At 50.4% G+C, this 273949-nt stretch overlaps 17 protein-coding genes and 1 long non-coding RNA gene across 40 annotated transcripts in view; 10 read left to right on the forward strand and 8 right to left on the reverse strand.

Moving 5' to 3' along the window:
- Positions 1-16380: 16380 nt before the first annotated feature.
- On the forward strand, positions 16381-17389 carry SPINT4 (serine peptidase inhibitor, Kunitz type 4). Its single transcript, XM_059407703.1, has 2 exons — positions 16381-16495; positions 17208-17389. The coding sequence occupies exons 1-2, from the start codon at positions 16381-16383 to the stop codon at positions 17387-17389; spliced, it is 297 nt and encodes a 98-aa protein (XP_059263686.1).
- A 34986-nt stretch (positions 17390-52375) lies between these two features.
- Positions 52376-65237, reverse strand: WFDC3 (WAP four-disulfide core domain 3). Of its 7 annotated transcripts, none has more exons than XM_059407099.1 (8): positions 64729-65073; positions 63222-63458; positions 62611-62742; positions 61797-61943; positions 60506-60604; positions 54953-55084; positions 53298-53483; positions 52376-52731 (listed from the first exon to the last, which is right to left on the reverse strand). In XM_059407099.1, the coding sequence occupies exons 2-8, from the start codon at positions 63298-63300 to the stop codon at positions 52715-52717; spliced, it is 792 nt and encodes a 263-aa protein (XP_059263082.1). In that variant the 5' UTR covers positions 63301-63458; positions 64729-65073; the 3' UTR covers positions 52376-52714. The 7 variants fall into 7 exon arrangements, with proteins under 7 accessions (XP_059263082.1, XP_059263083.1, XP_059263080.1 ...); XM_059407100.1 differs by having other exon boundaries at positions 64998-65040; XM_059407097.1 differs by lacking the exon at positions 63222-63458 and having other exon boundaries at positions 64998-65237.
- Positions 65238-65241: 4 nt separating this feature from the next.
- Positions 65242-85907, forward strand: DNTTIP1 (deoxynucleotidyltransferase terminal interacting protein 1). The gene is made up of 13 exons (XM_059407095.1): positions 65242-65421; positions 66001-66071; positions 66944-67040; positions 71092-71190; positions 77311-77379; positions 77641-77697; positions 77954-78012; positions 78892-78937; positions 81058-81116; positions 81219-81279; positions 83772-83843; positions 85375-85430; positions 85540-85907. The coding sequence occupies exons 1-13, from the start codon at positions 65317-65319 to the stop codon at positions 85676-85678; spliced, it is 990 nt and encodes a 329-aa protein (XP_059263078.1). The 5' UTR covers positions 65242-65316; the 3' UTR covers positions 85679-85907.
- Positions 85908-86705: 798 nt separating this feature from the next.
- Positions 86706-90315, forward strand: UBE2C (ubiquitin conjugating enzyme E2 C). Of its 3 annotated transcripts, none has more exons than XM_059407993.1 (6): positions 86706-86919; positions 87476-87503; positions 88218-88304; positions 89244-89448; positions 89544-89603; positions 90064-90315. In XM_059407993.1, exons 1-6 carry the CDS (start codon positions 86819-86821, stop codon positions 90120-90122), a joined length of 540 nt encoding a protein of 179 aa, XP_059263976.1. In that variant the 5' UTR covers positions 86706-86818; the 3' UTR covers positions 90123-90315. The 3 variants fall into 3 exon arrangements, with proteins under 3 accessions (XP_059263976.1, XP_059263977.1, XP_059263978.1); XM_059407994.1 differs by lacking the exon at positions 86706-86919 and adding an exon at positions 87023-87113; XM_059407995.1 differs by lacking the exon at positions 86706-86919 and adding an exon at positions 87147-87330.
- A 3834-nt stretch (positions 90316-94149) lies between these two features.
- Positions 94150-98108, reverse strand: TNNC2 (troponin C2, fast skeletal type). Its single transcript, XM_059407997.1, has 6 exons — positions 97447-98108; positions 95717-95768; positions 95434-95577; positions 95227-95341; positions 94963-95099; positions 94150-94811 (listed from the first exon to the last, which is right to left on the reverse strand). Exons 1-6 carry the CDS (start codon positions 97447-97449, stop codon positions 94780-94782), a joined length of 483 nt encoding a protein of 160 aa, XP_059263980.1. The 5' UTR covers positions 97450-98108; the 3' UTR covers positions 94150-94779.
- A 4160-nt stretch (positions 98109-102268) lies between these two features.
- SNX21 (sorting nexin family member 21) lies at positions 102269-107552 on the forward strand. Of its 3 annotated transcripts, XM_059407112.1 has the most exons (4): positions 102269-102354; positions 102681-102948; positions 103360-103517; positions 106502-107552. In XM_059407112.1, the coding sequence occupies exons 2-4, from the start codon at positions 102687-102689 to the stop codon at positions 107174-107176; spliced, it is 1095 nt and encodes a 364-aa protein (XP_059263095.1). In that variant the 5' UTR covers positions 102269-102354; positions 102681-102686; the 3' UTR covers positions 107177-107552. The 3 variants fall into 3 exon arrangements, with proteins under 3 accessions (XP_059263095.1, XP_059263096.1, XP_059263097.1); XM_059407113.1 differs by lacking the exon at positions 102269-102354 and having other exon boundaries at positions 102408-102948; XM_059407114.1 differs by lacking the exon at positions 102269-102354 and having other exon boundaries at positions 102408-102948; positions 103360-103510; positions 106502-106603.
- On the reverse strand, positions 107549-120419 carry ACOT8 (acyl-CoA thioesterase 8). 3 transcript variants are annotated; one of them, XM_059407116.1, is made up of 6 exons: positions 120244-120419; positions 117750-117886; positions 112082-112307; positions 110032-110189; positions 109243-109437; positions 107549-107780 (listed from the first exon to the last, which is right to left on the reverse strand). In XM_059407116.1, exons 1-6 carry the CDS (start codon positions 120246-120248, stop codon positions 107662-107664), a joined length of 840 nt encoding a protein of 279 aa, XP_059263099.1. In that variant the 5' UTR covers positions 120249-120419; the 3' UTR covers positions 107549-107661. The 3 variants fall into 3 exon arrangements, with proteins under 3 accessions (XP_059263099.1, XP_059263098.1, XP_059263100.1); XM_059407115.1 differs by lacking the exon at positions 120244-120419 and adding an exon at positions 119138-119360; XM_059407117.1 differs by lacking the exons at positions 107549-107780; positions 109243-109437; positions 120244-120419 and adding exons at positions 110528-110685; positions 119138-119365 and having other exon boundaries at positions 110067-110189.
- On the forward strand, positions 119448-129216 carry ZSWIM3 (zinc finger SWIM-type containing 3). 2 transcript variants are annotated; one of them, XM_059407104.1, is made up of 2 exons: positions 119448-119913; positions 126804-129216. In XM_059407104.1, the coding sequence occupies exons 1-2, from the start codon at positions 119759-119761 to the stop codon at positions 128737-128739; spliced, it is 2091 nt and encodes a 696-aa protein (XP_059263087.1). In that variant the 5' UTR covers positions 119448-119758; the 3' UTR covers positions 128740-129216. The 2 variants fall into 2 exon arrangements, with proteins under 2 accessions (XP_059263087.1, XP_059263088.1); XM_059407105.1 differs by lacking the exon at positions 119448-119913 and adding an exon at positions 120532-120658.
- A 1165-nt stretch (positions 129217-130381) lies between these two features.
- On the forward strand, positions 130382-133342 carry ZSWIM1 (zinc finger SWIM-type containing 1). 3 transcript variants are annotated; one of them, XM_059407109.1, is made up of 2 exons: positions 130382-130637; positions 131610-133342. In XM_059407109.1, exon 2 carries the CDS (start codon positions 131740-131742, stop codon positions 133108-133110), a length of 1371 nt encoding a protein of 456 aa, XP_059263092.1. In that variant the 5' UTR covers positions 130382-130637; positions 131610-131739; the 3' UTR covers positions 133111-133342. The 3 variants fall into 3 exon arrangements, with proteins under 3 accessions (XP_059263092.1, XP_059263094.1, XP_059263093.1); XM_059407111.1 differs by lacking the exon at positions 130382-130637 and adding an exon at positions 130645-130839; XM_059407110.1 differs by lacking the exon at positions 130382-130637 and adding an exon at positions 130827-130902.
- A 410-nt stretch (positions 133343-133752) lies between these two features.
- Positions 133753-136341, reverse strand: SPATA25 (spermatogenesis associated 25). Its single transcript, XM_059407121.1, has 2 exons — positions 135283-136341; positions 133753-134900 (listed from the first exon to the last, which is right to left on the reverse strand). The coding sequence occupies exons 1-2, from the start codon at positions 135401-135403 to the stop codon at positions 134269-134271; spliced, it is 753 nt and encodes a 250-aa protein (XP_059263104.1). The 5' UTR covers positions 135404-136341; the 3' UTR covers positions 133753-134268.
- Positions 136342-136462: 121 nt separating this feature from the next.
- On the reverse strand, positions 136463-138357 carry NEURL2 (neuralized E3 ubiquitin protein ligase 2). Of its 2 annotated transcripts, none has more exons than XM_059407120.1 (2): positions 137614-138357; positions 136463-136668 (listed from the first exon to the last, which is right to left on the reverse strand). In XM_059407120.1, exons 1-2 carry the CDS (start codon positions 138353-138355, stop codon positions 136553-136555), a joined length of 858 nt encoding a protein of 285 aa, XP_059263103.1. In that variant the 5' UTR covers positions 138356-138357; the 3' UTR covers positions 136463-136552. The 2 variants fall into 2 exon arrangements, with proteins under 2 accessions (XP_059263103.1, XP_059263101.1); XM_059407118.1 differs by having other exon boundaries at positions 136463-136682.
- A 331-nt stretch (positions 138358-138688) lies between these two features.
- CTSA (cathepsin A) lies at positions 138689-144633 on the forward strand. The gene is made up of 15 exons (XM_059407107.1): positions 138689-138781; positions 138953-139134; positions 139252-139363; positions 139601-139651; positions 139742-139828; positions 140061-140216; positions 140530-140621; positions 140949-141033; positions 141654-141745; positions 141823-141901; positions 141980-142122; positions 142780-142855; positions 143502-143591; positions 143770-143874; positions 144111-144633. Exons 1-15 carry the CDS (start codon positions 138728-138730, stop codon positions 144192-144194), a joined length of 1488 nt encoding a protein of 495 aa, XP_059263090.1. The 5' UTR covers positions 138689-138727; the 3' UTR covers positions 144195-144633.
- Positions 144461-153992, reverse strand: PLTP (phospholipid transfer protein). Its single transcript, XM_059407108.1, has 16 exons — positions 153768-153992; positions 153053-153163; positions 152866-152965; positions 152082-152210; positions 151236-151391; positions 150211-150274; positions 150075-150138; positions 149325-149416; positions 148406-148582; positions 148259-148318; positions 146879-147043; positions 146718-146785; positions 145638-145680; positions 145470-145533; positions 145309-145385; positions 144461-144883 (listed from the first exon to the last, which is right to left on the reverse strand). The coding sequence occupies exons 2-16, from the start codon at positions 153150-153152 to the stop codon at positions 144791-144793; spliced, it is 1452 nt and encodes a 483-aa protein (XP_059263091.1). The 5' UTR covers positions 153153-153163; positions 153768-153992; the 3' UTR covers positions 144461-144790.
- Positions 153993-161813: 7821 nt separating this feature from the next.
- On the reverse strand, positions 161814-168259 carry LOC132021987 (uncharacterized). Of its 2 annotated transcripts, XR_009405481.1 has the most exons (4): positions 167750-168259; positions 164330-164516; positions 163979-164137; positions 161814-163227 (listed from the first exon to the last, which is right to left on the reverse strand). It is a non-coding gene; the product is annotated as an uncharacterized LOC132021987 (long non-coding RNA). The 2 variants fall into 2 exon arrangements; XR_009405480.1 differs by having other exon boundaries at positions 161814-164137.
- Positions 168260-168811: 552 nt separating this feature from the next.
- On the forward strand, positions 168812-180750 carry PCIF1 (phosphorylated CTD interacting factor 1). Of its 3 annotated transcripts, none has more exons than XM_059407129.1 (17): positions 168825-169015; positions 171459-171734; positions 173016-173158; positions 173249-173373; positions 174507-174644; positions 174838-174968; positions 175089-175243; positions 175824-175971; positions 176085-176168; positions 176407-176506; positions 177557-177719; positions 178391-178563; positions 178705-178791; positions 178885-179069; positions 179751-179844; positions 179943-180118; positions 180214-180750. In XM_059407129.1, exons 3-17 carry the CDS (start codon positions 173035-173037, stop codon positions 180437-180439), a joined length of 2109 nt encoding a protein of 702 aa, XP_059263112.1. In that variant the 5' UTR covers positions 168825-169015; positions 171459-171734; positions 173016-173034; the 3' UTR covers positions 180440-180750. The 3 variants fall into 3 exon arrangements, with proteins under 3 accessions (XP_059263113.1, XP_059263112.1, XP_059263110.1); XM_059407127.1 differs by having other exon boundaries at positions 168826-169015; positions 171459-171632; XM_059407130.1 differs by lacking the exon at positions 174507-174644 and having other exon boundaries at positions 168812-169015; positions 171459-171632.
- A 700-nt stretch (positions 180751-181450) lies between these two features.
- ZNF335 (zinc finger protein 335) lies at positions 181451-201207 on the reverse strand. Of its 3 annotated transcripts, none has more exons than XM_059407124.1 (27): positions 201007-201207; positions 199455-199695; positions 198305-198382; positions 197791-198090; positions 197565-197699; positions 196633-196779; positions 194365-194617; positions 194108-194285; positions 193027-193139; positions 191957-191975; positions 191714-191830; positions 191555-191631; positions 191298-191458; positions 190356-190588; positions 189129-189222; positions 188914-189008; positions 185648-185907; positions 184581-184692; positions 184120-184494; positions 183180-183322; positions 182944-183098; positions 182749-182852; positions 182594-182671; positions 182299-182382; positions 182145-182210; positions 181979-182060; positions 181451-181892 (listed from the first exon to the last, which is right to left on the reverse strand). In XM_059407124.1, exons 1-27 carry the CDS (start codon positions 201205-201207, stop codon positions 181765-181767), a joined length of 4029 nt encoding a protein of 1342 aa, XP_059263107.1. In that variant the 3' UTR covers positions 181451-181764. The 3 variants fall into 3 exon arrangements, with proteins under 3 accessions (XP_059263107.1, XP_059263106.1, XP_059263105.1); XM_059407123.1 differs by having other exon boundaries at positions 196636-196779; positions 198305-198412; XM_059407122.1 differs by having other exon boundaries at positions 198305-198412.
- Positions 201182-236986, forward strand: MMP9 (matrix metallopeptidase 9). Of its 2 annotated transcripts, none has more exons than XM_059407126.1 (13): positions 201182-201269; positions 229832-230064; positions 230424-230572; positions 230873-231001; positions 231088-231261; positions 231497-231670; positions 232015-232191; positions 232292-232447; positions 233290-233560; positions 233685-233824; positions 234135-234285; positions 234375-234478; positions 236671-236986. In XM_059407126.1, exons 2-13 carry the CDS (start codon positions 229871-229873, stop codon positions 236787-236789), a joined length of 1938 nt encoding a protein of 645 aa, XP_059263109.1. In that variant the 5' UTR covers positions 201182-201269; positions 229832-229870; the 3' UTR covers positions 236790-236986. The 2 variants fall into 2 exon arrangements, with proteins under 2 accessions (XP_059263109.1, XP_059263108.1); XM_059407125.1 differs by lacking the exon at positions 201182-201269 and adding an exon at positions 229171-229335.
- Positions 236987-248649: 11663 nt separating this feature from the next.
- The window catches only part of SLC12A5 (solute carrier family 12 member 5), a 28601-nt gene continuing 3301 nt past the window's right edge, over positions 248650-273949 (forward strand). Inside the window, exons 1-21 of the mRNA XM_059407131.1 lie at positions 248650-249110; positions 254673-254767; positions 255060-255191; positions 255520-255666; positions 257096-257150; positions 257644-257774; positions 259542-259783; positions 260721-260932; positions 262544-262714; positions 263009-263107; positions 263249-263306; positions 265200-265374; positions 265987-266105; positions 266430-266528; positions 267298-267417; positions 267683-267787; positions 269031-269199; positions 271023-271218; positions 272126-272295; positions 272656-272787; positions 273645-273752. Coding sequence (XP_059263114.1) covers positions 249059-249110; positions 254673-254767; positions 255060-255191; positions 255520-255666; positions 257096-257150; positions 257644-257774; positions 259542-259783; positions 260721-260932; positions 262544-262714; positions 263009-263107; positions 263249-263306; positions 265200-265374; positions 265987-266105; positions 266430-266528; positions 267298-267417; positions 267683-267787; positions 269031-269199; positions 271023-271218; positions 272126-272295; positions 272656-272787; positions 273645-273752 — 2787 coding nt within the window. The 5' untranslated portion in view covers positions 248650-249058. The remainder of the gene's footprint in view (positions 249111-254672; positions 254768-255059; positions 255192-255519; positions 255667-257095; positions 257151-257643; positions 257775-259541; positions 259784-260720; positions 260933-262543; positions 262715-263008; positions 263108-263248; positions 263307-265199; positions 265375-265986; positions 266106-266429; positions 266529-267297; positions 267418-267682; positions 267788-269030; positions 269200-271022; positions 271219-272125; positions 272296-272655; positions 272788-273644; positions 273753-273949) is intronic.

The following is a 273949-nucleotide window of genomic DNA, read 5'->3' on the forward strand; positions in this document are numbered from 1 at the left end:
CTCCCAAAGAAGACAAGTGTCATGTCTCTGACCTTTGAAACATCTTCTAAGGTGGAACAAGGCATAGCTATGGAAAGTGCTCCATCCCTGAGAGATATAATCAAACCACATGATGAAATATCAGATAACTTAACAATGATCTTGATTCTTCTACTAAGTCTCCAGCAACTATGGAAGATGTTACTTCCCCCTGCAAATCCCATGTGAATGTACCAACTTGGAAATTTGTGGTCACCTATTCCCACCATACCATACCCACAACCACATCCCATCCAAATGAACATTTCCCAAGATAAATTTATCACAATTTCATGTTCCACTCCTCTCCTCTATTTCCCCTTTCTAATGTGGCTTATCTCTGGTGACCCTTGGCCCAGAGCCAGAAACATTGTTCAGAAGATGCTGCAGGCTCCTTCACCACCATGAGCTGACCTGATGTGGTTCAAGTTGACCTAGTAGTCAGGCCTCTCACACTAACAATGGCCCATTCAAACTGTAGCTATCACAGTTTGAATCACTGGAACTTGATCTATCTCTCCATTACAAGGACACTGATCACAGGAGGCTATTTAAATGTAAATTTATATTGACTACAACTCAGTAAAATAAAATATTCCATCAGTTCCTCAATCATACTAATCACTTTTCAAGTGATCAATAACCTCTTGTGACTTGTGGCTACTGTTGTTACAAAAATCAAATACAGAACATTCCCACCATGGTAGAAAGTTCTATTGGAAAACATAGCTTGGGGCTACATAGAGCTAATATCTAAATAATAATGGCAAAATAAAGATCATGGTGTCAGAGAATTTTACAAGGATTTACTGTTATAGGGGTTTCTTTTTACACTTAATATATTAGCATTTAGTTCCAGTTATTTGTGAAGAAATAAAATTCCAAGAAATGTGCTAATTGTTGAAGGATGTATTTGAACTTTTTACCCTAAATATAGTATATTAGTGTAATATGAAAAGAACCTGAGGTAGAGACAGGCAGTGAAGGCACTGGGAAAATGGAGATCTCCTACTTCATAGTCACCCACATGTAGATTTTCCAACTGAAGGAACTGGAGGTGATACAGGAATGGGCCCAATATTTTTTTGGAGGATTAGATGAGTGTTGGACTGGAGGACCCACAGCCATCAAACCAAGTGAAAACAGTTACTAAAAAACTGATGAAATAATGATATGGATAAAGATATTTGTCAATGTTACTTATGAATGTGAAATATTTGAATCAGCTTTAATATTCAACAATAGGAGACTAGTTATGTAAATCATGGTAGAACCATGGTGTGAAACAACCATATTTATGATAGGCTATGGAATGGAATTTCATCCCTGTCTCACAGATTTTAGCTGAGACTTCATAGCTGAAGATAATTATCAATGAGTGTCCATTCATTCTAAAGAGAAAAATAAAATACTTGAAGAGGAAAGCATTCAGAAGCGGCCAGAGTGGTTCAATGGCCATCACTCAACTCCAGCCATCCAAGAAAAGGTCAGAGCTTTAATAGAGAGGGTCCATGAACATGTTTTTGGAAGGGGTGTCATAGAACTAAGGAATGCTGTGCTCCCCTCCAGCCTGAACTCACAGGTGAGTTCAATCTTCTGCAAGAAGGGATGACTGACATTCCAGCCCCATGCTGAGTACAGCTGAATTTCAGGAAAAGGAGATCCTCTCCCATGCTGCTGTCCAAGCAGGGCATGAAAGAGCTTGAAAGAGATTGAGGTGTATCCTCTGAGGTTGAAAGGCATAGAGACTACTGTCTGGATGCTGAGAAGTGATGGGAGATTTTTCCCATCCGGAGTCTAAAAAGGCTAGGAAGCTGTCCTCTTGTAAGCCAAAGAAATAACAGAAAAGTAACCAGGCTTGAGACATCTAGTAAAACCTTCAGCAAGAAGGCTGTCACTTGTGGACATCTTGAGTGTGTTGCCAGGGACAGTTATACAAGAAATTAGCACAGAATACATCACCTAATCAGGAAATGCTGCAGCCTGGAAACAAAAACACCCCTTGGACTAAGGGGAATGGGTCATGCAAATGCCTTGAGGAAGGATAGACTAAAAGTCTTCCAAAGACTCAACAACCCAAGATTCCTTGCTCCCCTTCATCTTACCACTAATCTTTCTTCTAAGACTCCAAGAGTGTTCCCAACAATGGCAATTATCAGTTTCATTTGGTGGGGGGGCTTTAGAGATTGAGGGGTTTGTTGTTGTTGTTTTGTATCACACGGCAAAATTCCTCCATCAAATGTCACAAAACCGTATCTTCGTTATGGAGTAAGATTGCCAAGTAGCTACCTCATGCTCCTTATTTCACTGAACAAATCGAATGGTTTCCCTGTTGGCTGTTGTGATTAGTCAGTTTTACAAAGGAGAAATAGGACTGCTACTCAACAGTTTAGCAGGAATGAGACCTAGAACACAGGAATTTTCTAGGTCTGGCATAATAGAAAATTACAGCAACTGATACAGACAGAGACACAAATGGTTCACATACTTCAGAAATGAGGATTTGGAACATACTTCCAGGTTTTTAAAAAAACCTCCCAAAAAACAAGAGCACAGGACCTGACAGATTTCCTGGGGAATTCTACCAAACTTTCAAAGAAGATATAACAGCTTCTCCTGAAGCTGTTTCAAAAAATTGAAGCAGAAGGAAAACTTCCAGACTCTTTTTATGAAGCCAGCATTACCCTGATCCCCAAACCAGGCAAAGACCTCACCAAAAAGGAGAATTTCAGACCAATATCCCTGATGAATTTGGATGCTAAGATTCTCAACAAGATCCTAGATAATAGGATCCAACAGCACATTAAAAATATTATCCACCATGACCAGGTGGGATTCATCCCTGTGTTACAAGGATGGTTCAACATTCGCGAATCAATCAATATGATAGAAAAAATCAATAAGAGGAGAGAGAAGAACCACATGGTCCTTTCAATTGATGCAGAAAAAGCATTTGACAAAATCCTGCATCTGTTCTTGATTAAAACACTTCAAAGTATAGGGATAGAGGGAACATTCCTCAACTTCATAAAATCTATCTATGGAAAACCCACAGCAAATATCATTCTCAATGGGAAAAAGCTGACAGCCTTCCCTTTGAGATCAGGAGCATGACAAGGATGCCCACTCTCACCACTTTTATTCAACATAGTATTAGAAGTCCTAGCAACAGCAATCAGACAACAAAGAGAAATAAAAGGTATCCAAATTGGCAATGAAGAAGTCAAACTCTCTCTCTTCGCAGATAACATGATACTTTATATGGCAAACCCAAAAGACTCCACCCCCAAACTACTAGAACTCATACAGCAATTCAGTAAGGTGGCAGGATACAAAGTCAATGTACAGAAATCAGTTGCTTTCTTATACACTAACAATGAAAATACAGAAAGGGAAATTAGAGAATCCATTCCATTTACTATAGCATCAAGAACCATAAGATAAACTGGGAATAAACCTAACCAAAGAGGTAAAGGATCTGTACTCAAGAAACTGCAGAAACTCATGAAAGAAACTGAAGAAGACACAAAATGATGGAAGACCATTCCATGCTCATGGATCAGAAGAATAAATATTGTTAAAATGTCTATACCGCCCCATAAAAAGAAATGAAATCTTGCCATCTGCGACGATGTGGATGGAACTAGAGTGTATTATGCTTAGCAAAATAAGCCAATCAGAGAAAGACAACTATCATATGACCTCCCTGATATGAGGAAGTCGAGAAACAACATGGGAAGTTTGAGGGGTAGGAAAAGAATAAATGAAACAAGATGGGATCAGGAGGGAGACAAACCATAAGAGACTCAATCTCACAAAACAAACTGAGGGTTGCTAGGGGGAGAGAGGTAGGGAGAGGGTGGTTGGGTTCTGGACATTGGGGAGGGTATGTGCTATGGTGAGTGCTGTGAAGTCTGTAAACCTGGTGATTCACAGACTTGTACCCCTGGGGCTAATAATACATTATATGTTAATTTTTTAAAAGTGTCTATATTGCCTAGAGCAATCGATACTTTCAATGCCATTCTGATCAAAATTCCACCAGCATTTTTCAAAGAGCTGGAACAAACAATCCTAAAATTTGTATGGAATCAGAAGAGACCCCGAATTGCTATGGAAATGTTGAAAAACAAAAATAAAATTGGTGGCATCACGTTCCCTGATTTCAAGCTTTACTACAAAGCTGTGATCACCAAGACAGCATGGTACTAGCATAAAAACAGACACATAGACCAGTGGAACAGAATAGAGAGCCCAGATATGGACCCTCAACTCTATGGGCAAATAATCTTCCACAAAGCAGGAAAAAATATCCAGTGAAAAAAAGACAGTCTCTTCAATAATGGTGCTAGGAAAATTGGACAGCTATGTAAAAAAGAATGAAACTCGACCATTCTCTTACACCATACACAAAGATAAACTCGAAATTGATAAAAGACCTCAACATGAGACAGAAATCCATCAGAGGAGAACATAGGCAGTAACCTCTTCGATATCAGCCACAGCAACTTCTTTCAAGATATGTCTCCAAAGGCAAAGGAAACAAAAGCAAAAATGAACTTTTGGGACTTCATCAAGATCAAAATCTTCTGCACAACAAAGGAAACTGTCAACAAAACAAAGAGGCAACCCACGGAATGGGAGAAGATATTTGCAAATGACAGTACAGATAAAAGGATCTATAAAGAACTCTTCAAACTCCACACACACAAAACGGATAATTATGTCAAAAAATGGGCAGAATATCCAGGATCTAAAAAGAACTCCTCAAACTCCACACACACAAAACAGAAACCATGTAAAAAAAAAAAAAAAAATGGGCAGAAGACATGAACAGACACTTCTCCAATGAAGACACACAAATGGCTAAAAGACACATGAAAAAATGTTTATCATCACTAGCCCTCAGGGAGATTCAAATCAGAACTACATTGAGATGCCACCTTACACCAGTTAGAATGGCCAAAATTAACAAGACAGTAAAGAACAAGTGTTGGAGAGGCTGTGGAGAAAGGGGAACCCTTTTATACTGTTGGTATGAATGCAAGTTGGTACAGCCACTTTGGAAAACAGTGTGGAGATTCCTTAAGAAATTAAAAATAGAGCTTCCCTGTGGCCCTGCAATTGCAGTACTGGGTAATTACCCCAAAAATACAGATGTAGTGAAAAGAAGGGCCATCTGTACCCCAATGTTTATAGCAGCAATGGCCACAGTCGCCAAACTGTGGAAAGAACCAAGATGTCCTTCAACAGACGAATGGATAAGGAAGATGTGGTCCATATACACAATGGACTATTATGCCTCCATTAGAAAGGATGAATACCCAACTTTTGTATCAACATGGACGGGACTGGAAGAGATTATGCTGAGTGAAATAAGTCAAGCAGAGACAGTCCATTATCATACGGTTTCACTTATTTGTGAAGCATAAGAAATAACATGAAGGACACAAGGAGATGGGAGAGGAGAAGGGAGTTGGAGGAAACTGGAGGGGGAGATGAACCATAAGAAACTATGGACTCTGAAAAACAATCTGAGGGTTTTGAAGGGGCCGGGGGTGGGAGGGAGGGTGAGCCTGGTGCTGGATATTGTGGAGGGCACGTATTGCATGGAACACTGGGTGTGGTACATAAACAATGAATTCTGGTACATTGAAAAGAAATTTTAAAAATTTAAAAATTTTTTAAAAAAACACACAACACTAACTAGCTGCTGCATTGCTGGGTGAAAGCAAAGCAAATGTGGATGAATAATGTGAAGAAGTCCTGAATATCAGCCACTACTTTGTGATCAGAAAAGAGGACCATAATTTTCTCTTCTTTGCTGTATCATAGATGTTTATAAATATAAATGTCATCACTGTTTTATATATGTGTGTGTGTTTATTTTAGTTATTTCCCATCTCCCATGTTCTCCTACTATTTTATATGATGTGAGCAGGTAATATTTATATCAGAATTTTTTTCATAGGTTCAGTAAAAATCTCCCACCATAAATCTCAGCAGTGGCAACAATAAAAGTTTCTCTCACACACACATCAGCAAGAAAACAGATGCCTGACTAATCTAAACTGGGTTTGACTGAGCTTGGATCCAGGCTGAGAGTAGAGTCTACTTTTGATCCTTGTGTCTCTCCTCCTTCTTGAACCAAGAGTTTCTCAAGAAACACTCTTCCTGTGGTAAAATGCAGAACTCAAAGCAGAAATCCAACCCCACAAGCCTGTTATTATTTCTTGACCAAAACAAGCAACAAGATCAACTCTAAAGTCAAAGACCCAGGAAATATAGAAGTACAGACTGTCCACTTGGAGGCCACTGGATGAAAGTAGATATATAATAATGGATTTAATAAGGCTTACAAGAAAGAGATTAACTCAATTATTATAAATACATAATGAATCCAGTGTACTCACACTTTGCATTTCAAAAAAAAGAAATGTCCCTTCTGAATGAGTCTGAAATTTTTAGAAAACTATGATCATATAGCGTGGACACTACACTGGAAGCAATGGGCAAGAAGGAAGCAGAAAGATAAGGTATAAGGTTGTACTTCTTATTTCCACCATTTAAATAATGAGAAAGAAGCAAAGCACTAATGAGGTATTCTCTGCAAAGCTGGTGAATACATGAAAAAAAAAAAACTGTAGTCAGAAACAGTAAAAGTAAGAGTCAAGCGTATGGGATAAAAGCAAAAATAGGAGTCAGAGATTTAACCCTTGTTGGAATCTTGGACTCTCCTGATGGGAACTTTTACTAAGTCCTTTTGTGTCCCTTCCATGCCTCCTTATTGGAACAAACTTTTTCAATTTGAGCAGAACTAAGTGAATGTCTGATTATGTACAAGAAATTATTTCAGTCAAGGATCTTAAATAGGAGGTTGACTACTGCACAAGAATGCTACATAACAGAGGTATGAAGAAACTAGAAGGCTTTTGGAAAAGTGTGCATTAATTCATGATACATATAATAAGTATAGTAGTGTATCAGCGTGACTGAGTTGGTTGAGAAAACTTCGATGCAGGAATCATTAAGAGAAGCTGGTCCTTCTGCCAGATGACCAAGAAAGGAATTCAGGGCAGAAACTTTCCATTAGACAAATCCAAGGAATCTTTTGGAGCAGTAGTGGGAAGCACTGTTTAAGCAAGTAGTATTAAGCTAATAAATAAAATATCTTGCTCCTGCATTGACCAAGGGAGCAGAAAGAAGTCACAGTGATATGGGGACAAAATTATCTGTGTGCATCTATGGATTTAGTTGTTTTTTTTCCCCCCCGATAGCATTGTATGCTCTGGTTCTGGTGACTTGGCATGGCAGTTTCCACACAAATATGACAGAAAAAAGTAAGAAGCACAGTCCTAAGATAGAAATATACAGGATTATATACAAACCCCATGTCAGATAGCTTCCATACTCAAGGAGACAGAACTCCTTCATCTGTAGCATGTACTCATGCAACCATGTTTTAGAATGCCACCTCTTTTCTCAAATCCAAGCCTTTAAGACTTGCCTGGGAACTCTGAGGCTTAAAGAAAGATGATGTATCAGAAGCAGTGGCCAGGGAAACAGTTGCAATTACATGAAGCTCTGAGTCCATTAACTTCACAGTAGTACACCACTCACCCCCGCCACGCCCTCTAGGCACGCTTCCTGACTCAGGTAGATTTGTCTATACTATTGGCACGTCCATTCTCAATATCAACTGGAGTAAGTTTATTAAGCTTTGATCAAACACAAAGTGCCAAGTCACTCCCCTGGACACATTCTAGAATACTGTCCACTCAGTAAAGTCAGAGATAGGTCCTACATTCCATCAATCTTTTGTCACTTTTTAGGAGCTTCTTCCTGAATTAAGAACAAAATTATGGGTTCTGACTATGGGGAAAAATACCTCTTAGGGCATTGGGAAATCCTAACCTAGAGTCTAGCCTCACGATATTCTAAATCTTTTTCAGGGTAAAGGCTAGGACAGGAATGTAACTCCTCCTGGAGTCTCGGTCCTGCTCTTAAACCTCAAGTCTAATAATCTGGAGCAGTGGGTAAAGCACCCAGAAAGGCCCAGATGAACCTCCTACTTGTTGCTTTTGGGACAAGATGGGAGAAATTTTATCTGAGCTGAAACTATTATTTTAGGCTGGGACTTAATTTTTTGGTGGCTCCTCATGCATTTTGTTCCTATCTTTCCCACTTCACTAGTTCTCAGCCCCTGGGGGAGGACGGGATGTGCCAAACAGCTAATAAACCAAGGGGACCTTGTGTCCCTAGAGCCCCATCCCATTCTTTACACCTTCAAAGCAGCATGGTGTCCTGAAAAAAAAATTTTTTAAGATTTTTTTTTTTTTTTGACAGACAGAGATCACAAGTAAGCAGAGAGGCAGGCAGAGAGAGAGGAAGGGAAGCAGGCTCCCTGCTGAGCAGAGAGCCGGATGTGGGGCTCGATCCCAGGACCCCAGGATCATGATCTGAGCCAAAGGCAGAGGCTTTAACCCAATGAGCCACCCAGGCACCCCCTGAAAAACTGTTTAATTTAATATGAAGATTAATTAAATTTAAAACTTTTAATTTAATAAGGTTAATTAATTAAAAACTTTTTAATTTAATAAGGTTCAAATTAGTTTATGGTTTTATTTACTGGCATTCAAACTTGTTTCAAAAAGATTTAAGGCAGGGGCACCTGGGTGGTTCAGTGGGTTAAAGCCTCTGCCTTCAGCTCTGGTCATGATCTAGGAGTCCTAGGATAGAGTCCTGCATCTGGCTCTCTGCTCAGCAGGGAGCCTGCTTCCCCCTCTCACTCTCTGCCTGCCTCTCTGCTGACTTGTGATCTCTGTCTGTCAAATGAATAAATAAAATCTTTAAAAAAAAAAAAAGGATTTAAGTCAGCTTACCAGGATTCATAATACATAATATTTTAAACACACACACACATTTAGGGGCTCCTGGGTGGCTCAGTTATTTAAGCATCTGTCTTCAGCTCAGGTCATGATCCAAGGGTCCTGGAATCAAGCCCTGCATCAGGCTCCCTGCTCCCTGGGGAGCCTGCTTTTCTCCCTCTCCCTCTGCCTGCCACTTTCCCTTCTTGTGCTTGCTCTCTCTCTGTGAAATATATAAATAAAATCTTTGATAAATAAATTAAATTAAATTAAAAAACAAGTTTAGGGGTGCCTGGGTGGCTCAGTCGGTTGAGTGTTAGACTGGATTTCAGCTCAGGTCATAATCTCAGGGTCCTGAGAACCAGCCCCATGTTGGGCTCCATGCTCAGCACAGTCTGCTTCTCTGTCTCCCTCCGCTTCCACTTCTTTCCCTGATCGCACACATGCTCTCTCTCCCTCTCTCTCCCTCTCTCACTCCCTCAAATAAATAAATAAAATTTTTTTAAAAAAATAAAAATTTAGGGGTGCCTGGGTGGCTCAGTGGTTGAGCATCTGCCTTCACCTCAGGTCATGATCCCAGAGTCAGGCTCCCTGCTCAGCAGGAAATCTGCTTCTCCCTCTCCCACTTCCCCTGCTTTTGTTCCCTCTCTTGCTGTCTCTCTCTGTCAACTAAGTAAATAAAATCTTTTTAAATAAATAAATGAATAAATAAATAAATAATTTTTTTAATTAGCCTAGGTGAGGAAGATAGAAGAAAGAAGATACAAAAATAATAAAGTAGGGTAAAACTATGCAGGAGATGAGCATAGCAAATGCATGCTATGTGATTACATACACTTGCTAGGAGATATCATAAAATGGTTCTAAGCTTTCGTAATAACAGCACAGTAAGGGCAGCACAGCTACAACCTTTAGAGTAAGCATAAAGTTAGCCCAAAAAGATACTCAGGCATAGTGAAAGTAATCGTGGTAGTAAGTGGCCAAAGAGAAAAGCTTCTTCACATGTCCTCAAAGAGGAAACTGGGTGGTAAGGTCAATAGCACTCTCTGTGACAGCCTCATGTTAAATTCCAGGAAGTTTCTTGGGGCTGCTTCCGTAAGGGTTATCAAGCATAGGCTGACAACACATGGTTCGGTTCCTTGGAGGCCCTACATGGCATAATCCATGAATGTGTTTAAAGAATCCAGAAGAAAAAATGTGCTAATTATCATCATTTCCCTGCATGCCTCCACAATATTGTTTTCCCTTTTTTTTAAATTTTTTTAAGATTTTATTTATCTTAAATAAATAAGTGGGAGAGGGAGAAGCAGGCTCTCCCCTGAGCAGGGAGTCCGGTGGGGGCTCTATCCCAGGACCCCAGGATCATGACCAGAGTCAAAGGCAGATGCTTAATGACTGAACCACCCAGGTGCCCCTCACAATAGTGTTTTTCTTAGTCCATTTTTAGGAAGGCATTGAGGAGTAAATTTGCGACCACTTTCCCCAACAAAATCTGACTTATGAATAGATCTTGGGTTTGGCAGAAAAGACTAATTTACCATGAAACTCATGTAGCTTAAGCTCCAGGCCCTTCACTTGCTTCTCTCTGGATGAGGAGAGGAAAGAGCAACACCATCCAAACATGGAGGCAGACAACATTGTCCCAACCTTGGGGGAAGGGGGTGGCTAGAAGAGTGGGAGGCTGCAGGGCCATATCCTAATAGTGGTCTTAAGTTAATTCTGTGTTCATGTCTGGGCAGCCCACACTGATGATCTGCCTTGGTTGCACCCATCAAGCAAAATGCTCCCATATTGGACCTCAAGAAGAAATAACAATAAGATGTTGCATGGCAACATGCTTGGAGCCAGGGTTCAATGTTTCATGGCCACATTATGAACCCAAGACAGGGCAGAGTGAGGGCGCTGAGGACCTGGTGGAACTGGATCAGTGACTATTAGGCTGCAGTGAGGTTCCATTAGATCAAGACCAAAGAGCTAGGATTCCCCAAGGGCTTGTCCCAGGCATGCAGCACCACAGGAGCCAGAAACTATGAAGAAAGCTATAGATGTGGCATTACCAATGTTATAAATCTAGAAAGGATCTTTCCCAATATCAACAACTTAATTTTTTAATTGAAATATAACTGAGATATGACATTGTGCAAGTTTAAGGTTTACATTGTGTTTTGATACATTTATATATTGCAATATGATTACTATAGCATTAGCTAGCACCTCTATGAAGACACATAATTGTTATTTCTTTTTTGTGGTAAGAATGATTACAATCTAGTCTCTTAGCAACTTTGACGATTATAATATGGCATTGTTGACTATAATCACTGGGCTGTGCATTAGTTCTCCAGGACTATAACTTTAAGATTTTTATCAGCCATGCTAGAGCAAAGACTGAATGATCTTTCTGTTCTCTCTCTAGAAACAAGATATAGCGTCGCCCGGGTGGCTCAGTCATTGGGCATCTGCCTTCAGCTAACGTCATAGTCCTGGGGTCCTGGGGTTGAGCCTTACATTGGGCTCCCTGCTGGGCTGGAAGCTTGCTTCTCTCTCCCCCACTCCCCCTGTTTGTATTCCTTCTCTTGCTGTCTCTGTCAAATAAATAAAATCTTTTTTAAAAAAATAAAAAATCACCGTCACGAGAAGAGGTGATCAGAGAATAATCAGCCAGAAAATATAGGAAAATGGTATTTTTAAAATATCTTAAATAATAGTAATGAAACGTTATTTTTCTAGGATTCATGATGTTTGATGTATTCATAAGCTTTTGTAAGCTTGTGATTTGTTATAATTTCTTTTTTTAAGATTTTATTTATTTATTTGAGAAAGATAGAGTGAGAGAGAGAGAGAGAAGGAGCAAGGAGAGTGGCAGAGGGAGAGGGAGAAGAGCTCCCCAATGAGCAGGGAGCCCAATGTGGGACTCAGTCCAGGGACTCTGGGATCATGACCTGAGCCAAAGGCAGATGCTTAACAGACTGAGTCACCCAGGTACCCTATAATTTCCTTTTTCCTTCCAAATAAATTTCAACTTACATACCTAACTTTGTATCCATAGTTTTCTGCATTATTGCACTGCAGTGTTTCTCTAAAATAAGATTCCCTAAATTGTACAGGTTTCAAGCTCCATGAAATCTGTTACATCCTTTTATAACCAATCAGTAACACAGTAAATAAACTGTTCCTGAAGTCCGTGAACTGCTGTAACAAATTACTCCCACCCAAGGAAAGGGTCATGGGAGTCCCCAACCTATAGCTGGTTGGTCAGAAGTCTAGTTAACCACCTAGACTTGCCATTAGTATCTGATGTGGGTAAAGGGGGTGCAGTCTTGTGAGCCTGAGCACTAAATATGTAGGATCTGATGGTATTTCCCTGTAAATAGTGTCAGAATTCAGTTAAATTGTAAGGCACCCAGTGGTGTTGCGGAATTGCTTGATATGGGCATTGGGTGGCTCAGTGGGTTAAGCCTCTCTCTTCAGTTCAGGTCATGGTCCCAGGGTCCTGGGATGGAGCCCCACATGGGGCTCTCTGCTCAGCAGGGAGCCTGCTTCCCTATCTCTCTCTCTCTCTGCCTGCCTCTCTGCCTACTTGTGATTTCTCTGCCAAATAAATAAAAAAATAAATCTTTAAAAAAAAAAAAAGAATTGCTTGAGGTATGGAAACACACACACACACACACATCTAATCTCAGAAGTGAAGCTGTTCTGTTATTGTAGAGTCGAGAGAGTAAAGGGCACACAGAGGAGTGTGGTTTTCCCTTCTACTACCCAAAGCAAGCTATAGATTCCATACAACCCTTATTAAATTCCAATGACATATTTCACAGAAATAGAAAAAAAAAAATCCTAAAATTTTTGTGGACCAAAAAGACCCCAAATAACCAAAGCACCTTGAGAAAAATAAACAAAGCTGGAGGTATCACATTTTCTTATTTCAAACCACATTTATTTTTTTCTTATTTTATTATGTTATGTTAGTCAACATACAGTATGTCATTTGTTTTTGATGTAGTGTTCCATTATTCGTTGTTAGCATATAACACCCAGTGCTCCATGCAATACAAGCCCTCCTTAATACCCATCACCAGGCTCACCCATCCTCCCACCCCGCTCCCCTCTGAAACCCTCAGTTTTTTTCCCATAGTCCACAGTCTCCCATGGTTTATCTCCCCCTCTCATTTCCCCCTCTTCATTCTTCCCTTCCTTCTCCTAATAAGTGAAACCATATGATAATTGTCTTTCTCTGCTTGAGAAATATGCTTATTTCACTTAACATAATCCTGTCCAGTTCACCTATGTCGAGGCAAATGGTGGGTATTCACGCTTCCTGATGGCTGAGTAATATTCCATTGTATATATGGACCAGGAATCCATAAGAGACTCTTAACTCTAGGAAACAAACGGGGTTGCTGGAAGGGAGGTGGGGAAGGAGCTACAGGGGGATGGGCATTAAGGAGGGCACGTGGTGCAGTGAGTGCTGGGTGTTTATGCAACTGATGAATCACTAAACTCTACCCTGAAACTAATAATACACTATATGTTAATTAATTGGGGGAAAAAGCTACAGTAATCAAAACATTATTGTACTTGCATGAAAACAGACCCATAGACCAATGAAACTGAACCAAAAGCCTAAAAATAGGGGCGCCTGGGTGGCTCAGTGGGTTAAGCCGCTGCCTTCGGCTCAGGTCATGATCTCAGGGTCCTGGGATCGAGTCCCGCATCGGGCTCTCTGCTCGGCAGGAAGCCTGCTTCCCTCTCTCTTTCTCTCTCTCTGCCTGCCTCTCCATCTACTTGTGATTTCTCTCTGTCAAATAAATAAATAAAATCTTAAAAAATAAAAAAAATTTAAAAAAAAAATACTTAAAAAAAAAAAAAAAGACCCATATGTATAAGGTCAACTAATACCTGACAAGGGAACCAAGACTACACAATGGGAAACGGATAGTCTCTTCAATAAATGATGCTGGGGAAACCACATATCCACATGCAAAATAATGAAACTGGACCTCTATCTTACACCACTCATGAAAATTAATTTGAAATGGATATGGACTTAAACGTAAGACCTGACACTGTAAATCTCATAGAAGAGAAGCATAAGGAAAAAGCTCCTTGGTAATAGTCTTTGGCATTGATATTTTGGATGAGACATTAAGAGCACAAGCAGCAAAAGCAAGCATAAACAAGTAAGACTACATCAAATAAAAAAGCTTCTGCAAACAAAGGAAGCAATCAACAAAATGAAAAAACTATCTATGGATTGAGAGAATATATTTGCAAACCACATATCTGGTAAGGAGTTAATGTCCAAAATTTGTAAGGAACTCATACAATTCATTGAAAGTGAAAAAAGCCAAATACTCTGATTTTTAAATGAGCAAAGGACCTGGATGGACCATTTTCTACGGGACGGATGGATAGCGAACGAATACATAAAAAGGTGTTCAACATCACTACTCATTGCTTATGCTAGACATAAGATTAATAAATAACTTAAATCATATTTCCATATATCAGAAACAAATAGAAATATAATGTTCAAAGATATCACTTACAATAATACCAAAAATATAAATAAGATTACAAGACCTGTTTGAGAAATATAAATATTGTAAGCCTTTCTTGGAAGATATTAAGAAAACCAATACAGGAGCACCTGGTTGGCTCAGTGGACTAAAGCCTCTGCCTTCAGCTCAGGTCATGATCCCAGGGTCCTGGGATGGAGCCCCACATCAGGATCTCTGCTCTGCGGGAAGCCTGCTCCACCCTCACCCTCCCCACCCCCCACTTGCCTCTCTGTCTATTTGTGATCTCTGTCTGCCAAATAAATAAATAAAATCTTAAAAAAGAAAAGAAAAGAAAACCAATACAGATGGGAAACTATTGTATATACCTAAGATAATATTGTAAAGACGTCATTCTCCCCAAATTGACCTGTAAATCTAATTCAACTAAAATCAATATCCAAGATGGGCCTTTTGAAGAACTTGACAAACTGACCCTGAAATGTATGTGAATATGCAAAATCCTAAGATAATATAAAATTCAAGTAATTAAGAATGGCTTTGGAGCAGGAATATATAGTAGAGTGAAACACAGATCTCAGAAATAAGTCAAGCAGAGAAAATCAATTATCATATGGGTTCACTTACTTGTGGAGCATAAGGAATAACACGGAGGACAATGGGAGATGGAGAGGAGAAGTGAGTTGGAGGAAATCAGAGGGGGAGACAAGCCATGAGAGACTGTGAACTCTGAGAAACAAACTGAGGGTTTTGGAGGGGAGGAGGGAGGGTGGTTGGGTGAACCTCATGGTGGGTATTAAGGAGGGCACGTATTGCATGGAGCACTGGGTGTGGTGCATAAACAATGAATTTTGGAAAACACACACAAAAAAAATTGAATTAAATTAAATTAGAAACCAAAAAAAAGAAAAGAAATAATCCCAAATGTATAAGAAAAGTTATTATATAGATATTATATAGATAAAATGTATGACATAGATATTATATAGATAAAAAAAGAACTTATCAATAAATGAGTCTGAAGCCATTGAAAAATTCAATCGGACGATTATTTCATACTTGACCAAAAATAATCAACTTCAGGTAGTTTAAGAGTTTAAATGTGAAAGCCAAAATTTCAAAAGTTTTACAATAAATCAAAACTAAGTTGTCCCATATTCTAGGCAATATAGTATAGTGAGTTCAAATCTTGATTCCACTACATAATAGATGGATGACCTTGCACGTAAAACTTTTTTTTAAGATTTTATTTATTTATTTGACACATAGAGAGCACAAGTAGGCAGAGAGGCAGGCAGAGAGAGAGGAGGAAGCAGGCTCCCCGCCAAGCAGAGAGCCCAATGCAGGGCTCGATCCCAGGACCCTGAGACCATGACCTGAGCTGAAGGCAGAGGCTTTAACCCACTGAGCCACTCAGGCACCCCTTGAATGTAAAACTTAACCTCAACCTCAATTTCTTCATCTGTGATGGTGAAAGTTGCACCTAACTCGTACATGTGGGTTTTTTTTTTTTTTTGAAATTCAAAGATTTTATGCAGATGGATAAATAATAGTGCTTAGCATGAAGGAATTACCATAGAGGTTAGTTACCATCATTACTACTATTGTTCTTATTACAGTCTTCCTGTTTCACCAGGATCAGTGTCTTCCTTGTTATGGAAGGTTGAAGAGAGGAAAGGAAGCAATTCTTTTTTAATTCTTTAATCATTCTATCCTCCATCATTAAACTTATGTTAGAAGTTCTGATCCTTTCATTTCTATGGTTCCTAGATGAACATGGGACTCACTGTCAAGAGTTTAACTGGCCTGGGACCTTCAGCTTCATGGCTGGGTACTCAAGCATTCATTGTTCAACTCAATGCCTAGTAATGCCCAGTCCTGGCCCTTGGGGTGAGTGGGCACAGCCATCTCAAGTATCAAGCCCAAAATATAACATCAGTTGATACCAGACTCTCCTACCTCCTGCTTGCTGCATCATGAAGCCTGCTGAGTTGGGATTTCTCCTAGGGCTCTTCATCTTCTTCTTGCTGACTACCCCATTAATGGGTGGTGTTGCTAGACTTGCTGAAATGATATGTGGAGACCTCAAAGGTATGAACTTAAAGCCAAAAATAAATGCAAAGACCAATTATGAATGAGGGAGAAAGTGTCAAAAAAAAAAAAAGTGATATCCAGGTGGTCCAGGAAGGTCCTCCTTTTAGGCTAATACCCATAGACTCTTAGTCCTTTGACTATGGGCATTACTTACTCTAGGGCTCTTGTGGATGTCTGATAAGAAAAAGCAAACTATGATGCAAATCAGTCCTTTCCAGATGGGGGTGTCTTTTGTAGGCATTCCAAAGAACAAGAAGTATTTTGAACTAGGGGTTTCCTGACAAATTTCGAAGATCCCAGACCATTTAAGAATACGTACTGAGAGGAGAGTAAACGGGGATTGGAAACTGAGCAAACTGAGGCATTTTCAATATCTGGGATCTGGGTGCAAAGAGAACACTTGAACCCGTGGTCCTTATTTACAGAAGCTCACAATGTAGATGTGAAGGATAATGAAGCTTTCTTCCATGGGTTATGTGTACAGGCTCATTGCTTCTGGAGCACAAGAGGTGGCATAGTCTACACTGTGAGTCAGACACCCCAAATTCTGGCATGGCCACATAGCAAATGCATGCCCTTGGTCAAGCCACTCAACCACTTACCACCCATTTCCAAACTAATGTGAGGCATCTTTAAGGGTCCTGTAAAGCAAGATCTCTGGCTGAATTCTAACTAATTCTCCCTAACTCAACGGGAACCTCTCATGCAGATCCCTGCAAAATGGATATGGAAGTTGGCAGCTGCTTTGAAATTCACTTCAGATATTTCTACAACCAAAGCTCCGAAAGATGCGAAAGTTTTATCTTCTCCGGATGTAATGGCAACCTTAATAACTACAAGCTTAAAATAGAATGTGACATAGCCTGTGTCAAAGAGTACAAAATAACGTAAGGAATCCCAGCTTGTCCTTGGTCCTTGGGGGAGAGGAAAGGGAAAGGCTCTGAGATACTAAGATTCCTTGTTTGGGATGGGAAGAGGGAGGAATGTCCTCAACAAAAGGCTTAATAGTTGAGTTGGATCTCAGGATCATTTATCATTTTCCAGTTGGGGAATCAAATTCCAGAGAAAAAATAGTAGTCACCACTTATCAAATAATTACCATGTGCCAGGTGCTGCACTAAGCAATTGACATATATTGGTATAATTTACAATTTAAATCACTCTAAGGGATATTTTTATCATTAAAGTGGGCAGATGAAGAAACCAAGTCCACTGGAGGTAACTACCTGGCCCAAGTTCACATTATACGATGTTGCAAGGTTTCTAACCAGATCTGATAGTCACCCAGGGCTTGACCATTTTACATACACAAGTTCACCCAAACCCAACCCTTTTAATCCCAGACTTGTGAAATCTCCATTAGCAGTATGCTGTTTTATACGACTAAGCTCTCAGCTCACACTTTGGCCATTTCCCAGTCACTGAACTAGAAGAAGGTCCTTGGAGGCTAACAAGGCTTTTGTATGGCTGATTTCCAGGAGAGTAAAATGAAAAGTGACCTTGGGAATAACTCAAAAACAGAAATTTTGCTTTATTTATCTAATATCCCTAGTGCATTTTTGCAATGCCTGGCACATCGTAGAAATGACTAAGTTTTAAGGGAACGAAAGAATAGAAGATCCATCAGTGGAACAGGAGGGACATTGAAAGATATGGCATCTCAGCACTTCCCCTGGGATAAATAATGACTTAAATTAATCCAGGGAAACTTTCCAAAATCTATTAACATAGATCTGTTTTTTGTTTGTGTGTTTGTTTGTTTGTTTTTGCTTGAACAGGGAAAAAAGGCCAAAAGGTTAGAGTTGATGCACCATTCTGAAACATTGTTTTAAGAAAATTCAAGCCAATTTTTAAATCTTTGTAATATTTCCATAATCCTGGAAACTTCCAGCTGTTTGCCATTTTCCGGACGTGAGTTCTCTCTTTGCTGAGAATTGACTGTATGACCATTAAAATAAAAGCAACTTTGTGTCAGCCCTCCCTGCTGTCTGAAAGTCTCTTCCCCTGTCTTAACCAGAGTTGAATCTCAACTGGTCGCATCGCCTCCTCACCCCTGAACCATTCCTCATATGTGCACATAACGTTTCAGGCATGACAAGCTAAATCTGAATGGGTTCATATCACCTCCCTTCTCAGGTTGAGCTAGTTCATAGAACCAAGGTGCTAAACCCGTGCTCCTTGCCCTTGAATCCAAACTGATAAGTGAACCTCACATTCACATGACATGTCCTTGTACTCATAACAAATGTTTCTTTGTGATGTGTCCTGATTCATGCCCACCAAGTCAGGAGCCCCAGTTAGTTTAACTAGCCTTCTAAATTGGTCCCTATTAATAAGTAGTTATTTAAACATTGTTTAGTACCTCAGTCTTTGAAATTTGACTTGGCTGTTCTCAGTCTTTCTGGAAAAACTACCCTCCATTTCTTTTTTTTAAGGTACAATAATTTTTGAAGTTTAATACATTTCAGACATACAGCCACCCTTTTGTTTAAAACCAATTCTAACTTTCAGCTTCTGCTTGCTTCATTTCCTATCCCACACAGTAATTTTCTTTATTTTGCAGAACAGCCTTAACTTCTATTACACTGTCATATTTTACTGTGCATTAAGCATCTGGTATCAATAGACTAAATAACAGAAAGCAGGATTATGCTGTCAGACTTAATAATTCAGAAATGTTAACCAACTCTCATAATCATCGATCGTTCTCCATATGTAGTCAGCCTTCAGTGTACATTTTGCATAACTTCTCTGCCTACCAGTACTTCTGCATAACTCTCTGCCTACCAGTAGAAGATAATAGTGCCGAATCTTTCATGTAACTAAAAGAGTTAATTTGGTTAAATGAAATCAATTCATCAGCAATATTATGCTAAGCAAAATAAGTCAGAGAAAGGCAATTATCATATGATTTCACTCATATGTGGAATTTAAGAAAGAAAACAGAGGATGATATGAGAAGGGAGGGAAATATAAAAGAGACAAACCATGAGAGACTCTTAATTATAGAAAACAAACTGAGGGTGGCTGGAGAGGAGGTTGGTGGGGGGATGGGGAAACTGGGAGATGGACATTAAGGAGGGCACATGGATGTAATGAGCACTGGATGTTATATGCAACTGATGAATCACTGAAATCTACTTTTGAAACTAGTAATATACTATAGGTTAATTAATTGAATTTAAATAAAATAAATTTTTTAAAAAAGATTATCTTTCAAGTAGAGATGTTCAAATAAGGATGTTACGAGAACATCTGTATCTTTGGGGTAAATACCCAGTAGTGCAATTGCAGGGTCATAGGGAAGATCTATTTTTAATTTCTTGAGGAATCTCCACACTGTTCTCCAACGTGGCTGCACCAACTTGCATTCCCACCAACAGTGTAATAGGGTTCCCCTTTCTCCACATCAAGAACTTCTGATCAGTACTAATGGTTTCAGGGCAGGATTCTGTAAAGCCTCCATTTCAATCCAATGACTGGGTTTTAGCTACCAAGAGAATAATCACCCAAATACGAGTTGCCAAGTCTGAATATAATGCTACAAGGTTCACCATGGCCATGACCTTCCCACCTGTAGGACACACAGCCTAATCGTTTCATCTCTGAATTTATTCAAGCATCCCTTTCAGTCATACCTTCCCTGTCTATCTTACTGACCAAGTCCAATCCCTCACTTGTGAATGTGTCCTGGACTATTGGTACTAGGGCCAACATCAGAGACATTATAAACCAGTGAGACCCTGTACCTAGACAGGCAAGCCTATCTTTTTTCAATCTTGAGAATAGGAAAATTAAATTGAGACCATTTTCTGCAAAAGCTCTGATTACTTCAAGATTTGACTATCATCAAAGCAGGGTTTATTCTGAACAAGTGAAGCCCAATTTCTGGCATATTCCAACTTTGGTGAAGACCTGGGAATTATAAATTATTCTTAAACCAAATCAGCTGCTGGAGACATGCCATGAACCCTGAAATAATAGGGACTAGGCTAACCTGCCTGGTTAACATAAATGGAAGTTCTGAGATTTTCCTGTTGTGAGTCACAGGGCTGGGTATCCTGGAAATAAACAAACTTTCAGGGATAAAATAACATATTCCCACAGCCTGATTGCTTCCTCTCCTAGCCAAATCCTGGAAAATCCAGACAAGTAAAAACAAGGTATATGGGGGCACCTGGGTGGCTCAGTTAGTTAAGCATCCAACTCCTGATCTCAGCTCAGCTCACGATCTCAATGTTGTGAGGTCAAGCCCTAAGCCAGCGCTGTGCTGAGCATGGAGCCTGCCTAGAACTCTCTCTCTTCTTCTGTCCACCCTCAACTCGTGCTCTTCCACCCTCTTTAAAAAAAAAAAAGAAGAAGAAGAAGTACGGATATGAATAACTAAAGTCAAGATTAAGAATTTTTGACTAAAGAGGGTACTGTTATCTTGGTGAGAAAATGAAAGACGTGCCCGAGACAGGTTGCTGGGCACCAACAGTAAAAGAACGAGTTGGGTGAAGGCTTTTGAGTTATGTTATTCTCCCCACCACAAAAATCTGGGTCTATCATTATTTGCTCAATAACCAAAAACATCTACGCGGTACCACAAGTACAACTGAGATAACAAAATGGTGGTTCCAAAGGCCAGCTATCATAAGAAGTGTATAAAAACACGTGTAATTGGATGAGGCAAACACAGAGTTTATAGTTTTTCTACTTCCTATACACAATGATGGATGGACGCCAAAACCTAAGGGAAAAAATAAAACCTGAGAAGGAAACACATGTAGGGCAGAAATGTAGATATTTCCAAGTGCAGAGGGGGGAAAAAGAAAAAAAGTACTATTTAGGAAGTAGCAAATGGGTATAAATAAGCCCAGATTTTATCATTGTGGAGTTTTTTGTTTGTTTGTTTTTTGTTTTTAATATAATTTTTTATTTTTTATAAACATATATTTTTATCCCCAGGGGTACAGGTCTGTGAATCACCAGGTTTACACACTTCACAGCACTCACCAAAGCACATACCCTCCCCAGTGTCCATAACCCCACCCCCCTTCTCCCAAACCCCCTCCCCCCAGCAACCCTCAGTTTGTTTTGTGAGATTAAGAGTCACTTATGGTTTGTCTCCCTCCCAATGCCATCTTGTTTCATTGATTCTTCTCCTACCCACTTAAGCCCCCATGTTGCATCACCACTTCCTCATATCAGGGAGATCATATGATAGTTGTCTTTCTCCGCTTGACTTATTTCACTAAGCATGATACACTCTAGTTCCATCCATGTTGTCGCAAATGGCAAGATTTCATTTCTTTTGATGGCTGCATAGTATTCCATTGTGTATATATACCACATCTTCTTGATCCATTCATCTGTTGATGGACATCTAGGTTCTTTCCATAGTTTGGCTATTGTGGACATTGCTGCTATAAACATTCGGGTTCACGTGCCCCTTTGGATCACTACGTTTGTATCTTTAGGGTAAATACCCAGTAGTGCAATTGCTGGGTCATAGGGCAGTTCTATTTTCAACATTTTGAGGAACCTCCATGCTGTTTTCGAGAGTGGCTGCACCAGCTTGCATTCCCAATATCATTGTGGAGTTTTAACTGGAATTTTCCACCACCTACTTTATTTTTTTTATTTTTTCAGTGTTCCAAGATTCATTATTTACGCAACCACACCCAGTGCTCCATGCAATACTTTAAATCAACCAAAAGACATGCAGGTTACCCCACCAAACACCCATCTACCACATGCAGATGAAAATTAGTAATGAGAGGAACACCTGGGTGGCTCAGTTGGTTAAGCAGTTGCCTTCGGCTCAGGTCATGATCCCAGCGTCCTGGGATCAAGTCCCACATCGAACTCCTTGCTCGGCAGGGAGCCTGCTTCTCCCTCTGCCTCTCCCTGCCATTCTGTCTGCCTGTGCTCGCTCTCTCTCCCTCTCTCTCTCTCTGATAAATAAATAAAATCTTTAAAAAAAAAGAAAAGAAAATTAGTAATGAGAAACATCACTAAAATAGAGTTGGGAGGAGTTAGGACTCCTAGTCTATTGTAGATCCAACAGGAAGAGACCAACCTGACCTTGCAGGTGGATATTACTCTACCACAGGAAAGAACACCTTCCTTATCCCTCCTAGCAACAGTTCAGCCAATGAGAAGCCACCACACTTTGAACTCCCAGTTTACACCAATAGACTTTTAGTTTATAACAGCCTTCCCAACAGACTCCTCCTTATGAAAACATACCTCTCCTTTGTTCCCCAAACTTGCCTACAGTTTGACCATAGCTTGTTTGTTCAGACTGCAAATTTCTTTACTTCCTCAATAAACCCATCTTTTGCTGGTAAAGTAACTGGTAATTTTTTTGTTTGTTTCAAGGATAATATACACAATAAAAGCAAGAAAGCTCACATTTTCATGGACAAATGATCACAACTAAATTTGTCACAAACACCTAAACAAAGAGAAACAAGTCAAATAGCCAATAGAAAATAACCCAGAATTAACTGAAGAGATAAATGAAATAATTAATATTCTCAACTAGTTAAGAATGGATTGATATGTTAAAGCAGCAACGTATATTCACAGATAAGAACCAATAAAAAAATAACAGGATTTGGAAAATAGAAGAGGGGACCTAAATGACACCATAACTGAGATAAATATAAAGGAAACAGCCAAAGTTTGAATTAGTGACAGTAGATTAGGTCGAGGAGCCTTGTGAAATATTAGGAAAGAATAAGGAAATCCACAGACTGAGGATTGCCAGGGGAAGGAGGGTAGGGAGAGGGTGGTGGGGTTATGGACATTGGGGAGGGTATGTGCTACAGTGAGTGCTGTGAAGTGTGTAAACCTAGCGATTCACAAACTTGTACCCCTGGGGCTAATAATACATTATATGTTTATAAAAAATAAAAATTTAAAATTAAAAAAAATAAGGAAATCCTAAAATATGAAAATTTAAGGTAGGGGAATATGACAGAGTAGGAATCACCAGGACCTCCCCACATAGACAACAATGGCACTGACACAGTATGTCTGATGTAAGTGTATTCAGGACTGGAGTCTACTGAGGTTTGCGACTTCCAGAGGAAGGCTTGGAGGGTAACTGCAATTAATTTCAATCAATTTCACTTCTTAGCACTCTAAGCAGCTACACATTCCCCACCCTCATGGGTTTGGGAGGCAGCTGAGCACATTTTCCTGGAGCAGCTTAAACACAGTTTGCAACAGCCATGTTGTAGGCTCCCAACTGAGCAGAGAGCCTGATGTGGGACTTGACCCCAGGACCCAGGGTCATGACCTGAGCTGAAGGCAGACCCTTAACCTATTGAGCCACCCAGTGGCTCAGGGATAGCTCTCCTCCCAATGTCAGGGATATATGTTCTGATCCCTCATCTGATTGCTGCCTCCCCTCACAGAATGCACACAGAGAAGTGCCTCCTCTTTTTACTGCAAGTTCCCGCCCACCAGGCTAAAGTAATTTCCCAGTGTTTAAAAGTCCTGTGCTTTTTCTCCCTCCCTTTATCTTCCTCCTTTTCTGCCTATGGGAGCCAGACATTAAAGACTAGAAATTCTGGGGCACTTGGGTGTCTCAGTTGGTTAAGCCTCTGACTTCAGCTCAGGTCACCATCTCAGGGTCCTGGGCAGGGAGCCTGCTTCTCCCTCTGCCTCTCCCTCTCCCTGCCACTCCCACAGCTTGTTCTCTCTCTCTCAAATAAATAAATAAAATATTTTTTAAAATCTTTTTACAAAAAGTTAAAAAATAAAGACCAGAAAATTCAAGAACAACTATATACATGGGGAAATTTTTTTTTTAAAGATTTTATATTTATTTGACAGAGAGAGATGACAAGCAGGCAGAGAGGCAGGCAGAGAGAGGGGAGGAAGCAGGCTCCCTGCTGAGCAGAGAGCCCGATGCGGGGCTCGATCCCAGGACCCTGGGATCATGACCTGAGCTGAAGGCAGCGGCTTAACCCACTGAGCCACCCAGGCACCCCTATACATGGGGAAATTTAAAAGTGACCATGCATGTCCCAGAAAAGGCTAATAAAACATGAGAATACCTTAAGTTTATATTTAAGTCTGGTCCTCAGCATAAGACAGCCTAAGCAATCCAAAAAGAAAACAAATAGGGGTGCCTGGCTGGCTCAGTGAATTAAATGGCTGCCTTTGGTTAAGTGGTTGTCTTGGGCTCAGGCTATGATCCCAAGGTCCTGGAATCAAGCCCCACATCAGGTTCAGCAGAGAGCCTGTTTTCTCCCTCTCCATCTGCCTGCTGTTCTGCCTACTTGTGCACTCTCTCTCTATCTCTCTGTCAAATAAATAAAATACTTTTATCTTTTTTTTAATTTTTATTTTTTAAATTTCTTTTCAGTGTTCCAGAATTCATTGTTTGTGCACCACACTCAGTGCTCTATGCAATACATGCCCTCCACAATACCCACCACCAGGTTCATCCAACCCCTCAACCCCCTTCCCTCCAAAACCCTCAGTTTGTTTCTCAGAGTCCACAGTCTCTCATGGTTCATCTCACCCTCCGATTTTCCCCAATTCCCTTCTCCTCTCCATCTCCCCATGTCCTCCGTGTCATTCCTTATGCTCCACAAATAAGTGAAACCATATGATAATTGACCCATCCATGTTGCTACAAAAGTTGGGTATTCATCCTTTCTGATGGAGGCATAATACTCCATAGTGTATATGGACCACATTTTCTTTATCTATTCCATTGAAGGGCATCTTAGAGGAGAACATAGCCAATAACCTCTTCAACATCAGCCACAGCAACTTCTTTCAAGATATGTCTCCAAAGGCAAAGGAAATAAAAGCAAAAATGAACTTTTGGGACTTCATCAAGATCAAAAGCTTCTGCACAGCAAAGGAAACAGTCAACAAAACAGAGGCAACCCACAGAATGGAAGAAGATATTTGCAAATGACAGTACAGACAAAGGACTGATATCCGAAATCTATAAAGAACTCCTCAAACTCAACACACACAAGATAATCATGTCAGATAATCATCTCAAAAAATGGGCAGAAGACATGAATAGACACTTCTCCAATAAAGAATTAAAAAATGGTGAGTGCTGTGAAGTGTGTAAACCTGGTGATTCACAGACCTGTACCCCTGGGGATAAAAATATATGTTTATAAAAAATAAAAAATTTTAAAAAATAAAAATAAAAGAAAACTCCTTAAAAAAGAATAAAAAAAAGTTTTTAAAACTTTTTTAGTAAAATGAAATAATTTAATTTTAAAAAAAAAAAAACAAATACATAAAACCTCACAAAAGCAACAACAAAATAAAACAGCATACCCTGGGAAAGAAAGAATCTAATTTCCAGAGTTACCACATCATTAGGTTTAAAATTCCAGTTTGCATTAAAAAGAAATCACAGGGGCGCCTGGGTGGCTCAGTGGGTTAAGCCTCTGCCTTTGGCTCAGGTCATGATCCCGGGTTCCTGGGATCGAGCCCTGCATCGGGCTCTCTGCTCAGTGGGGAGCCTGCTTCCCCCTTTCTCAATGCCTGCCTCTCTGCCTACTTGTGATCTCTCTCTCTGTCAAATTTTAAAAAGAAAAGAAAAGAAATCACAGAGCATACAAAGAAATACAAAAGTGTGGCCCATTCAAATAAAAGTAAATAGAGGCACCTGGGTGGCTCTGTCTGTTAAGCATCTGCCTGGGCAAAGATTATGTGATGCCATCTGCTGACCGATTCTTATGTTGTTTCCATAACTTAGTTACTGAGGATAGTGCTGCAATAAACATGGGAGTGCAGATATCTCTTCGATATCTGGTTTTCATTTCCTTTGGATATATATATATATATTATAGTCCATCTAGGAGAAGAATTAGGATGGTGGCATAAGACAAGAACCTTATGCTTACCTCATTCCTCGAACACAGCTATATAATTATCAAATCATTCTGAACACCTAGGATATCAAGCTGAGAATGGAGAGAAAAAACTACACAACTAGAGGGAGAAAAGAGGCTCCATCGTGGAAGGTAGCCCGTGCAGTAGTATGATTTGGGGGAGAAAACACTCACAGGTGCTGTGGAGGGGAGGGAGCCCTAATCACAGAGAGAGGAGAGAGAGGGAAAAAACAGCATGCAGGGGATTGTTCAAGAAAAAACAATTCCCCAAAACCATTGACTGAGAAAACAAAACCGTTGACTGGGAAAACAAAGACTAAAGTTTTGGAAGCCTGCACTCTCTCCAAGTGGAGGCTGGCAGGTGTACTGATGCTCCTGTGAAGGAGAGCAGAGGCCTTGGAAGCAGACAACATGCTCTGAGGATCCCCTTGGTTATGCTGGGAGAGACAGTTCCCCTTCTTGGAGTGCATTTGGGAGGGGAGGCACTGACTCTCAGGGTACAAAAGAGCCAATGGGCACCATTGCACCGCCCCGTTCATTAACATACAAGCAGAGACACCTGCTGAGGGCAGCCAACCTGGATGCCAGCTTTAAGCGATGTTTTACCATAAAATCCAAACCCTTGCACAATTGTGCAACTGCTTTTCTGGCACAAACCAGTACAAGCCACAGCTCAGCAAGACACTCCCCCAGAGGGTTAGTGCTGGTCTGTGGTCCCTAAAATTTGGAGCTTTGAAAACCAGCTTCACACCTGAGATAAAACATAGGAGCACTGTGCCACTGCCAGGCGGACAGTCCATGCACACACAGACAGGGTGACAGCTGAGAGCTCTGGCAGACACCCAAGACCATAGCATGGGCTGGAGAGGGATAAGTAGAGATGAGAGAAGTTATTCTATATGGAAGATATTTCAAGCAGGCTAAGAAATGCCATCTGCGGGACTCATGCTATGTGAATAACCTTGGCAGCCTGGTTATTTAATATTCAAGCCCAGCTAGTAACTGCTTGCTAGGTGTTTATCCAAGGTTCGAAGCGGCAAGTGCATCCCAATGTTTATAGTGGCAATGTCCACAACAGCTAAACTATGGAAAGATCTCAGATATCAACAGATGAATAGATAAACAAGATGTGGCACACACACACACACACACACAACACACACACACACACACACCGAAATATTACACAGCCATCAAAAAGAATGAAATCTTGCCATGTGGATGGAACTAGAGTATATTACCTTAAGCAAAATAAGTCAGTCAAAGAAAGACAAATACCATATGATTTCACTCTTATGTGGGATTTAAGAAACAAAACAGATGAACAGAGGGGCAGGGAAAGAAAAATGGGAGGCAAACCATAAGAGACTCTTAACTCTAGGAAACAAACTGAAAGTTGCTCAAAGGGAGGTGAGCTGGGGGATGGGGTAACTAGGTGATGGGCATTTAAGAGGGCACTCGATGGAATGAGCACTGGGTGTTATATGCAACTGATGAATCAATAAATTCTACCTCTGAAACTAATAATACAGTATATGTTAACCTAATTAAATTTAAATAAAAACAATTTTTAAAATAAAATAAGGGCATCTGAATAGCTCAGTCTGTTAAGTGTTTGCCTTCAGATCAAGTCATGATCCTAGGGTCCTGGGATTGAACCCCACATCGGGTTCCCTGTTCAGTGAGAAGTCTGCTTCTCCCTCTCTCTCTGCCTGCCTCTCTGCCGGCTAATGTGCTCTCTCTCTCTCTCTTGCTCTCTCTCTCTCAAATAAATAAGTAAAACCTATTATAAAAATAAAATAAAATACATTCTCTGGCCTCCAGGTCCGAACTGGCCCCTCAGTTCTGGACACCAAGAACCACAAATCTTGTCTCACATCGGCTCCTGCTCTGGGCTGCGCTGGCCCCCAGGAATGGAATCTGGGAGGGGAGGCAGGACACACACAGCCCAGGCTCCTTGAAAATATAAAAACATGGTAATATAGAACCGTTTCTTCCTCCAAACTTCACATGGGTGAACAAATGTTTACAGACCCTGTTATTTGCTCTATAAACATGGCCCTTATGGGACGGTCAGTTGGAAGTCTCCCCTGAGGGGAGGAGGCTTTATCTAGGCCTGTCAGTCAGGACTCCAGCCTGGCTGTTCCGCCAGGCTTCCCCCAGCTAACGACACTGAATGTTGTAAGTACCCAATTTGACTTAACTTTGCCTTATTCTCATTTATTGCTTATTATTACCCTCCGCTCTGTGTAGATTTCTTTCCTTTTCTGCTTCTATAGGTTTCTATAATAATAATAATTTTTGTTCCTTTTTGAAACCACAACTGTGGTGAATCTTTTGTTCAGAACAGAAGTGAACACAGTGGAACCATCTTTAAAATTAAAAGGCCTTGGGGCGCCTGGGTGGCTCAGTGGGTTGGGCCGCTGCCTTCAGCTCGGGTCATGATCTCAGGGTCCTGGGATCAAGTCCCGCATCGGGCTCTCTGCTCAGCAGGGAGCCTGCTTCCCTCTCTCTCTCTGCCTGCCTCTCTGTCTGCTTGTGATTTCTGTCAAATAAATAAATAAAATCTTTAAAAAAAATTAAATTAAATTAAAAGGCCTTGTAAGTAAATAGACAGCGATGTGGGAAACAAAGGCAAAAGAAAAAATTAAATGCCCTTACTCCTTAGAACCCATTGACAAGTCCTTGAAACAGGCAGAGTGACATTCCTCTAGGAACTCAGCTGCCTCAATATTAATACTTTGCTAAGGGCAAGAGGCAATCTTAGCCCAACCCCTCAGGATCCTGCAAGTCTATTTTAACATATAAAAATTCCTTTGGAGGGAACCCTCCTACACTGTTGGTGGGAAGGCAGGCTGGTGCAACCACTCTGGAAAACAGCATGGAGGTTCCTCAAAAAGTTGAAAATAGAGCTACCCTATGACCCAGCAATTGCACTATTGGGTATTTACACTAAAGATACAAATGTAGTGACCCAAAGGGGCATGTACACCCAAATGTGTATAGCAGCAATGTCCACAATAGCCAAACTATGGAAAGAACCTAGATGTCCTTTAACAGATGAATGGATAAAGAAGGTGTAGTATGTATATATATATACAATGGAATACTATGCAGCCATCAAAAGAAATGAAGTCTTGCCATTTGCTACGACATGGGTGGAACTAGAGGGTATTATGCTAAGTGAAATAAGTCAGTCAGAGAAAGACAATTATCATATGATCTCCCTGATATGAGGAAGTTGAGAGGCAACATGGGGGGTTTGGAGCTAGGAAAAGAATAAATGAAACAAGATGGGATTGGGAGGGAGACAAGCCATAAGAGACTCTTAATCTCACAAAACAAACTGAGGGTTGCAGGGGAGAGGGTAAGGAAGAGAGTGGTTGGATTATGGACATTGGGGTAGGTATGTGCTATGGTAAGTGCTGTGAAGTGTAAACCTGGCGATTCACAGACCTGCACCCCTGGAGCTAATAATACATTATAAGTTAATAAAAGAAAAATTTAAATTTAAAAAAAATTCCTTTGAAAGCTTCCTTTATCTCTACCCCCCTCCAAGATTCATGTTGGCGATCATCCTCCAAGCATGTGGCCCACAGATAATATATCAGAAAAGTTTTGAGTGAGACCTTTACTAGACAGTAATAACCTTTTCCTAACAATAGCTAGCCCCCTCAGGACCTTAGAAACCTTGTTTCCAAAATACCTTGAAGTCTTGAGCTGCCCCTAACCCCCTCCCAACTTGAAAATATATAATCAGTCACTGGTCACAACCCCAGCACAGCTCTTACTGCAGGCAGGTCCTGCCCCCGTGCTTTAATAAAATCACCTTTTTGCACCAAAGACATCTCAAGAATTCTTTCTTGGCCAATAGCTCCAAACCCCAACCCTTCCTGCATCAGACAGGATCATGGGGATATGCATTAGAGGGAGGTAATGGATGACCCCCAGGTAAGCTTGGTTAAGTAAATGGATGTGTCAGTCACTAACATGTGTAAGAGTCCTAGCAGGAGATAAGGGAAGGGTGTAAAATCATGAGCTTGGTTTGGGGGAGGATGTACTTAAGGCTTCTCCAAAACAGGTGAGTGGATATGTTCAATAGAGAGTTCAACATATGGGTGTGGTGCTCAGACAAGAGTTTGCCTTATCTTCCAATCTGATTACCATTAGATAATGATACGTTATCTATGTTATCTATTTTTGGATACCTGTATATATGTAAAATAAAAGTGTTTACATTATTTAGAACTTTTGTCTGATTGGTCTTGTAGTTTCTCATAAAGATACATTAAAAATCTTACATTATGAGTTGGATTGCCAATTGGCCCAATTCTGTCAGTATTCTGTTTGTTTATCTGTAACTGAATCTAAGCTCTTTCCAGTCACTGCAGGACAGGCCCATATGTCATGAGGCAAGAAGCTGGGGGCAGGGGAAATGACCTTATTCAGAAAGCCAGCAAACCAAGGAGATGGAGGACTATTGTCCTATAGACTCATCTCTCCCCTCAGTATGAAATCTGAGCTTCTTTTATGTTAGCAAAAGGGAGAAGTGGGAGGGGTTTAGAGTCAAAAGGTGACAGAAATCTGTATCACCTGAGGAAGGTCATGTAGTAGAATACGTAAGATTAGAAAATTGGTGAGAACATGTTTTAGGGAAGGGAAAGGTAAATGGAATTTCATTATGATACGTAAAATTGCTGAAGAGTAACTTGTTCAATAAGTGGACCCATAATGTGAGACTATTCATGCTCCAGGTAACTGTTCATTGAAGATGCTCAATATAGAAGATATTTCTGATAATAAAATGGGAGAGAGATATATCACATTCTAATCTTACGTATTCTACTACCCTTGCAATACAGGCAGGCCATTACAACTGTCCACAAATCAATCAACCAGTCTATCTTTGCTTCCAGGTAAAGTGGACAGAGATGGCTATCTCCCCAAGTTCTGCCCACTAAGAAAATTCCCATTCCTCATTGTCGTTCAGGGCACCGGAGCAGTCAACATCTAAGCAGTTCATTTCCAATTGTCCTAAAACACTAATCATGGAAAGACTGGGCAAACGAGACCATTTTTTCACCATTAGCCATCTGGTCTTGGGAATTCCTGAAGACATAAGGGTGGATTTCAAACACAACACAACAAGAAGAGTGTATTTCATTGGCTGGTGGTGTAATTTGTTTGTTCATAAAATGTACTTATGCCTTTGGGGTCCTTTCATAATCTCATACATCTCATAATGTAGATTCCTTCCTTATTTTGATGGACTTCTAATGGGTTCACTAGGTACTCTAGGTACTATGCTTTTCTCAAGTATCCTTCTGTCATGGGATTTTACTAGACAAAGGAGGGAGTTAATGACCCTCACTATTTTCTACTCTGTTACATTTTCACTTGATGTCTTAGACCCCACACAATGAAATGGAACATTCTATCCTCTCCCTGGGGACCTGCAGTTCAGCGCATTCACTCCCATGTTGCACATGACTATACAGAAACTTCAGGAACCCAATACTGAAATAATAGTGTCATCAGATAACCCTTCTTCTGAACACACAGGGGAAGAATTCAAGGCAATCGACACTCTGGAACATATTTTTTTCTCCATCATAGCCTAGGGCTTCTCCCACTCAGCCCAGCTACTACTCAGCCTTGTCTTTATTAATAGAGATAAGGAGTTGATGACCTGGGGCAGCGAAGATGTTGACCCTGTTGAGAACATGAAACTACCATCTTCAGATTCTATTTACTTTAATCTCTGGCCCTGACCTTTCTCTACTCTGTGGAGAATATACTCCAGCCAACACCAGACACTTAGCCTCTATACGTTGACTAGGTTTCAAGTCCTTAATACAACTTCGTTATAAAAGCCTTGAAAAAGGAATCATGTCTCACATAGGTCCCTCTTACAATTCATGACTTAGAAAAGCAGAGAAACTAAGTAATTGCATATGGATCACATTACTAGTGTAGCACAAGATCATGATGAACCCAATAGAACACCAATATGTAAAAACACTTACAGGTCATGAGAAATTTTTAAGAATGTCCCATCTACATCCATACTGAGGTTACTTAGATTTATTGTTACATAGAAATTATTTATTTATTTATTTATTTATTTGTTATTAATAATTAATCATATGGAGATGTGGAGTCATAATGTGAAACAGAATTGAAACAGTTATACCTGCAAGCTGGACTTTTTTTTTTTTTTTAATAAGTAAGCTCTACACCTAATGTGGGTCCTGAACTCATGACCCCAAAATCAACAGTCACATCCTCTACCAACTGAGCCAGCCAGGCACCCCTAAGCTTGGCTTCTTAAATACCTTTCCATTCACAACACTCAAATACAAAATAATAACTGACTTCCTTAGCAAAAAGAGAATATCTTGGCACAATAAGAGAATAAAATTAAGATTTTTTTCCATATGAACCAAAATCCAGATGAAAAGCCTGAATTTCCTGGCTCATACCCGAATATTCACAAATCCCAATCCTCCCATTCATGAGTTGTTCCTGCCCACACTCACCAGAAAGAAAGAACACCGGAGTTGACAGTCCAATAGGTGGAGGGACAGTTCTGGGAAGAAAACTGGGATGCCATTACCACAGGCATATAACGGGAGGATGTAATGCTGAGCAGACAAAACCAAAAATACTCACTACATTCCACCCCTTCACTCTTCAGCTCACATGCACTGCTTGTCATTTCCAACAGGAGCATGATTTCAAGGTTGCTCAGACAGCTGCTTTCCCAAATGGGGACGATGACCCATGAGAAAGTGAAGCTGGAACCCCACATCAGATGTCTGTTTTTATAGGAAAACTGTAACGTCAGTGGCGCTGGCTGTCTGCCACTGCAATCAAGAGCTGAGAGAAAGTGTACTTCATCTTTAGGATTCTGAAGGAGATGAACGGGCTTCAGAGTGAACATGGCAGCTAAGAAAAGTGCCTTGGTTTTCTGGACCCACGTGCTTAGCTGTTTTAGAATGCAGCTGTTTCCTTCTTAAGTTTCCAGTATAAGACTGCTGCAATCACAACACAATGTTCAAGGGTGAAATCTTGTTTCTGCCACTCCCATTCTTTTTCCTTTAGAAGCAGAATAAAGTTGTATTTCAAAGATCTAAAAGAGAAAAAGAAGAGAGAAAGTGAGAAGGAGCAGGGGACATAGGCGGGAAGGAGAGAGGGAAAGAGGCAGGGAGAGACGGAGGAAGGAAGGAAGGAAGGAAATACTATGATACTGTTAGGATCCAGACACAAAAGGCCCTAGATTATATGATTCTGTTTACGTGAAATATACAGAAAAAAGCAAATTTATAGAGACAGAAAGATTAGTGATTGGCAGGTGTTGGAACAATAGGATATAGGGTTTCTTTCTGGAGTGATGAAAATGTTCTGGAAGTAGATAATTTCGTGAATATATTTTGTGAATATATTAAAGCCACCTGAAATTCGTTTATTTTAGAGTATGTAACTTATATCTCAAGTTTTTAAAAAACGGTGCAGGGACATCTGGGTGGCCCAGACAGTTAAGTAGCTGAGTGTCTGCCTTCGGCTCAGGTCATGATCCCAAGGTCCTGTGATCAAGTCCCTGCCGGTCACTCCCCATGCTTGTGCTCACACACTCTCTGACAAATGAATAAATAAAATCTAAAAAAAAAAAGTGCAGTATTGGTATAGAAATAGGAAAATATTAATAGATACATCAAATAGAAAGTCCAGAAATAGATCCAAGTATAATTGAGAATATGATGAAATTAACATTTCAAAGGAAATTTGACATATTCTTCAATAAATGATAGGACAATTTGCTATTCATGTGATATGATAGTCGAATTAGATTTCTGACCCACATTACCTATAAAAATAAATTTCAAATATATTAAGGTTCTAAATACTAAAAAAATAAAATATGAACTAATAGAAGAAAATATTTTTAATTGTTTTTCTTTTTTTTTAAAGATTTTATTTATTTATTTGACAGAGAGAGATCACAAGCAGGCAGAGAGGCAGGCAGAGAGAGAGGGGAAGCAGGCTCCCCACTGAGCAGGGAGCCCGATGCAGGGCTCAATCCCAGGATCCTGAGACCATGACCTGAGCCAAAAGCAGAGGCTTAACCCACTGAGCCACCCAGGTGCCCCTGAAAGTCTTTTTCTAGATTTGGGCTGATGGAGGACTTTCTAAGGAAACTTAGAAACCCCTAAGTTTGTTCGTTTTGTTTTGTTAAGATTTTATTTATTTATTTGAGAGAGAGAGAGAGCACAAGCAGGTGGAGTGGCAGACAGAGGGAAAGGGAGAAGCAGGCTGAATGCAGAGCCAGACATGGGGCTTGATCCCAGGACCCTGAGATCATGACCTGAGCTGAAGGCAGACACTTACCACCCAGGCACCCCCTCTAAATTTGTTTGTTTATGAGTGATAGATTTAATTACATAAACATTAAAAAAGTACTTGATTGAAGAAACCACAACGGGATAAGAGGAAAAGTAATACTGGGAAAAAATATTTGCAGCAAATGTAACTATTAAGACTCATAATTTATGAGGTGCCTGGGTGGCTTAGTCAGCTGACCTGATCCCAGGGTCCTGGGATCAAGTCCCACATTGGACTCCTTGCTCAGCAAGTAGCCTGCTTCTCCCTGTCCTTCTACTATTCCCCTGCTATTCTCTCTCTCTCTCTCTCTCTCTCCCTCTCTTTCTCTTTGTCAAATAAATAAATTTTTTTAAAGGTTCAAGGATTTTTTTTTAAGATTTTATTTATTTGACAGATAGAGATCACAAGTACACAGAGAGGCAGGCAGAGAGAGGAGGAAATAGGCTTCCCGCTGAGCAGAGAGCCCAATGTGGAGCTTGATCCCAGGACCCTGGGATCATGACCCGAGCCAAAGGCAGAGGCTTTAACCCACGGAGCCACCCAGGCGCCCCAACTAAATAAATAAATTTTAAAAAATAAAATAAATAATTTTAAAAGACTCATAATTTATAAAATATTTTTCTAAATTTGTAAGAAAAAAAAGATATCCCAAGATAAAAATTACCAAAATGTGAGAAAGAGGAAATTCAAAATATCAATAATTAATCTCATCCCCCCTAGCAGCCGGGGAAATCTAAATTAAAACAACAATAGCCTGCCATTTTTTGTTCATTAGATTTACCAGAAAATTAGTGTTATCAAAGCTATGGTGAATTGGGTATTATCTACTAAATTTTTAAATGTATATGCTTTTGACCCAGAAGCCCATCTCTAAAAATTTATGCCATAGAAATAATTATACATAGGGGCGCCTGGGTGGCTCAGTGGGTTAAGCCGCTGCCTTCGGCTCAGGTCATGATCTCGGGGTCCTGGGATTGAGTCCCGCATCGGGCTCTCGGGAGCCTGCTTCCCTCTCTCTCTCTCTCTGCCTGCCTCTCCATCTACTTGTGATTTCTCTCTGTCAAATAAATAAATAAAATCTTTAAAAAAAAAAGAAATAATTATACATAAAGACCCATGTACAAGAATATTCATTACAGTATTATTTGGGATTAAATATAAAAAACAACCCAATTTTTCTTTAATACCAAAAAAGTGAAATAAGTTATGATACAATGATATAACCCATGTAGCTATTTAAGAGGCTCTAAAATATAATGTTAAGGGGCACCTGGGTTGCTCAGTGGGTTAAGCCTCTGTCTTCAGCTCAGGTCATGATCTCAGGGTCCTGCGATCAAGCCCCTCATTGCACTCTCTGCTCAGCCGGGAGCCTGCTTCCCCCTCTCTCTCTGCCTTCCTACTTGTGATCTCTCTCTCTGTCAAATAAATAAATAAAATCTTTAAAATAAAATAAAATATAATGTTAAGAGATAAAACCAAGTCCCAGATCCACCTGCATAGCATGATTCCAATTATGTCTTTGTGGGTTTTTTTTTTTTAACTAACATAGAAGTTCTCTTAATGAAACCCACTTAGTTAATTAATTAGCACTCCATTTCCTATATAAAATACACTGACTTATTTCTTCTCCCCTTGGGAGACATGCATGGGTAGTAAATAGGTAAAACATAATTTGCCCTCAAAGAGATGTTTCTAGCTTTTAAAGGAGTAAAGAATACTGATAATACTTAGAGATAGGTGTCTAAGCAGATGGAGAAAAATTGGAGATTGGGTAGAAGGACTGAGGAGAGAAGTAATGCTTTCCTTTCCATAATTCAATAAGGAAAATGATGGAGATAGATATGGATGGTCTTTAACTTCATGATGGTTCAACTTAACAATATTTTGACTTTACAATGGTGCAATAGCAATATACATTCAATGGAAACCATACTTGGAATTTTGAATTTTGATCTTCTCCTGCCAGTACTGGCCATCTACATTCCCCGGCTCTCTTAGGCTGGCCAGGAGCTGTGAGCACAACTCCCAGTTGGCCACCATGATCCCAAGGGTCAACAACCCATGCACGTGCCACCATGGTCCACCTATAAAACCATTTTGCTTTCCACCCTCAGTATAGTATTCAATAAACTACATGAAATATTAAACATATTATTATTTCAAAAAAAAGCTTTGAATTAGTTGATTTTGCCCAACGGTAGGCTAATCTAAGGTTCTGAGCACATTTAAGGTGGGTTAAGCAAAGCTATGATGTTTGATAGGTTAGATGTGTTAAATGTGATTTTGATCTACAATATTTTTTACTTACAATGGGTTTATCACAATTTAATAAGTCCAGGAAGACCTGTACCTTTTCAATTTTTTGTAATTTTTAAATAATTTTACTAGAAGAGTTTAAAGGACACAGAAAATTGTCGACCAGTGTTTGTAGAACATATAGTATAATCATCTCACTTTTAAAGTCAGAATTTACTTCAATTTCATGCATATTTATTAATGAATTCAGGAATTCTGCTGTATATTCAGTCAGTTTGAGCACTTCCATTTTCTGGTGATTTCTTATGCTATTAACCATAAAAATATACATACTATTTCCCAGCAAATTTTTCATCTCCTCCAGGTTTGAGTTCTATCCTTTCCACGTCCTATTATTGAAAATGCTTATTTCTTCTCTGTCTCTCTTGGTCATTCATGCCAAATTTTTGTCCATTTTAATGATGCTTTTAAAATACAAACTTTCCATTTTATTTGACAATTATATTTTCTTTTCTCTAATTTATTAATTTCAACTATCTTCATCAATATCTTGACTACTCTCCCTATATTTATTTCACTGTTTTTGTTCCATTTTCTTAAGTTCAAGCCGACATTAACTTACTTTTGAATTTTTACATTTATATATTAGAGCACTGATGATAATTTATTTACAACTGTTCTTCATAGAAATGCTGATGCCCTGAGCCAGGAGTAGTCATGACCCTTAGATTTGAAGAAGAGAGAGGGGAGACTGAGGCTCACCGGTAGAGCTGTGACAAACCATGACCGTGCAATGCTACATAGTTGGGTACCCAAGCACTTCATGTTCTGCTCACTAGGCTGATTCTGGACACACCAGAACACAGGCTTGAGCCCCAGGGGGCATGAAATCAGAGAGATGGGTTCAACTTCTCCCAAGAGTAGGAACTCCACCCTCAAGATATAATGTGAACCCAGTCCAGGACTCTCCCACCTGCTGTCTGCAACACCATGAAGCCTGAATGGATCCTCTTTTCTTTGTGTCTCCTCCTTTTGTCCATGCCCCTCCAGACGCTTTCAGGCATGCTGTTTCCTGCAGAGCTCAGAAAAGAACTGTGTGAAAGTGGACATCTTGGAAGTAAGGCAAAATAGGAAAGGCAGCTCAGGGGAACATTGTGAAGGCAAAGGTTGTCTAGGCAGCCTCGGTGACAAGCAGAAAGGAAGTCTTGCTTTTATCTCTGACCATATGGCTCTAATGCATCTGATTCCAGAAGTTTCATTCAATTCTGTCTAGGGATAGGAGAAGCAGGAAGATCGACAATAGAATCAACTTAGTTTTTTTCAAAGGGATTTCAGAGGAAGAGGAGTGGGGTTATGAAAATTGGTTGTCAGGAGTATCCAGGAAACTCCTTTATTGGAGTGTGGGGTGTGTGTGTGTGTGTGTGTGTGTGTGTGTGTGTTAGAAAAACTTCAATTCTACTTAACACATATATACAGGACCACTTCTCATTCCAGGGATACAGAGAAGCAGAGGCCATCATTCACACTCTTAGGGCACTCACATCTACTTATCGGGATGAATACGTGTGAAATAATCAGAGTAAACATGGCAAAATTTTCCAGTTGAGGGTAAGGGCTGTTTTTGGACTTGAGGAAGACTGACATTAACTCCTTCTTTGTCTCCCATGTGGCCATCATTGTTCCTGCTCTGACCACCCACCTCCATGGTCTCAGTGAGGCCAGGTGAGTAAAAAGAGGGGTTCGTTGGGAGAGGACACAGACACTGGTGGAGGAAAGGAAGATCTCCTGCCAAAGTAAGCATTTTAAGCCTACTCTTCAGGAGTAGACATAGACAGCCAAAAGTCTGTTTAGCTTGTGTGTTTGCAGAGACTCTGCAAAAGTCAAAGGAAGGGCTCTGACCTATGGCCTTGGGGGAGCAGATGACATGTTCACTTCCAATGCCATGGGAAAGCCTGTGGAGAGTTAGGAAATGGGATATATTTAATATAAAATTCTGCAAGAGAGGGAGAACACCTGAGGTCTCTCTTGCTTTTGGCTCTAGGTTAGTTGAGCTATCTTATTCTCCTTCTCCAATTACTTGTCTGAGTCACTGACCCAAGCCAGAGTCTAAATCATTGCTCCATATTACATACACAGTGAAATTTATGATGAAGGAACTCTCCCAATGAAAAAGTATCAGGTAGATTCACATGGGCTGATGGCCATCAGTCATCTGAGTCCATGAGGCTAAGAATGCCCACTTAACAGTAGAAAAGAAAACCTGACTCCAGGATTCTCTTGCCCAGAAATCTGCAACTATCCTCCGGTATTCGGCACCTGTAAGTCTGTTTACACCAGATTCTACTACAACACCTTGACATTTCTGTGTGAGCCCTTCATCTTCTCTGGATGTGGAGGCAACAGAAACAACTTCAAACACAAATATCTCTGTGAAAAATATTGTCTTCCTGAAAAGTAAGTCTCCCAACTCCTCACCCCACCCGCAATGACACCAAATACTGGAAACTCTGGTTGGTTGGTTTGTTTCTTTGTTTCTTTGTTTTTTCAGGAAAAAGCATGTAAGAGGCCATAGGAGACTGAGCAATGGGACAAGGGATTTTACCTAGGTTGGGGACAATCAGTCACAGGCACAAATTTCAATGTCTCAATCATTTAGTCCAAAAAAACCCTTTTGCAATTGTGGAAATTGAAGTCCGGGAAGGTCAATGACTTACCAAGCTCATTCAGAAGTAGGACATACATCCAGACCCCCCAGCTCTCCACACAGCATCTCACTACTACCATGATGGCCTCAGGTCTTTAAGTTCCCATCCAACCTTTATTGTTGTACAGTTAAAAGAGAAGCAGTGAGAGTTGGCAGGATAGTTCAGTATCTACAGTGAATGTTACACAATAGGTCAGGCTCAAGAGCAAAGATCTCAGTTTATTAATTTGTATATCCTTGGAGTATAGCACTATATTTGCTCACTAATATTTTATAAATGAATTATGGATCAGGACAGATAAAAGAATTAAAAACATCTCTGAAGTTCTGTTGAGACATAAAGGACCCGTGGATTCTACCAAAGACCATAACAATCACTACATTTATTTATTAACAGAGACAGAACTGTTGGAAGAAAGGATGCTTAACAAGACAGAAGGAAGAAACAAAGAAAAAGGAATATTCTTTATGCAAAAGTATACCAAAATAATTCTGGGTAAATAAATTGAACTATTACTGGAAGATTTTCAAATTCAGAATTCTTGCTTAATTTCCTTGCCCGGCTTTGCCTTTCATACTAATTAGATATATAAAATTTCAACTGAAAAATTCCTGTATGTCAGGCCTGGTCTAAATTCACCTGTCTTTCTCATCCCAGATTCTTCCAGTGTAAACCACAAGTGACCTCTCAGAGGATACTAGCCATGTAATGTAATGACTCAGCCTGTATAAAAGCAATTATTGTTGATATCTCCTTGATATGACCTGCCAAAGCTGGTTTGCTTCTGTATTTTTTCACTGATCCCAGTGGATTTCCATGCAATGGCACTAAAATAATCATCATTAAGTTATTTCATCTGCCCAAATCAGTGAGCATTAAACCCTCAACAATGCTCATATTCTAGGGAAATGTCTCCAGTGCCCCCGGATACCTGCAATATAGAAGTTGTGACTTTACACCTGGAAGCTGCAAATCTGGAACCAAGTTGAACTTCTATAGTCAGAGTATGGAGAGTCATTCCCCTTTGCCCTGACTGCTCTATTCATATTCTCACCAAGGACCCAGCCTTACAAAGGAGTCCAGCGATATGAGCAGCCTTTACCAGTATTCTAAGGACCATATACAGTAGGGGGCACTGTAGCCCAGGGTAAATCCATACACGGACATTCTAGGTCAGCTTCTTGGTACTGAGCCGAAGTCTAGTATTCCAGACCATTCTGAATCCACAGAAAACTTTTTTCTAGGTCTAGCATTATGTATATAACCTATCTGGTGCCCCTTCATGGATTCTGGAGATTTTCCTCCCCCTGACTATGTGAAGCACAGTGTTAAATAAAGAGGACTCGCGTGTAATTTCCTTGAAAATCCTTCCAGAACTATAGTCTAGTGTTCCAAAGAATGACTATAAGTAAAATATTCTCTGAAGACAATTCTTTTTTTTTCCAAGATTTTATTTATTTATTTGACAGAGAGAAATCACAAGTAGATGGAGAGGCAGGCAGAGAGAGAGAGGGAAGCAGGCTCCCTGTTGAGCAGAGAGCCTGATATGGGACTCAATCCCAGGACCCTGAGATCATGACCTGAGCTGAAGGCAGCGGCTTAACCCACTGAGCCACCCAGGTGCCCTCTAAAGACAATTCTTACCCAACGTCCATTTTAGCCTCAGATGTTCAAATCTCTTGTGGCTGCTCAAGGGATTGTCCAAGTTTTGTTCTCACTCGGTCCTCAGTTTACCTCTAAGAGGAAGGTTTGTGTGTGCTGTCTGTGGTGTTGAAGGAAGATATTCACAAGTGCCCATAAGCATCAGTAAGAGCCATACATTTGCGGACCTCTACAGAACTACATACCCAAGGAGTAACACAGAATATCAATCCACAAGAAACCCACAAGAGTTTCACATTAAATTCAAGTGAGATATTTTGAGGGGATGATCCCTGGTAAAAGGGGGACATAGTTAACAACATAAATCAAGGGAGTGGGGTACACACCAAAGACAGAATGAAATGATTACAGTCTTGAGTCTGGTCTCTTCCCAAGGTCCTATCTGATCACAAGAGAAATTTGAAAGGAAAAAATTCCATTATATATGACAAAATTAAAAGTAGTTTAAGAATGATTTGGTTTCTCTTTCCAAGAGCCCCCCAAAGAGAAGGTATTGGTGCAGCAGATCTTGGAATGTGGAACAAATTTGCCTGTCATTCAAGAGATCCTCAGTGCTTGCAAAATCGGAACTTTTAGAAGTCTGCTACAGCGGGTAATGTGCCTGGCTTGGAGGTGCTCACGTAGCAAAGTGAGGTGGAATCCCAGGTGGGATATCAGTGTCTCCGGACCCATGGGGTCCCAAGAGGAACAGGTCGTACCTGAGTGCGGCAGTCTTCCCAGGCATAGGAGTGGGGAAGCCAGCTGAGAAAGAGTATAGGAACCAGCTTTCTGCGCTGTGTTGCCATAAACTGTGAACCACTGCACAGTCCTGCAGTCGCTTTCCTAGGGGGTCCAGCAGAAGACAGAGCATGGTGAGACCCTCTCCCCAACCCCCCCACCCCACCCCCACCCCCACCCCCTGCCAATCCCTGGAGGAAGAGCACGGCAAGGAGCCAAGGAAGCCCCTAAATTTTGGAGTTTTGAAACTCAGTTACATGACTGAGAAAAAAAGGGCTCAGTCACAGGCCAGGCAAACACAGAGTTCTGACAGTTCAGACAGAAATCGGGGAGACAAGAGTAGTTGATCGCTTTTCTGTGAAGGCTCACTGAAGAGTGTGGGTGCCAATTTTCAGCTCCGGGGCTAGAGAGTAGGCAGAGCCATATTCATTCCGCCCATCAGAGCCGAAAACCTTCAGAGAGAAAAAAACAGCGCCATCTAGTGGAGTCTGGAGCCCCTTACACGGAGCCGGCCTCCTGCACCTTGGAGGCGCTTTTCCACCAGGGCAAGTCCCGTCCCCGGCCCCCACATGCCCCTGCCCCAGAAGGCCAGCACAAATAAATGGCTGGCACCAAGTTTACTGATCATAGAGGGCTGCAAAACTAGCTCTTGGGGAAAACAGTATATAGCATTCTTTGTATTTTTATTCTTTAGTCTTTTAGTGTTATTTTTTGTTATTTTCTTATTTTTTACTTTGTTTAATTTTTATTTTTATGTATTTTTTAATTTTTTGTTTCCTTTCATTGTTATTTATTTTATATGCAATATAATAATTTTACTTATGTATATATAAGCATATATGTATGTATTTTTATTTTCTATATAATAAAATAATTGACATATAAATATGTACCTTTTTCTTTCATATATTTTTTCTTTCTTTCTTATTTTGAGATCTAGTTTTTTTAACCAGCAGACCAAAACACACCCAGGATCTAGGGTTTTTTGGTTTTTTTGTTGTTGTCATTGTTGTTTTGTTGCTTTTTTTTTTTCTTTCTTTTTTGTTCTTTTCTTTTCTGGATAAAATGACAAGAGAAAGAAATTCACCACAGAAGAAAGAAGAGAAGGTAGTATTCACTACCAGAGATTTAATCAATATGGATGTAAATAAGATGTCTGGACTAGAACTTAAAACAATGATTATAAAGACAATAGCTGAGCTTCAAAAAACATAGAAAGCAACAGAGAACCCCTTACTATAGAAATAAAAGAACTAAAATCTACTCAAACCAAAATTTTAAAATGCTATTACCAAGATGCAGTCCCAAGTGGTGTCATAAAAATGAGGATGAATGAAGCAGAAGATCAAATCTGTGATATATGAGATAAAATTATGGAGAATAAGGAAACTTAAAAGAAGGAAAGAAAACTATGAGATCACGAAGGTAGACCTAGGGAACTCAGCAATTCCATAAAAGAAATAAGATGCATATTATAAGAGTCCCAGAAGATGAAGAGCTGGAGGAAAAGGGCAGAGAGTGTATTTGAGCAAATCACAACTTCCTTAATAAGGACAAGGAAACAGGCATTCAATTCCAAGAGGCACAGAGAACTCACCTCAAAATCAATAAAAATAGATCAATACCTCAACATATTATAGTGAAACTTGCGAATAACAAGGATAAAGAGAAAATCCTGAAAGCAGCTCTAGACAAGAGGTTCTTAACCTACCAGGGTAGACACATAAAGCTGGCACCAGACCTGTCCACAGAGACTTGGCAGGCCAGAAAGGACTGGCAGGATATATTCAGTGTGTTAAATGGGGAAAATATGAAGCCAAGAATACTTTACCCAACAAGGCTGTCATTCAGAATAGAAGGCAAGATAAAGAGTTTCAAAAGACAAATAAAAACTAAAGGAATTTGTAAAATGCTAAACTGGCTCTGTAAGAAATATTAAAGGGGATCCATTGTGTGGAAAGAGAGACCAAAAATAACAAAGACCAGAAAGCAACAGAGATGATCTATAGAAGCAGCGACTTTATAGATAATACAATGGCACTAAATTCATATCTTTCAATAATTACTCTGAATATAAATGGACTAAGTGCTCCAATTGAAAGACATAGGGTATCAGATTGCATGGGGGAAAAAAGACCAATTGATATGCTCTTTACAAGAGAGTCATTTTGGACTCAATGACACCTCCAAATTGAAAGTGAGGGATTGGAGAACAATTTATCATCCTAACAGACATCAAAAGAAGCCCAGAGTAACCATACTTATATCAGACAAACTAGATTTTATTTTTTTTAAGATTTTATTTATTTATTTGACAGAGAGAGATCACAAGTAGGCAGAGAGGCAGGCAGAGAGAGAGAGGAGGAAGCAGGCTCCCCGCTGAGCAGAGAGCCCGATGCGGGACTCGATCCCAGGACCCTGAGATCATGACCTGAGTGGAAGGCAGCAGCTTAACCCACTGAGCCACCCAGGCGCCCCAGACAAACTGGATTTTAAACCAAGGACTGTCATAAGAGATGAAGAAGGACACTAGGTCATAATAAAGGGATCTATCCAACAAGAAAATCTAACAATTGTAAAAATTTATGCTCCTAACTTGGGACCAGCCAAATATATAAATCAATTAATAACAAACATAAAGAAACACATTGATAATAACACAATAATAGTACCGGACTTCAGCACCCTACTCACAGTAATGGACAGATCACCTAAGCAGAAAATAAACAAGGAAACAATGTCTTTGAATGACACACTGGACCAGATGCACTTAACAGATATATTTGTAGCATTTCATCCTACACTTTTTTCGAATGCATGTGGAACATTCTCCAGAATAGATCACATACTGGATCACATCAGGCCTCAATAAATACAAAAAGATTGATATCATACCATGCATATTTTCAGACCACAGTTCTAGGAAGCATGAAATCAACCACAAGAAAAATGTGGAAATGCCACAAATACATGGAGGTTAAAGAACATCCTACTAAAGAATGAATGGATCAATCAGGAAATTAAAGAAGAATTTTTTTAAAGATTTTATTTATTTATTTATCAAAGAAAGAGTAAACACAGTCAGGGAGAGCTGCAGGCAGAGGGAGAGGGAGGAGAAGGTTCCCTGCTGAGCAAGGAGCCTGATTTGGAAATCAATCCTAGGATCCCAGGATGATGACCAGAGCTGAAGGCAGATGCTTAACCTACTGAGCCACCCAGGCATCCAACAAAATTAAGGAAGAATTTGAGAAATACATGAAAGCAAGTGAAAATGAAAACACAACAGTTCAAACCTTTGGAATGCAGCAAAGGCGGTCCTATGAGGGAAGTATACAGCAATATAGGCCTTCCTCAAGAAGCAAGAAAAGTCTTAAACACACAACCCAACCTTACACCTAAAAGAGCAGGAAAAGAAGGGGATCCTTCTGCTGCCTAAATCCAGCAGAAGAAGATAAATATAAGGTTTAGGGAAGAAATCAATGATATAGGAATCAAGAAACAGTAGAACAGATCAAGAAAAGTAGGAGCTGGTTCTTTGAAAGAATTAACAAGACTGATAAACCCCTGGCCAGACTTACCAAAAAGAAAAGAGAAAGGACCTAAATAAATAAAATCATGAATGAAACAGGAATGATCACAACCAACATCAAAGAAATACAAATAATTATAAGAGAGTCTCATTAGCAAGTATATGCCAACAAATTAGGCAATCTGGAAGAAATGGATAATTCCTAGAAAAATATAAACTACCAAAACTGAAACAGGAAGAAATTAAAAACCTGAACAGAGGAGCGCCTGCGTGGCTCAGTGGGTTAAAGCCTCAGGGTCCCTACTTGTGCTGTCTCTCTCTCTCTCTCTCTCTCTCTCTCTCTCATAAATAAATAAAAGCTTTAAAAAATAATAAAATAGGGGCACCTGGGTGGCTCAGTGGATTAAGCCTCTGCCTTCAGCTCGGGTCATGATCTGAGAGTCCTGGGATCCAGCCCCACATCCAGGCTCTCGGCGTGAAGCCTGCTTTTCCCTTTCCCACTCGCCCGCTTGTGCTCCCTCTCTTGCTGTCTCTCTCTGTCAAATGAATAAATAAAATCTTTAATAATAATAACAATAATAATAATAATAATAAAATAGGGGCGCCTGGGTGGTTCAGTGAGTTAAGCCTCTGTTTCCAACTCAGGTTGTGGTCTCAGGGTCCTGGGATCCAGCCCCACATCAGGCTCTCTGCTCAGCAGGGAGTCTGCCTGCCTCTCTGCCTACTTGAGATCTCTCTGTCAAATAAATAAATAAAATCTTTTAAAAAATAATAATAATAAAACCAGCAGTTTCTTTGGCCCACGCCACCCTTCACCTACTGAGCCAAAACATCTGGGATGGAATTTGGGAATCTGCACGTTGACAAGCCCCCTCAGTAGTTCTGTTCTAAAACCAGCCTCTGGCAACCTCTCCTCTGCTTTCTGTCTGTGTGGATCTGCCTGTCCTAGACTGTTCTTATGAATGGAAGCATACAGGAGATGACCTTTCGTGTCTGGCTTCGTTCCCTGAGCACAGTGTTTGCAAGGCTCGTCGTGCTGTAGCAAGAGTCAATACTTCATTCCTTTCCGTGTCTGAAGACTACTCCGTTGGAGGGCTAGGCTGCATTCTGTTTTGTTTATCCATGGATCCATTTATCTGTTGATCCTATGCCCTGATGGGCAACTGTGCTGCTTCCACCTTCTGACTATCGCAAAGGGCCTTCTATGAACATTTGTGTACATGTTTTGATTTGAACACCTGTTTTCCATTCATTTAGTTATAGACCTGAGAGCAGAATCCCTGGGTCCTATGGTAACTCCGTGTTTAACTTTTTGAGGCGACACCGAACTTTTTACTTTTTTAATTTGGCCACTAGAAATCTTGACGTTACACAGGTGGTTTGCATTATATTTCTCTTGGACAGCGCTGCTCCAGAAGCTTCTTTCTGCCCAAGCGTTCCACATATGCTTACCTCTCCTGTATGTGTACCACACCATCTGCTGAACAGGACTGGAGGAACAGGAAACAGGAAACTGGAAATCATTACACCAAAGTTAGAAGAGAAGGTGGTGGCTCCATGGCGCAATGGATAGCGCATTGGACTTCTAGAGGCTGAGGACATTCAAAAGTAGAAGAGAGCCAAGAGGGTAAAAAAAGAGGGTGATCATGAAGAGATTCGTTTTTTCAAGAAAACGTGAATAACCATCACTGGATGTGCCTTTGTGTCCGGCTCTGTGCTAAGTGATTTCTAACATATATATATATATATATATATATATATATATATATATATTCACTCAGCAGTCCTGGGAGGTGGGTAACGTGATAATGGGATTGTCCTCGCTCATGTTGCACAGAGCTAATACGCAGCAGAAGGGTCCAGATTCAAACCCAGGCTTCACTGCAAAACCCAACTCTTGGCTCCCCAGTAGCCAAGGCAAAAATGAAACTTCGGCTCTGGAAAGCACTTTTTCACTGGGGCCAATTCAAAGGGAATGTCTGAGGGAGGAAATCTCTCATTTCAGAGGGAAATTCAGAGGCCAGCTATGTCACTTCCCTGCCCATTCTCAGAATGGCTCATGGCCAGAGGGAAACTTTCTCCTGACCTGGGACTTTGTGCAAGAAACACTGATACAATGTGATCATGTCCCCAAGGAGAGGGTTACCTAAAGGGCAGGATCATTCCACAAGGCATGAAAAGGGAGAGCATAATGTTAGGTCTCGGAATTGATAAAGCGCAATTCAGTAGGGCTCCGGAAAAAAGTATAACTTTTTCTCAGAGTGACTGGAAAAATCTGGGAGGAACTCGGACAATACTGAACTTTCCCCTTAACTAGGCTTCTAGAGTATCAATCCTTGCATTTCTCTGGCCTGGAAGCGGTCTATGACTTAGGCCTCTGCTGCCCTCTGGTGGCTCTAAGAGTAAAGGCACCCAGCCAAGAATTCTTTCCACTCAAAACTCCCTGCCCATTGCTGTTCCCACAAGCGTCCCCGATGCAGCTGAGCCCAGCATCTGAGCTCCCCACCGCTCCAAATAGACCTTGAACCTTCGCTGAATACCCGCACCGCATCTTCACAGTCTGGGCTCTGTCCCCTCTCACAAATTGCATTTCATTTCCCCCTCTTGGTTGCACAAGGTCCTGGCTCAGGCTGGAGCGGGGACCCAAGGTCACTCTTGGAAGAAAACGATTCAAGAGCTGCTCTCTGATGGCCGGTCCGTAGGACCAGGATGGCAGAGTGACCAGAATATGAATGAGAAAGCATGAAAGGGAGAGTATGAATAGGTCACAGATATCCAGGGCCAAGCTCCTCCCACCTGGGACCTGCTCTGCCAGACACAGGGTCTCAGGGCTGGAAGGGACTGTGACTCTTGAGGAACTAATGTTTGTCTCTCTGTGTCCCCTTCTCCTTCTCTTTTCTCCCTCCCTCCTTCCTCCTCCGTCCTCCACCACTCCCTACCATTCCTTCTCTCTGCCTTCCTGTCTCTCCTCTCTCCCTCTCCCTGCCTTTCCCTATAGAGAAAAAGACAGCCCGCCCTAGCTCATGCAGCCAATCTGGACTGGAACCCAGAGTTTCCCCTGCCTGTTCCTATTCCTTACTTCCAAAAATATCACAGCTGATCCCAAATCACTTGCCTACCTCCGTTTTATAGCGAGAGAAAGTAAAATATCAAAATTGTTGAAGCATACAGACCGAGGTACAAACTAGCCCCACAACTCACTCTGAGACCTTGGGCGTGTTCTGTTTCCTCATGTGAAAGACACAGGACTTGCCAGGGCCGCTGTGCAAGCCCAGTTCTTAGCCCAGCACCTGGGACATAGTTGGTGCTCAGTAAGGGTTAGCTGTTAACTCTTTGGGGTGCTTCTTCATTCTTTTCCAATGCTTGGGAATCTATAGGAAACTGGCCTTCTAAGCACCAATGCCCTTGGCAAGGGAGCTTAACTTGGGTAGGAAAAGGAAGGTAGCCCTTAAGAACACCCCCTTGCCAGGGGCACGGGTTGCACCTCACCCCTCTTGTCTCACTTACCAATGACATTATGCTCCGCAGAGAGAAAGATCCAGAAGAGCAGCAGGGAGAGGATGCAGAGCCCATGATGTCACTGAGGCAGCACACACATGTGCCACCTGTGGTCTCCACCACCTGATGGTCAAGGAAAGGGATGGAGAAGTGGGGAGCTCAAAACCCACTGACTCTGGTCAAAGAACAGGTCTTAGAGGACTCACGTTTGAGGACTAGTATGTGTCAGAGCCCCAGAAATTCCTGCCCACTGGGCAGAAGGGTCGGAGGAGGTCCTGGAGAGGACATGACTGCCACTTGACCTGCAAGCTGGCCCTGAGCAGTTGGGGGTTCCTCCCCATCCCCTGTCCTTGGAATGTTCTGCCACTCACTGTTCCCATAGTGGGAGCCATTTTCAAGGATGTAGACTTGAGGGATCAAGATGTTGTTCTGGCCGGTGCATGGGACTCAGCCCTGTAAAGGTCTCTCTGTAAACTGTTAAGGTTCAGGTGGTCAGGCGCTGAGATCTGCTGGCTTCTGGACCCCAAGACAAGCATCCTGTTTAAGTTCCCTTGCACCTGCCACCTGCTGATAGGGAGTGATCATTCTTCATCTCACCATGCCCTCTGTGTATAGGGAGCTGGTTTCAGATTTCACCCCCCAAGGTGAGCCAGCAGGAAGCTAAGGTTGGGGAGGGGCGTGTTTGTGGTTTTTCATTCTGGTCAGAGCTAATTTCAGGGTGCAAGGTTAGGGCATCTGTAATAGAAGGGCCCTCTGAGATCTGCTTCCCCAGGCCTGAGGCTGAAATGGTCTTAAACTGAGGAAGGACAGGTTCTGATGGCTTCTTTGGTTTAGGGTACAACAGTAGGAAAAGAGGCCTAGAAAGGCCCAGAAGAGGGGGAGGGAGAAACGGAATTTGGCCCCATCTCAACCTTTGACCTCCAACTCCAACACAATCAAACAAAAACAAATTCACCTGGGTGGCTCAGTGGGTTAAGCCGCTGCCTTCGGCTCAGGTCATGATCTCAGGGTCCTGGGATCAAGTCCCGCGTCGGGCACTCTGCTCAGCAGAGAGCCTGCTTCCCCCTCTCTCTCTGCCTGCCTCTCTGCCTACCTGTGATTTCTCACTGTCAAATAAATAAATAAAATCTTTAAAAAAAAAAAAAACAAAACAAAAAAAAAAAAAAAACAAATTCAACCCTTTGGTTCATGCGCCTGCTCTGCTCTCGAGAGCTCTCTCTCTCTCTCTCAATCTCTCCCCCCCCCACCCACCCCATGTCGTTGCTCCCATGTGGACAGGGTGGGCTGCCCCAGATGAAGAGGAAAGATCTGGAAGGGCCATCTCTCTGGTGCTCAGCCTGAGCTGGGCTGGGACTCACACCTTCCTTTCCAGCCCCACCCCCACCCCCAGCAGGAAATCATCCTACCACAGTTTAAGATCCCAGGATTGCTGTTTTCATTGAAAGCTTCTCCATATTGATTTTTTAGATGGTGTCCATGTATGATCTCTTTTTTTAATAAACAAAAACACGATAAGGAAAACAGTGGAAGAACCACCTACCAAATTGTTCAGCAGCCAATTACACGGACACGGGAGGTCCTCCTAGGTCCCTGCACTATGAGCCTGGGACCCTGAGGGTCCCTAGGATGGCCACTGCGAGGCTCACACTAGCCGCTCCTCTTCAGATCAAACGCCGACATGTCTTCTCAAAGAGATGAGTGTTCCGAACCAGTAGAAACCGGAATTTCACAGGCCAGTGTGAAACCAGAGGGAAAGGGGGCACAAAAAGACAACAGTGATGGAAATTTTTTTTTAATTTTAAAGTTTTATTTATTTATTGGGGGAGGGGCACAGGGAGAGAGAGTCTTGAGCAGACTCAGAGCCCGACACAGGGCTCAATCTCACGACCCTGAGATCACAACTTGAGCAGAATTTAAGAGTCAGACACCCAACCAAATGCGTCACCCAGGTGCCCTGGAAGGTTTTTTTTTTTTTTTTTTAAGTTGTAACTTGCCTTTTTCTGTTTTTTTGAGTTGGGAATTATAAAAAAACATTTTTGCAATATTCAAGGTGAGCACTTGTTATAAAAGTCCTGCCTGCTTAGAAATTTCTGTCCAAATTTTGAATGCATACGTCCTTGAACCCAGTACGGCACACAAGGTTCATTCCTTCCTTCCCCCATTCTCTCCTTCCTTGCTAATAGAATCTCAATTTTTTAAATCCAGGTGAGCCCCTCCCTCAGCCTCAAGGATGAAGCACGTTTCATCTAAGAAGTCACATTTTCCACTTCCTGTTTGCAGACATTTGCTTTTCCAGCCAATGAGAGGATGAGGGAAACATGGGCAGGGGTCAGCTTCCAGGGAAGATGGTCTCTGTCATTAAAAGGAGAGAGCATTTGAGGGGAAGGTCTTTTCACCATTACCCTTTCCACAGACCTTCCTACTGTGACGTCCAGGGCTGCACAACGGTCCCACACCCGTGAGGGGACCGTCTTGAGGACAAAAGCCAGCACGCTGAGGTTGGCGGGGAAGGAAGGAAGGAGTCTCCTCATTAGCACTGTGGATGCCTCTCTCCACACTCCGATGTGAGGAAATTAGATTGTCTTTATTGACGAAGCCACTGTTTGGTGGGTTTTCTAATACTCAAAGCTCAACAAATCTCTTACAGACAGACTTGGGAATTATATTCATTCTTTCAGTCACTCAACAAACACTGATTGAGGGCCTTTTCCGGGGGGAGGGGGGATCAGGCTTTATTGGAGAAACTAGAATTCTACCACAAAGAATTTCCCCAGATCAGATGTGCCTGCAAGAGAAGGCCAACCTTTATATGTACAGGGATTCATGTTCACCAAGAGACGACTAATTAAATTAGCTATTTTCATGGTGTCCCATTACAAAATAATGTGATAACATAAATTTCTCCAGGATATAGAACGTGATCCGTTTTGCATGCATTTTTAAAATTTATTTTATCTTTTATATTCTGAGAACCTGAAGGCAACCCTTCCCTATAGCAAAGCTACCTGAAGGGGACAAACTGCCTTGTCTTGGAGCCAAGGGCCGGCCCCCAGAGAAGGAGATCCAAGGTGGGACCATCCAAGAAACTATAGTAAACTAGTTTCCCACCCCAGTTCCATCCCCAGCTCACATTCTCTATTAAAAGATCAGCAGGCCCAAGAAGAGCCCTGATGGTCCCACTCCCGAGGCTTGAGAGAGAAATCTATGGCAAATCAGCAGAGACTGACTCCCACCCACCTCCACCCTCACCAGCGGGGAAGCCCCCACTTTCAGTGTTCTCGGAAAGGATGGGTTGCCTTAAGTCCTGTAATCCTGCAGCCATGCTCAGACCCCCTAGCTCTCTCTCCTCGTCCTGGCCCTCCAACAGCACAGGCAAGAAGGTCAGTACAGTCTTTATTGGGGAAAAGCAGTACCGCACACCATTGCCCAAACCCACGACTCTGTTTCCCGTGCTCAGGGCCACAGCAGGAACAGAAGCAGAGCAGAGAGGGCAATGAGAGCCCCCAGGAGGGTCACAGCTCCAGGACATCACTCTCTCCTGGCAGCCAGGACAAGCGCCCCTGTCATCACCAAAGCAGCTCAGGACAAATCACGACAACTACGGCACCAGGATCCCTGCAGAAAGAAGCAGCCGCAGGTCACACTTGTGCTGTCCTGTCTCTGGCTTCCCCCCACCCTAGAGAAGTTGGGCATGCATGGCTCCCCAAAGCCTTGGATGGCACCATTTCCCAGACAATCCAGTCCAAACTGGCAGTGAAGATGACTCACTCAGATGTCAACCTTGTATCTCCTAGCACCAAAACAGCTCACTCTCGCCCCATCCCGACCCAGGTCCCCAAGTGTGTCACACACATTCCACCTTTATGCCTTTGCTCACCACCAGACCACCTGTCCAGCATGTTCTCTGTGCTTTCTTCCCTTTGCCACATCCTGCCTAGTCTTTAGGGCCCAGATCCAATCCTACTTTGGCAGAAAGAGCCACACCCACTCAGAGCCTAGAAGCCCATGCGGTCTATATAAAGGTTTCCCATCTGGGGCATTGGATCTTTCTCTCCCACCAGACTCTCCAGGGCAAGAACTTTGTCTTGATCCTCTGAAGGCTCCTACGAAGGAGCTAAGCCAGTGCTCTCCACACACAGCAGTCAAGCACGCTCTTATCAATGAGGTTGGCCGTGACTCACCTCTGGCAGAACCAGGGCTGAGGGTCCCGTTGGGGTTTGTGGCCAGTTCCACTGGCAGAATGGGCGGGACACAGAAGCGGCCACAGCCTGACTTGCAGCACTTTTCCCCGGCCCGGCAGTTCTCATCCATCATGCAGGTGACAATGCACAAGCCCACCAGAAGGCGTGGACACTCACCACCCCGCCCTGCGGGGTCAACAGAAACAGGTAGAGACCGGAGTGTCAGCGCCACTGACTCTGGATGCAACTGAGACTCAGAGGCTCCAGACGAATCCATCCCTGACTGTAACCAGATCTTAACCAAAGATCTGCCTGGGAAACCTGGGAGTTAGAGGCTCTGAGAATCAGTGGGGCTGTAAAGAGAACCTCTGGACCAGCAGTTTTCAAATGGTCTCCCACAGAGTTCCCCGGAGGTCCCTGGGTTCCATACCTCTGTGGGTGGGGCTGCGTGGAATGCCACGGAGCTCCCCACCCCCTACCCCCATGGCTGGGCCTCTCAGTGTCCCTTCCTCCAGGAGGCCTCCATCTGCCACCCAGACAAGGTTTGGTGCTCCTCTCATCAGAATTCATTACAGCTCTTGATCTGTCTCCCTTCCCTGATGATAAGGACAAGAATCTATCTTCAGAAACTTGACACTACCTGCGAATCTACACGTTGTCTAAAAACAGCATCTGAGGGGCGCCTGGGTGGCTCAGCGGTTTAAGCCTCTGCCTTCAGCTCAGGTCATGATCTCAGGGTCCTGGGATCGAGGCCCGCATCGGGCTCTCTGCTCAGCGGGGGGCCTGCTTCCCCCTCTCTCTCTCTGCCTGCCTCTCTGCCTGCCTCTCTGCCTACTTGTGCTCTCTGTCTATCAAATAAATAAATAAATAAATCTTTTTAGGGTGCCTGGGTGGCTCAGTGGGTTAAGCCGCTGCCTTCGGCTCAGGTCATGATCTCAGGGTCCTGGGATCGAGTCCCACATCGGGCTCTCTGCTCAGCAGGGAGCCTGCTCCTCCTCTCTCTCTGCCTGCTTCTCTGCCTACTTGTGATCTCTCTCTGTCAAATAAATGAATAAAATCTTTAAAAAAAAATAAATAAATAAAAAATAAATCTTTTTAAAAAATAAAAATAAAAAATAAAAAATAAATAAATAAATAAAAACAGCATCTGAGCCAATAATTCTGGAGTTCTACAGTGCCTGGTAGGAAAGGAGCATTCAAAAATATGGATTCGTTTAAAAATACATCTGTTGAAACAAAGAAATCAGATCAGGAATGCTCTTATCTATTGTGAATCTGTTGCTAAGAATCTGGTCAGAAAACCATGACCTCGGGCAACTCCCTCACCTTACAGATGAAGAAACTGCCTCAGGACAAGTCTGCTTCCCTGAGGTTACAGAGCTGGTCAGCAGCAGAACCAAGACCAGACGCCACACCACCTGGCTTCCAGTCTTAGGACTTTTCCTTCTAACTCACTGCCTTCCCCGAGTTCTTTCAACACCAGTGCGGGCCCCTGGGCCCCAGGAGAGGTGAGGTGGCTTTGGGCTGGGTCTAGGAGGACAGGAGGGATGAGAACTCTGACTCCTCCCAGGGAGGGAAAGACCAGAAGGCCACAGATGGCCCCCTCCCCAACCCACCCTAAAACTCAGAATCCCTTCCCCGAAGGGCCAACATACCTCCCTGAATGTCTCCACGGCATGAGTGGCCACAGCCGGTACTGCAGCACTTATGCCCCTGGGGACAGGACTCGTCCCTGTCACACAGCTCCTCGCACGGAAGGGGGTCAGCAGGACATTCACCACCAGACTCTGCCACAGAACCAAAGCATGAGACCCAGAGGTGTTCAGACCCAGTGTTCCTGGATATTTTCACTGTGACTCTTGAGTTTTATTATATTATATATATTTCATCGTACGTGTTAATCCATATGATTGCTTAAAATATGTATTTATGTGCATATATATATGTACTTTACAGTCTTTCTATTTCTATTTTTTTTTTTTAATGCTGGTCATCGACTACTAAAGTGATCTCAAGACTCACAATCTGGAAAACACTATGGAGATCTAACCCACTGTGGCAAACAGACTTACAGCCAGCCCCACATTCACTGTCCCTCCCTCCTTCCCGTGGTAGACACCTATGGTGGTGGCCCCCAGGGAGCCACACCTCCCATATGGTCTCTGGGCTGGACTGTGTGTCTTGCTTTGACGAACAGGACACCAGCAAGTGTGATGCAAGCAGAGGCTTGATAGGGGTTTGTCCCCTTAAAACACCCCCCGCCTTGGAAACCAGCCACTATGCCATGAAGAAGCTTGAGCTCAACTCCAGAATGGTGAGATGCCCCAAAGAGAGAGAAGCTAGATGCAGAGACGCATCCCGCCCGGTTCAGCCACCGTCAAGTTCCCCGCTGGGCTCCCAGCTGCACCCAGCTGTATGAGTGACCTAGCTTTGCCATGTGGGCAGAAGAACGGCCCAGGTGAGCCCCGCCAACCCAAACAGCCAAGGGAAAGAGGCAACTGTTGTTATTTTGAGCCACTAAGTTTGGGAAGTATTTGTTATACAGCCGTGGACAACTGAAGCACTTGCTAATGAAACCACAGTTATGTTTGGAGAGGCAGTGAGCCCAGCCAGCTGCAAAGCTTTGCTTCCCCAAGTTACCTTGTAACTAGGAGTGGCCACAAACTAGGACAGAAGCTGGAAAAACTTGTGCATTCTTGACCTGGCTACTGCACCTTTCCAACTGCGCCCTGACTTCTCTTTCTTCCAGTGCAAAGACAGAGCTAACCCAGGGAGGTAGAGCCATCTTCTTTCAACCACGAGGCAACAAGTATGACGAAACCAAGGAAGGCAAAGGGGGAGGAAAAAAAAAAGTAACCTCATCCTCGGTATCGTGGAGCCACCATCCAGCCTTGGTCCCCACTTCAGGACTTCTTGTTATGTGAGGAAAAAAGGAACCCCTCTTTTGTTAATTTTCTGTTGCCTACAGCCAGGCACATCCACCATGTGTCCCTTCACGACCCCTCTGAAGATAGCGACACTCAAAGAAGAGAAGGGGTTTGCCCAGAACGACAGAGTGAGTCAGTGGCAAAGCAGGACAAAACTCAGCCTCTCGGTTTGCAAGCAAGAAGCACTCTTTGTACTACACCATCCTTAAAACACGCAGGCCCCGGGCCAGGTCCCCTGGAGCAGGCACACCCTAGGAACCCACATCCAAACCAAACTGCCTCACCATGACTCATTCATCTCAGTGTTTATTTCAGCTTCTTTAAGTGGAGAAAAGAAGCGACAGGCTATTAAAGGCATTGTGGAAAACCGAAGCAGGACTGGCCCAGTGCCTCTGAGTTGGGACATGTAAGTACAATTGTCTATGGCTTGCCCTGGGAAGTCCGCCATGATGGAAAAAAGCCAGTGCTGGCCTCCCAGGAGGCTATGCGCAGCTGACAGTCAGGGTCTAATAACCCGGCATCACGGGATTTTCCTGAACAGTCCCTATTTCAAAGAATCTCTGCCATTGTCAGAACACATCGAATCTGGTTTTTTATCCAGAACACATGGTCACGCTAATTGCCAGATGTGCCTTTCCACACCTCCACACCTACTTGACAAACACTAAAATCTATTTAACAAAGAACAAAGCCTTTCATCCCACAGTTGAGAAGGCTGGGCATAAAAAAAAAAAATCTCTGCTGGGAAAAACATAGCAATATAACTTCTTGTGGAGCTACACAGAGAAGCACCCTTCCCAGATGTCATCATTTTGCTGAGCGTGGCCCTGAAGTGACTAATGCCAGGAGCGCTCTGCTCCTCCTCATCCCCAGGACCAGGCATGGAGAAACCTCTACTCTCTTCCAGGCTAGGCTTCCTTGAGGTCCCTGGAGTTTTGTCAAATAGTAGACACTGTAAAGGGACTCTTGGGGAACAGGCTGAAGCCCTGAGGGTCAGAGCACATGCCCTTTGACCAGTACCCACCATGACCACCACTGCATCCCCCAGGAACTCCTGCCAAATAATTCCCTACTCTCAGCTCAAACACTGGAGCTGATGGCCTCCAAGCCAGACTATGCCATCCTTACAATTTTTAAGATTCATTTATCTATTTATTTTAAAGAGAGAGGGAGAGAGAGCACACGTGGGAGAGGCAGAGGGGAAAAGAGAGAGAGAGAGAATCTCAAGAAGACTCTGTGCTGAGCACAGAGCCTGATGCAGGGGTCCATCTCACAACCCTGAGACCGCAACCTGAGCCAAAATCAAGAGTAGCTGCTTAACCAACTAAGCCACTTGGGCACCCCACTTTTAACACTTTATACGCAACTGAAATCTGGATGTCCATCAGTCCTTGTCCTATGCCCAGAAACCTTGTGAAAACATGACTAGCACCATGATCCCAGACAGGACCCTCTGCCTCTCATTGTCTCAGATTTCCCAAACTAGGTAAGCTCAGTTCCTCATGCCACATGGTTTCCAGGCACCTCATGGTTATCTAACCAGGAATCTAACCAGGATGAGAAAGAGGAATGAGAGTCAGAATGGGAATGGTCATCCCCACTCTTTTTATATGCCCCTATCCCAAGACCCAAGCTATCACACACAAAAAAAGTGGAATAAAAACCTGACACCCAGGAAATACTGAGACATGGGCTTTACTGTTGCCCCAGCTCTAACCTTCCACTATATTTGAGAGAAGGACAGTGATGCTGATAGAAAAGTGAAATCTCAAAACTTCTTAAGCCAAGATGGGCCCTCTGAGCCATCATACCTCCTCTTGCAAACAGCCAGCCAAGCCAGACAGCCAGACAGCCAGACATCCGGAAAAGGAGCAGGACTGGCCTGTGGTCAATGATGGCAGAACTGGGTCCCAAATTCCCAGCACCAGGACCGATGATGTGGTCCTTCAAGCCACATCATTGTGATTCCCTACAGTCCACGAAGATTACCCAAGAACAAGAGCTGGAACTCACTCACGGGGAGACTGGGTGGCTCCCTGCTCAACAGGGAGTCTGTTTTTCCCTCTCCTTCTGCCCCTCCAGTGCTCCTTCTCTCTCTCTCTCTCTCTCTCTCTCTCTCTCTCTCTAATAAATAAACAAATCTTTACTTTTCGTCTCCTAATAAAGAAATCTTTTTTAAAAGATTTTTTTTGAAGATTTTATTTATTTATTTGACAGAGAGGGAGAGATCACAAGTAGTCAGAGAGGCAGGCAGAGAGAGAGAGAGAGGAGGAAGCAGGCTCCCTGCTGAGCAGAGAGCCCAATGCAGGGCTTGATCCCAGGACTCTGGGATCATGACCTGAGCCGAAGGCAGAGGCTTAACCCACTGAGCCACCCAGGCGCCCCAGAAAGATTTTTTTTAATAAAGTAAAATGAAAACCAGACTGGACCTCACTTCCCTGCTTTTACTAGCCCCACAGAGGCTTCCCAGTACGTTTAGAACAAAGCTTTAGACAGAAGCCCTGGAGACTAACCGGAAGTCTGGACTCTCCCAAAGTGGAGCCCCTTCCTTCTCTTTCCCTTTCCTCCCACCCCACTGACCTCCTTTCAATCCCTTGAGAGAGTGAGCTCCTCCCTACTCCCAGCCTTGGCCGGGGCAGCTCCCGCTCATCCTCCAGGGTGAAAGGACACCTCCTAGCCTCTGCCTTTGGCTCGGGTCATGATCTCAGGGTGCTGGGATCAAGCCCCACTTCAGGCTCTCTGCGGAGCCTGCTTCCCTTCCTCTCTCTCTGCCTGCCTCTCTGCCTACTCGTGATCTCTCTCTGTCGAGAATGAATAGAATCTGGGGCGCCTGGGTGGCTCAGTGGGTTAAAGCCTCTGCCTTCAGCTCAGGTCATGACCCCAGGGTTCTGGGATCGAGCCCCACATCAGGCTCTCTGCTCAGCAGGGAGCCTGCTTCCTCCTCTCTCTCTCTCTGCCTGCCTCTCTGCCTGCTTGTAATCTCTGTCTGTCAAATAAAATAAAATAAAATCTTTAAAAGAAAAAGAATAAATAGATCTTAAAAAAAAAAAAAAAGAAAGAAAGGACACCTCCTCTCCAGCTCGCTTTGATGTCCCTTTGCAGCCCTCATCACGGTTGGTGCCCAGTATTTTTAACCACGGCGGCCTTGCTCACCACGGGACATGTATGCCAGCCAGGCAGAGGCTCAATAGGTAGTGAGCAAGGGAGAAAGTGGGGGCGTGGACAGACAAGTCAGACTTGGGATGGTGGGGAGGGAATCTGAACAGAGAGGTGCTGGGCATCACAGCAAAAGCTGCTGAATGTTATTTGGCAGGTTTTCTAAAGGCTTTTTAAAGACATTTCTTGGGACACCTGGGTGGCTCAGTCATTGAGCATCTACCTTCAGCTCGGGTCGTGATCCCAGGTTCTTGGGATTGAGTCCCACATCAGGTTCCCTGCTCAGCGGGAAGCCTGCTTCTCCCTCTCCTGCTCCCCCTGCTCCTGTTTCCTCTCTTGCTGTCTCTCTGTCATAGAAATACATAGAATCCTTTAAAATAATAAATAAAATATAAATTCTTCCAAAGTGTATGATACAGACCCCCAGTGTGATGGGTTTAGGAGATGGAGGCTTTGGGAGGTGACGACGTCGTGAGAGGGGAGCCCCCATGAAGAGGACACTGCCTGCACTGCGCCCATCCACCGTGTGAGGTCCTGGGGAAGACATGGCAGTCTATGAACCAGGAAGCTGGCTTTTCCCAGACACTGAATATGCTGGCATCTTAACCTTGGACTGCTCAGCCTCTAGAATTTAAGACATAAATTTCTTTTATTTATAAACCACCCAGTCCATGGTATCCTGTTCTAGCTGCCCAAAGGACATTATCACTCTTTGAGGTAAGTACACTCATCTCCACTTTACAGAGACAAAGGCCAGGACCAGAGAGGCCACACGGGGCAGGTCCCAGTGTCTGCCCCAAGCCCTCGGGCGACCTGACCATCCCACTGTTTGGCCTGGCCAGGGCTCAGAGCTGCTCACAAAGGGCCTGGCCTGGGTGCCAGCCTGTCCCTCAGCCCCTGTCACTCGGCCATCAGCTTCACACACTGGAAGACTGTGCTGGGCCCTGCAGGCTGGCGGTGAGTGACTGGCCTGACACAAGTTCCCAGGCTCTGGTTCCAAAACTGGACCAAAAGAGTCCTGGCAAGGAAGACAACCCTCTATTCTCTCTTATGGGCAGGGTGCCCGAACGAGCTGCTGAAGCCCGACAGAGACAGCCCCACGGGCTCCAGGGAAGGGGCTGCTACCTGGTGAGGTTTGGTTGGGAGGAAAGAGGCGGACACATGCTGCGGAGTTCCAGGGTCTCCAAGATGAAGAGGTCCGAGGAGGAGAAAGCGATCCTGGTTCTTGATAAAAGGGGCTGGTTAGCAACCGCACTCCTGAGGAAGCCCAACTTAGCAGGCAACAGGAAGGAAGCCAATGTCCACTGAGGGCTAAATACTTTCCATACTTTGAACCTTTACTACAACGTCCAAGGCTTATTCTTTCCATTTGACAGAGAAGGGAAAGGTGCCCAGGGAAGCAGAAGACACTTGACCAGGGACTTGCCGGCCGGTAACCGGGGAGCCTCAGGCTTAAACCCAGCTCTCTGATGACCAAAATATAAGCTTTTCTACTGGAATAGCTGCCACATGCACTCACAGAGAATGGTTCCAGTTTCTTTAGGAAACATAATGGAAGGTGTGATGTAAGACCCCATTTAATGCAGTGAAGAAAAAATAAAACTTAGGCATTAACTTATCAAGAAGTATTTTAAAACTCTAAAACACCCTGAAATACACCAAACATACCTTGACAATGCAAAGACATAAAGATTCAACATAAAAATGTCCGTTGTCCCTAAGTTAATTTTTTTAAGATTTTATTTATTAATTTGAGAGAGAAACAGTGAGAGAGCGAGCAAGAGCAGGGCAAGGGGCAGAGGGAGAGGGAGAAGCAGACTCCCTGCTGAGCAGGGATCCAACATGGGACTCGATCTCAGGACCCTGAGATCATGACCTGAGCCAAAGGCAAACACTTAACCCACTGAGCCACCCAGGTGCCCCCCTGAAATTAATTTCTATATCTAACATCTCTCTAAAAAAAGCAGCTTCCATATCTTCAGGCAGGGGGGTAGTGCGAAACAATATCATAATAAAATTTATTTGGAAGCACAAACAAGCAAAATTAACCATAAAAATCTGGAAACGACAGGGACATGAGAAGGAACAAGCCACGGAGAGACACTGTCAATTTCTAATACTTTCTGGAGGCCTCTCAGGAGCCAGGGGAGGAGGCAAGCACAAGAGCAGAAAGTGCCACAAGCCACAGATCTCCCTGCTGGCAGCCTCCTCTGCCTGCCTGGATCCCATGCCACAGATCATCCTGGCTGGGGTACCTTTTGTCTGTGGTTTGTTTGTTCTTAAGTTTCTCAGAATTTGGCAGGCAATTATTGTGGCTCAAAGTAAGGAAAAACCAGTAATAGTATGGTGTGGGCTTATCTGAGAAAGGAGACGGCAGGCCAGCGAGCCCAGGAACGCCCGGGGCAATATTTCTTACCCAGCTTGGGTTTAGTGACTGGGACCACACAGCGCCTGTTGCAGCCAAACGTGCAGCATTTCTCTGTACCTGGACAAGTCTCATCAGTGACGCACCTTTGGAAGCAGGATTGTTTCCGAACAGCCCTGGGACAATCTCCTTTCCTCCCTGTAGGGAAAAAGGGAGACAGCCACACACAAAAAGAGAGAGAGAAAGAGAGGCTATCTATCTATCTATCTATCTACCAGTGGCTCCCACAGATTTAGCAAAAGGGAAAATCAAAGAAAGGAAGGAAGACCTGAGCTTCTTTAGGACACTCAACCCTGGTGCTAAGGCAAAGACAATAACAATGATGAGAGCTCACATTTACTGAGTTTGCCTTGTGCCAGGAACCTCTCATTTGATCCTCATAACAATCCCAAGAGTACAAACCATTATCCCCATTTTACAGGTGAGGAAATTGTGGCTTAAAAGCTTAACGCTTACAAAGAGTGGCTTATGGCTTATTTGCAGCAAGAAAAGTCTCCCTGGCTTGAGATCTACTCTTGTGATCACTACCTCTAACAGGCTCCCCCTCACAGTTTGGCCCCCCAGCCTTCACGGGAGCCCTGAGTGCAAACAAAAGGCAGAGATCATCAGTGTGTCTTCTTTTCTGATAGGGGACAAAGAGCTGGGGGTTGCATGATTAAAGAAGAAACCCCCAAACCGGGGAGAGATGCTGCAGACAAGCTTCATTTCCAGAGCCCATCTAGGAGGTAGGAGGCTCTCTGGGTCTTTCTACCCCAGAGGCAAGGTCAGAGAGCACACCTGGATTGTGTCCCTCCAGCCAACATACCTTCTGGAAGGCCTCCTCGGCAGACACGACTGCAGCCGGTGCTGCAGCACTTTTGCCCAGCAGGACACGACTCATCCCCCTGGCACAGCTCTCTGCACGGGTGCTTATCAGGAGGGCATTCTCCTGCTTTCACTGCAAAAGATGTCCCACGAGGTTGAGGTGACCCGCTAAGCCTCAAGAAATGGGGAATGGAAGCCGAGCACTTCAAGGCTCTTCAGCCTCTGCCAACATTCCTATCCAAGATAGCTCTCCCACTGCTGTCCCCTCCCCTCACACAACCCCTGACACTTGCCCACCACTACTGAATGTCGGGCCACTTTGCAGATAAAGAGAGGGAAAGGTTGGTGTGATCCTGTTCACATTTAAGGAGCTCTAGGGAAAAGCCAGAACCTCTATTAAGCCAGACTGGAAGGCCTACCTCCTTGTCCAGAGAGGGTAGAGAAAGCCAGGAAGACCTATTCCGGCTGTCCTGAGAAGCTATGCATCCAGTCCTGTCCTACAGAGATGACCATCTCCACAAAGAGGACTCTCACTCCAGGAAGAGACAGGGGAGGTCTTCTTCTTGGTCACTGTCTGTTACTGTTGGTCGGGGACCCCAAATAATAGCTCACCATGCTCTCCTGCAGCCACCCAGGAGGTCAGGGACCCAAGAGCAAGAAGGGCCTTCAGGAGGAAGAGGCAGCTCAGCATGACGACGGCGCCGAGAGTTGAGAGGAGCGCTCAGTCCAGGCGGGAGGTGTACACCTTTGCCCAGGGCACCCACCAAGGGACGGGCAGGACTAGGAGACTGCCCTAAACCCAGCCCCAAAGTCTTCCCTTTTGCAATATTCCCCCAAGGATGTGTTCTCCTGACAAGAAGAAAAGTGACTGGTTGCTGGTATGTGGGAAAATTCCTGGCACTCCCAAAGGCAGTGATGACAGTGATCAAAGTCTGTAATGGAACATACACAACACCCGTGGACAATGAAGAAGAACCTGATGGGTAGTTGGGGGAAATGAGGGATGGCCACTGGATACAAGATCAGAGGGAGCCCTAAAGGGCTTTGGAAGGACACAGCTGCAGCCAAAGCGACAGAGGGGAGGACCAGAGATGCAACTTAATAATAACCACAGATAATAAAATGTAGTGTGGCTCCTGTTCATCCTAGCAACCTTGAAAACAGAGAAGGGAGCAGACTACTTAGAAACCATGAAAAAAAACCTACAGTAAAGCCATATTTCAGTTTGTTCAGAATGAGTACAAATGCACCAATACCTGCATCTTCATCTGTCTAGCCCATACAGGTCATTTTTTGATTGTGTGAAGGCTAGTTCACAGAACCCAAAGAAGTTGCTATGACTCAAGTAGTCGAGACCATCTATACTCCCTTTCTTCATCTCCTCTTCCTCTATTTCATTTGAATTATCTGTCCTGCTTATGACTTTGGTCAGACATGATATTTCATGGTATCCACTGGGACTGCTTAGCCCGTAAGATTATAGAGCAGAGGAAATTCAAGGCTTAAAGTAAAAATCTCCTTAATAGAGCCAAAGAGTTTGGTGCTAAAGAGTTGCCTTATTGTTTTAAGGCTGATATTGGAGCATGGATATATTTAACACTTGTTGACTTACCAACAATTCGATGAACATGCGTTTTATATATATTGTTTATTTTAGTCCTCACAATAACCTTGCAGAGGTAATAAAACTGGTTCAGAGGGGTTGAGAAAGAATACCCAAGGTCATAAAGCTAGTAAGTGGTGGTTACTGGAATTCAATAATAGTAACGACGATAGCATTGCTCGAGGGTTTACTTGCACCACAATTCTAAGTGCTTTATATGAATTGACTCATTTAATCCTCACTGCAACCCTATGAATTAGGTACTATTATCCCCGCTCTACAGATGGGGGAAACTGAGGCACAGAAAGAAACGTAAGTCACACAGGAGGCGGTAGACCAAAGGCAGGCAGCGCAATTCCATAGTCAGTGTTCTTAATCACCATATCATCCTGGATTTGAAGTCAGATCCTTTTACATGAAAAACTCGTACTTTTTACTACCCCATATTGTGACCTGGTAAAAATAACTTTCTCTACTACCCATAAATCGATCCAGTTCTATTCACGAACATCTCACCTCTAAGCCAGAGCTAAGGGGAGCTCTGAGGAACTCCACAGCTGTTAAACCCCTGCGTCCTCTGCCCATCCCAGAATCACCAGTCTGGAAAGAGCAGCCCAGCTCCCTAGGGCTTGGGGAGTCCACCCAGCCTTCATTATGATGCTTTCAGATAAAATAGGCAGCCCCTGGGGCCTAGCCCCAGAAGGACCCTGTGGGCCAGACCCCCTCTTGGGGTTGGGTTTTGTGTCCCCGCATTAGACCGACTCTACCGCTTTCAAAGACTGAACTGCAGGCGCCGCTGTGCTCGCCGCCTCCTCCTGCCCCGCACTTCACCAGCCTGCGCCGGGAGGAAAGATCCCCGGGTCCAAACACCCACAGTCTGCACCGGAGGCCCGGCCCCGCCCTAGCAAAGCCCCGGCCAACCGCGCTCACGGAGCCGTTAGGAGTCCGGGACCCCAGCGAGACGCGCCTTGCGGTTCCCATGGAAACCCAGCAGCTCGCCGCGGCGCGCTTCCGGGTCGGCGCGCGGCGCGTTCCAATGACGTCACGGGGCCACTTTCCGGCCGGTGGCAGAGTCGGACTGAAGTTGTGGGGGCTGCGGGAGCCATGGGGGCCACTGGCGACGCCGAGCAGCCGCGGGGACCCGGCGGGGCAGAGCGGGGCGGCCCCGAGCTGGGCGACGCGGGCGCAGCGGGGCAGCTGGTTCTCACGGTGAGGACACCCCCGGGGAGGCCGGGGCTGGGCCTGGGCTCGGGGCGGCTGGGCCTCGGGCTCCCGGGACCCTAGCCCGCGGGCGAGAGAACGCGGCGGCTGGTGCTGCCCAGGGGGTTGGCGTTTTCGCAGTCCGACGACCTGGATTCAAATTTTGGTGCCGCCCTCCTAGCTAGGTGACGTGAGCCAGTCCTGTCAACCTCTGAGCTCCAGTTTCCTCTTCTGTAAAATGGAGATGATTAGTGCCGCTTCATAAAGTTGTTACGGGGTTGGGGTGTAAATGCGAAGAAAGCGCCCAGCACACCGGCTGCCCCAGAGTAGTCCCTCGGTAAACACTCGTTCCCTTCCTCCTGCCGTCCCAGAAAAGGTGGGTTTGGGACTTTGGAGGCAGGAAACTTTTCCTGAGTTCCTCCACCCCCGCAGGGCCTTTCTGCCGCCGCCCTGCCTCCTGTCCCAGGGTGGATGAAGCGCTGAAATTCCCTGAGAAACAGGGCTGTCTAAGTTTAATTTCATACTCACCTTCCACCTCTACTCCAGTGTCACGGGCCTTAGTGACATCTGTTCCCTTGGTCCCCGCAGAATCCTTGGAATATAATGATAAAGCACCGGCAGGTGCAGCGAAGGGGCCGCCGCTCACAGATGACAACAAGGTAAGGCTGGTCCTGGGTATTCACCTCCCAGCACCCTTGGGGTCCCCACTGCACAGAGCTGGAAAGAGCTCATCAGCCGTTAGAAAGAACACTGGACTAGGAAAGCCGAGACTCAGCTTCTATAACTCTGTTATAGAAGGTTGATCTTGGTTGAATCATTGCCCCCTCTGAATTCAGGTACAAAATGGGGAATCATGGATTCAGCAGTGCCTGAGATCCCTAACATTCAGTTGGCTCTGTGGTCGAGGGCTGTAAAAAGGCAGAATAGCAAACAGTAGGATTTGGGTTTTTTTGTTTTGTTGTTATGCAAACAGTAATATTTATGTTGGGGAAGGGAGAGAGCACAAGGTGGACCTTGGGATGCTGATTATATTCTTGCCAGGTCGTGATTAAGTGGATGTTCTCTACAACTACTCATTGAAGTGTATACTTTGTATCTCATAAAACGCTTTATTTTTTTTTTTAAGATTTTATTTATTTATTTGAAAGAGAGACAGTGAGAGAGAACATGAGTGAGGAGAAGGTCAGAGGGAAAAGCAGACTTCCCATGGAGCTGGGAGCCTGATGTGGGACTCGATCCTGGGACTCCAGGATCATGACCTGAGCCGAAGGCAGTCATCCAACCAACTGAGCCACCCAGGCGCCCCTCATAAAACGCTTTAAAAAATAAAACTCCTTTCATAGGGTTATTATGGAAATGGAATAAAAAACCATGTCCGTGTAGTTTGCACAGAACCTGGGCATGTAGCTTGTTTTCAGGTGAAGCTATCTATTATTGCTGTTAAAGGAGCCTGTGTCAGAAATTGGCTGGGCAGACTAAGAAAGATATGTCTGGGACATAACCCCTGATTGTGTCTCCCTCCTGAATGCAGTTTCACAGATCCTGCCATCTCCATGGACCTCCTCCGCGCTGTCCTGCAGCCTAGCATCAATGAGGAGATCCAGACTGTCTTCAACAAGTACATGAAGGTGAGAGGGAAAAAGAGGCATGGGCAAGCCTTTCCTGCATCACATTCCCCTGGGTCTCTCTGCTACACACAGATGTGCAAAGTCTTCCAGTTCTGAACCCCTGAGAACTTTTACCCCTTTCTTTGGGGGTAATTTGAATACCTCTTCTGCCAAGCTGTTTTGAGGATAAAATAATTTAAGTGTAACCTGCTCAGCACTATGCTTCAAACAAGTGTTTTTGATTGTTTGTTTCTTTGTTTATTTTTAATGATTGTATTCATTTATTTGACAGAGAGATCACAAGTAGGCAGAGAGGCAGGCAGAGAGAGGGGGGCAAGCAGGCTCCCTGCAGAACAGAGAGCCCCATGCGGGACTCAATCCCAGGACCCTGGGGTCGTGACCTGAGCCGAAAGCAGAGGCTTTACCCACTGAGCCACCCAGGCGCCCCCAAACAAGTGTTTTTATTATTTGTGTAACTATCAACATTATTATTATTTAAAATGCCTTTCTAAACCTCTAAGTAAACTTCTGCATGACTCTGATGGTCCCATAGATGCTTCAAGCGGCATATTCAGAACTGACCTTTTTCTTCCTAAACCTCTTCTTGTGTTTATTCGTTCAAGAAGTATTCACTGAGCTTCCACCGTAATAGCAGGCACAGTTCAAGGCACTGATGATGTAGCAGAGAACAAAATGAACAGTGTTCCTGCTCTCTTTAAACAATATGTACTATATTAGGGAACGCCAGAGAGAAGGGGGAGAGAGTGACCAGTGGGTAACAGTAAGGCTGTTTCATAGACTTTGCCCAGGAAGGCCACATGCGAGCAGAGACCTGAATAAGGGAAGGGAAAAACAAGACACACCAGGGAAAAGCAGTCCAGGCAGAGGGAACAAGGGCAAATGCCCTAAGGCAGCGGTATGCTTGGCGCATTCAAAGCAACAAAGTCTCCAGTGTGGCTAGAGCCAGCTGAGCCAGGAGGAGGGTAATAGGAGAGGTAATCAGAGGGGAAAGAGGGGCCCAGTTCATGGAGAACCTTTGAGGCCATGGTAAGGATGTTGGGGTTTACTCTGAGTAAAATAGAGGCTCTTGGAGAGTTTTGTGCAGAGTATTTGATGTGAACATTTTTAAAGGGTCACCGTGACTGATGTGCAAAGAATGACCTACAGGAGGAGGCTTGAGATGATGGTGGCTTGAGTGTTAGCAGTAAAGGTGTTGGGAAGATGAGATTCCACGTGTGTTTTAGAGGTAACAACAAGCTTTGCTGATGATTCAGATGTGCAGGTAAAAGAACAAGAGAACTGAACGCATCAGTTATCTGCCCTGGGCAACTATAAACACAGCATTGCCACTGGCTTGATAGGAGGAAGACAGGAAAGAGCAGGTAGCATCAGGAGCTCATTCTGGAACATGTGATGTTTGAATGGGACTACCGTTCATTTAGAAACCGGAAACCAAGGACTCTGCCTTTCCTTCATCTCCCCTGTCCAGCCACAGTCCTGTCCATTCCACTTCACAGTCTTCGTGCCCTTCTTCTTCCTCACCTCCGCCTTGGTTCAGGCCTTCATTTTCTCTTACCCAGGCCCCTCCTGTGACCCCTACTGCTGCTCTTCTTACACCTCAAAGGTATAAATCTAAGGCTGTCACTACCCTATTTAAAATCCCACAGCAGGGGCGCCTGGGTGGCTTAGAGGGTTAAAGCCTCTGCCTTCCACTCAGGTCGTTATCCCAGGGCCCTGGGATCAAGCCCCACATTGGACTCTCTGCTCAGTGGGGAGCCCGCTCCCTCTCCCCTCTCTGCCTGCCTCTCTGCCTACTTGTGATCTCTCTCTCTGTCAAAAAATAAATAAAACCTTTCAAAATAAAATAAAATAAAATCCCACAGCAGTCTCCTGGGTGGCTCATTCAGTTAGGTGTCTGACTTCAGCTCAGATCACGATCTTGGGGTCCAGGGGTCAAGCCCTGTGTTGGGCTCTCTGCTCGGTGGGGAGTCTGCTCTTCCCTCTGCCCTTCCCACCGCTCCTGCATGCAGCACTCCCTCTCTCGCTCAAATAAGTGAATAAAGTCCTTTTTTAAAAAAAAAAAAGAAAGGAAAACATATTCTTTCCTTAAGAAAATTTCTCTCTAGGGGCGCCTGGGTGGCTCAGTGGGTTAAACCTCTGCCTTCAGCTCGGGTCATGGTCCCAGGGTCCTGGGATCAAGTCCCACATCAGGCTCTCTGCTCAGCAGGGAGTCTGCTTCCCCCTCTGTCTCTCTCTGCCTACCTCTTTGTGTACTTGTGATCTCTGTCTGTCAAATAAATAAAATCTTAAAAAAAAAAAGAAAGAAAGAAATACAATTTTGTATTTATCCCAGCAGCGTTTTTGAATGCCTTATGCAGGACCAGATTTCATTCTTAGGTCGAGAGTCCACTTACGGTCACCCCTGTATATTCATCACACTGCCCACTTCTCAGGCTGGTTGTAAAGAATCTAGATTGTTTCAGCTAGCTTTCACTTAGCCAGTAATCAACACTGAACACCAGTATTCATCTCCAGTTCTTAGGGATTTTTTTTTTTTAAGATTTTATTGATTTATTTGAGAGAGAGATCATGAGAGGGAGGAGGGGCAGAGGGAGAAGGAGAAGCAGAGTCCCCACTGAGCAGGGAGCCCCACAAAGGACTCCATCCCAGGAACCTGAGATCATGACCTGAGCTGAAGGCAGACGCTTAACCAACTGAGCCACTCAGGCACCCTAAGGTTTTGTTTTAAAGTGAAACTCATCTGACTATTCATTTAACTTTGCCTGAAGAATTTTCCTCTTCCCCTCATCAGACTTCTAATCCACCTTCTTGTACTTCTCCTTAGCTAAACATTAACAATATCAGGCATTCAGCCTTGTCAAATATAAAATGAAAGAACATTCCCTTGGGGAGTGCCTGGCCGGCTTACTCAGTACAGCATGCAACTCTTTTTTCTTTTCTTTCCTTTTGTTTTTGGGGTTTTTTTGTTTTTGTTTTTGTTTTTTAGATTCATTTATTTATTTGAGAGAGAGAGAGAAAATGCAAGTGGGAGAGGGGTAGAGGGAAGGAGAGAAGTAGACTCCTCACAGAGGGGGAACCCGATGTGGGACTCGATCTCACAACCTGAGATCATGACCTGAGCTGAAATCAAGCTGGCACTTAACCAGCTAAGCTACCCGGAGCGTGCAACTCTTAATCGGTGTCATGAGTTTAAGCCCCAGGTTGGGCGGGAGGGGGCGCCATGGAGCCTACTCAAAATTTAAAGAAAAGAAAGAAAGGAAGAGAGAGAGAGAGGAAGGAAAGAAGGAAGGAGGAGAGGAGATAAGAAAAGAAAGTACATCCCCATAGTTGTCTCCACAGTATATAGGTACCAGAATTTTTCTGTATGACATTGTCTTCTGGAGACACAACTTAGATTCTTAATGAATGTGTTCTAGTGCCTCCATTTGGAGACCTCCCATCACCTGTCCCTCAGTGTTCTCAGGCTCTGACTCTCCCTCTTCCACAATGAAAGAAACTTCTGCCTTCCCCTTCCCTAGCTGATTGGGACTGCGGGTGTCCTGGGGCCCTAGTCAGGTCTTATGCCACCCTTTCCACACCTTTCTTTCGGCTTGGGCAAGGTCAGAATTCAGTGAGGACCTTCTACTCTCAGGATCTTTTCTGGTCTGCCCTGGGATGTTCACTGTGGGCACTGGCATTCTTTTTTCCTTCTACAGAAATAATGCACGTATGTTATAAAAATTGAGATACTATAGATAAGCAAAAAAAAAAAAAAAAAAATCATCCATAATGTCACTGTTACTTTAATATATATACTTGCAGTTTTTTTGTCTTTCTGTATTTGCTTTTTGATGTTTTTTTTAATAAGATTTTATTTATTTATTTGACAAAGAGCAAAGGGCCTCCATGACTGTGATCCTCCTTAAGACAGGATAGAGTGGGAAGTGACCTACTCTCTATCTGTCTGATCTGAAAGCCACGTTCGTAATCTTCTCTCTTATATTCTGTTTCCTTTAAGTTATTGCAGATTAACAGGTCTTCTGACCTTGTCCTCTGCTGTACTTCTCCCTAGTTCTTCCAGAAGGCAGCACTGAATGTCAGAGACAACGTCGGGGAAGAGGTGGACGCAGAGCAGCTGATCCAGGAGGCCTGTCGGAGCTGCCTGGAGCAGGTGAGACCCAAGGGAACAAGAGATGCAGAGACGTAGGCCCAGGCTTCGTCCTCAGGGCTCTACTAAGAAGTGTGATCGCTTCATTCATGATACTTGGGGGGATACCTGATAAGCCGCGAGCCTCCAGAGAGGGCCTGGAGCTGCTGCTGACAGAGAGAAGGGAAGTGGCTCCTCTGTACCTAGTACGGGACCAGTGCTTTCACGTGTACTAGTTTGACGCCCCAGAAGACAAATTGTAATCCCTAGTTTCCAGATGAAGAAACTGTGGCTCTGAACAAGGAAGAGTTAGGATATCTGAGCACTTTCTCACCTCTGCGAGTGGTGACATCACTCTGCAAGTAGTCACAGCCCCTTTTATTACCATGGGGCCTGTCACCCTTTCTGCTTTCCTACCTCTCGGGGGGTGCTCGGGAGGCATGACATCAAGTCTAAAAATGCCTGTGTTCCCAAAATAGGAGTGAACCTGTTTGCATGTGTCAGCTGTTCTTATTAATAGGAATTGTCAGCATCACCCGCTTCTGTGCTTAACTGTGAAACCACTGGCTGTCAGAGATGGAAATTTCTACACACTCAGAGCCGCAGAGACGGGTTTGAACTTAGTCCTAGGAGAGTGATTCTCCGGAGATGAGAGAGTCATGTCTCCCAGGAGGTGGGCTGGCCAGCTGCTCAGGCACAGCCTCAGAAAAGAGCAAGACCAGGGCCTGAGCCTCAGCTTTTGAAAGGGCAGAACTCTATCCATTAGTGCTTTGAGAGGGCAGAACTCTAACCATTCGTGCAGAGAAAGCTGATCTGCTTCCCATGGTTTATACTTAAGTCTGCCAGACTCCTAGGAGGCCAATTCATTACTTCAGTCTGGGACTGGAGTATGTTACGATCAGTTGTAATATCTGCTCATAATCAAACATGGAAGTTTGAATATTCTTCTAAGTTTGAACTGAATCAAGTTTAAACTGATAAACCTTCGGTCTCGGTTGCATCCCAGAATGCTTTCCCGAGTTTATTTACCTCTCCAGCTCATATATATCGTGCGCCGTTTCTGTGCCAGGCCCCAGCTGCGCTATGCAAAATGGACACAGGCCTTACCGCAGCTCCCTGACATTACTCCAGTTATCATTCAGTAGATTTGGAATTACAAACTGTTCTGAGTGCTGTGAGCACAGGAGGCAATGAAGAGAGTACACTAGAAGGTGTGGAACCTGGAGGTAAAAGGAAGCGGAGTACATCCAAGGGACAGAAAGAAGCCAGGGCTGCTGGTTTTCAGAGGGTGGAGAGAATGATACTTGTTGAAGTTGGAAAAGTAGCAGAGGCTAAATTATAGGTATGGAGTTCTAAGCAGAAGAGCTACGTACTGAGATTGGCATTTTGAGAGATCACTCACTCTGGCTGCCATAAGGAGGTTGGTTTGGGAATCTGCCCTAGAGAATGGAAGGGAAATGTACGCAACTCTTCAGGAGTCCCCAGAAGGATGAGCTGAAGGTGAATGGGGGGCATGATCTGTGCTCCGTGGATGGTACACCTTTCCTGTCTCCTGAGTCCCCACGTCCACCTCCTGGAGTCCCTTGGCCGGTATCGATCTGACTGGGAAGCTGGAGTGTGGAACACACGGTGTGTGATCAGGGCGCAAGAATTGGAGATCGGGAAGGTAGAAAGCCCAAAGTTCAGCAAGAAACCAATGAATCAAGAAATTTCAAACAAGTCTTTTGACCCTTCTTTTCCTCAGTTTTCTTATCCCTAAAATTGGGAGTAAAAATCCCAGCACCAGTGGTTTGCTGTGAGGATTAAATGAGAAAATATTCATACACGACCAGCACCACGTGGGTGCGTGACAACAAAGAACATACTACACGGAAAATACATGGCAGTTCTGTTTGTGGTTATAATACACAGCGGCCTCCTGGCAGAGCCTGGTTTTCAGGTAGCCCAGAAAACTTGAAGTTCTTTGGCGTCGCCTCGTCGGAACTGCACACGGAACTTCTTGTTGCTTGAAAAGATTGTTCATATCGGACGTGAGACAGAAAAGGGTTTTTAGTTTGTTGGTGTTGACTTGACTTGTTTGCACTTCCGACCCCACATCATGCTCCCTAATCTCCTGGGCTGCACCTTTCTGGCTATTTCTCAGGGAGAAGAGGCTGATCTTATCTATATCCTGTTACCTTGCATTTTTTGGTTTGCTTGATTTTGTTTGCATGATAATTGGTTTTTGTTTGTTCATTTTATTTACGTATTTAATTATTTATTTGCTACACATCCTTTAAGAAAAATGTGGCATGGTAGTTAAGAATGCAGGCTTTCTTTTTATTTGCACTGTCCAGATAGGAGTCCTGGGGGTTTTTTTATTCTTGTTGTTTTTTAAGATTTTATTTATTTGAGAACATGAGAGGGGGAAGGGTCCGAGGGAGAAACGGACTCCCCGCTGAGCAGGGAGCCAGCCGGACTGGATCCCAAAACTCCAGGATGGTGACCTGAGCTGAAGGCAGTCGCTTAACCAACTTTAGCAGACTAGCTGTGTAACTTGAGGCGAGTTACTTCACCTTACTAAATCTCAGTTTTCTCATCTGCAAAATAGGTGTAGAGGTGCTGCACCATAGGATTGTTGGGAGGATTAGTTGTTGTAATATCTTTAAAGATTTTAGATCAATAGCAAGGACTCAGTAAATGTTCCCTGCTGCTCACCTCTTCCCACCACCCCCTCCTTGACTATCTTCTAGCTGCGCTGGAATCTTTCTGGGTCTCCAGTGCACTGAGCTCAGGGTCTCTGCACTTGCTGTTCTCACTTACCCGCATGCCCTGTCCTTAACTCTTTATATAGCTGCCTCCTTTTCTTCAGATTTAGCTCAAATATTGCCTCTCAGAGAGGCCTTCCCTGGCTATTTCATCTAAAGTAACACCCCACCACCACCCCTGCCTCACCCCCCATCCTCCCACCTGGGTGGCTCATCAGTTAAGCATCTGCCTTTAGCTCAGGTCCTGATCCGGTCCTGGGATTAAGTGTGCTCAGCGGGGAATCTGGTTCTCTGCCTCCCTCTGCACCTTTTCCGCCTCGTGCCCCACTCCCACCCCCACCCACCCAGCCCCCCCCCCATGCTTCCTCTCTCTCACTCTCTCTCTCAAATAAATAAAATCTTTTTAAAAATAAAGTAAGGACATTGTATGTTTATTAAAAAATTTAAAAAAATTTAAAAATAAATAAATAAAAATAATAAAGTAAGGATGCCGGGATGCTCAGTTGGTTAAGTGTCTGCCTTTAGCTCAGGTCATGACCCCAGGGTCCTGGATCCTGGGATGGAGCCCCTCCTTGGGCTCCTTGCTCAGCAGGGAGCCTGCTTCTCTCCCGTTGCCTGCTGCACCCCTGCTTGTGCGCTCACTCACTCTAACAAATAAATAAAATATTTTTTAAAAAATAAAGTAGCTCCTCATTCTCACTTTTTTCCCCACCTCCAGTTAATCTCTATCATCGTGTTGATTTCTATCCCTGACTTCAATCGGAAATTATTAATAGTTCATGAATTTCTTTTCTGTCTCCTTTATACCCCCACCTCTGCTAAAAGCTTGAGCTTTATAAGAGCTGAGGTCTAACTTTGTTCACTACAGTTTGCCCCGCCCTAGAATAGGACTCTTAACATGGGGGGCGCTGAGTGTGTGCCGAATGATTGCATGCATCAGTGAAGGAGGAAGCGAAGGAACAAATGGCAAATGAACGAGCAGGGCTCCTGCTCTCCTGAAACCTACAGCTTGGTTAGGCAGAGAGGAATGAATTCCGTTACCGCAAAACATGCACATAATTTCACATGGAGACTTGAGCACTCTTCACTGCAACGTTTGGAGGAGGTTTACGAGTCTAGTATTGGACTTAGCAAACTTGGGACCTCCATGCATAGACACCAGGCAGACCGTTGTATAAATCTGGAGCTCAACGGAGAGGCCACAGCTGAAGAGAAAAAAATCATAGGGTCAACATGGTGTGTCAACCATACTAAGATTTTTTTTTAAGATTTTATTTATTTATTTGACATAGAGATATCACAAGCAGGCGGGGGGGGGGGGGGGGGAGGCTCCCCGCTGAGCAGAGAGCCCGATGCAGGGCTCGATCCCAGGACCCTGTTACCATGACCTGAGCTGAAGGCAGAGGCTTAACCCTCTGAGCTACCCAGGTGCCCCGGAACTCAGATTTTTTTAGAATTACGGTCTCGTCCATGCATAGATGTTAACTGAAGCTGTGAGCGTGATGAGAGCAGATAGAATACCAAATGGAAGAAGACAGAATGAACCACACTGAGGAAGATGAGCCAGCAAAGAAGACTAAGAGAGAGTGGCCAGACGAGTAGGAGGAAAACCAGGGAAGTGTGGCCACAGGAGCCAGTAGGAGAGAGTTTCCAGAAGAGGGGAGCGCTCAGGCTCACCCAATGCCACGCACGTTCTCTTGTGAGAGAACACAACTCTTCCCGTAACCTGCAGGGCCCTGCCTGCCTCATTCACGCTCCTCGTTCACGCCTCTCTCCTCTGCCCACTATTTGCCAGGCCATCTTTTCCTTCAAACAAGCCGAGTCTGTTCCCGCTTTGGGGCTTTTGCCCTCTTCCCTGCTGCTGACACCCTTCTCAGCTCTTCTCCTTCTCCTGCCCAGCCCAGAAGGCTGCCTGCTCAGCACAGCCTCCCCTGACCACCTACTTAAACAGCCCTCCCCTCGCTAGTTCTGTCCCATCTGCCTGGGGTTTTTTTCTCTACACCGTTTATCACAATCTGAAATCACCTTGTATATATGTTTGTTTATTTGCTTATTATCCAGATCTCCCGCAGAGTAGAAGCTCTGCAAGAGCAGTGACTTTGCATGTGCTGCTTACTACTGCGTCCCCAGCACGTCTACACTGGGAGCTCAGTATTTATTAAATGAAAAGCAGCAGCTTGTTGAGGAATATATATTATGTTAATACATTTAGTTAGGAAAAATAATATATAGTATATATTTACATAGGAAAAAGTAATGAAGACTTGACACTGAAATATTACCAGTAGGGGCGCCTGGGTGGGTCTGTTCGTTGAGCATCTACCTTTGGCTCAAGTCAGCTTCCTGCTGACTTTTTTGCATTCTGCTTCTCCCTCTCACACTCCCCCTGCTTGTGTTCCCTCTCTCACTGTATCTTTCTCTCTGTCAAATAAATAAATAAAATCTTTAAAAAGAAAAAGGTGGGGCACCTGGGTGGCTCAGTGGGTTAAAGCCTCTGCCTTCAGCTCAGGTCATGATCTCAGGGTCCTGGGATTGAGCCCCACATCGGGCTCTCTGCTCCATAGGGAGCCTGCTTCCAACTCTCTCTCTTCCTGCCTCTCTGCCTACTTGTGATCTCTGTCTGTCAAATAAATAAATAAAATCTTTTTTAAAAAAATAAATAAAAAAGAAAAAGAAAAAAGGAAAAGAAGTATTAACAGTAGTCGGTAGATACAGAGATTTCAGGTTTGGCGTGGGGATTTTTTGTATAGTTTCATCTTTTTTTTCATCATTTTTCAGCAATGATCATTAATTATAGTTGACCCTTGAACAGAATTAGGCAGGGATGATGGGCACCAACTTCCTGCTGTGTAAAATACACAAATACACATACATCCTTCCCTTTTTTTTTTTTTTTTAAAGTAATCCCTGCACCCAACGTGGGGCTCAAACTCATTACCCCAAGATCAAGAGTTGCATGCTCTACCACTGAGCCAGCCAGGCGCCCCCACATATAAACTTTCGATTCCAAAAACTAACAGCTTATGTTGACCAGAACTACCTTACCCATAACATCAACAGTTGATTAACACGTATTTTGTATGTCATATGATTTATAGATTGTATACTTGCAATAAAATAAGCTAGAGAAAAGAAAATGTTACTAAGAAAACTGTAAGAAAGAGAAAATACATTTGCAGTACTGTACTGTTTTTATGGAAAAAAAACTGTGTAAGTCAGCCTATGCAGGGTCAAGGGTCAACTGAATTTTTTTAGAAAGAAGGTAGATATCTATGTATATGCATCTCTCAAGATGCTTTTGTACTGATCATGAAAACATTTCAACCCAATCTGAAGTTTTAACCCAGCTGTTACCCACCACAATAGTGACTGTTAACACTTGGTCTTTTCTTTTCAGGCTAAACTACTGTTTTCCGATGGAGAAAAAGTAATACCCAGATTGACCCATGAGCTTCCAGGGATAAAGGTCAGAATTGCTGGGTCTGGGATGTTGCAGGGGGAGACCGATGAAGCTGGGAGGCAGGTGAACTCTCTGGGCCCAGGGAGCTTCCACATACAACGCACTTGTAGAAAGAGCTCCAAACAGCGTCACGCTGGGAGAGCTCAGGAGGCCCAGCCCAGGGAGGGGCCCGATGAGGTAGTCCAGGGCTTTGCTTTCAGCAGCCCCTGAACCTGCCGATCCCAGGCACTGGCTCGCCACTGGCCCCTCCTTTCCATTTCCCTCCAGCGCGGCCGACAGACAGAAGAGGAATGTGCCCATCGAGGAAGCCCTGTTCCCAAAAAGGTAACTCATCTCCATGCTTTCTGGCTAGGAAAAAACCCTACGACTCCAGAAAATAGAGGGCTTCCTCCATGCATCATGGGGGCCTTTCTAGCATGAGAAGCAGGACCCCTGGAGACTGTTAACTCTCCCTGTTCGCTCTCAAGCATCATTTGGTCTCTTTGGAAAACCATCTCCACCAAGTGACCCTCGGCGTGCCAGTGGCGTGGGGTGGGGCTGCCCACGGGGTCAGGCCTCTGACAGCTGTTCTTTCTGGCAGAGGAAGGGACGGCCTCCTGGACACATGCTGTCAAACGACCGGGCAGCCGCTGGCCTGGTGTGAGTAGGGGCCGGCAGTGCCGGGAGGGCAGGGAGGGGGTGGGCCTGGAGGGAGAGAGGCCAGAACTCCTGGCCTGCCAAAATCAGATCCCACTGTTTGAGTCACCGTGGGGAAGGCTTAGTCTGGTTTGAGGGCTGGGGCAAGAAGGCAGCAGGGAGGACATTGTTTTAGCCTGCTTTTGCCCCAGAACTGTTCTGCCCAGCTTGATTAAAGACCAGAGCTGTTTTTATTGTGAGTCCATACTGAAGGCTCATAACGTGTTATAACTTCTCTAAATATCTTACATACTTTACCTTCTAACCCTTACAGCCACCCACTAGTGAAGGTATAGTTAATTTTGTAAATCAGGAAACAGACTCAGGATTTTTGTCCAAGGTCAGCCAATTAATAATGAGCAACATTGTACTACAAAGGTTTTGAAGCAACAGAATCTTTTTTTCAAGTAAGACTTTACATGGAAGTCTGATCGAGAAAGCCACATCAGTCTAGTTCGGAGCAGCGGGGACTGTCTGGAACCACTGGCTTGGGGAGACAGAGCAGTAGAGCAGTGCGGCCGCCATACTGTGGCTTGTTCTCCCCACCCCACCCCCAGGCAGCCCCCTGGCTCCCAAACATGGGGGAGGGGCAGTTGCTGCCCTTTTCACAGAGAAGGAAAGCAAGGCTCAGAGAGCTTCCTGGACCTGCCCTCATGGCTAGGTAGTCTCAGAGCCAGTCCTAGAATGCCCTTTTACCTTTGTACCTCCTCAGTGGGTAACCGGGAGGAGAGACCATCAGGGCCAAAGTGGGAGTGTGTGAGGAACTCCTACCACCACCAGCAGGCTTTGTTCAGTCCTAGGCCTCACCTCGGAGAATTTACCTTCTTCTTTCCTTCCAATCAGATGGAAGCCAAAATCCTGTGAACCTATTCGCCGAGAAGGCCCCAAGGTATGATTATGTGGGCGTGGCAGTGACCACTATCCCAGGGAGACCCAGTCAAGGTTCTGGACCCACCATGAGGGAAGGGGCGAGAGTGTGAGGGAGGCGCACAAGCCTTTCCAGAGCCTTCCCACCTATTCCCCAACCTCCACCCTGTACCCACGCCCCTCTCTGGCCTCCCGGAAGGATCTTAAACAGGGATTGGAACTAGGGGTGCTTAATATAAGACAGGCCCTGCACTAAATCTTCTGTATGTCATCTCATGTAATCTTTATAACAATCTTCTGAGAAAGATTCTGTAGCCCTTCTGTGGTGTAGTGTATTAAGTGTAGTTATCATATATACTTAATACCCTTGAACTTAATGAAGGCTCAGAGACCTGCTCAGAGTCACACAGCTGCTAGATGGTCAAGCAAAGTGTGAAAGCCAAGGTCCATTGCCACCAGAGCCTATGGTCTTAACCATTAGCCTCTCTTGGCTCCAGAACAGTTGTTTGCAAGCTCTTTTAGTAGAATCCTTTCTTCAAATAAAGCCACAAATGGAAGCCCAGTAAGGTAGGCAAAAGCTCCACTGGCCTGGCGGAGGCTCTGTCTAGTAGAAATGTTCCACCTTCTGTGTTACTGGCCCTCTCTGCTCTCACACCAGTGACCATGCCTTTCGTCTTCCACTCTGCTCCCCTCGAGCTAATAATCCTGCATTTCCCTGACTTTTGTGTTCCTCTCCGGACATCCCTTCTCCCTCTCATGAGTCATTCTTCCTCAGCCGTGAGCCTCGTACGTGGGTATCCCTCAGAGTCATCTCGCTGGCCCTCTCCTGCACGTCAAGTTCCGTGAGTGCTCTCAAGCATTCACTCTCAGGATCTCAGGGACCAGTGTGAGCCGAGGTCACCATACCTCTTTGTCCCACATGTCTCTTTCTGGTTTAGAATTTACGTCTCCTGCTGTCTGCTGGACCTCCCTGCCTGGAGCTTCTGCAGCATTTCAGACTCAGCCTATCTAAAATTGCAGGCAGAATCTTTCCTCATAGACCTTCTTTGACATTCTCCACTTCAGTTCTCTTTCCCTCTTCCCCTCCTTTCCATCTGTGTCCCCTCGAGGCCGGGCTGATCCCACTCCCCACAGAGATCCCAGTTTCTCTTCCCTCCTTGTCATCCTTCCTGCCGCCTGAGCTCAGACCCTTCTCTTGTTTCTGAAATGCTTTAGTCCAGCAACCCCTAAACCGCTCCCTGCCTGTAGTCTTGCCACTTCGAATCCATCAGCCGTGTGTGGGCGAGTGAGCGGTCTTTATGTCAAATCTGGCTCTCCCTATTTAGAAGCCTCAGTGACTCCCCGTGGCCTACAGAATGAATAAAATGCAAACCCCTAAAAGCAGCAACTCAAGCAGACTCAGGAGGGCCGAAGCCTTTTCCAGCCTGTTGCTGAGAGGCACCACGTCCCTCCCCTAAATGAGGCGGCGAAGGAATCAGCCAGCTCTTACTCCTCCTGGTAGTTTTCCTTTCCCACCAGCGGATGTTTTGTGTCTCCTCTAGCCCCTGTCTCTGAAGCCATTTAGTGAACTGTCCTGTGCCACCCGATCCTCTAGTAAAAACGAAAACAGACTTTCCTTTTCGGAGGAGTGGGGGGAGGAAGCACATCCGGGCCTCCAGCCCCTCTCTGCTTCTCCCTCCTACCTCATTTGTTGCCTCTCCCTAATCTGTGCTCTCTCTCCTTTTACTTCATAGAACCCTTTGTGGTCTCTCCAGCCTGCCAAGCCCGCTCTCACTTCCTACCATTCATACTGTACCGCCCTTTCTTCCGCCCCTCGGCCCTTCCAGAATTAACCTGGGAATTAAACTCTGCAAGGGAGCCTTCCTGTTGCCCTCCCCCGTGGCATCCCTCACACCCAGCATCTGTATCCCTGCCTGTCTCATGCTGGTTTAATTATCTGTACATAATGTCTGTGGCCCCCAGAGAGCAGAGACTATCTTACTCGTCTCTCTATCCCCAATATCTAGCCCAGTATATTGTCAATACTTGGTTTCTTGATTCAGCTGTTCAAAATAGTGGGCGAGGATGGTGATAGGAGAAGAGCATTTCCATCCTGCCCACCAGGTAGACCTCACCTCACCAGCCTCTCTGTCTTTTGCATAGTGGGACCCAGCCCGGCTGAATGAATCTACCACTTTCGTGTTGGGATCTCGAGCCAACAAGTAAGTTCGAGAGCTTTGGTGCTGAGGGGGCAGGGCAGCTTGGGGGCCTACCCCTAGGACTTCTGAGGCTGGAATCCTTAACACTCCTCTGTCCCTTTTCAGGGCCCTGGGCATGGGGGGCACGAGAGGAAGAATCTACATCAAGCATCCGCACCTCTTTAAGGTAGGCAAGTGCAGGGAGTGAGGCGGGCCACCGCAGTGCATGCTGGGAGCTCTGGACCGCACAGAGATGCTTGGAACAGACACTGATCTGGGAGTCAGGGCTTCTGTGCTCTAGTTACCCCTCTGCCCTTAACCTTTACCTTTTGGAATTTACTGAACATTCTGCCCCTCAATAACAGCTACTTTTCTTGTATGCTTATTGCAGACCAGACAGGGTTCAGGCACTGCACTTACATTATCTCTGAGAGCAATTCTTTAAAATGGAGATGGCTATCATTGTTTCACAATACATAAAAAAATTAAAAACAGAGGTAAAGAAAGGCTAAGTGACTGGCCCAAAGTTACTTAGCTGGTAAGGGGTAAGTCTAATGTGAGTAGGATTCCAGTCTGGGTCTGTCTTCCCCAAAGCCTGAGCTATTAACCATTACCTTATTCAATTGTATGTAAAATAAAGAGAGTGGAGCACGGGCGGGTGCAGTTCTAACCCTTTTCAGAAAGGTCCCTAGGTCTGTCCTATTTAAGAAAATAATGGGAGGCAGGATAGCAATCAACCCTTAAATGAATTTGTGTTTTTTCCATCACAAAAGTATCCAAATATATTAGAAAAATAGTAGTGCGTGTGTGTTCAAGATGTGTTTTGCACCCATACATAAGACTTGGGGTCCCAGAATTACGGCTCTGTCTACTACATTTTGTGCAAGTTCAGGTTCTTTGAAGAGTGGACCTGCTGCTGAATTTTCAGTCTTATATCCTGAGAGCCTCAGCACCTGGACAGTGTGGCCTACCTGCTACTTCATTTTCCTTTCAGCATCTTCACTCCTGCTGTTCCCTCTGATGACCTTCCTCCCCTCCGGGCTTAGATCTCTGCCTGACTCTTCTGTAGATCCACTTCTTCCAAAACCCTTTTGGCATCATCCCCCAAGTGTATGTGCTCCGGCATCTCCTTGGAACTCCAGTAGCACGATGGTTAGAAGTGTAGCTTTAGCCCTGTTTCCACTGCTTGGTAGCCGTGTGACCTTGGTCAAGCGACTTCACATTTCTTTTTCTTTCTTTCTTTCTTTAATTCAGTTTAGTTACCATATGGTGTATTACTAGTTTCAGAGGTAGAATTTAGTGATTAATCAGTTGCATGGAACACCCAATTCTCTTTCCATCAAGTGCCCTCCTTAATGCCTGTCACCCTCCCCTCCAGCAACACTGTTTCCTAGAGTTAAGAGCCTCTTAAGGTTTGCCTTCCTCTCTGTTCTGTTCTTATTTTATTTTTCCTTCCCATTTCTGAGCCTGTTTTGTTATCTCCAAAAATAGAAAGATACAATACAACCTTGTAGGCTTGGTAGAATAGGGGGAGAGTGCGGGAAAGCTCCCAGCGCACTGCTGACGCTTGGCAAGGCTCCGTAAATGTTCATGATTACCGGCACACATTCCCAATTCTTCGATCTACCGTTTGTAATGAACTGCCAACCCACATTCATTACCAGTGGGGACGATCTCTCACTGTAATCTTTCCAGCCTAAGAAGTGGAAGGAAGGGGGCACGTGGGTGGTTCAGTTGGTTAAATAACTGCCTTGGCCTCCAGTGATGATCCTGGAGTCCCAGGATCGAGTCCCACATCCAGCTCCCTGCTGAGCAGGGAGTCTGCTTCTCCTTCTGGCCTCTCCCCTCTCACACTTTCTCTCATTCTCTCTCTCTCTCTCTCTCTCTCTCTCACTTCCTGTGTGTCAGATACTGTCTTTACCACTTTTTCTAATGCATTTTTTAAAGTGTTATTATTTATTTATTTGACAGAGATCACAAATAGAGCAGCAGGCAGAGAGAGAGGGAGGAGCAGGCTCCCCGCTGAGTAGAGAGCCCGATTCGGGACTCAATTCCAGGACCCTGGGATCATGACCCGAGCCGAAGGCAGAGGCTGTAACCCACTGAGCCACCCAGCTGCTCCTCTCTTTACCACTTTTTATGCACGATCTCATTTATCCTTGACAAGCTCCTGAGTATTAATACTGTTGGTTTCACAGATGAAGAAACTGAGTCTCAAGGAAATTGCTGCCCAGGTTGACACCATCTACTAAGAGGCAGGGACCAGAATATAAACCTAATTCCAAAATGAACTTCTTACCCACAGTGCTATTCTGCCTCCCCCAGAGCATGACCTGTCCTGAGTTTTGTTTCAGAAAATGTGGTTACCATAACATTTCACACATGTGGCAAACTACCTCAGGTCATTTTTTGAAAAAGAATAGAATTCTGGAATAATAGTCACCGGTCTGACCAGTTGACAGAGTGCTGTGCTTTGAGAATGGAAGGAGTAGGAAACTTGCTAAATCTCTGGGATTTGGGTCCTGTCCCCTGGCCTCCTGGGCTCAGCTCCGCTCGCTGGGAAGAGCTTGGCGAGCCCTCTGCATTCACCGGGCTGGGACAAGGTCTTGCTGAGAGTTGCTCTGGGACCAAATGAGGATCCTCCCACTAGTCTAACACCTGCGACTTCATCCCTTCCAGTATGCAGCCGACCCCCAGGACAAGCACTGGCTGGCTGAGCAGCATCACATGAGGGCAACAGGGGGGAAGATGGTAAGCACTGTTCACACATGCCCTGTCAGAGACCCACCCAGCCCAGCAGCCATGGGTCCCGCTGTTGCTGGCAGCTTCCTTCCATGTCTGAGACTCCCTAAGCCTGATGAATGTGGAAAGGGAGACTTGTCAGGGTGGGGAGGGCCCTTCCCACTGAAGACTGGCCTTACTCCGTGGATTCCCTTCCCACTCACCACTCCCTCACTCCCTCCAACATCATCCCTATATTCAGATTCTCTTAGCTGTGTATAAGAGTGGCAGGTGCCTGACACACGGAACGCTATTTTTCCCTCCTGTGACAATTGACAGATGCTTCTCACGGATCACCACCTCTGCCATTAGACACAGCTGTAGGCTCTTCCCCCAAGACAGTGCTCCAGGGAGCACCTGCTGTCTGCAGGAGTTAGCACATGTGGTGAAACCCATTTGCCACGCCTAGCACTCCCTTCCAGAATCACCTCTGCTTAAAAAGTTCTTAGCTCATCAAGCAACGATCTTGGGAAATCCATGGTTGCAGGTGTTCTCAAACTAGCAGGGCTTTGTCCGTCATATGCGGTGTCACCACTGAGGACTCAGTCCTACCATGGGACTGCTCCTGTTAGAATTCAGGGGCCTTGCAGACAGTGTGCCATCTCCTTCCTGGCAAGGAAACTATCTTCTCTTTTACTACTGGGCTGATTCCTATACCCCATTTCAGAAGATTTCAGGGAGCTTACCACTGATGGATAAAATGCAACATATGTAAATAAGAAATAGATGGGTAAAAGGAAAGACAGGATCTAATGTTAAGCCATGAGCAAAAGTAGCTTTAAAGGGGGTGGGTTTTTTTAATAGCTGACTTGGGAAACCAGCACACTTCTGTGCATTTTTGCAAATTTAACTCTAGGCCTTCTCAAGGACATCTCATTGGTTACAGAGTTCATAGTGCTCATAAGATGACAGATGACTCCAGGGACACACAGTCCTGACCCTAAGACTAGAAAGAACTGTCTCCTATGGGAGATTTTCCCATGTGATGAATAACAGCCTCTGTGTGGTAAGCACACAAGAGGGCTCCCTACCCCTGCAGCCATGGCTCTGTGCCAGAGCCATGCCGCTGGCCGCTGGTAGGAGACAGCTGCACAGCTTCTCACCTTTGCCCTTTTGCCACGAAGTTCAAAACCAAATCATCTCACTTCCATACCTAACACACAGCTTCCTCCTCCTGATTCCCTGTTTCCATGTGTGTTTTGCTAGCGCTTTTGCCATTTCATGTTAAGCCACCTCAGAGTCTTTTTTTTTTCTTTTTTTTAAGAGGTGGGGGAGGCTGTAAGGAAGTCACCCATCCCAGCTCCCTTACCCATCAAGTTTCTATTGGAGTGAAAGGTTGTCTCAGGGAGCTATTCTCCAGTCTCTCCCTACTCACTACCCCCTCAACTGTAAATAAGGCCCCTCTGCCGTCCAGCCCTTATATTAATCACATGTTTAATAAAGTGATATTGAGTTGAAATGAATCAGAGGCAATGATCACCCTTCTTTGCTCTTGCCCTAGGCTTACCTCCTCATCGAGGAGGACATCCGGGACCTCGCGGCCAGTGATGACTACAGGTGAAACCGGTCATGGGTACCCTGCCCCACCCCCCGCAGTAGCCCCTTGGCATGCGCTTGGGCCTCCACCCTCCCTTGCTTTAACTCTCCTCCTCAATGTCTCTTCCAGAGGATGCCTGGACCTGAAGCTGGAGGAGTTGAAATCCTTTGTGCTACCCTCCTGGATGGTTGAGAAGATGCGGAAGTACATGGAGACACTACGGACAGAGAACGAGCATCGTGCTGCTGAAGCACCTCCACAGACCTGACCGAAGCCAGGTCCCGTGGCTACTCTTGGCAGCCCTCTTCCAAGACCCTGTCACCCACACGGCTGAGGCCACTGCTGGGACTGCTCCTGGATGGAACTCAGCGGCATTAAGCTGTGCCTGGGCTAGTCTGTAGTGACTCACTACAGAGCACCCCCACACTGGCACGTGGTTCTATATTTCTAAAGTTATTGGGTTAAGAAGCAATTAAACAGTTTGTAATAAACAGACAGTGAGCTAGCTGTGCGGTCTGTTGTAGGGCTGACAAATGCCAAGCAATCTAGAAGTGGGTGTAGGAAAAAAGGAGCAGGTACCCCTCCTCCATCGCAGGTAGTAAGGTCCCACTGACCGGTCAGATCTGCTTTAGGAGACAAAGCGGGGAACACTGTGTACCCTGCAAACCTTCCCTGTTTCTTATTTCTTCATGCTCTAAGGTGTGGAAGTGGCAGAATGTGTTGGCTGGCACTGTGGGGGTTGATGACAGACCAGAAGAAAAATGCGGAGAGGCTTTTATTACGCCCGTTTTACTCGCCCGTGTTTGAGGTCACAAAGCAAACCGTTGGAGAGGCCGAGTAGGAGCCTGTTTGTTTCCAGCAGTGTCGTGCTTTGGCCCTCCAGTGAATTTTCAGACACAGGTCCCAGGAGGTGTGCGGGACATTTTAAACTAGTGGAGGGGCAGGGGTTTCCGGGATGAGGGAAGGGTACTGATGTCATCAGACCCGAGCCCTCCCTTCCCCGTGGAGCAGGGATACCGGGGCGCAGCCGGGAGTTCCCTCCTGTGGCCAGGCCTGGAACCGGAAAGGGTTCATCCCACGTGGACTTTCTCTTGGCCCTTTAATGGTCGGCGTTTTCCAAAGGCCAGCAATCCGCTGCAGATTCGTTAGTTAATGACAGCCTCTTCTGCCAATCGCCCTTCAGAAGCCTGTTCCCGCCGCCCAATGCTGGTGCGCTGGGGGGTGGGTGCAGCAGTTGCGCGGTGACAGCGCACTCCGGCGCGCCCTATTGGCTGGATCAAACGCAAGCGAGCCGCTGATTGGCCGGTGCTGCTGGAGGGTTACAATTCAAACGCGGGCGGGCGGACCCTGGGTCCTGCAGTTGCAGTCGTGCTCTCCGAGTTCCTGTCTTCCTCCTCGCGCCGCCCGGATGGCCTCCCAGAACCGCGACCCAGCTGCCGCCAGCGTCGCCGCCGCCCGCAAAGGAGCCGAGCCCAGCGGGGGCGCCGCCCGTGGACCCGTGGGCAAGAGGTAAGGAGTGTGGAGGGCCCGGCCGGGCACGACCTGGGCCTCGGCGTCTGGAGCTCGGACTTCCGGGCCCCCACCTCCTCCTGGGGTGGGTAGATGTGCGGGGACGGGAGGGCACGCAGGGAGCTCGGGTTGCCCTTAGAGGGCCCCCGGAAGGAGGACAAAAGGGGGAGGCACGCTGCCATGATCCTCCGCGGGTGAGTCAAGATGAAAGTGTGCCTGGGACCCTCGGTGGTCCGGCGAGGTGGGGGCGAGTGGAGACGGAAGTGGGGAGAAACTGGGATCCGGCACCGGGAGAGAGACGTCAGAGAAGCCGAGGGGCTTAAGAACAAGGCAGAACCGTCCTGCTGAGCCTGGTAGCTCACCCAGTTAGGAAGGGTGAGGACTCACTAGGACTCTCCGGTGGAAGTGGGGGTGAGTGTGCCCCAGCTGAGTCTGGCCTCAGGGCAGGGGGAGCCTCCATGACAGCTCCTCCAGAGTCATTGGGGTGAGGGAAGAAGCGCCCTGGGGAGCCTGGGCCGCCCACACTCCCAGGTGACTCCCAATGCTTATGTTGCAGGCTACAGCAGGAGCTGATGACCCTCATGGTGAGTGACTCCTGCCCAGACCCCCAAGCCAACTGATCCACCCTCCACCTCCCACTCACTTACCAGCACTGGGGACAAAATGATGAGTCCACTTCCCTGTCTTCTGGGAAGAAGTTAATCGATCCCACCTGCACCTTTCTTTCCAGGAGTGTCTACTCCAGGTCCCACCCAGCCCCACCATCAGCATGAAGTTCTCTCTAAAATACAGTTCCCTGAAGCCATGCAAGGCCTTCTGTCTACGTTGCCTGGCCCTACTTTCCTGCCCTGAGATTTACCCACACCCAACTCTGCCCTTACTATTCCTAGGAAATACACCTGTCATACTTTCAAGTAATTGTCCCTAGATGACCTTGTCTACTTTAACCCTGAATATCCCACTTGTGTCCTGATAATTGTATCTCTCCCTAGTCCGTGAGTCGTCTTTAGGCTTTGTATGTAACCAGCATGTCGAACTGAATTTTCCCAGCATCCAACAAGATTGGGGAGTACAGAGCTGCCTTCTGTTGCTCTGCATAACCCTTCCCTCCTTAACACACCCAGTACTCCTCCCCAAAGGGCAGGTTCCACCCCAAGAATTGAATCACTTCCTCAAAAAAAGCCTATAGATTTGATCCAGATTTTGGATCAAGATTTAATGAGCTTAAGGGGGAGGATTTCACCCACTGACCCCCAAAAGCGTACTCTGCAGCCCAGCAGATGTTGTTTCTTCCCCAGATGTCCGGTGACAAAGGAATTTCTGCCTTCCCTGAATCAGACAACCTTTTCAAATGGGTGGGGACCATCCACGGAGCAGCTGGCACAGTAAGTGTAGGGTCGAGGGAGGTGAGTGTGAGTTTGCTGGGTCTGGGGAGAGGTTGGAGATAAAAACCAAGTGCAGGTCAGCTTCAAGCCTGCCAGGACACTTCCTTGTTCTGTCCTTGTGCTCTCAGACTGTGGTCCTCATCTCCCTTTATACAGTAAGAGGTTGGGTTTAAAGCAGAGCTTTCCATCTTAGATGCCTGTGGAAGGCCAGACAGAAAAGAGTATGGAGCGTACCTGAGGACATTGGCCAATGGAAAGGCACAGGTCTCAAGATGGCAGCTTCCCATTGCTGCACATCTGGTTTAAGATGAGTCAGAAGGGGGAAAAAAAAAAAAAGGATGAGTCAGAAGGGGCACTTGGGTGGCTCAGTAGGGCGGCTGCCTTCGGCTTGGGTCATGATCCCAGGGTCCTGGGATCGAGCCCCGCCTCAGGCTCTCTGCTCAGTGGAGAGCCTGCTTCTCCCTCTCCCTCTGCCTGCAGCTCTGCCTACTTAACTTGTGCTCTCTCTATCTCTCTGTCAAATAAATAAATAAAATCTTTAAAAAAAAAAAAAAAAAAGTCAAATCCAGGGGCACGTGGCTGGCTTCATCAGTGAATGTGCAACTCTTGATTTCAGGGTTGTACGTTCAAGTCCCATGTTGGGCATAGAGATTACTTAAAAATGAAATCTTTCTAAAAAACAGAATTTCAGGTGTATGCCTTAAATATCCTAATTTTGACGTGTCAGCAGCTCATGTGCCTCACTAAAGCACAGGTAGTCGTCAGGATGCCAGTTTACCAGGGTCACTGAGGTCCCTGCCAGCTGGAAAGTACCGAGCCAGTGTAACACTTTTTATCAAGTCCCAGACAAACTCAAAAGCCCTTGAACGGCCCTTACTGGGGCTTGGGTTGGTAGGTGAGGCTCAGGCTCACTCCCCAGCTCTGTTTCTCCAATGCCAGGTGTATGAAGACCTGCGGTATAAGCTCTCCTTGGAGTTCCCCAGTGGCTACCCCTACAATGCGCCCACGGTGAAATTCCTCACACCCTGCTACCACCCCAACGTGGACACCCAGGGGAACATCTGCCTGGACATCCTGAAGGACAAGTGGTCAGCCCTATATGACGTCAGGACCATCCTGCTGTCCATCCAGAGCCTGCTAGGAGGTGACTTCTGAGACCAGCCCCTCCCTGAGCTTGGGAACGCAGCCCCGGCCAGCCTCTTCTCCTACTGACGATTCTCTCTTTCCGTCCACCCACAGAACCAAACATTGATAGTCCTTTGAACACACACGCTGCCGAGCTCTGGAAAAACCCCACAGGTGGGTCCTTCATCCTTCTCGGGCACCGGGTGATCCCTCCCCAACCTTCAAAGACTCCCTCAAACAGAAGGATGCTGGTGACTTGGGATTGTGTCCTGAGGACAGGCTTGGGGTGGGTGTCAGCCAGATAACCCAGTTCTGCCTCTGCCTCGGTGTTTCTGATTTGCCTGTTTGCTGTCAAATCAGAAAACCAACTTTCTACATTAATGTAGGTTGAGGGGCTTTGAAGTAGAAAGCAAACTTTGTGTAAATGACTTGCTCACTAAGCCCCAGTCACTTCCCCCAGCGTCCCTGGGGTCGTGGAACCCATCCAGGAGAGCTGACAGGCAACCAACAGAAGGAGAATCGCACCCCCCCGACAGCTCCCCAGACTTGTACCACCTTTGTATCCTTGCCTGCCCCCTTGCCCCCCGTAACCCTTGTCCTCACCACTCCCTGAGGCCTGCCTGTTCTCTTCCAGCCTTTAAGAAGTACCTACAAGAAACCTACTCAAAGCAGGTCTCCAGCCAAGATCCCTGACTGTCCAGTCTCTCTCCTTGTGTTGTCTTTTTATTTTCTCCTTAGACAGTCTGTCTTTTTCTTCGTTTCTATCTAGGACTGTGTATCTTCAGCTGTGGTGTCATTTTTGTTTTGTTTCTGTTTTTTAAATTAAGTCTCTGGTTGAGCCCTTGTGATGAATATATTAAATAAATACATTGGATTTTTTTTTTTTTCCAAGTTGCCTTGTTGTTACCCCAGGGATGGGAGCGCTCAGGGTCGGTGGAGTAGGATCCCGGCTCTCGCCCTGCTCCTTTCCCTAAGGCCTGGAGGCAGCTGACAGGCTGAGCAGCTGAGCAAGGGGGTGATGAAGATTCCTTCCCTTGTGACCTTAGTCATTTTATGACTGCATCTGTCTCCTCTTCTAGAAGACGGTATTACAAAATGCTTTTCCATCTAGTTGTGATGTGCACTGGGAGCAGCAGTGGATATTGGAGCTGTCCCAGCTGAGTTACAGAGGAGGCTGAACCAGACCTTGAAGCGAAAGAGCTATAGCTGTAGAAGGAGTATATATATATATATATATATATATATATATATATATATACATATATATATATATATAATATATATATACATATATATATATATATATACGCACACGCGGGCACACAGCAGGGGCTTGGGAGGTGAGGACCAGCCACTGTGCTCTGACAGGGTGTTCTGGTCCTAAGACAGAAGAAAAGCACTCAGGTCCCCCTACACCAGGCCCGGGGTCTGGTAGACCACCAGGGAACACCTCTTCCTGCCAGACAGCCCAGGACAGCTTGACTCACCCCTTAGCCCAGCCGCCCCTCCATGGATGGCCCCACACTCCCAGGGAGTACATTCACCTCATCACCGGTGAGTCCTCCCGGCTGCTGTCCCCACTGGCCCAGGCCCCTGGCCCCAAGGCCCTCTTGACCCTGGCCTGCCACAGACCTCAGCCTTGAGCCCCTGAGAGGAAACTCCTGTGCCAACCAGGTGGGGTCCCTGCAGGGGCAGGCAGGGGGAAAAGCAGGCTAGGGTGATGGCCCTGGCCCAGGTCCCATGAGATGTCCAGGATGGACCAATAACAACAGCCAGGTGCCCTCCAACACTGCCTGGGTCTTGGCCTCACCCAACCTGCCCAGCTTTGCCAGCAGCTGGTTGTGCAGGCCCAGGGGGAGGGGGAGGAGACAGTAGTGGAGGGCATCAGGAAGGTTCTCACCATCCTCCTGCTCCTGCCAGCCCAGGCTTCTTTCCTGCCCTGTTCCCCCAAGAGCAGCAGGAGAGGCAGGCAGGTGAGAAGTGGTGTAAAATCCAGATGTGGATGCCCTCGGTCCAGGTCCTCTTCTTACATGGAGCTGTTAGCTCTCCCCTGTGGGTTTGGAGCAGGGCTGCCCAATCCAAGGTCCAGATAAATCTGCCAGGGGGCTACCTCAGATGCAAACTTTGATTCAGTCAGTCCAAGTGGGACCTGAGATCCTGCATTTCTCAAAGTTAAAGGTGTAGAGCAGTGTTCTCAAGGTGTGACCCTCCCATCTTTCACCTGGGACTTGGTAGAAATGCAAAGTCGTGATCCCAACAAGCTCTCCACGACTCTGATGCCCTCCCAACGTTGAAAAGCCCTAGCTAAAGGATGTCTAAGAACAGGGCCCGCCTTAGGACACCTCTCCATGTAGTCCTTGGTCAAAGCGTTTGCCCCCTGCCCCCAGGAAGGCCACATGGCCTGTCTCGTGTCAGTCCCAGGGGCTGACTATAGTTCAGAACTAATCAGTGTTCCCTGGGATTAATTCCTGGGAGAAAGTAAAATTATTTTACTAATAGGGTTGCTAAAAAGAGGAGGGAGTCGGGGCAGTTGGTGCAGTCAGCTGCAGATGGAAGAAAGCCAAGCAGAGACAAGTAGCTGGGAGACAGAGGTGACATTGAGATTGGCCTCTGGCTGGGATGCCTCAGCACCCCAGTTGCAAGAGCCAGGAAAGCCCTTTAAAGTCTGTTTGCTTTAGGTTTTAGCCCTTGCAACAAAAAGAAGCCTAGTACAGGAAGTATTCGAAGGTATCGTTGTTCCCATACATGCCCTACAATTACTGAGTATCTACAAAGTAAAAGCCCAAAGCAGGGGGAAGGACTAGGTCCTGTCCTCAGAGGCTGAACTTGGGCAATGAGGCACCGGTGAGTGGGGTAGAGTAAGTGCCCTACAGAGGGATGGTGAAGAGCTCTGACCCAGCAGTCCGCACGCCACCCCCATGTTCCTTGCACACACTTAGACTTAACCTCTCTGTAAAATGCAAATTAGTAGCTACCTCAGAGGCTAGATGGGCCTTGGAATAGTGCCTACCTCGTCAGGTAATAAACGTCGGCTGTTAGACTCACATGTTACAAAAGCCCAGAAGTGGGGTACCTAATGCAGACCAGGGGGGTCAGGGAGGGCTGTCTGCAGAAGGAGATGGGGTATGAAGAAGTTCAGGGGTATGGAATACTGGCAAAGTACCATGGTAGTCAGGTCCCATTGGGCTTGTAGGGCCTTCCAGTTAAAGGCCTGTAATTAAAATGCAAGGGCTTTATCTTGAGGCAGCTAATGAAACCTTGAGTAGGCAGGGATGTGATCAGATTTGGTTTCAGAAAGCTGCTCCTGGCTGCCACCTGGGGACTGAGTGGCAGGGAGATTAACTGCTGTTCTCAGCAACCTGGCGAGCTGTGGCGGCAGCCCAAGTCACAACACCGAGTAGGCTCAGAGAGGAGGGGGTAGGAAGAAAGGAGCAGGGCAGAGTCAATTACAGGGGGCGAGTGGGCTCCGGAACTCCTGATTTGGACCCATCCCTCGGGGTGCCACCCCTGAGGTAAATGAGTGTTGGGAGAACAGGATGGGAGGTGAGCGGGATTTCTCCGTGTAGGGCAGGACCAGTGCCAAGGACTCAGGACAGGCAGGCAGAACTGTCACCAGGTAGATGGGGCCACAGTTGAGAGCCTTGCTCTTCTTTCCTCCAAATGTCCGCATGCCTGGCTACGTCACCTCACTCTGCCTTCATGTCCTCTGCTGTAAAATGGGCAGAACAGCATCCAACTGCCTCAAGGGTTGTGTAAACGGAAGAGACCTGCCTGCAAGGCGTGGGGCCCAGCACACAGGAAGCAGTCCTAGTGATGAGGACTGACCCCTACTGGAGATACACACTGGGGAACATGAATGAATGAGTCAGAAAGGGGAGCCGTGAACACAAAGGACTTGCAGAGGGAGGACTGTGGCAATGAATAACAGGGCGGGCCAATGTTTCCAGGTGATAGTAGTGATATTAATAATAGCATTAAGCACTTAGCATGTGCCACGCTCTGTTCTAAGCACTCTGCACTACACACACTAACTTGTTCTCACAACCCTGCAAGGTACGTACTGTCATCAAACCCATTTTACAGAATAGGAAATTGAACCACAGAGTGGTTTGTCACTGGCAATGAGGATTCAAACTCTACAAGCACAGTCACCACTGCACCGCATTAGCTTGGACCTGAAACCTGCTCTAACTGAGCTGTGTGCAAAGAGCTCTGGAAGCCAGAGCCCACTTAGCCAGTGGGAGCAGGGATCAAGGGAGAAGAGGGTATCTGAGCTGGGTCTTGGTCTCTTTGAGATGGTATCTGAGCTGAGTTGAAAATTTTGCCAGGCTTGTTAGAGGAAAAAGGGCCCCCCAAGGAAGGAGGAGACCAAAAACCCAAAGGCTTGAAAGTGCACCCCCACTGTCCAGAGCGGAGCCACAAATCGGCCGGTGTGGCTGAAACCTGAGCGAGAAAGGAGAGGAAAGGAATTTGGACTTGATTCTAGAAGCAAAGGGGAGCCTTGAAGGTCTTTCAACAGGGGACCAGTGAGGTCAGATTTCTTTTAGCTAGATCATGTTAATGGGCCCTGTGCTGAGCTCATTGGCAGGAGCTAGAGGCAGGGATCCAGTGTGGAGATGATGACGTCAGAAACGCCTTCCCGGCTGTGCGCCCCCACCCTCCTGTCCCACCTGCAGTATGGAGCACCTAGAAACACTCAGAAGAGACGAAGTAGAAGTCACGCAGGAATGCATGCCGCCTGGAACGGATGGATACAGGGCTCAACTTTCCCATTCCCAGCCCGTGAGCCTGCGCGCAAGAACCAAAGGCTGCAGAAAGGAAGGACGGTGGGGAAGGAAGGGGGCCTCACCTCGGGCTCCTCCGAATTCCAGCCTCCTGCCACGCCCTCATCCTACCCGCCACCCCAGCACCCTCCCCCCGACAGTTCCAAGCCCCCGCCCCGGGCCTCCCTCTTCCAGCGTCAGGCGCGTCGCGGCCGGGTAGGCCGAGCTGTCCACGTCCAGTTCCAGCCCCGGGGAAGCTGCCCAGCTCTTCCGCGCGGCCCTGGGCTCCTGCGCCTTGGGGCGCCTCGCAGCTTGGCTTCCCCCTCTTCCGAGCCTCGGGTGGCGCCCCAGTCGGGAGGGCCCTGACACCTCCCCCAGCCCCCACCCCGCACCCCGCCCCCTGCTCCTCCTCTCACTCAGGCTACGCGCTTTGCAGTGTCTGCTTTTATTCCCTCTGGACGCGGAGCCAGCAGGGGCCGCGCCTCCCTCCGGCGGCGGAGAGCCGGGCCGGGCGGGGGGCGGAGGGCGGGAGGTGACAGTGCCCTCGCCGGAGGGACGCGCGGTCTGGGCGCAGGCGAGGGCGACTTTTACTGCACGCCTTCCATCATCTTCAGGAACTCTGCGGGGAAGGAGAGGAGAAGCATAAATCGCAGGAAACCGCCGGGAGCTCCCCACCCCGCCCACGAAGCCGCCGACAGCCCGGTGCGTCGGGGCCACACCCGGGGCGTTCCTCCTGGCTCCGCCCCCTGCCGCGCCCCCGCGGCCCTCACCGTCGAAGTCAATGCGGCCGTCGTTGTTCTTGTCTCCATCTTTCATGAGGGATTCGATCTCCTCGTCGGTCACGTGCTCCCCAGAGGCCCTGAAAATCTCAGCCAGCTCCTCCGCATCGATGTAGCCGTCCGCGTTCCTGGGGGGGCGAAGGGACAGGGTGCGACTCAGGGCAGGCAGGGGCGAGTCGCCCTGGCCCCGGCGACGCCCCCTCCCTCCCGGCCCCGCGGAGAAGTGAAGCGCGGTGCGGCCGGGCCCCAGCGCACCTGTCAAAGATGCGGAAACACTCGGCCAGCTCCTCCTCGCTCTTCCCCTTCGCATCCTCTTTCATCTGGCGCACCATCATGACCAAGAACTCCTCGAAGTCGATGGTGCCGCTGCCTGAGGGGAGCAGGTGGCGGATGAGCCTCACCCCTGTATCCCCACCTCTCCCACCACCGTCGCATCCCCGCCTCGGAGAACCACCTGCTCACCGTCCTCGTCCACCTCCTCGATGATGGCGTCCAGCTCCTCTTTGGTGGGTGTCTGGCCCAGCATCCTCATCACCGTGCCCAACTCCTTGACGCTGATGTCCCCGCCACCATCAGCATCAAACATGTCGAAGGCAGCCTTGAACTCTGAAAGAGCCAGAGGACTGAGGTGGGGCTGGCTAGACTGTCAGCCTCACACCTTCTCTGCCACCCTGCCGGACACCAGACCTTGCCCAGCACACCTCCACCCGGCAGCCAGCCCTCCCACCCGCACCCCTGCACTCACCAGCGATCATCTCCTCGCTGAGGTAGGACCGGGCCTCCGCCTGCTGGTCCGTCTGCAGAAGACACAGAGTCAGAGAGTGGAAGGGGTGGCCCCAGAGCTCATTCTTGCCTCAACCCCCTTCTGTCATTGTGCTTTGGTCTTCCAGAAAAACGATTCCAAACCAGCACCACATTTTGCATGCTCCCACAGCTACCTGACCCCAGTTTTGAAGAACCAGGGAGGAAACACAGATTATGCCCAAGGTCTTCAACCTTGCTAATCAGATGTCAAGTCTGGAATCCCCCCACACACACACACACTAACCTCAGGCAAGTCACTTATTCTACCCTCTCTCTTCTCAGCAGCTTTTCAGGGATGAGGTGACATCTGGGATGTGAAAGGGTTTTGGACAGCGCCACCACGATTCCAGTGTCCTCTCCCAGTTTTCCCTAGCTCCCAGCAGAGCCTGGCTCTGTAATAGGGGCTCAATACCTTTGTTTGTTCTCAAATAAATAATAATGCAAGGGAAAGTCATTGAGCACGGGTTAGGTGACAGGCCAGAGACTGGGCCCTGGAACCCAAAAGACTCAGACGCATCATCTCTTCCCTCCAAGAACTTGTGGAGATGGATGGGGCGCCTGGGTGGCTCAGTGGGTTAAGCCGCTGCCTTCGGCTCAGGTCATGATCTCAGGGTCCTGGGATCGAGTCCCACATCGGGCTCTCTGCTCAGCAGGGAGCCTGTTTCCTCCTCTCTCTCTCTGCCTGCCTCTCTGCCTACTTGTGATCTCTCTCTGTCAAATAAATAAATAAAATCTTTAAAAAAAAAAAAAAAAAGAACTTGTGGAGATGGAGATCTTAATTTTCTTTCTTATCATTGAGCCATTGGAGTAAATACTACTGGTGCTGGGGAGAATGTGATGGGGGCCCCTGTGGAGGTGAAAATAAGATTTGGGGGGAGGGGGTCTGGCCACCTCCAACCCAAGCCGTGGGGCTCTGGGGGCTTTGAACGGAGGCTGGCTGGGGGGAGGGCTGAGGCGGCCAAGGCGTTCTGCCCCCGGCTACTGCCCTCTTCCTTGCCCTCCCCTCCTCCCTCCTCCTTGCCCACACAAGAGGATGGGCTATTTTTAGCCTGGCATGGGCAACAGCAGCTGTCCTCCAGGGTCTAGTTACCCCTTGAAGTGAAGTGGGGAGGGGGACCTCAGGGGAATTGATAGCCCCAGATTAGGAACCCTCTCTGGGAGGCAGAGGTCTCTCTAACCTTGGTCTATCATCTTCTGCCCCTTCTCCGCAGCACCCTCAGAGCTCTTGGGATCCTGCACCTTAGCTGGCTTGAGACCCTGCAGCGCAACCCCCCCCCCCCGCTTCTTCCAGAAGAGTCTTCAGGAGAGTTTGGCAAGGCTTCTAGCCCACCCCTGCTGCTGGCTTGCTGGGTGACTCACTCTGGCCCTCAGGATCCCCCCCCCCCATCATGAGGGAGACAAGCAAGGAGCCCCTCATGGCTCCATGACCAACACAGCCGGAGCCTCAGGTCTGCAGGGAGTCAGCAATCATCAGAACACCCCAATCCCCCCACCCCTGGGGAAGTCCAAGGCCTTCTTCCCAGTCTTCCTCCTAGATATCTGGGCTCCAGGAACCTTCATGTTCCATCTTCAAATGTCCAATTACTGAACTACAGAACACCCAGATCTGGCCTGGAAGAGGTCCAGAAGAGTTTCAGCAAGCAAAGGGATGAAGTCCCTTCTTGGCCTTACCATGGTTGCTAGTCCCAGGGCCTCCTCCTCTGCTGCACGTCACCTCCTCAGCACTCCACCACCCGAAGATGCCCTGGCCTGCTCCAGCCCCTTGGATTTGTAGGGGCACCCTCTCCTCCCACCTCCCTGCTCCCCAGGACTAGTTGCCCTGGCCAATCAGATCCTGGGGTCAGCGAGCGCCTCCTCCCCCCACCGCATCCCAGAGTCCTAGCCCATTACCTAATTTAGCCAAGGGCCCTTGCAGAGAAATTTAAGCCTCTGAGCAGGTGGCAGGCCTTGATGTCCTAGATTCTTGGGAGGAGAACCCGCCCTGCTCCACTGCTTTAGGGAGCCCCTGCTCAAGAAACACGGTGGCTCCAAGATGGGTAAAGGACAATCGGAATGGAGAAAAGTGAAGCAGCACAGCAGACAGGGAAGAGGACAAGCCTGTGAAGTCTGAAACCCAAGATCCTGGTCCTGTCGCTGCTAGCTGTGCACTCTTAGGCAGGCGACCTGCCACTCTGAGATTCAGTTTCCTTCTCTGGGAGGTGGAGATGGGGACAGTCGTGACCTCCCTCACAGACAGGCCATGGGAAATGAATCCCAGCTCTAAGTCACCTAGCTTGTGCTGGCTCCATAGGGTTGGTGCTTGGCAAGTGGAACGGCCGGCCTGTCTGAACTGTGGTGGAGGGCCGGGCAGGGGAGGAGGAGAAGGTGACAGCCGCGGTCATTGAACCTCTAGGACGAGCCACACACTATGCTAAGCATTTTAACCATGTGATCTCACCTAGATCACCCCCATCCCATGAGGAAAAAGCTAGTATTATTCCCTTTTTACTAGGGAGCTTTGTAAATCATAAAGGTCTCTAGTCATATCAGTGATTCTTATTAATCCTGAAGGGAGGGGCACCTGGGTTGTTCAGTTGGTTGGCCTCTGCCTTCGGCTCAGGTCATGATCCCACGGTCCTGGGATTGAGCCCCACGTCAGGCTCCCTGCTCAGCCAAGAGCCTGCCTCCCCCTCTACCTCTGCCTCCTGCTCTGCTTACTTGTGCTCTCTCTCTCTGTGTGTCAAATAAAGAAATAAAATCTTAAAAAAAAAGAGAAAAGTCCTTAAGGGAAGTTGGGACAGCCCTTGAGGGGACCTGTCCAAACAAGAAATCTAGGGAGGGGTCCAGGAGATGGGTATGTAGTCGGAGGAGAAATAAATGTTGAAAGCAGAAAGCAGACCTTTCTCTCATTTACCTTTGCCAGGGAAAAGGTGTTTGAGATTCTTTTTTTTTTTTTTTTTTTTTTTTTTGAGGGCAAGGGAGACTAGGTGGGGACAAGCTCTCCAGGTGAGTAAAGGGGCAGCCGGCCCCTTCCTAGAGCTCCGTGAAGAAGTCCTGAGCCCCTCAGCTGTCCATCTGGAAAGTGAAGGGATGGGCAGAGCAAGCCCAGGCTGAAGAGAGCCCATCCTCCAAACCCACAGGGTCCAGACTGGGTGTCGGAGAGGTAGGCGCTGTGGTAGGATGCTGTGGACAGTGGCTAAGCCATCAGAAAGAGCACGAAGACAACTGAGCGCACAGCCTGGGGCCAGTGAGAGGAGGCTGGATTCCAAGGAAGGCAGACGGACGGAGGCAGCTGGACCGCCATCTTCCTCTATTTATAGGCATTCCCAAGAAAAGCTCAGTGGAGCTAGGCCAGACTATGTAAGGCCTCCCCCGGCCGGGCAGAGGACCAAGGGGGCAGTGACACCAGGGGAGTCCAATTTGGTTGTGAGCCCTGGAGCCACTAATGATTCCTTTGAAGCAGGGAGTTTGGAACCCTCAGCAATCATTTGTTCATTAATTTGTTCTTTCATTTATTCAGGAAAATAGATAAGGTGCAAATTTACCTATTCCCTCTAACTCCTCCAATCTCCATCCCCTTCCCTCCCCATCCTACATGCTGCTGTGCTCTGGTCAGACTAAAACACAGCTCCAAACAACGCCCTAAGTAGCCTCCGGGTCTTTGCACGTGCTGCTTGTTTCTGCCAGAACTCCCATCGTCTCTCTCTTCACCTGCCCACTTCCCTGTCAACTTTCTCAGCTTTCACATCACTTCCTTGTGACACAGGGCTCATTCAGACAGTAGAGCATGCAACTCTTTTTTTTTTTTTTTAAGATTTTATTTATTTGACAGAGAGAGACAGCAAGAGAGGGAACACAGCAAGGGGGTTGGGAGAGGGAGAAGCGTGCTTCCCACTGAGCAGGGAGCCCAATGTGGGGCTCGATCCCAGAACCCTGGGATCATGGCCTGAGCCGAAGCCAGACGCTTAATCACTGAGCCTCCTGGGCACCTCAGCATGCAACACTTGATCTTGGTGTCATGGGTATATATGTATATATATGTTTTTTTTTAAGATTTTATTTATTTATTTATCAGAGAGAGTCTGAGCACAAGCAGGCAGAGAGGCAGGCAGAGGCAGAGGGAGAAGCAGGCTCCCCGCTGAGCAAGAAGCCCAATGCGGGACTCGATCCCAGGACGCTGAGATCATGACCTGAGCCGAAGGCAGCTGCTCAACCAACTGAGCCACCCAGGCGTCCCAATATATGTATATATTTTTTAACTTATTTACTTATATTTATATGAATGTGTATTTAAATATATAAGTATATCTATATTTATATAAATATTTAATTCACATACATGTGTATATATACCCATATATGTATATATTTCAATATAGTTAAATATATAAAATAAGATATCTATAATTTATACATAAATATATAACATATAATGTATATATAAAATATATAATATATATATATTTAAAGGGGCGCCTGGCTGGCTCAGTTAGTGGCCCATAGGACTCTTGATCTCCAGGTCCTAAGTTTGAGCCCCACGATGGGTGTAGAGATTACTTGGAAAAAAATAAATAAATAAAAATAAAAAATAACATCACTTCCTTTGGGATCCCTCCTCCCCTACTAAGGCCAAGGGAGTCCAAGGCAGTCTCCAGTAGTTTCTTCAATCATGGGCCTGAGCATGCCACATGGGTATGCTCTGAGTTCCATGGACCGAAGACTGTTACTGTTCATCACTGCGTTCCCCAGCATGCAGCACTTAGCACGCACTCAATAAGTATCGTGTTCTTTATATGAATAACTGGATAGAGGAGCATCTGGTTAAGAGAAGGAAATTCCTAACCATCGGAATAATCATCGGAATAATCATGGGAACGAGAAGCGTCCAGAGAAAAGGAGCTTCCTGTTACTGAATGTATGCAACCAGGAATTTAATGACCATCTCTCAGGACAGCTGTGGGGAGATACTATACAGAATCCGAGGAGGGGCACCTGGGTGGCTCAGTGGGTTAAAGCCTCTGCCTTCGGCTCAGGTCATGATCCCAGGGTCCTGGGATCGAGCCCCGCATCGGGCTCTCTGCTCAGCAGGGAGCCTGCTTCCTCCTCTCTCTCTGCCTGCTTCTCTGTGATCTCCTTCTGTCAAATAAAAAAATAAAATCTTTAAAAAAAAAAAAAAAAAAGAATCCAAGGAGAGTGGAGAATACAAGACTTCAGGAAACCTAGTTCTCATCCTATTTGTAAGACCCAAGGTAGGTCCCTTCCCCTTCTGTAAAATACAGGTACCAGACCAGATTTCTGACGGCCCATGGTTTTATGAGCACCTGCTTTGTACCCAGACTTGGGAGACATAGGCCCAAACACAAGTTAATATTGTTTGGTGTTCAGTGAATGAGTGGGTGTTGGATGAATTAAGGAATGAAGTGTTTCCCTTTTTGCCCCTTCACCCTACTGCTAAGCTGAATGAAGAGTAGCGTGGACTTTGGGCATAGATCCAAGCTCCTCTATTTCCTAGCACTGGATTTTGGGAAAGTCAGTTTGCCTCTTCATCCTGAAAATGGGCCATTATTATCTGATAACAGCCCCCTTCCTCAACATGTGAGTGTGAGCTGTGTGTGGCCCCACAGAAAACGCCTATAACAGGATGTAGGTCACGGTGGAACCTTTGTGCATAGCAGAGCAGGGAGTGTGTTTCCCATTCAAAGCTACTTCCCCCACCTCTCCTGGGCTGTTCAAAAAGGGTAGGAAGGATTGTCAGAGAGATCTTATTTGCTCCATTGGAGGACAGCAAGGCCTTTTGACAGGAAGCGGCAATAAATTCTTTCCTGACCCACTGCTGCCCTCCGGGTAAAAGATAAAACACAGCCAGCCTTTCAGAGGAGCTGCTGAGATTGCCAGGCCTTCTGTGTGGGAAAAGAACAGAATGAGGAACTCAGGAGAGGTAGGCTGCAAGGTCCCACACTCAAAAACCACTGGCAAACTGTGGGACTTTGGGCAAGTCAGTCTGCCTTTCTGGATCTCACTTCCTCGTCTGCTACTTCCTATGTGCGAGGCTCCAGCAGAGACTGCAAAGAACCTGTGAGCACTGGAGGAACAACGATAACTATGTAGCTGATCATTTGTCAGCCTCTGCTCGGCGCCAGGCACTGGATCAAGGTCCTTACAAGGACTGCAAAATTAGTACTAATATTACTTGAACCTAGGCTCCAGGCTCGACGTCAGATTCCAACTCAGATAATAGGTCTTCCTTGGCCTCAATTTTTTCATCAGCGAGATGGGCTTTCCACTGTGGCATGACTTTGGAAAGTTAGAGTGCTGGATGGAGACTGTGGGATAGAGCGGGCGCAGCCGGGACAGACTGGGTCTTCGGGACGGGTGGGAGGATTTGCGGAGGGTGCGAGCCCCTGCGGATTGGGTTCGATCCCGCAGGAGGCTGGGGCTCGCCCAGGCTTACCCAGGATTCCCAAGTCCCTCCCGGAGCGGAGGGCCCGGGATTCCCGGGAGGCTCCGGGGAGCGGGCGGGGCCGGGGGCGGGGCGGCGGCAGGAAGCGGCCGGAGCGGCGCTGTGTGCGGCCTGGGCCCGGCAAAGCCGGGCCAGCCTCGGTAAGCTGCCGGGGCTGCACCCCGGACCCCGGGGGATCGCGCGCCCCTGAGCACACCGCGGGGCGCGGGAGGGAGAGACGCGCCAGCAGGCGAAAGAGACGAGAGGGGGGTCCCGGCCTATCCCGGGAAGAGCGCGGCCTGAGGCTACGGCGGAGGGAGGGTGCGACGCCAGGCAACGCCCGGGCCTCGTAGGACCCCCAACCGGCTGGGGCGGGGCCTCCTCGGCGCCCCTCCCTCCGCCGGCTGGGCCCCGCCCCTCCTCCCAGCGCGGGGCCCCGGGTCTCCCTCCCGCCCACGCCCAGGCCCCAGTGTCGGGCTCCCCCCAGGGTGCCATGGCTTCGCGGCTCCTGCACCGGCTGCGGCACGCCCTAGCCGGGGACAACCCGGGGGAGGCGGCGACCGGTCCGGAGGCCGAGCAGTTCCCGGAGAGCTCGGAGCTGGAGGATGACGACGCCGAGGGCCTGTCCTCCCGCCTCAGCGGCACCCTCAGCTTCACCAGCGCCGAGGACGAAGAGGAGGAGGACGACGAGGACGACGGGGAGGTTGGCCCCGACTCGCTGCCCTCCGGGGACGGGGCGTCGGGAGAAGATGCAGGCGAGTTGCCGAAGACCGAGGCGGGAACCCTGGGGCTCGGTTAGGCCTCCACCCCAGCCCTGTTCCCCAACCATTTCTTGGCTGTGTGACCTTGAGAGAGTCACAACACCTCTCTGAGCCAAGTTTTCCCTTGTGTCAAATGAGGGAAATCATTCCCATCTCGGGGTTGCTGGGGGCATTAAATGTACAGCGTCTGGGATACAAATCGTAATAATGTGCTAGCGATGTTTTGGGGTGGAAATATTTAGAGCCCACTGTCTGCCACGCATGGTGTTTGGCATCTGGTCCCTCTCTGGCCCTCAGTTTCCATTATGTCAGATGGAAATAAAGCCTGTCTCACCTGTTGGGTGTATGAGTGAGGTCGCCACACGTGGTTTATGTGACCCTCAGACTTGTCTTGTGCCCTTGCAGATCGGAGCTCTCCACCTGATGGGCAGCGGGGCAGTCAGCCGCTGGCAAGGCAGTTGCAGGATTTCTGGAAGAAGTCCCGGAACACCCTGGTGCCCCAGCGGCTGCTCTTCGAGGTGACCAGCGCCAACGTGGTCAAAGACCCACCCTCCAAGTACGTGGTGAGTGAAGGTCCAGGAACCCCTGGGCTGTGAGTCTGAAAGTCTGGCTAAGAGAAAGTAGGGAAGACTCCCAACTTCCCAACTTGATACATGGTCAGTCTATTTTAGGAATGGGGAAACTGAGGTCAGAAAAGGGATGTAATTTGATCAAGTGCTTGGGCAGATGACTTAGCTTTCTGAGGGATTATGGATCTGCCTCTCCATCCTGGTTTTGAGACTAAGAGAACTGCCGTGTGGGCTCCCCTTCCCCCAGGTTTTGCAAACTGTAGCAAAATACAAGAAAGAATATTATTATCCGGGTCAGACCTGAGACCCAAGTTGCATTGGTGAGTAGTTAAAAAAAAAATGGGTTTTGAATCCAGACCTTGATTCAGACCCCAATTATCAGCTGTTTGACATTGGGTGAGTTGTTTAACTTTGATGACCCTATATTTCCTCATCTGAGTGGGAATAATGCAGAGGATTGTTGAATAAATTAAATGAGTGCACAGAGAGCCCTTAGCACTGTGCCTGGCATTATGAAGTGCTTGATAAAATGGTAACGACTATTATGACTTAACTTTGGCTTGAAAATGTATGGCGTCTAGGGCCTTATACCCCAGGTCAATCAATCCCTGGGCATCCACACTGTACACAATAATCTTGTTCTGAGGGTTAGATTTAGGGGGTAAATGGTGTTGAGATGAAGAGCAAGGGGAAGGCCTTGGAGTCTGGTTTTGCCTGTGGAAAGGAGAAACTGACATGGGAGAATGAGGTCTGCCAAGTCCTGAAACCCAGCCTGACCTGGCCGGTCCTGGCAGACTCAGACCTCCCTCATCTTCACCACCCTCCTCCGTTTCTGACTCAGCAGGCCAAGGGCCTGGAGCACTGCCCCACATCTGGGCCTCTTCATTCCTTTCTGCGCTGTGAGTAAACAAAGGCCTCGCCTATGGGGTGACTGCTCCAATTTGAGCAGGGATCAACTCTGATGATCTAGTCTTAAGTGGCGAAAGTCCCAGCCAGGCCTCACGTACTGGGAGAAGGACCCTCAGGAACAGCCAGGCAGCAGGGAAGTATTGGGTGATTCTACGAAGAGAATGACAAGATAGTGCAGTATGGCCGGATATGCTCTGGCCCACGTCTGGAGAGACAAGTCCCCTCTATTCCTGGGGTGGGGTTGAAAGCCAGTAGGCAGGCCTGGGTTTGAATCCCAGCTGGACCATTCAGCAGCTATGTGACTTAGGGGAAGTCTTGGAGCCCTTTGCTGCTCTTGTAGCCTGCTTCCTTGGCTGTCAGAGTCAGGAGCTCCCTCCTTGCTGTGCTCCATAGTAAAGTGCCCAGCACAGCACATCGTGGCGGGGGCCGGTGCTCAGTTAATGGAGCTACAGTCATTCTTACCCATCTTGGCAGGACATTACAAAGGTCAGATGAAATAATGGATATAAAATGTTTCCTTTTTGCCAAATATTTAAAGTAAAAGCTACATGAATATAAGGGGTCATTTTAGACAATGCTTCCTGAAGTATATTTTGAAGGAAACTGGTTTCCTGGAATGTTTGATAACTGTTCCTTTAAAAAAAAAAAAAAAAGTTTTTGCAGCCAGTGTTTTTTGGGAATGCAGAACTGAGCGGGAGTAAAATAAACTTCTTCAAGGTAAAATCTTTTAATCCTTAGTATTAATGTCCACTGAATCTTGAAGAGAAGTATAAAATAGGCCAGAGGTGGCTACAATATTGACAATTTCACAGAACAAATTCGAGAGAAAAGTCCGGGTTTGGTGCTTCAACATCTCATGCTTAACAAATCCCACTTTTCAAACCTGGTGGGTCAGCATTATTACAGATTAGGCTATGTGCGGATCCTCAGGCCTCAGGGCAGCTTCATGGTCATCTTGATCAGCGTTTCTCAAACATCACTCATTCCAGGACCACCTTCATGATTCTCGTCCTAGCTAAATGCTACTGTACCATTCCTTGCATAACATTTTTAAGTAAACCTATTTTTTTCCGTAAATAAGTTCAAAAGACTTCAAAGCAGTACTGTATGTGGGAAGGTTTGTTTGCCATAAAGACAACCATAAAAATTAATTAATTAAATACAATAAAAGCAGTGAAAATGAAACCGTGTCATTAAAACCCTGGATGAATCCTGTTGCCTGAAGGCCCAGACCTGAGATTTGCTTTCTGGGTCTTTTCTGAAAGGGGAGATGAGAAGTGTTGGAAAAGTGCGTTTCAAAAAACCAAGCTGAGAGCTTCTCAACCTGTAGTCAGGATTCAAGGGGTACTCGGCAAGGGGAGGGGGGGCCACCTCCTGTCTCCACTTCAGTGTTATTTACTCCAGTACGAACCACCTAGAATCTCAGGCCCAACATTTACTTACATGCATCCCACACGTGAGGGGACACTGACCTAGGTCACCGCTTCGCTCACTAGAGAGGACAGCAAGACCCACGGGGGTACTGCCTTGCTTGACGACACACTGCAAGGGAGTAGCTGACTGGGGGGTGTGCCTCGATGCCCTCTTTACAATGATCGCTCCTTGGTCTATCTGAAGACCTGTCCTCCAGGTCTGCTTTGGAATAACCTAAGGATGTGGGGGCTCTGTTTCCAGAGTGGAACAAAGTCCAAGCTGGTCTTGAAGGTTGGTTCAGTGGCCCAAGAGATCGGCCTGGGCTTCAGCTCCCAGCTGGTTTACCAGAGGGGCTGTCCGAAGAGCTAAATGCCCTATGGGAAGGGAGTGCTCGGGCAAAAGGGGTGGCAGGTCTAGGCACTGAAGCTCATCTCTGTCTTTCTCTCCCCGTGCTGCCTTGGGCCTGGGTCATTTCAGACGAGCCTCAGGTAAGATGGGACTGGGCTCCCTGGCTGCTGCCCCAGCAGCTCCCACCCTCCTGGGCCCAGTCTCAGGGGCCAAGGAAGAAGTGGGGGAATGCAGCTTGAGGTGTGGGTATGGGGAGGGAAGGGGCGCGCGGAAAACTCACACCTGCGCTGACCCCACCTTCCCTGCAGCTCTACACCCTCGCCGTGATGGGCCCAGGGCCACCCGATCACCAGCCAGCCCAGATCTCTCGCCGCTACTCGGACTTTGAGCGGCTGCATCGAAACCTGCAGCGACAGTTCCGGGGCCCTATGGCTGCCATCTCATTCCCCCGGAAGCGCCTGCGCCGGAATTTTACCGCAGAGACCATCGCCCGCCGGAGCCGAGCCTTCGAGCAGTTTCTGAGCCACTTGCAGGCAGTGCCTGAGCTGCGCCGTGCCCCGGACCTGCAGGACTTCTTTGTGCTGCCCGAGCTGCGGCGGGCGCAGAGCCTCACCTGCACTGGCCTCTATCATGAGGCTCTGGCGCTCTGGGCCAATGCCTGGCAGCTGCAGACCCAGCTAGGCACCCCCTTGGGCCCAGACCGCCCACTGCTAACCCTGGCTGGGCTGGCTGTGTGCCACCAGGAGCTGGAGAACCCTGGGGAGGCCCGGGCGTGTTGTGAGAGGGCCTTGCAACTGCTGGGGGACAAGAACCCCCACCCTCTGTTGGCACCCTTTCTGGAAGCTCACGTCCGGCTCTCCTGGCGCCTGGGCCTGGACAAACGCCAAACAGAGGCCCGACTCCAGGCCCTGCAGGAGGCAGGCCTGACCCCCACGCCACCCCCCAGTCTCAAAGAATTGCTTATCAAGGAGGAACTGGACTGACTTTGCCTAGACTTAAGGCCACTGTGGGGAGAGGCACCGCCCCGGGATGGGGGGTGGGCCAGGAGGGCATGAACGGCAGTTGGGAAGCTGTAGGGGGTGCTGGGAACCCCTAGAAGGCCTACACGGAACTTGTAGCAAACCAAGGAAACATTCCTTCTGTAGAGCAGAGCTTAGGAAAAGCTTCGGCCCGGGTTGCCCTGGGGTGGCATAGGGAGGAAGTCTGATGCAGCCTCTCCAGCTCATGAATGTCTGGGGACTATGCCCCAGGGTAGGTCAATGATACCTCTTCCTTGGCCCGAGGGCTAGGGACTCTTCCTTGGGAGTCCTGGAGTAGGGCTGCCGTCTGGCCCACGGGAATTAAAGGCCAGCAGCTCCAGTGGTATTAGTCTCTTTATTGGGTTTGGGGATAGAAGGTCCGGCCCTTGACTGTAAGGTGTTGGGAGAAGGGTGACCCTTGAAGCCCCAGGCCAAGCTGCTCCCTCTGGCTACAGCTTGCTCTCTGAGTCCCAGGGCTTCACTCGGATCACGCCCTCCTGGGCACAGGACACAGCAAGGACACCGTCCCGACGCCACAGCCGCCCTTGGACCAGCCCCCGGGAGCCACCTGTGGGTGAGGGGAAGGGTGAGAATGGCCTTCTCTCTCCTTCAGAGCCCGGCCAGACAATGCTTCTTGGAAAGTGTGCAGCTGCTCTGGCTGCCCCGTCCAAGGGCACATCGAGTGTTGTGGCCTCTCCCAGTCTCTAAGTGCCCCCTTTATGAGCCTATTGGGGATGGTCCCTGGGGGTAACTCCTAAGGGAACCCCACTTGACAGTTTGAAAGCACTTTCACATATCCAGTGGCTTCCTCAAAAAGCTCACAGGGGGAAGAATTCTGAGGGCAGTCTCAGGTCAGCAGCTTGGCTAAGTAGATCCTTCCCCACTCTGGCTACTTAGGGTAGGAAACCCAGCAGTTCCCTTTCTAATGAATCAAACTGGGTGCTCCAGGGTGGCAATTCACAAAGCAAACAAACAAACAAAAAAAACCCAAAAAAACCCATCTTCACCCCTATCAGGAAAAAGGGCTTATGGGGAGGACCTGGGGCCATCACATCTGGCCACCCTGCCAGCCTGAACACTCCTTTGCTAGCAGTGGGCCTGAATGGAAGGTTCCAGAGGGAGCTGCTGGTCTCCCTTACACAGAGTAGAGCTCACTTAGTTCTCATAGTGGCCAAGTGAAGCAGGCCCATTTTCCCGATGAAGACACCGAAGTCCAGGGAGCCTCAGGTCCTGGGCCATAAGAAGCCGGCCAAATCCGAAGCCAGGTGTTCTAACCACAAGGTTGCTGATCTTGTGTTGCAACACTCTTGGTGTTGGAGACTCCCCCTTCCCTTAAGAGAGATTCCCTTCCTTCTGTCCCTGTTTTACAGAGCAAGGCTTTTCTTCATCTGAAGTATACTTGCCTGGAAAGGAGCCCAGGGCTCTGAGACTAGACACTGATGAAGAAGTCTGGGCTTCTCTGCACACCATGAGTATCCTAAGTAGCGGAGCCCTTAGAGACTATGGAGGGCCCTGACCCCCAGTCAGGTTGGTTAATCCGCACTATTGCTCAAGGGAGCTGCTTAAAAAAAAGTTTCCTGGATTTCATCCAAGACCTGCTGAGTCAGAATCTTGGAGGTGGAACCTGAGTATCTGTTTTGGAAAGACTCCCCCAACTGGCTGGCTGACGTGCCACTACGTTCAGATACCACTGCTCTATGTGACCCTATTTGTTTAGATGGGGAAACTGAGGCTCAGAGAGGAGCTGGGACTGGTCCAGGATCACACAGAGAATCTGCAGTGCTTCTGGGCCTAGACCTGGGTCTCTGATACTCCCTGCAGGCTACAGAAATTAAGCTTAGCAGGTGTCCCCTCTCGAGCCTCATGCTGTCATTTTGAAGACAACAATGCCAGAGACTAGGGGGCTAGGAGAGGAAGCGATGGGTGGTGCCCCACAGGATCACCTGAGAAAGCAGGCTTCCTGCCCTACCCCGCCCTCCCCACGTCCCCCTCCCATGAGCCCCCTTGTCCCCCCGTGGCCCTGTACTCACCAGCCCAGGGGCTCTCACACTCATAGAGCATCCAGTGGTCCGCTCGGAAGGGGGTATGGAACCACATGGAGTGGTCCAAGGAGACCATGAAGCGCACCTTGTGCCGCCACTGGTGGGGCAGCATGGCCGTGCCCAGGAAGGCATAGTCCGAGATGTAGGCGGCCACACAGCAGTGCATCTTCATGTCGCCCTCCCCTGCAATGCGTGCGGGCCCGTCAGCCCCAGGCTCCTGGGCTTTACAGCTCAGGACCTGCGGGGAGGGAGGCAGAGAGGGGCTGCCGTGCACAGATGTGGAGTGTTTGCTGCACGAGGGTGCCTGGCCTGAGGGGTGTGTGTGTGTGTGTGTGTGTGTGTGTGTGTGTGTGTGTGCCTGAGGGGTGTGTGTGTGTGTGTGTGTGTGTGTGCACACGCGCGCACGCGCCATCTGACAAAGGAGGTAGGGATGGGCAGAGGGCAGCGCTAAGTGAGGACTGAAATCCAGTCTTCGCTCCCTAAGTCTCCCACAATGAGCCCTCCAAGGGAGTGTCTTCTTCCAGCCTGCACAGAGGCCATATGGTTAGCAGGGGTCCTAGAGGAGAACCTCAGCAAGGTGCCTGGTCTTCCCCAGAAAGGGCTCCATGAGGATTATTATAGTCACCATCCCTTTTATCCCCATGCAGGCAGCAGAGAGAGTCCTGGTGAGAAGCTACTTCCCCATCACACGGACAAGGAAACAGCCCCAGAGAGGGGAAGTAACACGCCCCATGCCACAAAGAGCACACCTAGCCTCAGTCCTCGGGGTCCTCTTACCTATATGGCCCCGGGCTCGCACCCAGAACATCTGTTTGGGCTCCAGGCTCTGCAGCTGATTCAGGGCAGGTGGCTTTACCGGCCTGATCTCAATGGGGACCTCCTTGGCAGCAATTCGGTTCAGTCCCACGCGGTACTTCTCCTGGAGGCTGGGATCCCTGAAAGTAAAGGGGAAAGGGAGAGCCTCTGAGCTGCCTCTGTGACCCCCTCATTCCTCCACAGGGAGTCCTGATTTTTCCCCACAGCTCCCCTCCCGTCTGACAGGCAGAAGAGCACAGTGTCTGACTCCTTTCTCTGCCACTTAGGCACCCTGTAGCCCTGTGCCAGCTTCTCTTCCCATCTGCAAAATGGAGCTGGTGACGGCCACCTACCTCCTCTAACACTTCAGAGTGGCAAGGCGGACCCTACCACAGGCATGCTTCTAAAGCACACATGACCTCGTCACGACAACCCTGTGGCGACACAGTGCTGTCATCACCCCCATGGGAGAACTGACCTGAAATAAGCACTGGGAGTTCCAGGAGCTTGCTCCGGCAGTGGAGAAGGCAGCATGTGGACCCAGGCAGTCTGGCTCCATGTTTCAGGCTTTGACCCACTTCGCTATTCTCCACTTTCAGGAAGCGGGCTGAGCAACTCAGACCGACCAACCGAACCCTAAGCAATTGGGAAGACCACTTTCCCAGTGGGGGGTGGGGGGGGCCCATCTCCAGGGAAGTCCCTCCCCCCTGGTAACAATCACCCTGAGCACTCTTCACCGGGGTTTCCATTTTCGGCCCCCCCTTCTAGGGCACGGTCCCACAGACCTTATGTGATGGTGGGACATTCTGTACCTATACTTCCCACTAGGAGGTCGCTAGCCACATGAGGCTACTGAGTGCTTGGGGTGTGGCTAGTGCAACAACAGAATTGTTCATTCTATTTAATGTTACGTTAATGTAGCCCCATGTGGTAGTGACTTCCTCGCTGGACAGCACAGCTCTGGAATCAGGGACCTCTAAGAACAATGTCCTCCTTTCATTTCAGTGAACATCTGGGAGCGCTGACAGCAGACCAGGCCCTGTGCGCACTCCTCTCTGCGGGCAGCGCTAAAGCGACAGTTCACTGAGCTTTCACGGAGTTACTGATCATCTCTTACCTCACTTAATCCTCATAGCAGCTTTGTGAGGTAGGAATCACGATTAGCGCCTTGGTACCCGCGAGCAGAGGCTCGGAGTGGGAAAGCAACTTGCCCAAACTCACACAGCTAGCAGAAACAAGGGTCTACATTTGAATCTGGGCCTTTACCAAAAGATCACACCCATTCTATCCATCGGTGCTCTGCTGCCTTCCCAGCAGGCAGCATGGGCCAGGGGAGGTCTCCTTGGGATGCAGCTGTGAAGTAGGCAGGACAGATGTGACCATTCCAGATTTTTAGGTAAAGCAGGACTCTGAGAGGCAGGGTGGAGAGCCAGGCAAAGTCACACAGCAGGGGAACACTAACAGAGGCACAGACCCGGCCAGAGTTCACGAGTCCGTCCTGTGTCGGGACCCAGAGCCCTCTCCCCTGCTCCACAATGTTCCCAACTTTACTGGCTGTGATCCAAGAGAGAGAAAGTTATTTCACCAGGTGATATTCAAATATTGAACACACACTAAGGCAAAGGCAGCAGGGACCATCACACGCCAGGCATTACCTGCTAGGGTGCCGGATCATGAGTGACCCCAGAGGAGCAGAGGGACCACTCAGGGTTTGGAGAGCTATGTAGCAAGTGATCACAGAAGTGTGTCTGAATTTTAATAACCAGGAAAGCTGTACCAGTACCTGACCCGGCCGAATCAGAAGCTCTGCACTTACATCACGACCCAACATGCTCCCCCGTGCGCAGAGACACACGCACACCACAGACGCACACAACTGAAGCTCAAGTTTCAGGAAAGGGGGCTGACCCCGACTACACACAATACACTCTAATACCTCTATTTTTTTAAATGCCGGTCAAGACCCACTAAAGGATTCCATGACCCACTCCCAGGTGACAACTGCAGGTGTCCCGGAGCCTCCTGCTCTCACCTTAAATACTGGTCGATGAGGGCCTCGTGGTCCAGCAGCTCTTCGGGCGGGGCCACGCTGGGCATGGAGAACTGGTGCCGCGCGGGGCTGGGCTGGGCCTGCTGGAAGGAGGCCTGGCAGATGAAAATGGGCCTGCCGTGCTGCACGGCCTTCACGGAGCGCACCGAGAAGCTCGTCCCCGTCCGAGTCCGCTCCACCTGGTACAGCACCGGCACCTTGGGGTCCCCTGCAGTGGGCACAAGTGACATGGTGAGTCTGAGAGAGCCCCGTATGGGCGGTCGTCATCCCCACAGCTGGACAGGTACCTCCGCTACTCCTCTATTCCTTTTCTGCCCGGTAGCCCCTGACTGAGGCCTGCTATGGCCGGGGGACTAGATATGCAGTGAGGATAGCAGAGCCTGTCCTCGGGTTCCCCAGGACACGCGGAGCGCCTCTCCTTCCACAGTCCAGAGCAGGGGGACATGCCCTCCATTCACATCCTGGCCAAGCCACTCACTAGCCACTAGCCGTGTGGCCTTGGGAAAATCTCTGAGCAGTTTGCCCATCTGTAAAATAGGGATCAATCACACCTCTCAGGATCTTAAGGATAATTCAATCAGAGTTGTAAAGTGCTCAGAATAACGTCCAGCCACAGTCAAGTGCTCCATGTGTTTGTGAAAGAAAATAATCCCAGCTTTTGTCTGGTTTCACCTATTGACTGGAATCTTGTCCTGAGTCTAGGACTAATCTTCTAGATCAGAGGTCAGCAACTCTGGCCTGCACTTTTTTGTCTGTTCACTTCAGAACAAGCAGAAGCTATTTATTCGGAGTTTAGTATAGCAAGGGAGTCCGTCACCGTCACTTATGTTTGGCAGAAACTCAAAGGCAGGCAGAGGAGCAGAAAAGCGTTACTGTGAAAAAAGATTGACTCTGGGGCACGCCAGGAGGCTGCTGGAATGGCGATTGTGCAGGGAAGCTAACCAGAAGCAGGCAGTTGCTGTAATTGGGTAGGTGTGCGTATCTGGCTTTTCTCTGGTTGGTCCTAAGTTGGAAGTGGGGACAAAACTTAGGGAAGCTATCAGCTGTTAGTGCAGTCTTTGCTGTTTGGGGCTGACTGTTAACAGGGGTTATGGTTTGGCTGCCTGGTCTGGTTGCCAGAGATGGCGGCCTGATTTCCTTTAAGTCTGATGTGTAGACAGTAGATTGGCTTCAAGAGTTTTTTTTGTTGTTGTTGTTGTTTTTAAAGATGTATTTATTTGGGGGGGGGGGGGGGGGGCAGAGGGAGAGTGTCTTCAAGCAGACTCCCTGCTGAGTGCAGAGCCCAACTTGGGGCTTGATATCACAAACCAGGAGATCATGACCTGAGCCAAAAACTGAGTCTGACACACCACTGACTGAGCCACCTGGGCAGCCCAGAGTTCTATTTTTATATATGGTCTGGCCATTATCTGTTTGACTATTCATTTTCTTAGGAAAAGCCTGCTGCCAGTCAGTCACTTCATTCTAGATGCAAACAAAAGTCACTTGGCCCTTCTCTTTTGGGTGTCTGCATCGCCAGGGTAGAATGGAAGTCACTGGCCCTGGGTTGAGGCCTATTAGCTAGCCCTCAAAAAACCAGTCAGAAAGGTTTTGAGGAGGAGTTTCCTTGGTGTCTCTGAAGTCCTTCTGTGTCTGATTCAGACTGATGCTGGAGAACTCTGATACCTTGGCAGTGAGACATCTTAGGGATGATATTCAATATTCAGATGAAGGAAGCAGGTCTCAACCAGTGTGCTTCCCCATCATCATCCAAATGGGGAGCCAACCAGGCACCAGAGGCTCATTCAACAGCAAAGAGTATCACCATCCAAAACTGGCTGGTTTGCTCAGCAACCTGCTGGCCAGCGTTGCCAAAGGGCCATTTTTATCAGAATGGAGGCCCCTCAAGGTCTTCAGGCCTTTAGGAAGGGATTCCCAAGAGTCCACATCTTGGATACAGTTACATGCGCAATCTGATATCAGGAGCTGGCAAGGAACCCTTCTTTCCCTACCAACAAACTTTAAAAGGGAAATAAAAATGGGGCGCCTGGGAGGATCAGTCACTTAAGTATCTGCCTTCGGCTCAGGTAATGATCCCAGAGTCCTGGGATGGAGCCCCCTGTTGGGTTTGCTGCTCAGAAGGGAGAGAGCCTGCTTCTCCCTCTTCCTCTGCTTCTCCCCCTGCTCGTGCTCACTCTCTCAAGTAAAATCTTAAAAAAAAAAAAAGAAAAAGAAAAAGAAAAAAGGCTCTAATCTAGTATTTGTAGCTAAAACTTAGTACTTCTAGTTACCAGTGATATACCTTTCAGTGTGAATGAGTTCCAGACCTGTTCTTGGACATTTTTATTGGAACAGAGCAGGTAGGCCCTGGAATATACTGAAGGAAGGGTCAAACAGTTGCAGAGTGATTTCTGGGTGCCAGGTGGCATTAGAAACTAAGGCAGGTCAGGGTACCTGGATGGCTCAGTTGGTTAAGGCTCTGAATGGGTTTCAGCTCAGATCATGATCTCAAGGTCCTGAGATAGAGCCCCCAACCCCAAAAATGAGGCTTTACCCTCAGTAGGGAGCCTTCTGGAGAATTCTCAACTTTTGCCCCTCCTCCCACCCAGCAGGCTCTCTAAAATAAATAAATCTTAAGAAAAAAAAAAAAGTGGGGGTGGGGGGCACCTGATCCCAGGGTCCTGGGATCAAGCCCTCCATCTGCATCCGGCTTCCTGCTCTGCGGGAAGCTGGCTTCTCCCTCTCCCACTTCTCCTGCTTGTATTCCCTCTCTCGCTGTGTCTCCCTGTCAAATAATTAATCAAAATCTTGAAGAAAAAAAAAATAAAAGAAAGACACTAAGTCAGGTTTTCTCAAGTGGGTCTCACAATAGTTATGCAAAGGGTTTTTTTTCCCCATTGAACAGATGAGGAAATTGATGCCATTAATAACATTTTTTAACTACACACAAGCCCCTCCCCCCTCTGTTTTTACATATTGTCTATTGCTTTTGCCCTCGAAACCTAAAATAGTTTTTTTAAGGAGGCTCCAGGTCCAAATGAGGCTTGAATTCATGACCCTGAGATCAAGAGTCACCTGCTCCACTGACTGAGCCAGCCAAATGCTCCAAAACACAAACTACTTTTTATCTGGCCCTTTGCAAAATAATGTTTGATGCTCGGTATCTTGATTTGCCAAGCTCTACACCTATCTCAAGTCAGACGAGCCCTGTACTACATTCTTCTTTATCTGCAGAGCAATGCCTGGAGAAAAAAAAAAAAAAAAACTATCCTTCTATCCCGGATTTTTAAAAAAAGAATTGATATGATAAATAGCCAAAGACAACCACACCCATCCCAGCCTCTTTTATTTAAAAATATGGAAATATCATCTTTGGACCCCCTGGGAGGTCACATCTCACACATGCAAGAGAGCTTCCCTATTTGCAGTGCTGCAAAGAAGCTCAGAACAAACTTTATAAAACTGTAACAATATGCCTTAGCCTAGTTTTTTTTTTTTAACACAATCATTTCTCCCAAATCCTGTTACTACTAGTCTCCTGTCCCCTGACTTCTATTTTAATAGTCCTGTAAGAGTTGCCAATTATTCAATATATACTGAAAAGCTGCAGCCTTTAAGAAGCAGGTAGGGACACAAATGATTTACGATTATTTTGAAATAGTAGCCTGGGCATGCCTCATTTTATGCTGCCCTGGATAGAGACCTTCCAAGGAAAAGGATCCTTCCCCCCAAATCTGGTAGCTCTCTCATGGTTTGGAATTACGTCCCAAGAGTAAAAGAGTTTTAAAAGCAAAGGAGGAGAGTAGAGTATGAAGCTTGAAGACTCACAATCAGGTTTAAATCCCCGTGCTGCCTCCCTGAGCACTGAGGAAGCTGGTTCCATAACCTCTTCTGGTCCCCATCTCCTTTGGAATGGTGGCAGGAATCCCCACCCCTCCTGCTGACTTGTCAGGACCAAGGTAACAAGATTACATACATAGCTATGCTCCGTATCATGCAAATTTTACTTATTCCCATAAATTCCTCATTCAAAAAGAGTATCCGTTCTCATCCATGGGAAACCAGCAACATTCCAGAACCCTCCCCTTCTCCATTTTTCAGGTGGGATGAACCAAGCCTGGTGAGGATGTAGATGGTAACCTCATTCAAGACTGCTTGGCGAGGGGCACCTGGGTGGCCCAGTGGGTTAAAGCCTCTGCCTTCTGCTCAGGTCATGATCTCAGGGTCCTGGGATCGAGCCCCACATCGGGCTCTCTGCTCGGCAAGAAGCCTGCTTCCCCCACCTCTCTCTCTGCCTGCCTCTCTGCCTACTTGTGATCTCTGTCTAAATACATAAATAAAATCTTAAAAAAAAGAAAGAAAAAAAAGAAAAAGACTGCTTAAGGAGTTAGTGGCAAAGCTGAAACCAGACCCAAGGTCTCTTGATTTGCAGGCTGGTGCTCTCTTCTCCAAGCCAAGCTGCCTACTGCGGAACTGCGCCTACTGCGGAACTCCTAGCAGAGGTGACAGCACCTCTCCAAGTATCCAGTACACGGCTTGGTACCAGAAGGTGTGGAGAGAATTAACAAAAACCTGCAGGGAGCAGTTAAGCAACAAAGTCTTGTGTCATTTGTCCCAGATAAGAAATTACATTTCCTTACTACAAACAATGCACTGACAAGTCCTTGGAAAAAGGCAGAGTGACATTCCTCTAGGAACTCAGCGGCCTCAATGTTAATACTTTGCTAAAGAGAAAAGGCGTTCTTAGCTTAAGTATTATCCAGACCCCCACCCCTTTAAGTCTTCTTTAAACATAGAAATTCCTCTGGAAACTTCCTTTATCTCTACCCACCCCCCCAGATGCCCCTCAGGTTCCTGGAAACCTTGTTTCCAAAATACCTTGGAGGCTTGTGCGGTCCCTAACCCCCTCCCAGTCACTCATCACAACCCCAGTGCAGCTCTTTCTGCTCACCGGCCTTGCCCCGTGCTCTGCTCCGTGCTCTCCTAAAACCACCTTTCTGGAGGCACCTGGGTGGCTCAGTTGGTTAAGCCTCCAACTCCTGATTTCCGCTCAGATCAGATCTCAGGGACACCCCAGTCTGCTTGAGATTCTCCCTCTGCCTCCGCCCCACCCCTGCCCCACACTCTATTCTTTTTTAGATTTTATTTCTTCATTTGAGAGAGTGGAGCACAATGAGGGTAGGGGGCAGAGGGAGACGGAGAAGCAGACTCCCTGCTGAGCAGGGAGCCCAGTTTTCAGGAGTGGGGGGGTTGGGGGGGGGAGGGCCTTGATCCTAGGATCCTGGGATCATGACCTGAGCTGAAGGCAGCAGTTTAACTGACTGTGCCACCCAAGCAACCCCCCACCCCAAAAATACAACTTTAAAAACAAACAAACAAAACCACCTTTTTGCACCAAAGACATCTCAAAAATTCTTTCTGGACCATTTGTTCTAAACCTCAACACTTTCACATCAACAAGCACTCAGTGATCTCAAGAGGTGTGAGGTCCAACAGTCTTCTTGGCCCCAGGCTTTGTCCCTCTAGGCTCCCCTAAAGGGAATCAACTAATAGTTTCTCTCCCCCCAACCACTGTCCTTCCTCCCTCTCCCCAGTCAGCCCTCCAGGTACATTAAGAAGTGGCTGTTGGGCCATCAGGGTTGGGTTGGGGATAAGGGGGGAGATAGTTTACCTGCCCGTACAAAGTAGCAGTGCAGGGAGTGCACATGGACGTCTTCACTCACAGACTTGGCTGCAGCCACCAGGGCCTGGCCCACAATCTGACCTCCAAACAGCCGCTGGGTTGTGGGTACCCAATAATGTCTTCCTCTGTGGGGTGAGGGGAAAGCAGGAAATACTTGGGTAGAACACGAGGCCAAATCCTGCAACCATCATTAAGCCCATAGGGCAGGATCTCTCTGGGATCCTCCTGAAATCTGGTGAAAGCCATGAACCCTCCCCCAGGCAAATACCCTTACTCTGCATACAGCATACATAGAACTTCAAGGCCTTCAAGACTGCCCAACCCTTCTGTGGGCTTCACTTAAAGATAAAGAACCAATCCCCTTATTTACATAAAAAGAACAGGAATCAGAGAGAGGGAGAGTGACTTGAGCAAGGTGACACAACTTAAATTGCCAATCCTAGCAGTCTCTGCATCTTTTGTCCCCAGGTCCAGTGTTTCCTCCAATGCTGTATTCAAGGATACGGCAGAAGCCTGTCAAGGCTGTTAGGGGACCAAGACAAACCGGAAGAACTGGGGGTGGACTGCATTAAAGCCTGCCACCTGGACGGTCCAGTTCTTCTAGGAACTAGATCTAGAACTCTAAGAGCCCTCAGGCTTCCAGTCTGACCCTTCAGTGAACAGATGCAGAAACCAAGACCCCAGAGGTGAAACTCCAGCTTCCTACAAAGGAACCCAGCCCAGCCCTAAGTGAACATTTTTTAATACAAAGGATTCCAAGTAACCCTCCACGAAGTTATTTGTAATTCATTAAGTAGGGGGAAGGGAATTTAACACCTAAGATTGTTTCTGAAAAGCCAGCAGGAACCTTGAAGGACGAGAAACTATTAAATCTCTAGCTACAGAAAGCATTTAGGTGGCATCTGGAAGGAAACTGGCTGAGGCCTCGGAAAGAGCAATGAGCTACTAGATCCCTCCAAGTGGCGAAGGGAACGAGGTATGTAAGAGGAAAAGGACAATATGCAAGGAGCTGCTTTTAAGTTTTAAACCTGATCAGCTGCGTGCACTTGGACAAGTCACCACCCTTTCTGGGCTGGCTCCCCCAGGAACACTGACTCCTCAACGGTGGGCTGCTGAGGCGGCTGTCTCAGGCCACCACTTTATATGCCCAGATTGCTAGGACCTCCTAGTGGCAGGGCTGCGCAGACCCGGCGCGCAGAGGGACGAAGCTAGGGCAGCGAGGGCATGTCTGCTCTCCCAGACGCGGCAGAGCCTGCATCCCGCGCAGAACCCATCCTCGTCCAGGAGGCTATCAGCAGGGTGCACGCGGAGGCGGCAGTCGAGATCAGAGGCCTCGGTCCCAACCGGGGGGATGCGAGCCAGACGCAGCCGGCTACCTGAACAGATCCTCGTCTAGCGGCTCGAGGTTGAGCACGCTGGTAACCAGGACGCTGCGGAGGTCCCCTGGGGGATCGCCGCCTCCCTGCTCGTCCTCTGGAGCCTGCCGGGACGACATGGGGTTCACTTGCTGCGGGGCAGGGCACTGCGCTGAGCCAACGCGAACAGATGCGCACTGAACGCAGAGCTTTTCCCGGCAGCTTCCTCCAGTAACCGGAAATTCCATGCCGGCCCTGAGGAAGCGGGATCCAAGTTGTGATTGGCCAGTGCTCCTGTCAGTCTTCGCGAAAGCCGCCTACCTTTCTCTGGCGATTGGAGGAAATGATTGCCAGTCTGGGCATCCCGCGTATGATTGGGTATGACTGTGAGGGGGCGGAACCCGGGACTGAATAATAAGCGCTGAATGTCATTTCTGCTCCTTCAAATAGCAAAGACGCCCCCAGACCCTCCTATCCCTCTCAGTCCTAGGGCTCCTCCTAAGCTCCGTAACAGGCCACTCAGTCGGGACCGACCCTTCAGGCATACTGGACACACGTCAGCCTGTAGGCCCTCAGAGTGTGACCTCTGAACCCTTCTACTGATTTTGGGGCCAGCCCCTCGTGTGGGCTGAGGGGGCGGCCATGGAGCTGGGCAGCTGCTTCAAGACCTACGAGGATTTCAAGGAGTGCTTCAGCGCCTACAAAAAGGAGAACAGGTGCTCCTTCATTCTCAGGGACTGCGTTTCCGTCCGCTTCCACAACCTCAACCATGGGACTTCCATCCGCGAGGACATCCTGTAAGGGCGGGGCGGGGCGGGGGCGGGGCAGGAGGGTGGGGAGGGAGCCCGACGGTCCCCGGGAGGGAGGCCTGGAGGAAGAGGGAGTGCAGCTGGGCCCAGGTCTCCAGCAGGCCGGTAAGCACCTGGCCTGTTCCTGGCGAAAAGAGCAAAACCTTCCCAGGCACCGCTTTTTGACCACCCACTTCCCCTTCACTCATTCACTCCATTACAGTTTTCCCTGAATTCCCAAAATAGCAGCAATTTGCCCCATTCTTTGAGCACCTGCAGTATCCCTCATACCAAGTACTGTCTTCACAAATAGATAAAAACGCCTTCGCGATGACTTACTTCATTTTGTTCTCTGGACAAAGCAATTAACGCGGTCGTTGCTGGTTAGTTTGCTCAGGCATTCGTTGGTTCGTTTTGTACACGGTTCTTGGAGCTTCTGAGATTAACAGCCCTTTTCCCTGTCGTGGGTGTGCATGATTTACCCGCAGGGCTGTGTGGAGAATTGCAGATAAATGCTATTTTTCCCTTTTGGCAGCTGAGAAAACGGGCGGAGAGGCTAAGGGTTGACAACTCCATTATCTTCAGGGGTCAGGTGACACAGCGGAAGAAAGTTTAACGCTTAATCTCACCGTTAGAGAAAGAACCAGGAAATGACCACAGACAATCGGGTCGTCTTAGCAGGGGCCACGGAGGTGTGACTGGGGCGAAATGGAGAGCAGGCCCGATCTAATGAACTCCAGCTAATGGCCGCCAGGTGAAAATGAAGAGCGGGTGTTGTCAGAACTGGGGGGCAGAAGTCAAAAATCCAGGCTTTGGGTCAGTAGCTCCACTTTATAAAAACTGCGAGTCAGTTCAAATTTGAACACACTCCAAGGGGGCCAGCTCAAAAGTACTTTATGGGCTCCCTGTCTCAATTACGTTAAACAGTTAAGGAAGAGGTGAAGAGCTCTTCTGGAGTCCGTTGGACTTCGGTAGTATTCAGCTCAAAATAATCCACAGGCCAAAGTGGCAGATCCTGGGGCAGCCTGCCTTAAATCCCGTCGGTGGTTAAAAGGAGGAGCTCAGGAGTCCAAAAGACAGGCTTTACCCTAGAGTTTGGGCAAGACTTAATTTCTCTGACCATTTCGTCCTCTGTAAAATGAGGTGGGTGTGGTGAAGAAGAAGAAAATGCGTGTAGGAGCGGAAACGCGGTGCTCTGTAAGTACTCACCGGAGCTGTAATAGTACATGTTAGAAAGTGGTACTTGGACACAGTACATCAAGAGGCAAATGCACTGTGGGAGTTATCACTAAGTGTCCAAAAGTCCCATTCCACTGGGAGATTCTCTGATTTTTATGCTCAGTTTCCCCTCTCATTTTTGTATAGGGCTGTTGTGTTTTTCTTTTTGTTATGTCTTTTTGGGGATTGATAGTCATCAAACAGTCCGTGAAGTAGTCTCCTGTCTCTCTCCATTGCTATTCAGTGTAATAGCTACCTTTTTTGGGATATTTGTTTGGACCGCATTCCGCACACTCTGCTAAGTACTTTACTTGCATTGTTTTTATTTAATCCTCATCACACTCTTTGAACAAGGCTTTTATTACTATGCACACATTTTCCATGTGTGCATAGTCACAAGGCCCGGTAGGAAAGCAGATGTCATGCAAAACTCTTGCTAATAAACCAGGCACTAATAAAATTAGTCACTACTAAATAATGTCCTGCTTTTCCCGACCGGTCCCATTAGGTCCCATTAGCGTCTTTGGCACTCAGTTTCTGGCCAGTCAATAGATGTCGTAAACATCAGGATAACACAATGGAGATAAAACTAAGTGCAAACTGAAATTACACATCTCCCAAGAGCTGTAGGACTTAGTGAGGTCTCTGAAAGTAATGAGTGAGAATTCCTTCCATCACTCTCAGCCTGACACCTGGGAACAAAGGAAGAAGGGAAGTGACAAGGCTGATGATGTGATAGGAATTTGACAAAGGATATGCGCAATAAAGAAATTAGGCCCTTGGGAAGTCTGATAAAGCCCAGGAATGTTTCCCTAAAACTGACCTTTCCGTATTGTAAGATTGAGACAGTGAATGAAGTATCATAGTGTTTGGGGAGAATGCACCAGGAAAAACAAAAACAAAAACCAACAGTTGACACTGTAAGTCATGCTTTGATTATTTTAAGAATTGGTATATGCTTAAAAAAAAAAAAAGAATTGGTATATGCTGCCATTATAACCTACATTTTGTTAAATATAATATATTTTAAAGATTTTTATTTATTTGTCAAGAGAGAGCACAAGCAGGGGGAGCAGCAGGCTCCCTCTGAGCAAGGAGCCCAATGGGGGACTTGACCCCAGAACCCTGGGATCATGACCCTAGCCAAAGGCAGACACTTAACCGACTGAGCCACCCAAGTGTCCCTGTATTTTCTTAACTGTTTAAGTGATCTCTATACCCAACATGGGGCTTGAACTCCCTAACCTGAGATCAAGTGAGCCAGCCACATGCCCCTAAATATAACTCAAACTTCACAATTCAGTTCCACTGAAATCTTTTTTTCCACTCTTACTATGATACGTTATTTCTGGGGGATGTTTTGGCTGCAATTAACTGAAAACTCTGACTCAAAATGGCTTATTTCTTAGAAGCCTAGAGGGGGGCCTTGGAAGGTGTTTCCAAGGCCTAGGCTTTTTATATCTCTCCACACTGCGGTCCTCAGGACCCAGCCTTGCCTGCAGGAAGGCTCCCACATGGCACAAATGCAGGAGTCATGTCCAAAGGGTAAAGCCTTCCTTGGTTTCCTGTAGATTTCCTATCATTTTCCTGCTCCAGAATTGGGCCAGTAACCCTGCCCATTCCTAATGAGATTACTTTAATTGGCTTAGACAAGCCCTGCAGTACTTAACTATGTGGGGGAGGAATGGCAACCCAAATTAAGTTAGCCTTCTGTTAGAATGAAGAAGGGGCTAAGGGCTGTTGAGTTAGCAACCCACAGGTGCACTCACAGCCTTTTACATGAATTCAATTTTAGTGGTTCTGGATGGTTTTGGATGAGGTACTGACTTTTCATAGACAGTACTCTTGTGATTTCTGTATTTACAGATAAGGATTTGGAGGCTCAGAGGAAGTGAAATGACTTGTCCAGGCTCACACAGCTAGTACTTGTGGTAGAGTTGGAACTTAAAAGATCTTCTGACTCAGAATCTTGTTGCTAACTCAAGTTATATTGTCTAAAAATGGCTTTACTCCACCCATAAAAATCCTGTTCATTGCTGAAGGTATGATTTAAACACCACAACACAAATCTTATGTAAAATTAATCAAAAGCCTTAGTTAATCTGTACCAGTCCCCAGAGAGTGAATCACTCTTTGTTCAGATATAAGTATGTTGCTTATACTTCTCTTTAACCAGTCACTTAATGTTGATTTCACTGGCTACCTATGTGAGCCTCTCTCTGCTCACTAGACTTAGAGAGTGGAGACTATCTAATTACGGTGAGCCACTAGTGTTCAGTACCTAACAGGACTTGGTAATTGTTTGAAATTCAACAAAGGACTTGTTCAGAGTCATAGTTAGGAAAAGGAATAGTGCTAGGACCAGAAGCGTTCCATCAGAACACTCCCAGTGGTCTTCCTGGTATACTTATCATGTTCTAGGAGGACAACTTCCTGTGCTCTGCAGTCAATCATTTACCATTCATTTGGTACTTGGGCTTCGTGCACCTGGTGTGTGCTAGCTGTGGGATGAACACTGGGAGCACACTGGCAGCGCTGTCCAGGAGGGAATGCAAACACAGACAAAGTGGATGGGAAGCAAGGCTGGCTGACTCCCTCCAGATCCTGGTTGAGCAGTCTCAGATAAAAGCAGTAAGGGAGATTCAGAAAGGTGTGAAACCTTGTGCCTGTCTTCAAAGGAGTGATGCTTTAAGCCGCGAGACAACTAAGTACAGATTAAAACAACTTGGCAGTGCTCAAAGTTCTTAACAAAAGATTTGTATACTTGGCTGTAGGTAGATTATGTCTCAATTAAAAAGATGAAATGAAGCAGGGGAAAAAACAGGCTTCAACCTACTACCCATGATGTTTGAAATGCATGATGACAACATGAATTTTATGTTTAGAGATCTTTAAGGAAGTTAATTGAACCCAACTAGTTGTTGAGGGTCAAGTTGATGAGGGTAAGAATGAGTATTCTGTGAAAGGAGAGAGATTTTGAAAGTGGACAGGCAGTATAAGGGTTAATTACACAGACTGTTGGCAAGCAGGCGATTGGTATCCTTAAGAACATTTTTAAGCCTGTTTCCCCATCTGTAAAATGAGGATAATAGAACCTCTTTCCTAGTCTAAAATGGTGCATGTTAGGGGCTTAATATAGCCTGGCATATAATATCTTAATACATGTAGTACTGGTAGGAAAGCGTGTAAACGGATTGTTAACGTATTGGGTATCGATGTGGAAAAGGAGGAGTTAAAAAGAATGCCAAGGTTTCTACCCTGGGAGGTACAGTCAGTCATTAATGGAACCAGGAAAGATGTGAAAGACCTTTCTGGTTGGGGTTCATCAGTGCCTTTTTTTGAACTAGCCTAATAAACATGCACTAAGAGCACATGAAGTCGATCCAATTTGGTGAGCTAGGGCTCTGCTAAGGTGTTGAGCCAGCAAAAGGGTAGGGCCCCGAGTATGGGCTCGGGGAAGTCTTCCCAGAAACGATGATGGTTGCATGTAGTCAAGGATGAGTAAACTTGGAGATGAAGGCGGGTGGGAAGGGCATTCCAGAGAGAGACAAACACAAGCAAAGGCAGTGACTCCATGAAGCTATAGACAGTTTGTGTTTCTAGGGCACAAAAAATAAGATGGTGAAGGGGTGGGAAAGAAGGGGCTGCCGAGATGGGCAGAATCCAATCCTCAGTCACCACTGACTGGCCTTGCCATGCTACTAGGCTGCTCCAGCCCCTTCCTGGCCTGAGCTCTGGGGATAGTGTTGCCGCCCTGTGCAGGCAACAGGTGCAGGCATTTTCAGCCTTGGACCCCTCCACCCTGTTATTGCAGGCCTGACATATCCTGTTTTTCTAAGCTTACCCCACGGGGTGGGCAGACAGGACCAGCTAGATTAGAGTGTTTGGAAAAGGGTTAGTGAGGTGCCCAGGCTGTGTCACTCATGCCAGGGGCTGAGATTTTTTCCCCCCTTTCCTGGTGGCTAGGACACTCCCTGAGGAGGCAGGGGTGTGACCCATCCCACCCACGGTCCATGCGTCATTTATCAGAACATCTTTGATAAGCATCTGTTAAAAGAAAAGCATTGTGTTAGGTGCTTGAAATACACTGAGAAATAACTCCATCCTGCCACTTGATGACAGCCCCATCCAATTGTAAAGGTACTTTATAAACACCCAAGAGAACGTCACAAGGCATAGGAGTTGTAATAACAGCAGCAGGCTTTTATTTAGCATAAATAAAAGGCTGAACCAGGCTCTGGGCTAAATATTATATCTGAGTCTTACTTAACCCTCATAACAATCTTTTTCTTTTTTTTTTTTCTTTTTTTTTTTTTAGATTTTGTTTTTAACTAATCTGAACACCCAACACGGGGTTTGAACTTACAACACCAAGGAAAGAGTTGCATGCTCTACCAACTGAGCCAGCCAGGCATCCCTAATGTTCATAACATTCTTAATAAAATAGTCTCCTTTTATGACTAGGAAACTGCACACAGAGGGTAAAGTGACTTGCCCAAGGTCATAGAGCTTCTGAGTGGTGGAGCCCTGAGTACCCAGGCAGTTAGCCTCCAGCATCTCCACTGTTTACTGCCACCCAGAGAAGTTTTTAAGCCTTTTATGTTAAATAAATGCTATGAATTGAGAAAAGGGAGCAGTTAACTGGTTGAAGACATCCACAAAGCCTTCCTGGAGAAGGTGGGACCTGATTTGGCCTTGAAGCATGGGTCGAATGGGGATAGGAAAAGAGTAAATTATCAATTTAATCACCCCTCTCCTTTGAATCTTCACTATCCTCCTAGAATGGTAAAGCTGACAGGGACCTGAAGATCATCTGACCGAGGGGTTCTCAGACTTTCTTAGGATTTGGACATTTTTGTTTAAGTAAAAGAGAGATGTTTCCTGTGAGAGAGGGCCACTTGTATCTTTACTGTCTGGAGGAAGAGAAGGCAAAGGCAGGAACGAAGGGGAAGTTTTTTTTAAAGGTTTTATTTATTCATTTGACAGAAAGAGACAGCGAGAGAGGGAGTACAAGCAGGGGGAATGGGAGAGGAAGAAGCAGGCTTCCCCGGATGCCGGGCTCAACTCCAGGACCCTGGGATCATGACCTCAGCCGAAGGCAGACGCTTAACCACTGAGCCACCCAGGTGCCCCCAAAGGGGACATTTTAAACGTGAGGAGCCAGCTGGCCCTTTGCTACTGCCTGTTGTCTGTTTTCCCTCGTGTCTTGCCTGACACTGAATCATTGGGAACTACAGATGGGCCATAGAGGGTGAATGAAAGGAGCGGGGCTTAGAACTGAGGATGCTGAAAACGAATGCCGTGTTAGTTGGACAGGGTCTTGATAAAAGAGTCGAACACTGTGGGATTGGAGTGTGAGTGTCCGTCTCCCTTCCCTGCATCCCACACTGCCTTGTGATCTCTGGGACACATACCAGCCACTGTATCCCTATAGGGTCTTGTCTTTTTTTTTTTTTAAGATTTTATTTACTTGAGAAAGAGAGCACACAAGAAGAGGGAGAAGCAGGCTCCCTGCTGAGCAAGGAGCCCAATATGGGACTCGACCCCAGGACCCCAGGATTATGACCTGAGCGGAAGGCAGACCCTTAACTACCTGAGCCACCCAGGCGTCCCCAGGGTCTTGTCTTATAAGAGAAAGGGGCAGGCAGCACCTTTCTCACTGTCACCTCTGCCTTCTCTAGATACATGCAGGTGAAATTTGTCTGTATTCGGACTCAGTCAAACAGGAAGAGAACCTCAAAGGCGGACATGTGCCCAGCGTACTTGCTCCTGCGATATAATGAGAAACTGGATAGACTGTTCATCAGTGAACTCAACACCCAGCATATCCATGTTGACTCCAAACCTGCAGGTCCTAGAGGAGACACCGCTGACAAATCTCAAAAGACAGTGTGCCTGCAGAAACCCCAGCCTGAGAAGTCTGCGATCAAGAAAGACCTTGACCTGGCCGAGAAGTCCCCCATTGAACCATCATTTTGCTTAGATAAGGCCCAAGTACCCTCAAAGCCAGAGCAGGAGGGCATCACTCCTTCTGACCTGGCCCAGATAGCAAAAGTGATGAAGAACTTTCTTAAGGTGGACGAGGGTTCCATGGCCTCTCTCAGCGTGGGCAACAGCCAAGACCTGGACCGGCTCAGCTTCCAGAGCAGCAAGATGAGCGATCTGTTCACCCGCTTCCCAGAGAATCTCTTGCTACACCGGGTGGAGAATGCCCAGGGCCACATCCTTTATGCTTTCTTGGTGGAGAACAAGGAACGAGAGGGCCGCGTGGTACACTTTGCTGTGCTTCAGGCTGAGACCGCTACCTCCGTGGCCAAGATGCTGAGTATCTTCACAGAGTTCAACTCCGATTGGCCCAAGGTCAAGGTGGTGTTTGTGGACCCGTCCTTCCCTCACCGCGCCATCCTGCAGGAGATCTTCCCTGCTGCGCGTATCCTCCTCTCCATCTACCACACCACCCGGCTCCTGGAGAAGAAGTTGCATCGGAGTTCAGCAAATCCATCCTTTAAAAGGCTCATGAAGGAAGCCCTGCGGGAGGCCGTGTTTGTCACCTCTGACACCAGCCTCCAAAATCTCCGTCAGATGTCTCAAGCCGTACTAGATGAGCAGCTCTTCGGCTTCCTGCAGGCCCACTGGTTCTCCTGTGAACTGCTCTGGTACATGCACGTGAGGAAAGGCCTGCACGCGTGTAACACGTATATGGACAGCCTAGACGTGGTCACCAGCAAGGTGTCCAGCCTCTTCCGGGAACAGCAGTCTCTGCCGGACTGCATCCTCCGCTTTGTGGATTATATAGACTTCTTTAATACCAAAGGCTTGAAGAACGTGCCCACAGCTCCTCCCAAGTTAAAGAGAGCCCGGCCAGCCAGTGTGCCACCAAAGCCCAAGAAGGCATTCGGAGCCTGTTGGGGGAGCCTCCCCAGGCTCGCCGTGGAAGAGCCCAAGTCAGGCGCACAGCGGGTGGAGCTGGAGCAGCAGCCACAGGTGCGGCCCTCCCAGGGCGGCATGCTAGACGCCTTGCACGGCAGTGGCTCCCAACTGGCCTATAAGCTGTGCCAGAACGAGTGGGAGGTGGTACAGAACTCCACTCACCTGGTGGACCTGGCTGGCTCCTCGGTGGACATTCAGCTACTAGAGGATTCTCACCAGGTGAGCAAAGACGGCCGTAGCTGCAGCTGTTCCTTTCAACGCTGGTACCACCTGCCATGCCGGCACATTTTGGCCCTGCTGCACACCAGCCAGAAGCCCGTGGGAGAAGCCATGGTGTGCCGCCGGTGGCAAAAGAGGTACCAGCACCTCCTTGGGCCCAGTGGGGAGCTCCGGGACCCCCTCATGGTCCTAAACACAGGCCAGCCTGGGAAAGAAGGACGGAGTGACATGATTCAGGACCTAAGTAGGGAGCTAGCAAACCTGCTCATGCAGACCGAGGGGCCAGAGCTGGAGGAGCGCTGTTCCACCCTGCGCAAGATCGTGGACATCTGGGCGGACCCCTGCCAGCCGCCTGAGCCCAGTCAGCAGCCAGAGGACTTCAAGGATGTGGGCCGCCTCCCTTTCCTCTGGGGAAGGCCAGAGGAAGGGGAGGGCCTCCCTCTCACTGGAGCCATGATTCACAACTGAAACACTTGCACTGGCACACCGGACCACAGACCCCTCTCCTTGGAAGTCTGGGAACTCAAGGCAGGCAGGACATGCCAGGGGTCAGCATTTTCACCAGTGTCTTCCTAGGTAGGGCTAGGAAGATTGTTACAAGAGGGGGAAGAGGAACCCCACTGTGTGACAGTCCTTTGAATCCACCCCTTTTCTGCCCTACCTTTGTCATTCCTCCAGAGCCTCCTCCTGTGTCAAGGCCAAAGTTATCTTCGTGCTGAAAGGTCACCCCTCTTTCTGCCCTGACTCCTGAGATCAGATATTACTACCATTAGAGAGATGAACTCCTGCCCAGGATTGGGTGAGACAAAATACACCTGGTAAAAGGACCTATTTTCAGGGACAAAGGGACAGGGTGATCCTTGACTGTTGCTGCTCTTTACAAAGATTCTGTTATTTGTACTTATTTTTATTCATGTTAAATAAAAGTTGTGGGGTTTTGTTTTTTTTGTTTGTTTGTTTTATTTGACTGAGAGAGATCACAAGTAGGCAGAGAGGCAGACAGAGAGGGGGGGGGGAAGCAGGCTCCCCGCTGAGCAGAGAGTCGGATGTGGGGCTGGATCCCAGGACCCTGAGATCATGACCTGAGCCGAAGGCAGAGGCTTTACCCACTGAGCCACCCAGGCACCTCTGTGTTGTTTTTTTTTTGTTTGTTTGTTTGTTTTTAATAAAATCAAAGAAGCAGGTGAAATGGCGTGCTGCCTGAACAGGGAAGGAATGTAATGGAGGTTGTAGAGTGCAAAGCACGTGATGCCTTAAATTCAAAGACTTAGCAGTCCACCACCAACTTAATCCTCTTCCTACCAATCAAGGCTTCAACACGGATTTCAGGCTGCCTAGAATTCTACGAGGAAGTCAAATAGATGTGGGGCAGGGGGAAACCTAAACCCAGATTCCACTGCCTATATTTGCTGGGGGACTGTGGGCAAGTTTCTGATTTCTTTAACCCCGGGCTTCTCATCTGTAAAGTTAAGTGTTGGTCAGTTCTAATCCCAATATACCCTCTAGATTTATATAAACAGAGCATTTTCCTTCCAGTTCTAAGCCCCAGTATGGGCTTCTGTTGTTGCTAGTTAATAGTTTTAATCACTTAAAACCTGGGAGCTATCCGGCTTTCCCAGATGTCATCTTCAGGGGAACCGAGGTCAAAGGTGGCAGTCAGTCTTGGCTCCTGCACTGGTCTGCCATGACCTCAAGTCACAGGACCATTCTGGATCTGTTTCTTCTGTAAAACACTGGAGGGGGTGGGGCTAGTCAACACAAGGTTCATCTCTCATAAGGAGATCTGGATTTCCTCAACAGTTATGGCTGGGCCCCTGACCCCTGGTGGAGAAGTCAGAATCTGAGACCTGGGCCCCAGTTTCCCCATCAGGCCGGAGACAGTACAAGCCCATAGCCACCCTTTCCCACCCCCAACCCCTCGGGAGGAGGTTGGAATTTGACCATAAAAGAAAGAAAAATCCATAAAGCACTGCTATTTATTTTCCTTTTTCATTTTCGGCCTCGGAGGAGTTTCCATAGTAACACAGCCTTCCAGAGTCTTCTTCCCTCCCTCCCTGCCCCCTCCCCGCCCCCCCTACAGACGCGGGGCTTCGGAGTCCAGCCTCAGGGCTCAGGCTCGCGTGGATGCTAGTGTCCTCGGGCTTTCATTGGTTACCGCCAGCCGAGCCCCTCGTAACCCTAGGAACAGCACCCGCCCACAAATCGCCGGGCTACGATTGGTCTAATCCCCCCAAACCGAACGCGAACTCTTCAGGCCATTGGCCCAAGTCACGGCGAAGCTGGTGCCGCGGTTGGTGAGCCTAGAGGTCAGTCAGAGTCAGAGGCAGGGTCAAATAGGGAGAAATGGCGACGGAGGCAGGCAGTGGGTGAGTGATTCTGAAGGGTGGAGGTGTGAGGCGATTGATGATGGTGGTCAGCCGTGACACGGCTCCCAAAGGGGTGGGAGGTTGACTTCTCTTCTGGCTCCGGCCGGACTCCGAATGGGAACGTCTGATACCTACATCCTCCCACCCGGGTTAGAGGTGAGAGGTCAGAGGCCGCGTCCCCACTCGGGTGTTTGGACCTCAGGTACTCGAAAACAGTGAGGATCCCGAACCAAAGACTCAGCTTCCAGCTACTTATGGAGTAATGGTGGGAAAGTCACTTAACCTCTTTGAACCTCAATTTCTCATCTGTAAAATGGGGATAGTAACCGGGTTTGGGGCCAAATAGACGAAGCTTTTAAACACAGTACTGCAGTTAATAGAGGGGTTTATGGAGAGGCAGGAGAAGCCAAGCACATGTGATAGCTCCTGTGCGTGGTTCAAGGGCTTGAGGCTCAGGAAGAGTCACTGACTTGCCTAGAATCATACAATTTGGGGCGCAATTAGGTTCTCATATATATACTAGGACCAAATGGAAGAATGGATGCCAAGCGGTAATCTGTAAATATAAAGTGCTAAACAAATATTTAAAAAGATATCTAGGGGGGTGGGGAGGCCATATGCACCTCCACCCCTCACACCCACTTAAATCTCTGAGAACTGAATCTTTCCAATCTTTCCATGCCCAGCTTATCAGTTAGGTCTCAGCTACAATGTCGTCCTCTCTCCCCACCAAGAGACACCTTCCCTTCCCGCCTTAGCTACATTTCTCTCCCTCTCCCATCTTACTGTCTACCTGTTATCCAGTTTTGTGCTCTCTGCATCCTTCATTGCCTGTTATATCTTTATCTGTTTACATGTTTATCATGCATCTCCCCCAGAACAGTGCTGATCCACAGTAAGCAATATTATCTGGATGAATAACTGAGGCGCTAAGCCCCTACTGTCTCCTTAAGATTCTGTTCCTCTCCATAGGCGCATCTTTGGAACAAGATCGGGGAACTACATCCCAGCCTCACGCTTCAGCTTGCTTGGAGCTTGAGACCTTGAGAGTCCTGGACAGCAGTCTTTTGACCTTGGCATCTAGACGTCTCCCCTCTCCCCCATGGCCCTGACAATGCTGAATGAGTTCCTGATTGAGGACCCAAACCCACCTATGCTGCTGTATCAGGTTAGCAAGACTGCTCAGTTAGATACCCTCAACTACCAGAGCTGCTTTATGCAAGGGGTCTTTGCCCATTTCCCTGAGATCTTATTTATCCACCGGACCTATAACCCAACGGGCAAGGTGCTATATACCTTCCTGGTAGATGGACCTCGGGTGCAGCTGGAGGGTCATCTGGCCCGGGCAGTCTACTTCGCCATTCCAGCCAAGGAGGATGCTGAAGGCCTGGCCCAGATGTTCCAGGTGTTCAAGAAGTTTAACCCAGCATGGGAGAGAGTCTGTACCATCCTGGTGGATCCGCACTTCCTCCCACTACCCACCCTTGCTATGGAGTTCCCCGCAGCTGAGGTCCTGCTCTCAGCCTTTCACATCTGTAAGTTCCTCCAGGGCAAGTTCTATCAGCTGTCCCTCGAACAGCCTGTGGAGAGGGTGCTCCTCAGTGCCCTGCAGAGCACAATGTGCTCGGCCACCGCTGGCAACCTGAGGAAGCTGTATACACTCCTGAGCAGCTGCATCCCTCCAGCCCGGCTGCCGGAGCTCCACTCCCACTGGCTGCTCAATGACCGGATCTGGCTGGCGCACCGCTGGCGAAGCCGAGCTGAGAGCAGCCGCTACTTCCAGGGCCTGGAGGTCACCACCCGCATCCTCAGCCAGCTCTTCGGCACCACCCCCTGTGTGGAACAAGGCATGGCCTCTCTGCTCCGGTACATGCAGCAGAATGCAGGAGACGAGGCAAGCTTCAGCCTGGGCCTGACTCCCCAGAAAAGTCAGGCCCCCTTAGACGTCAGCCCGGAAAGCCCCAAAGTGGAGCGGCTGGTAGAAGCCCGCATCCAGCACTCCCTCAATGCCATCTGCACGGGGCCGGCCGCCCAGCTCTGTCTGGGGGAGCTTGCTGTGGTCCAGAAATCTGTGCACCTCGTCAGTTCCGGCTCGGAGAAGGTGAACATCCAGATCCTGGAGGACACCCATCGGGTGCAGCCCCAGCCCCCTGCCGGCTGCAGCTGCTACTTTCACCAGGCCTTCCACCTGCCCTGCCGCCACATCCTGGCCATGCTCAGTGCTCGCCACCAGGTGCTTCAGCCCGACATGCTGCCCGCCCAGTGGACAGCAGGCTGTGCTGCCAGTCTCGACAACATTCTGGGCAGCAAGTGGAGTGAGACGCTGGATAAGCACTTGGCTGTGGCTCTCCTCACCGAGGAGGTGGGTCAGCTCTTGCAGCACTGCAGCCAGGAGGAGTTTGAACGGAGGTACAGCACCCTGCGGGAGCTGGCCGACAGCTGGATCGGCCCTTATGAGCAGGTCCAACTCTGATTACCTTCCATGCCCAGAGATGCTCATGCACACATACCCGCTCACATCCACCCCTACATGCACAACACACACACACACTATTCTACTTCCGTGGGCCTTCCTTCCAGGAAAAGAAAAGGGTCTTCTATTCTACCGTGGCCTGTTAACCTAAAATGTGTCTAGTTCCTAAGACAGGAGTCAGCAAACCCTTTCTGTAAAGGGCCTGGCAGTAAATATTTTAGACTTTGCTGGCCATGGTCTCTGTTGTATATTCTTGGTTTGGTTTTGTTTGGCAGCCTTTTCAAATGATTAAAAACCATTCTTAGCTCAAGGGCCTTAGAAACAGGTGGCCCTGCTCTAGGATAAGATACTGGGTGGAGATCAGGTGCGGGGGCTTGGTAACAGCTTCCCCAGTCATTAGATGACTCACCTGACCCACAGAGGAGAGGAGGTGGATCCCAGCCTTTGTTCCCTGGCCCCCACAGGGGGGTCATTAAAGTCACATTTGCCTATTCCAGCCCTCGTCTCATTTTGTATCTTCTAGAAGACAGCAGAGCAAATATCATGGAAAGAATAGACTTTGGAGTCTGCCACTACGTGCAAATCCCAGTTCTTTCAATGCCTGATTTTTGAGGCCTAGTTGTACCTTTTACTAGCTCTGGGACATCAGGCAAGTCCCCCCTCAAAAGGCTCGATCTGTTCATCTGTAAAAATGGATATCCTCCCAGCACTGATGAGATTAAAGGAGAGCCTGCCTGTAATGGGCCCATGACCAGTGGGCGCTCAAGTGTTGATCTTCCTTCCTTGACACTCGTCCCATCACTTGCCCTCAGCTGGCTGGGAAATGTCAGGCAAGAGGAAAATTCACGTTGCCTAGGACTTTGTATCACAGTCTTGATCAAATCCTGAAACAAGACAAAAGAGGCCTCCACTCCAAGCGGGGGGGGGGGCCCCCTACCTCAGGTGATTTTCATTGTTACTACTCTGAGAAGTCCTGTCTCCTGACTTACTGGCATCTGGAGAAAGTTCCTGGGTCTGGGCCCTGATGAAAGACTTGTATTGACAAGAGTGGTTCATACCACCACCCTATCCCCATCCGTCTCACAGGCACTCCCAATTCTGTCTGCCCAAAAACCATACAGAGAAGCTGCCCTGTGCGTCTGGTGCTATTTCATCCAGCTACAAGCAGGAGCCAGGAGGCTGGCCTCTCCTGGATCTCATGAGGGGCATTTGCCCAGAGGCTGTGTGGGCACGGGCCTGCTCCCACCGCGCCCCCTCCGCGGCCCCCTCTGGCTCCGGATGGGCCATCATGAAAGCTTGAGCCGCCCGGATCAGGTCCTCTTCCCGAAGCCCTGGGACAGGCACGGTGGGGATGCCTGCGATCATCATGGCCAGGGTAAGGATGCAGATATCAGGCTGGGAGCCGGCCTCCTTCCCCCCTGCCTCAGAGGGCATCGGTAGAACCCCTGGTGACAGCCCACACAGCAGCAGGGGCCCAGGCCTGCTGGGGCCACCCAGGCGGGGAGCTCTGCTTCTGGAGCAGCCATCCTCCCAGCCCAAGCTCTCCGGCTGCCTTGCGAGGGGGAATCTGTGGTTGTATCGGCCATAATCCTTCCGCTGCAGTGTCTCCCAGCCAGCCCCCCCAGGGCAGCCCCTGGCTTCCGGCACTGCCAGGGCTGGGCCCCAGGCCTGGGCAACAGGAGCCACCTGCTCAGCTTTCTGGCTCACTGGGCCTAGTCCACCAGAGGCCACCACCACTGGCTCTATAGGACTATAGAGGCCAAGGGATGAGCCTGGAGAAGTAGCCCCACCTGTAGAGACAGGAACGAGATGGAATGTTACTCTCGGTGTCTTTCGGGAGGCCCTGAGGGGCAGGGCACAGAAGCAGAGTACTGGAAACAGGAGTGATTAAGACCAGCCCAACAGGGCTGTCTAGTGGTTGGGAACTAGGTGTTTTACTCATATCCGCACCCCCGGTCTCCAACACTGAGTAGGTAATGGAGAAGTGTTTGTTGATTGAATGAGTGAGCAGGTAGCTACTGGCAAGACCTTTCAGAATGGCTTTCTTCAGAGAACTGATTCCAGGGCCAGCCCAGAAACGTCCAGCAGAACCCCCACCTCCCCAGAGCCAGGAAAACAAGTTCTCAGGGAAAGTTGTGATGCCCCCTCCAGTTCCGGGAGCCCCTCTCTCACCTTGACTGGAAGGCGGAAGACCTTGATGAGTTTGTGGAGACATGAAATAGGACATGGCGGCCGCAAAGCCCCCGTTTGTGAGGGAACAGTCCTCTGCCTCCTGTCCTACCCCTTCCACCATTCTAGAATGTCACCTCATAGTCCCTCCCCTTTACACCTGGAACCCACCTCATAGCACTGACCTGTTCGTTCTAGAACCTGTATATGACAATAGCATGGGGTTAAAAGAGTGCTGGACCAGGAACAGGACATTCTAGGTTCTTACTTCTACCTTGGGCAAGTCACTTGGATAATTTTGTTCTTTGATATTCTCCTCTGTAAAATGGAAGTAATGATACTCACTTCCTCACCAGAAGTCGTGAGCATTAAATGAGATTATCTGTCATGGAAGCAAATGATCAGAGATACCAATAAAGAAGCGAGTGCTTTGTGCTCTGCAGTATGAGAAGGAGTGCTCTGCCCTCACTCATTTGCTGTGTGACTTCAGAATACATTCCTGTCTTTAGGCTTCGGTTTCCCATCTGCAGAATGAAATCGCTGGTCCAGGGTGTCAAACTGGGATGGACATTAAATTCTTTGGGGAGCGCTCAGAAATCCTGATGCCCAGCCTTGTCCCAGACCAATTAAATCCGAACCCCTGGGTCAGACCCAGTTAGTATTAGTCCCTCAAGTGTTTATACTATATGCCAAAGTCAAGACCTCTATTCTAGGGGAATGCTCCTCAATCCTGGCTGTACATTAGAATCTCTGGGGAGCTTTTACAAAAGAACAACGTCTAGGCCTAATCCTCCAACAATCAGAACGGGAATCTCTGGAGATGGGGTTTGGGGCATCAGCTCTCCAATGTATCCCAGATAACCCTAATGAGCAGCCCGACTAGGAATGCTGGTCTAGGTGATGTCTATAATGCTGTCTAGGGGCGCCTGGGTGGCTCAGTCAGTGAAACATCTGCCTTCGGCTCAGGTCATGATCCCAGGGTCCTGGGATTGGAGCCCCACGTTGGCTCAGCAGGGGAGGCTGCTTCTCCCTCTCCTTCTGCCCCTGATCATGTGCTCTCTCTCAAATAAAATCTTAAAAATAACTAAATAAAATGCCCTGTCTTGCTCTGACCTGCTGACTCTCAACGTTTCTACAAGTGCTGCTAATGGGCTTCCAGGGCAAGGAGACCGTCCAGTGATGGGTGTCAGCATCAGCTGTGTTTATTTCCAGGCCTGGCCGGCTCCGGGGCCAGGACATGCTCGTGGCCCAGTTCTAGGGCCGCTGCAGGCCTTTACTCGTACTTGCAGAAATCCTTAAGTCCTTTTGGCAGGTGGAGCCCATCAATGGCCAACCGGTGCACCACGCTCCTTTGGATGACCAGGCGGCAGAGAGTCTGCAGGGACGGCACTGTGGAAAGAAGGCTGTCAGAGGCAAACTGTCAGAGGGGCATCTGAGCCTGAGACCCAGAAGACCTAGGTCCTGGTTCTCCTTTTGTCATTAACTTGGGCAAGTCCCTTCTGCTTTCTAGGTCCAGCCTGCATCACAGGCTGTTCATGTGGTTGACATAGCACCTCTTTCAAAACCTCCACAATGCTGCAGCCCTGTTTCTATTGGAACCCCTCTTAGCAGTTGCTGGGGGGCACAGGCAGTGTGCCTGACTCACCTGTGCACACCCAACATTCCAGCACAGGTCTGACACAAGAGTGGGTTCTAGTTCACTGAATTCATAAAATGATCAGAGGTATAAATAAAGGGCTTAAGAAGGCTAGGGGCGCCTGGGTGGGTTAAAGCCTCTGCCTTCGGCTCAGGTCATGATCCCAGGGTCCTGGGATCAAGCCCTGCATCTGGCTCCCTGCTCAGCAGGAAACCTGCTTTCCCCCCACTCTTTGCCTATCTGTGATCTGTCTGTCAAACAAATACATAAATCTTAAAAAGTGGGGGGGGGGGGCTTAAGAAGGCTATAAAGGACCAGATCGCAGGAACAATCTGGAGCCTATGATGCCTTTCAACCGGTATGCCCAAATCCAGGAGCATTTGTCTAATAAGAGAGCACACAGCTTCCAAGGCAGCCCAGGTGTGAGTTTAGGTTAATACAGCCCTAGGTTAATATAGAAAACACTGGCAAAGCAAGCAACCTAATAGATCACAGCTGAGATGGCGAAACAGAGGCCCAGAGCCAGGCAGTGACTTGTTCAAGATCCCAAGCAAAAGCAGAATTTCAAGTCTGATGCCTTAACTTCTACACTAAGGCTGGACAAACGGAAGTCTTGCTAGCTGGAGTGAGAATTCTAGCAAATTCCTGTTCCCACACTGGGCCAGGAGGGGTCGCTGCTCAGGGGGTGGGATACCTACAGCCATACTCGAGCTGGACCAGGCGCACGCTCTTGGTGGAGGCAAACACGTCCACCACTGCGTAGAGAGGCTGGGCGGCTGGCAGCCCCCGGGCGCTAGGGCCCATGTCCTCGCCGTTGATGATGATGTGCATGTCGGCAGTGCCGTCCGGGCGTGGGCAGAAAAGAACGCCCAGACGGCTGCGGCGCGCGGTCGGTGGCAGCACGTTCAGCTCATACAGCTGATCCAAGAGGTGGCTGTAGAGCCCGGGCCGGCTGCGACCCACGAGGCGGTCGCGGGGAATGCGAAACTGCTCGATGCACAGATACGGTTCCACCAGGAGGGCCGGGGGGCGGCTGGGGGCCAATGCCTCTGCCTCCGGGCGGTCCTCCCGGGGCACGCGGTTGTGATGGCGCGTAATGGCGAAGACCCAGGTGTGGCCGAGGCTGACTAGGTCGGGCAGCGAAAACTCGGGCACGGAGGCCAGAGTGGCGGGGTCTAGCGCGGTCAGGCCGAGGCGCAGGTGCCCGCACCAGCCCAGCTCTTTCTCCTCGATCTCGACCAGGAATACCTGGCCCGGGGCCAGCGGCTCGCGACTGAAGCATACGCCGTGAGCGAAACTCTCCACGCGTGTGGCCCGCGTCCCGGAGAGGTCCACGCGGATGTTGGCACCGTGCACCTGGTGGAAGCGGGTGGGACAGGGCTCGGGACGCGCGGATCTCCAGGCCGCTCCCAAGTCCACGGGGTCGGAGACAGCAGCCATCTCCCGGCCACGAGACAGGCCAGCGGGCGCCGGGGGCTATTTTGGGAGGCGTGCTCAGAGGGTGACCGCGGGGGCACCAAGTAAGGTAACCGTCCCATCCCCCCGACTGCCCTTCCCGAGGCTCTGCCCTGGGGTCCTAGCGCCGCTTGCTCAGCCATCCCGCTTGGACAGGGGCCCACCGGGAGGCCGAGGGATCCTGGCCGCCCACATCTGGGTCATCTGATGGCTGGCGCGCGCGACACGACCTGGGAGGACTGCGGACTCTGACCGCACGCAAGCCGCCGCCTGCGAGCCGCCAGTCCCGGGGGACCAGCGAGGCCCGGGCTGGCTGACTGTCACGTGACGCCGGCACCCACGTGACTTCGACTCCACATGACCTCCCGCGACCGGGCCCCTCCAGGAGAGCGAGGACGCGGGGGAGCAGAGGTGAGGGTGTCCGGGGAGGCCGGAGGGGACCCGCGGCCCGGGCGGGTGGGCGCTGGAGCCTGGCCGGGAACTTCTCTGGTCGCGCGCCGCCAGCTCTTCCGCGGGGCCGCCCCGCGGAAGCGCGGAGGAGCGAGGGAGCGCGGAAACAGACGGCCCTGCTTCCTGCTGCAGATGATCGGAGCCGCGCTGTCGCCTCCTTGGCTGCTGCTGCTGCTCCTGCCCTGGGCGCCCCCAGGCCAGGCAGCGCCAGACGTGGATGAGATCCAGTGCCTGCCTGGGTTGGCCAAGCAGCCGGCTTTCCGCCAGTACTCCGGCTACCTCCGTGGCTCCGGCTCCAAGCACCTCCACTACTGGTCTGCCGCCCTCCCTCCGGGGCGGGGAGGGGACGGGGCACGAGCTGGGGGAGGGTCTGAAGACCTCCCGGGGAGCCTGGTAGAGGGGCACTCACCCTGCTCTACCTCCCCTCCCAGGTTTGTGGAATCGCAGAAGGATCCCAAGAGCAGCCCTCTGGTGCTTTGGCTCAACGGAGGGCCTGGCTGCAGCTCCCTAGATGGCTTCCTCACAGAGCACGGCCCCTTCCTGGTGAGTGGAAAGCCACGGTCTCCCCCCTACAACCAGGAAGGGGACAGCCCCCAAAGGAAGGGGCTGGGGAGGAGGGAGAGCAGGACTTGGAGGTGTTCCCAGTGTGCCCTTCTCCTGAGCCTGGGTTCCCTGGTCTGTACCATTGACCTGACTTTCGATACCTCGCAGGGGTTTTGCCCGAGTGTGGAGTGCCCAGCACAGTGGCCCTTGGCACTCAGTTCTGTTTCTCCTCTTCAGGTGCAGCCAGATGGTGCCACGCTGGAGTACAACCCCTACTCTTGGAACCTGGTATAGCTGGAGCCGGGGGTCCCGTGGGGGTGTCCGGGCACTCGGATGGGTTGGGGAGCCTTCTTCAGTTGGTTTCCTCCTGCCATGTAGATTGCCAATGTGTTGTACCTTGAGTCCCCAGCTGGGGTGGGCTTCTCCTACTCTGATGACAAGACTTATGCCACCAACGACACCGAGGTGAGTCCAGTGCCTGCCCTGTGCCCCAGCTTCCCCAGTTCTCTAAGGGTAGCCTGAGCCGGAGAGAAGAACATGGCGCTGGAGTCTGTTTTTGGCTCTTTCGCAGGCTGTGTATGGTCTTGGCGAAGCCACTTCCTCCTGCTCAGAGTGGGTGGTGGGTGTCATGATCTCTGAAGTCCTTTCTAGCTCCAATACCAGAAGCTTTCGGTTCCCTCCATCCTGCTTTCCCTAGGTCGCCCAGAGCAATTTTGAGGCCCTGAAGGATTTCTTCCGCCTCTTCCCGGAGTACAAGGACAATGAGCTTTTCCTGACCGGAGAGAGCTATGCTGGCATTTACATCCCGACCCTGGCGGTGTTGGTCATGCAGGATCCCAGCATGAACTTGCAGGTAGGGCCGCTGCGGGATGGGAGTGAGGCAGCTTATGGTCGTGGCCTTTCGGTGAGCGAGGTCAGGCAGGCCATCTTCCCTGTCCAACGTGGTCTCCTTTGTAATGCGCCTGCCCCTGGCTGGCCTGCCCCTGCTCACGTGCCTCCCAGGACGGAAGCTCACCTGTCAGCCAGCCAGATCTGTTCTTTACTTTGAGTGGCCTCCCCACAAACCAGCTTGGATTTCAGTGTCCACATTGCTGGAGGTCTGGGTGTAGCCCAGGGAGGCTCCTCCTCTCCCTCAAGATGACCTGGATGCCCTGGCTGTTTCACAGGGGTTGGCTGTGGGCAATGGACTCTCCTCCTATGAGCAGAATGACAACTCCTTGGTCTATTTCGCCTACTACCATGGCCTTCTGGGGAACAGGTATGGGAGGGGACGGTTGGGCAATCTCCGGGGTGGGGCAGGTCATGAGATCTCAGATCTGCTCTCCAGGCACATGATACCCCCGAGCCCTACCCCAGTTTATGACCAGGTCGGGGGGTGGGGGGCTGGGGTTGCTAGAAGTGTTCAGTGCGGGAAGGGATTGAGGAGGGCCGCCGGCAGGATGGCCCCAGAGCAGCTAGGTGGAGAACTTCCATACCATCCCCTGTGATCCATATCCTTGTCCCTTGGGAGGCAGGTGGTGGGAGGTTGGAGGGAGAACGTGGGAGGCCCCCCTTAGGCCTGAATGCTTTTGTGCCTCTTCTACAGGCTCTGGTCTTCCCTCCAGACGCACTGCTGCTCTCAAAACAAGTGTAATTTCTACGACAACACCGACCCAGAATGCGTGACTAATGTGAGGTTCTTCCCCCAACCTCTGTCACCCCTGACACCCCCAGCCCAGAGAAGAGGACCACATCCCTTCCTTGGGGACTCCCTGACCCTGTCCCCTATGGCATTCCTGTCCTGCCTTCTACAGCAATTTGGTGTTTTCTGGGACACATCTAGGGATGTGTTCCTGTCACTACTTCCTGTGACTTTCTCGGCAAATCCTAGAATCCCTGTGAGGGAAAGGGTCTCTCACACCTACAGTGTTCCATGCACTGGGCTGACATAGGTCAACGCAGATTATTTGATATTCAAGTTTCCCTTTTAAGGGACATCGTATTTTCCACATGTTCTAGAAGAGGAAAGTGATGTCAAGAACGTTAAAGTGTAAAAAAAAAAAAAGAATGTTAAAGTGTTCAGGTGAACTCGCCTGAAGTCACAGTGCTAGGAAGCAGTGCCACCAGGGTTTAGACCCTGGGCTGGCAGATGCCTTCCACTGAGCCTCAGTTCCCCTACCTGTAAAAAAAAGTGGGGGAAGGGTAACAACAAGAGGCGAAGCAGGAGAGTGATGAATCTTGGGACGTGTTGGTGAGATCCTGGGGAGGCCAGGGCTTTGTGAAACGGGGGTGGCTCGGCATGTCATTGCAGCTACAGGAAGTGTCCCGCATCGTGGGCAACTCGGGCCTCAACATTTACAACCTCTATGCCCCCTGTGCTGGGGGTGTGCCCGGCCATTTAAGGTAGGCCCTGCGGTGTGCCCTGGGGGGCCCTAGCCCCGCCTGGAGACGGAGGCACCCATCCTCCACTTCACTTGCAGGTTCGAGAAGGATGCTGTCGTGCTCCACGACTTCGGCAACATCTTCACTCGCCTGCCACTCAAGCAGACACGGCATCAGGTGTGCAAGCATCTGGGCTGCTTCTGGTGGGGGTGGGCCAGGGCGGCAAAGACCCTGACCTTTGGTCTGGTCTCCCAGGCTCTGCTGCTGCGCTCCGGGGACAGGGTGCGCATGGACCCGCCCTGCACCAACACCACGGCCGCCTCTACCTACCTCAACAACCCTTATGTGCGCAAGGCCCTCCACATCCCTGAGCAGCTGCCCCGCTGGGACATGTGCAAGTGAGGCGCTGCGGCCAGCCGTGGTCTGGGGGTGGCAGGCTCTCGGGGCCTGTGGGTATCAGACGGGTTCCCAGGAACCCCTTGGCCAGAGTCTCTCAGGGGTGGCCTTCAGGGTGTGGCGGTGGGTTAGTTGTACAGGAAGTCTAACCCTTCAGCTGATGGATGTTTCACCAGTTCATTGGTAGAATGTTAGTTTGCTTCCCCAGTAGTGAGTCAGTAGACCCTGTCCCCCATCCCCGCTCCGCTACAGTCCCCAGTTGCACAGATCTCCTGTGACCCGTGTTGAGTAACATGGTGACGCCCGGCATGGCGGGGGCCACTCAAGTCCATTCTGATTGGCCAGCACCCCTGCCCTCCTGCCGTTAATGCTCTGTGGTTCTCACACCCGTGGGCCCCTTGGTGCTAAATTCCAATCGTGGACCCGTCACTAAATGTTTCCATCTACGTTTCCCAACGGGGGTGAGTTGAGGACCTCGGCGTTCCAGCCTCTCATCCAACTAAGTCCTAGAGGCGTGACACAAGGAGAGGACTGAATCCCAGTTCTGCCCCCTGGGCTGGAGCTTTGAGCTGGGAGGGGACAGGACGGGGAGGTCTGCCATGTGACTCTTTGTTCCCCTTTACCTGGTCTCCGTGGGGCCTGCCCACGTGCTCCCGCAGCTTCCTGGTGAACATACAGTACCGCCGTCTCTACCAAAGTGTGCAGGACCAGTACTTGAAGCTACTCACCACGCAGGTGAGTGGGAGCTGCGCGGTGGGGGCCACCAGCAACCTCAGGGCCCCCTTGAGAGTACTGCTCTGGACACCAGAAGCTGAAACTCTAAGAAATGAAGCCCAGTGATACAGGGTCATGATTTGAACATGGCTTTGTCCCCCACCCCATGCTGCTCTGTGGTAGGAGGCTGGGGGTTCTGCATCGGCCGAGGAGACTTTAGGTGGAGAAGAGCAGGAGTACGTGTTACGTGTTACGGACAGGCAAATGGAGGTCCAGGGTGGGAAAGAGCCTTGTCCAAGGTCATCTAGGAGACCCTGACAGCCAGTCAGGACCAGATTCTGTACCCACAGTGCTTAGAGCAGGAGCTCTAGTGTCATATGGACTGTGTGTAGTTTCCTTTACTAGCCGTATGACCCAGGGCACGTTTCTCATATCTTGAGATTAGGTTTCCTCACCTGTAAAATGGCGTTAATAACAGTATCCACCTTCATAGGTGAAGCATTTAGTAGAGCACTGGACATGTAGAAAACAGAATACCTGAGTATTTCCTGCTTCATGCTACTTAGCTGGGCCCCCTGAATTCCCTGAAGGGGTAGGGCTTGAACAGGGAAGGGCTGGGCCCTGCGCTCACGTCAGAGCCCCCGTTCCCTCTCTTGTCCGGCTCCAGAAATACCGGATCCTGCTATACAACGGAGATGTGGACATGGCTTGCAATTTCATGGGGGACGAGTGGTTCGTGGATTCCCTCAACCAGAAGGTAAGGCGCAAAGATCCCGGCTCCGGGGACGGATGGGGCAGTTGTGCCTGGCAGCTGGCCTCTGCACAGGCAGACAGGGCAAACTCTGGGGAGTTCCGGGCCCCTGAGGTCTTGCTGGCAGCTGTGAACAGAGATGGTGGGGCAGCAGCAGGCTGCTAAGTCTTTCCTGGTGCGGCAGATGGAGGTCCAGCGCCGGCCCTGGTTAGTGGACTATGGGGACAGTGGAGAGCAGATTGCTGGCTTCGTGAAGGAGTTCTCCCACATCGCCTTTCTCACCATCAAGGTAGAGCCTGGGCCTGACGAGGGTTGGCTTGGCTGGAGGGGATGGGGCAGGACCCACCCATTCTCTCCTCCCAGCTGCCTGATACACTGGGTTACCGTCTGGGCCCATAAGAGCAAGTTTTCTGGAGGGAGTGAGAGAAGAGGAAGGTCACTGGCTGGAGGGATCCAGTAGGATGGAGGAGGTACCGAGGGGCAGGGGTGACACAGGAAGGTGATCTCACAGAGCTTTGCTTCTAGGGCGCTGGGCACATGGTCCCCACCGACAAGCCCCAGGCTGCCCTCACCATGTTCTCCCGCTTCCTGAATAAGCAGCCGTACTGATGGAGACCAGTCCCCCTTCTGCCCGATGCAGCCGTACTGACAGAGACCAGTCCCCGTTCTGCCTGATGCAGCCATACTGACAGAGACAAGTCCCCCTTCTGATCCAGCCCCTTTCCTGCCTCTCCTGCTAGGAGGGAGGCCCTCTTTTGTGCAAAATGCCCCTGTGGGGCAGATCCCGGCCTCCAGAACCAACCTACCCCACCACCACTGCCCTCTCCACAGCCCTCCGCCTCCCAGACCAGGCCCCAGTGCCTCAGAAGACAGCCTGGGGGAGTTAGCACTTTATTCCTGACTGGGGTGGGGCCTGGCCCCTTCCCTTCATGCACTGGAACACAGCAGAGCTCAGCATGGCCCATGGGGAGGGTGGACCATGGGGAGGGTGGACAGACTGTAATCAATGGAATGACTGATTATGGAATTAAATTGGGTACAGCTTAAAGCCCTGTCTTTGTGGCACTGGGGGTTAGGACACTATAGGCTGGGGGTGGGAGGTCCTAGAGGAGGGGATGACAGGTGTCTGGAGTCCCAAAAGCCCCTTCCAGGGTGGGCTTGAGGACTCAGGCAGCCGCTGTGGAGGGCGGAGGGCCACTGGATGTCTAGGGGTCCCGGGTGTCGGCAGGCCGGTTCTTCTCAATCACCTCTCGCAGCCCTTTGGCAAAGTGGAGGTCAGCCCCGATGGTGAGGAAGCCCTGTGCAGTGGGGCAGAGAGGGGAGTCTGTTCATTCCATCACAGAGGCCAAAATTTCAAGATAGAGACAGAGTTCTTAGCCTTGAGGGGTTCTGTTTAGTGGGACAGGAGGAGCAGCAAAGAAGGTCTTCTAGCTCCCTGTGAGGGGTATAAAAGAGAGGCTGCAGGAACACAGTCAGTGGAGGTCAAGGAGGGCTTCCTGGAGGAGGTGACCTCTTAGCTCAGACGGTCAAGATAAGTAGATATTAGGGGTGGAATCCGGGAAGAGGCTTAGAAGGTGAGGGCACAGCAGTGCAGAGGGCTGGAGAAGATTAAAATGGGAGGGGCCGTCAATGAGGGAGGAGCTGGGGTCAGGTGCCCAGTTAGTTAGGTTGGTGGTGAATCGGGGCGGGGAGGCTCTGCCCTCCTCCATCAACCCCCACTCACCGCATGATTCGTCACTACCTCACGCACGAAGTTGATGCCCTCGGGTAGTGGGATCTGCACGCCCCGCCACATCCGCTCTGTGGGTGGGAGCAGTTGGCTCAGCCGGGATCCACCAGCTCCCCTCTCTTTTCCCTCTCCTGCCCTCCGACCCCCAGCCCTACCGTTGAGCATGGGCATCACCCCAATCTGCAGCATGGTCTTCAAAGGGGCTTGCAGCGGGATCAGCTGGGAGGGAGAGGGCGGGACGTCAGGGCGAGCAGTAGGAAGCCGACGGGCCTCCATTGCCCAGCCCTGACCCGGCCTCGGCACCCCCCCCACCCGCAACTCACTGCCAGTGACTCCAGGGCGGACTGGTTCGAATAGATTCGGAACCTACAGGAGAGAAACAAGTGTCCAGTAAGCACAAGGCCCAGAAGTTCCCCTTCTTCAGGCCACCAGATGCCCCTCTGTCTCAGCCTCAGATGTTCCCATCTTCACATCTGTCTGGGGTTTCTGCCACTCGCCAGATGTGCATCCCTGGGTGGGGGAGTCCTTTCTCCCACTTTCGGTTCCTTTTCTTCAAGTTTGCTACTCGTAATTCATTGACCACTTCCTGTATACCAGACTTGGCCTGACCGCCTGGCGTGTATGGTTTGTGTTTATTTAATGAAACTTACAGAATTTACTTCCTCCTAGTACTAATAAGCATGTTACAGAAGTTAAGTAGTAAGATTTTTTTTTTTTTTAGATTTTATTTATTTATTTGACAGAGAGAGATCACAAGCAGGCAGAGAGGCAGGCAAAGGGCAGGAGGAAGCAGGCTCCCTGCTGAGCAGAGAGCCCGATGCAGGACTCGATCCCAGGACCCTGGGATCATGACCTGAGCTGAAGGCAGAGGCTTTAACCCACTGAGCCACCCAGGTGCCCCTAGAATCTAAACTCTTAACCACGACCCTGCAATATCTCATTTAACCTCTGGGACAGTGCTGTCCAATAGACCTTTCTGCAGACCGTGGCACATTTGCCCCCGCTGTGTAGTAGCCCCTGGCTGCCTGTGGCTCACATAGTAGGTGCTATTTTTTCCCTCCATTTAGTCCTGAAGAAAATGAAGGTGAAGTGATTCTTAAGATTAGAAAAGCTGTTTCTGTCTGAACCCCTGTGGTTAGGCTCTTTGCTGTGCGACTCTGGGACTGTGGGCACGTCACTTAACCTGGGCTGGTTCATTCCTCTCAGAAGATCTGCTCTGCCTGCCTCTGGGTCATAAGATAATCTAGAGAAGTTCCACCTGATTAAAATGCATCTGTTACACATGAACAAAGACCCTAGCTCCCCAGTAGCTATAGATCTGTTGTTGAACAGGCGCGACTATCCTGAAGGCACTCAGGCTCAGTGAGGTGAAGCGCTTGCCCGAGACCTTGACTGGTGCTTACCGGCGCAGGTCCAGCTGGGTGCGCAGCGCCTTCCCCCGGAGTGCCATCTTGGCGCTGAGACGGGCGTCCTACAGGCAAGGGGGTTGGGGAAGGGTTACTGACCCACGGGGTCCGCAGCATGCTCATCCCGACCCTCAGTACCCCCGCTCTAGTGTCCGCACCATGATCATGCTGGACAGCTGGACCTCGGGCTGGTCAGGCGGGACCAGGGCTATGGTGACACTGGCAGTGACGGAGACCGTGCTCCCCGAGGGCTTGATGGTGCAGCGAGGTGGGGCCAGGACGCGCAGCTCCAGCTTCAGCGGGGAGTCGATCACCGCTGGGCTCTGGGGACAGAGTTGGGGGGGGGGGGGGGGGGGGGGGGTGGTCCCAGATCTGCTCCCTGATGAGCTCCAGGAGGGAACATGGGGTGGCTCTGGCTCTGCCTGCTGGGAGCCCAGACCCGCAAATAACGAGGACTGGTGTGGCTTCCCAGACCCTTCAGAACTGTACCCAGCCTCTGTGCCTTTGCTCACGTGAGGGATGGAATGTCTCCTTCTAATGCTTTCCTGAGTTCTTGCTAGTGGGGATCTATATCCAGCCAGACTCCTCCGGGACAGTGTTTGCATCAGATATCCCCACCCTCTGCCGTATCATTTGCTCTGCACTGCTGTGCTCTTGCCCGTGTAGGCACTGACCAATATTTTGCCTGTGTTAGCTCATTCAGACCTCATCATAACCATGTGAGGCAGGCATTATCATGCTCACCTTGGAGATGGGGAAACCAAGGCACGGAGAAGTTAAGTAACTTGTCCAAGGTTCTGGAGTTATCCAGGTGCAGACCGTGGGATGCAGACCAGGGCAGCCTGGCCAGGGAGTCCGTGACCCTCCCCCCCACTTGGCCATCAGGCAGATGGTGACGATGAGGATGACAGCAGCGAGGATAGCAGCTAGTGTTTCCTGAGCAGTTAACCTGCACCAGGGGCTGCTCTAATTTCTTTACGTGAATTAATTCGGTTAATCCTCAGTGACAGCCCTTGGAGGCTGTATAGTGTAGAAGAGATTAAGGGCAAGCCCTCTAACGATCACTGAGATCATTAGATCACTGTGACCTCCCAACCCTCTTCCCATGAAACAAGGGGCAATCATAAGGCAAAAGAAGAACACATCAGGGGCGTCTGGCTGGCTCAGTCAGTAGAGCATGGAACGCTTAATCGTGAGGGTAATGAGCTCGAGCCCCACGATGGGCATAGAGATTATTAAAAAAAATTAACTTAAAAAAAGAATACATTGGTCATTGTTAGAGTCCCTACGCTTAGAGAGCTTGGGTTCTCAGCCTGTGCTCCTCCTAGCTTCATGAAGAAGTAGCAAGGGCCCTTCACAGACCTGAAATCGACCTTGACAAACAAGAGAACTTAGCCACAGGCGAGACGTCGGGCCTTCTGTCTACTGCTCAGTGGCTGTGGGGGCCTCTGCCTGTACAGCTCGCGCGTCCCCTCGCTGGTGTGCAGGTGGTGTGGCCGCCCACCCTGGCCACGTCCCTACCTCCCGCCAACACTCACCAGTAGGACAATGCTCCCAAAGTAGGTGGCTCTCAGCAGCATGTCCAGATCGTGGGGCACCTGGAGAGGGGAAGAAGATGAGGCAGGGTTATCGGGAGTTTCGGACAGGTCCCCTCTTGGCCATCCGGCAGACAGACCCCGACATACCTTGTCCCCCACCAGGGACAGCTTCAGGGCTTCCGCCCGGAAGTAACTTTCCATGGCAGAATCAAAGAAGAACTCCGAGAAGGCCACGTACACCATCCGCTCCTCCTCCTGCAGCTGGGGCTCTACCGCCCGGTTGGGCAGGCTCCAGCTCCCCTCAGCCAGAGGAAAGAAGGCCCCCTACAGTTGGGGGATCGGGGTCAGCCTGGCCCAGCACCCAGATTTTCCCACGCCCGGTGCCAGGCCCCGTGAGGGTTGGACCCAGTTGCTATCTTTAGGGGTCTTATTAGCACAACTTCTTCTTTTAAGTTGTATTTATTTAACTAATCTCTCCTCCCAACATGGGGCTTGAACTCACAACCCCAAGATTCAGAGTCGCATGCTCTACCAACACCCCACCAGGTGCCCTCGTTGTCAGCACAACTCCTAAAAAGTCATTCAGAGGAGGGCAGCTGGAGTTCTGCAAGGGAGCACTCCCATTAGGCCAGAGAAGGGACACCCAGGAGAGGGACTTGGGGAGGAGGTGGCTTGTGAGTGGGTCTTGAAAGATACAGAGCAGGAGTGAGAAAAGCTGCTGTTGACATTTACATAGATTATGTGCATAGAGCTGTTATGTCCAACTGCTTCAGGGGAGGTGGGAAAGGGCAGCACCCGAGCAAAGGCCCTGAGGCAGGAAGCCAGGGGCATATTTGGGAAAGAATGAGTGCAGAGAAACAGGGTGAAGTCAGAAAGGTGGAGCCAGACAAGGTTAACCAGGCTCAGAAGCCAGACCCAGGGGTTGAACCGAATTCTGCAGGCCATGGAGGTCCACTCAGCAGTGGAGTGGCCCAGAGCTGTGCCTTCAGAGGACAAAATGAGCAATGCCGGGAACGAGGAGGAGGTCTGGTTAGGTCAGAGACACCACAGCAGCCAGGCAGCTTACCCGGAAGTCCATGTCCAGGTTGCTGTCGGAAGCGACGGGGTCCTTCAAGAGGGAGTAGTCGATGCCAACCAGCTCATCCACAGAGCTGCGAACTGTGGGAAGGGGCACAGTCACTCAAGCTGCATTCACCCTTCTGGGCCTATTTCTCATCCACAACACGGTGATTAGAAATCCTCCCTCGTAGGGTTGTTGTGGGGATCAAATCGGTTTTACGTGGGAAGCAGTCAGTGCTCAGCAATATTAGTGACCACTCCTGCCATCGCCACCCCTATGGCAAGGGCTCCGTGAGATCACTGAACAAGACGGCAAGGGATTCTTTCCCCTCGTTGTTCTGCATGCCCTGTGTGTGGGGCGTGATGATCTCTACCCCACAGCAGGCAGAGGTCATGGCAGGAAAAGGGAATTCGTGTTAGTTGAACACCTGTTAAGTGCAAGGGATGAATACAGACAAGCTCCCAGTGATCAGCAAGTCCATATCGAGGACCTAGACAGTCATCGCTTAGTTACTAGTTCCAACAACCCCCACAAGGAGGCATCGGCAGCCAAGCGAAGACACCAGGGCCCAGAGAGAGGTGAGTACTTACCTAGGGCCATGTGGCCAGTCAGCAGCAGAGGCCCTATTTGAGGCCAGGGCCTGGCAGGGGACTATTCTGAGGCCCTGCCTGGCAGCTGCACACCTGGCCCCCTCCTCACCCCCAGTCCAGTCCCAGGCATGGCCCGGAGCTTCCCAGCCGGCCAGCACCAACTCACCAGGCACAGTGTCCAGGAGTGAATTGAGGAGCACCGTCCCTGCGTGGTAAAGCACAGGGCAGATCTGCGAGGTGGGGTCTAGAGTCAGGGCCTTCCAAAGAGAGGAGGGCACCCCACACACACACTACTGCTGTACCTGCTGGTTCAGGAGAAAGCGCATCCCCGAGATGATGAATGTGGAGAGGAACTCATACACCTTCCTGCAAGGAGGGGAGAGACCACATGAGCCCAGACTCTGCCCTACCCCAATCCAGGTCCAGGAGAAATCACTAGCCTGAGAGATGGGGAGGAGGTGGCTCAGCTTTACTGTATTACCACCTCTTTAATGGAGGGTTTCCAAATCCCCTCTCTAGCCTTATTCTCAAGACCTAACCCCTGCCCCCCACGAGCCCCCTGAATTTACCCCCAGTTCTTCAAACCTGCTGTAAGCACCCCCACTTCCAGATGCTTACTCATACCTTCCCTTCCACCCTCAGCGTTCCTGTCCTGTATGTCCCCCTGTATAGGCTCAGATGCTTCCTCTTCCAGGCAGTCTTCCCAACTTACCCTCTTCTGAACCCAGGGAGGACTCAGTTCCTCCCTCAAAGCCCCAATAACAAATATTTTGTCCCTTCAGCTAGGCTCTGAGTTCCTTTATGAATCCTCAAGTACTTGCATATACGTTATTTAATAAATAAAAACTTGGCAGTATACCAACACCAGATGATAAATCCACCACCTTTTCTTTCCCACTCTCTTTGAGAACAATCACTAAGTCCCCTTCTCAGCCCCAAACCTGAAATTATGCTCTTGTTTTTATCAGTAGTAGTGAGGGCTACAAATTACTGAGTTCATGTCCAGCTGCACATACTGATCCTCACAATTACTCTTCTCTAGGAAGCTAGCCACTAACATGCCAGGCACTGTTCTAAACATTTGTACATATATTAACAAACAGTCTTCAGAACATAAAATTATAAAATAGTTCCTATTATCATCCTCATCTCACCAATGAGGAAATTGAGGCACAGAGCTTCAGTGCCTCGACCAAGGTCACACAGCAGGGAAATGAGGATGCTGAGAGTTGGACCCTGTTGACCTGGCTCCCAAGTCTGTGCACTTTGCATCGTACTAGGCAGTAAGGCTCAAAGGGGGGTGCCCTGGGTTGGAGATCGGGCTTACTTGAAGGTTCCCCCGAAGGCTGCGTGCATTCTGGAGACCGAGGCCTGGCAGGAGACATTGGACACTTTGATGCGGCCAGTGGCATCCCGGGAGAGCTGCAGAGCAGTGCGGATGGACACACCCTCGGCAGAGGCATTGATGTAGCCCCCATCATACCTGCAAGGAGGGGTGGGGCACTCAATGTCCTGCATGACGGTGTCTTCGCCTGCCCCTACTCAACCCATACCTCATGATACTTTTCTTTAAAAAATTTTATATATTTATTTGACAAAGAGATCACAAGTAGGCAGAGAGGCAGACAGAGAAAGAGGAGGAAGCAGGCTCCCTACTGAGCAGAGAGCCCGATTTGGGGCTCCATCCTAGGACCCTGAGATCATGACCTGAGCCCAAGGCAGAATCTCAGCCCACTGAGCTACCCAGGCACCCCGCCATGATACTTCTTTTTTTTTTTTCTTTTAAGATTTTATTTATGTATTTGACAGAGATTGCAAGTAGGCAGAGAGGCAGGTGGAGAGAGAGGAGGAAGCAGGCTCCCTGCTGAGCTGAGAGCCCAATGCGGGGTGCCCAATGCGGGGATCCCATGACCCTGGGATCATGACCTGAGCTGAAAGCAGAAGCTCTAACCCACTGAGCCACCCAGGTGCCCCTGTCATGATGTTTCTTAATAAGGCTTCACTTCCCCGGTTCACTAGACATTCTACCAAACCCTTATGAAGTGGGTCTGCTTGTCCCTATTGCCCAGATGAAGAAATTGAGATGCAGGAAGGCTAAACGATTGCCCACAGCCCCGCGGCCTCCCAGCCCTCCTGATCCACCCTCCACTCCCCAGCAGTGCCAGGTCCTCACAAGAACCAGTAGACAAGCTGCCTCCGGAAACGCAGCCCCAAGGACGCGTTGCTGATCTGTAGCACCAGCTCTTGCTCTGGCTGGAAATGGAGCTCAGAGGATGTCAGCTGCAGCTCTGTGACCTTCACCCTTCAGGAAGCCTCGGGATTAGTTTCAGGACCACGAAGTGGGTCCCACCCAACCACAGGAAACTCATTCCCTCCACTCCCGGTCCAGGCCTGGGGAAAGCTGAGGTGGGTGGAAGGTATTCTCCCACTTCCCCTCAAGTGCTGGGCCTGGACTTGGGACAGCTCGGAGATGAGCTTCTCCTGACCCAGGTGTTAAAAGTGAGCTTCACCCCTTCTTTAGAGTGATTGCTTGCACTCCCTTCCCTCTCACACCCTGTAGTTGCTTAACCTGCTCTTTTAACCGAATGCTTTGATTTGGTCTCTGTCAGCTGAGCTGCATATCCCATTTCTCCTATCCCCACCGTCGCAAGTTCTTGTCTCTTGTTTCCTGGTACCTTTCCCTTTAGCTCCACCTCGGGGCCTAGACCCCACTCTCATCCCCTGGCAAGTTTCCTGACTCCCCCTTTCCGGGGCTCTTTAGCCACGCCTCAGCCTGCAAGGATTCTGCTTCGCGGTTCTTGGTCCCGCCTATGTTGGAGGGCTTGGCCTTTATATTCTACGCCCCATCCTGTCTCTTGAGTCCCGCCCCCTAGATGTGACCACGCCCCTACCCCACCCACTTTGTCGTTTCCCCCCCACACCGGCCCTAGGACCCGCCCCCCAGGTCTCCTACTTACTCCGAGATGTTGTAGTAGAATTGGCCTTCCCGGCCCCGCAGGTCCGGAATGGTGATGGTCTCCAGCTCTTGTTCCAGAAAGCGCAGGCCCTCCTGCTTCACTGAAGTAGCAGCGAGACCCTTAGGTCCTGCGCCCACTGCCGGGGCGACCCCTCCCTCATCGGCCCTCAGCCGGCCCCGCGCCTTACCCAGCTCGAGCGCCTTGGAGGTGATGCGGATCTTGCAGCCTGGGAGCTCCGCATGAGCGCCTACCAGAAACGCTAGGAGGAGGGCTCCGAGGAGGGCCATGGCGAGCGGGCCTGGGGTGGGGTCGCTGGAGTCATCAGGGCCGCCCAAACCCACTCCCCGGTTGTCCAACCAGAAATGGGACTGGCCGGATCCTTACCCTCGAAACAGCTCTTCAGGGAACTTGGAACCAATTATATTGCCTCCATTTGGCAGATGCGGAAACTGAGGCTCAGGGAGTCAATGCGACTCGCGCTCTGGTTCCCAGAGGATTTGGGACACGGGGGAACGGGAGGGGACATCTTCGGTCCCCCCCGTGCACCCGCCGCGTGATGAGTTTGGACCTCCCGGGTACCAGCGCCCCCCCCCCTTTCCTTCAGCAGAGGGCGGGCGCGGCTTGCCTGTTACTATGGAAACGGCTGCACGCGCATTCCTGGGGGGTGTCTCGCAGTCTCCCAGGCCCCGCGCCGGGGGGAGTAGAGGGGGCTGCCGGCCCAACCTCGGGCTCCCGGTCTCCCGGCTCCTCCCGGTCCTAAATCCCTGCCATTGGGATTCGGCCTGGTACCCCCGCCCCCCATATCAGCGCCCGCCTTCACGGGATCTCTACCCCACCCGGGTTCAGTAGACCACGCAGCTCAGCGAGGGGCTGGGGGTGGATGGGGACGCGCCCCAACTCACTGCGGCGGAGCTGGGGCGGGGGGTCGGTGCGGTCACGTGGGGCGGCGGGCTGCGCAGGGGATCCGGGCGGCAGGGTCTGGCGGGCAGTGCTGTTCCAGCCGCCTTTATAATGCCGGGCCTCTCCGACCCCCCTCCTCGCTCCCGCTCTCCCCTCCTCCCTCAGGGGCTGGGAGGGACGGGGCGGAACGCTGGCAGCCGCGAGGGTGGAGAGGACTGTACAGAGCCCCGTGACAGGCCCGGCCGCTGTCAAGACAAGTGGGGGACCCAAGCCGGGAAGGAGGGAGGGAAGTGCCGGAATTGGCCCGCCCAATCCCAACAGTCCTTGCTTCTCTGGGACCGTGGTTTAAATTCCAAATGCCCATGTCTTCTTGTATGATCCTGAGCAAGTCACTTCACTTGGGTTACAGCGCCTCAGTTTCCTCATCCAGCAAAATGTGAGGGATACTTGGGACCACCCACAAAATCAATGCCCAAGGCACATTTTCTTCCTTTCCACCTACAATCATCAAGACCTCTTCTTGGCAGGCTTCACCCGGGGACCCCCTCCCCACCACCACCACCAAATGTCTCTATGTCACTATGTACCACCAAATGTCTCTATGTCACTATGTAGGGACCTAACAGGCCCCGGAGACTTCTCCCACCAGAGTCCAAGCAACTGCTGCCTGCCCAGGAGGTTGGGCGCAAACTGCTGGAGTCACCCCAGAGGCAGGCAGGGTTGGTGTTTCCCAGGGACTGTGGATTTTGTGTGTGTGAACCTTTGAAGCTAGGTTCTCTGCACAGTATCTCCATCTACTGCCTGCGGTGTGTCCCCAGCTCCTGGGACTGGCACAGAGTAGGTGCTGGCTAACCCTAACCTTTGTTTGTTGTCAAATGGATGAAAGCGGAAAGGAAAAGCAATAAAGGTGAGTGTCCACTGAGAACACATATGTAGCACTAAGCACTCGTCCAGGAATGCCAACATGTCCTGACTTGCCCAGGACCTTCCTAGCTTTGAAACTGAATATCTCCCTTCAGGGGAACCCCCTCAGTCCCAGGCCAACAAGGACAGTTAGTCATCCTGGATCTAGAGGAACTTCTTTAATCTTAACCTATGAGGTTGCACTTGTATGGACCGACCCTAGCAGGAAACCAGACGTGAAGACCACTGGACAGCTACTACCAGAAAACCCACGAACTGTGAAAGGGTGGGAGGTGGTATTTCTAGCCCAGTAGCTAGTGCTTAGACTCTTGAGTCTGACAGACCAGGATTCAAATTCTTGGAATTCATCCAATTTTTGGACCCCTACTGAAGCAGCGCTGAGACTCAGCTTCCTCTTCCAAAAAACAGAAACAGCAAGGTCGTTGCAAGAATAAATGTGCCTCCTGGCTGTGCTGAGCACAGTACATGGCATACCATTAGTGCCAAATAAATACTGGCTATTCGGATGAGAGGCACACCCCACAAGCACATGAGACAGAAAGGGTTTAGGAGAGGAAGGAAGAAAGAGCTAAGGATATCCAGAGGAGGAAGTCCTTAATGCCTTTGAACTCTAGTAGCCCTCACTCTTCCTGGAGCCTGGCTCAAGCAGAAAACCTGGCAGATGTTAGTTTTCTTTCTTATTTTCCTTTTTTAGATTTTATTTATTTGTTTGACAGAGAGAGAGCACAAGCAGGGAGAGCAGCAGGCAGAGGGAGAGGGAGAAGCAGGCTCCCTGTTGAGTAGGGAGCCCAATGTGGGGCTTATGGGGTTCCATTCCAGGACCCTGGGATCATGACCTGAGCCAAAGGCAGATGCTTAACCGACTGAGCCACGCAGGCACCCCTCTTCTCAATTTCTTAACTGAAATGCAAGCTCCATCTTTGTATCACTGGGATGTTCTGCAGGAGATTCTTGTTTCCTGCATGTCACTCTCTCCGCAGCAACCCCAGTGAGCTTTAAACGGAGCTGTGTGATCTTGGGCCAGCAGTTTAACCTCTCTGGGTCTGTTTCCACATCCGGACTGCTTGTAGATCCCTAAGAGTTAATGCAGTTTTTGTTTTTTGTTTTTTTAAGAGTTAATGGATTTAAAGACTTGATGAGCACCTGGCATTTAGTCAGGGCTCGGAAAATGTCAGCTACAATCATCAGCGTCCTTTGTTAGCATCTAGGGCTTTCCATGACATTCAGAATAAACTGTGGCCTCTGCGCCCTGACTTCAAGGCACGCTACACGCGTGCCCCTGTCTCATCACCCACCCTCTGTCATCCCTCTTTATTCTGCTCTGGCCACACTGCCTTTGCACTTGCTGTTCCCTCTGCTTGGAATGCCTTTCCACCTGATCTTCCCACAGCTCGCTCCTTGTCATGCTGGTCTCAGCTTCAGCAGCATTTCCTCAGAGAGGACTTCCTGTCTACCTCACCATTACTCTCAGTCCTATCAGCCTGGCTTATTTGCTTTATACATCTTGTGACCAGTTAATATCGGTCTACCAAAGTATTGGTGAATGGAGACATGGTCTGTGTCCATGAGAGCTAGGACCTGGTTCCCCACTTATTCCCAGAACCATGCCTAGAACCATGCCTGCACGGAGCAGGTCCTGCTCATTTGCTGAGTGACTAAACTGGTTTGGAGCCCTCAGGTGTGTCTGGGGGACAGATGACATCTACAGCACCCCAGATTTTTTTTAATATTTTATTTATTTGACAGAGAGAAATCACAAGTAGGCAGAGAGGCAGGCAGAGAGAGAGGAGGAAGCAGGCTCCCCTCCAAGCAGAGAGCCCGATGCGGGGCTCAATCCCAAGACCCTGAGACCATGACCTGAGCCGAAGACAGAGGCTTCAACCCACTGAGCCACCCAGGCGCCCCAGCACCCCAGATTCTTAAGGGACTCCTGCCCCATGTTTGTCTCAGCCTGAGACCCTAAACACAGCTCTGGGCTTGGGGACAAGATGGACTCACTGGCCCTGAATCCAGGGACTTGCCCTGACAGCCCGACTCTCCGTCCCTTGGGTTTCCCCTTCCTCCTGAAGCGTGTGCCCCCCCCCCGCCCTCATACTTCAGTGACACTGGCAGTTGGGCAGCCCAGGGGGGTCTTTGGCAACCTCCCTGAGTCCTCAACACTTGACCTGAGGGATGAAGAGATCAGAAGCCCCAAATCCCTTCCACTTTCACTCCCAGCTTTGAAGAGGGAAGGAGGGACTTCCCAGCCCTCAAAGGACAGAAATCCTTTTCTAGCCCCTGCTGTGCACCCAGCACAGCGATATTGTTAAACCACAAGGAAAGCAAAGCATTATTTAATTAGCTTCGGAATCACGCAGACCTGGTTCAAATCCTGCTCCTGTCATTTTCTAGAGCAGAGGTCAGAAAGCTGTTCCTGTTAAAAGTCAGATAAGATAGTACATATTTTAGGCTGTTCTGGCTCTGTGGTCTCTGGTCAGCTGTTCAAACTCCTCCACGGCAGCTATAAACAAGACTTATGAACAGACTGCTTGCTGGATGCGTGCCCATGGGCTGTAGGTTGCCAACCCCTGTTCTAGAGTAAATTAAAAAGTAAATCTTGGGGGCGCCTGGGTGGCTCAGTGGGTTAAGCCGCTGCCTTCGGCTCAGGTCATGATCTCAGGGTCCTGGGATCGAGTCCCGCATCGAGCTCTCTGCTCTGCAGGGAGCCTGCTTCCTCCTCTCCCTCTCTCTGCCTGTCTGCCTGCTTATGATCTCTGTCTGTCAAATAAATAAATAAAATCTTTAAAAAAAAAAAAAGTAAATCTTGGGGTGCCTGGGTGGCTCAGTGGGTTAAGCCTCTGCCTTCAGTTCAGGTCATGATCTCAGGGTCCTGGGATTGAGCCCCATATGGGGCTCTCTGCTTAGCGGGGAGCCTGCATCCCCGCTCCCCCCCCACTCCCCGCTGGCTTGTGATCTCTCTGTCAAGTAAATAAATAAAAACTTTGAAAAAAAAAAAAAAGTAAGTTTCTTTAAGAGCCTCAGTTTCCACATCTGTCAGATGGGGATGATCTAGTACCTGCCTACCTCTCTGGGTGGTTGTGAGATTTTTTTTTTTTTTAAGATTTCACTTATTTATTTGACAGAGAGAGATCACAAGTAGGCAGAGAGGCAGGCAGAGAGAGAGGGAGGGAAGCAGGCTCCCTGCTGAGCAGAGAGCCCGATGTGGGACTCAATCCCACATGAGATCATGACCTGAGCCGAAGGCAGCGGCTTAACCCACTGAGCCACCCAGGCACCCTGGTTGTGAGATTTTAAATAAAGTATGTAACATGCTGGGGGCCTGGGTGGCTCTGTCTGTTAAGCCGCGGCCTTTTGATTTTGGCTCAGGTCATGATCCAGCCCCACATCTGGCTCTGCGCTCAGTGGGGAGTCTACTTTAGGATTGTTTTCCTCTCCCTCTGCCCATTCCCCCCCAACTCACTCTCTCTAAAATAAATAAGTAAATCTTTTTTTAAAAGATTTTATTTATTATTTATTTGACAGAGATCACAAGTAGGCAAAGAGGCAGGCAGAGAGAGAGGGGGAGGGAGGCTCCCCATGGAGCAGAGAGCCTGATGTGGGGCTCGATCCCAGGACCCTGAGATCATGACCTGAGCCGAAGGCAGAGGCTTTAACCCACTGAGCCACCCAGGCGCCCCAGCAAATTTTTTTTTTTTTTTTTAAAGTATATGGGGCTCCTGGGTTGCTCAGTCAGTTAAACATCTGACTTTGGCTCAGGCCACGATCTCAGGGTCCTGGGATAGAGTTCCACAACAGCCTCCCCACTGGTCCTGGAGGTTTACTTATCCCTCTGCCCCACCCTGGTTCATGCGTGCGTGCGTGCGTGCGTGCGTGTGTGTGTGCTCTCTCAAAACAAACAAACAAACAAACATACAAACAAACTTACCAAATAAAAGTATATAAAACGCTGGGCCAATACTTGGTATACTAAAGGGCTCAGTAAATGTCTCTGGTCTTCAGTAGTAACTAAACAAAAGTGCTAGTATTAACAAAAAGTGCTTTCCAGATATTAACTCACTGAAAACTCATAACGTCCTATAAGACAGGTTATCATTAACCCATTTTACAGATGAGGAAATAGAGACCCGGAGAGGTTAAGGAACTAGCTCGAGTCAGTCTGGCTCCAGAGGCCCTGCTCTTAACCACTCCACTCACTTGTGTCTCTTCTTAAATGACCCCGTTTAATCCCTACAGCAATTCCTTGAAATAGCTCTCATTGCTCCTATTTTGTAGACTGGCAGACTGAGGTACAGCGCGGGGGAACTAAATGGTCCAAGTAAGTAACCACAGGACACCAACTGGATTCCTGCCCAAGATGTCAACATGCCTAGCCTGGCTTCCCCTTCCCTCTCCCCACCTCCAGCTGTGTTTTCTTTGGATCCCTGCGCGGCTTGGAGAAGCTGCGTCAGACCGTCTCCCCTCCTGACCATTCTCCCGCCCCCCGAGGCACATCCAAGCTACCCCTCAGGACGTGAACCCCCTTCCTCTCTCTGCAGCTCGTGGACATGGAGGGGCCTGGGTTGGTCCCCCTGCGTGTGTGACAGGGGGCGGAGTTGGAATGAGGGAAGAGCTCTGTGGGGGGCAGGGGCAATGTCAGCCCAGGAGACTCTGATTACATCTCCCCAAACAGGCTGAATGACACATTGGCGGGGGGTGGGGTGGGGGTGGGGGTGGGGGGGTGTGCACAGACACTTACCAAATGGAAATATAAGAAACACAGGACTGGGGCTGTCTGAGTGCACCCAGCGCAGAGCTGCTTACTGCCTTTCTGTGGCTTCTCAAAGTTGGACACGTGGCCTTTGGGTTTCTCCTTTTCTTTCCCATTTTGCTCCTTGAAGACCAGCTCCTTTTTCTGCGGATGGAGCCGGCCACCTGGCCCCCAAAGGATCTTCCAGGTTTCCAAGTCAAGGACTCCAGCGCTTCTCATGGAGCGTTGCTCCCCGGCTCCAGGGCGCTGTGCACCCCTGTCCCTTGTACCTCTCCAGCTACTTGGCCTTGAGCAGCTCACTCATCCTCTGACTTCTCTCTTCTTCATGTTCACCCTCCCTGCCTGCTTCCGTGCTTCTTGTAGCCTCTCGCTGACTCTGCCTCATGTGGGCCTCTTTCTTGATGGCTCTCTAAACTTCCTGTCCCCGCTTTTGTTAGCACTCAGCATGGGCTTCCCAGCCGCTCACTGCTTTGAGGAAGGTGTGGAAGATCTGTCCAGTGCTGCCTAGATGTCTGGCGTTCATAAGCCAGAAATAGAAATTTCCAAGTAACTGAAGGGAGGGGGCTGCGAGCGGTAGTGACTTTTCCTTCTGAAGATGACGATGGGTCACCATGCTCAGCCTGTGCTTCTGTCTTCGCAGGCCTTTCCAAAGGGTACAAGAAGTACCCAACACATTCCAGCATCCTGACTTCTTCCGGAATCCTCTGCTGCCACAGTCTCTGAGGGCCCAACATACACAGAGCCGAGAGTCAGGAGGACATCACAGCCCTCCGGCCTCCCTCCCTACTGCCACCAGCGAGGGCTGTATTTCAGCAATGTCCCCACTGTGGTACCAAATTCTGCAGCTTTCCCAGACTTCTCCTCTCAGATCACAGGCCCCTCCTCGCCCAGATGCTCGAAGCCCACCCAGAAGCCGGGGAGTTATTCTTGAGTCTCTTACTTCCCGAAACCTCATGTCCGCAGATCCTGGTGTCCCAAACTCCAGAAGGTGCTCCCCCTCCCCACCCCTACGCACACCTTTCCATTTGCACCAACACTAGTCCGGCCCATTTTCTTCTTTTACCCTGACAAGCAGTATTATCTCCCTGCATCACTGTCGCCCCTAAGGATCTAGCCTTCCTGCACCAACCACAGTGATGTTGAAAAAGTAGAAATGGTAGTTATTTTCCTACCCTGTTCGAAACCCTCATTCAGGGGCGCCTGGGTGGCTCAGTGGGTTGGGCCTCTGCCTTTGGCTCAGGTTATGGTCTCGGGGTCCTGGATTGAGCCCCACATCGGGCTCTCTGCTCAGCGGGGAGCCTGCTTCCCCCCCCACCCCCCCATCTCTCTGCCTGCCTCTCTGCCTACTTGTGATCTCTCTGTCAAATAAATAAATAAAACATTTTAAAAGGAACAAAAGCAAAGCAAAGCCCTCGTTCACTCCCCGTCACACACAAAATAAGACCTGGACTCTGGCTACGAGCCCGGAAGGACTCCAGGCTGCCAGCTCCTTCCTACCTTCCTCCCCAACCATCTTCCACCAACGCCTGGACACCGGCTCACTCAGCCTCAAGCTTGCCCTTGGTCCCTCCCTTCATCCGCTGCACCTTTGCAGACAGACTTTGCATGGTTAGCTTCCTTCATTCACTCGAATCTCTCCTCCAGTGTCACCGGCCCTGGGAGGACCCTTCCCTATCACTTCCTTTTGTTCTGCTTCATTCTTTATTCTCTGTTTCTTCCAGAAGCCCCATGGGTGTTTCCTCGGGCCCCACACAGGGTCTGGTACACAGAGTCTCCTTCAGTGGGAGGAGATCTTATCATGGACTGAGCAGTACGGCCCTGACTGCCCCCTGAGCCTCTAAGCTCCCTGTGCTTCCTGCTAGCACCCCTCTCCTTACATCTTTCTGGGGTTTTCTGGAGCTGGCCTGCAGCCAGGAATGCCATACTCTGCTAATCTCTTCAGAGGCCTGAACAATCCCTAAAGTCATAGCTGGGGGCAGGGTGGGGGGGTGAGCATTGCTCCCCCAGTTTCTCAGCTGGCTGTGCAATCAGGACTCCCTGACCAAAGCCACTCCCAGGCCCCCTTTCCTTACCTTGCAATGGGCTGGGCTGCCCTGGGACTTCATGTGCCTTCATGGGAGGCAGCTTGCCTCCTACCCTCAACCTCCTATGTTTCCTGGTGCGGGAGAGGCTGCCGGCCAGCCTGAGGTCTCTCTCAGTGCCCCACAGGCCAGAACTTCTTGCCTGAAGTTAGATCACTGGTTCTCAACCCTCCCACACATTAGCAGCTTTTATTTAATTAATTTATTTTTTAAAGATTTTTATTTATTTATTTGACAGAGAGAGATCACAAGTAGGCAGAGAGGCAGGCAGAGAGAGAGAGGAGGAAGCAGGCTCCCCGCTGAGCAGAGAGCCCCATGTGGGGCTCCATCCTAGGACCCTGGGATCATGACCTGAGCTGAAGGCAGATGCTTTAAGTCACTGAGCCACCCAGGCACCCCCACATTAGCAGCTTTTTAAATAGGGAGGGTTATGCCTGGTTTTGTTTTGAATGCCTATGGCCCCAAACCCTAAAGCTCTGATTTTTCCTTTCCTTCTTTTTTTTTTTTTTTAAGTAGGCTCCATTGGTTCAAGTCCCCCCAATGCCGGGCTTGAACTCATGACCCTGAGATCAAGACCTGAGCTGAGATCAAGTGTTGGACACTTAACTGACTGAGCCAGCCAGGTGCCCCTCTGATTTTTTTTTTTTTTTTTTAATAGGCTCCATGCCCAACATGGGGCCCAAGTCAGGACCCTGAGATCCAGAGTCACACACTCCATGGTCTGAACCTGCCAGGCACCCCCGCAGAACTCTGATTTAATTGGTTTGGGCTGAAGCCCAGGCATCAGTGGGTGTTTTTTAAAAAAGTTCCTCAACAGGATATAATAAAAAAAGACTGATAGTAACAAGCATCGGCAAGGACGTGGAGAAATGAGAACCTTCACATGCTGCTGCTAGGGACGTAACATAGTGAAGGGCTTTGGCAGTTTCTCATAAAGTTAAGCACACACTTAACTACATACACAGCTATCCAGCTTCTGGGTGTCTACTCCCCAAACAGGAAAACAAACGCTCACACCAACACTTGCACATGGATGTTCATGGCAGCACCATTCCTAACAGCCAAAAAGTGGAGAACAACCCAAAGGTCCAGCACCCCGTAAACAGATTAAACAGAACGAGCTGTATAGGTGCGGCAGGGGACCATTCAGCAGGAAAAAACAATGAACTATACCGATCGGTGCAGAGACAAGGCTAGTCTCAAATACAGAACGTAAAGTAAAGGAACAGAGGCAAACACTGCATTCTGTATGGTTCCGTTATGCGAAAGGTCCAGGAAAAGCAACTCTATACAGATAGAAAGCCGAGTAGTGGTTACCCGGGTCTGGGGCGTGGGAAGACAGGGTGACGGCAAACGAGTCACGAGAGCTCTTTTCTGGGGTGATGGAAATGTTCTGAGTTGGGATGGCCGCACAGGGCTGTACATTTACTCAAAATCATTGACTGGTACATTTGAAACAGGTGACTCTCATGACATACATAAATTATTAAAGTGTTTTTTTTTTTTTTTTTTTTTTTAATTAACGTTTTTCCCACCAGGGTTGAGATCTCTGGGTTAGAAGCCAAGCATCCTAGGAACCCAGCTGGTGTCCTCCCTCCTCCCCCTCTCTGGTCAAAGTTTCCTATGATTTCAGATGCTCATGAAGCTGCCAGCTGTCACCCTGGCTTCTTTTTTGGAGAAGTCTGGGATTTCATTCTGCAGACTCAGCTCCTAGGAGGGTAAACATCCTGGTTCGTGGCTGCTCTGCCCAAAGTAGTACGAACCGGCATCAGAAGGAATGGGTGAGGAGGGTGAAGGTGCCCCTGCCCCCAACCTGAGACAATCCAGACACCACCTGGACATGGCAGGTGCTCACCCAGAACAGGGACTGAATTTGGGGCTCAGGACCCTGACTCAACCTGCACCTTCCCCGTGGCCTCGCAGTGTGCTCTGGCTGCCGAGTTCCCCCAACACGCCACCCCTTTCCACCCCTCCAGGCCTTGGGACCGGCTGCATCCTCGCCCACCTGGAAAGTCCTATCCTTCCAGCAAGAGTCAGCTCATTGCCCTCTCTTCTGAAGCCTTCTCTTTTGCAGGGCCCAGCCCCCTGGTCAGCCCAGCGGAACCCTTATCTCCCTGCAGCAGAGGCTTTCTTCCTGTTCTGTGTCTGTCTCCCCGCCTCCTCTGCAAGCAGCCTAAGGACAGAGTCTGTCTTATTTATCTTTGGTTCTCAAGGTTCTGGGGTGGGCCCCACTTCATACCGGGCCCAGCTGGAGGAAGAAATGGAGGGGAGCCGGACACCACATCAGACACTTAAAGGACCAGGAAGGCTAGAGGAAACGCCCCACTCCCCTCGTCTATTCTTGGCCTAAATGGCTTCTCTCATCTGGCCCCAGAATGGCCAGAGAGCCACTCCCAGTGGAAACCACAGTTTGGGATGGAAGACTTCCTTCTGCAGCTTTCCTAGGGCCAGGCCCACTGACCTTGGAAACAGCTTCAGTGTTAGTTAAACGGCAGAGCAGAGAATATGAGCAGCTCAAGCTGGACCTGGGTGGGGGTAGCCTGAATCAGGATCACGCAGGAGTCTCCCTGCCCGGACCACCAGGGGTTGGGATGTGTGGTTCCCTCTCAGCAGCTTCCTACTGTAATGGCAGAGAACAAGGGGGTGAAGGTATGTGGCAGCCTGAGCCTGGATGTTTATGTTTCTGCTCTAATATGGAGCCTAGGCTGAGGTCCTCACAGGCTCTGCCAGCTGGCTCTGCTAGCAGGCTCCCAGCCAGGACTGGCTAAAGCTGGAGGAGCCCTGCTTATCTCAACCACCTCTCCCAACTCACTAGGCTTCTTCAGGAAAGTTGATGGAGTGCTTGAAAGCTCCAGGATATTTGCTTGACCTGCTCATCCCTATCTTGGGAGTAGTGGACTCCAGGCTGTTGGCAAGGACTCTGCCACGGCAGGCAACTTCTGCTTTTCTTGGCATCTCAAAGGGCACTGCCTTGGTGTCCCCACCACAGAAACCAGAGCCTGGAATAGAAACAGGGATACCTGGAAAAAATCACCCAGGCTTCAACCCAGTGTGGTCTGTCCATGGTCAACAAATATTTACAGAGGGTTAGGCACAGCACTGGGTATGGGTGCTACAGATGCGAACAAGCCCCAGCCCCACCCTTAAGCAGTCCACTGAGCACAGGCTGCTGTAGGAATACAGAAGAGGGGGCCTGACCTAGCCTGGTTCAGTGAAGGCATTCTGGAGGAGGTGACATCTAAAATAAGACTTGAAAGGGCGCCTGGGAGGCTCAGTGGGTGAAGCCGCTACCTTCGGCTCAGGTCATGATCTCAGGGTCCTGGGATCGAGCCCCGCATCTGGCTCTCTGCTCAGCAGGGAGCCTGCTTACCCACTCCCCTCTCTCTCCGCCTGCCTCTCTGCCTTGCGATCTCTGTCTTTCAAATAAATGAATAAAATCTTAAAAAAAAAAAAAAAAAGAATTGAAGAGGGCACCAGGGTGGTTCAGTCGGTTAGGCATCTGACTCTTGGTTTTGGCTCAGGTATGATCTCAGGGTTGTGAGACCAAGCCCCTCATGGGGCTCCATGCTTAGCAGGGAGCCTGCTTGAGATGCTCCTTTACCTTCTGCCCTACCTCCCTTCTCTCATATAAAAAATAAATAACATTTTTTTTTTTTAAAGATTTTATTTACTTGACAGACAGAGATCACAAGCAGGCAGAGAGCCAGGCCGGGGGTGGGGGGATGCAGGCTCCCCACTGAGCAGAGAGCCCGATGTGGGACTCCATCCCAGAACCCTGAGACCACAACCTGAGCCGAAGGCAGTGGCCTAACCCACTGAGCCACCCAGGCGCCCAAGAATAAATAACATTTTAAAGTAAGACTTGAAGGCTGAATGAGTCCAATGGGGGAGAAAGAGTGAGAGCAAATGACATATGCAAAGACCCACGCTCAGAGAGAACCTGGCACCTTTGGGGAAATTGCACACAGTTCGTGAAGGCTGGGGTCTGAGGAAGGAGAGGTCCTTTGAAGGTCTGGATCATGAACAACATGAATGTATGTCAAGTGTTCGACACAGTCCATACTCAACGCTCTGCCATGGTAGCTCCCCTTATAATTACGACCTTGTAAACCAAGTTAAGGGTTTGGGAATTCATCCTGCCGTCAGTGGGGAGATATTCAAGGGTGTTAAGCCCAGGGTGACGTGAACAGATTTTCCATATGACCAGATTTAAAGAGATCTCTGTGACTGGAGGGGGCATTACGGACTACGAGAGAAGCAAGAGTGGAGGACAGGAAGAGCAGTTTGGAGAATGGTTTTAGTAGTCACTCATCCATTCAAATATTTACATACTTAATGGCTTATCTCATTTATTTAAATATAATAACTTTGTTGTTATTATTATCTATAATAATTCAGAAAGAAGGTATGGGGTGGGAGGGCTTCAAATATCTCCCAACAGCAGAGTAGATAAATATCCATTGGAAGACAGAATACAGCAATGAAAATGAACTACAGCTACATGCAATGGGTTTTCCAAATCCAATGCCGAGCAAAAGAAGGCCAACACAACATAGGACTGTAGAATTCCATCTGTATACAGTTCAAGCAACAGGCAAAATGAAACTGTAGTGTTTAGGGATACACGCTTCCGTGGTAAAACTACATAAGCAAAAAAGTGATTACCACAAAATTAGTGGTGATTCATGCACCCAAAAGTTTATAGCAGCAATGTCCACAATAGCCAAACTATGGAAAGAGCCTAGATGTCCATCAACAGATGAATGGATAAAGAAGATGTGGTATAGGGGCGCCTGGGTGGCTCAGTGGGTTAAGCCTCTGCCTTCAGCTCAGGTCATGATCCCAGGGTCCTGGGATGGAGCCCCATATTAGGCTCTCTGCTCAGCAGGGAGCCTGCTTCCCCCTCTCTCTCTGCCTGCCTCTCTGCCTACTTGTGATCTCTCTGTCAAATAAATAAGTATTAAAAAAAAAAAAAGACATGGTATAGATATACAATGGAATACTATGCAGCCATCAAAAGAAATGAAATCTTTTTTTTTTTTTTAAGAAATGAAATCTTGCCATTTGCGACGACGTGGATGGAACTAGAGGGTATTATGCTTAGCGAAATAAGTCAATCAGAGAAAGACAATTATATGATATCCCTGATATGAGGAAATCGAGAAGTAACATGGGGGGTTTGGGGGGTAGGAAAAGAATAAATGAAACAAGATGGGATTGGGAGGGAGACAAACCATAAGAGACTCTTAATCTCACAAAACAAACTGAGGGTTGGGGGGGGCGTGGGGGGTTCTGGACATTGGAGAAGGTATGTGCTATGGTGAGTGCTGTGAAGTGTGTAAACCTGGTGAGTCACAGACCTATACCCCTGGGGCTAATAATACATTATATGTTAATTTAAAAAATTTTTTTAGGGGCGCCTGGGTGGCTCAGTGGATTAAGCCGCTGCCTTCGGCTCAGGTCATGATCTCAGTGTCCTGGGATCGAGCCCCGCATCGGGCTCTTTGCTCAGCGGGAGCCTGTTTCTCTCTCTCTCTGCCTGACTCTCCGCCTACTTGTGATTTCTCTCTCTGTCAAATAAATAATAAGTAAAATCTTTAAAAAAAAAAAAATTTTTTTTAAAAATAAAAAAAAAATAAAGAAAAAAAATAAAATAAAAAATAAAGGAAAACGCAACAAATAAAAAAAAAAATAGTGGTGATTATGCTGTGCTTGATGATACCTTGACCTGAATGATGTTCACATGGGTCTTTGCTCTGTGACAGATCATCAGGTTTACATTTCTGTTTTGTGCACTTTTCTGTATGTGTGCTATTCTTTTCTTTTTTAATATTTTATTTATTTGACACAAAGAGAAAGAGTTGAGGCGGGGGAGCAGCAGGCAGAGAGAGGGCGAAGCAGGCTCTCCGCTGAGCAGGGAACCTGATCCAGGCTCCATGGAAGGACCCTGGGATCCTGACCTGAGCTGAAAGCGGACGGTTACCCAGCTAAGCTTCCCGAGTGAACTGGTACCTTGTTAAGGGAGGCTTGGCTTCACCTACTGGGCCTATACGGGGGGTGGGGGTGGGGGGGGTGGGTTTGTTTTTGGAGGGCTCAGATCTTCTCGGAGCAATCCTCATAACCCCGTGAGGCGCTAACACCTAACGTTTTTAAAGGCCAGGTACCACATGTGCTGGGTACTTCACAGGCCCAGTTAATTCTCTCCAAACCTTCACAGGGCAGGTGGACTTACCTTCCATTAGAGGAAACCAAAGCTCAAACAGGTCGAACAGCTCCCTCAAGGCCACACATCTAGGATGGAGGAGCAGGGCTCTAAACTTAGCCGGATTGATGAATTCCCTACTTCCTATTGCTGCCTCCCGTTTTGGTGGCACTGCCCCAACCCCACCAGGCTGCATCGGGCTAGGCACCGCGGACGGCAGAGGCTACTGCCCAGCTATGTTACCAGCAGCTTCCGGCTCCGCCTGGGAAGCGCCAGGCCAACAGCAGGTGGCAACCTTGGGTTCCTTTTAAGCTCCTGCTGAGAGGTCAGTTTAGTAAGGCGGCCCGAGAGGGGTGGAGCTAGCAGGTCGGCCCGCCCCTACCTAAGAACCCCGCAGAGAGTCGGGCGTGCGGTACCTAGCAACTGCATCTCCCGCTGGGCTAACTTTGGTGGCCGGTCTGAGCTCTCAGCGAGGCTTAGCACCGCAACTAAGTAGCCACAGGTATGTCAGTATTGGGAGAGCCCCTCTGATGCTTTTAGTTAATAATTTCCTATATTTACCAAAGCCGTTTATTGTCTCCTGCGGCTGTTTTGAGTTTCTCCTACTCAAGAGCACTTAGAACTTATGTAGCCTCACTGTGGGCGAAGGTTCGATTTGCATGCATCCTGGAAATGGAGAACGGCTGGAAAGCATTCTTGGCACAGAGAGGTCAAGCGACTGGACGTTGAAGGGGCAGAGCCCAGCCGGAGCTAGGACCCGGGTCCCTGCTACGCCCAGAGCAGCGTCACAACTCCGCCCCCGGGTGGGCGTCTTTGCAAAGCGCCCGCAGGTTCCCAGCCCGCCCCGCGCCCCCCGGTGCGCAATCTCAGTTCGGCCCCGGCGGTGCGCCTCCCACCCGGGTCCTCCATCCCCGGCGGATGTGCTAGCGGGGGGGGGGGGGGAACTGAGGCTGGGAGCGTGCTTGTGAGCACGTTCTTTCCTCAGTCCACACCCCACAAACTGCAAAGCTGCCATGCCCTCCTGAGACCCACATGGAACAGCAGGGAAGGGCGGGAAGAAGGGGAGGGGGCCAAAAGCAAGCAGGGTCTGTGGAGTCGGCTGGTTCTGCCACACTCAAGATGGCGGCGCGGCGGCGGCAAGGTCCCTCAGAGGCGGTACCAGCGCATGCGCAGCGCGGAGTCCCGGCCCGGGACACAAGATGGCGGCAGCGGCGCTGGGGAGGGCGAGGCGGAGGCGGCAAAACGGGAGGTCGAGCAGAACGTGTAGCCGCGTCCCCGCGAGTCCGCTCCGGGCAGGTAAGAGCCCCAGGAAGCCATGGTCCCGCGGCGAGCCGCTCCAGGGTCCGGGGATCCGAAGCCGGGCAGCGGTGGCCCCTGTGGCGCTTTCCGCTCGGGGCCACCGCTTGCCCTATCTCTGCCGCCGCCGCCATCTTAGGCCCGCGGGTGGGTGGCCAGGCCGGTGGCTTCGGTGAGGGAGGTGGGCCCGGAGAGCGCGGGCGGAGCGGCCTCTAGGGCCCCTCCGCTGCTGCCGCCGCCACCGCCTTTGTGTCGGGCTCCGACTCTGAGTCGCCTCAGCCCGGGGGCGGGAGCGCGCGGTGGGGCGGGGGGCGGAGCCCGGGAGATGGGCTGGCGCGCGCGCGCCAAACAGCCCGCCCCCGCTGGGGTTGGGGGTAGGGGAAAGTGTGCGCGCGCTCGGGTGAGGGTGGGGGAGCCCCCTCATTGAGCGTCCCCTGCGCCTGCGCACTTTGCAAGTCCTTTGACTCCGCCCTCCTGATTCAGAGGGGTTCTGATTGGTGCATTACTGAGGTGGTCCCGCCCCATCTTTCTCCAATAACTGGGTTCTTTTCCTTCTCGTGCGTTCCTCCGGTTGCGCAGATACAGTTGTTTATTAAGCTGGTCGGCACTGTGAGACTGCGGTATGCGCGGGGGCCGGGAAGCCTTTGGAAAATAAAAACATTATCTTGATAATAGAGTTATTTCTTACTTAAAGTGTACAGTACGCTAGACTCTACGTATACAGACCATAGAGATCGAATGAGTCCTGTTTATAAGTCGGAAGGCGTTAGATGGACCTGGACCACGTCTGCCCAAACCCAGAGCAGGTTCTTCGGTCGTAGACCTGATGGCTGCTCCCAAATCACCGGGGAAATTAAGAAAAATTCTTTAAAAGTAAAAAATTGGTCAAGGTTTGAAGCGGTGTAAAATTTGTCATCGCGTTTCCTGGCCCCGCCTTTTGGGGTGTGTTTAAGAAACAAGAATTCTTGTGTATCTCCCCTCCCCCATTCCTGACTTCTAGGACGTGAAGTGAGGGACAGGAATCTGAATTGTTTTACAAGCCCTCATGATGCCCAGTCGCTTTGAAAAAACTCCAGTGTCCCCCTTTGGCCTCTTAAGCTATGCTGTTCTTGCTGCCTCTGCGTAGTTACGCTACGGAGTGCATCAGTGTCACAAGATAATTTGTTGGGGAAACTGTCGATAAAAGTGGACATACCGTGTTACATAATCCATTAGCATGTATGATTATTATTGTGGTTTTAAAGAATTGACTTCTTTTCCCTCACTGTGGGTGGCTTGGTAGTGTGCCCCCGCCCATCTGATATGTATAGTTGGCCTTTGATCAACACAGGGGTTGGGGCACTGATCCTGGCTCAGCTGGAAATCCCAGTAGAACTTTGGACTCCCCTCAACTTTACTAATAGCCTACTGTGGACCGGAAGACTTACTGGTAACATAGGTAGTGGATGAACATGGGTTTTTTACATTATGTGTATTATACAGTGTATTCTTACAATAAAGTCAGCTAGGGAGAATCAAATGTTACTGAGAAAAGTATAAGGAAGTGTAAATACATTTATAGCAGCACACTGTGATGAGAAAACTGCATGTAAGTGGACCCACTCTTTTCAGACCTGTGTCGTACAAGGGCCAAATGGTATGTCCGCTTTTCTCTTGTCTTAGGGATATTTTGGGTGATAGGAGCAGTTACACAGTTTTTGGGGTCCAGTGTGCAAAATGAAAACATGGGCTCCCTTGTCAAAAACCTTTTTTTTTTTTTTTTTTAAAGATTTTATTTATTTATTTGACAGAGAGAGATCACAAGTAGGCAGAGAGGCAGGCAGAGAGAGAGAGAGAGAGAGAGGGAAGCAGGTTCCCTGCTGAGCAGAGAGCCCGATGTGGGCCTCGATCCCAAGACCCTGAGATCATGACCTGAGCCGAAGGCAGCGGCTTAACCCACTGAGCCAACCAGGCGCCCTTTTTTTTAAGATTTTATTTATTTATTTGACAGAGACACAGCAAGAGGGGAACATAAGCAGAGGGAGTGGGAGAGGGAGAAGCAGGCTTTCTGCCAAGCAGGGAGCCCGATGCAGGGCTTGATCCCAGGACCCTGGGATCGTGACCTGAGCCCAAGCAGACCGTTAATGACTGAGCGACCCAGGTGTCCCCCGCCTTGTTAAAAACTTATTAGAAACTTCAAGACAGCAACCGTAGAGCCTGAAACCAGGCGTAGGGCCCTCCACAGCACAGGGCCTGTGTGCCTGCAGGCTGCAAGTCTGAAGGTGAAGCTTTCGGTTTGCAGAATTTGAGAAGTATCATTTTCATCCCTTAAATCCCCAGATCTCCCACAGTGTTCCTTGCCCTGGGGGCTCCCCCCTTGCTCCACATCATTGCCTCTCTTGCTGCTGTCCCTGTGCTGCAGCATTTCACAGGTTTGTGACTCTCTCTTCTCTTCGCTCTGCAGTTGCTGATGCAAGGAATTTCCTGGGCCCCCGTCCACTCCACTGCTGACCAGCCCACCCACCTGCGCTGAGCCTTCCTGCAGGCCTCCCCCCTGCCTCTGTGGGACCCTGTGACGTGGGGGTCCATCTGATCGGAGAAGCAAACCCTCTCATGCTAGCGTTGCAGACCCCAGAGGGTGAGAAAAAGAGGGACCTTTTTCAGGCTTGAGACATACGGGCTCAGCCCCAAGGCACCAGGAATCCTTCCTCCCCAGAGAATCAAGCTTTTTCTCCCCTCGGTTAGTGGTTCTGAACCTTTTTGTTATCACGGCCCCTTCTGGTTGTATGTCCTATCGCTTCGTGCATTTTTACTGCCAAACTGTACCGACCAGTAACCGTTTGCTTTTCCCTTTCCAAATTAACGAAGACATCTATGACTGAGTGTACAAATAAAATTAATGTCCCAGTGATTCCTATGATGTTGTCAACAGCCAATCAGAGCTTCTGATCATCGCGAGATAATCAGTGTTACCACAACGAGTTGATAAAATTTCAGCAAGCAAAGATAACTGATGTTTCAACATGCTTTTGTGCCTTTTTGTGGGTAAATGATTTCTTGGGGGTGCTATGACATATTGAGAACAACTCTGGGATCACCAATCCAATCTTGGTTGGGCACCTAGGAGTCTAACAGCCAGATTGGGAAATCACTGGCCACTGAGGCTTGTGTTGGATGTACTGGGGTGGGAGTCGTGGAGAATACAAATCCGGAGGAGCTGACCTGCTTCTTGGCATTTAAATTTTCACCTGGGAATTAGGAAGGACTGAATTAGGTATTTCTTCTCAGTCCCACTGGTTTCTTTAGCAACAGATTGTTTCCTGCCCTGAAGCACAGAATGAGGCAGCCATTTAGATGCCGTGTCCCCTCCAGGCTGCACTCTGTGCCAGTTAGATTTTATTGGATAGGAACAGGAAAGAGGAGGATTTACTGTTCTTTTTTTTGTGGGAATCGCTTTTCAAGGGCAGACCCTGTTCTGTCTTCTGTGCTACTCTGTGCTTTGTAAATATTTGCAGAATGAATAGAGTTCCTATTGGGTCCAGGGACCCTGCTGAGCACTGGATAGTCGTGAACTGGACCCAGTTCCTAGCCCTGGGAATTCTGATCATCTGATGGGTAGACAAACCCCGCTGACAGACAGGATTGAGTGCCACAGTGGAGGTATTCATGGCCCTGCAGAGGGGCTCTGACCACCTTGCTTGGGGTGGGGGGTGCCATTGGAGAGTCCAGGAATGCTTCCTGGAATATGTGAACATCATGACAAGCCAGGTGGAGAATTTGGGAGAGTATGTCAGGAAGAAGGAACAACAGGAGTGCACCCATTTTCTAGTTGAGGGAACTGAGACTTAGATCCCAGGGCTCCTCTGGTACCACACCAGCCCTCCAGGGACAGGACTGGATTGATATCTTCACATCTGCAAGTGGTCATTGGGGCTCTCAGTGGATTGTAATGGGTGGGTGAGGGGTGGAGTTGACATCCGTGTCCTGCTGGCCTGATACCCTTCGGTCCTCTGTGTGGCAGGTCCGGTGTGGGTGCTGAGATGGCCAATGAGAATCACGGCAGCCCCCGGGAGGAAGCATCTCTGCTGAGTCACTCCCCAGGCACCTCCAATCAGAGCCAGCCCTGTTCTCCAAAGCCCATCCGCCTGGTGCAGGACCTCCCAGGTACTGGCGAGGGGCAGGGTAGGGTGGTGGGGTCGGAAGGATGCCTCAGGAGCCTCGCTGACTCCAGCTGGGTTCCGTGCTTGTTTGCAGAGGAGCTGGTGCATGCGGGCTGGGAGAAGTGCTGGAGCCGGAGGGAGAACCGTCCCTACTACTTCAACCGATTCACCAACCAGTCCCTGTGGGAGATGCCTGTGCTGGGTCAGCATGACGTGATCGTGAGTGCCAGCCCAGGGAAGGGCTCCCAAGCAGCTTCTAGCATTTGGGCCATCCTCAAGTCTATCTTGAGCACCTGTTATGTGCCTAGCCCCATCTTGGGGCCTGGGGATACAATGACACACAGACACAGCCCCTGCCCTCATGGAACCTACACTCAAATAGGGGAGACTGACACGTAAAGAATTGATTGTAATCATGTGTGATCCTGAACTTGAACTCCATGTTGGGCGCTGTGACTGTGGTGTGGTTGTGAGCAACTGGTCCTGCCCTTGTACACTCAGGGGGCCCACAGTCTGCTGAGGAGCAAGTGGGATCACAGTGTGGCACGTGCGTGAAGACTAGCATTGGACTGCACCAGGGACTCTGGTCTGCTCATGGGGAGGGGAGGGGACAGGGAATGCTTCTCCTTGAATTAGCATTTAAGGTGACAAAGTTAGTGAAGTGAAAGTTGTCAGAGGGGAGAAGCACGTTCTAGGAGCAGAAGTGTCCATGTGAGGGGTCTGTCTGGCAGGAACATGGGCTTCTGGATCCCTATCAGGTAGGGCAGACTTTCCTTACTGGGCATAACCAAGCAGGTTGGCACCCCCATTTTGCAGATGAAGACACTGAAGATCAGAGATGGGAAATGACTGGCCCAAGACCTTGAGCCAGTAGGAGGCAGAGCTGGACTCAAACTTGATGTGACTTTAGGGCCACCCCGCCTGCTATCACTCATTCTCAGTGTCACCAAAGGAATATCATCCATAGGGCCTTGCTCTTTAAAAAAAAAAAAAGAATTTCTTGAGTTTTTCCCTTTATTCCTCTCATTCTCGTGTTTAAGGAGAAGTTAACATGTACAGAGGGTTCCTCTCATGCCCCATGTCCTATTAAACTGGTCATATCCCCAGACTCACTGAATCATTTTCCCAGCAGGAGGTCGGGCCATTGTGAAGGTGAGGGAATTAGGAAGGGCCGTAACCCTCCCAAGGTCACATAACTGTAAGAGGCAGGCAGGAGTGGAACCCAGTGCTCTTTCTGTGTCCTAGCCCCCTTTGCTCTTGGAGCAGGGGGCAGGAGGGCATCAGGATTCCGTATTCGTGGGACTCCTAAGCCACTAGCCCTGGTTGCAACTGTGCTGGTCTCCCTCCACCAGTCGGACCCTTTGGGGCTGAATGCGACCCCACTGCCCCAAGACTCAAGCTTGGTGGAAACCCCCCCGGCTGAGAACAGGCCCCGAAAGCGGCAGCTCTCGGAAGAGCAGCCAAGCGGCAATGGTGTAAAGAAGCCCAAGGTGAGCATCTGCGGGCTGTGAGGGCGCGGCTGGTAAGCGGCTGCCCCAGGCGGGCAGCCAACAGGTTCCCTGCGAGGGCTGGGCAGTGGCAGGTCGGTCAGGAGGGGGTCTGGGGCACAATTCACCACTTTGCCAGTGCAGTAGCCATAGGCTGTCTCTCCTGACCCTGGTTCCTTTTACTTTTTTGCTCTAGATTGAAATCCCCGTGACACCCACAGGGCCATCGGTGCCTAGCTCCCCCAGTATCCCAGGAACCCCAACGCTGAAAATGTGGGGGACATCCCCTGAAGATAAACAGCAGGCAGCTCTCCTCCGACCCACTGAGTGAGTCCCTGCCGATCGACTTGGGGGCATCCATTGTCGATGTGGTCTGGGACTGTGGGGTATGGCGGCAGGCGGGGCACCCCTCCTTCCTTCCTGCTTCACTCCTTTCTGTGCCCCAAGGGTGTACTGGGATCTGGACATCCAGACCAACGCTGTCATCAAGCACCGGGGGCCTTCAGAGGTGCTGCCCCCGCACCCCGAGGTGGAGCTACTTCGCTCCCAGCTCATCCTCAAGCTTCGGCAGCACTACCGGGAGCTGTGCCAGCAGCGAGAGGGTAACTGCCTCCTGGGCCTCCGGACCCTTGTTTCCACCCACCCTTAGCCAAGAGCTGGGCTTGGGAATGGCGCAGCAGAGCCTAGCAGTTGAGCACGTAGGCCTGCTGGAGCCCCAGCTCTGCTAACTGCTTATGGAAAGGGGGTCTGGCGTCGGTAACCACAAAAGCCATCATTAGCACTGCCAGAATGCCTGCCGTCTGTCAGGTACGTGTGAAGCCTTTTCATGTGTCTGTAAGACGGCACGAAAACCAGAGTACCTGGCCCTCACAGCATTGCTACAAGGAGGAAGTGGAATGGGAAGTCCTCAGTAAGCTGCAGCTTATTCTTCAGTAAAGAAGCCTGCTTAACTCGCTGAAATGGCGTTTCTCCTTTTCCCTTTTACCCTAAGTAACATTTACTAACACTCTAGAAAACTCGCGATTCTCATACTTGGGGAGGAGTTGCCTAGAGGCGGGGCTTTGACGGAACAGGCCGTACCATTTACTACCGCGCCTCCGGTGCCCGCATGCCCCCCGTGGGCTGGGCCCGTGTGCAGGCTGCTGACCGAGCCAGACCTTCACCAGCCTGTCTGTCCCGCAGGCATCGAGCCCCCACGAGAATCTTTCAACCGCTGGATGCTGGAGCGCAAGGTCGTGGATAAAGGCTCTGACCCCCTGTTGCCGAGCAACTGTGAACCGGTCGTGTCACCCTCCATGTTTCGTGAAATCATGAATGACATTCCCATCAGGTACAGGCCCAGAGCTGGGGCCAACTTGGTGGGGCGGGAGGGGAGGGGGTGTTGGTGTGTGTGTGGCCACTCCTGTATCAAAGGGCTCTCACTCGGCCTGCTCTCGGTCCCAGGTTATCCCGAATCAAGTTCCGGGAGGAAGCCAAGCGTCTGCTCTTTAAATACGCAGAAGCTGCAAGGCGGCTCATTGAATCCAGGTTTGCTCTCTCCTGTCCCCAGCAGGCTGGGTTTGTGATCAGAGTGGGGAGGTCCTCGGCTCTCTGGCCCATCTCATGGAGCTCGGCAGCTCTTTGTGGTGGAAGGAGGCCGGCTCCCAGAGGCAGCACAGGGGCTGTGAGGGATGCCTCGATGCCCGAATGTCAGTGCGGGGGTAGGGGGTAGAAGTGTGGAGCAGATGCCCGACTGCTGGCTCCATCACGCACCCTCAACTGGCAGGAGTGCGTCCCCCGACAGCAGGAAGGTGGTCAAATGGAACGTGGAGGACACCTTCAGCTGGCTGCGGAAGGACCACTCTGCCTCCAAGGAGGACTACATGGTGAGTGGCCCCGGGTCAGGAGGCCGATGGAAAGGCTCTGTGGCTCCTTCCTTCAGCTGCCGGCCTAGGCTGGGCAAGGGCCCCCAGCAGAGCTTTGATGCTTGTTGGTCCCCAAACCTCTGCACGTAGAGATGTTTGTCCAGGCTCCTGGCTCCGTCCTAAAGACGGTCTCCATTAAGGTTCTTAATGGAATCTTGTGCTCAGCCACACAGCATAAGTAGTTGCCTTTTTAACTTAATGAATGTTGAACAGCTCCCCTGAATAGACTTTTGGACTCAGATGGACAGACTGCTTTTTCTTGGGTACGTGCACTCACCACAGCAAAGAGCTGGCGCCAGATTGAATGCCCTGCTTTACTGCGTCCACAGTGATTCCATTTTCTGGCCCAGACCTGTCAGTTCTTTAAGTCTCCACCAGCACTAGCAATGGGCTTTCTTTTCAGGACCATTTTTCACAAGAGGCAAGGTTTCGCACTTCACGATAGTAACTGTACTTGACACGTAGAGTGACAAAGGTAGGTGTACTCACTAGCCAGAGTGACTCATTTTCACTCATCACTCTCACACGTGTGATTCAGGAAAATAACAAATGCCTAGTTAAATCCTTGCCAGTTGCTAAAAGCTCAGATTTCAAATCTGCAATGACCAAGGACCCTGTTTTGTCATGGTCTTTTCACCGTGGTAGATGGCAAGTGCTTTATGAGCAGGGACTTTACCTGGTTTGTCTGTCTCCCCAGCAGTTCTCATGGCACCTGGCACAGTGTAACTCCCATTAGAGGTGCTGGCATTTACTGAACACTTGCTGTATGGCAGGGGTTCAGTGAAGCCCTTAATGGGAATGATCACATTTAATACTCACACTGCCTTATCCGGTAAGTACTTTGTGTTCCCTCAACAGTGGAGGACTAAATTCAGAGATGACAAGGGACTTGTCCAAGTGACACAGCTACTGTGCTAGTAGCAGAGCTGGTATCAAAAACGAGGACTGCTGGAACCCACCAGCCCTCCCCCAGCAGCCCCCCGGAGCCCTGATCAGGAGTGTCTCCTCCAGGACCGCCTGGAGCACCTGCGGAGGCAGTGTGGCCCCCACGTGTCAGCCGCAGCAAAGGACTCCGTAGAGGGAATCTGTAGTAAGATCTACCACATCTCCCTGGAGTATGTCAAACGGATCCGTGAGAAGCACCTTGCCATCCTCAAGGAAAACAACATCCCAGGTAGGGAGCCAATGGCAGGGAGCCCACTGTGAGGCCCCAACTCTGTTTCCTGGGCCCTGACTGAGGGACAAGCGAGGCTAAGCCTCCAGACCACAGGCTGATTTCGGGGAGCCTGTTTCCCCCAGCAGTGTCTGGGGCAGGACCTGCTGTCCTGGGGCTCGGGGGTTTCAGCCTTCCTCTAGGAACTGGAGAAGGGCTGGGGGAAGGGGAAGGCAGGAGGCAGCGGATGTGGGGAAGACAGGCTGGGGGTAAGCAGTTAGGTGGACTTCTCCCCACACTGCAGTCTCATGCCTGGCCACAGGCTCGGACGTGAACTTGGGTAACTGAGTGCTTGGCCCAGAAAGCTCTAGGCCTAGGCCTAAGCAAGCGATGCAGTTCTCATACTCCCGCCTGGCAAACTGGGGGCCTGTGTCAGTACAGAGCACAGTACAGAGCACGCTGGCCTAGGCCACCAGCTCTTGCCCTTGCCAGCTGTCTGGCTGTTAATGTTGTCACCAAACCGCCTGAGCTGCATTTTGCTCCTCTATGGGATGAGACTTACCTCCCCTGGTTACTGGGACACGCGTGTGAAGGACCCAGTGCACAGCAGACATGGAGGCTATCCGGGGTTCCGGGGTGAGAATTAGCGGAGCCGGGGCAGGGTGGCCTCTCACTGCTCTCCCTGCCCACAGAGGAGGTGGAGGCCCCAGAAGTGGAGCCCCGCCTGGTGTACTGTTACCCAGTACGGTTGGCCGTGTCTGCACCCCCCATGCCCAGTGTGGAGATGCATATGGAGAATAATGTGGTCTGCATCCGGTATAAGGGAGAGATGGTCAAGGTCAGCCGTAACTACTTTAGCAAGCTGGTAAGAGCTGGGGTCAAGGGGAGGCAGGTCCCCCCAGGTCGGGGAGGGGAAGGCTGGCTCCTTCTGGAGCCAGCATCCTCGGCAGGAGGCCAGCGAGGAGGGAGGGGGCGCTGTTGAAGGCCTTTGCTCTCTGTCCCACAGTGGCTGCTTTACCGCTACAGCTGCATTGACGACTCTGCCTTTGAGAGGTTCCTGCCCCGAGTCTGGTGTCTCCTTCGACGGTACCAGGTACGGGACTGGGGTAGCAGGGGAGGGCTCCGGGCTCCGCTGGAGGGCGGGGAGAAGGCTAAGGCCAGGGGGCTGACGGTGGCCACTGTGCAGATGATGTTTGGCGTCGGCCTCTACGAGGGGACAGGCCTGCAGGGATCGCTGCCCGTGCACGTCTTTGAGGCCCTCCACCGACTCTTCGGTGTCACCTTTGAGTGCTTCGCCTCGCCCCTCAACTGCTACTTCCGCCAGTACTGCTCTGCCTTCCCGGACACAGATGGCTACTTCGGCTCCCGCGGGTGAGAGCCAGGGGGCTGCTGGGGCCCTTCTGCCCAGGCCCAGGAAGGGCTCCTCTAGAGCAGAGATCCCACCTGGGCCAGCAACTTCCTAATGCTTTTGGGTTTGGGAATCGAGCAGTGTTGGGTGTAGTCTCTGCCTTCAGAGCTCTTGCTGGGTGACCTCAGACTGGTCTCTACTTCCGGGAGCCTGATCGCCCCTAACCCAGCCTGCAATTTTCTCGGTGAATTAGCCCAGGCTGGTGTAGGAGCACGTGGTCCAGGCACAGAGCGGCTCGGGAAGTGGTACTTCAGACATAGGAGACCTTTCAGACTCACTGGGAGGGTGGAGGGGAGTGAGCGTGAGTGAAAGGAGACCCCGCCTCCAGCTGGCAGACAGGCCGGAGCCAAGAAGGGCTCAGCCGCTGGGAACTCCCAGCTGGGGCTTGTGCTTCAGTGTCTGAACTGGGTTTGAGTCCCTGCCCTTCTACTAAGTGGCTTGGTGGACTTGGCCTCCAAGCCTGAGCCTCTCCATCCTCAGCCCTTCAATGGAGTTGGCCACACCTTGTCCCAGGATGAATTCTGGGTTAATGTTGGCCTAGGGCCTGACCAGGGCCCATCCCTTCAACACCGTGGGGGCGGCACCCATTTCTGGTGGAGGGCCTGGGTCCTGGTAGGACTTGGAATGCTCACCTCTGTCCCCAGGCCCTGCCTGGACTTCTCCCCGCTGAGTGGTTCCTTTGAGGCCAACCCTCCGTTCTGCGAGGAGCTCATGGATGCCATGGTCTCTCACTTCGAGGTTGGTGTGCTGCTGTGGGTGGGGGGCAGGGGTGGCACGCAGGATTGCCAGCCACCTGGAGGGCAGCCTTTGATGTCTACCCCGTGCCCCCCCCGTAGAAACTGCTCGAGAGCTCACCAGAGCCCCTGTCCTTCATCGTGTTCATCCCCGAGTGGCGAGAACCCCCCACGCCGGCGCTCACCCGCATGGAGCAGAGCCGCTTCAAACGCCACCAGCTGGTCCTGCCTGCCTTCGAGCACGAGTACCGCAGTGGCTCCCAGCACGTCTGCAAGAAGTGGGTGCCGGGGAGGGCAGGGGTGGGGTGGGGGAGGAGGGCCAGGCTGATCATGCCAGGCCAAGCCCCACCCTGAGCTGTTCCTTTGTCCACAGGGAAGAAATGCACTACAAGGCCGTCCACAACACAGCCGTGCTCTTCCTACAGAATGACCCCGGCTTTGCCAAGTGGGGGCCGACGCCGGAGCGGCTGCAGGAGCTGAGCTCCGCCTACCGGCAGTCAGGCCGCAGCCACGGCTCCAGCTCCTCTTCTTCCTCGGAGAACAAGGACCGGGACTCGGGCCGCGAACAGGGCCCTAGCCGCGAGCCTCACCCCACTTAACACATCCTGCGGGGAGGAGGAGCCCCAGGGTGCTGGTATGGACTGCTGGGACTCGGGCCTCTTGGGGCTGAGCAGACCCCAGGACCCTCCCCCTGAGGTGGCAGCGGGACTCAGGCTGCCAGTGTCATAGGAAGATATGGCTCTGCCAGGGCTCCCCCTCCCTGCCTGAACCCCCAACTCCTCACCTCAAACTCACTCCGACTCCTGTGTAAATAGGCCCCGTCCCTTCCCTTCCTCCCCCCCAGTCCCAACCATCTTATTGCCATCTTGTTTCATTTGTAAAAGGAAATACAGAAACCCCCGTAAGAATGCGTGAGGGTCTTGAGGGCAGAGAAGGTGGAGAACCTGGAGTTAGTCCTGGAACCACACCCTCTACATCAAGGCTCACCTTCTTAGGATCCCCTGGGTCTTACACCCCAACCCAGGGCTCCAGTGTCTTAAGTTCTCACCCTGCTGGCCCCACAGCTGGGTCCCTGCCAGCCCCGCCTGTGTCCAGCAAGACTGGGGTCCAGAGCCCTGCGTCGTCTGTCGGCAGGCCCTGGACTCCCACAGCCAGGCCTGCCGTCCTACCTCCGGGGAGCAGAGGATGGGGGCTGTGCCCAGGAATAGAGCTGGACTCCTGCTCAACCCGGAGCCACCACAGCAAGGGGGCAGCCAGGATCCCTACTCCGGGCTCAGTGGGAAGAGCAGCCCAGAGTGGCCATGGGTTTCAGGGAATGGTCTCCCTGTGGACAGGCAGCTGGTTGTGCTGCCCTCTGAGGACCTCTAGGCCTGGAGCAGATGTTCTCCTGGGGCCCAGGAGAGGGGAAGAAGGTCTGAAGGTGCTCAGGGGGTTCTTACCAGCTCAGCCATCTCTCCCAGTATCAGGCCTCTGCCCCATGGGCCTGCCCTGCTGCTGGGCCACCACACTTAAAGGGGGGCAGGGCGGGCCTCACTGTGGGGCCAGGCAGCTCTCCTGAGCTATAATAGGCTCTTCCTTCCTTCCATTTCCCAAGTCCTTTCAGACAAAAATAAGATGGTCAGGACTGGACTCTGGTCCCTTTATTGAGACTGAGGGGCCAGTGGGTCCATCCAAACAAAAATAAATTTCTCTCCCCAAAGCCTGCCTGCAGGCTAGGACACCGGCATGTCCTGGCCGGGGCCCATGGCTGTCCCCTAAACCCAGCAGCACAGGTCTGGCTCTCTCAGAGTGATGGGATACTGGCTGCTCAGTGTGCAGAGACCCTAGGTGAAACAGGGAATGGAGTCCCAGCGGGTCCCACTCCCCCCACGCCCCCAGCATGGCTGGCCCCAATATCCACAGTGTGTGTTGGGCCCAACAGGGCTCAGTCGTCGGTCAGGGTGATGACGTCGTACTCGATGCCCTGGTGCTGCAGCTGTTGGATGTGTTCAGGCGCCGCCTCTTCTGCACCAAATAGGCCCTGGGCTTGGGCCATGGCAGCATCGGCCACCGCTGCCAGGGGAGGGGAGAAGACGGTGAGCCTGAGGCCCCAGAAGCTTGTCCTGGGTCCCCATGGGCGTCAGGCTCCCACCCCATACCTGTGACAGCTGAGTGTGCAGCAGCCTCCAGCTGGGCCTGTGTGACCAGCTGCTGGCCTGGGGACACAGGCACATACTGGATCTAGAGTGGAGAAACCAGTGAGACACGGCCTTGGAGAAGCTCTGCCTGTGCCCCGGCTCCATCTGATCCCCCCAGAGGCCCTACCTGGGACTCCTGAAGGAAAGGGGCCCCTTGTTCATACTGGATGTGTGTGATCTGGCCTTCCTGTACCTGCAGAGGGAAGGCAATGCGGTGATTGAGGAGGCTGTACGCCCTTCCCCTGGCCTCCTCTGCCCTCCCCTGCCCAGGCCCGGCCTACCTGGATGTGATGGCCCTCTGGAACCACCACATATTCCTGGGGGAGCAGGTGCTGGACTCCATCCTGGGAGATGATGTACTGTACCTGGAAAAGGGTGGCGATGAGGCAGGTGCGGCGGCCTTGCTGAATTGGGAGCTTAGCAAGGAAGACTGAGCAGGGGGCCAGGGACACCCATCATCAACAATGGCGGTTGCAAGCGTGAACCCACGGAGCAGTGGTTTGCAAAGCACAGTTCCTCCCTGAAGTGGGGCCTGGGGGCAGGCGGAGGGAGGGCAGTGCTGGCCAAGGTGCTCACCTGATTGTCAGAGGTCACCAGGTGCTGTACCGTCTGGCCGTCTGCGGTGGTGATCTCCTGGATGTAGGTGGCTTCTTCCTGCCAGGACCAAGCCAGCTCCAGCCTCGACTCTGTGCCCCCACCCTGGCCCGTGACTTCCCAGCCCAGGCGCTCACCTGATTGGTCACGGTCTGCTCTTGGGCCACAATGATGTGTTCCTGGCCTAGTGCCTGCTGCAGCCGCTCTGGGCCCAGGACCCCATGGCCGGACTGGAGTGCAGCTGGGCAGAGAGGGAAGGGTTCTCACACAGGACTCGGGTGAAACCTGACATACCCTGGCCCCCCCACGGTGCTCCCCCAGGAGCAGCTCACTGTGCAGTGTGGCCAGCGTCTCGTCGTCACTGTTCAGGATGATGGTTTGGGTGGGGGTCCGGGCTGGGGTCCGGGCAGTCGGTGTCCCTGTCTTTCTCCCATCAGGACTGTGCAGCCGCTGGATGTGGAACTTGAGATGCCCGTTACGGTTAAAGCTGAGGGGGGTGGAGAGAAGGCTCAGGGGCGGCCCCATCACGCATGCCTAGCAGCCCCCGCCTGCCTGTCCCTGGCCTCACCGCTGCCCGCAGAGGTGGCACGCGAAGGGTTTCTCATTGGTGTGGGTCAGCATGTGCCGCCGCAGGTCCTTCTTGTTCTTGGAGGCAAAGCTGCACTGGCTGCACTGGTGGGGCCGCAGGCTTGAGTGCTGTGCCATGTGGGCCTGGAGAAGGGGCAGAGGCAGGGGCGCTGGCTGGGGGGGCCACTCGGCACCACACAGACAGCTGTTGGGGAACCTGTCTGCAGGTGGGGACGAGCTGTGTAACAAGTACAAACCAGGCCAAGATCTGGCACTGCTGTGTACAGGAAGAGGAACAAGTCCCAGGGCCCATCGTTAGGTCACTCAGAAAACCCCGTCCCTGCTCCCAGCCTCCGTTTACCCCCGTGTAAACACGAGACAGATGTTCAGATGAGGGGACCTCTGAAGGGCTCTTCCAGCCCTGACGTTTTAGGGTTCTGGGCCCTACTCCCCTCACTGAGCTGCTGTAAGGATTCAGTGCACAGTTGGATCTGGAAATGGTAATCCTTGGGGGGAGGACTCCCGCGCAGAACCTGCCCTCCTCGCCTTTTCCACAGTCTCCACCACCTCCCTTGTACCTTGGACGCTCTATTCCAGACAACTGGCATTTCCCTAAGCGGCCTCCTGCCACCACCCCTGTACCTCTGCCCCCTCCCTGGCCCAGGTTGGCCAGCGCCAGCACCCCACGTCCACATGACCCGGTCCCGGTCTGCTCTGCCGCCTGTAGTCAGTTCACACCACACACACTGCTGGCCTTAGTCACCCTGTCTGGATGGGTTCCCCACCAGACTGAGATCCCCAAATGCTGAGACCTTGTGGAGTCCTCTCTGACCCTAGAAGGGGAAGAGGGCCCGGCTTGGGGGCGGGGGGGAGTTCAGTTAAGCTCTGTTACACAAGTGGCCAAATGAATGCCAGGGGAGGTATGGGGGGGCGGCACCTACCCGGACCTCGGGCCACTGGCGGGCACTGAAGGAGCAGTCGGGGCACTTGAAGGCACTAGGCCCAGCGTGGGCCCGTTTGTGGCTCTCCATCTCTGCTCGGCCAGGGAAGGCCTCAGCACAGATCTTGCAGGAAAACTTCTTCGATGAGGCCGCGGCTGCCGACGGTGGGGACAGTGGTACTCCCAGGCTCAGGGCTTTGCTGGCCGCAGGAGGTGGGGAGGCAGAGCCCTGGGGGTCTCCCACCCGGTGAGTCCTGGCTGGAGATGGGGGCTCAGGGCCATCTCTGGGCAGCCCCCCACACTGTAGCAGGGGCCACTTGGCTCCGGAGGCCAGGGAATCTGGACTTGGGAAGGAGATGGAACCATCTGCAGTCAGCTGTCGAGAGATGGGGGAACATGAGGGCCTGAGGAGGATGGGGGAAGGACGGGACATGGGGGAGGGGTCGGCACCCCAAGCCTCACCTCGATGTGGTGTAGCTGGGTTCCATCAGCTGCCATGATGTAGTGGGTGCCAGCTTCTTTCAGGGTGTCACTCACCACCACAGCCTGGGCTGCCTCCCCTGGGGGCTCCTCGCTGTGGGCACCGAAGAGGGGAGGAGTGAATTCTAATGGGACGGAAGGCCAAAGGAGTCCCCTTCCCCAGAAGTCATCAAAGGAGGGGTGACTGCCACCACGGGTGGACTCCCTGGTTTGAATTCTGGCTCTCCCCTTTTGCAGCTGAACCTCAACAGCCTCTTCCATAAATGGTGGCTATAGGTCCAACTTATGGTCCTGCGCCAGCAGTAGTCACCGGGCTCCCCTGAAGTGCAGGTTGGCAGTGAGGCTGAGAGCCCAGGGGTCCAGGCCAGTCTGGCCAAGTGCAGCAGCAGGAGGGCTGGTGGGGGGAGTGGGGAGGCAGGCCCAGCAAGTACCCAGAGACCAAGAGCAGATGGCAGACGCAGACTGGGCTGCCCGCCGTCTGCCCGGGGATCCCAACCGCACACTGCGGGCTACAGTGCTTAGATTAAACGCTTTCTCAGACGGCCTGGGAGTTCAGTGAGCATACAAATATTTCTGCCCCGAACTTGCTCAGTGTGGAGGAAGCCGTGTGCAGCTGCCAGGCCTCTGGTGCCAGCGAGGAGCCGGAGTTTGCTTCGAAGCTCAGAACTGGACAGCCCCTTAGGGATCACCATAACAGAGAGCACGTGACTCCAGAACCAAGGGGTCGACGGCTCACTCACTGCCTGTCTGACCTTAAGCAAGTCACTCAATGTCTCTGGCTTATTTCTTCACTTGTAAAATAAGAGAAACGTGGACCTCACGAGAAAGGTTTAAGTGAGTCCCCAAACGTTCAGTTCCTGGAACATCTAAGTGGCCAAGAAACAGTAGCTTCCAATCTCTTGAGAAAGATAGGACTCCTATGGCTCATTATGTTACATGTGTGAGGATTTTTGCCTCCTGCCAACTAGGCTCGGGTGGGCAGAGCCCTCCTCCGAGGCCTCCCGGCGCACCTACCAAACTAAAGGGGCCTTGCAGGCAGCAGGTCTCACCTGTAAGGCGTGCCAGGAGCTGATGTCCCCTCCTCCATAGGGGGTGCTGTGATGACGCTGTAGCCAGTCCCACCGAACGGGCCAGGTGCCAGGGTGATCTGCTGTAGGTCAGGGGGGCCTAGCTGGCTCTCTGCTGCCACACTGCCTCCGGGCTCTGCCACATGGAGAGTTACCACCTGCGGAGTGGCCCCTGCCGGGGAGGGCTGCCCACCCGGGGATGCCAACTCTGCTTCCACGTCCTCGGACTTCACCACAGCCACCTGTAACAGACCCGCTGGGCATCAGGAGCAGGGCCCTTCTCTACTTCGCGGCCTCAAAGCTTGCCCACACTCAGTGCTGCCATCACACACTTGTACAATCCCAGCTGTATGCTCTTTCTAAAGCACCCTCTGGCTCTCCAAGCCCCACCCAGCAACTGGAAATAAACTTAGCAAGACCAGGATAGTGCGACACTGCCCTCCAGGGGCAGCCGGGCAAGTCTGCAGACATCCGTGGGTCTCGCACTTGGAATGGGGCGGGTACTGGCCCCCTGGGGTGATCTGTCAGGGATGTGGCTAACCAGCCCACAATGAACAGCAGAGCGGCTCCTGCAACAAAGAACTATCTGGCACAAAAGGCCAAGATTGAGAAATCCTAGGGTAAAGGGACAAATGGCAAACCATTTTAGAAAAAAAAGAGCTTGACCTCACATCTTACTCCAAAGTCTGCTTCAAATGGATCAAAAACTGAAACATAAGAGGAAAAAAACCTCTAAAAATATGAAGAGAAAATGTGGGTATTTTTATGACCTGGGGTGGGAAGATTTTTTCTAATCAGCAAAACAAACCATAAATTGAAATCAGAAAACAGAGAAATGTTGTATTTAACAATGCCTACGAGAGAGAAAAGTCTCCTTCATATGTAAAGAGCCTCTGCAAAGTGATAATAAAAAGACCAACAGGGGCAGCTGGGCGGCACAGCTGGTGAAGCGTCTGACTTCGGCTTAGACTGTGATCTTGGAGTCCTGGGACTGGACCTCATGTCGGGCTCTGGGCTCAGCAGGGAGTCTGTTAAGGTTTTCCTTTCCCCCTGCAACCCCATGCCTCATGCACGTTCTCGTGCTCTCAAATAAATAAATCTTAAAAAAAAAAAAAAAAAAAAGACTAATAGGAAAACTGATACAGGACACAAACATGTCAGTCAGAGAAGAAAAAAATGGTCCATGAACATACAGAAAGTAGTTCAATCTCGGTTATGGTCATAAAATTATAAATTAAGGTCATGAGGGCCATCTGGCTGGCTTAGTCAAGGAAGCATGTGACCCTTGATCTCAGGGTTGGGAGTTTAAGCCCTACTATGATCGGGTATAGAGATTACTTAAATTAAAAAAAAAAAAAAAAAGAAAGAAAAAGACCATGAAATATACTTCTAATGTGTAGAAGATATTTATAAAAAGACTGGAGACACCCAGCACTCAGTGCTGGCAAAGGTGCAGGGACACACACTCTAGTAGTGGCAGTCACAGAAACTGGCATATCTCTATGAGGCTTCTTACCTTCAGACCCACCAATTCTACTTCTAGGAGACTTTTTTTAAACTAAAAAATGTTTAGGAGCACCTGAAATATACACGCACTAAAGCACTGCCTTTGATTAATGAGGAACTGGAACCAACCAACCAGTAAATGACGGCCTGAACGTAACAACATGGGGACGACGGGAAGATGTGGAGATGTGTCGTGGCACTGGTGGAGGAGGTCGGCAGGCCAGCAGCCAGACCATGCCTCACGTGTGCCGAGTGAAGGAAAGTGGGCTGCAGATGAGCATGAATTGTGTGATCCCACTTCTTAAAAGATTTATTTATTTGAGGGAGAGAGCACGCGTGCATGTATAAGCAGGAGGGGCAGAGGCAGGAGAGAGAATCTCAAGCTGACTCTGCGTTGAGCACGGAGCCCAATGCGGGGCTCAATCTCCTGATCCTGAGATCATGACCTGAGCTGAAACCATGAGCTGGGATGCTGGCGCTTAACTGCTGGGCCACCCAGATGGCCCTGCTGATTCCATTTTTTTAAGGAACACAATGTCTCTGTGTTAGTGTGCACATGGACGAAACTGGAGAAATGCTTATTTGCCCATTTACAGAGGGTGGGGAGAGATGTTAAGGACTTTCACTTTCTGTATAGAACATTTCCTAATGTCCATTTTGATTTTTTTTCAAACACATCTATTTTTGTAATCAGGGGCGGGGAGGGGAAATGTTATGTACTAATAACACGGGAGCAGCAGACAGGGCAATAGAACAGAACCCATCTGGACACATGGCAATCGACATCATGATAAAGGGGACATCTGCAACCACTGGGGAAGATTATTTCATATACTGCACTGGATAACTTTTGGGAAAAAAAGTAAAGTTAGTCCCCTACCTTTTTGCATACACCAAAAATAAATTCCAAGTGGAGTAAAGACTTAAGTGTAAAAAATGAAACCCTAAGAAGAAAATACAAACGAATGTTCATATAATCTTGGGGTAAAGGAGGCCTTTCTAGGAAGGATATCAAAGGCAAAAACTATAAAAGACAGACTGAACTATCTAAAAATGTGCAACCTCTATGTACCCCCAAAGGGACCACTGAAATCCTAGGAAGCGCTCCAGTCTGACACCAGGCTCCCTCTTGCACAGAATTCTGTCTTCTATACCCCCAGTGGCATGTGACTGCTCCCGGTTCTTGGAATTTAACATCTCAAACACAGATTCTACCTGTTTTCACAAGGCTCGGGGCAGGGAGGCAGCAGGGGCTAACAAAGCTCTCCCTGCCTCATAGGAGGGGGGCGGTGCGGGGGCGGGGGGGGGCGGGGTAAGAGCGACCCCAGGCGGCTGGGCGGAGGATCTGCCAGGGCTGGAGGTGCCCCGGCAAGAAAGGCTAGAGCGGAGACAGCCCGGGAGCCTCCCGGCTGTGCCAGGTGTCGCCGGGTGAGGGCGCCAGGCTAGATGGGAAGCTGGCTTGGACCCACCACACAGGGAGGCTGCGGAGCTGGGACACCCGCGCCGACCAGGGCCTCCGGAGCCACAGGGGCGGCACTAACCCGCGCCCGCAGAGGTCACGGGGACGCGAGCCCTGCGGGAGCTCCTCGGACCTCCCTGGCCCAGAGGAGCCCCCTCCTCCGCATTTGCTCCCACGGTTTTGGTGGACCGTCTCCCGGGCTAAGTGGGGGTGCCCTGAGGGCCCGCCTCGAAGGCGGCTGCAGGGGGTTGGGGGATGGAGAGGCGGCCCAGGGGCGACTCACCTGCAGGGCTGTGCCCCCCAGCTCCCGCTGGGCGCTCATGTTCAGCAGCAGGTCCAAGGCCGTCTGTGTGGCCATTGCCGTGGACTCCTCAGCGCCTGGGTTGGGGGAGACGGGAGCCTGAAAGCTGGCCACCACCCCCTCTCCTGTCAAGGGGCCCCAGCGTGAGCCGGGCTCCCGCCCAGATCCCCAGGCCTCCACCTTTCCCCAGAGCTCACCTTGCTGGTAGATGATGGTGGCGCCACCAAGCGTGTCAGAACAGAGCAGTGGGGGGGTCTCGGGTGCCTGGAAAGGTGCTGCTTCTGGGGGAATCTGTGGGGTGGGGATGTGGCCAAGCCTGAGAGGGGGCAGCGTGGAGGCAAGCACTGGTTGCCAAGAGCCTCCTACCAGTTGAGCGCTTTACATGCGTCGGCTTGTTTCATCTTCACACAACTACGTCTAAAAGGATTTCTCAGCTCAGCACTCCTGAGGAACAGACCCAGGCTCAGAGAAGCGACGGGCTACGATTCCACCAGTAGTAAGCAGCAGAACTAGGGTCTGAACACAAGGCTGACCCCTGAGCCTGTGTTCTACCTGCACCTAGTGGTGGTTCATCTTTTGGGGCAGGGGAGGGGGAAGCAACGTTCTCAGCTATGAGACTACTTCCTGGCCTGCCTTGCAGCTAGGTAGTGTGGCCTTGTGGCTAAGCAGAGGCTTCTGGTTAAGTTCACCGGGAAGACAGATGGGGAGATGGCAGGCTTCCTTTCTGCCTTTCTTCCATCCCTTCCTCCTGCTTCCTGCCTGGGATGTGGCTAGAAGGCTGGAGCTCCTGCAGCTATACTGGACCATGAGGCTACCACAAAGATGGAAGTCATATGCCTAGGATGGCTGGGAAAAAATATTGACAGAGCTTGGTCCCTGATGACTGACCATGGAGCTGCCACACTAGCTCTGGGCTGCTGACCTTTGGGTTCATTTCTGAGAGAATGATAAACTACTACAGTTAAGCCACTGAGGTCTCATTCTCTATTTCTAGCCCTGGAAAGCCAATCCCACTGTGAGCTTATTAGGGCTGACAGGTCTGTGACCTCATTGACTCTTTTTTTTTTTTTTTTTTAAAGATTTTATTTATTTATTTGACAGGCAGAGATCACAAGTAGGCAGAGAGGCAGGCAGAGAGAGAGAGGAGGAAGCAGGCTCCCCACTGAGCAGAGAGCCCGATGCAGGGCTCGATCCCAGGACCCTGGGATCATGACCTGAGCCGAAGGCAGAGGCTTTAACCCACTGAGCCACCCAGGTGCCCCCCTCATTGATTCTTTACCATAATCGGAGAGGCGGGGACCATTTTGTTGTCCCCAACATGCCAGTGAGGATGCTGGGGATGGGAGAGGTGACGGGACACTGTCATCCTGGCCCATGCCCCACTCCCAGTCCCCTCTGTCTGCTGCCTGCTTGGCTGAGCTTACCTCAGGAGGGCCCGGGGAGCTTGGGGGTGGGCCGGGGGCTGCGCTGTGCTGCTGCTTTAGCTCCTCAATCTGCTGCAGAGAGAAGAAGGGGCGACGGCGGGAAGGGGGCTCCTCAGGGTGGCGCCGTCCCCACTCCTCAAAGCTGCTGGCGTGTCGGCAGCGCACGTGCAGGCGCAGGTTCTTCTTGTGCCGTGTGCTGAAGTGGCAGTATTCACAGGCAAAGGGCTTGGCCCCTGTAGGCACAGGTAGACGGACGCTTGGGCTTTCCCACCCCCCACCCCCGGGGCAGGAAGCCTTCCATGGGCCCCGGGCCTCTCCAGCTGTCTCCCCGCCAGTGTTGCGCGCCCCAGCTTGTTCTGGTGGCCAAGGCCAGACAGGAACCGGGCCCAGCCTCCACACTCACAGCCTTCCTCGGAGAGTCCTAGTTTCACATCACGGACCACACACTTCTCTTATGAATCACTGCCCCCCAGGTAGACAGGAATCTGGTCCCCGGGCGTGTCTAATTTCCCCCAGCGCGCCCATCAGAGGCACAGGCCCCAAGGAGGAGAAAGAACCAACTATTTCATGCACCTTCTGCGTGCGTGAGGACGGGGCCCCCGTGAGCACATCTCCCGTCCGGTACCCAGCACAGATAGGGCTCAGGGAACAGAGCTCACTGTTACAACCATCACGTGGTAGGTATTCCTGATGCCCCTTGCACAGCCAAGGAAGGCTCAGTCTGGGCACGGTGGCCCATGACCATGCAGAGAAGAGCCAGCTAAGCTGAGTTGTAAGGGGGAGATTCCCTTACAACCGAGCAGCCGAGGCCACTCTCACGGCAGGATGGGGCTGCTGGTGGGACAGGGGCTGCCGAGGTGGAGGAAGAGGACAGCACTGAGGCTGCGACTGCGGGCAGGGTGAGTGGAGGGCTCACCGCGGTGGGGGCGGGGCTGGCCTGACCTGTGTGCTTAACAGCCACGTGGGAGAGCAGGAAGTCCTCCCGGAAGGTGCGGTAGGGGCAAAAGCTGCACTTGAATGGCTTGTCACTGACATGGGACAGCTGGTGGTTCAGGAGTGCCTTCTTGTCCTCACAAACAAACTCACAGAACTCGCACTTGAACCTGGCGGGGGTGAGAGGGAAGGAAGCTCAGCAATCACGTGGGGCGCTGGGGCGGGGTACTCCGGCCCGGGGGCCCCCTCCCTCCTCGGGGATATACCTGCGGTTGGCAACAGCTTGGATGTGTGTGAGCAGGTGCATCTTGAAGGTGTAGCGCTTCTTAAAGGACTTTCCACACTGTGAGGGGTAGGGTGAGTTAGATGGGGGGACTGTCCAGGGAGACCCCTTCACCCTGCCCCCAGCTCTTGGCCCCAGCCACCTTGTCACACATGTGGGGTTTCTCTGTGCTGTGTGTCTTCATGTGCTGTGTGAGTCTCTTCTGCATCGGATAGATACGGCCACACACAGGACAAGGGAAGGAGCTCAGCTTTGGGGCCTGGGAAGGGACAAGAAGGGACCAGATGAAGAAAGGAGAAGAGAGGGTGAGACCTCACTTCCTGCCCCCACCCTCACAAGCAGCCCTCAAGCAGGCTCCCTTCCTGGGCCAGGGTCCCAGACTCACCGGGTCTGGCCTCTTCTTCCTGCGGGCAGAAAGGCATAGGAGTCAGACCATGGCTTCCCCAAGCCCGCCTCAAACCTTTTCCCACTGACCCGACCCACCCTCAGCTCTGAGAGTTTCTAATGCCCAGCCAAGCCCTTCTCTCAGAGCAGGGTTTCCCCAAGTGGAGTTCGCTAAGAAATGCTAAGAGGCATGCTGTAAATAAATTCTAGAATGGTGCCTTCTTCCTTGCTTTGTCACAAAATAAAATGTGCATTTTAAAGCCCTGAGAAGTCCTGCAAAAAGAGTTAGCGAAACAGGTGTTTGAACCGATGTCCATAATTTTACCTCTCCCCTGCCTGCCCCGCGTTTTTTTAAAGAAAACCCGTAAGCATCATAGAGAGCAGGCTTTCCCACAAGCACATTTTGAAAGTCATTTTCCTGGGGCGCCTGGGTTGCTCTCAGGTGTTGAGCATGTGCCTTTAGCTCAAGTCATGGTCCCAGAGTCCATGGACCCAGAGTCCTGCTTGGCAGGGAGCCTGCTTCTCTCCCTCTCCCACTCCCCCTCTACTTGTGTTCCCTCACTGTGTCTCTGTCAAATAAATAAATTTTAAAAAAAAATCTAAAAAAAAAGTCCCTGTCCTCGTGAACTACTGTATCCAACCTCAGCTCACACAGCACGCCAAGCGGAGTGAACTCCTTCCTGAAGCTGCAGATCTAATGACGACTCGGTGAGCAATCTCAGGGCCCCTAAGGATTCGTTCCTCCACCCAGCTGTCCTGTGTCTGCTCTGTCCGTGCTCTGAGAGTTGGGAGTCTACAAGACCTTTAGATGATTTCCTGAACTCCTTTAGGTAGCCCTTCAACAATGACTGTCCCGATCTTACAAAGCAGGGAAGAGACGGGACAAGAGCCCTCCAAGCCCCAATACTGCTCTGAGCCAAGTGAGCTTGGATGAATGGCCTTATCTTTCTGCTGTCTGTAAGTGCTGCCAATGGCGTGGCCCAGGGCAGGTGCTCAAGTAAGGGGGAAACACGGTGATGCTGGGCCTCTGCTTCCTGCCCTGGCCCATTCCCCTGGCCTGCACGCACTGACCGGTCTCGACTGTGCACAGCTGCGTGACGGACCACGTCCTTCCGGTAGACACTGGTATAGCTGCATTCGTCACACTTGTAGGGCTTACTGCCCACGTGATTGAACATGTGTTCCTAGGATAGAGGGGAACGACAGTGGGCTGGGTTTGGCCTCCCCTGTACCCTCAACCTGTGCCCACAGCCTTAGGGCTGCTGTGGGCGCAGGCTCACGGAACAAGGGAGCTGGAGCCTATTAGGGCTGGGGACTCTAGCCAATAAGGGAACCTACTCTACGCTAGGCCCTATGCTGGCTCACCATGTGAGATGGAGGCTCAGAGGGAAGTAACCTTGGCCCCGAGTGACTTGGTGACTGCCAGAGCTTGGAGCCAAGCCCAAGCAGCACAGCTCCAGAGCCTATGCCCTCCCCACCGCCCCTGGGGACAACCGTCCCCCAGCAGGGTTTTGGGAACAACTTCCAGGCCACGGGGCCCTGTCTTGAGGAAGAACTGTGTGCAGAAGCAGAGGGGCTCTGGCCTGTCCTTCAGGTACTCCCTACTGCGCTCAAAGGCCAACTCTCTGCCTTACTTTGGCCAGGCCAAGCCACAGACTCCTGGGTCAGTCAAATGGGAAAGTTGATACGCGCAACCTCTTCAGGCTGCATGGGCATGGAACTTAAGCATATCTATCATGCCCTGGTAAAACGGCTTAGGGCTATAGCCAGCCCACTGGCACCTTAGGTAAATGACATAAAAAAGGAATTCTTTTTTTGAGACACATTACTGCCATCTACTGGAAAGTTTTCTAACATACTAGACAGAACTGGGCTTTACTGTCATCCACCCATATGTGTGGTGATCAAGTAAATCTCTGCTGTTTGCACTAGGCACAGCACCTCTGAGGATGTGACACCACTACACAGTGTGCAGCCTGCACAACTGCCCATGCCGCCCACATCTGAACTTCAGGGCACAGCGGCACACCGCTGAATGTGCCCTGTGGAGGAGCAGGAGGGCCCCGCCAATGGCCTATAAGCGCCACTCCATCTTCGCACTGCCCGCCAGCCCTTGCCTCCATCCCAGTGCCCCCACCCCCATGCTGCGTACCTTGAGTGAGGACCAGCGGCGGGAACGATAGCTACACTGCAGGCACCTGAAGAGCTGGGGGTCCCCGGCCTCGTGGGAGTTGACGTGGAAGCGCAGGTCCTCATGGGACAGGAAGCGGGAGCCGCAGATGCGGCACAGGAAGGGCCTCAGGAGCGGTTTGGGGGACTTGTAGTAATACCTGCCAGAAGGGCACAGGGGAGAGTCTGGCTGGGCTGTGCCCCGGCTGTCTCCCCTACCCCCATCCCTGCTCTACATACTTGCGGTATTTCTTGCCTAGGAAGCGCCTGGAGGGCCGGCCACGGCGGCGGGGCGGGGCAGCAGGCTCATCCTGGCAGGAGGGGGCCGCGTTCTCCGCATCTGACTGGCTCACACCGGGGTCCACGGGGGCCCTGTCGGCCTTGCCCAGAGCAACCACGCATCCTGGACCCGAGGAGCTGGGAGCCTCGGGGTCTGGGGGCTCTGGAGGGCTCTGTCCACTCTGGGAAGTCACTAGAGGCTCTCCTTCCACACCTGCCATGGACACGGGTGCAAATCAGCTACGGACACACCAGGGCAGATGTTGACAGGTGTGCCAGAGGCCAGCCAAAATATCTCCCTAAACCACGATCACAGACTGTTGATGGGGACATCAGGTCACCGGACAGGTGCAGGCGGCCCACAGTTAGAGGGCAGTGTGGGCACTGGCCGCCGACTAGCATAGCACAACCCCCGCCCAGCAGTCCGCAGCAGCAGCAAAAGAGCTGGGACCTCCCTGTTGAGAGACCCGTGTACTGCTTGAGCCTGTACACAGGACTTCCGTGTATCCTCGGGCAAAGTCGCTGCCCTGAGTCTCATTTCCTCATCTGGCAAGTGGAGGTGATGACTGCTGAGCTAGTGACCTCATGGGAACATTCTATAGAGTCTGGGAGTGACAGCAGGTACTTTAACATTGGTTTTCCCTAGGGAGGCTGGCAGGCTGGAGGGCAGACAGGAAGAAGAGAGGAGGTATCACATCACTGTACATAATCAGAACCTCTAGAAGTCTGAGCAATCTGAATGTGTTACCCATTCAAAAACATCAGCAGCATTCCAATGTAACATTTTAAAATTTATCTATTTTTAAATTTTTATTTATTTGTCACAGAGAGAGAGAGGAGAGAGAGCGCGAGCACGCACAACCAGGCAGAACAGCAGCAGAAGCAGAGGGAGAAGCAGGCTCCCTGCTGAGCCGGGACCACCCCCCCATCCCCACCCCGTCCGATGTGGGACTCGATGCCAGGACTCTGGGATCATGACCCAAGCCGAAGGCAGCCACTTAACCAAATGAGCCACACAGGGCTTCCCTCAATGTAACAATTTAAGAATGAAAAGTGATCTAGGGGCACCTGGGTGAACCTAGATCACTGGCTGGCTCAGTCGGTTCAGTGCCTGGCTTTGGCTCAGGTCACAATCCCGGGATCCTGGGACTGAGCCCCGCATTGGGCTCCTTGCTCAGCGAGGAACCTGCTTCTCCCTCTCCCTCTGCCCCACTGCTCCCCTGGCTTGTGCACCCTCTCTCACTCACTCTCTCTTTCTTAAATAAATAAAATCTTTTAAAAAGAAAATGAAACGTGATCTAGACAATCCTGGTGACATTCTGCTTCTTGAAAGGGGTGCTGGCTATATAGCGGTATTCCCCTTGTCAAAATTCCCAAGTTGGACACTTAGGATATGTGAGCTTTCCCATACAGATAATAATAAGGTTTTTAAAATCTTATTTTTAAAAGAATGCTAAAAAAAATGTAAGAATCTCCCCTAGACTCCATATACAAAAACAGCTGCCATGTATTTTTGTGTCTTTACACCTCAGAGCAATCCTGAAAGGCAGGTGCTATCACCTCCATTCATCAAAAGGCAACAGGGGATTCAAGAGGCAAAGTCACATGCTGTGGGTCACACAGCCAGTAGGTGGCAGAGCCATCATGCCCATGGGGCTTTCCAGTCCACAGCTTGTAATGCTCCAAGTCAGGGCTCCCTAGACACAGTTTTAGGTCTCAGACTGGTTCTCATTTCAGTAATCATACTTAAAATTTATCTTCTGGGGCGCCTGGGTGGCTCAGTGGGTTAAAGCCTCTGCCTTCGGCTCAGGTCATGATCCCAGGGTCCTGGGATCGAGCCCCATATCGGGCTCTCTGCTTGGTGGGGAGCCTGCTTCCCCCTCTCTCTCTGCCTGCCTCTCTGCCTACTTGTGGTCTATGTCTGTAAAATAAATAAATAAAATCTTTAAAAAATAAAATAAATAAAATAAATAAAATTTATCTTCTATCTTCTTAGTTCAGTTATAAAAGTTCCAACTTCTCCTGTGCTGTGATACCTTACCACTTTACCCCTGAGGAACCTATCACTTCTTAACCCAGGGTTTCTCCAGCTCGGTCTGAAAGGGCTGGCCCTTTATGAGGAGGCCTGCAGGTCTCCTAGGTTTGCTATGTGCTCCCCTGCATGGCACACTTGGTCCCCAAGGCTCTACAGAAGGTGGACAGGTGGCCCCACCTACGACCAACTCTCACCACCTGGGAGGTCCAAGGTCTCTAGCCGAGGCAGCTTCCGAGGCCGGCCAGGTCTCCTTCGGGGTCTTGGCGTACTGGGAGTTGGGCGCTGGGGCCGTAGCTGCCGGCCCCGGGGCTCATCCTCAGCCGGATTGTAGTCACTGTCCTCTGTGGGGACCGCAAGAGAAGGTGGGTATCAGAAGGTGGGTATCAGTCCTTTTAGGCCTGACCCCTGTCCCGGTTTCCCTGGGAAGAGGCTCTCTTCCCATCCCTGCCTGCTTCTCCTCCAAGCCCACCAACCAGTTGATGCCTCCTTCAGAAAGCCCTCCTGACCTCCCACTGGCTCTGAGCACCTCTAAGCCCCTGCAATCCTTTCTCTGCGCTCTCCCAGACTCCTACCACTAACTCAGAACCACTGCAAGAACTAGAAAAAGATGCCCCTTCCTTAAGACACTTTACAGCCGTTGTTAGAAAATAGTTGGAATAAACATTCAAATCTACAAACTCTGATGACGATGCTCTCCAGTGCAGGAGCCACTAGCCATATATAATTGAGCACTCATACTTGGTCTACACTGAGACACTGGATTTCCAAAAACTAGTATAAAAAAGGGAAGCAAAATATCCCACTGATAATTATGATTAAGCTTCATTTTATCTTTTAAACTTTTTAAATATAGCTACAAAAAAAGTACACGTGGCTGGTCTTCTACTTCTGTTGCACAATTGTGAATGTGGCCCTCTTAGATGTGGTGCTTTTTTTAGTGCACAGCCTGCATAACTGCACACAGAGATCCTGACCCCAATGCCCCAACTTCTGTCTTATACTGGAGGCACCTGCATGGCTGAACTTGTGCCGATTCCTCTTTCCCAGCCCTCCACGTGGGCCAGATGCAGGTAAGTATTTGCAGATGGGTATGGTGGTGGTACGCCTGGGAGCCACGGTGGCCTACCCTCTAAGTCATCGATGGCGCCGGCATCAACGATGTCATCATCATCTTCCTCCTCTGGCCCCTCTTCCTCCCGGGTCTTGGCTGAGGTGCCCCACTTCCGCAGACGCCCCTTCTTCCCAGCTGCAGCTGCCGCTGCTGCAAAGATCAGAGAAGCTTTGCCACGTCTGGGTCTCGGCTCTCCACCCCAACCCGTGCAGCCCAGCCAGCGAGGCAGCTATCAGTGCACCTGGTCGGAAGTGCCGCTCCCGCATGTGGCGCAACAGCGTGGCTTTGGTGCTGCTCCGGTACTGGCACATCTTGCACTTGAACTGCTGGACCACCACCACCTCCATCATGGCCTCCAGGCTCTGCAGGTCTGGCTCCTCAGTGCCAGAGCCTGGGGGTGGCTGTGCGGGAGAGCCGGGTCTACCCTGTGTCTCCTCTGGTGGCTCCAGGCACGTGGATGTGGGGCCGTCAGCCAGGGCCTCGATGGCTGCCAGGCTGTGGGCCAAGGTGGAACTGGACATTGGCGAAGCCATGGGGGCACCTGTGGGTGGGTGAGGGCATCAGAGGAGAGGGGAAACAGAGGGGTAGGTGGGCCACGAGTGACAGCTGCCCCTCCCAGGCAGGACCAGGGATCCTAGAACCCAACTCCCCGGAGAGGGAGCAGTGGACAACCTGCCAAGATCACACAATGTGTCTGTGGAGGAGCCTCCCTCTCCAACTGCCCGGCTCCCTGGGGCTGCTGCCCAGGGTCTTACCATCGTCTGGGCCCTGCAGGATCAGGTACCGTGCCGTCTCTGCCCCGCCATCCTCAGCACTGGTTACGGTGATACAGCCTGGGCAGAGATGGGGGAGGGGAGTCCCAGCTGACAACGATGACAACTGTTACTGCCCACGTTCATTCTGGCTCACCTGCACCAACTACGATCCAGCTGCGCTGCCCTGCCCTCCCCCGCCCCGAGCTTCACTTGCACCCTGTCCTTGCCCGTGCACCCCTGTCTAGAGCAGGGCTGTAGGGTGGTCTGGTGTGACAGGCTGGCCGAGCAGCTGGCTCACCATCGCACAGATGCCATGGCTACCCCAGCTGCCCCACCTCTGACCTTTAACTAAAACCTGGAGAGTTGGGGTGCCTGGGTGGCTCAGTGGGTTAAAGCCTCTGCCTTCAGCTCAGATCATGATCCCAGGGTCCTGGGATCGAGCCCCACATCGGGCTCTTTGCTCATCGGGGAGCCTGCTTCCTCCTCTCTCTCTCTGCCTGCCTCTCTGCCTACTTGTGATCTCTGTCTGTGAAATAAATAAATAAAATCTTAAAAAACAAAAAACAAAAAACAAAAAAACCTGGAGAGTCCCCCTCCCTGTCTCAAACTTCCCCAAGATCAAGGCCTAGCCCCTTTACCACTTTCTCAGGGTTGGCTTCCCACATGACCCCAAAGCTTTTTGAAGTCTGTGGCCTTTATATACATCATTGATAACAGAGGGTACAGTGTGGTAAATCATAAGTACAGACTCTCACAAGCTCCCCTCTGAGCCTGTGGCCCCCGACCTGCTGGTCTCAGTGGGTCCTCTGTACCTGAGACTTCTCTTCTAGGCCGTGAGGATGATAGCACCTATCTTTGGGGGCTACCGGGAGAATTAATGAGGTACTGTATGTAAAGTGCTTAGAGCAAACCCCAGTACATAGCCAGGTATTATAGTTTCCATGTTCATTCAGTGTTTATCAATGCCAAGCACGATATGACAGTGTTTCCAGAAATCTTCACCTCATTTACCACTATGAGACAGGGGCTACTGTGTCCATGTGACACACTTAGAGCGATAGGGTTATCTGCCTAAGTTTGCACAGCTGGCTCTGCTAGACCCCACAGGAAAGCCCCATGGGCTGACTCTCGCTGCCTCTGTGGGACTCACTTGGGATTAGGTCCGGCCCAATGGTGGACTCGATGATCTTGTCGATGGCTGAGCCCAGGTCTGAGGAAGAAGCCGTGCAGTCGGACACCAGCATGTTGGGGTCGGGGAGTGCGCTGGAGTGCACCAGGGCTGGGGGGCCACCTGTCACCCCTGCCACTGGCCCATGGGACACAGAAGATGAATCAGGCAGGTAGCCATGGGGCAAGGGGTCCGTGCTCGAGCTGCTCTCAGATACTTCCTCCTGGGTGACAGGAAACAAGGAGAGAGGAATTTCAGGAGCTGTGATGGGGCAAGGCAGTCGCCTGCCACCCACTAGATCGACCTCCGTGGCCCAAAAACATGTGAGTGGAGCCATCCACATCGTCAGGCCCACTGATGACTGGTAGATGCCTCTCAGTCACAGAGCCACCAAAGAACAAGTTCCGGGGTCTCCGACTCTGGTCAGGTAAGAGGCCCCATAATCCCCACACCTACACAACAGCCTGGCAGAGCTATTTTCACGGAACTTTTGAATTAGCTCTTCCCTCTGCCTGAACTGCTTCTCAGCGTTGCACCATGGCTGATTCCTACCCCGCCTTCTCACCACCATTTAGCTGGTACCTCTTCTAGGAAGTTAACCCTGACCCTCAGGCCAAACGAGGACCTCTCTGTCCTGGGTGCTACAGTCACCTGTGTCCCCTCATCATGGTTCCCTCTGTAGTGTAATGTCTCCTAGGTCAGACTGTACTTTCCATAAGGGCCAGGCCCCCATCTGCCTTGTTCCCTGCTGTATCCCCAGAGCTCAGCACAAGCTGGGCACATAGTAGGCCCATCTCTGCTGAATTAACAAAACCCTTGGACCCCAAAAGGGGGTTCATTTTTGGATAGCTCTATACTGTAATGCCTTGGAAGTCATTCATTATCTTGCAGGTAATAAGAACAGTAATGGGTAATACTTCCTGAATGTGTACTATGTGCTGAGCATTGTTTTAATTGCTTTGCATGTATTAATTCATTTAATCCTCACAAAAACCCTATTGAGGCAGATATGTTTATCCCTTCCCAATTTACAGAAGAGAAAACTGAGCTAGAAGTAGGGCAGCTTGTCCAAGATCAGAGAGCCAGGAGGAAATGATAAAGGTTTCACAGAACGTGTCCAAGAGTACTCCCTCTGAGGCCGGTCTTCCTGCTCCATTTTATAGACAGAAGAATGAGGCTCCCGGTGAATCAGAGTCGGGAGCCAAGATTTGAAGCAGGACACCTGCATCTCAAAGAGTGAGGACAGTAGGTAGTGGAGTGGATAAGACTACAGCTTAGATTTGAATCCTGGCTCTGTCGGCAATCTGTGCCTCGGTTTCCTTACCTCTAAGATGTGCAAGAGTGATATATACCCCTTACGAGGTATGAGGCTTAAATGAGAAAATCCATGTTAGGGGCTTGGCAAGGTGCCTGACACACGATAAACCAAAAACAATTATTAGTTACAAGCCAGCCTTTCTGGCTGCTTCCCTTGGCTGCCAGGCATGCTTCCTGCGGCCCTGCCTCCACCCACGCCGGCCAGCAAGGTCCATACCAGAGAGCTGCTGCCGCGGTCGGAGCTTTGCCCCACGCCAGAGTCGTCGGCCTCCGCCGGCCCCCGAGCGGCAGCGGCGTCGCTGCTGTCGGCCGACACCGCTTCAGAGGTGCCCACGCCCAGGCCGCTCTCAGAGGGCTCCTCGGGCCGGCCAGGACCAGGGGCCGCGTCGCTACTGCTCTCCACCTCGTTCTCCTCCATTGGCTCAGGGAGCCGCCTGACAGCGAGGCGCAGGATCTGGATCCTTCACTCTGCGAGAGGAGGTGAGCGGGCTGGAACAGGTGGGCCTCCTCCCCGGCCCGGGCAACCACGGCCCACCCAGCTGCGCCCGTGTGCCCATTTTGCAGGTACAAAGACTGAGTCTCCGACGGGGAGGGGCTTTCTCGTGTACCGAGAGACAGGAGCCTCGGGAAAACAGGACCGAGAAGCCTGGCCTCCCAGTCCGGAGCCCTTCCCCGTCCCCGGTACGGTAGTCAATGGCCGGTAATCTTGACCCTCCTCGTCTCTCCTCCATGACTCCCGCAGCGTGGTTCGCTCTAAGAGCCGGCTCCGAGCCCAGTGGTTTAGCCCTTCGGCCCCCAGAGTTCCCCCGGGTGCGGGGTCGGTGGTACAGCCCGCAGGCCCCCTGGGTCAGTGGCTCGCTCCCCCCTCCCCTGGTTCCCATGCGGAGGGGGCTGACAGCGACGGTCCCGGGGCCTGGCGACTCGGGGCTGTCCCCGGCGCTGCCTGCGCTCCAGGCCCGACGCCATCTTGTGGCGGCGCCGGGTTTCCGCTCAGGCAAGTGCGAGAGCGACTAAAGGGCCTGGGACCCCGGGGCCCTGTTCGGACAGCCCCGCCGGCCCGGGAGCTCGCCGCCGGCTATCCCCACAGTCTGCCCCCACTTCGCGGCAGGGTGCAGTGGGGCGACCTGATTCTACCCCATGCTCACCTGACGCTTTCGTAGCCGCACTCCTCTCCGACTCCGGCATCGACGAGGTCGCCATCCTCTTTCCCCCGCTGCGGAGGGACCCGTCGGCCCACCGTAGGCCGGGACTACTTCCTACGCCGACCCAGAAAAAGACAGCTTTCCGGTGTGTCAGAAGTTTGCCCTGAGGCCTCAGAACCATGGCCCAGTCCAGAGAGAGTCTAGTATTTTATATGTTGTGAAGTATGGGTGACAGAGTCCGCGATGGATTGGGGACTACTTTCTGTCTTGGCGGAGGGCTACACTGGGAGTGGTTATGTGACGTCACTGCTGGGTCCCTTCCCTAGGCCGCAGGGTTGGGCGCGGCGAAGGCTGCCCCACGGATTGGGGGCGTGGCCCTCAGCGGCCTGACCACGCCCCTCCCGGAACAGCTACTAAGGGTGTGCTGCGCCGGGGAGGTTTTGACTTGGCTGGAGAGGAATAAACATTAGTCATTTCGTTTGGCTCAGGACAGATGACTTAACGCTCTTATCGAGCCTAATCGAATCCTTCCTAATTAGGTTTGATGTGTCCTGGGAGGAGGGGAACATACAGTCCTTGTACAGATGGGAAACTGAGGCCGGGAGATGGGAAGTGGCTGGTCCAAAGTCACATAAGGGCACTCCGGAGGCAAGTGCCAGTAGCTAGATTCGGGGAAATGCAGAGGAGTCAATACCCGGCCCTTAGTGAACTCTAGTCATACGGCATTAGTAGAGCTGGAGGTCAAGACAACCTTCACAGCCCTGCTTTGCAGCCCTTCAGGTTTGCCGCTCTTCTGATGCCGCAAATGCCATCTTTGGCACTACTTTCTCTCTTTTTTTGGCACTACTTTCTGTTTAAGCCTATATATCATTTGGTGAGGGAGCCTGGTGCCTTGGTTTGTCCTTAGATCTGTGTTACACGAGTTATTTTCCTCAACTGAAAAATATAAATGGGTCGAGGGGAGGAAGACTTCAAAAAACTGTTTAAAAAAAAAAAAAATCAACCCTATTTAAAAAGGCAAAGTGTGCTTCGAGCTGTTATAATTTGTGTGTACTTGAGTATGAGGGCGTTTCCCTGGTCCTTTACTAGAAGCAGGTTTTCATAGGGGGGATAGAGCATGAGGCCTCTGGATGGGCTGGGTCCCCTCTTCACCCCTTCCCTCCCATCCAGCAGGACCAGGCCCCCAGAGCAGGCCTGGAAAGCTAGGTCAACAGTGGCACGATGGCAGGTTGATTCTGCACTCCCTGCACAGGTTTCCAATGAGGACCTGATTTCTCACCTCTCCAGAGCCACCCCCATCCCTCACCACTTGCCAGTAGGATATATCCTGCTTCTGACCATGTCACCTCTCCCAAGGATGTTGTAGCCCCACAGCATGCATTCCCATCCCCAGTCCAACTAAGGCTCAGTCCTAACCTTGGCCTTTGCCACCGGATCACGGGGTTGCAGGATATCACAATGCAAAAGGTAACAACTTCATCATGGAACAGAAGAGGAGCCCAAGATCCAGAGAGGGAACGCTCTAGACCCAAGGTCATGGCTCCTTGGAAACAGCATATCAGAATCCTTCCCTTACAAAGACAAGCAAGCCTACTCTGGTTTTCTGACGGCATATCCAGGGTTCTTCCCACCCAAACATGCTGCTTATCATTATTGCCTCCCCTCTGAGGGGGAGATTTCTTAGAAGCACCAAAGAAACTCTGGGTCAGAAGGACAAAGTGAACCATGGAGGAGAATGCTGAGGAGGTGAAGAGGAGGGAAGCACTTGCAAATGAGCACCGCTCACATGTGAGACAATGCACACACACTTTGCTGCATCCTGGTGCCTTAAGGAAGCAGGCTGTTATCATCTTCCATCGTAGAGAAGACGAAGCTGAGAGGTTCAGAGAGGGGAAGTGACTTGTCCAAGGTCACACCACCAGAAGGGGGGGGGATACGGACAGACGCAGGTCTGTGGGATTCAAAAGCCCCAAGCAGTTTCAGTGCCCTGTGCTGTATGCTTCGTAATCACAACACTTACAATGCTCTGTGCCCGTCATTGTTCTAAGCATTTTACCTACGTCACAACCCCCGCTGTGAGGTAGTTGCTGTCTTAACTCCACTTTATGTACAAGGAAACAGGCACAGAGTATGAAAGGAATCTAAGCAGGGGGTAGAGCTGGGATTGAAAACCAGGCAGTGTGGCTCCAGACGCCACACTTTCAGACTGCTGTGCCGTTGCTCATGCAGTAACTGTATTAACAGGTGACACTTTAACTGTTGTTTCCTGAGCCAGGCAGGGCTAGTTTCCCATTTTACAGATGAGGAAGCTACGCCCAGAGAAAGAAAGTGACTTGCTCAAGGTCACACAGCAAGTTTCCTGGTCTAATGGAGAGGGTTGCGACTCCAGGCCAGAGCTCCTGCAGCAAGTAATAATTGCACTGGGAGTGTTTACTGTGTGCTCACCAGGTACCCTATGCACAGAAGGGGCTTTACCTGCATTTTTAACCTGGAATCATCACAATCAGAGATCCTAGACACTCTCCATATTCCCATGTGACCAATGAGGAAATAGGCTCAGGAGCAATGAAGTGACTTGTCCAAGGTCATGTACTTGGTCAGCAGAGCTGGCATTCAAATCCTGGTTTCCTCCCTCCCAGTCCACTGCTCCCGCCACTGTACCAGATGCCCCAGGAGGGCAGCAGAGCTAAGAGTAGACAGTCAGCAGGTGGGTGCTCTGGGCTCAACACTACCTTCTGTCTCCATGCCCACAGCCATCCACGGGTTTAGCTAAACCTGTTCTTAAAAACCTATTTATAGCTTAAAACTGTACCACCACTTGAGATAATGAATCCCTTAAGTTGACTTCCCGTGGTGTAAATTAAGGCTTCCTTTCATTTGTCCGAAATGTTTCTCTTTGAGGATTGGGGAGAGGAAGGGTGGGGCAAGGCCTTAGAACCAGGACACTTGGATTCAGAAAACAGGCTGTGGTCCGAGCAGTATTCGCCAGTGATGGCAATTCCTGAAACCCAGACAGCAGGGGACATTTATGCAAGCACCTCTTCTGATCATCGCAGAGACATGAAGGATGGGCAGCTGTTATGTGTGGCTGTTATGCCTTTTAATGGATCTTGTTTCCTGTGATATTCCCTGCACTTAGCACAGTTTCACAGTCATGAGGAAGCCACCAGATCCCTATCTGTTGAATGAATCAGTGAACCCTCCTTTTATAGGCTAGGAAACAGAGACACAGAGTGTCAGGGGTCTACCCTGGAAAATGAGACCCATACCAGATGATTCTAAAGAGGAAATCTAATATGGAGAGTTCATTACAAAGTTGTGCGGTGAGCAGAAATCAACTAGGGGAAGCGGAGGCAAACCCGAGGTTAGCAGCAACTCAGGAAGCCAAGACCCTCTCTCGCTTAGGGCTGGAGCTCTATGGGGAGGAGATGGCATCCCCAAGACCAGAAACCAGAGCCACCCAGAGAGAAGCAGGGACCACAGTGGGCCTTTCTTGCAGGACCCGTAACTATGGAGGAGACCTTGAAATTGCTGCAATCACTCCCCACCTCCAAGACTGAGAGAGATGGGGAGAAATCCCCCAGCTTCTCCTTTCATCTTACTCTGATCTCTCTAGGGCTTCCCATTGGCCGAAACAACCAGAAGCCAGTTGTCAAAGGAGCTCAGGAAGCATGGAGCAGAAGGGCAGTGAATGGATTTGAGATAAACAGAAAAATTAAGTGGCCCAGATAGTCCCACACCTAGGAAGGAGCCACATAATGTGTATGCTGTCAGGCAGTTCTCCCTGGCCCCAAACTCCATTTGATCCTTCTAAGGCTCTTTATCTCTTTATCTTTCCACATTCACCCTAAGAATTACCTCCTCCAGGGAGCCTTCCAGGACTGCTTCCCAGCAGAGCTGCTATCTCCCTAGTGTATGTTTCCCCAGCATGTTCTGCACGCCTCTGCCGTGACATACACCACTGTGTGATTACGCCAGAGCTGCCAATTATCCCCCAGCCTCCTCAACAGATTTGGCCTCCCAAGGCCAGGCCCAGTTCCATTTTTTTTTTCCCCCTGCTGGGAAGAAAATAGTTGTTGAATGAATCAGGGGCAACCTGGGGTCTGGAGTCAGGCCACACCTAGGGTCCAAATAGTCCAGTGTATTTATATGTTGTATGACCTTGGCCAGCCCTCATTCCCTTTGTCTTAGTTTCCTCACTGGTAAGATGGGAATAACAATACAAACTTTGGAGAGTAAATGGGAGAGTGTGCAGGAACATAGTTGAGTTCAGGTCCTGGAATCAGACAGTCTACAGTCAGTCCCTGCCTCCTCTTCAGGTTACTTACTTCCATTCCCTCACCTATAAATTGAGGATATGAATACTTCCTCTGGTATCTGGGAGCATTAAACGAAACGATGTATGGAAAAGAGAGTGCCGGCTGGCAGAGGATGGGTCTTGTGTCAGCATGGGTGGGGCCCCACCCAGCAGCTGAACACTGAATTGGTAGGTTCTCAGTGATAGATAGCAAACAGGGATCTTGATTTTTTTGTTTACCACTGCAGCCCCATGACCAAGAACAGTGGCTAGCACAGAGTAGATGCTCAGTCAGTCTTTGTGAGGCCAATGAACAGTACTGAGTTATATGTGGGGATGTTATTCTGCCCCTGCCCCGGCCACCACCGCAGACGATGCCTGTTCTATACCAGCCTAACCCAAGCCTGGAGACATCTTATTCAGGAAGGGAAAGTGGGGACTGCTGGGCCTATTGGGAGGAGCTGTAAAGGGCAGGAGACAAAGGTCTGGAGCAAAGGACTAGCAGAGGGATCTAATGTTTATTGAGCACCTACTGTGTCCAAATGCTGTACATACCTGATTGCATTTCATCCTTGCAGGAGCCTGCAAAGTGATGAACCTTACCCTCCCTTTACAGGTGATGAAATAGCAGTTCAGGGAGATGAGAAAACTCACCCAAAGTTGTGCAGAAATGAAGGAGTACAGCTAGATTTGAACCCTGGACTGTTTTGTTCCAGAACGCCTACCCCTTCCATGGTACCAGCTGCCTCCCAGAGGGCAGGGGAATGAAATCTGAGCCTCAAGCCATACCGGAAGCTCCAGCAACCAATCTGGAGGCCAGGCTCAGGCTGAGTGACAGCTTGAGACAGCTTGAGACCCGATTTTGACAGCTGTGCCCAGGCTGGCCCGGAAGAAAGTGTGCTCAGTTCTGGCGCCTGGGAACTGGAGTTATGATCGCACAGGCAAGGGATGGCCGCCGGCGGCAGCAGAGCACCATGGAGGTGCTGGGCCCCAGGGAGAATGTCCTCGGGCCTCGCCCCCAACAGAGAAAGCTCCCTACTAACTGACTCTGTGACCTCTAGCAAGTCCCTCAATCATCTCCATTCAGGGTCCTCCCTTTTCACACAGGGTCACCTTGCCTCCTGGGTTGTCATGGAGCTACATGAGACAGTGCAAAGAAACAGAACTGGGGGCGGGTCCAGGCCAGGGCTCCAGCACTAATTAGTTGTGTGATCTGAGGCAAATCACTTCACCTCTCTGAGCCTCAGTGTCCCCAGCTGTATAATGGGCATAGTATATGCCTCACCAGATTGCCAAGAGGATGTAGTGATTAAAATTATGGGCTCTCAGGGTACCTGTTGGCTCAGTCTGTTGAGCACCCAATTCTTGTTTTTGGCGTCCTGGGATCAAACCCGGCATCTGGCTCTGTGCTCAGCATGGAATCTGCTTGAAGATTCTCTCTCCCCTTCTGCCCCTCATCCTGCTCCGTGCGCTCTCTCTCTCTCTAAAATCAATCAATCAATCAATCAATCTTTTTTTTTTTTTAAAGATTTTATTTATTTGTTAGAGAGAGAGCGTAAGCACAGGCAGACAGAGTGGCAGGCTAGAGGCAGAGGGAGAAGCAGGCTCCCTCCCCAGCAAGGAGCCTGATGTGGGACTCGATCCCAGGACGCTGGGATCATGACCTGAGTCAAAGGCAGCCGCTTAACCAACTGAGCCACCCAGGCGTCCCAATCAATCAATCAATCTTAAAAGAAAAAACCTAAAAAGTATGGGATCTGGAGTACAATTGTCTGGGTTTAAATCATGCTTCACCCCTTACCTGCTGTGAGCCTTTGCCAAGTAGCTCGACTTCAGGGAGTTGTGGTGATTAAATGATATAATCAGCAGAAAGAACATAGAACAGCAGCTGGCCCCAGTAAGCTCTCTGTCACTGTGACTAATCATTAGCCCCGGGTCTGGCATCTAATAGTGACTGGTCCTTGCCACACGCCAGGCACCACTTTAAACTCTAATCCTCAAAGCCGTCTTGTGAGATCGGTGGCACTACCGTCCCGTATTTTGTTCACGAGGAACCGAGTTATCCCGGGGTTCAATAACTTGCTGTAGGTCACACAGGGATCAGAGGACCGACCCGGACCTGAGCCCACAACTCTTCCGCCAGGGCACTCCTTCATTCCTAATAAGGGCTCCATAAAAGGAAGATATCAGGACGTCTGTGTTCCGTGTGAACGTCTTACGAAGGCAGAGCAGAAGGCAATAATTTGTGTCCACGTGGAGTACCCTAAACGCACGTTAAAAAGATGGGGAAAGCCTGGGTGAGCGCGGCAGAGTGGAGGCGCGGAGGGACCCATCTGCTCAGCTTGCGCTTGTCTCCAGCAGGGGGCGCCCGCTGCCTCCGTCTGGTCCCTGAGCCCGAACCAGGCGGCTGGGCTGGTGGCCGGTGCCGCGAGTGGCCCGTCCAGGTCGACCTTGAGGACCCCGTGGAGGAGCCCCGGAAAGTGACAATGTTAGCTGGTACAAAACCAGGGACATGCCAAGAGGGGCTTATCTCCCATGGTTCCCAAATGGCGCTGCCCAGCTGCATCGCACAGAGCTTCCAAAAGTTGCAGAAGCCATCTGGCCCCTTCCCCCTGTCAGAATTCTCTCGGTGACCGGCCAGGGATCTGAAACTTTTAAAACTTTAAGGAAATACTATACAGGCGTGAAAATCAATCATGCTCCAAAACGTTATGCTGAGTGGAAAAGTGAGTAGTCAAATGCACAGAATTTAATGTGTGTGCTTGGGGGGCGGGGAAGGATAGCCCGAGGCGAGAATACAGAGGCCCACCCCCCATCTGCATCTCACTGAAGCCCCCCACCCCACTTTGTGTGCCCCGCCCCCAAGTTCCAGTCTATTTACTCCCCATCTGACCCCTTCCCAAACAGTAGGCACTTGGCCATTCCTCTGATCTAGGGGTGCACATTCGGGTAGATGGCCCGCCTTCAGAAGGATGGACCCTGGAGAAAATCCTGCCTAGGTGCTGCGTAACACGGGAGGCTGTCTGGACTGGGAGTCCTGGAGGCCCGAATACCCTCATGTGGTCTCCAAGAGGCTCACAGTCACCGCAAGTCACATTCCCTCGAGCTCCTTGGCCTGTGGCGAGGGGCACAGACAGAGAAGGGCCAGAGGGAGACCTCTGGATCCAAGGCCTGACTTGCCTCTAAGGGCTATACTGTAAAAATTAACACTATTTCTATAAGGATAAAACATGCAAAATAATGTTTTTTATTGATAGACATGGAAATTTTATTTTATTTTATTTATTTTAAAAAAGATTGTATTTATTTATTAGAGAAAGAGCATGAGCAGGGGGAGAGGGAGAGGAACAAGTGGACTCCCAGCTGAGCAGGGAGCCCAGAGCTGGGCTCAGTCTCAGGCCCCTGGGATCATGACCTCAGCTGGAGGCCATTAACCCACTGAGCCACCAGGTGCCCCACATACAGAAATTTTAATAAGAATTTTAAGGCACAGGAATAAAAACATGCCCATCAGGGCACCTGGGTGGCTCAGTCAGTTGAGCATCAGCCTTCCGCTCAGGTCACGATCCCAGGGTCCGCAAGTCCCTGCTCAGTGGGGAGCCTGCTTCTCCCACCCTATGAGATAAATAAATAAAAAAACCTCACAAAACAAAACAAAACAAACCCCCACAAAACCATGCCTATCTCCTAACACCAAATTCAGAATGGTGTTACCTTTAGGGAGAGAAGTGGGGAGGAGCTATAGAATGATGCAGAGGGATCTTCAAATGCGTCTGTCATGTTAAATTACTTCATCTGGTTGGTGAGAACCTGAATTTGTTTCGTTATTATCTATACTTTTCCTATGGTTAAGAAAGTTAAAATTAAATCTAACAATTTAATAATTTAAAAATTAACCTGGGGTCTCCTAGGTGGTTCAGTTGGTTAAGAGTCTGCCTTCAACTCAGGTCATGATCCCAGGGTCCGCAAGTCTCTGCTCAGTGGGGAGGCTGTTTCTCCCTCTCTCTCTGCCCCTCCCCCTGATTGCGCTCTCGCTTTCTCTTGGTCACATAAATAAATAATATCCTTTAAAAAAATTAAAATTGGGACGCCTGGGTGGCTCAGTTGGTTGGACGACTGCCTTCGGCTCAGGTCATGATCCCGGGGTCCCGAAATTGAGTCCCGCATCGGGCTCCCAGCTCCACGGGGAGTCTGCTTCTCTCTCTGACCTTTTCCTCACTCATGCTCTCTCTCACTGTCTCTCTCTCAAATAAATAAAATCTTAAAAAAAATTTAAAATTAACCATAAAAGGTAATATATAAAAAAGCAATATATGTTCATAGTTAAAAGTTCAAGAAGTACAAAAAGAAAGAAAGTTAAGGTAAAAATCTCTCTCCCTGTCCCTCAGTGTGAAGGGGGACTTCCTAGAGGTGACCACTGTTACCAAGTCCTTGTGTATTGTTCAGAAATGTTTTAAAAATCTACACACACTGGGGCACCTGGGTGGCTCAATGGTTTAAGCCTCTGCCTTTGGCTCAGGGCATGATCTCAGGGTCCTGGAATCGAGCCCCACATCGGGCTCTCTGCTCGGCAAGGAGACTGCTCCCCCCTACCGCCTGTCTCTCTGCCTACTTGTGATCTCACTCTCTGTCAAATAAGTAAATAAAATCTTAAAAAAATAAAAATCTACACACACTGGGGGCGTCTGGGTGGCTCAGTCTGAATCCTGATTTCAGCTCAGTTCATGATCTCAGGGTCTTGGGATCAGGCCCTGTGTCATACTGAGCTCAGCCTAGAATCTGCTTGCCTCCCTCACCCTCTGCTCCTCCTCCCCCCAACTCTGTCAAATAAATAAATCTTAAAAAAAAAAAAAAAAGTCTGCACACACTGGATATATAACACTAACTTCTGTGGACATTGCTCCTTCCCCACCCCAACACACACTTCATCATCCTTCTCTTGGATAATTGTCCACAAGCACATGTAGATACATCTTGTTCTTTTAAGGACTGGATAGGATACGATGCCCGGTGGATGTATCGCATTTAACCAGTTCTCTGTGGAAGGACATTTACATTTATTTGTTTGCTATTATAAACAGTGTACCCCAAAACACCTTTCAACTTGTATGTCTTCTTGAGTTGCAAGAATAACGCCATGAACTCTTGTGTATGTGTATTTGTAAGAAGAGAAATCTCGGCGGTGAAACTGCTGGGTCAAACTTTATGTCCATTTAAATTGCAGTATTTCAAAATTACATTCCCAAAAGTTCATGCCAATTTACATTCTTACTGGTGATATATGAGGTTGTCAGTTGTTCCAGGCACTCACCAACACTGGATTGTTTATCTTTGTCTTACTGATTTTTTAAGAACTCTTTGCATATTAAGGAAATGAATTTTTTTTGTCTCCCCTTGGTGTTACCAATTTTTTTCCCAGCGAGGCATTTGGAGTCTCCTCCTCCATTTGGAATTTTTAAAGTTGATTTTAAAAATTGCATTTCTTTTTATTTTCTTTAATTGAAGAGAAATTCACATAATATAAAATTAATCACTTTAAAGTTTCCAAGTCAGTACTATTTAGTACACTCATAATGTTGTGCAACCACCTCCTCTATCTAGTTCCAACATATTTTTATCACCCCCAAAGAAAACCTCATACCCATTAAGCAATATATCTTCATTCCCCTGCCCATCAAAACCTTTTTTTGTGTGTGCCTTTTTTTTTACCATTTGTTTTCATGTAGTAAAATTTATTAATCTTTTCATAACAGCTTTGTGATTTCAGTGTGCGTAGAAATGCTTCCCTCACTCTAAGATTATTAAAAAGCAAAGAATTTAAAACATTATTATTAATGGTTAGTGAACTCTTACAACCTGGACACCAGGGTCTTAGATCACCCTCAGTAGCATGAGCTCCTGGAGAGCAAGCACCTTTGTTCCCACCTCTAGCACCAAGCACAAAGTTAAAGAATAAGTATTCAGTAAATTTTGGTTAAAGGCAATTCCTACCTCTAGATTATAAAAGGAAAACGTCTCACATTTTCTTGTAGTCCTTTTAGGGTTGTGGGTTTTTTTTCCTTAATTAACATTTTCATCCATCTGGAATTTATTTTGGTAGATTGGAATGAGGTAGAGATACAGCTTTATTTTTTTCCAAGTGGCTAGCCAGTTGAACCAACACCATATTGAATAATCTGTCTTCCCCCACTAATTTGAAATGCCACCTTTAGCATATACTGAATTCCCACATGTATTCAAGTCTATTTCTGGACTCCTTATCCTTTCTCTGTGACCTCTCTGTCTGGGATTCTGTATTTTTTAAAGCTTCCCTGGTGATTCTGACGCAGCCCATCTGTAGTCGGTGCTTATCTATGGTGAGATATGTTTGCGGATTCTTAAGCAAAATGAAGGGAAATAGTGTCACAATGTTAAATTTCATTTTGAGGGCCCATCTTTTATTTTGAGATGATGTCCTTGCTAAACTTTTTCTTTTAAGATTTTTTAAAAAAATGAAAGCTGAAAGTAAATAGTCATTTCTTATTTATTTATTTTTAAGTACATTTTAAAAAAAGATTTTCTTTATTAATTTGAGAGAGAGTGAGAGAGGGTTGAGACACAGAGGGAGAAGCAGACTCCCCGCTGAGCAGGGAGCCCGATGCAGGACTCCATCCCGCGACCGCTGGATCATGGCCTGAGCTGAGGGTTTAACCGACTGAGCCACCCAGGAGCTCCTTAAGTACATTTTCTTTTTTCTTTTTAAGATTTTATTTACTGGGGCGCCTTGGTGGCTCAGTGGGTTAGGCTGCTGCCTTCAACTTGGGTCATGATCCCAGGGTCCTGGGATGGAGCCCCGCATAGGGCTCTCTGCTCAGCGGGAAGCCTGCTTCCTCCTCTCTCTCTCTCTGCCCGCCTTTCGGCCTACTTGTGATCTCTGTCTGTCAAATAAATAAATAAAATCCTTTTTTAAAGATTTTATTTATTTAATTGACAGACAGAGATCACAAGTAGACCAAGAGGCAGGCAGAGAGTGGGGGGGGAAGCAGGCTCCCTGCTGAGCAGAGAGCCCTATGCAGGGCTCGATCCCAGGACTCTGGGATCATGACCTGAGCCCAAGGCAGAGGCTTTAACCCACTGAGCCACACAGATGCCCCCCATCCCCAAGTACCTTTTTGAAGGAGTATAACACACATAGATGGAGACATGCGCACAAATCTTAAGTGTACAGTTTGATGAATTCTCCTTAAGCGAACACACCCATGTTAGCGTCCTGGGGCTGCCAAGACAAATGACCGCAAACCTGGTGGCTTGAAAGGACAGAAATTTATTTCTTGGTTTTGGAGGCCGGAAGTCTGAAATCTAGGTGTCCGCAGGGCCATGCTCCCTCGGAAGGCTCCCTGGGAGAATCCTTCCTTTCCAGCTTCCGGTGTTTCCAGGAGTTCCTTGGCTTGTGACCACGTCCCTCTAAGCCTCTTCCCATGGCCTCCTCTCTCTCTCTCTGTCTCTGGGAAAATCTCCCTCTACCTTTCTCTTCTTAGATGGACACTAGTTCTTGGATTGCGGGCACACCCTAATCCAGAATAACCTCATCTCAAAATCCTTAACAACATCTGCAAAAACCCTTTTTCCCCACATGCAGTCACATTCACAGGTTCTGGGTGGATATCGCTTTCTGAGGGGAGGGGCAAAGGTACAATGTAACCCAACAGCTCACCATGTGATCGAGATGCCCCATCAAGAATTTGGGCATCACCCCACCCTGCAGGACCCCCTCGGGCTCTGCCCAGCGGGGGAGGAGCCACTGTGTTGACCTCTGATTCCCCCACCAACTTTGTATTTCAAAAAATCTCACACTTCCAGCCAAGTTGCAGGAAGGGTACAGTGAGCTCATCTATAATGTTCACCTAGAGTCACCAGCTCTATTTCTGCTTTTGTTTTACTATTTATTATTTGTTTTTGTTAGGCTCACCAGTGACTATATTGGCACATTTGCTTCTTCTCTCCTCTCTCTCTATATTTATGTTCATTGATGTTTATATTTATACTTCTATAAATATGTATTTTTTTTCCTGAACCACAAGGAAGGGAGTTAGTGCAGACATCCTAAAGCTGCCACCCTAATGTATGAAGAATGCAGGCCACTGTCTCCCTGACCACAGCACGATTATCCAATATACAATCCTTTTAAAATGCTTTTTTCAGGGTGCCTGGGTGGCTCAGTGGGTTAAGCCTCTGCCTTTGGCTCAGGTCATGATCCCAGACTCCTGGGATCGAGCCCCGCATTGGGCTCTCTGCTCAGCGGGGAGTCTTCTCTCTCTGCCTGCCTCTCTGCCTACTTCTGATCTCTCTCTGTGTCAAATAAATAAATAAAATCTTTAAAAAATATTTTTTTTTCAGATTTATTTATTTTAGGGAGAGAGGGAGAGAGTGGTGGGAGGGGCAGAGGGAGAGAGAGAGAGAATCCCAAGCAGACTCCCCGCTGAGCATGGAGCCAGACTTGGGGGGGCTCCCTCCCAGGACCCTGAGATCATGATCTCAGCCGAAATCAGGAGTCAGCTGCTTAACCAACTGAGCCACCCAGGCACTCCTCCAATATACAATCTAAATTCAAAATTTTCAATTATGCCATGAATATATCTTAATGCGGGCCATTTAAGCCCAGGATCCAGTGCAAGATTTCATATTACTTCTACTAACCGTGGTTGTTTTTTTTTTTTTTTTTAATCATTATTACTGCATTTAAGTTTTTCTGGTAAAATGGAGAGTTAGAAATCTTTTTTTTTTAAATATTTTATTTATTTATTTGTCAGAGAGAGAGAGAGAGCACACAAGCAGGGGGAGCAGCAGGCAGAGAGAGAAGCAGGGTCCATGTTGAATAAGGAGTCCAATGCAGGACTTGGTGCCAAGATCCTGGGATCATGACCTGAGCTGAAGGCAGACTCTTAATGGACTGAGCCACCCAGGTGTGCCTCCAACCCTTTTTTTAAAGTAATTTCTACACTCAAAGCTGGAGCTCACGACCCCGAGATCAAGACTTGCATGCTCTACCAACTGAGCCAGGCACCCCAAAAAGTTGGCGATCTTATGTCCTTTCTCAAATACCTTTGAACATGGACTCGTCCCTGAAATTCAAAACCTGCGAGTCACTGCTCTAGACTAGCAGCACAGTCCCAAAGAACTCACTGTGGTGATGCCAGTGTTCCTTAACCTGTACTGTTTGTACACTGTGCTCGCCAGTGGCCACAAGTAGCTTTTGAGCACTGGAAATGTGGCTAGTGAGACTGGGGAACTGAATCTTATGTATTATTTAATTTTAATTAACTTAAATTCAAACATGGGCCTGGTGGCCATAGGGTCAGACAGTCTGGCTCTAGACCAATCAGCGCACAAAGCTGGGAGCTCAGGCAGAGTCTGGGTCCGAGTTTTCTTGTCCTTCGCCTGTCGTCATTACCATCAGGCCACAGCATCCAAGTGCTGTGTGGTGGGAGGTCAGCGAGGGAGAGGAAGGGGTTCTGAAGTCTATCCTGGCCCTCGCCCCTGTCAGCCCACTGTTCCCACATCACTTTTTCCTCTGGGCTCCACACATTTATTGAGCACCTACTTTGTACCAGGCCCTGAGAATAAGGGATGGATGGTCTTCGCTGTGGCTTTTATCAAAGGGGATTATCAATGTCTGTGAATGTGTTTGTCTTACACACATCGCTCTGTCACCCTCTGAGGTCAGGGGCCCAGCTCAGTGCCTGACCCTTAGAAGAAGCCTGGTAAAGGTTTGCTGACTGACTGACTGACTGACTGCCTGAAGGGTAGGGATGAAGGTAGAGGCTAGTCTTCCAATTTTATTCCAGAGGCTAGGACAGAGAGGAGACAGGAGATGGTGCTGCTTATCCCGAAGAGTGCTAGTCTGACTCAGGATGAGTAAGGAAAGGGTTAAGGCATTGGCAGGGAGAGAAAGGATGCCCCTGACTTCCTGGCCTGGGCTTAGGCTACTAACCAGGCTCCCAGAAATCCCAGATGTGGAGAAATGTTATAGATGTGATATTAACCAGAGAGCAGGGAATATAACAAGTCCATCCTATTTGTTCTAAATATAGATGAGATATTTTAATGATATTTACAAACTACCTTGTTTATCTTAAATGTTACAGACAAGATATTTACCAAGTTCCCTGGTCAGTTTTCTATAAAAGACTGACCATAAAAGCCCTCAGCGGCAACCCACTGGGACCCTTCTCCCTCTAGAGAGCTTTTTTTTTTTTTTCTGTCCCTTCCTTCCTTTTCTTTCTGTTCTCATTTCACTTAATAAAAATTCATTTCACCCTTTTGTGTCCCTCGGATTCATTCTTCAACTTGGTGAGACAAGAACTTGCAACAAGGAAATACAACTTCTGTCCAGGTGCTAGCCCCGACTTGTCCTGTGTTCTTAATCTCTTCCTTTCTCCAGTTTTATTCCAAGAGTAAAAAGAAGTAGCTGGCCTAGACCAGGCCTTAGGGCCCCTCCCAGGGACAGGGTCGATGGAAGTGGGGTGCCGAAGAACTCTTAATTTGTCATATATTGGGGTTCTCCTAAAAGCATTTCCTAATAGTATTCTGGGGTTTAAAACGTTGGGAGACTCCGTGGGACGCCTGGGTGGCTCAGTTGATTTTCAGTTCAGGTCATGACCCTAGCCTCCTGGGATCAAGTCCCGCATCAGGTTCCTTGGTCAGCAGGGAGCCTGCTTCTTCCTCTGCCTCTGCCTGGCACTCTGTCTGCCTGGGCTCCCTCGCTCGCTCCCCGCGTGTGCGTTCTTTCTCTGACAAATAAATAAAATCTTTAAAAAAAAGGTGGGGAGATTCCTGAGCTAGAGGAGACTCCCAGGGTTTGTAAGGTCAGGATGAGGACAGCCTGAGTGGGGTTTTGGGGAAACTCCCCGATTCTTCTCACAGGCTCCTGGTCTGTGCTGGGTCTGCACCTGCTTGAAGGTGTGCCTGCTGGGACCTTCCTTCTGAGGTGGTGAGCCAATCCCTGTAAGGGATGGGGGCACGGTTCAGGAGGGAGCCTTGAATCTTGGGGCAAGAGAGGAGGGAGGGGGAGGGTATGTCTCACCCACACAGAGACTGAAGGACCAGAGCCCTGGGGCATGTGTAACTTGCCTCGCCCCACTCATGCATGACTCAGGCTGAAACTGGACGCTACGACAGTCACTCTGTCTGAGCCTCATAGGCCAGAATCTGGAGCGCTGTCCATTGCCTTCCATTTCTCCTTCAGGAAAACGGCTGTTGCATTGACAAATTGGTGGTTGTCAAGTCTGCAAAAGCCCCTGCTCCTTTTCGACATGGCAGACTGCTCTTCTTCAAAACTGGGCTCGGGTGTTGTGCCTGAAGTCTTCCCTGACTTCTGACTTCTCCTCTATAGAATTAATCACTCCCTCTTCCAATATGCAGACTCTGGAGCCAGATAGCTTGGGTTTGAATCCCTAATCTGCCACTTAATCGCTGTGTTTCCTTGGGTGAGTTACTTAACTTCTCTGTGTCTCTATTTCTTCATCTGTGAGATGGGAAAAATCACAGCACCCACTCACTGGGTAGTTGTGAGGATTAAATGAATTAATACATATAAATACTTAGGATGGTTGCTGGCACGTAGTATGAATTTAAGAAAAAAGCAGATAGCACTACTATTATTTTTCTACGCTTAAGAAATACTTCCTTGCGAGTATAATGGACACGGCAGATAAGGGTCCTGTCCTCATAACCATCTCAGTCTGTGAGGAGAGATAGATGAATAAACAGGAAATTCACTCTGAATTATGAAAAATGCCACAGTAAGGGAAGTGGTGGGTTGAGGGGAATCATGAGAGCATAGAAGGGCCCCACTTCCCAGGTTGGGGTGGTCAGCAGTAGTTTCCTGGAAGAAATTATATCTCAGCTGAAATCTAAAAGATGAATAAGATTTAGCCAGGCACAGGGGGAGGGCAGAGAGTGGAGATGGGGAAGGGTTGGAGGCTTGGGGTGGGGGTGGGGAGTGCACTCCAGGGCTCAGAGTATGATGTCTTCTGAGGACAAGGGTGGCCGGGTGCCCCCCACGAATGCATGTTTTTGTGATCTTTCTCCTTTCCTGGTTTGTGAGCTTCAGCGGGACAAAACTCATGTCTCCTTTTCATCCCATACACCTGCCCGACGCCCAGCACTCAGCCTGGCCCTCCCCAGAGTCTCAGTAAATGTTTGCTGAATGGGAATGAGAGGCTAGAACCTTGCCTTTTCCATCAGGGGGCCCTTCCCAGCAACCTTTTCATGTGTCCAGACTTGTGAGTTAGGCATTCTTCATAGCCCTGGGAAGTCAAGCTCATTTGTTTGTTCAGAATCATTATCTGCTATGCATTCCAGGCTCCTGTGAATTGGATGGTTCCATCAAAGGCATCTTTCTGATCCATTTGGATGACAAAGGCAACTTTCTGATCCAACAAGGTGACCCCGGGTCTCACTTGTGTGGGTCCTCTCTGGATACCATCGGTGCGCGGAAAGTTTGCAGCCTCGGTGTCCTCACGGATCGCCTGGGGTCTGTGCAGGTGACGCACCTTCTGATGGAGCAGGTCTGGGGCTCGGCCTAAGAGTCTGCTTTTCTGACCAGCTCCAGGTTGATGCTGAAGCTCTAAGTCCAGGAATTACACATCATTGCTTCGGTTTTTTATTTTTATTTTTATTTTTTTTATTTTTTTAAAGATTTTATTTATTTATTTGACAGAGAGAAATCACAAGTAGTTGGAGAGGCAGGCAGAGAGAGAGAGAGGAGGAAGCAGGCTCCCTGCTGAGCAGAGAGCCCCATGTGGGACTTGATCCAGGACCCTGAGATCATGACCTATGCCGAAGGCAGTGGCTTAACCCACTGAGCCACCCAGGCGCCCGCTTCGGTTTTTTAAAATCACGAGTTACAACAGCAAGGCGCTAGACAGCATGGTCACTTTTCTGGCCCTGATCACTGCGACGATTGTCAAAGGAGGTTGCAGCCAGGTTCCGAAGGGCCTTGGGTGCCAGGCTGAGTTCAGTCTTTATCGTGGAGACAGTAGGGGGCATGGAAACTTCCTGAAGCATGCTCAGGGAGAGCTGACCCAGGAGAGGGGTCTGGAGTGTGAGTGCTGGGGGGCCAGAGGAGCTGAGCTAGTACCAAGTGAGAAATGGTGGGGCTGAAGTTCGAGCAGCAGCAGTGAGAAGGCAAAGGATGGAGGGTATTTGGGGCTGAACTGTGCCCCACCCCCCAGTCATATGTTGAAGCCCTAACTCCTAGGACCTCGAATGTGGCTATCTTTGGAGAAGGGGTCTTTATTTTTTATTTTTTAAAAGATTTTATTTATTTATTTGACAGTAGATGGAGAGGCAGGCAGAGAGAGAGAGAGAGAGAGAGGGAAGCAGGCTCCTCGCTGAGCAGAGAGCCCGATGCGGGACTCAATCCCAGGACCCTGAGATCATGACCTGAGCCGAAGGCAGCAGCCCAACCCACTGAGCCACCCAGGCGCCCCGGAGAAGGGGTCTTTAAAGAGGTAATGAAATTAAAACAAGGTCATTAGAGTGGATCCTAATCCAAGTTGACTGATGTCGTGTAAGAAGAAGAGATTAGGACACACAGCAGCATAGAGAGGAGCCCAGGTGGGGACACAGGGAGAAGAGAGCCATCTACGAGCCAAGGAGAGAGGCCTTGGGAGTCCCCAACCCTGTGGACACCTTGATCTTGAACTTCTAGCTTCCAGAGTTGCGAGAAAATAAATGTCTGTTGGACAAGCCCCCCCAGTCTGTGGTACATTTTGACAGCAGTGGAGTAGATGGCTAGAGAGGGGATGGATTTAAGAGGATTATTCAGGTTGTCAACCGGTGGGAGGACATGGCGGCTCTACAGATGGTGGGGTAACTGGGCAGACCAGGGAGGAGAGTGCTGCGAATAGAACAGAAGCAGGCAGTGGGGGAGCGCGGAGGGAGGAGCAGGGCTGGAGAGAAGTACACCAGGACCAGGAGGCAGAGGAGGCACCCCTGGGAGCTGCAGGAGGGGCTGTGCAGGGGGCTTTAGGAAACTGGCTGGTGGTGCTTGCAATCAAAGCCAGGCCCTCGGGAGGATGTGTCAATCCTGGCCCTTGCCTGCGAGCAGTCAAAACCTGTCCGGGCTAACTTAAGCAGAAAGAAAGGTCGCCAAAAGGATTCCGGAGGCTCCCCGCAGTGAGGGGTAAGGGGGCTGGTCAGCTGTGAGCATAGCTGGAAGCCTGCTGCGGGGACAGCCCACGCGGGCGGGCGGGTGGGCCTGCTGGGCTCCCAGCACCACCTTCTGCTTGCACCCATTAACAGCTTCCTTCCCAGCCTCCCAAAGGGCCTGAGGAAGATATCCCACTACTGAGGAACCAAGTAAAATGAGCTTATTAGTCCCATTATAAAGATGAGGAAACTGAGTAGCTCAGGAAGGGGAAGTCATTTACCCAAAGGCATAGAGTTCAAATCCAGACCGGTGGGACTCCAGCGCCCAGTTCCTTCCACTGCACCAGCTGGTGCCTGGCTCCTGCTTCAGAGAGCCCATGGTCGGAGCTGGGACAATGTTATCAGAGGCCTCCAAGCCAGGCCCCCTCTGAAGCTGGGAAGGAATCTCATCTACCCAGCCCCCACCCCCTACCCCACACCATCTATTGCTGCTCCCGTCTCTTCCCACTGGAGAAACCCTGCATTGCCTCTTCTAAGGAGCTGGGCTGGAGCCCCTGGTTCTAGACCAGAGGAGGCCTCCTGCGTCTGCCTTCCTTCTGCATCCGCGCTGAGCCTGGGAACTGTCTTCCCTTCAAGCCTGGCAACCCAGCTTCAGGTGTATCAAAGTTCCTGCGCTGCGTGAGGTTCAAACCCATCTCAGCAGGCTTCCTGCATACATTAGTCTTATGCCCCCCCAACCCCCACAACATGCCCCAGGGTTGTGAGGTGGAGGAGGAAGGGGCACTGGAACTCAGTATGCAAATATATGCAGATCACATCTAAATGAAGGTGTCCCGGGATTAATGGGAAAGAAAGGCAATCAGAGCAGGCCTGGGGCTCTGCTGCTACGTGGTGCAGCCAGGAAACGGCTCTCCGGGGAGGGTGTCTTAGGCTCTGTTTCAGAGCGTGTTCTTTGAAGCAATGTTTCTGCAGCACAGGGGAAGGAAGAGCCGCGGAAATTGGTTCTGGATACTTCCTGGCAAAATGTTCTTGGTTGCTTCAGCTATGCTGGGGGTGGGCTGGGAGAGAGGGGGTAGGGTCTCTGAGCCTCTCTCAGTCACCACTGCCTGCAGCGGCTGTCCCTGTCCCTGCTTTTTAAATCAGGGGAGCTTGCTAACACCCAGTTCCAGGCCCCACTGATTACTGAATCCGAATCTCTTGAGAATCTGTATTTTATTTTTGCAAGTCCGCGACCTTGGGAAATACTGATGCACACCAGTGGTTCTGAATCTGGAATGTCTCCCAGGCTTAGGGGCACCTGTATAGGATTGTTCTCTTTAAACAAAACAAAACAAAACAAAAAAACCCAATGCCCAGGCCGCAACCCAGACCAATTAAGTCACAGTCTCTAGGGTGTGAAACCCAAGCATCGCTATTCCAAAGAAAATCCCGGGAGACTCCACTGGGCAGGCTGAGTTGAGAAGCACCGACGAACAGGTACTCTCATGAGACCTTTGTAACACCTGTCCTCTCTTCTGAGCTGCATTCAGCTCCAGGACCTCTACTGGGTGTGCAAGTTTCAAGAGCCTCCCGTGGGAAGCAGACCGTACTCAGGGCTGGTGGTGTTCAGCTGGTAAGCTGTTGAAACGCTGAAATCTTTTCCTTGTCTGCCCATTGGTAACGGGTACTACTTTGACCTTCCAAGTGTCCCAGAGCCTTAGCCCCTCCCCCCAGACTCCTGGAACCAAGGAACCAGGAATGGAAGGGTTAATGATCTGTTACCTCCCCCCTCTCCCCTCCATCCCTTGAGGAGCCTCCTGAAGCTCCTTGGATGGAATCAGTCTGATTGGTCAGGGGCCTGATTGTTAAATATTTGAAGTCATCCCTCATTATGATTCTGCGGTGAGGGGCATTAGCTTTATAGTCAGAAAGACCTAGAATCCTTCCTAATTTTATTTATCTATCTATCTACCTATCATCCATCCATCTATCTATCTATTTTAGATTTTATTTATTTGGTTTAGAAAGAGAGAGACAGGGCGCCTGGGTGGCTCAGTGGGTTGGGCCGCTGCCTTCGGCTCAGGTCATGATCTCAGGTTCCTGGGATCGAGTCCCGCATCGGGCTCTCTGCTCGGCAGGGGGCCTGCTTCCCTCTCTCTCTATCTGCCTGCCTCTGTCTACTTGTGTTCTCCGTCTGTCAAATAAATAAATAAAATCTTTAAAAAAAAAAAAAAAAAAAAAAAAAAAAGAAAGAGAGAGACAGACTGCAAGTAGGGGGAGGAGCAGAGGGAGAGACTCCCCAGGGCAACTCCCTGCTAGGCACCGAGCCCCAGGAGGGGCTGATCTCACAACCCTGAGATCATTTAGGACCTGAGCCAAAATCAAGAGTTGGATGCTTAACCCACTGAGCCACCCAGGCACCCCTTTGAGCCTGCATTTCAAAACAAAGAGCCCTGGGTTCCACCTAGAGGTGCTGATTCAGTAATTCTGGGTTTGGAGCAGTGGAGAATCTGCATTTCTAACAAATTCCTGGCGGTGCTGATGCTGCTGGTCCTAGGACTACCCTTGGAGAACTGCCTAACTAGGAGATGCTGCGCGCCTGGCCAAGAGTAGGGGCTCAGTCCAGATTTGGAAAAGGGGCAAAGAAGCCACCGGTTACCCTGTGTGCGGTGTGGACTTCTCTCTCCCACTCTGGTCCCCCAGGCTCTCGATTCAGGCCAGCACCGACTGAATGTTTAACCTAGGATTAATGTTTGACCACTAAATGTTTAACCTGGGATTTCCAAGGATTCGGGCTTTCTGCAGCCCCCTTCCCATTGTGAACAGGACCAGATTTAGACCTTTAGGGGCCGCCATCCCTGAGAATAGGATGCCCTGCCCCATATCTCATTCAAAGTCAAACAGCACTAAACCCTGAAATGACTATATAAGGAAGTCTACCAAAGATCCCACTTTTCCCATGGTGGTTACTGGAAGGATTTTTTGCAAGTATCAAAACCAGTCTGTGGTGGGGAGGGATGAATAAGCAGAGCACAGAGGAGTTTTAGGGCAGCGAAAACTTCTCAGTATGATAGCATAATGACGGATGCGTGTCATTCTGCGTCTGTCCAAACCCGTGCAATGTACACCGCCACCAGGAGCCCCTCTAATGTAGACTGTGGACTCTGGGTGATAGAGACGGATCCAGGCAGGCTCATGGATTGTAACAAATGGACTGCTCAGGTGGGGTTGCTGATCATGGGGGAGGCTGTGCCTGTGTATGGGCGGAAGGTCTAGGGGAACGCTCCGTGCTTTATTCCCAATTTGGTGTGAATCCAAATAGTATGTTCTAGAAAAATAGAGTCTTATCCTAAAAGAAAAAAACAACCAAGCAAACAAAGAAACTTTTAAATTTGGGGGCCGTACCTGGTTTCTGTATTCCGGGGCTGTGCCTGCTTTGCGGAACTCACGTCTAGGGTGGGTGGGTAAGCACTGCCAAGGCTCAAGCCCCCACCCCCGCCCCTGCCAGGGGCACATAGCTCTATCCCCTCCTGTGGACCCGATACTCTCTAAATCCCCTTAGACTGTTCTCTGCTCTGTCCAGCTACCTTCACCTTTTAACACCCCCGTTTTCTCCCCAACCCAGCCAAGAACTCTACACCTGTTCCGCCTGTTGGTCTCTCCAGCTTGATTTCTGGGCAGCCCACCCCACCCCCAGGCTGCTTCCCCCACTGACTTCCTTCTCGCCAGATCCAGTGACCCGATCTTAGCACGGGATTTGGAGTCAGAGGCTTGCGCAGGAACGTGGTCACTTACCCGCTGTGTAACAGTGAACAACCCGAAGCACGTCTCTGGTCTGTCGGCTTGAAAATGGCTACTGTCTCTGCCGCCCCTGCAAGCTCAGCTTCAAATACAATGTTAAGTTCTGGATTCGGTGCGGCTCAGACATGATAAAATATGTCACTTAAAGGGTGCAGTGACTGTGCAGTGATTGTCGGGACCGTTGGGCACCAGCGTGGCTAGCCACCCATGCCCAATGTGGTGGAAAGAACAGGGCGCTGGTGTCAGGTCTAGGTAGAATCCCACAACTAGCCACAACCCCTGGCTAGTTGTGTGGACTTGGGCAACTCCCTGGGCCTCACAGATTCCTCATCAGTGAAAGAGGATAGTGAATCCTAATTCATAAAGGAGAGAGCATTAGAGTAACGGCAACAGGACAGCCGATATATATATATATATATATATTTGGTGTGTATACCTACTGTGTGCTAAAAACTTGGAATGTATAATATCATTTAATGCTCAGCAGAGCCTTTGAGTGAGGACTGTTCTCCCCCATTCTACAGATGAGGCCATGGAGGCACAGAGAGGAAAAGTGACTTGCCTAAGCTCACACCGTCAAATGTAGTAGGAGCTGGAATTTGAACCCAGGAGTTCGGATTCCAAAGCCTCTACTATCTGGCTTCCTTTTGAAGTAGCTCAACAGAGATAAATGGGAGGCAAGACATTATTACTAAGGCCTGTAAGAGTCCACAGGTGATTGCCACCACCCCGGGGCTACGGATGGTAGGTGCGGCTGTGGGTGGGGGTGGGGACTTAGGTGATGCTCTTCCCTGGGGCTGTGTCTTGCCCTATACACACCTTTCCGCTTCATCACAGACAACAAGTGTCTTTCCAGTTTCCTGCTGGGGCATCTTGGGCCTAGGGGCCCCTCCCCTCTCTGCCAGGTTCAGGAGGAACAGGCTTGGAATTCCCCATCCTACATAGGGGGAGAGGTTCCTCACCTCGTGAGGCTGACCCCAGTCTGGGGGCCTGGTGTTACTAACAACAGCCTGCAGGGCTGTGTCATCCGGCTGGTGACTCAGGGCTCCAGGACCAGCCCCCTCCCCATTTTATTGGACCTCCTCCTGGGAAAGGGATTTAGAATCTGAGCTAGGACTCCGGGGTCAGGGTCAAGGGGTACCCACCTGGAGGAATATCCTGTTCTCTGCCTCCTCTCCCATTGCCTTGGCTAAACCTGCGGTGTTGGGAGGAGGGGCTGAGGGAAGTGGGGAAGGGGATGTGGTAACCAGAACCACTTCCTGCCATTGCTGTGTTGAAAGGGCGCTCTCCCAAGTTCCTCTTGATGCGGGGGTTGGGGAGCCAGGGGGGAAAGGAGGAAGTTGGGAGGGGGTGAGGAAGGGAGAGTTCTTGTTTGGATTGACTGCAGGAGTCAAGCCAGAGGTTCCTGGCTGGGTGCTCTCTTCCTGCCCCCCCCCCCAGCTGGTAAAAACACCCAGCTGGCTGGGAGGTGATGGTCATTACAACAGCAGCAAGCACCTGCTGTAGCTGTTAATTTGACCCTTACAGTGCCAGGAGGTAAGTAAGCACTATTATTACCCCCGTTTTACAGATGGGGAAACTGAGGCACGGACAGGGTATATCAGTTGCCCTGATCACACAACGAGATGGTGCCAGCACTGAGATTGGAACTCGAGTCACTTGCCTCCGCAGCACAGGCTCAGAGCTTCTATTCCTTAATGTCCCACCCATGCTGTCCCTGTCTTGCTCTGTGACCAGAGAGAGGTAAATTCTCTACTCTGGGCCTCAGTTTCCTCATCTGCATGATGGGGGCACCTGGAGTGGGTTAGTACACTGCCCCCTTGTGATGTCTGTCTCTCTGGTAATTACATATTCACTCAATTTCTCCCCTACTGGGTTCAGTTCCATTCACACGGTGACAAAGGCTATCTTGGTGACTACTGTATTCCCAAATCCTTAGCACAATGTCTGGCCCATAAAAACTCAACCCATGGGGCGCCTGGGTGGCTCAGTGGGTTAAAGCCTCTGCTTTCGGCTCGGGTCATGATCTCAGGGTCCTTGGAATGAGCCCTGCATCAGGCTCTCTGCTCAGCGGGGAGCCTGCTTCCCTTCCTCTCTGTCTGCCTGCCTTTCTGCCTACTTGTGATCTCTGTCAAATGAATAAATAAAGTCTTTAAAAAAAAAAAACCTCAACACATACTCGAGTATTTGAGGGTCATCATCAACGGTTTGAGTCTATGATAAACGTTTTGGACCCTTTATATACAAAAAAAAATCAACAACTATCAGTGGTTCTCAACGGCGGTGATTTTGCCCCTCCCACCCACCCAACCAGAGGACATTTGGCAATGTTTGGCAACATTTCTGGTTGTCACAACTGGCAGGGGGAGGTGCTCCTGGCACCTAGTGGGTAGAGGCTGGGGAGGTTAATACACGTGTGATGATGCACAGGACAGACCCTCAAAACAAAGAACTATTCTGGCCCCAAATGTCAATAGTGTTAAATTTGAGAAACAGGAGCTCCATACACAGATATGACATATTTTGTACCAGTGATGGCAAGTTGGGGGTAGTTCATGGATTCTCCTAAAGCTTGAGTCTGCCACCAGAGGAAGACACCCTGGACTGGAGGGTCTGTTTATTTCCATCTGTAAAATGACATTGTTCGGGGCATCTGGTAGCTTAGTCGGTTAAGTATCTGCCTTCAGCTCAGGTCATGATTCCAGGGTCCTGGGATCTAGGCACCCCCTTGTCCCCCCAATGCGGGCTCCCTGCTCTGTGGGGAGCTTGCTTCTCCCTCTCTCTCCCTCTGCCCCTTCACCCCACACCCCTGCTCGTGCTATCTTTTTCTCTCAAATAAATAAATAAAATCTTTTAAAGAAACAAAATGCTACTGCTCAATGACCTCACACTCTCAAATATGGAATATAGTCCTCTGGGTCTGCTGTTCTAGTCTCTAATTCCCCAAAGGTCTGAGACTGCTTTCCGTTCTTTGTTGGGGAGGGAGTTGCCGGGGATCAGGGAAGAAGGTGCTGGGTTTTAGGGCTCTTCTCCCTGAGCTCCTTCTCCCCCACCCCTCTGGTCATCTGACCTCTCTGTAAATGGTGATAAAGATGAAAGACTTCAGAGCCAGGCAGCCCTAGGCTTAAGTCCTGGTCCTGTGAATTAACTCGCTGTGTGGTCATAGTCAAGTTCCTTGACTGCTCTGAGTCTTAGGGTCCTCCTCTAAAAAGAGGAGGGGTACTCCTTAAATATACCACCCAGATGGTGGTGGGGATGAAATGAGATACATACAGGGAAGGTCTCACAGCACTCCACACGGTGAATCTCAAGAAATGCCTGATTATTATGGCTCCAAGGTGAAGTGACTTGCCCAAGGTGACACAGCTGAGCCATGACAGAGCAGGGACTGAACACCAGAGCCACTGACTCCAAAGCCGATGCTCGTTAATTAGTGAACTCTAGAGCTTCAATTTTCTTGTACGGGAAACAAAATGCCTTTGTCTCACAGATTAATTTATTAGATAAGCTTAGAAAGTGCCCGGCAGGGGCGTCTGGGTGGCTCAGTGGGTTTGGCATCTGAGTCGGCCTCAGGTCCTGGGACCCAGTCATCAACGAGTTCCAGGCTCAGCGAGGCATCTGCCTGCCCCTCCCCTTGCTCATGGTCTCTCTCTCAAATAAATAAAATATTTTTTAAAAAGATTTTATTTATTTATTTGACAGAGAGAGATCACAAGTAGGCAGAAAGGCAGGCAGAGAGAAAGGAGGAAGCAGGCTCCCCGCTGAGCAGAGAGCCCAATGCGGGGCTCGATCCCAGGACCCCAGGATCATGACCTAAGCCAAAGGCAGAGGCTTTAACCCACTGAGCCACCCAGGTGCCCCTCAAATAAATAAAATCTTAAAAAAGAAAATGACTGGCATATAGTGAGCCCTTTAAATCTAGCTTCTTGGGTTGTTATGTTGCCTTCCCCAAGTGAGGCCACAGAGGCTGGCAGGGGGAAGAGGACAGGGAGGGAGGCATATGGCTAAAAACTGGGGCTAGAGCTTGTGCTTGGTGGGGAAGGGGCTGGAGGACCGAACAGCCCCCCCATCACCCCCGTTTTGCTGTTGAAGAGTCCCAAACCCAGAGAGATCAGAAGGCATTTGGTGTAGGTCATAAGGCGGATTAGAACCCAAAACCCCGGTCTCCTGATTCCAAGTTGGAATCAGTCTCGGGCCCAGGTAATTAAAAGCAAACCACGGCCATTACTGACGACTTGTAACAATGTTTAGTACGCATCTTCTGTGTTTGATCTCATTTTATCTTCACATCAATTTAGGGACAAAGGGCCCTTTTTCACAGCTGAGAAAGCAGATTCAGAGTAGTAGGACATTTGCAGGAGGCGCTGAAGGAGGAGCGTGAAGGGTGTCTGCTGGCTTCCAGATGCCATAAACTTCCCCCTTTACTATCCTGAAAGATTCAGCCTGTGGAAGACAAGGGTTGCAGTGGCAGAATTCCCCAATTCCTGCCTAGCAGAGCCCACTCTTTCTGCCCCGAGGCGGGGCAGGGAGAGGAAGCTGCCAAGAAACGCTTCCAGTGAAGAGAAAAGAGGACAGAGTCTAGCAATGTGGGAAGGGTCTCATGGATGGGGTCTGACCAGGAAGGGGGATCACTGGGTTCAGGAAGACGCCCTGGGGACTCCTCCATTCCCTTCCCTTGGGCTGACCACTCTGGGCCTTCAGGTGGTGAGCTCAGGGAGTCCTTCAAGGCTCAGCTCCCTCCCTGGCTTTCATTCAGTTCCCACAAGCTCTGCAGTTTGCAAAACCCAACCCTTCCCCTATGGGCCTGTGGTTTCCTGTGGGTCTGGGGTCCTGCCTGACTGGGCACTGGGAACCGTGGACAGGGGGGCAGAGGTGGTGGTGGTGTAAGCCCTTTTTTTGCCTTCTCATGCTGGGGCTGCCCCCTCCGCCCCAACACACCCCATCCCCTGAGTCAGCCCCCGCCTGCCAGTGAGGGGCGGGGTTACTGATTCAGTTAATAGCGCCTTCTTAAAGCCCCCACGGGTACAGCTTGAAGCTAGACACCACCACGCTTACCATGAGCCCCAGCCAGCCCCTGGTCCTGGTGCTCCTGGCGCTGGGCTGCTGCTCTGCGGCTCCCAGACCACACCACCCCACCCTGGTGGTCTTCCCGGGAGATTGGAGAGCTAATCTCACTGATAAGCAGCTGGCACAGGTACGCTAACACCCCAATCTGGAGTTGGGGAAGGCTGACCAGGATTCGCAGGGAGGGCATGGGGGCTCAGAGGAGATGACGTTGGGGCAAGTTGGGGGTGATGGGCATATCTGGAGAATAGAGGTGTCCAGGATCAGGTCCTGGAGGTCCTGTGGAGGCTCGGGACAGTGATGGCAGAAATGGCTAGTAAGGGTTTCTGAGGTGGGCAATGGGCCATGATGGAGGGTTCTGGAGTGGGCAGATGTTGGGGGTACACAGTGGTAAATGCTAGGGGGCCCTGAGGTAGGCATGGGCCAGGGGTCTCCAGGAGTGGGAAGAAGCTGAGGATGTCTACAGGGAAGGGAGTTAGTGGGTGGGCACCAGCACTGGTATCCAGGGTACCAAGTCCTGGGTAGTTGCTAGTCCCTGAGTGCCCGGACAGATGGAATCCAGGCAGGGGAGGGTAAGGAAAGTCAGGGCTCTGTACTATCTCTGCCCCCCCCCCCCCCCCCCCCAGGAATATCTGTTTCGCTATGGCTATACTCTCGTGGGCGAGATGAACGACAAAGAGGAGTCCCTGGGTTCGGCGCTGCGGCTTCTCCAGAGGCGCCTGTCTCTGCCCGAGACTGGAGAGCTGGACAAAACCACCCTGGAGGCCATGCGGACCCCGCGCTGCGGCGTTCCGGACCTGGGCAGGTTCCAGACCTTTGAGGGCAACCTCAAGTGGCACCACCAGGACATCACTTACTGGTGCGCCGCCGGGCCCCGCGGAGGCGGAGGAGGGGGACGGGAGGGCCAGACCCCGCGCCGGCAGCGATCTCGTCCTTAGCCCGAACATTGGGCTTAAATGTGCCGCCCGGGGCAAGTGTCTCCACCTCAGCGCCCCTGTTTCTCCTTCAGAAAAATGGGTCTCGCACGCAGTCCTGGGTCCTCCTGCTCGGGCCACTGTGAGCGTCCCAGGAGAAAAATGCGTCTGAAAGTGCTTTGTAGATGAAAGCCTGGAACGCAGGGAGCCTTGTGCTTTATTGAGGTCGCTGAGACACGGGTGTCGCTACTGGACCGGCTCCGGCCTCACTTCTGACCTCTGCCCTCCCGCCTTCCCCCTGCAGGATCCAAAACTACTCTGAAGACTTGCCGCGCGACGTGACCGACGACGCCTTCGCCCGCGCCTTCGCGCTCTGGAGCGCAGTGACGCCGCTCACCTTCACTCGCGTGTACGGCCCCGAAGCCGACATCGTCATTCAGTTTGGTGTTAGGGGTGAGAACGCGAGAAGGGGAAAGCCAGGAGGGTCTTGGACAGGGACAGCACAGAGGAGGGAGGACCACGAGAGAATAGAGCCGGCGCTGGACCCGGCTTAGTCTCACTTGTCCCCGCAGCTGTGCCCGCCGCTGGCCCTTATGCGCCCCCTCCTGCCCGACGCGGCACAGCGCGGGGACGCGAGGCTCGGACAGCTGCTGGGAGACCGGATCTCAGCCCACAGTCGTCGCAGCGCCCTTGGGCAGCGCGCCAGCTGCACAACTGCACTCGGCTAACTCCCTTCTCCACCCGCTTCTCCAGAGCACGGAGATGGGTATCCCTTCGATGGCAAGGACGGGCTCCTGGCACACGCCTTTCCTCCCGGCCAGGGCATTCAGGGAGACGCCCACTTCGACGATGAAGAGTTGTGGTCCCTGGGCAAGGGCGTCGGTGAGATCCTGAGCCTCCCTGGCCCCCATCCCCTTCTCTTCTCTTCGTCGCCCGGCGCCCTGACCCTGTCCCGCCTCCTCCTACAGTGGTTCCGACCTACTTCGGAAACTCAGATGGCGCCCCCTGCCACTTCCCCTTCACCTTCGAGGGCCGCTCCTACTCTGCCTGCACCACGGACGGCCGCTCCGACAACGTGGCCTGGTGCAGCACCACGGCGGACTATGACACCGACCGCCGGTTCGGCTTCTGCCCCAGCGAGAGTGAGTGCGGGGTCGCGGCGGGGGGAGGGGGGAGCGGCTCCCGCCACCCTCGAGGGGCCAGAACCCTTGGTTTTAATCCCGGCTCTGCCACTAGTGCTGTGTGGCCTGCAAGTCACTCTCTTGCTCTCTGGGCCCAGTTTCTCATCTGTGAAATGGGGAGGGGAGAGGAGTACACAGAGGGTGTGTGGGTCCATGAACTCATGGCGCCTTCGGGTCATCGCGTGGGCCTCTCCAGGACTCTTCACCCAGGACGGCAATGGGGACGGCAAGCCCTGCGTGTTTCCATTCACCTTCGAGGGCAAATCTTACTCCACCTGCACCACTGATGGTCGCTCGGACGGCTACCGCTGGTGCGCCACCACCGCTAACTATGACCAGGACAAACTCTACGGCTTCTGCCCGACGCGAGGTACCTGGACCCCACCTATCAGATTCAAGCCTCGCCCCCTAGCTCCGCATTGGTCCGGGAAACGTGGCTCCTCCACCCATTGGCTTGTCTTTCCCCATAGCCCCTCCCCCTGAGGTCCACGAACCGGTCCGGCATCCGTGTGTCTTGACCTATTAGCCTAGCCTGCTGCCTCTCCCCTAGTCTCGGGTCCCCAGGCCCCGCCCACCACCTAGCCCGCTACGTTCCCGGCCTCTTCTAGGCTTTTAAAATAGGACATCAGGATTGTCTAGCTCCCTGTTTGGCCCGCATGTGGTCCCTTATTGGGCCCACTCACCTGGCTCACCCAAGGCCCTTTGTCTCTCCAGTCGACTCCACGGCGACCGGGGGCAACTCCGCGGGGGAGCCGTGTGTCTTCCCCTTCATCTTCCTGGGCAAGGAGTATTCGACCTGCACCAGGGAGGGCCGCGGAGATGGGCACCTATGGTGCGCCACCACCTCTAACTTCGACAGAGACAAGAAATGGGGCTTCTGCCCGGACCAAGGTGAGCAAGGATCAAAGGTGGGAGCAGTGGTTTGGGGGAGGGATGGCCAGGGCTGGGCGGTCCGCCCCGGACTCCTATCTCAGAGACTTCTTTCCTCCAGGATACAGCCTGTTCCTTGTGGCCGCCCATGAGTTTGGCCACGCTCTGGGCTTAGATCACTCATCGGTGCCAGAAGCGCTCATGTACCCCATGTACAGCTTCACCGAGGGACCCCCACTGCATGAGGACGATGTGAAGGGCATCCAGTATCTGTATGGTGAGGCTTGGAGCCGGGATGGGGGGTGGGGTGGGGACAGAGAGCAGGGCTGGGTTTTCTTGCTATACCCAGAATGGGGAAATAGTAGGCGAGGGGGCAGTGGGGGACCTCAACACTTAATCTGTGGGAAAGCCTGGAGCCAGTGGGGCCAAATGCTGCCTGGTCAGTGTTTGGAGATGGGGATAAAGAGCCCAGACTCTAGACTGAGACAGACGTGGGTTCAGATGCCAGTCCATCCACGTCCTGGCTAGGTGACCATGGATGTTACTTCATCCCTCATTTTTCTCACCTGTGAAATGAGGCTAATAATGGTATCTGCCTCACAGGGTTGTTAGGAGGTTTAAATGAGTTAGAATAATGCCTGACATATAGTAGCCACCATAGAAGTGTTGAATATTTTATTGTTATCACTTATGATCATTAGTATTATTCTCTCACTTAAAATGGAGATATTAAAGAATGTACTTGCCTTTTTTTTTTTTTTTAAGTCAAATGAACCATAGTGAGTTTATAAAGCTTTTAGCACTGAGTGCCCAGAACACACTTCTTTTCCACTAGCCTGGAGGGGGAGGGAGAGCTCCTCCATGTCTTGGGTTCATAGGGCCCAGTCAGAGCCCAACACAGCCCAGGGATTGGACAGACGTAATTGGAATAAAAGGTGAATGTACGGGGTGGTGGGGGGAGGAATATCAGCCTATCAGCGGTGGAGGAATGCAGGTCCAACACCCAAAGTGAGGAGAAGGAGTGCCAGGGGCCTCATTCGTGGGGTTTGGGGCCGCATATATTATAGCAGCGCCGACGTGCACACGGTAGAGGGTATCTCAACAGCTGTCTCTTTCTAGGGTCTCGCCAGGACCCTGAACCAGGGCCTCCAACCGTCCAGCCCACCGCTCCACCAACCGTCTGCCCTACCGGGCCACCAACTACCCGCCCCTCAGAGCGCCCCACTACTGGCCCCACAGGCCCCCCTGCAGCTGGCCCCACAGGTCCCCCCACTGCGGGCCCTTCTGAGACCACTACAGTGACTTTCCACCCGGCAGAGGATATATGCAAAGTGAACTTCTTCGACGCCATCGCAGAGATCAGGAACCGTCTGCATTTGTTCAAGGATGGGTAAGGGGGCAGGGATGTGTGGCTGGGGGAGGGGACCTGTGAGGAGGGACGTGCCTGCCCCTCTCTGGCCACTGGCCTTCGGTTCAAAGTTCAGTGTCCCACTAGTCCCTTTTCTCATGCCCAGGAAGTACTGGCAATTCTCCAAGGGCAAGGGGCGCCCGGTGCAGGGCCCTTTCCTTATCACTGACTCGTGGCCTGCGTTGCCCCGCAAGCTGGACTCCGTCTTCGAGGACCCGCTCACCAAGAAGATTTTCTTCTTCTCTGGTTAGTCTCCTCCTTTTTCCTCCCCGGTCCCCGCCACCTACATCCTCGCCAATCCAGGAGGATCAAGAGACCCAGAGAAATCCGCGGAACATTTTCTGCGGATTAGAAAAACGCGCCCCCTTCTGGCGGGTGCCATTTAGCCGCTCTTCACCGTCCCCTTGCGTGGTCCTACCGAGCGGTTCGGCTCCGTGGGCAAGACTGCGGGCACGTCAGGCGCAGAAAGGCCTCGCTGGCTTTTTTCTCTTGACATCCAAGGACAATGTGTGTCCACTCCCTGCCCCCAGACCGATGTGGCTCTTCTCCCCTGCAGGGCGCCAAGTGTGGGTGTACACAGGTTCGTCGGTGCTAGGCCCGAGGCGTCTGGACAAGCTGGGCCTGGGCCCCGAGGTGGCCCAAGTCATTGGGGCCCTCCCGCAAGGCGGGGGGAAGGTGCTGCTGTTCAGCGGGCGGAGCTTCTGGAGGTGAGAGCCACGGCCACCGCCGGCAGGGGGACCCCGGGCGCCATCTGCCGTCCCTCGGCTCAGCACCGGTCTCTTCCCCACTTCTGCAGTTTCGACGTGAAGGCGCAGAGGGTCGATCCCAAGAGCCTCGGCTCGGTGGAGCAGGAGTTTCCCGGAGTGCCCTTGAACTCGCACAACGTCTTCCAGTACCAAGGTGAGGGCTGCAGACCGCGGTCGGGTCCGGTCCCGCCCCGCCCCGCCCCGCTTCCCACGCTAGTCGGCCTAATTGATTGGTCAAATTCTGAGAGACGGAAAAGAAAAAAGAAAAAAAAAATCCCCATCACAGATGAAGTTCACTCTAGAGGCAGGGACCTTTCCCAGATCATAAAAGGACACAAGGGAACAACCAGAACTAAAACCCAGATTTCCTACGTCCCTGGCTGGAAGCTCGTTCCCCCACAGTAGGGGGTTGGGGGGAGACACATGGTTTGCCTGGAGGCTCATTCCTTTATATGACAATATTTATCAAGTGCCTATAATATGCCAGGTGCTATCCTGACACGGGAGATACAGTGATAAAAAGAAAAAAAAAAGGCAATCCATAACTGTGCTTCAGCTTTCCCGTCGGTAAAATGGGGATGATAGCTGGAGTTATACTTGTTTTCTCTTCCTCACCACTCACATGCGGTCGGTTGACAAGTTCTCTTGACTCTACTACCAAAATACTCACTTCTCACCATCTCCTTTGCAAATATCCTGGTCCACGCAATACTGCTTGTTGAATACCATAAAGATATTCCCTAGGAGTAGGCAGTGGTCAGGAGCCGAGGGCCATGGTGTTGGGGGCGATTCCAGACCTCTTCCAAAGTCAGAGAAACTACTGGGACACCTGGGTGGCTCAGCTGGTTAAGTGTCTGTCTTCTACTCAGGTCATGATCCCAGGATTTGGGCTCCTTGGGCTCCTTGCTCAGCAGGGAGCCCACCTCTCCCTCTGTCTGCCACTACCACTGCTCGTGCTCCCACGTGCTCCCTCTCTCTCTCTGATAAATAAAGAAATAAATACATATGTAAGAAAATAGATCTTTAAAAAACAAAAGAAAGGAAGAAACTACCAGGATCTGATCTGCCCTCAAACCCTTCCAGCACTCCTGTGTTCCCTCTGCTCCACACCAGCCGCATCGGCCTCTGGCTGCTCTTTGAACGCATCAAGGTCACTCCTAGCTTTGGGCCTCCACGCCAGTTGTTCCCTCTGCTTGGAAGCTTCTCCACCAGACTGTCCAAGGGCTGCTTCCCTTTTTCCCTTCGGCTTTCAGCACTTAGGCTCTATTTTCAAACAGGACTTCCCCGGCCCTCATGAGTTATTCTATTCACTGGCTTGTATTTCTTTCTTTCTCTTTCTTTTTTAAAAAAGACTTTATTTATTTATTTGACATAGAGAGAGATCCCAAGTAGGCAGAGAGGCAGGCAGAGAGAGAGAGGGGGAAGCAGGCTCCCTGCTGAGCAGAGAACCTGATGCGGGGCTTGATCCCAGGACCCTGAGATCATGTCCCGAGCCAAAGGCAGAGAGGCTTAACCCACGGAGCCACCCAGTCACCCCCTGTTTTTTATTTCCTTCATAGCTTTCTACATTGTCACAGTCTCATTTACTTACATGTTTGCTTGTTAATCATCTCTCTTATCCCATGGGAGTGTGAGCCTCGCAGAACAGAGATCGTGCCTGCATTTTTGTCTCTGCTTCATCCCCCCAGTGCCCCTAAAGGTGCTGAGCATTATAAATATTCAATGAAATGAATGACTGAATGAATGAATGTCGAATGACAGCCCTCGGACAGTCTGGTGGAGAAGCTTCCAAGCAGAGGGAACAGGCAGCACGGAGGCCCAAAGCTAGGAGTGACCTTGAGGCGTTCTGATGCGGCTGGTGTGGAGCAGAGGGAACACAGGAATGCTGGAAGGGTTTGAGGGCAGATCAGATCCTGATAGTTTCTTTCTTTCTTTTGTTTTTTAAAGATCTATTTTTTTATATGTGTATTTATTTATTTCTCAGAGAGAGGGAGCACGCGCAGGCGTAGTGGCAGACAGAGGGAGAGGTAGGCTCCCTGCTGAGCAAGGAGCCCAAGTGGGATTAAATCCTGGGATCATGACCTGAGTGGAAGGCAGACACTTAACCAGCTGAGTCACCCAGGTGTCCCAGTAGTTTTTCTGACTGTGTGCCAGGCTTGGTGCCAAACACTGAGGTTTTCTGCCCTCCGACATCTCTGTGTCGGGGGGAGATGGAGGCGTCCTAGGAAAAGCTTGGAAAGATCTAGAACGGGCAAGAGGGACAATGGTAAAAATCTTGCTGCTGTTTCTGTATGTGTCTGTGGGAGGGTTGGCATCACCTCTCTTGTACTTGCCTTTCCCCCGCAGGGAAAGCCCACTTCTGCCAGGACCGTTTCTACTGGCGTGTGAATTCTCGGCACGAGGCGAACCAGGTGGACGAAGTGGGCTACGTGACCTTTGACTTCCTGCAGTGCCCCGAGGATTAGGGCTTCCCATCCTGCTTCGGCACTGCAGAAAAGATCCTAGGGGGACCATCCCAATGGCGAAGGAGCCAGTTTGCCGGATACGAACTGGTGGGTTTGTTCTGGAGGACACGGAAGAGTCGAGGTGGGCTGGGCCCCCCTCTTTCCACCTTCCTTTTTTGCTGGAATGTTTTTAATAAACTTGGATTCTTTAACCTTGAGGAGGAGATTTCTTTATGTATGTATGTGTGTATGCATGTAACAGACAGAGAGCTTACTCTGTGCCAGAGAGTGTCCTAAGCACTTCATAAATATTAACATTCATTCTCCCTATTAGGAAGATATAATGTGATTACTTCTATTTTACAGCTGGGGAAATGGCCAACCTATTATTCATTCATCAAACATTTATCGAGCTCCTGAGTGGAGCCAGGCATTGTGCTGGGTACTGGGGAAGGAGAGATGAGCTGGACTACGTTTCTGTCCTCAAGGACCTCTTGGGGTCGTCCAGCAACGTAAGCGTGCCCACAGAACGTGCTTAAAATGCAGACTCCAGGTTCAGTCTCCAAAGAGTCGCGCTCAGTTACCATGATGTTTTGTCTGGTGGGGGTGGGAATCACACTTGGAGGGTGTGCAGCGTGTGGCCCTTTTCTCTAGAATCCTGGAGCGTATATGTGATTCTGAATGTGATATGGGATTCTGTCGTGGTTGAAGTCAGGGAACATTTCTCAGCCAAGATGACATCTGAACTTGAACTAAATCTGGAAAGGGGAGCAGGAGTTTCTTTCTGTTCAAGCAGAACAGTCTTCTTAGGGGGTAATTTACCAGAAACCGTTATACCTAGAAATGTCCTATGCTACCTCTCACATACATGCGCATAAAACAAGAGATACAGGGACGTTGATTGCAGTATGGCTCATAGAGTGAGGAATGGCAACATCCGAAGTGTACAGAGGTCAGGCAGCGGATAAATGGAATGTGGTTGATATACATGATGGTAGTGGCTACCGTTAGTCCAACACTGACTCCTTGCCAGACACTGTGCCATGGGCTTTATGCGGGTCAACACTGCTAATCCTTAATACAACCCCACGAGTCAGGTACTGCTCTAATCTTATGGGTATTATTGCCATCACTCCCCCCATTTTACAGATAAGCTAACTGAGGCACACAGAATTACACAGCTCAGTGGAAGTCCTATAGCTGGTGACTGCTGGCAGTGGGATTCAACTGCCAGCTCTTGGGGCAAAGGCGGGGAGAAGAGAAAAAGCGGGGGGGGGGGGTTATGTTTAGGGGAAGGACAGATGGCTCTAGTGTGTGGTTTTAGGAAGCAGATGGAAGCCAAGCAGAGAAGGATTCTTGAATGGTTGAGGGGAATGGTGGTCTGGACTAGATGAGACAAGGTCCAAAGGCCAGGGTGAGGAGCAAGGATGTGATCCCACAAGACGGACTTGACCAGAGGGTTGAGGCAGGTGAATGGAGCTGATGGGCATGTTGATTGCCTTCTGAACTCAGGCTCAAGCAGGAGTTTGAGGGACTCAGAGAACTTCCTCCCCAGCTTCCTTTGGGTGGATTCAAACCGCCTCATCCATTTCTGCTGAGGAATGACCCATTACCAGGGACGTGCCCCCATTCCTTAACAGGGCTTGTTGAAAGCCCCTCTGAACCTCTCTCTCTTTCTGGACACTGTTCCATCTCTCTACCTCTCACCCCCACCCATGGTAAAACTTCTCCAAAGTATAGTCTCCACTTCTTCAATTTCCATTCTCTCTGCAACCACTTCCAGCCTAACTCCCACCCCACCCCACTGCCGAAATCATTCTTTTCTAAGCCACCTATGAACTTCCTGCAGCCAGACGTGACAGCTCTCTGGGCTCATCCCACACATCTCTCAGCTTCTTTGACACAGTAATACCATTCTTCATCTTTCCAACCTCTAGATGATAGCATGTCCTTGCGCTCAATCACAGGGAATCCATTCCCTGTGATCTTGCCTAGACTTACAGCTTTATATCTCTCTACTGAAGACTCCGCAATTTATACGACCAGCCTTAACCTCTCCCCTGAGCTCCAGACTTTTATGTTCAAGGGAGACTTGCATGATCTTTACGTGCCTGAGAGTGTCCTCAACCCAACAGGTCCAACTGAACTCTTGGCATCCATCTGCTGAATGTGCTTCTTTGTCAATCATCACTACCTCGAAAAGGATGACATCATCTGCTCTCAATCAGTCTTAGAACCTGATCAGTCCTAAAATCTAGGTATCGGTTAAACTTCTTATTCTATTTTTAGTATATGTGCTGCCGAAGCGAGCACTAAACTTCTTATTCTAGTACAGTTTCTCAACCTGGACACTATGGACATTTCAGGCCAGATAGTTTTTCTAGTGGTGGGGAATGTTGTAGGAATGTTTGATATCTTCCTCCAGGGGGCAGTGGGATCATGGAGAGATGGCAGACCCGCTCAGGATCAGTCCTCCTCTCCCCACATTGGGTCCCAATGTGTGTGGAGGTGGCGTGCAGAGGGGTAATGTGGAACCCTTGGCTCATTGGCCAGGCTGAACTGGTGCTAGCCTAGATGGCACATGTGACTTATCCCCACTCGATGTCAGGAACACCGCACTCCAGTTGTGACAATCAAAAATATCGTGAACATTGGTAGGTATACCCTGTTGGGAAACACTAGCCCTAGCTGAGAACTATTGCTCTAACAGAATAAACATAAAGACAAATCCACATGCCATAAGTGTAAATTTCAATAAATTTCCACATACTGAACACAACTGTGTAACCCACATCCGGATCAAGCTCCTCTCCTGCTCCCTTGCGATCGCTCTCTCTCCACCCTAAAGAGTTACCACCATTATTTCTAATAGCTTAGATAGATTTTGACTAGTTTTTACTTTAAATAATATTTTACAGTATATAGTCTCATGTCTGGCTGCTTCTGCTCAAGGTTACATTGTGATAGTCATCAATATTGTCTGTGAATTATAGATTGTGCATTCATACTGTAGCTTTCCACTATGTAAATGTCCCACTGTTTATCCATTTTTTAAAAAATTTACTCATTTTATGGTTAATGGGCATTTGGGTAGTTCCCCATTTGAGGTTATTATGAATAAAGCTGCAATAAACATTCTTGTAAATGCCTTTTGGTGAACATGGGCAGCCATTTCTCTGGGGCATATACCTAGTATACCCCATACAGCAATTAATGGTGCAATTAGAAATATATTGAGAAATTGCATAAGTAGAAGTAGGATACTGTGTATTCAAATGTATTAAGTCTTACTTATTCATACAAGTGCTTTGGCAGGGCACATACCTCGGGGTGGAATTGCTGGGAAGACAGGTATATGAATGTTCGGCTTGAGCAGATAGGATCGAACAATTTTCCAAAGTGGTTCTTCCCATCTGTGCTCTCACCAGCAATGTGCGACAGTTTCCAGGCATCCTTCTTGACTCCTCTCTCCATCCCACACAATGTTCGGCTCAGCAACAGGTTCTGTACGTTCTCTTTCCAAAACATACCTTGAATTGGATGGCTGCCACCACTCTCATCTGGCTTTTACCACCTCTCGCGCGGGGCTCTGCAGGAGCTACCTCCCCAGACTCCCTGTTTCCACTCCTGGTCTGGAGACTTCATGCAACAGCCAGAGCGATCCTGTTAACATAGAAGTTAGATCACATCCCTCCTCTGCTCAAAAACTTCCAATGGCTCCTCTCTGAAGCCTTCAGGAGGCCACATGATCTGCCTTCCTCCCCTCCCTCATCTCCTATCATTCTCACCTCGGTTCACCCTGTTCCAGACACGTTGGCCTTCTTGCTGCTCCCTGAACAATCCAGGCTGCTTTTCCATCCAGGGCCTTTCCGCTTGCTGTGTTCTCTGCCAGAGAGCTCTTCCTCCAGGTCTTTGCATAGCTGGCTCCTTCTCATCAGGGACGTTTCAGCTTAGGTATCACATCTTCTGAGGAATCTTCTTAGACCACCCTCTAAAGTAATCCTTTCCCCTGGTCATTATCCCTGGGCCCTATTTTTTTTTTTTTTTTAATCCTTAACATATACCAGAATCTCCAATCATCTTGTCTTTGCGTTTGCTCACTTACAATCTTTCTCCCCTCACTCCTCATTAGAATTTAAGTCACACCAGGGCAGGAAGCCAGTCGATCTCAGTCAGTGCTGTGTCCCTAGTGCCAAGTACCTTTGCCTGAAACACAGGAGAGCTATCAAACTGCGTTGAATGAATGAATGAGTGAATAAAACCTAGGTGTTTAGGAGATCCCAGAAGAAGCGGGCGCCGGCTCCAGGAGCCACACACTGGGGCTCCGGTGTAGGGACAGTTCTCAGCTGCAGGTGGGATCCTCAGCCGCTTCCAGGAATTGAGAGTTCAGGGACTTGGAGCGAGATGGTCACGTTCTGAGGCTCAGCACAGCGGGCACTAGGACCCTGCGCGGCGCCGCGCCCGATGGGGGGCGGCGGACGGGAGGGGGGGGGAATCCGCTCTTTCTGTCTGCTAGAGCCAGGCTGCAGACACTTGTGCGATCAGGGCCCGTACCGCCGCTGCCCGGTCCCTTTCCACACTATGAGCCGCAGGTTCACTGTCACCTCACTGCCCCCCGCGGCGCCCGCCGGGACCTCTGACTTAGAGTCCCACCCGCATTCGGCAACCGGTCTCCGCCACCTCTCTGGGGAAGACGCCAAAGGTAGAGGCCGCAGGGGGCGGGGCCTGCCGGAGTGGGGCGGGGCGAGAGAAGGGGCGGGGCCATGGTGGGCGGGTCTTCTCTTGGAAGGAGCAAGGCCGGGGTTGGAGGTGGGGGGTCTCAGCCGAGGGCTAGAGAAGGGAGGAGAGCTGGAACTAGCCGGGAGGGAAGGAGGCTGGACGGCAAATGGTGAAGGGAGGGGCCAGATTCGAGGTGGGCGGGGCACAGGGAAGGGGTGGGGCTATAGAAGAAGGGGCGGATCTTGTGATGGAGGGGCTAGGGTCAAACGAGGGCTGAACTGGAGAGCACTTAAGGGGCGGGGTCACTTCGGGTAGGGGGCGGGACCAGAAGGAAGAAGGTGAAACCAGGGAAAGGGGAGGGCCATATGATTAAGGGGTGGGTCTAAAGGCAATGGGAGGAGGCAGGACTCAGTTTGGGGGCAGAAAAGGGCGGGACCAGAGAGGAAGGGGTCGAGCCAGGAGAATAGGGTGGGGTTAAGGGCTGGAGGTAAAATGAGGCCGGGACCCTTGGTCTGGTGCTGGCTCAGCAGGTTTTTGGGGCCTGGAGGATCTTCCAGTCGTCGGCCTCCCGAGAGACGTCGCGGACAGCGCCTGGGGATCCCGGGGAGGAGACGGGAGCAAGATACGTTACTTTTGGGCAGCTAAATCTTGGCAGGATTCTGTGGGGGTTTCCGGTCCCGACCCGTGGGGACCCAGTCAAGTCCCTCTGCTCCAGCTCCAGAAAAGGGTTAGGTGGAGCAAGCTCAGGCTAGATTGGGGGCGTCCTCCTCGAGGACCCATTGCTGGGTCTTGCCATGGAAGTTACAGGCAGGGTACACAAGAGGGGAGGTGAAGGATCCATCTAGCTTTCAGTAAAGAATCAGTATCCTGGATGCATCCACAGTCTTCTCCTCAGGGGGCACTTGTCAGGAGTCCCCTTCTTGACCCTGCGCCTCTCAGGTCTGGAAGAAACGCTGCGAACCTGCTTGGAGTGGCCCCAGCACGGGGAGGAGGAAGAGCCTCCCCGGGCCGCCAGGGGTCGCTGCTGAGCCGCAGGTGAGCTCACTCTGCGGCGAAACTAAGCACCAACAGCCCTGAAGGGGGCCTTTTGGGGTGGGGGGGGGGGATGCTTTGGCGAAATCCCGCGTTGTGTAGATGACCAAACAGGCCTAGATTTCCTCAGGCCTCCAGCTCCTGAACCAACCGCCTCCTGGACGTGGCCATTTGGATTTCTTGGGCTCCTTCCATTCTTCCTATTTCCCTGTAAACTGTCTGCCTCCCTTCTCATTTTTTCTTATTTTCATGAATGTCCTTTCCATCCTTAGAGTTTCAAAAGTCAGAACTCTAGGAGCTATTCTGAACGCTTCCTTTTCTTTTCCCACCGGATCTAGTTGGTCCTCACGTGTTGGCCGACCCATCCCCAAAACTAATCCTAACTCGCTTCTCTCTCTTCTGGTCACTGTCGCTCTGTACAAACCTCCATCATTTCTCACATGGTCAGGGCCAGAGCCACAGCCTCCTGGTTGGTCTACCTGCCTCAGATTCTGTCCTAACCACCCTCCACACAAGCTCCCCATAGCTTTTAGGATAAAGACCGATGCCGTAGCCTGTCATTCAAACTCTTTCCTCATTTGCTCTTGGACATACCTGTCCGTGTTCACCTTCTCACCTCCATTAGCTCGGGAAACTCCTACTCACTCTGTAGCTTATGGCTCATTGCACCTCTCCTGAAAACCTTTCTCCCTTTTCCTTGCTTCCAGGCAGAGGCTGTCATTCCTCTTCTGCCCACCCACCGCACCATTAGAGGACATGTCCCAGTGGATGGAAGTTTTTTACTTGCGTGGCTCCTCCAACTTAAAAGCAGGGACCATTTCCTTTTATCTTAGTGTTCTGAGTTCCAAGCCCACAACCCGGCTCTTGGTAGGTGCTTAATATCCATCAGACCAGAGAGGAAGGGCTGCAAGCTCCTACCTCTCTTACCCTTGCCTTCTTTCCCCCCATTCCCCATCCCCTTGCCGGAGAATAAGGTGACCCTCTCTCATTCCTACGTGATCGACACATCTTCCCATTCCCATTTCCAAGCTCCTGCCTGTTGAAGTCAAAGATGGCTCCCAGTTTGGGGGTGTGCAGGTGTGTGTGCTAACTGGATGTGAATCTAGAATGTGGCAGAGGTAGTGTACGTGTGTCTTTGTGTATCTGGAGGGAGGAGCATTCCACATGAGTTCTGATGACCAGTGGGGCGGTCAGTGCTTATATGTGTCACTGCATTCCAGTGTGTTGACGGGCATGTGTGAATTCCTGTGGGGTGGGTACCTGTGTGCATGAGTTTATGTAAGTTTCCTCTTTAAAAAAAAAACAACATTTTATTTATTTATTTGAGAGAGAGACAGTGAGAGAGAGTATGAATGAAGAGAAGGTCAGAGGGAGAAGCAGACTCCCCGTGGAGCTGGGAGCCCGATGTGGGACTTGATCCCGGGACTCCAGGATCATGACCTGAGCCAAAGGTAGTCGCCCAACCAACTGAGCCACCTAGGCACCCTATAAGTTTCCTCTTGAGAATGATTTCGGTCACTTTTAACCTCTTTTGTCCTGAGAGGTGCCTCCAGGCCTTCCTCCTTGGTAGGTCACTGCACAGAGGAGTAGACAAGGGCACCCTAGGGGAACCGAAATCTGGCGATATCTTTCCTGCAGCTGTTCTTGTGTCAGCCCTCTGGCCCCAAGGAGATGTGGTCTCCACCTCCTGTCCTCACTCAGGCCCACTGGGGAGAAACGGCAGCCTGTGGAAAGTGGGGAAGGGGTTGGGAGAGGTTTGGCAGGTCACTTGTGCATGAGCACTGTCTTTAATTCTGGACCCAGGGCATGGGGTTTGCTCCTGGAAGTGCCTACTGCTGCCAGGGGACCTACCAACTGTAGTGGGGATGTAACTGACAACAGATGGGGGTGAAAGAGACAAGTCCGAAGCTGAGCCCTGAATCCACCATGAACCCTGGGCGGCAGCCCCTGTACCTCAGTTGCCTCATCTGTACTATGGGGAAGTTGGTGATGACTTGGCTGGACAGAAGTGGACCTGGGGCTGGGTGTTGCGGCTCTGAGCGATTTCTGTACCCCGTTATACCGTTTTCCACTGTGCCTCAGTTTCTGGTGGAGCAAGACGGGACACTGGAAAGAAACATGGGCCTGGATTAAGACTAACAGGATTTGAGATGTGTTCCCACAAGTGAGAAGGAGCTGACTTACGCTAGAGAGATGGAACAAGACCCCAAAATAGCCCATCCACGCTCTTCGCTCGGGCTCTGTGGTGTCGCCTTAGGGCACGTTGGTTTCCCTGTCTGAACCTCAGTCTCCTCGTCTGTAGTCCAGAGGAGGTGAACAGGAAGCTATCTGAGGGTCATGCTAGCCGTAAAAATGCTAGGATTCTTTGGTGGTCTAGAAGGGTGAAGTTCTCTGCCTCCCCCATACCCAAACCTCATGTTTCAGTCTCTCTATCTGTAAACTGGGAAAAATGACACTGAGTTACTGGTATGAATATCTGATCTGGAGATCTCCAGCCTGTTCAGGGTGTTCTCCAGTTACCCCCTCCTCAAGCTGGGACTCAGAACCTCACTGCCCAGTACCTCAGCCCAAGGTGAGCCCTGGGAATCTCCATGGCAACAAACTGGTTATGAACGAGGCTGCAGTTGCCATGGTGACGGGCTGCTCTCTCTCTCTCTCTCTCTCTCTCTCTCATCCCCCTCATCTCCCCTCCCCTCTTCTCAATGAACCAGAGCGATCTGCGGGCACCAGCTCTCCAGGTGGGGTGGGGGTGGAAGGGTGACTGCCGTGAGAAGGGGGTCCAGTTTGAGAAAGAGGAAAGATGGGCTGAATCTGTAGAGGAATGGGGGGCTGTTGGGGTGCCATTGCCATGGTGACAGGGCTGCAGCCTGTTAATTAAGCCCCTGGTTGCCACGGAGACGATGGTGGTTGACGTGCTCTGCGGCGAGCCCTGTGTGTGTGGGGTGTGCTGCGTGCTGGACTCATCAGTTCACTGAGAGGACGGGCATGTAGTTTGGGGAGAGGAGTGAAAGAGGGAGTTCAGGGCCTTGGCTCCTGGAAGACAGAGCCGGGGTGGCTGTGTTAGGTCACGGGGGTAATAATATGCGGATAAGGATGGATAGGGACTGAGCCATAAGCAGGAATACTGTGCCTGCCTTCTGTGGAAAGAAGTCAGGTGGCTCCAGCTTCAGTGGATGGAGCCCGGGACTGGAGGTCAGGGAGCCGGGTTCTAGTCCCCAGTCTGCTGCAAGTTTATCCCATGAAGAAAATTTGTATCTTTTCATCTTTGGACTCTAATTTTCCCATAAATGAGGGGGGAGCAAAAAATAATTTATGAAGTCTTCCAGTCCCCACATCCCGAGACTTGGGCAGCTTCCCTGAATTTTTTTTCTCTCTGCAAAGCCTACGGTGGGACGGGGGTAAAATTCAGAGTTCAGAAACAGGACCTTTTCCAGCTCTGCATCTTGTGTGGCTTGAACAAGAGAGTTTCCCTAGCCCTAGATCTTCCTAGGGCTCTGGGTGGAGTTGGGATGCTAAGCTGGCAGCCGTGTTCTCAGAGCTCGGAGCTGAGGGTCACCTTGCTGGTGACCTTACCGGCCAAGGCCAGGCTGACGGTGCAGCAGGTACCTGCAATGGTGTCTTCTCAAAGCCACACTGTAGACGGTTGGTCTGAAGGCAGAATGGGGGCCAGGCTCCTTGAGAGGTAAGGGGTGGGACTCCAAGGGGTAGGGTCTCCCCTTGGGGCCATCTCCTTACTTGGTTTGTGCTCCTTGGGGAGAGCTCTATGGCTTTAGTCTGCAATAAATGGAGAGAGCACTAAGTTTTCAGAGTGGGAAGAAGTCCCTTGGATTTATGCAACCTAACCCTTTCATTTTGCAGATGGAGATACTGAAGCCCAGAAAGAGGAGCTTATTTTTTCCCAGGGATACACAGAATTTGGGGGCAGAGGACAGGATAACTTCACTATATCTTGAATTCCAGTGCCTTGTGAGATAGGAACTCTGGCAAGGGTTGGTACATGGGGTCCCCAGGGGAAGAGGAATCACTCCTGCCTTCACCTGTACTCCCCTGGGATCTAGATGTGGGTGGGCTCAGTTCCTGAGTGGCCAGGGCTCTGGATCACAGATGAATGGAAATACCTCCAGGGGAATATCCCAGATCTGAGATTGCTGAACAAAAATCTCAGCCTTTAATTTCTTTCACAGCACTTCTCAGACAAACATGCTACACATTTTGCTATGTTACCTGTCCCTACAGCGTAGTGGAAAGCCATAATGCCACTGCTAGTGCCAGTGACGGTGCAGGGTGTGGGTAGTGGAGTGCTTAGAAATTCCTGAACACGGTCTATCCACCTGCTATCCTTTTAACCCCTGTCATCCATCCAAACTCATCTTACTTTGTGTGTGTGAGAGAGAGAGAGAGAGAGAGAGAGAGAGAGAGAGATTTTCTCCCTGGGAAAGCCAAGACGACCACTTCTTATACCTTGTCTGAATAGCTAGCTCTCCATCCTAGCAAGTCCTTCCAGCGCCCAAAAAACCCAGTGACAATGATACCTTATTGGTGGATCCCTCTAAAGCCCTTTCCAGTCAGCTGCCAAAGACTGTGATTGACCTGATCTGAAGCCACTGATAATTGTGTGCAAGGACTCTGAGTGGCGGATCCTGTTGGTGGCTCTGAAGTCATGTCCCAGAACGGGGTCTCTAGTCACGTGGATGGCTTTTTAGGACCCTTGAAGATCTGCTGGGCCTACCCCCCGTTGCAAGCCGAGGGGCCACTTCAATCCTGCACCTGCCCCTGCCTGGCCGCAGGAAAAGGGAAAGAGCTTGTCTCACACCTTTCCCTGTACCCCTTTTAGTAGCCAAGAATCAGAGACGGCTCTGCAGTTTGGTTTGACTCTATCCTTCTCCCTTCTATTGGAGACAGGACAAAATTTTGGAGGAATATATGTTGAGGAACTGTCCTTAACTAGAATAAAGCGAACTGATTCTAGACCAAATCCTGCCATTCACTGGCATTGTGTGTCCAAAGGCTGTCATTGCTCTTCTTTGGGCCTTAGCTTTTTCATCTGTAAGATGAAAGTTGTCCATTAGATAAGATGATTGATGTGATCCTCTCTAGCCCTGGAACTCTCCTGAAACTTAGAGGGCCAGTGCTGGGGGCTAAGAGTGAGTCTGAAAATGCTTTCCCCTTGGATTTCCCGTGCTCTCACCCTTGGATGTTTAGATATTCCAGAGACACAAAGGGTCCAAACCTCCGATGCTTCTTCCTGAGATGTCTCCACCACTGGCTCAAGTCTGGATTCTAGGGGTTCTCCCAGAGAGGTCCCAGGACACTCAAGCTTCTAGAGGACTGGTGTCAGGGGAGGGGGAGGGACACAGAGAGTATGCTGGCTCTGGAATCCTCAGAAAGCAATCCTGGATTAGGGGATTAGACACTCCCGCCCCAGGAGAAAATCTGATCCCAAACCGACAGGCGGCCTCATTCCTCCCTCCCCCACTCTGTCCCTGGCCAGCCTCCTACCAGCCTGCCCTCCCTCAGGGCTGCACCATCCCCAGTGGGGAGTCAGCCATCCTTGGAATCTCACTGGTGCCTTCTCTCCTCCTCACCACATCTTCCCAGGGTCATTCTACAGTCTGAGGGTCCCTGTCCGTGGTCTCCTTCCCTGGGGGTGAAAATCTAGGACTCAGTCTAAGAACAATGAGAGGGTTCACTGCAACTCCTCAGGTTCCACTCTTTTCATTTTAAGACAGGATGAGCCAGACAGTTCAGCCTAGTGATCCTGAACCCCTAGGGGCAGCACAGTGCTTTAGTTAAGGGCTCTGGCCTCAACACCCCCACCGCCCACCGCCGTTTCCAACCTCTTGAATAGCGATTTGGGAAAGGGTCTGGTTTTCCGCTTCTCTTCAGGGCTGGCCTCCCCAGCTTTGTAGACAGGCTCCCTAGGGACCAATATCCCACGGCGCCCCACCCCCGCCGCCTCAGTACTTCTCGCTTTCCCCCTAGGGGTCACCCCAGACCCCCAGCCAGGCAGCCGCTGCGGGGCCGCCTCCCGGCGGCCGCGACCTAGTTCCCTGCCGTTATTTTTAGGGCGCGGGATGGCACCTGCCCACGTGCCGGCCCCGCCTGTGCCGGGGAGTGGGGGGCGGGCGGAGCTGCGTCTGCTCGTGGGAGGCGAGGCCCCGGTCCCCCGCAGCACCCCCTCCATCCCACCGTGCAAGCCCCCGGTTTTCGTGCGAGGGGGCCTCCAGCAGCGCTCTGCCCGCCCCTCGTCTCCTCTTCTTCCTCCCTCTCTCGCTCCCCCCCAAAACCCCGCCAGTGGCTCACGCCTCCTGCATACGGGATGAGGTGAGCAGCGCCGCCGCTGAGAGGGGGCGCGCGCGGGTGTGAGCGTGTGTCCGTGTGCGAGTGTGTGTGCGCCGGGCGGGCGGGCACTGCAGCTTCTTCCTCCGTGGAGCGGAGAGCGAGAGAGAGCTAGAGCGAGCGAGAGAGCGGCGAAGGCGGGCAGAGGGGCGCGGGCGAGGCGGAGCAGCCATCCCCGGGCCCGGCGCCGCGCCGCCACCATGCTAAACAACCTGACGGACTGCGAGGACGGCGATGGGGGAGCCAACCCCGGTAAGCAGCGGCCCGGGGGTGGCGAGGGAGGGGGCGGCGAGGCGAGGAGGCAGCTCTAGGGTTAGAGGCAGAGCGGGGGCCGTCTCCTTCAGAGAAGAGGCTGAGACTGACCGGGGCGGTGGGCGCCCAAGGCGGCCTGGAGCCCCGCTCCATTGGAATGCGCCAGGCGCTGTCCGAGGTGCTGGAATGCGCCGCGCCCCGAGCAGGGCTGGGGGCCCCCGAGGTGTTGCTGTTGCCCACAGCCCGGGGGCAGACGTGGGTTAGCTAAGCGGGGGAGGCTGTGGGAAGAGGATGGAAGAGCTAGAACGGGCTGACGTGGACCTCGACAGGCGGGTGGAGGGTTCCTTCCCCAAGAAGGGACCCCGGCGTCCTGGCGCAGAGCGTTGACCGGCGGCGCGGGGAGGGGGTGGGGGGTGCAGTCTGCTGCAGTCCCTCGCTCTGAGACTTCCAGCTGAAAGGTGGGGGGAAGGTGCCCATGGGGGGTTGAAGCCATATGACAGCCCCCGTCCGGGCTGCGGTGTCTCCTTAAGGGGACACTTGGTGCAATCCTGGCCCCCTCCCCCAAAGCTGCCCGAGGTCCGACCTCAGACTGAAGCGTGCCTCCTCCGGAGATTTTCGGCTCTACTTTGCAGAATCTCCCTCTCCCTCTCGCGTACCCATGGGTTCCTATTCAGGACGGGAAGCAAGATCACCCTTTCTTCCCTCATTCCCCTTCCTTTCGGCACCCTGGGATGACAGTGAGGTTTCCAGGGCGGGGGAAGGGGGAGCCTTTCTAGTCAGCTCTGCTAGCTTCCCCAGTGAGGCCTCAGGAATGGGGTCCCAGCAGCTGAATCCCCGGCGCCGCGGCGCGGACACTGCGGACGCGCTGCGGTGGGTGCGGAGACTCGCTAGGAGCCCAGGGGCTTGAAGCAAGTCCTTTTGCTGCTCTTGCTTTCCGCCGCCCTCCTCCACGGTTTCCCTGCTTCGAGGTCTTTGGGGCCAGCCACCCCCTTGGGCTCCCAGGCCCCCCGCCGCCCCCCAGCGGTCTCAGCCATCCATCACGGCTGTCAGCCGCCCCCACCCCCCACCCTCCAGCGGCGCTGCGTCCCTTGCGCACTAGCGCGCCTCCCGCTCCGGCTGTCTGCGCTCCGAGTCTTCAAACGCTCCCCTGGGCATTGCTTGACCCTCTGAGCTGAAACTCTTGCAGACCTCCCCGGGGGATGGCCAAAGAGACCCAAGGACTGAAAGAGTGGGGTCTTCCAGGGACTGGGAGCCTAGACTTGAAGTGTTCCGGATCTTGGATCCAAGTCAGAGCCAAGTGGCCGCTTGGGAAAGCTGTGGACACCAGGTTCCCCAATTCTTTGTCTAAGACCCCCTTTTCCTCCCTGAAGTAGAGTGGTATACAGAGGTTGGAGCCACTGGCTGGCCAGCTAGCTTATCCATCTCTCCGGTGACCTGGGGGTTGCCTCATCCAACAGCAGCCCCCCTCCCCAACAGGGAGGCTTAGGCTATGGATTTGGCAAAGTCGAGTCTGCGGCAGATCCAGGCACCCCGATGCGGTGCCCAGGGGAAGAGTTGTGTGTGTGTGTGTGTGTGGGTCATTGCCATCTGGGATCCCCTTCAGATGCCTTCAGTCTGAGGACAGGGGCTCAGCAGGAGAGATAATCTCTGCCCCCCCCCCCCCCCCCCCCCCCCCCCCCCCCCCCCCCCCCCCCCCCCCCCCCCCGCACAGAGTATTGTCCAATCCCCCAGCCCCTGCTTTCTCTACCCCTAGGTTTTTGCATTTCTGGGTCTTGGGGTTTCCATGGGGTCTCAGGAGGGCTAGAAAAGAGGCATTTATGTGTGTGGAACAGGAGTGGAACAGGAACTCCCTTTGGTTCTACCCACTCCCCATTAGTTTCTAGACTCAGTGTAGACGGTCTGTCTGCAGACCTTCTATCTCTGTGTAGGGTCCAGGACCTGGAACTAGAGTGGCCAGGACCTGCGTTGGATGTTTGGGTTCCCAGAGAGAGGCAGACTCCCAGCGATGCCCCAAGATGTTCGTAGGGGACCTAAGCACCTGCTGGGCTTGAGGGAAGAGGGTCTATCAGACCAAGAGCCTCTGCCATCTCTGATCTTAGGTTCTTGGGGATGTAGGTGAAGACCTGGGTACTGACCCCAGGGAGGTGGTACTATCCCGAGGAGTAAGAGGGCTCCTCTGGACTAAAGAAGAATCCTCTGGACTAAAGAAGACCCCTATCCCCTTGGGGTCTGACGCCCTCCCCCACTTCCCCAATCTGGCTTGGGGATTCCCCCAGGCCTGGTCCGAGGCCCCTGGGGGAGGATCCTTAGCCCGCGCCGCTCGCCTGTTTCCTCCCCTGGAGCTCTGGCCGCCGCAGCTTAATTGAAAGCCGATTCGGGCTGAGAGCTCCCAGGGGGCGGGGGCCGGGGCGGGGGCCAGGCGGAGAGGGCTCAGCCTCAGTCTGGCCCTGCCTCTCTCGCGCGCGCCACTCGCCGCTACCCATGAGCCTGCGTCCTGGCTCTGAGGATTCAGGGCGAGTTCCCCTGGCTCCTTTGAGAACTCCTGAAGCTCGCCCCTCTCCCCGCAACCAGTGCGCTCGCCGTTCCAAGGAGGGGATGAAATCAGCCCGCGGCAGACGCGGCCGGCGGCCTGGTGTCCCGTCCAGATGGCGGGTGGAAGGGCGGGACCCAGGACTAGCCTATCGAGCCGTCCTCTCCCCGGCCCTCCGCTCCTATCTGGGATCCGGCCCCGAGCCTGGCTCCGCGCTGCGCGTCGCGTTACATAAGCGGCTGCGGGCGCGTGGCCGCCTCGGCTCGGCGCTGCGCTCTCTGCCCGCGCGGTCGCCATGGAGACCGGCGCGGGGCTGCCTAGTAGCCGGATCTCCGGCCAGGACGCCCGCCTTGCCGCCCAGCACGGGCCCCGGGACCCCTTGAGGGAGGAGGGGCTTGGGAGGGGGCGTGAAAGGCAGAGAGGAGGGGCTCTCGTGTCCGGCTGTTCTGGTCCCTGAGCGACGCCGCCGGGAGAGAGACCCAGACCCACAGGGGACTTAAATCTTGGGGCTTGGGGAGGGGCATAGGATGGGGACCCCGGTCTGGGTGGAGCACCAGATACATGAATAATAATCGTACTCATAATAGCCCCAATAGTTCCGTTTATGTGCCAGGCACACCCAATACGCATTATTTCCCCTAATCCTCAGGACAGCCCTGTGAGTTAAGTACAATTATTATCCCTTTGCAAAAGAGGAAACTGAGGCTTAGAGAGTTTAAGCGACTTGCCCAATATATTGACACAGCCTAGAAAACTGGGACTGGAGCCTAAATCTTGACCCCAACGCTTTTCCTTAACCACCAAGAAATTTGCTCTCATTCGCCTCAAACCCTCTTGTACCCTCCATAGTGTGGTTAGAATCTGAAACATCTTGTCAGCATTTGAAAAGGAGGAGGAACCCACTTCTCTTTTTTCATTTCTCATGTTCTCTGGCCCCTGACAGCTCTTCTGAGACCCTGGGGGTTTGGAAGGGAGCCTGGGGGAATTTACTTCCGAAGACTCCCCCTGCCCCCAGCATTTATTATGTGCTAGGTTCTCACTGTGGAAAAGGTCTGTCATTTCCAGAAACTCATATGTAAGAAGGAAGAGGTGATGGTCTCCGCCCCCCCCCCCCCGCCCCCATTTGGGAATCAGGAGTCCCTGCCTGATGGATGAGTGGAGGTGGGGGCAGGAGAAGTTGTCCCTTGATTCGGTGAGGCATCTCTTTCTTCCCTCTTCCACGACTTTGAGTCAGGCTGAGATTGGATTTGTAACAGGTTGTGCTCTAGGGATGGACCCCTGCTGGGTGACTAAGGAAGGTTTCCAGGAGGTAGGAAGAATGGGGAAGGATTTGGGAAGATGGAGGTGGAGAGAGACATGACAGGAGATGAGGGGACCGGAAATTCAGAATACATAGGGCCTCAACGTCATTCGGGATTTATTTATTGGAGAGTCTCCCCAGGGTCTAGAGAGATGTCTGCTACTGGGATTCAGCCCTAGAAGTGAGAAAGGATGCTGGCTGAAGCCAAGGTTAGGTGCCTGTGGGGGTCTCCTACATCTCTTTGAAAGGACCTCTCCTAGGTGTCCAAGAGCTTTTCTCCTTGGGTGATCTCAGCCAGATACATGGTTTCACACACTTCCTCCACATATTCTCATGGGTTACCATCATCTTTTCTCGGCCCAACTTCTTTCCTGGGTGCCAGACTCTGTATATCCAAGTGGCTTCTGGACTTACTTGCTTGAGTGTCCTATTCTGCCCTACCGTCGATTGAATTCAGCATCTTCCCCACCCTCCGTCTCTTCTCTGCCCCTGTTAACTAAATAGCGCCGTCACCCACCCATTAACCTATGCTAGAAGCCCAGGCATTTTCCTGATTCCCCCTTCCCACCTCCCCAAACATCTGGCATAGAAATATGCGCCAGTAATTCTCGAGTCTGCCCTTTGTCCTGCATTGCTCTGGTCTGGGTCATCATCAGCCCTTGCCTGGATTGCTGAAAGTCTCAAACCAGCATCTGTGTTTCTTCATCTAAAGGCTAGAGTGGTTGCTCTAAAACACAGCTCCCTTCATGGCACTTTTTTGCCTGAAACTCTTCAATGATTTCCCCTTGTCCTCTGGATGAAGGCCCAAATCTTTAACATGGTCTGCTAATCATTTAAGGACCCAGCCCACACTTTTGGAGGCTGAGCTCTTCATAGGTGAGTCTCCACGTTTCAGCCCCTCTCTCCATGCCCCTTCGTCAGACTCAAGCCAGACCAAACTTCTTTCAGCATCTCTGACCCACTCTGTTCACTCTCCCCTCTCAGCCAGCGAACATGCTGTTCTCTGTGCTGGAACAACCTCCCTCCTCCCTCCCGGTCTAGCTCTTACTCATCCTTCAGTTCTCAGCCTCCTCGTCACTTCCTCTGGGAAGCCTTCCGTGACCTCCCAGGATGGGCTGAATGCCTCTCCTGTATTCCCACAGTCCCTTGTTCATCTTCTATGACAGAATTTACCACTCTGGGTTGGAAATTCCCACATCCTAGTTTATCTCTCCTGCCTGTGGGTTCCGTGTGGCAGGGACAGTGTCTTGGTCTGTGTTTATCCCCCCCTCCCTCCCCACGCCCGTATTGGCACATGGGAGAGAGCCAGTGAATATGTGTTGACGGAAGATACATGAGGAGCACAGAAGATGCCAAATGGGTCACTTCTCCAAGAGGTGGAGTTTCCTTTGGGCCTCGGGCTGTAGTGTTCTCTATCTTTGCCTCTGGGAAAGAGCATGCTTCCATCCCAGAACACCAGCAAGGTCCCAGGTATGGTCAAGGAGGGGAACCAGGAGAATCGAGGGTGTCCTGGTGAATGGAGAAGGACCCCCAAGAGCAAGGAAGCACTCACATGTTCATTAAAAACTGGGCTCTTTGTACGTGCTGTCCGCTGAAACAGCTCAGCGGGATACCATTAGCTCCGTTCAATGGAGGTTCAGAGAGTTCAAGTGGCCCCGCAGCTGGATGGGATGCTCGGGCAGAGGGATGACAACCAGCTGACGCCAGACCCCTGGCTCCTCTGCCTTCGCAGGTGATGGCAACCCCAAGGAGAGCAGCCCCTTCATCAACAGCACTGACACAGAGAAGGGAAGGGAGTACGATGGCAAGAACATGGCCCTGTTTGAGGTGGGTTGCTGGGGCGCGCCCCCTCCCCATTTCATTTCCCCGTTCATCGGCCATCCCTCCCTCCCTCAGGAGGTGTCCTCCTCTCCATGCCCTCCTCAGGCCCACCCTCTCCTCATCCTGCCATGTCTTTCCCTGTTTTCCATGCTCGTTCGTTCCTCCTCTTCCCCCGAGTCATCCCAGCCCCCCGTGGTTCGAGATCCTTGACCCCACCTCTCCCGGCCTCCTGCCATGTAGCCTGCCTGTCCCTTCCCTAGGACCTTGTGTCTTACCACTGCCCCCCCTCCCTCCGCAGGAGGAGATGGACACCAGCCCCATGGTGTCCTCCCTGCTCAGTGGCCTGGCCAACTACACCAACCTGCCCCAGGGAAGTAGGGAGCATGAAGAAGCAGAAAATAATGAGGGTGGAAAAAAGAAGCCAGTGCAGGTGAGGGCCTTGGGGAAAAAAGGATGAGGGAGGAAGGAGGGGGGGGGGGGGGAGAGAGGATGGGGAGACAGAAGAGTGTCCACTGAAGGGGTGGGTGATGGAGGCAGAGAGCTGGGAGTTAGGGGGCAGAGGGTGAGGAGGGGTTGGGGGATGAGGGGTAGAGATCAAAGAAGGAGGGGAGAGGGGGAGGGGTGGAGCACCAGAGGGCAGAGGGATGAAGGGATGGGGGTGGAGAAAGGCAGAGAGATGGAGAAAGGGGAGAAGGAGTGGGTCTGGGGTGTTGGAGGTGATCAGCAGCTGCCGGAACTGACAGTGGCCTCCTCGGCAGGCCCCACGCATGGGCACCTTCATGGGCGTGTACCTGCCGTGCCTGCAAAACATCTTTGGCGTCATCCTCTTCCTGCGACTCACGTGGGTGGTGGGCATCGCGGGCATCATGGAGGCCTTCTGCATGGTCTTCATCTGCTGCTCTTGTGTGAGTGACGCCTTCCCCTCCCCGCTCCGGACCGCTGGGCCAGAGCAGGAACCTGGGGTGGGGCGGGGGGGGGGGGAGGGAGGCGGGGAAGCATGAGACCTGAGCTTTTTATAGGAACCACTGCGTATGAGCTTTGAGAGTAAATTAGGTCTGACTGGTCCTTCCTGCATCTCACAGGCTGCTCCCCGATGGCCACTAACCAGGTTTCACCTGGTTCTGTGTTTGGGTGTGTGTGTGTGTGAGTGAGTGTGTGTATAATTACACAAGTAATGCAGATTCATTGATGAAAAAGATAGGCGTAGTGAAGGAAATCAAATCCTTCTAACCTGGAGCTTTGAAAACCGCAGTCGTTAACATTGTGGTCGGCCCCGGGCTCACAAAAAATGGCAGCGTGGGTCACAGACAGCTTTGTAACAGGATCCTTTCCATCCTCCCTAAAATATCAAATATTCACCAAACACCTCCTTCTCGCCATGTTTCCATTTCCTCGCACGCGACCCGAGAGCCACCTCTGCGTGTGTGGTAGCCAGGACTGACGCTAGTACCCCTATTTTATTTCTTTTTCACTTTTATTTTGACGGAATTTCAGACATGGAGAAAATTTGCGAGAATAGAACAGACATTAACCCATTATCGTTTTTATTCCCTTCTCTAAGTACCGTTTTCCCCTTGAATTTGAGAGCAAGTTGCAGACATGATGCCTCGTTATCCCAAATCCTTCAGTGTGTGTTTACTAAAAACGAGGACATCCCCTTACATAACCACAGTGCAATGATCAAACCCAGGCAACTAACATCGAGACATTAACGATGTCTTAATAGTGACCCCTTAATCATGGTTGAGCAGCAGGCCTCATTCAGATTTTGCCAATTGTCCCAATCATGTCCTCTGTAACTGGAGGAAACTCAAGATCATGTTTGTATTCATTTATGAGCTCGTTTTAGCCTCCATTAATCTGGAGCAGCGCTTCCTTCTTTGTTTTTCATGGCATTTCCACTCTGGAAGAGCATGGATCAGTTAGTCTGTAGAACGTCCCTCAGTCTGGGTTTGTCCCACATCTGCTGAGGATCAGATTCAGCGTGTGCCTTTAGGTAGGAAGACAGCACGCCTATTTTATCGATAAAGACACTGAGGCTTAGAGAAGTGAAGGGACTTGTCCCAGGTCAGACAGCTGGTCAGAGGCCAAACTGGGATTTCCAGAGCTCTCTGATGAGCACACGTAGCTTGTGATGCTTCCGTGTGCGTGGTGAATAAGAGGTTTTCTTGACAAGAAGGACTTGGCAGGAGTAGAAGTTGGAACACGACCAGGGAGAAGCTCAGCAAGGACTTGTGGGTTTGGCAGGTGTTTATGGGGTATAAGGTTTGGCCTTTACCCAGGGCATCGCGGCCCCTGCCCCAGCTGCCACTCTGATGATCTCTCTCCCGACAGACAATGCTCACGGCCATCTCCATGAGTGCTATTGCAACCAATGGAGTTGTACCTGGTATGTGATGGGGTTTCTTGGAGGGGGAAGGGGTCTGGATGTTTGGGAGGGCGGCCTGGATGGGTGGAAGGAGAGACAGGGCTATGGGGTTTATGGGCCTTCAGGACCAAGAGAGACAATACTGCTAACCTGGGGGCTGGGCTGTGATCCTGGTGGGGTACAGGGGGGCAGTGGTATTAAGGGGAAGGTAGGGAAGCTGTTTATGGAGTTGAACAGGGCAATGCCATATTTCCCTTTGCCTGAGACCCTCCTCTCTGTCATCCTATTTTTCTGAGCCATGACCTCCTTAGAGGGGTAATTAGCTACATGGTAATTAGTGCAGCAAAATCCACTCAGAGTGGCTGGCTTAGTCTCCCACCAGTCCTAGGGCTGCAGCCTGTAAGGCGTGAGGCCCAGAACAACTCCTTTCTCACCTCTGTCCCTGAGCTCTCTCACCCCTAACGGCAGCCCAGCTTCCCTCGAACGACTCGCTGACACCAGGTTCTTTCTGCAGCTGGCGGCTCCTACTACATGATTTCCAGGTCTCTGGGCCCAGAGTTTGGGGGCGCCGTGGGCCTCTGCTTCTACCTGGGCACTACCTTCGCTGGGGCCATGTACATCCTGGGCACCATTGAAATCCTGCTGGTGAGAGGGGTCGAGGAGAGGGTGTGGGGTTCCAGGCTGTCAGTCAGTTTACTAATGCTCCCTGGACACCCCCTAGGGAGAGGTCCAAGCCCCTCAATGAGGCCAAAAGGAAATCAGATGTGGTTCTGTCTTTTTTTTTTTTTTAAGATTTTATTTATTTATTTGACACAGAGAGAGAGAGATCACGAGTAGGCAGAGAGGCAGGCAGAGAGGGAGGGAGAAGCAGGCTCCCCACCAAGCAGAGAGCCTGATGCAGGGCTCGATCCTAGGACCCTGAGACCATGACTTGAGCCAAAGGCAGAAGCTTAACCCACTGAGCTGCCCAGGTGCCCCTGTGCTTCTGTCTTTTAAGAATTCACAGTCTAGTTGGGGAGACAAGATACAGTAATTACGTAACCGAACAGCTGCTGTTCATCGGGCACCCACTGTGCTCTCAGCAGAGTTCCAATCGCTTTACAGTCATTTTCTTGAATCCTCATGAGGATTCAGTATTATTATGCCCATTTTACAAATGAGAAGCTCAGAGAGGTGACGACTTGCTCAAGGTCACTCAGCTACTAAGTAGTAGAGGTGGATCAATAAGAGTAAAATCGTGGTAGAAATAATAATAATAATAAAAAACTGATGTCACACAATAGCTGCGTCTTGGTTGCCTGTCACGTGCCTGGGACTGCGCTGGCTTCCCAGTGCGTGTTCACTGTCCAGGGCTGGTGACCAGTAGGCTGCGAAAGAGAAGAAGGATGTGCGGGAGCCGAGTAAAGAGACCTGTTAGGAGTAGCGACTGATGAGAAGAAGTCAGGTTGCTGGTCAGTATTTGAAGGGGAGGCTGCCGATGTGGGTCTTGGCTCTTCGGGCCCCCTCTGTGAAGAGGTAGGAGCTAAGGAGGGTTGCCTGGCACACAGAAAGTGGGGCTGACATTTTCCAAGCCCCTACCGTATCCAGGCTCCTTGGCCTGCAATTTATCATTTTAGTTTGTCCTAACAACAGTTCCATGAGTTAGATAATGTCCCCATTTTACAGAGGAGGAAAGTAGAGTTTAGGAATTTTAAGGAACATGTGGAAGGGATATGGAGCTGTGCCTTTCTGACCCCAAAGCCAGTGCTTTTCCACTTTATCGCACTGTCTTAGAGAATGGAAACTAAAAGATGCAGCGTCTGGTTTGGGGGCAGAACGGAGGAGTCTGGGGCCAGGGAGGATGGATGGTGAATAAAAGACCCAAAAAGCCACATTCTGAGAGGATAATAATAGACCTCCATGACTTAAAAAATTAAATAATTTAAAAATTATTATAAAAACAGTTCAGACCATTGGGTAAAACTGCCAATATATCAGAGAACATAAAAAGGGAAATAATAATTGCCCGAACAAAATCATCATTAACATTTTGGTGTATTTCCTTCTATTTTTTTTGGTTTGTTTTACAACATGATATTGTATTTTGTCTTTGTAAAATAGATCTGTATGGGTTTCCCTAAATAATTAGAAGCTCCCTTTGTAAATATCATTTATAAATGAAAATAACTTTTCTAAGAATAGCAACATATTAATATTTGGTATGGGAATTTTAGAAGATACACATGTGCAGAAAGAATACAGATGATCACATCTCCTCCTATCAGTGGATGTCATTTCCAGTCTTATGCTACTGTAAATATGCCGTGATGAACATTTTTTTTTCCCCAAAGTGTCTTTCTGCACTTTGGGTTATATCCTTGGGGGTGATTCTTGCTGTGTCACTCACCTGACCTCCTTGGCCCTCTTCTGCAGGCTTACCTCTTCCCAGCTATGGCCATTTTTAAGGCAGAAGATGCCAGCGGGGAGGCAGCAGCCATGCTGAACAATATGCGTGTGTATGGCACCTGTGTGCTCACTTGCATGGCCACTGTGGTCTTTGTGGGCGTCAAGTATGTCAACAAATTTGCCCTTGTCTTCCTGGGTTGTGTCATCCTCTCCATCCTGGCCATCTATGCTGGGGTCATCAAATCTGCCTTCGACCCGCCCAACTTCCCGTAAGTGCTTTTGCTCTGAGCCTAAGGCATTGTCTTCCTCCTCCCTGGCTCGGTTTCTGGGTCTGCAGTGCCAGCCCCTGCCCACCTCCCTCTCCTCATCTCTCAGAATCTGAGTGATTGTGGATTCAGAGCAACCTCCCTTTGGAGCGAAAAGCTCTCCTGGTTTGGGGGGAATCTCTGCAGGGTGGGGTAATATGTTCTGCAGGTGGGCAGAGTTTCCCCTGTGAGGGTCAACTACTTGCGGGTGGGGGGGGGCTTAGGAAGAACCATGTGGGACGATTTCTTTTTTTTTAAATTAAAAAAAATTTTTTTTTAATTTTTAAATTTTTTACAAACATATATTTTTATCCCCAGGGGTACAGGTCTGTGAATCGCCAGGTTTACACACTTCACAGCACTCACCAAAGCACATACACATACCCCCCCCAATCTCCAAAACCCCCCCCCCCTTCTCCCCCCCCCCCCCCCCCAAGTGGGACGATTTCTGAAGGGATGACTCTCTATGTTAAGGGAGCATTTCCTGGATGGGGACAAATTCCTGGAATAGGACAACTTATTAGTGTTGGACACCTTTTCTATCATGGGCAAGGTCACAGAAGAGAGGGTCTAGGGGCTCAGATGTCTGTGGGCTGTGCCTCTTTCTTAAGGACAGATTCCCTTTCATGTCACTGCCAGGATGACGCACGGAGGCTGTTGTCCATGGTGCTGAAACACAGCGTTGCACTAAAACGGTGCTTCTTGGCGGTGGCTGCATATTAAAATCGTTTGGGGGAGCTTTGAAAAAACACTGATTCTGGGCTCCATCCCAACTAAATCAGAATCTCTGGATATGGGGCCCTGGGATCTGTGTTTTTTAGAGCTCCCCCAGTGGTTCTATTGTGAAGTCAAGACAAGGTTATGTCCTTCCCCCATCTTCCTCCCTTGTTTCTCTCCCTAGGATCTGCCTCCTGGGGAACCGCACACTGTCTCGCCATGGCTTTGATGTCTGTGCCAAGCTGGCTTGGGAAGGAAATGAGACGGTGACCACAAGGCTCTGGGGCCTTTTCTGTTCCTCCCGTTTCCTCAACGCCACCTGTGATGAGTACTTCACCCGAAACAATGTCACGGAGATCCAGGGCATCCCTGGCGCCGCCAGTGGCCTCATCAAAGGTCTGGGGGAGGGAAGAGGGCTGGTGTCCAGGAAACACTACAGGGATTGTGGGTTAAACGGTCAGGATTAAGGAACTCTCCTTGGGATTCACTTAAATTCAATGAGTTTTAATTGAGCACCTACTCTGGTCCATGTTCTGTCCTTTGTATCATGGAGGAATATCAGGGAGCCTTCAAATATCTTACCACCTAGTAGCAAAGAAAGTCATCAGTTTAACAACTATTCACTAAGCATTTTCTTAGTTTCTAGGACTGTGCTAAGCACCAGGAATACAGAGTAAATAAGTCACAGTCCTTGGCTTCAAGGAGTCTAATAGCTGACACAGATGTATTTGCAAATAAATGGCAATTTGAGTAGATGTGCATTCAATGAACAAAGACCTCACAGCAGAGGGACCAGTCATGTGTACAAGGTGGCAAGACAAGCCTTCCTAGACTCATCTTAGAAGAGTTTTGAGGGAAAAATAAGAGATTTTGAGTTATACTAGGGGAATAAAGGAATTAAGGGAGAAGAACAGCTTGCCTGAGAGCATGCAGACAGAGAAGAGCATATTGTGTCCTTCCAACCACAAATAATTTGGTATGACTGGGGCATAAAGTGCAAAGGAAGGAGAGGCAAGAAATGATGTTGAAGAGGCTGGCATAAGCCAGATTGTGCAGGCCTTGGAAGCCATGTTGAAGTGTTTGAACCATGTCCTAAGGACAATGAGGAGCCACCAAAGGGGTTCAGATAAGAGAAGAACTTGGTCAGCTCATCATTTCTAAAGGTTCACTCTGGCTGTTAACATGGATAAGGTAAAAGGGAGAGAGAACAGTGGCAGGGAGTCCAGGAAGAGGGTGATGCTGAGTCCAGGAGAGAGATGATGGTTTTCTAATCTAGCGCGATGGAGTGATGTCAGTGGGCGTGGAGCTGCAATTCTTCCCCATGACTGTTTTGTCCCCCAGAAGACATGTAGCAATGTCTAGGGACAATTTTGGCTATCACAACTCGATGCTTGTTACTGGCATCTAATGCATAAAAACCAGGATTTTGCTAAACATTCTACAGTGCTGTAGGACAGCTCTCCATGACATTTTGGTCCAAAATGTCAGTAGTGCAGAAGTGGGGGAACCCTGGAATAGAGAGAAGGGGCATATTTGAGAAATATTTAAAAGGAATAGTGGGCAGAAGTCGGAGATGGTTTTGAAGTGGAAATGGGCAGGGGAGCAGCTGAGGGCAACATAAAACTGTCTGAATTGATGGTGGTGGTGCCATTTGTTGAGACAAGAGGCACAAAAAAGGAGCTGGTTTGAGGTGGCTGGGTGCTGAGATCGGTTTGGGACACAATGAATCAGCCTGAGAGAGCTCTTTATATGATTTTTTTACCCCACTAGACAGGACTATTTGAGGGCAAGGACTAGATCTGATTCACGTGCAAAGCCTCTGGACATGGCCTGGCCCAAAGCAGGAGCTTAGGAAATGTTGGTGGAAATAAAATAGAGCCAAGACCCCAGGGAAGTGAGAAGTGGTTGACACTGACCCTTCCTTTTTGCCCACCCCACCTCCTGGCCCTAGAGCTCTAACACCCTGACTTCTGGTCTTCCTCCTGAGCATCCTCTCTCCCCCCACAGAGAACCTCTGGAGCTCCTACCTGACTAAAGGGGTGATTGTGGAGAGACGTGGGATGCCTTCGGTGGGCCTGGCGGAGGGCACCCCTGTCGACATGGACCATCCTTATGTCTTCAGCGATATGACCTCCTACTTCACCCTGCTGGTTGGCATCTACTTCCCCTCAGTCACAGGTGAAGGGGAGCTCAGAAGACTCCTGGGACTGATGGGTGGGGAGAGTCAATAATGATGTGAGAAATTTCTTAGTCCTACAATCTCATCACATGGGCAGGAGCCAACAATCCAGTTCCCATTGCACAGATGAGGGAATTAAGGCCAGGAGAAGCCAAAGAATATGGCCAAGGTCTCAACACCAGTTGGTATGCCAGGACTAGATCCCAGGCTACCTGACTCCGGGGTTGGTGTCCTTTCTTCTTATTCTGTTTGGTCTCCTGTGGACCCTGTCCTAGCTGTTCCTCTGTTCACAGGGATCATGGCTGGTTCTAACCGCTCTGGGGACCTACGGGATGCCCAGAAGTCAATTCCCACTGGCACTATCCTGGCCATTGCCACCACCTCTGCTGTCTGTATCCTGCACTGCTGGGCTGGGAGCACCCTGGGCGGGGAGGCCTGGGGGGAAGGCAGCTTCAGCCGCTGCCTCACCCAGCTAGCTTGGGAAGAGAAAGGGGAATGTCACCCTGGAGATTCTCCTTCATCCTCTACTACAGATATCAGCTCCGTTGTTCTGTTTGGGGCCTGCATTGAGGGGGTCGTCCTGCGGGACAAGTAAGTAAGGGAATCAGGGCTGATTCTGTCCTGGGTGGTGGGTATAGGGGACTAAATTCTGGGAAACAGACACAGCACGGAGTGCTGAGCCTGTGCAAGGGGAATTGTGGGAGGAAGGTCTCACAGGGTTGCTCACAAACTTACCTCATATTATATTTTATCTTGCTCAAGAAGCTTGGATGGTGTCTCTCTCTCTCTCTCAAGGATAATACTACTTCCCCCCCTTTAAAATCGATGAACTCATTTAACATTTCCTAGATGTCTATGTGTTGGTTGTTATCCAGAGTTCTGTGGGGGGAATAAAGATAAATACATACTTTTTGTCCTGAGGGAGCTCTTTGGGGGCTGGTAACCATGCTCAACAACAGACTTGGAATGCAGCGTGGCAAGGGTGGGATAAAGTAAAGTAGAAGCGCTCTGGTTGTGCACAGGACACAGCAGCCCTGTCCCCAGGGGTGCTGGAGAGGAGGAGGTGATGCTGGAAGTGCCTTATGCATGCTTTCTCATTTATCCTCTATTTATTTATTTGGGTTTTTAAAAAAGGATTTTATTTATTTGAGAGAGAGAGAGAGAAGCGGTGAGAGAGGAAACACTAGCAGGGAGAGTGGGAGAGGGAGAAGCAGGCTCACCCACCGAGCAGGGAGCCCAATGCAGGACTCGATCCCAGGACCCTGGGATCATGACCTGAACTGAAGGCAGACACTTAACGACTGAGCCACCCAGGCGCCCCCATATCCTCTTCACTTTAAATGTTGTGTAGAGATTACTTAGGTGACTAGGCGTGGGAAGGGCATTCTAGGTGGTGGAAATAGCATGAACAAAGGTAGAGAAGAGAAACAGCTCTAGGGTGTGTGTGTGTGTGTGTGTGTGTGCACATGCACGTGGGTGCCTGTAGCTATAAGCAATTCAGAGCTTCTGGAACATACACTTTTGAAGGGTGTGGGCATGCGCCACCAGCAGGGTGAAGTAGGAGGTCTTGTCACAGAAGTCAGTTTCCATGGTGCTGTCCTGGCTTCTGTAAGGGCTGGGGGAATGGGAACATGAGGCTGGAGCCAGTCCTGGAAGCCTGATTTTTGGTACCAGGACATTAGAGCTTTATTTTATAGAAAACTGCAGGCACCCTGACAGGTTTTAGCAAGGCAGTGACCTGGCCAAATGGACAATTTGCATATATTACACTTATTCACTTTTGAGGGCAACTTAATCAACACTTATTTCATTTAATCATAGACCTCCCACAAGATCGCAAGGGATTCAGCAAGTCATCCAGTAAAACCCTTCATTTGATTCTCGTAGTCCTTCAGCAATGGCCCATTTGAGCATAACCTCTGGTTCCACACTCTAGTCACAGGGCTCTCTTTACCGACCTAGGAGACATCTTCCAACTGAAGATAGTGCCATTGTTAGAAATTGCTCATCTTTGATGTTCACACCACACGACCATGACCACGCAGTGAGGTTGGAACCCCATTTTTCAGATGGAGGCACAGGTTCTAACAAGGTTCTAACAAGCTAAGAGATTTGGCCACATTAACATAATATTACACAATTGACCATTTACTGTGATCACTCTTAGTATCTTGTTCCGGGCATATTGCTGAGCATTTTACCTGTGTTATCTCCTTTTATCTGGTCATCAATCACGTGAGATGGGTTTATCATCATTCTGTTTTACCACTGAGGGAGCTGAGGCAAGGAGAGGTTAAATGAGTTGTCCAGGGTCACATAGAAAGTGTCCGGGGTATCAGGAGCTTTGTCTCCTCCCCCCGCCTTGCTCCCTTAGAGCCTAGGCCTTCGGTGGGCACACAGCTGGTCCTGAGGCTGGTGTAGGAGACGTGCCCTTGAAATTGAGGAGGTATTGCTCACCCAGAATCTCCTGTCCCTTCATTCCAGGTTTGGCGAAGCTGTGAATGGCAATCTGGTGGTGGGCACACTGGCCTGGCCGTCCCCCTGGGTCATTGTCATTGGATCCTTCTTCTCCACCTGTGGGGCTGGGCTGCAGAGCCTCACGGGGGCCCCACGCCTGCTGCAGGCCATCTCCCGGGATGGCATAGTGCCCTTCCTGCAGGTCAGTCAGGGGCGGAGTGTGGGAAGAACAGCCCATCCACTACACCAGCCAGCCAAGCCACTGCCCAGAGAGGCCACCCAGGGAGCCAAGGCCCCCTGGGGCCCTTCCGTTCTGCACTCCCCCTAAGAAGAATGGGTGCGCCTTATTTGGGATTTGGCCTATGGCAGTGTCATCTTTTTGGGGAGAGTTGTTTGCTCTTAGGGGAGGAACAAATGGCCCTCCTTTGGCTGAGTGACCAGGGAGGGAGGCAGCCAAAGGGCAAGAAGATGTAGCTCTCTCCATGGTGCTTAAAAAAAAAAGATTCACAGAGCACACAGTCATGGCCACTTGCTGACCCTGTAGCTCTTCTCCGTCTGTCCCACAGGTGCTTCTTTTCCCCTTAAGGGATGATTCGAACTTCATTGCACTGAGTTACCAATGCCAGAGTGGGAGAGACACAGCCAAAGCCTGACATCCCCTTGGGTACCCCTAAAGGGTGAGGAATACATGTCCTCTCCCTCCTTCCTCTGGTTAGGGGAGTCCTGCCTCTATTGCATTAGTCCCCAGGACTGGAAAAGAGACATGACGAGTCTCTGAGATCTTAGACCTCTATGGTGGCTGCTCTGTCCCCAGGTCTTTGGCCACGGCAAAGCAAACGGAGAGCCAACATGGGCCTTACTGCTGACTGCCTGCATCTGTGAGATTGGGATCCTCATCGCGTCCCTTGATGAGGTCGCCCCCATCCTCTCTATGTGCGTGCTGGCCTCTTGCCCTCTCCATCAGCTCTGGGGGAGGGGGGACGTCTCTCTACCTGGATCCTCCAGTTGTGACCCTGGATAGCCCACCCAGTTGTTTAACGGTCTGTCTTTTGTTATATGGAGATTCATTCATTCCCACATGCACCATGGTGTGTTTTAAGGGGATTTGGCCTCCAAATCCCTCCCTCAGCACCAGAATGTGATCTGACCACCTCCCCAATTTCTTATCCTCTTTCCCACTTTCTTTCTTTATGCTTCTCTTTCTGTTTCTGCCTCCCTTTGCATCTCTGTCTCTCCTGGGGCTTTTCTGTGTTCTAGGTTCTTCCTGATGTGCTACATGTTTGTGAACCTGGCCTGTGCAGTGCAGACGCTGTTGAGGACGCCCAACTGGAGGCCACGCTTTCGATATTACCACTGGTGGGCGCCTTGTCCCCTTCCCTGGCTGCCGGAATCACCCTCTCGCCTCCACCCCAACCCTCGCCTCACCCTAGCCCATCCCCGAGGTCCAAGGATCCCAAACTAACATAGAGAGCCCATTTCTCCGGCCTTTGTAGCCCAACTAGCACGAGAAAGATTCTGGAGAGGGTCTCCTTCTAATTACACATAGTAATATAACAGGACCATCTGGGGTCTCAGCTGTGGTTCCACCCGTGCCCATCCTGCTCAACATCTTACAGACTAGAAGAGACATCAGTTTCCTTGGCTGTGAAATGGGGGTGACAACCGCACTGACCTCATGGGGCCCTTGTGAGTGTTACGGGGCTTGGTGCACAGAAGATGCTTGCTACGTGGAGCCCGAGGCTCTTCTGATCCTTTCACTTTATGGCCCTTCGGCCTCACAGTTGGCCTGTGGGGCAGACAGGGCAGGAAGGACCCTACTTGCTCTACAGAAAGGAAACAGGCTCAAAGAGGGGAAGGGACTGGCCCCAAGTCACCCAGAAAGACTATGGCATACCAGGACTAGGACCTGGGCTGCCCGACTCCCATCTTAGTGCTCCTGCTCTGCCAGTTGCCTCTTCCTGGGGGCACACTCTTACTGGGAGATCCTGCCTCCACGGGGCTGCTCATGGAGATGACCTCCAGTTCTTGTCCACGCCACACCCCATCTAACTCCTGCTGTCTGAGCCCCGGCACGAGTGACAGTCCTGCCAGGGCTCAGGGGCTGGGTCTTTTTCCCATTGTCCAGGACACTTTCCTTTCTGGGCATGAGCCTCTGCCTGGCGCTCATGTTCATCTGCTCCTGGTATTATGCGCTGGTGGCCATGCTTATTGCTGGGCTCATCTACAAGTACATTGAGTACCGTGGGTAAGCGTTGGTGGGGGGGGGGAGGGCTGGGAGAGGCTAAGGGATGGGAGGGAGTGGGGATAAAGTAAGAGTGGGGGAGGGGATGGGGGGATGGGGTGGGATTGGGCGAGAGAGGACAGGACCTGAGAGGGAGGAGCTGGCGCTCTGAGAAAAGGAGGTGGCAGAATGGTTGCCTATCCTCTGTCCTGGGGTGGCTTCTTGGGTGTGCGTGGGTCTTACTGACACCCCTGACTTTCTGCCCTGGTTGATCCCCTCGGACTCCCAGGGCCGAGAAGGAGTGGGGTGATGGGATCCGAGGCCTGTCCCTCAGTGCTGCACGCTACGCCCTCTTACGCCTGGAGGAAGGGCCCCCACATACCAAGAATTGGAGGTGAGTGGCCAGGCCTGCGTGGGAGGGCCCAAGGGAAAGACAGGAAGGGAGCAGGGTCTGGCTGTCCGCACCTGCTTTGGTCAGTGAGTGCTCTTGTCCGCGCCACGGGTCTGCCCTCACCTCCCCTTCTCAGCCCCGCCTAGTCTGACCTTTTCCTGCTGCAGGACCCGGGGCCAGGCCGAGCTGCTCTCTCTTCATCCCTCTGTTCATTCCGTCATGTGTTGAAAAAAATGTACGATCGCAGGATACACGCCAGGCCCCCTCTAGTCTGCAGGAACCAAGTGAGCTGGCAGTTCCACGGAGAAAGCACACGCAGAGACAGACGAATGTCACGTCTTGTGGCATTTGCTCTGGGAGAGGTGGCTTCATTCACTTAGAGAGTTATAGGGGCTCCTAGAAATCTCTAGATTCAGAGCAATTCCTCCACTTTACTTGTGTGGAAGTCAGGGGCCAGAAAAGGTCTCAGAGGTCACAGAAGGCAGAACTAGAAGCAGGAATTTTACCTCGCACTTCTCCACTGAGGGTGCTTTCTCGATGATGGTTCCGTAAGCCCGGCCTCACTCATCTCCCTCAGGTTGCTTGGCCAAGAGGAAGGCCTGAAGGCTGAGCTATGCCTAGGACATTGCTGGCTTGCGCTTGCTGGTGTCTACTCAACTGGGGCTTCCAGAGATCAGGGCTTTGTATTACTCGTCTGTGAATTCTTAAATGCTCGGCACAGGGTCTGACCCCGAGTGCTTAGAGAATGCTCCTAAACCGGTGGCCAGTGTGATGGATTGTGGGGGGGGGGGGAAATGAAAAAGGAAATGAATGGATTAAATAGTTGGGTTGATGGCCAAGTGTATATGTGAATTGGAGGGTGACGGCTGACAGGTGAATGTGTGAATGGACGGGGGCATGTGGATGTCAGGTAATTAGGTGATTAATGCATGTGTAGGGAAAGTAGTACGGATACGAGTGGGGGACTGACGGATGAGATGGCTGGGTGGGTGAGTGGGTGGATGGATAAGTGAGGTGGATGAGAGGCAAGTGAGTGAGTGGGTGGGTGGTGGGTGGCTGTGCGGGAGCTGGTGGGATGGGTTGATGTTTAAGCGGAAATGGGTGGGTGGGTGTTGAAGTGGACGCGTAGGGGGTGGGGGCATGGAGGATGGATGGCTCGTGAACTCACCGGCTGACGGCACGGGGGTGTGTGGGGTATGGTGGAGGTTGGGCGTGTGTGGTGTGGACCACCTCGCATCCTCTTCAGGCCACAGCTGCTGGTGCTGGTGCGTGTGGACCAAGACCAGAATGTGGTGCACCCCCAGCTGCTCTCGCTGACTTCCCAGCTCAAGGCAGGGAAGGGCCTGACCATTGTGGGCTCCGTCCTGGAGGGCACCTTTCTGGATAACCATCCCCAGGCCCAGCGGGCAGAGGAGGTGAGCCGAGGTCCTGGCGGGGATGGGGAACGGGAGGGCACTCAGGAAGACAGTCCTTGTCCCTTTACACTTTTCCCTCCTTCCCACCCTTGGGATCTCGAAGTGGGCTCTGGCTTTTCTTAGAACAGGAATCTAAGGGCTCAGAGAGTGACGTTCCTTAGAATCCAGCTCTCAGAACCGAAGACCGTCAGAGCCCAAAGGGCCCCTTTGATGCATAAGGAAATTGAACCCTAGAGAAGTCAGGGCACTTGTCTACGGACAGAAAACAGAGACTCAGATTAGGACGGCTTGATTGCTACTCCAGACTTCTCCCTGCCAAAGGATACACCTTTCAGGGTGTTTTCACACCTGTGATTCTCTCGATCCCCACACCGTGTGGAATTGGCAGTGTGAGTACCCACATGTCGTACAGGAGGAAACAGGCCCAGAGAGGGAAGGCAGCTTGCTGACAGCCACAGAGCTGGCTGGAAGCACAGTCAGGATTTGAACCTGGGGCCCTGGCTCTGGGTCATCTGCTCCTGTCCACATCCACGGTCCATGCTCTCAGAGCAGAGTCCAGAGCCAGGGCCGGCAGGGGCGGGCGGCTTGTGCAGGATGGGGCACTGACAGGAGTTTGAGACCTGGTGGGCAGCAGAGGAAGTGGGCTCTGTCTTCGACCCAGGCCCCTCTCTCCCCTCGGGCTGTGACTAGTTGTGGAGAAAGGAAAGCAAGAAGGCCAGAGGGAGGTAAGGCGAGATAGGGAGGGGCACCCCTAATGGCTTGTGACAGTTGGTGTTTCTGCCTCACTGGGCCGTTCACACCAATCTGTCAAGGCCCAGAGCTGGAGGCCTCCGCTGGTCAGCTTCCTTCAACATGCAGAGGCTGAGAATGTGCTGTGAACCAGGCGTGGGGAGATTGGGGGCGGGGTGTGAGACCAAATCCCAGCCCTCAAGGCGCTCCCATGCTAGTCGGAAGATGGAGCATACCCAGAGGGCTCTCAAGCCCACTTGAGTTCATATCCGAGTAATAGAATGTGTTGTGTGTTTACAATCTGTCAGGCGACATTCTACCTTACCCACATCATGTCTAGTAATTCTCCCGGTTCCTCAGTGAGGTAGCTGTCACGATTCCCATTTGACAGATGGGAAAACTGAGGCCCGTAGAGGTTAGGTGATTTGCCCGAGGTCCCACAGGCAGGAGGTGGCAGAGGTAGGAGTTGAGGCCCTCTCTGACATCAGGGTAGGGGTCCAGAGTGTGGGGGATGGAGTCAGAGCCCTGGAGTTTCACCCCTACAGTGACAGCCATTAGCTGGGTGGCCTTAAAAGCAAGTCTTAATTCCTCTGAGCCTGAATGAATTTCCTCCTCTGTAAAGTGAGAGTAAGAAGAGCCTTACCCTCATAGTGCAGGCAGAATGTGCATTTAAACTGCTTATCATCCACGCTAACTTTTTAAAAGTCATTTGAAGCAAATCGTCTGGGCATGCAGGGGAGCTCCGTTCCATGCTGGTCTTGGTGGGGGGGGTGGTCTCAGGCAGGGTGGAATGGACGGTGGGGGGAGGGGTCTCAGCGGAGCTGGAGGGCTTGCAGGGGGACTGCGAAGGATGGCGGGGCAGGGGCAAGCGCGGGGTCCTGTCATGAAGAGCTTTGACGCATCAACAAGGGAATGGGAGCCACAGGACATGGGGACCCATGCACAGTTCGGGCGCCCCGGGCGGAGTGTCAGGAAGATCGGGATGACGCAGGGGACAGACAGGAGGAAGGGAGGCCACGAAGGGCTGAGCAGGGCCAGGGAGGCCTGAGGCTCATCCTTACCTGACACGCCCCCCTCACCGCCACCTTTCCCAGTCCATCCGGCGCCTGATGGAGGCAGAGAAAGTGAAGGGGTTCTGCCAGGTAGTGATTTCCTCCAACCTGCGTGATGGCGTGTCGCATCTGATTCAGTCTGGGGGCCTCGGGGGGCTGCAGCATAACACGGTCCTCGTCGGCTGGCCCCGAAACTGGCGGCAGAAGGAAGACCATCAGACGTGGAGGAACTTCATTGGTAACACGGGGAGGGCGTGGGGCCGTGGGGTGGGGTGTGTGTGCTGTGGGTTCTTCTTCCTGGGCCCGGGTGCTATTTCCCAGATGTGACAGGTGTGGACTCTGCATCTGCAGGTGTGGGTGTTCAGAGCTGGCTGTGTGCCAGACGCTGCACTGGGTGCCGGGACTCAGGTGTGAAGGAGGTAGTCCTGGGCCCCGGAGAGCTGGCTCGGCCTGGGGAGGGCGTCCGTGGAGACCCATGGAAAGAGCTGCAGCTGTGAAGTCAGAGAAGCCGGGGTCTGAATCTCGCTCGCCTCTGGCCCTTCCTAGCTGTGTGATGGTTCACAAGTGACTCACCCTCTCTGAGCACTGGATCCCTCGGTAGTAATGCAATAACGAACGATTACAGACCACGCTCTCTCCGTGGGCCAGACTCAGCCTCTCGTTCTCTCAGCAGTCCCGGGAGGGTTATTCCCTGTTATCGCCACTTTATTGGTGTGAAACCAAGGCACATAGAGACTGAGGAATTTGCTCCAGGTCACACAGCTGGTAAATCTAGAGGCTGCCCTGGCGACTACTCCAGGCTATTCTGGGCCCTTAATGGGGGGGTGGGTCATAGTTAGAAAGCAGTTGAGAGCATAAATGAGGCCACGTGCGGGAGAGTTCCTAATAGGAAGGGCACGTGGTGTTATTGCCATTGACAGGTGGGGAAACTGAGGCCCAGCGAGGCTGAGAGGCCTTCCCAAATCCAAACAACAATGAAGTGATGAGACCTACGTGGATGCTGGTTTTCTGACGACTCCGTCCAAGGCTGGGGTGGGGGCGAGGTGGGGCGTTGGGTGCCAGGAGCCTCTGCGGCTGCCAGTGGGTGCGGGAAAGGGACCAGGGTCACTGTGTTCCCATCTGGCCCTCTCCTTGGCCCTCCCCAGAGCTGGTCCGGGAAACCACAGCTGGTCACCTGGCCCTGCTGGTCACCAAGAACGTGTCCATGTTCCCCGGGAACCCTGAGCGCTTCTCGGAGGGCAGCATCGACGTCTGGTGGATCGTCCACGACGGCGGCATGCTCATGCTCTTGCCTTTCCTGCTGCGGCACCACAAGGTGAGGGCAGGCATGGCTCCGGGGCTCAAGCCTCCAGGTGAGCTCCTCCCCGAGAGCTCCTGGGAAAGGGGGGCTGACCACCCCCCTTTGTCTGGGAACTGATTGTGTCTCCTCCTGCGGTGTCCTTGCCTGTAAAGGAGAGCAGTGCTTGGCCCACGCAAGGGATGCTTTAATGGGGGACCCTTACTTAAGGGAGTTCTTGTAGGCAGGGACCCCTGAGATAGAGGATTTCGGGTCTGCGGATAGGCATGGGAAGGTGGGCGGGAAGGGCGAGGGACAGGGTCCTCTCTAGGGTCGGGCTCTGGATCTCTCCTCACTGCGTCTGGGCTGGACCTTTCTGGGTCCCTCTCACCCCTGCAGGTCTGGCGGAAGTGCAAGATGCGTATCTTCACGGTGGCCCAGATGGACGACAACAGCATCCAGATGAAGAAGGACCTGACCACCTTTCTGTACCACTTACGAATCACCGCGGAAGTCGAGGTGGTGGAGATGGTGAGTGCCCAGGAACTGCCCCGAGGTTTTGGAGTCCTTCCTGGCTCTCTTTGCCCTTGGCCCCAGCACCGAATAGGGCAAGCCCCAAATCCTTCAGCTTACGACGATGGATCTCCTCCCCACCCTATCCACCTCTTAGCCTCTCACATAGTCCCCCAAGAGCCAGTCTGTCCCTCCATCCGTCCGTCTGTCTGTCCCTCCCTCCCTTTGTAGGAACAGCCGTGCCATTAGATGCGAGGCGCTGTCTCGTACACTTTATGTATATTCTCACGGCAACCAGTGAAACAGAACTATCGGCATTTTCATTTCACAGATTAGGAAGTCGAGGCACAGGAAGGTTAAGTAATTTGCCCAACAGTACAGCTGAGCGGCAGAGCCAGGATTCACGTCCCGGCAAGCGGGCTTCAGAGTCCACGCCCCTCGCGATTGCGGGCCAGAGCCTCTCCTCTGTCCTTTCTCCCGTTTATTTATCCCTCCGCCCGTCCCTCTGTGTTCATTAATGTGTTCATTCACTCAACCACCCATTCATCCACGTATGTATTCATTCATCACTGTTCCTTTATGAAATAATGTCTTCCCCTTCTCCATTCACCCAGGTAATTAATTAATCGACTCATTCATTAATTCACCCATTCATACGCCTGGCCCTGCGTCGGGCTGAGCAGGGAGCGAGCTGCATTGCCTTCAAGGAGCATTGCCCGAGGCTTCGTCCTTGTCTCCCACAGCTATTGGTTAAACTAGGTCATTAGGTGGAGAAGCCCTAGGCTGGCGGAAGGAGAGGAGGCTGCCTCCCTTCCCTTGGCCTCGCCCCTGAACTCAAGCTTTCCTCCCTTGCCCCCGTCACTGCCCGCCCACAGCACGAGAGCGACATCTCAGCTTACACCTACGAGAAGACACTGGTGATGGAGCAGCGTTCCCAGATCCTCAAACAGATGCATTTAACCAAGAACGAGCGAGAGCGGGAGGTGAGCTCGCCCTGAGAGGGCTCTGAGCGCCTCAAGCTGCTGCCCAGTCTGGGTCAGCACGGCAGGGAGGGCCCAGGGCTCCCACTCCCGGGCCGCTGGCACCGCCTTCCCCCTGGAGTGAGCCCGCCTCGCTGCACCTACCAAGCCTGCCAGCCAGGATGCCAAGGGCTTTGGCCTGGGTGACAGACGCCCCCCCC

The sequence above is a fragment of the Mustela nigripes genome, chromosome 7 (assembly GCF_022355385.1).
Source record: "Mustela nigripes isolate SB6536 chromosome 7, MUSNIG.SB6536, whole genome shotgun sequence".
Classification (NCBI taxonomy): domain Eukaryota; kingdom Metazoa; phylum Chordata; class Mammalia; order Carnivora; family Mustelidae; genus Mustela; species Mustela nigripes.

Coding starts and splice junctions, on each gene's coding strand:
- SPINT4 (XM_059407703.1), top strand. CDS start 16,381: ATGAAGCCTGCTGAGTTGGGATTTCTCCTAGGGCTCTTCATCTTCTTC. Junction 16,496..17,207: donor GATATGTGGAGACCTCAAAG/GTATGAACTTAA, acceptor CCTCTCATGCAG/ATCCCTGCAAAATGGATATG.
- WFDC3 (XM_059407103.1), bottom strand. CDS start 65,193: ATGGGAACCGCAAGGCGCGTCTCGCTGGGGTCCCGGACTCCTAACGGC. Junction 55,085..60,505: donor TCCCAACCAAACCTCACCAG/GTAGCAGCCCCT, acceptor GTTCTGTGGCAG/AGTCTGGTGGTGAATGTCCT. Junction 53,484..54,952: donor CCGTGGAGACATTCAGGGAG/GTATGTTGGCCC, acceptor TTGACCCCGCAG/GGCGGGGTGGTGAGTGTCCA.
- DNTTIP1 (XM_059407095.1), top strand. CDS start 65,317: ATGGGGGCCACTGGCGACGCCGAGCAGCCGCGGGGACCCGGCGGGGCA. Junction 66,072..66,943: donor CGCTCACAGATGACAACAAG/GTAAGGCTGGTC, acceptor TCCTGAATGCAG/TTTCACAGATCCTGCCATCT. Junction 83,844..85,374: donor GGGCAACAGGGGGGAAGATG/GTAAGCACTGTT, acceptor CTCTTGCCCTAG/GCTTACCTCCTCATCGAGGA.
- UBE2C (XM_059407993.1), top strand. CDS start 86,819: ATGGCCTCCCAGAACCGCGACCCAGCTGCCGCCAGCGTCGCCGCCGCC. Junction 89,449..89,543: donor CATCCAGAGCCTGCTAGGAG/GTGACTTCTGAG, acceptor GTCCACCCACAG/AACCAAACATTGATAGTCCT. Junction 89,604..90,063: donor GCTCTGGAAAAACCCCACAG/GTGGGTCCTTCA, acceptor GTTCTCTTCCAG/CCTTTAAGAAGTACCTACAA.
- TNNC2 (XM_059407997.1), bottom strand. Junction 95,342..95,433: donor CGAGGAGGTGGACGAGGACG/GTGAGCAGGTGG, acceptor TGCTCCCCTCAG/GCAGCGGCACCATCGACTTC. Junction 95,100..95,226: donor TGTTTCCGCATCTTTGACAG/GTGCGCTGGGGC, acceptor TCGCCCCCCCAG/GAACGCGGACGGCTACATCG.
- SNX21 (XM_059407112.1), top strand. CDS start 102,687: ATGGCTTCGCGGCTCCTGCACCGGCTGCGGCACGCCCTAGCCGGGGAC. Junction 102,949..103,359: donor GGCGTCGGGAGAAGATGCAG/GCGAGTTGCCGA, acceptor GTGCCCTTGCAG/ATCGGAGCTCTCCACCTGAT. Junction 103,518..106,501: donor ACCCACCCTCCAAGTACGTG/GTGAGTGAAGGT, acceptor CCTTCCCTGCAG/CTCTACACCCTCGCCGTGAT.
- ACOT8 (XM_059407115.1), bottom strand. CDS start 119,256: ATGTCGTCCCGGCAGGCTCCAGAGGACGAGCAGGGAGGCGGCGATCCC. Junction 110,190..112,081: donor CTCATCGACCAGTATTTAAG/GTGAGAGCAGGA, acceptor CTTTACTTTCAG/GGATCCCAGCCTCCAGGAGA. Junction 109,438..110,031: donor GCGAGCCCGGGGCCATATAG/GTAAGAGGACCC, acceptor CACGCATTGCAG/GGGAGGGCGACATGAAGATG.
- ZSWIM3 (XM_059407104.1), top strand. CDS start 119,759: ATGGAGCTGGGCAGCTGCTTCAAGACCTACGAGGATTTCAAGGAGTGC. Junction 119,914..126,803: donor TCCATCCGCGAGGACATCCT/GTAAGGGCGGGG, acceptor TGCCTTCTCTAG/ATACATGCAGGTGAAATTTG.
- ZSWIM1 (XM_059407109.1), top strand. CDS start 131,740: ATGGCCCTGACAATGCTGAATGAGTTCCTGATTGAGGACCCAAACCCA.
- SPATA25 (XM_059407121.1), bottom strand. CDS start 135,403: ATGGTGGAAGGGGTAGGACAGGAGGCAGAGGACTGTTCCCTCACAAAC. Junction 134,901..135,282: donor TCTTCCGCCTTCCAGTCAAG/GTGAGAGAGGGG, acceptor CTGTCTCTACAG/GTGGGGCTACTTCTCCAGGC.
- NEURL2 (XM_059407118.1), bottom strand. CDS start 138,355: ATGGCTGCTGTCTCCGACCCCGTGGACTTGGGAGCGGCCTGGAGATCC. Junction 136,683..137,613: donor GGTCCAGCTCGAGTATGGCT/GTAGGTATCCCA, acceptor TGCCTCTGACAG/CCTTCTTTCCACAGTGCCGT.
- CTSA (XM_059407107.1), top strand. CDS start 138,728: ATGACCTCCCGCGACCGGGCCCCTCCAGGAGAGCGAGGACGCGGGGGA. Junction 139,135..139,251: donor TCCAAGCACCTCCACTACTG/GTCTGCCGCCCT, acceptor CTCCCCTCCCAG/GTTTGTGGAATCGCAGAAGG. Junction 139,364..139,600: donor CAGAGCACGGCCCCTTCCTG/GTGAGTGGAAAG, acceptor TCTCCTCTTCAG/GTGCAGCCAGATGGTGCCAC.
- PLTP (XM_059407108.1), bottom strand. CDS start 153,152: ATGGCCCTCCTCGGAGCCCTCCTCCTAGCGTTTCTGGTAGGCGCTCAT. Junction 152,211..152,865: donor TTCTACTACAACATCTCGGA/GTAAGTAGGAGA, acceptor GGCTTCCTGAAG/GGTGAAGGTCACAGAGCTGC. Junction 151,392..152,081: donor CAGCTTGTCTACTGGTTCTT/GTGAGGACCTGG, acceptor CCCTCCTTGCAG/GTATGATGGGGGCTACATCA.
- PCIF1 (XM_059407129.1), top strand. CDS start 173,035: ATGGCCAATGAGAATCACGGCAGCCCCCGGGAGGAAGCATCTCTGCTG. Junction 174,969..175,088: donor GCTCTCCTCCGACCCACTGA/GTGAGTCCCTGC, acceptor CTGTGCCCCAAG/GGTGTACTGGGATCTGGACA. Junction 179,070..179,750: donor GGCTACTTCGGCTCCCGCGG/GTGAGAGCCAGG, acceptor CTCTGTCCCCAG/GCCCTGCCTGGACTTCTCCC.
- ZNF335 (XM_059407122.1), bottom strand. CDS start 201,207: ATGGAGGAGAACGAGGTGGAGAGCAGTAGCGACGCGGCCCCTGGTCCT. Junction 198,091..198,304: donor CCTGCAGGGCCCAGACGATG/GTAAGACCCTGG, acceptor ACCCACCCACAG/GTGCCCCCATGGCTTCGCCA. Junction 189,009..189,128: donor CACCATCATCTACCAGCAAG/GTGAGCTCTGGG, acceptor CCCCCAACCCAG/GCGCTGAGGAGTCCACGGCA.
- MMP9 (XM_059407125.1), top strand. CDS start 229,198: ATGAGCCCCAGCCAGCCCCTGGTCCTGGTGCTCCTGGCGCTGGGCTGC. Junction 230,573..230,872: donor CATTCAGTTTGGTGTTAGGG/GTGAGAACGCGA, acceptor CCGCTTCTCCAG/AGCACGGAGATGGGTATCCC. Junction 232,448..233,289: donor GGGCATCCAGTATCTGTATG/GTGAGGCTTGGA, acceptor GTCTCTTTCTAG/GGTCTCGCCAGGACCCTGAA.